The sequence below is a fragment of the Ursus americanus genome, chromosome X (genome assembly GCF_024610735.1).
Source record: "Ursus americanus isolate L20-20 chromosome X, mUrsAme1.1.p, whole genome shotgun sequence".
NCBI lineage: Eukaryota > Metazoa > Chordata > Mammalia > Carnivora > Ursidae > Ursus > Ursus americanus.
The window spans coordinates 90,140,043-90,403,083 of record NC_142164.1 but is presented as its reverse complement, the minus strand read 5'-3'; the positions used below and the strand labels follow the sequence as shown (position 1 = coordinate 90,403,083).

The window sequence follows — 263,041 nt, the reverse complement described above, 5'->3', positions numbered from 1 at the left end:
AGCATCCCTAAAAAGATTCTGGTGGAAAATAAAAAGTTTATGACTCACTTCTATAAAGCAAGTCTTGGCTGCACTAACTATGGATAAAATCCACATTGAAATTTTTTTTATTCATCCTGTGCATACCAAGCCATCTATTGTTTTGAGTGCCAGCTTTGTGCCACGCACTGGGTTGGGCACTGGAGATATAGTAATTGACAAAAAGGACATCATCCCTGACCACATGGTGCTTATAGTCTAGCAGGAGACAACCAATAACATGTAAACAGACATTGTGATAGAGCTAAAGGAAACAAATGGGATTCTCTAATAGAGAACAAAGGTGTGAAAGGATGGATACACATTTGAATCAGTAGTTCTCAAGCTTTGGTGAGCATGAGAATAACCTGGAGAGCTAACACAGAATACAGAGGCCCTGACTTATTGAAGTAGGGAGGGCCTGGGCCACTGTAGTTTTACCAAGTGATTTTCTAAAATTCGAGTAGTGCTGCTTTAAATACAGTGCCCAGAGCAAGCCTCTCAGAGAAGGGGATCTTAAAACTGAGCCCTGACTGATGAAAATAATTGGGGGGGGGCGTGGCAGTGCACAAGGTTTTTACTGTATTTGGGTTAGATTTGTCTGAGGTGATGCCAATTCTTCCACAGCTGTAGGCTGAGCTTTAGGGCTGGTAAGTTCATTTATTGCTTAAGTGAGCCCATTCTGTTTCTTATTACAAAAATATTTTGTCACTTTAGTGAACTACAAGTGTCTATAACAAACAGTTTTATGAGAAGAACTGGTTACACTAAACATTTTGTATTTACAAGCCTTGTCATAGAACATCTCTCTGAAGATATTATCCCATTAACAAGGGACACAGCACATATCTTTATTTTTAAAAATTTATGCCCCTACTGGCTACTTTCCAACAGTGCCTTGTTACACGTCACTGGAATGTAAATATCCTCTGACTTCTCTTTGTTATCTTCCTGAGACTTGTATAGTCATCATGACACTTTGAATTAATTCTCAAAGTGCTTATGCTAATAAGATTATCTCCCCTCAAGGCTTTTCATTAAATATAATTGTAAAAATTACATTTCTTTAACTAAAATCAGTAAAAGAAATTAAAGTATTTAATTTCTGATCCTCATATAATTAAGTGAAAAATGGAGGATAAGAGTATTCCAGCTAGAGGGAATAGTATACAGGTTTGGCCCTGAGGAGAAAAAGGGCTTGGCTTCTTCAAAGAACTGGAAGAAGATGGTTATAGCTAGAGTGTAGTGAGCAAGGGAGAGAGGAGCACAAGACAAGTCTGGAAAGCTCAACAGGGGTTAGTCCATGTAGGCCTTTGAGGCCAACACAAGGATTTTGGTTTTTATTCTAAATGTAATGAGAAGCCAGTGGTAGGACATATCCATTATGAGTGTTCTGTGATGACAGCTATGAGTTGAATGTATTGTAAAATAGTGTCATTGTACACAAATATACTGTTATCTGGATTATCCATGGATCTCTTAGATATTTGGTGGGTATGAGTTAGTCCTTAAAGTCTACTCAACTATTGACAAACCAATAAGATGGCATATCCATAACTTTAAACCTGAAAACTAAATATCTGACTGAATTTGAGCCTTTGAACAATCTACAACAGATCTGCTTTTAAAAGGAGGATCCTGGAAGACAAATGTTGACAGAACCAGCTCCAGAGTCCTAAGCTCCATTTTATTACTCCATCTTTTTATTTCTCCATTGTTAATTTTTGCCCTCCTCTGTTTCTCCGAATTCATCTTTCTGTTAGTCTTCCAGTGGGTCACTTCCCCCAATCTCCCTTTCTTCCTCCTTGAAAAGACATCTTAAGTGCACTATAGCCTAAGGGATAAATGTGGGCTATTCAAATCCTACCTCTCTTCTTATTAGCTGGATGACCTTGTCTAAGTCCTATAACATCTCTAAGCCTCAGATTCCTCATCTGTAAACGGAGGATAATAATAGTGCCTACTTATAGATATAAATGTGCAAATTCAGGGAAAACAGTGTATGGCCTGCTGCATAGCACATGCTCAAAAATGTTACTAATATATCTTTAATTGTCTAATTAAATTTTCCATTTATATCGTCCTCTCACATTTGGAGCTCTTTCTCTTCAAGAAGTATATATTTTCAAATCTACCATGCCACCTTTCATTCTGTTGTTACTCTATAAATAATTTGCTGTCTGCTTAATACAACTGTGAAATGCCACAAGACTTCAGAGAAGGGAGCAAATACCTCCCTTAGGACTGATAAGAAAACCCTTCAGGTCAGCAGATGGATATGACTCCATCACTGAAGGACTGGCAACATTTGAATAGGCAAAAAAAAAAAAAAGGCATTCAAGTTGACAGGATTGTGATCAAATGTGTGAGATGGGAATGTGTAAGATGAGAATGCTTGTTTGATGGTCAGTGAGTAGTCCAAATTGTTAGAGATGGAGGATTTGTGTGTTGAAGTATTTGGAAAAGTATGTTAGTGCAAAACTGAGGAGCACCTTCATCAATAAGGTACTAAGTTTAGAATTTTTCCTACAAGCTTTGGAGAGCTATTGAACAGTTTGACATGAGAGAAGGACATAATCTAAGAGGTCTTTCATCAATATGGATCTGATGATACTGTGTAGATTTATTTGGAAACTAGTTTCATGGATATTTTACTGCCTGAACTGGAGTAGCAGTTCAGAGAAACAGAGGATTTGATCCAGAAGAAAACAGATGGGATTTGGCAATTGAACCTGAAAGTTAAGGAGAAGAATAAACACTTTGAACTTGAAATAATTATGAAACATATAAAAGCAGGTCACTTTGCCTCTTTGCCTCTGTAATTCCATCTTTAAAGCAGTGTTAATAACATATAATCTCTCAGCTACACTGGGATGAAAAGAACATAAGCAAGATACTCAGTGTGAAGCATGACTATGATAATAGATGCAAGGACCCCTAGCCCCTTACCCAGCACGAGGAAAGCAATGAATAAACACTTGTTCATTTTTAATTATTTTGATACCTTGGAAATAGAGCCCCACATTCAAATCAAGGCAGTTTTATACAGTAACACTAGATCAGGGAAAGGATTAAAGGAGATGCTAGATCTGTATTTCTTGTCTTCAAATCCTGATTTACACAGTAATACATTAAACAAACATATTTTCTGCTCATGGGACTAAGAGTAGAATAAAGCAGGGAAACTACTTAGTTATAATTATTAATGGTTTCCCTGTCTTTCCTCTTTCATAAGTAAAAGCTCAGAACAGCAGAACCTCATGGATGTAAACATCTGTTTCTCTGACCTAGCAAAGTCCAAGTTCTTTGATAATTAAATCATTAATCCTTTAATTGCCATTGAAAAGAAGTTATACATATTTAAGTAAGAGTAGACAGTTATTCTCAGTAATAAAATACAGGGTCCATTTCTTCCTCTGAAGATGACTCCTTCTCTGATCCCTGAGGTGATCATTTCCCCCCTCATCCCACTTCAGTTTGGGCCACAGACTCGACTTTCAGTTTCCAAGAATCATTTCCAGTGGCTTTTCTAAGGACCTTTGGAATTGTAAATCTGTTATTTCTAGAGGTCTGCTTCCAAAGAACCAAGAATACTGTATTACGTAGTCAATAAAATAAATTCACATCAAAACCCTGTGTATCTAGCAGGGTAAAACCATGCCAAGCTCCCTAAGAGCTTCTGAGAGCACTGACATGGCTTTTTCTTGCCAGGTAATATCCCAATTAGTCTTATTGAAAAGTGGAGAATCACTACCAGAATGATTAAAATTTAAAGGAATTACAATACCTATTGTCTGTGAGGCTAGAATAGGATAAGGAATAACTAAAACTCTCACACTTTGCCGATGGGAAGGTAAACTGGTGCAACCACATGACAGAACTATTTGACAATATCTAGCAAAGCCGAACATACATATGTCCCATGACCCAGCAATTTCACTTCTGGAAATGCAGTCAAGAGAAATGAGTGTCCATGTCCATCAAAAGACATGTTCAAGAATCTGTAGCAGCTTTTTCCATAATAGTCCCAAACTGGCAACAACCCTAATACCTATCAATAGTAAAATGGGTCAGTAAATGATAGCATATTCATGCAATATAATACTACATAGCAATGAAAACAAATGAAACATAGATGAAACTCACGGACATAATGCAGAGTCAACCCAGGCACAAGGGAGCTCATAAAATTAAAGGACAGGCAGTTAATTTAAGGTTATATAAGTCAGAAGAGTGGTTACTTTTACATGGATGGGTACTGACTGGGAAGGAGCATGAGGGAGCCTTGGGGTTTTTGAAGTGATTTATATTTTGATCTAATTGGTGGTTACATAGGTGTATGTGAAAACTCACTGAGCCATTCTTTTAATATTTGTGCACTATGAAGTGTAAAACTTTATCTCAATTACAATAATAAATAAATAAATAAATAAATAAATAAATAAATAAATAAATAAATACGTTTATATTTTTGAACATTAAAAAAGGTAGGGGGATCCAAAGCACAGGAATTAAATGAGTTGCCCAAGGTCATCCTTTGTCTGGATTTGAATAAGTATTCCACTGCATTGCTTCAACTACACTGCTTACCAAAGTGGAATTACATTTTGAAAACATTTTATTTGGTTATAGAAATTGGGCATCCTGCTTATTAGAATGAAAGTCTGAACCTTATGTAATTGGTAGATGCACCCATTTTCTGCTCTTCCAAACTATGAAACAAGACAGGGCTTCAAGATTGAAAAGCCATTGTTTCCCAATCCTAGTGCTAAAACTATCCCCAGAATGGGACTATTTTGGCTGGGATCCTTATTGGCTACCCATCCAACATATTCAGATTATCTATAATGTATTTAGTACTGTACCTTATATTAAGAGGATATAGGCTCCTCGCTTTTTAACGAAGAGGCTATAATACATCCTTAAGAAAGTCACAGTGTCTTTTGAAGATGTGTTGCTTATCTTTCAGATAAAGGCCCATAGAAGTCTCTTGTTAAATGAGATCAGCAATAAATTCTGTAAATGGGTGTTCTTAACTATCCATGTGTTCCAACGAATGGACTTGAAGAGGTCCATGAACCCCATGAAATTATACACATTTTTCCATGTATATATTAGTATTTTTCTGTGAAGAGTAATAAAGCTTCTGTGGTGGCCATGAAAATGGACCTCTCAAATCCACTTCAAGGACCATAAGTGACTGATGGTCCCAGCTGTTGCACTCTGAAATCCATCACTGTGTTGATGCCAAGGTCATGCTTCCCATAGCCTGCTCCAAGCCAATGCTGTGGGACTTCTCTGATGGCACCTCTGGCTCAAGGACTCCCCGACAGCTTTGCAGAATGCCTTCAGAACTGCATTGCAGTCTAAGACCCAAACTTCCTCCCTTCCTTCCCCCTTCTCTCTCTCTTTCACCCAGAGTCAGATCTGCTTTGAGAGTTGCAGCCCCTCTGGGTTCTCTCCCTATTTCCTCTCACAGTCACAATCCCCAATAAATCTCTTATATGGCTATTTCCATTGTGAGGCCTGGACTACATAAGTAGTACCAGGAGTCTGAGAATATAGGCACTAAGATATACAATTAAAACTTGGTCATTCACTGCCCTGCAAGTGAATATGACACTGTCCTGGTTGGTAGGTGGGGCACAGATTATCCCTGGCACAAAGTGGTGACTCAATTGCTACAGATTTCACAGGTGGTTATCCCAGTGGAGGAGTCCAGGTGTCACGGGCATGCTGGAATACTCTTTTCAAAGTAAAAAAAACGTGCTTTATTTTATATCTTCTACCACAGAGAAGCACAGCATCTGGGAGGCTCTTTGGGTTCTGGAGGTAGCTTGTTACACTCCTAGGAATATTCTTCTGACATGGAAGACTGCCAGCTTTCAGTAGGGTCCAGAGCAGGAAAAGGTTCTGCAGCAGGTCCAGGTTTTTTTTAACACCATATGGTCTGCTGGATTGTATGCTCAAGTGAAAAGACCTTATGGTTTTACAAAATATCAGTGGTGGAAAATGGTATGGTATGGAACTTATGGCAAGGTCCAGCAGGAGAAAAGCAATGCAGGCCCTGGGAATCAGAAGCAAGGGCCATCCACGGCAGAAAATGAAATGCCTTTTGAGAAACAAGTCCTGATATGTTCCTGGGCTCCAGGAGAGACAAAATGTTTGACTATAGGTACCAAGTGACCATGCAGATGGAGCTGCCCATTGAGTTGAGTTTTTTTCTGAACTGTCAAGTTATAAAGTCAGATAGCATCAGCCCATAATAACATGGAAATGGTACATCCAGGATGGGACCTGGGCAAGATGAGAGGAAACAAGTAAACGGCATGAGCAGGCATCCCAAGTACCCATGTCACCCATAAGAGTCATACCAGTGCCCCACCAAGGCTTGAACCTATAGCCATATAGGAGAGGGTTCTCATTATGACCAGCCGAAGGAAGAGAATAAAGCTCTTGCTTGGTTTATAGATAGTTTGGTTCAGTGTGTGAGTGAAAGCTGATAACGGATGGCGGCTATATTATACTATGTTTAGGAGTATCCCTGAATAATAATGAGAGGAAAAATCTTCCCAATGGAAAATGAATGGTGCATCTGGTCATCCACTTTGTGTGGAAGGAAAGATGGTCTGAGATGAGAAAAGTTAGATTCATGGGCAGTGGCCAATGGCCTGGGAGGAAAGACTCAAAGATCAGTTACAAGAAGTTCTGGGGTAGAGCAATGTGGATGGAAATATAAGAATGGGTACAAAATGTGAAGATATTTGCATCACATGTAAATGTCCACCAGAAAGCATACACCACAGAAGAGGCAACAGACAACCAAGGAGGAAAAATGACTCAGGTAGTTGACATCAGCTAGCCTCTGTCATCAGCCACTTCAGAATTGGCATGATAGGCATATTCATGAAGCAGCCATGGTGACCAAGATACAGGCCAATAACATGGATTCCCACTTATCAAAGCTGATCTAATTACTGCTGCCTCTGAATGTCCACCCTGTTGGCAATAGACACCCATACTGAACTCCCAGGTATGGCACTTCCCTTGGTCAGTTGGTGTTAAGTCAACCCATCCTGGAAGGGTAGGTATGGGTTCATCTTTCCTGACTGTAGAGCCTCAGCCAGTAGCACTATCCAGGGGATTAGGGAAGGCCTGATACACAAGCATGCAACATAGCATCTGACCAGAGGATTCATTTTACAGCAAAGGTGGGGTGGACGTGAGCTATAACCATGGGATCCACTGGTCATATCATGCACCATATTATCCAGAAGCAGCCAGCCTCATAAAACACTGGAATGGTTTTTGAAAGGAGTAACTAAAGTACCAGTTTTGAGGCAACACTCTAAAAAACAGGGGACCTTCAGGACACAGAGTGTATATTGAATCAGAGACCTCTATCTGGTGCCGTGTCCCCAGCAGGAAGAATACATGGATCCAGTGGTGCCTGGGTGGCGCAGTTGGTTAAGCATCTGACTCTTGGTTTTGGCTCAGGTTGTGATCTCAGGATGGTGAGATCAAGCCCTGTGTCAGGCTCTGCACTCAGTGCACAGAATCTACTTAGAGTTTCTCTCTTCTTCTCCCTCTGTCCCTCCCCTGCTCTCTAAAAATTAAAAAAAAAATTAATAATAAAAAAAGAATACATGGATCCAGAGACTAAGGGGTTGAAGTATGAGTGGCTCTACTTACCACTGGAGGGCTGCTTCCAGTCCCATTAACTCTAGGCATGACACGGTTGGTGGTCACGGTCTTCAAAAAAGGCACACTCTTGCCAGAGGATGCAGAAAGGGTCCCGCTGAACTCTAAGCTATGGCTACTACCAGGACACTTCGGATGTCTTGTGCACAAGGATCAGAAGGCAAGAAGAGGAGTCACAGTCATGGCAAGAGTTAACTGACACTGATTACCAGGAAGAAGTAGGGCTGCTTTTACATAATGACAGTAGGGAGGAATATGTGTGTTACCCAGGTGATACACTTGGGCACCTCTTGGTATACTCTTATACCCAGTTATAACTATGAATGGGAAAGTGTAGTGATTCTAGCTTCAGAAGAGTATGATTCCTAAAGGCTTAGAAATCTCAGGAGTGAAAGTTTTGGTTATACCATCAGGTAAAGCTAGTAAGGCCTACAGAGATGAAACTTGAGGGTGAGGGAAATTTAGAATGGATAGCAGAGGAGAGAGAGGATGAATTCTAATTGCAGCTCCAAGACCAACTGTAGCAAAAGAGGTTACAATTTGCCCCACTAACCCTCCTTTTCTGAGATTTCCCCTCAGGAAAAGAGGCCCGTGGTGGAGGATCTGTTCTCTGAATTTGTGTGAGGTAATTCTGTGCAGCACAAGAAGTAGACAGGCAGCCATGAGAATGCCCTTTCTAGACCTCTGACTGTAGGGAGCAGAAGTGACCCATAGCCCTATTGTCTCCCAGCCAGTGAGTGAATACGGTAGGAATACTAAGGCAGGCATGTTCCTGGCAGATGTAGGATTCCTATGACAGGCCAACTTTGGCTCAAGGACTCCTGAAGAACCTTGCTGAACTCTCTGAAAACTTCCACCTAACCTTCCTTCCCTTCCTTTCTCCTCTACAGGGTGGTCAGATCAGATATCCTCAGTCTGACAGCTGTCCTAGCCTCCCCTGTTCTGCCCTTCCCCCTCATATTCCCTCATGAGCCTTTCTCTCAATAAATCTCTTGCACAACTAATCCCATCTTAGAGGACTTGAGTCAACACAGCTTTCATCAGGTACTCAAAAGTTCTGTGACCTAAAAAAGGTTATTACCCATATGTTAGATGCTGAGTTTGCATTCGTGCCTTGGAAGAACCAGGAACAGAATTTGGAAAAGTCCCTGACTCAGATCAATGGTTTCATTCTTGCTATGTCAAGGTGAATACGATTGTGCTGATGCATCTGAGAAGATGAGTCAACACTGGGAATAAGTTTAGGTCCAACAGTGATTTCTCTTCTCTCTGGCCAGACAGGTCACCCTTCCAACAGAGTCAGCTTTATTATATAATCTATGGGGATTCAGTGGAATGTCGCAAAAGCAATTAAGCTAGAGAAATAGTCTGCTTTAAATTTACTTATTAAAATAATAAAGAGAATAAAAATCCTTCCCAAATCATCCAAGTTGCAATACTATCAGTCACTCCAAGAACTTGAAGTATACCACAAACACAATGGCTTTCTCCATCCTGAAAAATGCAGTGATGAGGGAAGATGATTGTGAACCATTTCTGGAGAAAATTAAATACATACATTTTAGATTTTAGACAGTTAGCTTTTTTATAAAAATGTGCACTCCCCAACCACACTTGAGCTTTCTCCATGACATTAATTGTGTTTTGCTGTCAGGGAGGGGGACAATGTCTACCTAATAGATCTGTTACCCATGGGGGAGAGTTTCAGAGGCTGGCAACATCCTCCTCTCTTATTAATGACAAGACTGAGTCAGAGTACTCTACCCTGACGCATTTTTTTCATAGGTATGTTATAGAGAATAATCTTAAGCTTTCTCTTTCACAGCATAATAAAAAACAAATTTTTGTTTTTAAAAAACAAGCAAAATTTGTACTCTGTCCACTTTCTGTCCCACTCTTGTCCTGGTAAAATTTCCTGGGTCTTTGCTCCTCAAAACAGCAAAATAAAAAGTTTATTTTCAAAAATTCCAATGTCTGAGACCTCTTCAAGGTGTCAGCCCAACTTAAAGTAGCTGAGGGTATGACTCTTCTCGGGTAATGCTGGGGGAAAGGAGAGGCTGAAGTTGGGGTCCAGGATATAAGTGGAGTGAAGCCTTTTTCAAAGCATAAAAAGTTCCAAATGACCCTTCCTCAAGAGTGATATGTCTGGGGGAGCACCCTGGTGTTCAGAGCAGGATAGTAGGTTGAAGAAACTGCTGGAATATCAGTAGGTTCATTGGATATTTTCCTCATTCTTACATCCATAGCTGATCTAGTTGCCAAAATCAACTGGGCATTCTCTTAGGGACAAAAAAAATACTAGAGGTACATGCCAGCTTTGCAATTTAATTAATCTGGAGACCCAATTCAGCAAGTGACCCTAGTGGAAGCATTTAATTTCTTGCACCTAAATTTATCCATTTGTAGAACTAAGATAATGTTACTTACCTCTTCCTCATTCCATAGGTTCTTATGAAGGGTAAAGATACCTTGATTTTAATTTAATCAGGTTATAATGGACAAAATAAAGTGTCAAATGTGATTCACAGGAATCTTTCAACATCAACCACGTTGGTTTTGTATTCATCAAAAGAAAACTTAGTATCCTTAGCCAATAGTATTTTTCACAGAATTAGAATAATCCTAAAATTTGTATGAAACCATAAAAGACTCCAAATAGCTGAAGCAATCTTAAGGAAGAAGAATAAAACTGAAGGTATCACAATCCCAGACTTAAAACTATATTATAATGCTGAAGTAATCAAAACAACATGACACTGGCACAAAAATAGATGCATAGATCAATAAAATAGGATAGAGAACCCAGAAACAAACTCACACTTATATTGTCAATTAATCTGTGACAAAGGTGGTAAGAATATACAATGGGGGAAAAGACAATCTCTTCAATAAATGGTGTTGGGAAAACTGGACAGCTACATGCAAAAGAAGGAAAATGGTCCATTCTCTTAAAACATACACGAAAATAAACTCAAAATGAACTAAAGATCTAAATGTGAAACCTGAAACCATAAAACTCCTAAAAGAAAATATAGGCAGTAGTCTCTTTGATATCAGCCTTAGCAACATTTTTCTAGTTATGTCTCCTCAAGCAAGGGAACAAAAGCAAAAATAAACTATTGGAACTACACCAAAATAAAAAGCTTTTGTCCAGCAAAGGAAAGCATCAACAAAACAAAAAGGCAACCTACTGAATGGGAGTAGGCATTTGCAAATGATATATCTAATAAGGCATTAATATCCAAAATATATAAAGAGCCAATACAACTCAACACCAAAAAAACCCCTAATAATCTAACTTCAAAATGGGCAGAGGACCTGAATAGATATTTTTCCAAAGACATACAGATGGCCGACAGGCACATGAAAAGATGCTCAGCATCACTGATCATCAGGGAAATGCAAATCAAAACCACAATGAGCTATCACCTCACACCTGTCAGAATGGCTAGTACCAAAAGACAAAAAATAACAGCTGTTGGCAAGGATATGGAGAATGGGATCCCTTGTGCACTGCTGGTGGGAATGTAAATTGGTGCAGCCACTAAGGAAGATAGTATGGAGGTTCCCCCAAAACTCAGAAATAGAAATAACATACTATTCAGCAATTCCACTGCTGGGTATGTACCCAAAGAAAACAAAAACACTAATTCAAAAAGGTATCTGTACCCCTATGTTCATTGCAGCGCTATTTATAATAGCCAAGATACGGAAGTAAGCTAAGTGTCCACTGATAGATACATTAATAAAGCAGATATGGTGTACACACACACACACACTGGAATATCACTCAGTCATAAAAGAGAATGAAATCTTGTCATTTGTGACAACATGAATGGACCCAGAAGGTATTACTTTAAGTGAAATAAGTCAGACAGAGAAAGACAAATACCATATGATTTTACCTGTATGTGGAATCTAAGAAAACAAAGAATAAACACAAACAGAAACAGACTCATAAATACAGAGAACAAACTGGTGGTTGCCAGAGGGGAACAGAGTAGGGGGAATGGGCAAAATAGGTGAAGGAGATTAAGAGGTACAAATTTCCAGTTGTAAAATAAATAATCGAAATAAATAAATAATCACAAGGATGAAAGGCACACACAAAAAGGAAAGAACGTAAAGCGTGGTAGCTCTGACAGACTCTAAAGATGCAGCTTGAAACATTCTTTGAGAACCTTGAAGAGGGAAAGGGACAAAATAAAATGTTACTAGTTAATTATTACTAGTTTAAAGACAACAATATTAGTGTTATAAAACCATTCCCTACATGGTGTTGCTCTCAGAAGAGCATGTTTCACGCAACTAAGGGTAAATTTTAAATAGGTTAATTTTTTTTTTTTTTTGCTTATATTTCAGCAACTCCATGAAGGGAAACACATAGTCCTCAGCAGTAAGTCTTAAAATTCCCTTTTGTATTCCTTTCCTATACACTCCCATCACACACCACAGGTGCCCCCTTATCTCTCTCCTTCCAACCAACATTTCGACATTAGCAACCAATGTTTACAAGGATGATTAGTCCACATCTAGCAACTCATGATTCCACAAAACTCTTATCTATACATTCTGCTTCACCATTTTTTTCTGCCTGCAGCACAGAAGCTCTCAAACCGATTTGTCATCAGAAGTCCTTCCTTGGTAGGCCGGTGATGGGTATTAAGGAGGGCACATATTGCATGGTGCACTGGGTGTTATACGCAAATAATGAATCATGGAACATTACATCAAAAACTAAGGATATACTGTATGGTGACTAACATAACATAATAAAAAATTATTATATATAAAAAAAGAAGTCCTTCCTTGGAAGGCTTAGAAAAAGGAATGAACAAGAAAAGGGTTCATTTTTTAAAGGCATGGGGAGGGTAATAGCCATAAACTCTCAAATGTCAAGAGTTCTTACTCCATTGCACTATAATCTGGCTTGCACCTACCACATTACATATTTAAAAATGTTAAAATATTTCCTGAATGGTTTTCTCTACTAGCATATAAAGAGTAATGGTTCTCAGTGGAGGAAGAAGAAAGCCATTTGACATGGAAATAACAATACACTCTGTCTCTAGTTGGCCAGCTGCAGCTACACTAGCAATTGAGTTGAATGTTTTCCAAGGCTTCATTCACTAAGAATTGTTCATAATGATGTCTAGGAGAGGAGTTTTTCCTTCTAAATTTCACAAGCATCTTTCTAAAACAAAAAAAGAGAGAGAAATTATATATATATATACATATATAATTATATATGTATATATTTTATGTAGAGAGAGTATTATGAAATAAAGTTTTAATAATAGATGGTATACATTAAATAACTTCTTTGGACATGGTGTATATGTGTGTGTGTGTGTGTGTAGCACAATTGGCCATTTCAGATAGGTAGGTCAGGTTTGGGGAATATAGGTTCATGTGCTAGGAACTAGTTCTTATATTAGAGCACATATTGTATTCTACCTTGTATTATTACTATTTGTTAACAGACTTGTCTCCATTAGCTCATAAATCTCTTAAATACAATGGCAGTATCTTTTATTTCTTTGTATTCTCTAAAGCAGTACTACACAAATGATAAAGGGAACAATCCAACAAAAATATATAATAATTATAAATATACATGCACCCAACATGGGCACACTCAAATACATAAAGCAACTATTAACAGACATAAAGGAGGAAATTAGTAGTAATATAATAATACTATGGGACTTTAACACCACACTTACATTAATGGATAGATCTTCCAGATAGAAAATCAAAAAGAAAATAGTGGAATTAATGATACATTGGACCAGATGGATCTAATAGACATATTCAGAACATTACATCCAACAGCAGTGGAATACACATTCTTTTATTTTTTATTATTATTTTTTTAGGTTCATAGCAAAACAGAGCAGAAAGTAGAGTTGCTATATACCTTCTGCCTTTCTTTTTTTTAATAATTTTTATTTTGTTATATTAGTCACCACACATTCTTTTTTTTTTTTTTTAAGATTTTATTTATTTATTTGACAGAGATAGAGACAGCCAGCGAGAGAGGGAACACAAGCAGGGGGAGTGGGAGAGGAGGAAGCAGGCTCATAGCGGAGGAGCCTGATGTGGGGCTCGACCCCACAACGCCAGGATCACGCCCTGAGCCAAAGGCAGACGCTTAACGACTGTGCCACCCAGGCGCCCCACCACACATTCTTTTAAAGTACACATGGAACATTGTCCAGGACAGATCACATGTTAGGCCACAAAACAACTCAAAAAGACTGAAATCATATCATGTATCTTTTCCAACCACAATGATATAAAACTAGAAATTAATTGTAAGAAAAAATCTGAAAAGAACATAAATGCATGGGGGTTAAATAAACAATGAATAGGCCAACCAAGAAATCAAAGAGAAAATTAAAAAAATACTTGGAGACAAATTTAAAAATGAAAACACAAATGTCCTAAATCTTTGTGATACAGCAAAAGGTGTTCTAAGAGGGAAGATTATAGCAATACAGGCCTACCTCAGGAAGGAAGAAGAATCTCAAAAAACAGCCTAATCTTACACCTAAAGAAGCTAGAAAAAGAAGAACAAACAAAGCCCAAAGCCAATGGAAGGAGGGAAATAAAAATCAGAGCAGAAATAAATGAAATAGAAACTTAAAAAACAATAGAGTAGATTAATGAAACCAGGAGCTCTTTCTTTGAAAGATTAACAAAATTGATACTCCATTAGCCAGACTCATAAGAAAAAAAAATAGAGACAGAGACTCAAATAAAACCAGAAATTAAAGAGAAATAACAACCAGCACTACAGAAATACAAAGTATTATGAAATAAAAATCTATAATTATTTGTAATCTCAGAGAGATCTGCAATCTCTCTGAGACAAAGAGAATATTATGAAAAATTATATGCCAACAAACTGGACAACCTAGAAAATGGATAAATTCCTAGAAACATACAACCTTCCAAAATTGAGTCAGGAAGAAATAGAAAATTTGAACAGACCAATTACAAGCAACAATATTGAATCAGTAACTTAAAAACTCTCAACAAACAAAATTGATAATCCATTAGCCAGACTCATAAGAGAACAAAAGAGAGACAGAGACTCAAATAAAAACAGATGGCTTCACAGGTGAATCCTAACAAACATTTAAAGAAGAATTAATACCTATTCTTCTCAAAATATTTCAGAAAATAGGAGAGAGGAAGGAAAGGTTCCAAATTCAGTGAGGGCAGGATTACCCTGATACCAAAACCAGATAAAGACACCACTAAAAAAGAAAACTACAGGCCAATATCCCTGATGAACACAGATGCAAAAATCCTCAACAAAATATTAGCAAACTGAATCCAATAATACATTAAACAAACCATTCACCATGATCAAGTGGGATTTATCCCTGGGATGCAAGTGTGGTTCAGTATCTATGAATCAATCAACATGATCCATCACATCAATAAGAAAAAGGATAAAACCTATATGATCATTTCAATAGATGCAGAAAAAGCATTTGGCAAAGTAAAACATCCATTCGTGATAAAAACAAACCACTCTGAACAAATCAAGTTTAGAGGACACATACTTCAACATAATAAAGGCCATATATGAAAATCTAACATCATACTCGATGGTGAAAAACTGAGAGCTTTTCTCCTAAGATCAGAAACAAGACAAGGATGTCTACTCCCCCACCCCTTTATTCAACATAGTACTGGAAGTCCTAGCCACAGCAGTCAGACAACAAAAAAGAAATAAAAGGCATCCAAATTGGTAAGGAAGAAGTAGAATTTTCACTATTTGCAGATGACATGATACTATATTTAGAAAATTTTAAAGACCTCACCAAAAACTACCAGAACTGATAAATGAATTCAGTAAAATTTCAGGATACAAAATTAATATACAGAAATCTGTTGCATTTCTATACATGAATAATGAAGTAGCAAAAAGATAATTTAGGAAAACATTCTCATTTATAATTGTACCAAAAAGAGTAACATATGTAGGAATAAACTTAATCGAGGTGAAAGACTTGTACTCTGAAAACTATAAAACACTGATGAAAGAAACTGAAGATGATACAAACGAAAGGAAAGATGTCCCATGCTCGTGGATCAAAAATACCAATATTGTTTTAAATGTCCATACTTCCTAATGCAATCTACAGAGATAATTCAATCTTTACCAAAATATCAACAGTATTTTTCCACAGAACTAGAACAAATAATCCTAAAATTCGTATGGAACTACAAAAGACCCCAAATAGCCAAAGCAATCATGAGAAATAATACAGCTGGAGGTATCACAATTCCAGATTTCATGATATACTACCAAGCTGCAGTAATCAAAACAGTATGGTACAGGCACAAAAATAGACACATAGATCAATGGAACAGAATAGGTAGCCCAAAAAGAAACCCCTGCTTTTACGGTCAATTATCTGCAACAAACAAGGCAAGAACACACAATGGGAAAAAGACAGTCTCTCCAATAACTGGTGTTGGGAAAACTGGGCAGCTACATGCAAAAGAATGAAACTGGACCACTTTCTTACACCATACACAAAAATAAACTCAAATGGGTTAAAGACCTAAATATGAGACCTGAAACCATAAAATGCCTAGGAAAAAACATAGGCCATAAGCTCTTTGACATCAGCCATAGAAGTATTTTTCTAGATATATCTCCTTTGATAAATGAAACAAAAGCAAAATCAAGCTATTAGGACTATATATACCAAAATAAAAAGGTTTTGCACAACAAAGGAAACCATCAACAGAACAAAAAGACAACCTACTGAATGGGCAAAGATATTTACAAATGACATACCCAATAAAGGGTTAGTATCCAAAATATATGAAGAACTTATATAACTCAACACCAAAAAACAAATAATCCAATTTAAAAAAAATAGGCAGAGGAACTGATTAGACATTTTTCCCAAAGAAGACAGAGAGATGATAAACAAACATATGAAAAGATGCTCAATGTCACTAATCATCAGTGAAATGCAAATCAAAACCACAATGAGATACCACCACACACCTGTCAGAATGGCTAAAATAAGAAACACAAGAAATAACAAGCATTGGTGAGGATGTGGAAAAAAACAAACCCATATGCACAGTTATGGGAATGCAAATTGGTTCAACCACTGTAGAAAACAGTATGAAGGTTCCTCAAAAATTAAAAATAGGATTACCATATAATCCAGTAATTCTACTACTGGGTATTACCTGAATAAAATGAAAACACTAATTCAAAGAGATATATACACCCCTATGTTTATTGTAGCATTATTTACAATAGCCAAGATATGGAAGCAACCCAAGTGTCCATGGATAAATGATAAAGAAGATGTGGTATATATACACACATATATACACAATGGAATATTACTCAGCCATAAAAAAGAATGAAATCTTGCCATTTGCAACAACATGGGTGGATCTAGAGGGTATAATGCTAAATGAAATAGGTCAGTCAGGGAAAGACAAATACCATACAATTTCACTCATATGTAGAATTTAAGAAACAAAACCAATGAATAAAGTAAAAAAGAGACTAACAGAAAACAGACTCCTAAGTATAAAGAAGAAATTGGTAGTTGTCAGAGGGGAGGTAAGTGGGGGGGATGGATGAAATAGGTGAAGGGGATTAAGAGTACCCTTATCGTGATAAGCAGTAATGTACAGAATTCTTGAATCATTATATTGTACACCTGAAATAAATATTAACACTATATGTTATATATATACATATATATACATATATACATATATATGTAATATATGTATATATGTATATATGTGTATATATGTATATGTATATATGTATATATGTATATGTATATATACATATATGTGTATATATGTATATATATGTATTATATATGTATACATGTATATATATATGTATATATGTATATATATATATATGTATATATATATGAAATAAAGAAGTGCTACTCAAAATGCGGTTTATGGACCAGAGCTGGTCCCTGGCCTATGAACTTTTTGTTACCAGTCTGCAATAAGTACACAAACTGAGGGTATTTACAGTCTTTTATAGAAATTTAACATTTCTGTATTGTTTAAGTGCATGATCATTGTACTCATCTTGCTGAACAAGGCATAGACCAGATAGGGTGTTGAACTTGCTCAGATGAGTTGTATACAGTATGAGCTGTATACTTGTCCTGGGCGGTAATAAACAAAAACAAAAAGCTGTTGTTTTACCATAGAGAGTGTGAGAAGCACTGGTCTAAATCAGTAGTTGGCCAACTACGGTCTGTGAGTCAAAAGCTACTAGTCATCTACCTGGTTTTGCATGACTTTTAGTGGAACAAGACTTGTCCATTCATTTCCTTATTATCTATGCTGCTTTCATCCTACGGAGGCAGAGTTGAGTAGTTGTAGCACAGACACATGGCCTTCAAAGCTTAACCTATTTACTATATGATCCTCTAAAGGTTCACTGATCCTTGCTCTAAAGCTATGGGGGTTTTTTGAACTTTATTTGACTGTAATCCACAGTGAGAAGTGCATTTTACTCTGGAAACAAGTAGACACATACATATCTATGTATCTGAGACAAAAGTTTTACAAATAATATTTATTCACTCTACATTTGATGCACTCTTATATTTGTATTCTATTCTGCTTTATTTTATTTAAAAAAACACTGGACACACATAATAAATTAATATTACAACCTATTATAGATTTTTACCCATAATTTGAAAATCACTGCTTGAAATCCTGTAGCATGTGCCTGGCACAAAGATGGCACATAGAAAATATTTATTGAATAGTTCATTGATATTTACTCATATCAGAGTTATTGCCCCTCCATGTCATATAGGGTTTACTGATATTCAGTATTATTTCCACCTTCCATGTTCTTCCTTGTACCAGAAGGACTGAAAGCCTGGAAACTCTATTTTCCAGATTCCTTTGTCATCAAGGTTCCAGTTAGATTTTGCTATGGCAGAATGAAGGGGGAGCTATTATTCCCTAATGGCAGGTACATGGGGATCAACAGATGCAGGCAGTAAGCATAGGATTTTGCTACACTTCCAGTCATCCACCTGAGAATTATTCTCTCCAGTGCTACAAGCAGCTGAAATAATTGGTGGCAGCTTTGCTGTGATTCTTGTACTTCGACAAAAGGAATTTGAGCGGGAAATTACACAAAGGGAGAGTTACAATCAGTGGTATGCTGGTAAATGTTTAACAACTGGCTGTCTTATTTGTAGGGTGTGCCCATTTCCACAGTGTAAATGGCCAATTTCATCGTGGCATCAGTGAATGGTGAAGTCAGGTCTGTAAACTAGTGGGAGATGGCTGCAACACACTAGGTATAGTATTCCTAGTCCCAGTTTTCACCCACTGTCCAGGCATACCATATTTTACTTCCCAAAATATTTTAATTAATAGAGTCTATTCTTGTTATTCATAGTAATGTTCTATAAAGTCACTGCAAACATTGAATTAGCAAATACTGCACCAGTGCTCCTAAGGAAAATACAGGGTTAGGTTCCTGCAAGTCTTTAGTTGCAACATTTTCATCAACTGATCAGCACGTAACTTTGTTTTATCTGTGTTTCTGTTTAATGATACCTGATTTCAGGGGCGCCTGGGTGGCTCAGTCATTAAGCATCTGCCTTCAGCTCAGGGTGTGATCCCAGGGTCCTGGGATCGAGCCCCACATCGGGCTCCCTGCTCTGCTGGGAGCCTGCTTCTTCCTCTCCCACTCCCCCTGCTTATGTTCCCTCTCTCGCTGGCTGTCTCTCTCTCTGTCAAATAAATAAATAAAATCTTAAAAAAAATGGTACCTGATTTCATATACATTGAACTAATGGCCAAAGCATTATACCTGAATGAAACTTAGCCAACTCAGCTATTTTCCCCATAAAGCACATCACAGCCTTCTTACACTTAGGAACACTAGCCAGAACTTCAACACTTTGGTTGGTGGCCATTTTTTTAATCATTTAATGGATTTTTATTAATGTGTATCTTTTTTTATTATGTTAGTCACCATACAGTAAATCATTAGTTTTTGATGTAGTGCTCCACGATTCATTGTTTGCTCATAACACCATTATTAACAGCAAAATCACCAGCAGAAGCACAGAAATGGGGAAAACATGGCACTACATAGGCTGCAATAAGGACACTTGTTTATAGTATGAGACCTGAAGCAAGACGGCAGAGCACCGTCATGTTCAACCTCAGCTAGGAACATGCACATTAAGCAAGCAACTCAAAATCTTCACTGCTCGGCACATGTCTGTGAATGACAACAAAATCACCACTAGCATTTATTTGGGTGTTACAAATACATTTTTGTGGGTAGGCAAATTCATAAATAAGGAATCATGAATCCATTTGTGAATCATGAAGATCAACTATCTATTATGATCACCCCAGTGACAAAATAATTAGGTCTTTTCATGGATAGAAAGAATAGGAGCGCTAGAAGAGTTAGTTGGAGAGGAGAAAAGACTTGGAATTTCGGCAAGATTTTGCTGAAGATTGTTTAAAAATCAACTTAAAGGAATTGCAAAGGGCTGGACAAATTAGATTTGTTACAGGATTTATCTTTCTCTAAAGCCCCAGGACCTCAGAATTCTAACCAAATCTAGACTCTTACTATAGATGTTTTAGTCTGCCAGTTGGCAAATGGGATGAACAACAGGGTCACTACCTTCACCCTGAGGACTTTATTGGAATTTATTGCAACACCAGCCTGCTTCTTATTGGTTTTCAAAACGAGGGAGAAATTGAGAAATCCTGAATTCTGGGAGCATCCTTATGAAGTCTGATCTTTTGTTCAGGTCTATTAAAAAATTAGACTGGTGCTGAAAGGGTTTATCACTTTTGTGTCAGATATTCCCTATTTATGCCTCTGGTTCTACTCTTCAGTTTTCTCCATCTTGCTGTCTGCCCTAGGAGCCAGCTTTTATAGACTGCATCAACAAACTTCTTAGTTCTCTGGCTCCTGGTTATCTAATGATAGACACCCATAAATCACAGAACGGTAGGAGAGTAAAGTCAAGGTATTCGTTCCTCTTATTGTTTCCCTGCTGGGTTGCCACAGGTGGGTGGTGGTTACATTTCTTTACCATATGACACAACTGCTGTTGGGTGGCCTTTTTTTGCAGCTACAGCTCTCTTTAGAGATTCCAGGAACTGCTCTCTTTACCCCTCCAGGCTTAGGATTAACGGTCCCTGCTCATACAAATTCCAGAGTACTTCATTGTTCTGTGTTGGTTTTCCTTAATTGTGCCCATACCCTTGGTAAATAGTCTTTTCATGAAATTGCCTTATTATCCTTTTTGGCATGTATGACAATAGGGTCATATTGTTACCTTCTGTGACTCAACTGGTAACAGTGGGTTCAGGTGCTGTCAGCCTAGTCCTTCCATTATAAAGGTCCCTGTTGACTTCCACCTAATGATTTTTACAACTTTTGATGATTGCTGCTAGAATTCTTCAACTATATAGTTAGCCTAAAATATAGCTTGTACAAGAAACAGAATAAATATTTCATTCTTTCTTTTTATTAATCAGTTTTTATTAAAAATTTTATTTATTTATTCATTTGAGAGAGAGAGAGAGAGAGCACACGATAGCAAGCATGAGCAGTGGGGAGAGACAGAGGGAGAAGCAGGCTCCCCGCTGAGCAGGATCTGGAGATTATGATCTGAGCTGAAGGCAGACACTTAAATATCTGAGCCACCCAGGCATCCCTTTATTAATCAATTTTTAAAACAGTGACTTGATGTTCTAGTAACTTCCAAACAAGCTCATTTTTTTTCAAAAATTATAAAATCATGGATATTTATATATTTGGTGTGCTTCATTGTTCCTTCTGATGCTCAAATTGTCGCATCTTTCACCAGCAGGAACCTTTTTGTCATGACTCCAATACACTTTGATAACTTCTTTGCTTTCTAGAACAACATGATATCTCAGATTCCTTTTATAGATTTCTGCTCCAGACTTGGAACTAAACATAACTCTAAGGAACTCTGATTCCTTTTTGTGGAAAATGCTATTTAGAGACCACAATTGGAACTTTAGGGGTCCTCATTCCTACCGGGTTTTCATTGCTTCTGTACTTTTTCAGTGAACAGAATTAGGAAATATATGCATTTTTAGAAAGTAAAAAACAAATCCTGAGTTTATACTGATATTTCCAAGTCAAATTTAAAGTTACAGGGTTCTTAACTTATTTGATTTTATATTTGTATCCCTTTTCTCTTACAGTGAAAATATTTGTTCCTAATTAAATTAACATAATTAATAATTTGATTTATCCTACTTCACATATCATTGTTTCGAAAACAATATCTTAAAGATTTATTATTTATTTATTTATTTGGGAGAGAGAGAGAGAGAGAGAGAGCATGCACACAAGCAGGAGGAGGGGCAGAAGGAGAGGATCTCAAGCAGACTCCATGCTGAGTGTAGAGCCTGATGTGGGGCTCCACCTCACAACCCTGAGATCATGACCTGAGCCAGAATTCAAGAGTCGGACACATAACCAACTGAGCCACCCAGGTGCCCCCAAAATAACAATATTTTAAAAAATAAGTCTATTGAGAGCAGTATAAGGGGGTTATTTGGTCTTTAGGATATAACCCTCAAGGAATGTAAAGGGATGTAGAAGAGATGCATTTTAAGGCACTTGAAATAATTCTTCTGTGGTTAAGCTACCATATGAATCTATAATTAAGTTCCATCATTAAAGTTTGTTTTATATTTTAGAGGTTGCTCACTTTTTATTCTAATTTAATTTTGGTTTTTGTGTAAAAAAATCTGTGATTCCAAAGTCAAAAAATGATAGAATAAGGTACATCCTGAGAGTTCTGGCTTCCATCATTGTTCTTGCCCACATATTCTCTCCCTCCTCCTGTAAGTGATACCCTTCATTAGCCCCTTCATTGAGGGAAATTTGGGTTATTTCCATTCTTTTTGCTATTGCATATAGGATAAAAGGAACAGTTTTTTTTTTAAAAAATATGTCATCTTGTGTTTTTGCTAGATCTAGAAGTGGGATTGCTTATACACAGGGAAGTGCATATGTAATGCTTTAGAGATGTTAGAAATTCTTCTCCAAAAGAATTGCATTTCCAATAGCTCTGTAATGAGAGTGTCTGTTTCTGAACAGCCACAGCAATGGAGTATGTTGTCAAACCTGAAATTTTTTGCCCTTCTGAAAATAGTATCTCAGTGTAGTTTCAGTTTTCATTTCTCTTATCATGATCAAGGTAGGGTATCTTTGCATATACTTGAAGGCAGTATATCTATTTGTATGTACCTCTGTCTTTTTGAGAGAAGAGAGACTTGAATGCTCTTCAAATTATGTAACATGAATGTCTTAGGTTAGGTTGCTAAGAGGCAGACCTTGAGACAAGGATTCATGTGTAAGTGAATTATTAGGAGGTATTTCCATTAGGCAAATGGGGAAATAGGACAAGGAAGGAAAGGAGGCCAAGCTGGGGTGTGATAGCAAGCAGAATTTCAAGGAATATTGCTTTGGGTCAATCTCAGAGTGGCATTAGAGAGACAGTGTAACACACATCTAAGAATTGTCCCCATCAGGGGGAAAGGGAGCTGTAATATTAATTCTCTTCACTGTCTGTCACTGATTAGATGCTGCTCTCGGGGGATATAGATTCCCAGGTACTTCCAGCTTTCCGTGTCTCCAGGCATATCAAGTTTTAGCTGCCTAAGGGTAGTCAGTCAACTAAGAGACTTAGGTGCTGACCCCTAGAACAAAAGTCTACATAAGGACAGAAAGCCTGAAAATGGTAAAGGGATTGGAGGAGTTACCAGTAGAGCACTGGCAGCATCTGCTGCAATGAATAACTACCCATCCCTTATTCATGGAGGGTGAGCACTGTACAAAAGAGACATTTATCAGACATGATTTCAAAATCAACACTGGTGTCTATGATAAATGAGAGAGCATCATTGGCATTTTATGTACTTGATTTGACTTCATAACTGTTTGCTAATAACATGTGTTAAAAGAAAAATATGGTGTATTTTGTACACCCAGTTTTCCCTAGTCACACAATGTTGAGTCAGATGGCTCCTATGAGGCTGCCTTAGAACTTCCACAGATCCCTAAGCTAATCCCTTTGTGTGAAATCAACACTTAGACCTGTGTTGGAATTAAAGCAGAGTCCCCCTGACACTAGCATGAGAAATAAACAGAGCCTTGTTTTCCCAGCTAATGAGAGCAAACAGCTCTATCCCAGGAGGCCTTCCTTAGAGGTTTTGCAACTGTAAGATAATCACAAGCAGGCCAGAGGTGCAGTTCAACAATCCTGAATGAGAAACCCGGAAAGGAATAGAACAAAATGCCTTGCTTGACACTATCTAGTGTATCAACCTGTGGCAAGAAGTTTACTGACAAAGCAAACAGATTTTACCTGTTAGGCTTTTGACCCTGGACTCCATGTTTTGATTCACAGAAGGATCTAAAGAGCTGTGAGAGCTCAACATCTCAGAGAGCAGAGAGCTGTTCTTAATTTCATCTATTTTCTTAAAGCTTAAAATTACTGAGTGGAAACATAGAAATTGACTCAGAGTGTAATTTCCCCACATCCATATTTCTTTTCCTTCCGCAATTCTAAAGTTGAATATAGGCAAATTTTAGGGTGAACCAACCTGTCTCAATTTGCCCAGACTTTCTTGGTTTTAGCATTGGAAGTCCTAAATCCAGAGTAACCCCTTAGTATAGGGCAGACTGGGATAGTTGGTTATCCTAGCAATTTCTTGAATAATTTTGGTTACATTAATGGTTTAGGACAGGGCTTCTCAAACTAAAGTGCATTCAGATTCCCTGGATATCTTGTTAACATACGATTCTGACTGAAGACCTGTAAGTCAGCATTTCTAGTTCCCAAGTGATGCTGATGCTACTGGTCTACTCACGGACCGCACTGAGTGGCTAGGGTCAAGGGCAGGCATAATACTGATGCTAAGGTTTTGCTGCAAATCTCCAACATTTGAAGCTTAATTTTAGTTTATCTCTGCTTTGAACTTAACTAAAGAAAAGTGTTTGTGTGATGATATTATTTGTTTGTGAATACTGGGAATAAAGAGAAAGAAATTAATTTACTTGCCCATAGTGCAGTTGGGTTTATGAAAAACAGTTTAAAGGAAGGGTATTCAACTTACAACAAAGCAAATTTTAATTGATGTGAAAATTATAGATGATGGTTGTTGCTCTACTTTTTGTATTATATTATTCACCTTTTATTTAGTTCTTTTCTTGGATTTTGAACAAATTTTGAACATGATATTTTTAGATAATTTTAATTTCATTAACATATCTGTATTGCCCATTCCTATCACAACCACACAGGCACCATCTGTACCTTCGAATGGAGCTGTGTGTTTTTAAACTGATTTCCTTATTCTTACTTTACAGGAACATATTTCTTTGGAAAGTGCTCAATAAGGATTATTCCTAGACTTATTTCTTCAACTCCCTATCTAAAACTTCATTGACTTACTTTTCTTTGGGCACACTTCCCAATGGCAAATCAGCTTTGAACAACACACTTCAATGATGCCATGAGACAGCTTTGATTCCAGGAAATAAGAGCTGATTTTGAGAATTCCTAAATACCACAGCAGCAGGGCTTCCTGTTATTAATCTCCATTGCTATCATTAACATGATAAACAATATCAAAACCCACACCATACTTTTCCAATGAGTTGTCTAGCATTATTTTTTGCCAGCTTTCTCAATTACAGGGTATCCACTGTTAGTCATATTTGGTCAAGTTTCTATCTATTCTGGGAGAGGATTCATAGAAAACAGCAAACATTTCATTTATCAGTCTTATCACAGTTAAGAGTTATCCTCTCAAATCCACCAACTTTATTGGACTTCTAAATCTATTAATGGTTAGTAATTGTGTGTGCATGTGAACTAGTATGTGTATAAGTACAGTGAAGTGAAAATACATATTACCTTTGTCTATAATAAAATAAGCCCAAATAAATTTATTTTAATTTAAAAAATTTATACTCTACCTTGTACTAGAAATTATTTCACACATCTCAACATAAAAAAATAGCAAGCATTAAAAATGGGGTAAAAAATAAAATAAATCAGAGGATAAAGTGAAACTAGGAATAAATGCAGAAGTAGATACCATACTAATATTCACATCTAGAGTTTAAGTTTCTAGAATCGTATATAATAGAGTCCAAGAGATAAAAGCAAGCCAACTGATCTATATCTTGCACAGGACTAGTTCAATGTAATATTTCTTCTTGTTCCACTGGCATCAGTGCCAAGAGCAAACTGTTTGTCCTAAGAAAATGAAACTTTCAATCAACTAAATTGACATGTTGTTTACATACACTAAAATATACCTATTTTAAGTGTATATTTTGATGAGTTTTGACAAATTTACAAACCTGTGTAAACACTACCACGAATAAGATGCAAACATTTCTAAAACCCCTAAATAATATTCCCATGTACCCCATGCTGGAGAGCCTCCTCACCTCCGGCCCTGGGCAACTATTAATCTGCTTTCTGTTAGTATGGATTAGATCTGTCTTTTTAAAAATGTCATATAAATGGCTTTTTCACAACGGGTTTGCAGCCAGAACACAGGTGTCGTGAAAACCACCACTCAACCTAAACCAAAATGGGAAAGGAAAAGACTCACATCAAGATCGTCGTCATTGGACACGTAGATTCAGGCAAGTCTACCACTACTGGTCATCTGATCTACAAATGTGGTGGGATCGACAAAAGAACTATTGAGAAATTCAAGAAATTCAAGAAGGAAGCTGCTGAGATAGGAAAGGGCTCCTTCAAGTATGCCTGGGTTCTTGGATAAACTAAAAGCTGAACGTGAACATGGTATCTACCTGTGGAAATTCGAGACCAGCAAGTACTATGTGACCATCACTGATGCCCCAGGACACAGAGACTTCATCAAAAACATGATTACAGGCACATCTCAGGCTGACTGTGCTGTCCTAATCGTTGCTGCTGATGTTGGTGAATTTGAAGCAGGTATCTCCAAGAATGGGCAGACCGGTGAGCATGCCTTTCTGGCTTACACACTGGGTGTAAAACAACTAATTGTTGGTGTTAACAAAATGGACTCCACTGAGCCACCCCACAGCCAGAAGAGATACGAGGAAATCGTTAAGGAAGTCAACACCTACATTAAGAAAATTGGCTACAACCCCGACACAGTAGCATTTGTGCCAGTTTCTGGCTGGAATGGTGACAACGTGCTGGAGTCAAGTGCTAACATGCCTTGGTTCAAGGGATGGAAAGTCACCCGTAAGGATGGGAACGGCAGTGGAACCACACTGCTTGAAGCTCTGGATTGCATTCTGCCACAAACTCGTCCAACAGACAAGCCCTTGCTCCAGTCAATGTTACAACTGAAGTAAAGTCTGTTGAAATGCACCATGAAGCTTTGAGTGAGGCTCTTCCTGGGGACAATGTGGGCTTCAATGTCAAGAACGTATCTGTCAAAGATGTTCGTCGTGGCAATGTGGCTGATGAGGGCAAAAATGACCCACCAATGGAAGCAGCTGGCTTCACGGCTCAAGTGATTATCCTGAACCATCCTTGCCAAATCAGTGCTGGATATGCACCTGTGCTGGATTGTCACACAGCTCACATTGCTTGCAAGTTTGCTGAGCTGAAGGAGAAGATAGATCGTCGTTCTGGAAAAAAGCCGGAAGATGGTCCCAAGTTCTTGAAATCTGGTGATGCTGCCATTGTTGATATGGTTCCTGGCAACCCTATGTGTGTTGAGAGCTTCTCTGACTATCCTCCTCTGGGCCATTCTGCTGTTTGTGACATGAGACAGACAGTTGCTGTGGGTGTCATCAAAGCAGTGGACGAGAAGGCAGCTGGAGCTGGCAAGGTCATCAAGTCTGCCCAGAAAGCTCAGAAGGCTAAATGAATATTATCCCCAATACCTGCCACCCCAGTCTTATCAGTGGTGGAAGAACGGTCTCAGAACTGTTTGTGTCAATTGGCCATTTAAGTTTAATAGTAAAAGACTAGTTAATGATAACAATGCATCGAAAAACCTTCAGAAGGAAAGGAGAATGTTTTGTGGACCATTTGGTTTTTTTGTGTGTGTGGCAGTTTTAAGTTATCAGTTTTTAAATTCAGTACTTTTTAATGGAAACAACTTGACTAAAAATCTGTCACAGAATTTTGAGACCCATTAAAAAGCAAAAGTTTAATGAGAAAAAAAAAGGTCATATAAATGAAATCATAGAATATATGTTCTTTTGTGTTGGGCTTCTTTCCTTTAGCATAATATTGTTGAGATTCAGCTGTGCTTTTCTGTGTATCAAAAATCTATTTCTTTTTATTACCGAATAATATTCTGTTGTGTGGATATACAATTCGTTTAACCATTCACGAGTTGATGGACTAATGGTTGTAAGAGAAGGAAATATGAAACAAACAAGCAAAACAAAACTGTAGACCTGTCACTTTGGCTTTATGAATAACAGAAGATAGAAAGAGAGTAGGATTCTTGCTAAAGTACTCTTAAACTCAACAACTAAACTTCTGCCTCCTTTTCTTTCTCTGGGCCTGTTGCTTTTGTAATAATTAATAACAATGTTATTGTACAAACCTAAAATACTTTAGATTTATGTAAATTGTCATTGGCAGAAATCAAAGCATGTCATATTGATCAACTTTGGCTCACATATCATCCCTGAGTGGCAGGCATCTGGCCGAATCTATGATCCTCCCTCAGTTGAAAAGGAAACTTCTGGAAGTAAACTAATATTTTGGGCTGTGGCAGAAATTTGGGACCAAAACCAGGAACACAATATCAAGTTCCCCAGCCCCAAATTACTCTTCTATTCTCTTCCTGCGCCTGAAATGTCAACTAAGAGGCAGAACTGAAATGAAACAAAATCATTTATTTGGGGTCTCATAACTGTCATCAGGAGCACAGATTTGGGTGGCACCATAAATTGTGTCCCACTAGGGAACAAAGTCAGTTTTCAAAGACAAAAGGGAATACTTGTATATGCTGTTTACAAAGAATTTTGATTGGTGTTGGTGGCAGAAAACTAATCTTAGCTAAACATAATTAGTTGCTAAGGCTATCACTAAGCAAACGGTCTGTTACTATAGCAAGTTGTAGATGTTTATGCAGAGTCCTTGGAATATCTGCAGTTTGGCCCAGTTCTGAAGTTCGTGGTTCCACCTAGTGAGGACGAGCATAAGGCCCACCACTTTAATGGCTTCCTGGCTTTATTTTAAAACCCCATTGACACAAGTGACTCCATTTTATTTCACCTTGTACATTATCCTGAAAGGGGTGAGGGAGTGGACTGAACAGGTTAGGCATGGTCCCCTTCCCCTCATCCTCCCTCCAATCACCTCTTCTCACTTCAACCCAAGCAGCTGGTCTTTAACTTGTTTTATCTATTGAATTTCCATGTAAGATTTCATTTGCTAAAATGGTTCTCAGGTTAAAAAAAAATTGAAATCCCATTGAACCAAATCATCCTAAGAAAATGAGGATTCTATTTTAAAATACAAACTTCCCATGATATAATAATGCCTTCCACTTATATGATATTTCTATTTCTTTAAAGACTTTTCACAGACATTTCATTTGGCCAAAAGAACAAAGTTAATCAATAGAGGCAATCAATTAAGAGTATACATTCACAAATGTGTTAAGTCCAGTTAACATTTAATTATCCTTGTTAATAAGAAATGAACCCAGTATGTGCATGCAAAATCCACACACAAACTAAAAACTTAATTAGAGCCAGTAGTTTCTAACTTCTTTCTCATTAAACTTTGTCTGGAAGTCCTAAAAAGTATCCACAGTGTCCACCCCCTCCTCCAAAAAAAAGGGCAGTGTGTGGGGGTTTCATTTCCTGTTTCTCCTGCAGGAGTGTGGTGGTGGAGAAATGAAATAAGAATCTTGGGAAAGCAGAATTTTTTAAACCCTCAGAAATGACTTTCCAAAAACCGATTGCCAAAATTTGACATGATAAAGACATATTTTTAAAAAGTGACTTAAAAGTCTTTCGACAGGCAAATATTAAAACATCAACAAGAGCATGGCTTAACTTTGGGCCATTACTGAGACCAAGAGAAGAGGCAAGGCCATAGGATAGCAGAGTAACAATTGATTCCAGTTTGCCTGGACAGTTACAGTGAACAACCATCAACCATTGTCCTGGCATAACTGTTACTAGCTCCCTCTTTCACTTTCACAATTGTCCTGATCTGGATGATATGGTTATCCTATCTATGAGGAAATGGTGCTAAGCACACATGACTAAAAGTGGGGGCATTTCCTACATGTTTTCTATTTCTCCTTCCCCAAAAGATGCTCAAACTGACATGTTGTGTGATCTAAATTACAGATACAGTGAGACTTCTGCTTCCTTCTATTCATTTCTACCACTGATTTGCAGCCCTGTGAGCTTGTTAGAATTATGAAAAATACTGATGCCTGAGAAACATCTTGGAACAATTAAATCAGTGTTGCTGGAGGTCGGGCCTAGTCACAGATACTGTCCCAAAGCTTCCCAGATAATTCTAATATGCGGCCAGGGTTGAGAACCACTGATTCTGACAGATATCAAGCAATTATTTTTATTACAAGGCATCTGGTAATCTGAGTGATGTTTGAAACTTATTATCTCCTTGGGGGAGAAGGATACCCCTGCTCACCACCCTTAACCAAGGACCATAGCTTACTCCCCTTTGCTCCATCCTCTGGGTGGCCAAAGGTCCTGCTCATTCTTGTTATTCTCTGTGCACACAAGAATAAATCATTCTACTTTTTCCTCTGAAATCTTCAATACCCATAGTGATAATATAACAAAGCTTAAATTGTAAAAGTCCAAGTGAAAAGCTGTTTTGCCCTGAGATAAAGCCACTTGAGGTAATAAGTGATAAAAGCATTCAAAGGGACCTTCAAGTTGGCCACTCATTATTTGATGGAAGCTCTGACATTCTCAAAGCTTAGCAGCTGAAGCTAGGTGGCAGTCCTGCTTAGGCAATTAAAGGAGACGCCATTAAGACAATTATAAAGATCCACACAGAAGAAAACCCAAAAGAAGTTACCGCTGAGGTAACATCAACAGGGCACAACCAACTTGCTAACATCGTGCCTTTAAATATAACCTTCCTTATCAAAGTTGGAGAGTTTCCCTAAAATTATGACAACTCTTGAAGTTTCTGGATGCTTCTCAATACTCCATAACTTCTTCATATTCCAGTTTTCTGAAGATTGCCCCTACCACCACCCTTCAGGCATACATCTACAAAGGGGCACTAGCTAATTATTTATTTTCTATAAAATGAAATAATGTGAAGGGATTATGGAGAGTACTGAGAAGCATCTGAAATGGTAATGTACATTACAGATAGCCAAAACAGTGGCAAAATGTGATTCTTTAAAAAGAACATTATCTATATGTCTATAAGGTTGTTTACCAAAATATGAATAGCATTTATCTCTAGGTGGAAGGAACTGTGGAGATTTTTATGTCCTTTCTGTCTTGCTTAACTTGTTTTATAATAAGCATATTTCCTTTTATTCTAAAATTTCATTGTTTTTATGAGAGTCATAATGTCCTTTAACTTACTAATGTCCATTAGTGATTACATAATTAGCAGATCATGAATGTTTTCTGTCATCTTTTTTCTCAGCCCAAGGCCTGCTTTACTTTAATTGATGGGTCCCCTAATTAGAGTTGTTAATGGATGATGCCAGTGTGTGTTCATCCCAGACAATCAATAGACTGTGCTTGTACTCACTCTAATTTGGAAAGCTAACCAGAAGTTGATGTTTTTGTTTGTTTGCTATTGTTTTGGGACTACCCAAAATGAGGCTAGGGTATATTGAGTTGTGTAAATTTTATACACCCTTAAGTGTTTAACAAAATATTTTGCAGAGCACGTGTAATTTTAGAAATTAAAAGATAAATTGCTACATCAGAACTAAGATCTTGAAAATATTTTGTGATTCTTCTAAATACGTTAAGCATAGTTGAGTTGAGTTAAGTTAAGCATAGTTGAGTTGAGTTAAGCATAGTACATCAAGAAGAACAGTTGGGAATACAGCTGACAGTAACAGTTGAGTAGCCCAATGCCTGATCAACCGTTCTCAAAAATAATGCTTTGATGTGTAACCAGATGTTGAGTGGGATTTTCCTGCTACCCTTGCATTACAGCTAAGGCCCAAGTTTGATGACAAAAGACTAATTAGTACCCTAAATCTAAGTTCATTAAGCCATCTCTGGTTGGGGCTAGCCACACCCCTGCAAGAACTGTAAACCAGAGATGAAAAAAACAGACACTACCATTACCCACTCTACCCTATCCCTCTCCCAGTCAATATAAAAGGAAAACTGGGAGAAGAGCCCATGGGCTTTTAGTATCTGTAAAGTAAGCTGTTTTGACCCTTCACCATTACCACACACCCTTTCTCTGTGTTCGGGAGGATGCTTCCTGCTTCCCTTTTTCAAAGCCAAGATGGGGGCTTTAAGAGACTCATAAGGTTATGGATGCTTTCACTCTCTCCTTGGATGTCTCCTTAGCCAGAAGACTTATTGAACTGTCCCTTTACTATGGGAGGAGGGAAATAAGAATTAAGAGATGGCAAGGTAGGGAACTACCCAATAGAGACTATCAGGCAGGAACAAACCCCATTTAAGTTCATGTTTCCTGCTGGTATAAAAGATGCATTCCACATGGATAGAAAGAAGATGCAACTGGGAGTTCCAGTCCTGCTGTACCACTATAGCATGGGAAGAAAGAGGCTTAGCCATCAGAAGAATGTGTTGTGGCAGTAACAACTTGAAGATCTAAAAAGCTATCTAGAATATAGACCAGAGACAAGAGATAAAAATTATAAAAGAAAGATTAAAAGACAAGGAGGAAAATAACCATTTAAAGAGATCATGGATGAGAATTTTCCAAAATTGTTGACAGACACTAAAATCTCATTATGAAATCTTAATAAATCCCAAACAGGATAAATAAAAAGAAATCCACATCCTTCATACATCCTAATGAAACTATGGATTAACAAAGACAGAGAAAATATCAAAATCAGACAAAGAGAAAAGACTAATAATCACTTATAAAGGAATGGCTATTAGATCACTAGCCACATGTGAAGCCAGAAGACAGTGGAATAATATCTTTAATATTCTCAGATTAAATAACTGTCAACTTAGAATTTTGTACCCACAGAAACTATATTTCAAGAATGAAAATGAAGTAGAAAACTGTTTTAGACTAAAATTAAAAGGTCTTTAACACTAGATCCTCATTAAAGTAAATTCTAAAGAACTGTCATTCAAGCAAAAGAAAATAATCTGATGTAAGATCTAAAATGCAAGAAGAAAGATAATGAATAAAATCCAAATTGAGTATATAAAATAATAAAACAAGTGAATATATAGATAGTAATATCTAATATTTAAGCACATAAGGAAACTGAGAAAGAGGAGATACACCTCAGTTCATTTGATGACTATAGATGTAATCAATATATACTCATGATCATAACAGCAAACTAAAGATAAAAGGGACCTCTCTAACCTGATAAAGGACATCTATGAATACTGACAGCAATTATTGCACTTGCTGGTGACAAAATGAAAGGATTACCATTAATATCAGAAAAAAAAAGACAAGGGAGACTTCTGTTACCACTTCTAGTCAACATTGTACTGGACATCCTAGCCTGTGCAATAAAACAAGAAAAAAATTTTAATGCATAAGAATTAAAAAGGAAGGAAAAGCTATCATGATGGCGGATGATGTGATTATCTGTGTAGAAAATCTGACAATTTATAACTTATTAGAGTTAAGAAGAGTTTAGCAGATTTCCTGAATTTAATAAAAAAGTATATAAGTCAATTGCATTTTTACAATGAATCAACAATCTGTTAGAAGATGTATCTCCTCTACTTCTTGAGTTTTGTTAGTAATTTTATTGCTTCATTTCCATATTTTACATTTGCAGTCTACCATTTACTTTAGTGTGAAGTTAGTGCCTACTGCCAGTTCATTTGCCATGGAGTCTCCATTCACTTTTGAGAAAATTTCTTATTTTAGTTTCAGGAAGATTTCAAAGGAGTGTATTTCCTGAATTCTTGTGTATCTGAAAATATTAATCTGTTGGCTCTATACTTGAACAACATTTTAGATGGTTGTAATAGTCTTAGGATTCTTTTTTCTTTAGAAGTTTATAAGCATTACTGTACTTACTATTTTCTAGGGTTGAATATTACTGTGTAAGAATCAGAAGTCAACCTGATTTTTTCCCTTATAGATGGCTTTATCTTTACGTTTTTTTAAGAAGATTTATTTATTTAAGAGGGAGAGAAAACACTGGTGAGAGGGGAAGGGCCAGAGGGAGAGAGAGAATCTCAAGCAGACTCCCGGCAGAGTGCAGAACCCAATGTAGGGCTTGATCCGATGACCCTAAGATCATGACCTGAGCCAAAATCAAGAATCAGATGCCCAACCAGCTGAGCCACCCAAGCGCCCCAATCTTTATGTTTTAAGCCAAGAGAACACCCTCTTTATTTCTGAGGTCTAAAAAACTTGCTAAGTTTTGTTCTTTTTTTGTTAAAGATTTTAATTTATTTGACAGAGAGAGTGGGAGAGCACAAGCAGGGGCAACAGTAGAGGGAGAGAGAGAAGCAGGCTCCCCGCTGAGCAGGGAGCCTGACGTGGGGCTCAATCCCAGGACCCTGGGAACATGACTGGAGCCAAAGGCAGACACTTAACCATCTGAGCCACCCAGGTGCCCCGATAAGTTTTGTTCTTGCTCACTCTATCAGCCAGGGTCCAGTCATTAAAAGAGACTTCATACTAAGTATTTCAAGAGGGAATTTAATACAGGAAAATCTTCACAGATGTGAGAGAACTGAAAGAACAAAAGAAGAAGAGGAACCCAGAGATAATATCTGCAGGAAACAGCTATCCTTTCTAAGACTAGGAAAACAAAGGGAAGTGATGATCAGAACCTAGAAGCTTGGAGGAGGGGACTCCAATCCCCAAGGAAAGGCTGCTGCTTGGCTGGTGCTGTCACTTAAGAAGTTTGAAGAGACCATGCAGAGCTGAACCTCAGACCTCTGAAGAGTATGCACTTCTGACTGCTGCTGTTATTGAAGGAGCAAGATCAGTCAGTTATGGGAATGCCAAAAGAAGCTGGAAACAGGAACCAGCAAAGTACCTTTGCTGGGTCTATGCCGATGGGGAGTATCATGGAAACAAAAGGGAAGATGTTCCCTAGTCCTGCCCCTTATTGGCAGAGCCTAACAAGGAACAAGCTGGCAAATGAAAAATGTAATTTGAAGAGTCTCAGCCCCAGCATCACCAAATAGAATATAGAAGGGTATGTTTGGAGCTGAGAGATTAATAACTGGCATGCTCATTAAATGTCAAATTTTCCTGGGATACAGTATGCCATTCCCATCTGTATCTTCAAGGCTCCTTTTGTTTCAGCAATGTTTTCTTATTTTATATTTGTGATTTTTCCCCCCATTCCATTATTTGATCCTTAGATTTTCTTCTTGTGGGCTACAGATTGGTGAAAAGAAACCACCTCATGCACATAGCATATGGCTAAATTAATTCCCAGTTTGTTAAGCATAGCATACATAAATCTAGCAGGAGAAAAGAGACTACACAGCGCAGCATGGTTTTGCACACCTTTCAGAGGTCACCACTGCCACAAACACTAAGCCCTTAACAGGGAAACACAGGTGCTATTGTCACTGTCTGCACAGTGTAGGGCCTTGCTGCATCTAAGAAGCTAAATTTCATGTTTGTGATCCAGGATGATACTATGGAAAAATTCTCATAATGTCACAGATATAGTTTTACTTTCTCCATTCCCAGCCTATTTTATTTTATTTTATTTTATTTTATTTTATTTTATTTTATTTTATTTTATTTTATTTTATTTAGAACCCATTTTAGAACAACAAATCCCTTCTCCTGGCTGGGGTCTCAGAAAAGAAATCCAAACAATAAAACCCAAAATATATTGAAGAAAAAAATCACATAGTGACTAGTTGTACGATTCTTTCCTTTCCTGTTTTATTTACAGCTTTCGAGTAACAAATTTGTCCTCAAATCCTTACCTTTGAAAGTATCAAGAGTGACTGGCACATAAAGTTCAGTTGAAAGATATTTTATCTGTGTGCTAGTGTAACCTTTAGTTAACACAGAAACCAAAAATTAGATGTGGAAATTTCATTTTGTGTTAGGATGATTGCCCTCCTCCATAATGATGAGTGTGGTGGGTGGATTTGTGAGCTTTCACTGCTAGTCAGGCATCCGCTATTCCTCACCCTGATATAGTCATCTTTTGCAAATTGCTCTTCCAAATGGCAAGCTTCATCTGAAATTAGACACTTTACTAGAGACATTATTTGAGTAACAATTTGAAAGATTCTAAGCTTAAAGGGAGCGGGGGAGGATGATAACTACATGAGCCACAGGAAGCTGTAATGAATGAGTTTATTTACCTGACCAGTTGCCTGCAAAGACAGGAAGAATAGTTATATTCTCTTGACCTCAATCTCTTCTGGTGATACCTTAGATCTAACTCCATCAATTTATATTTTTAATTACTTACATTTTACTGTTCCTTCCCTTTGCTTACATTTTTAGGTCTACCCGATATTAAAAATAATTATATCCTACGTCCCACAAGCTGCCAAACTCATTGCAATCAAACTTCTTGAAAAAAAATTATTCTCATAACCTGCTCATTATTTATTCCCTTCAAATGTGGATTCCAGTTTTGCCGCCCCACTAAAACCACTCACCAATGTCACAGATGACTTGCAAATTATCAATCTCATTGCTATCTCCTTTTCCCCATTCCTCTCCATCTCTCTCCATCTTTTCATGTTGTTCTCCTTGAGTCTCTCTCTCCTCCTGACGTTTATGATACAGAAGCCTCTTTGTTCCACTTTTGGACTCTCCTTCTCTGTCTTCGGCACTGATTTTCTTCCTCCTCAGGCTCTTAAAGGCTTTCTAAGACTTGTCATTCTCACTCTTGCATCTTGATGAGTTCATCAATGTCCGTGGTTTCATCTTAGCAAAACTATGTCTCGATTCATTTATTTCCTCAAGCTCTATTCCTATGTTCACAACTTCATGATGGATGTCACTCCTGGGATAATTCAACAACATCTCAAACTCAACAGATCCAAAGGTAAATTCATTGTGTTCTCCCACGAATTATCTCCTTTCCCAAAGGCTGGAAGCCTGTTCCTCATTCCTCACTGTATCTAATCAATTAGGAAATCTGTGGCTCTCTGCTTTTGCCACATCTGCATCTGCCCCTTAAACTCCATTTTTTTCTTCTCCATTTGCTTTTTTAAAAATGTAAGTATAGTTGACACACAATGTTACATTAATTTCAGGTGTACAACTTAGTGAGTTGACAAGTTTATAGATTACGCTATGCTCACCACAAGCATAGCTACCATCTGTCCCATTACATCGCTATTACAATATCATTGAGTACATTCCTCATGCTGTGCCTTTTATTCCCATGACTTACTCATTCCATAACTGGAGACCTGTATCTCCCACTCGCCTTCACCCAACCCCCGTACCCCCTCCCCTCTGGCAACAATCAATGTGTTCTCTGTATTTATAGGTCTGATTCTGGCTTTTTTCTTTACTCTTTTTTTTTTTTTGGTTCAAAAGCTGTAGTATTCAAAACAGTATAATCCTGGCACAAAAAACCACATAGATCAATGGAACAGAATAGAGAGCCCAAAAATAAACTTAGGCTTACATGGTCAATTAATCTAGGACAAAGTATATACAATGGGGGAAAAGACAGTCTTTTCAATAAATGATTCTAGGAAAACTGGACAGTTACATATAAAAGAATGAAATTGGACTACTTTCTAACACCTTATACTCCATTCTTAACACCACTGCCCTACTCCCAATCCTCACAATCACTCATATTGTCTTTTGTAATAAGCTTTTAATTTCTCTTCCCCTACCCTTCTTTTCTCACTGCAATCCATCATATTCAACAAGGTCAAATTAATTTCCAAAACTAGATCAATGGTCATTTGCTTGCTCAAATGTCTTCAAGAGCTCCCTAGTTCCTTCTCAATTAAGTGCAAATTTATCATCCCTACATTCAAGCTTCTTTGTGATATATTCCCAACCCATCTATGCTTGGCTCCCCCCCCCATTGCTACTATACACTACAGGAAAACTGAATTACTTGTTGTTCCCTATACCTGTCCCTAGATTCTCTATGCCTTTATTCATTCCACTTCCCTCATCTCTACTTGTAAAATCCTAACAAATATTCAATATCATTTTGGATGCCTTCTTTTCTATCTTCTTTTGTAAAGACTTGGTTGAAACTTCTTCCAAGATCCAATCTGAAATTTCAATTATGTCAATTATTACATCCTGCCTCTAATTACAGTTTTCTGTGAACTTTTTTTATCCTCCCTACTCAGACTGGAACCTCCGTTTTTTAATTGGGTAATATATTGGACAATGTATCTGTGCTCCACAGATCCCTTTTTGCCATTTTACTATTATGTGCCCTTCCTCGACCAACGTCAGTGTTCCTGGAATTGCCAGACCAGCACCTGTGGTGGCTCTTCTTCAGAGTGTTGCCCTCTGCCTATTGGAGCCACTTTGCCCACAAGGTCAGGTGGCTAGCGCTGGGAGTCTCCATCCTCCCACTCTACACTGAGGTGGGTAGCAGTTAACCAGTGGATATAGATCAGAGGACTATGAAAGCACAGCTGCCTGACCTCAAGATGATACAACTTAGAGGGCTAACTCACACTAAGAATTCCCTGCAGGATCAGGCTAAAGATGCCCCTTGTAGGATCTTTGCTGAGATTCTATCTTTGCTTGCCCTCTTCTCATTCCCTGCTCCCTAACCCATCAGCCCATCTCTTAGGGTCCTGCCAGGGAGCTCTGGCTAAGACAAGTAACATTTTTGAGTACCTACTGCATGCCAGGAACCATGCTAAATGTGCATGTAAATAATTTCATTTAAATTTAACCCTCACAACCACTCTGAGAGCTAAGTACTATTATTCTTCTGAATTAACAGATGAGAAAACTAAAGTTCAAGAAGTTACTTTTTCAAGGCTATATAGCTAGTAGGTGGCAATATCAGAAATACAAATAAGGATTCAGAGGCAGCTCAGTCAATCATTTTGCTATGCTCCTTCCAAAACTGCTAAATGAAAGGTAAACATCTAAAGTGGCTCCCCATGATTCCTCCCTCCTGGTATTCACACCCATATTAATCCCTTCTCCTCCCAGTGTGCACCGGACCTAGTGATTTGCCGCTAACAAATACAATATGGCGTAAGTGATGAGATGATACTTCCATGATTAGTTATTTTAGACTGTGACTTCCCTCTTGCTAACAGACCCTCTTGCAAGCTTTGATGAAGCCAGCTCTCATGCTGGGGAGGCCCAAGTGGCAAGGAATTCAGGATGGCTTCCATCAAGATGCCAGCAAGGAACTGAGGCCCTCAGTCCAAACACCTGCAAGAAACTATCTTGCTGACAACCACAAGAGTGAGCTTGGAAGTGAATCCTTCCCCAGTGAGACTACAGTGACAGTCCACCTCCTGATTGCAGTTCATGAGAGATCCTGAGCCAGAGGGCTCAGCCAAGATGTGCCAGGATTCCTGACTCCCAGAAACTGGGAAATAATACACGTGTGGTGTTAAAAAATGGTTTTAAAAACCTGCTGCCCGGAAAGCAGAGAAGGAGTTAGTCTTACTATTCTGTGTAACACTTGCAACTTCTGGCTCAGCAACTCACCAAAGGAAATGCCAACCGATAATCTATCACCTCAGGTGATTTTACAGTTCAGTAAACTTAGCTAGGTGGCAAAGCTTAGTGTGGCGGCAATAAACCACTTGAAAAGCATTACCTTTCCAGTGTGACTGGGACTCGGTATCCTTAGAACCAAGTAAACAACAAATAAATTATGACTGAGGATTGGGTAAAGAATTTTTTAATGCATCCATAATAAGTGTTTGGTTTGGTGCTTATTTCGATCAATTAATCAATCAGTGAGGGGCAATGTGAATCAGGCACCAGCTGGCTTATTGCGCAATGATAAGCGAAGTTATGTTCAGCGTCTCCCAGTCAACAGGTGCCTGTGTCTGCCCCTGCATCTCCGCCCACATATAGCACAGCTGTCATGGAAATGGATATCGGCCAATGACGCTTTCTCCAACTCTTTATTCCTCTTGTTGCCATGGGATGACAGATTAAAATGCAGAAAAGATACAAGTAAAATCGAAAAATATGCAGCCCTCCAACTTTCACAGCAAGAAGAGGTAATAAAACGGAACGGACGACATTGAGGCACAGCTAGCCATGATGATGGTAGGAGTAGAAAAATTTCAGAACATAAAGGCAATTGCATAATGAGCCACGGGAAAAAATACACACCTTCTCCATCATTTTCTTTATCCTTTAAGTGGCTGACAACAACTGTCCTGATTTGTCTGAGACTGTTCTCGTTTTAGCACTGAACGTCCTGTGTCCCAGGAAACAGCTCAGTGACTGGCAAGCCAGAATGGTTGGTCACCCCTAGCAACAAACATTAATTCCCAAAGGGCTCTGCTCCCATTGACATTTGCTTTTTTAATTGGGAAGGGGGTCAATATAAAGCAATTTTCTTCAACTTTCTCTGTGAAAGCTATAAATATTCTATTGGCAGGGCCTATTTTTTAAGGTAGTGCCACAAATTGTATTTCTTCCACTAAAGAGTGATAAAGACGTTGGAAAGATTCTAGTGATCTAACTCAGGTGAAGTACTGAAGCTGAAAGGTGGGGGATGAGGTAGGGGAGTGGGTTTGGAAGACAGAAAACTGTCAAAAATATGGACTAAGAACACATTTAAATTATCAGTATATTATTGATGGATGGAATCATTTGGCTGGATACAAAGGCACAACTTAATTACGTTCGTAGTCACTTTTCATCCTTAGAAATCTGGGCTTTACAATCTGCAAATTTCACACAGCCAGAAGATGTCTCAGAAGTAAGCCAATTCAAACCTCAACTGTTTGTCTAGCCTTCAAGGAAACCTCAACGCGCGTTTTGCTGCCTGTGACTGACACTGGTTTAAGTAGATCTAAACAGGTGTTATAAGGTAAAAGGATTCCTTGGTTGCCTAAGTTTGGGAAATACCGAGGTAAGCAATATCAAACAAGTTTCTTGATTGCAGAAGTTTTCTAGGCATTTTATATGCTCACAGTGACTCTCAGAAATATACATAAGAATCACCTGGGGAACTTTTAAAAACTACAGATGATTGGGCCCCACCCAGATCTAGGGGATAGGAAAAAAAAAACAAACCCATCACTCTCTGGATAGTTCTGATGTTCACCTGATTAAGAATCCCTGGCTAATGCATACTGTGAATCTACAACAGTAAGAAAATATCTGCAATATCGGCTGTCACAACATTTTTCTAGCCATGTCTCCTCAGGCAAGGGAAACAAAAGCAAAAATAGACTATTGGCACTATCCCAAAAGAAAAAGCTTCTGCACAGCGGAGGAAACCACCAACAAAATGAAAAGGCAACCTACTGAATGGGATAGGATATTTGCAAATGATATTTATGATAAGAGGTTAATATCAAAAATATATAAAGAACTTGTAGCTCAACACCAAAACAAGCAAATAATCTGATTAAAAATGGGCAGAGGACCTGAATAGATATTTTTCCAAAGAAGACATACAGATGGCCAACAGACACATGAAAAGTGCTCAACATCTCTTATCATCAGGGAAATGCAAATCAAAACCACAATAAGATATCACCTTATACCTGTCAGAATGGCTAGAATCAAAAAGACAAGAAATAACAGTTGCTGGCAAGGATGTGGAGAAAAGGGAACCCTCGTGCACTGTTGGTGGGAATGTAAATTGGTACAGCCACCGTGGAAAATAGTATGGAGGTTCTTCTAAAAATTAAAAATAGAAATACCATGTGATCCAGTAATTCCACTACTGGGCATTTACCCAAAAAAACCAAAAACTCTAATTTGAAAAGATTTATGAACCTGTTTATTATAGCATTATTTACAATAAAGAAGTTATGGAAGCAATGCAAGTGTCCATTGATAGATGAACGAATACAGAAAGTGTGTGTTGTGTGTATATATATATATATATATATAGTATATTGTATATACAATTAAATATTACTTGGCCATAAAAAAGGATGAGATCTTGCCATTTACAACAACACAGAAGAACCTAGAGTATTATGGTAAGTGAAATAAGTCAGACAGAGAAAGGCAAATAATATAAGATTTCACTTATATGTGGAATCTAAAAAACAAATGAACAAACAAACAAAAAGCAGAAACAGACTCTTAAATATAGAGAACAAACTGGTGGTTGCCAGAGGGGTGGGGGTAGGGGAATGGACAGAATAGGCAAAGAGGAGTGGGAGGAATAGGCTTCCACTTATGGAAGGAGTAACTCATGGGGATAAAGGGTATATAGCATAAGGAATACAGGCAATAATATTGTAATAGTGTTGTATGGTGACAGATGGTAACTACACTCACAGAGAGCATAGCATAACATATACAGTTGTTGAACACCTGAAACTAACATAACACTGTATGTCAACTATACTTCAATAAAATAAATAAAAATGACAAAAAAAACAGAAAAAAATCTGCAATATATTCTATTTAATCATATATATATATATATATATATATATACACACACACAGTTATATATATATATATGTTCTTTCTTCCCTCTCTCTCCCTCCTTCTGTCCCTCCATCTCACCCTCCCTCCCTTCCTTTTTTCTTCCTCTCTTTCTTTCTTTTCATTTTGGTCTTGGGAAACACCGATTTATATTTTGAGGTTTTGTTTGATCAATTATTCTAAAAGGAGAAAATGGAAAATTATAATGATATCTATAAATAGAATTTGATTTAAAAACAGATTACCTTACACTTTATTTTTTTTAAAGATTTTATTTATTTATTTATTTGACAGAAAGACACAGCCAGTGAGAGAGGGAACACAAGCAGGGGGAGTGGGAGAGGAAGAAGCAGGCTCCCAGCGGAGGAGCCTGACGTGGGGCTCGATCCCAGGAACCCGGGATCACGCCCTGAGCCGAAGGCAGACGTTTAACGACTGAGCCACCCAGGCGCCCCAAACTTACACTTTATTTAACTCTTTAATATGAAAATTTAAAAACATAGAGGAAAGTAAGGACATTAGTATAATGAACTCCCTTATACCATCACAAATGTTCAACAGTTATCGACACATGGCCATCTTGATTCATGTATACTCTAAACCACTTCTCCCCCATCTCCACCACCAGATTTTTTTGAAGCAAATCTCAGATAATCATATTATTTTATTCATAAATATTTCAAAATGTATCTCTAAAAGATAAGAATTCTTTTTAATATTATTGCAATATCACTATCATATAAAAATTAACAATAATTCTTTAATACTATTAAATATTCAGTCAATATGCAAACTTAGAAGTTAACTTAAGATGAATTGACACTTAGTGACAATAAGTTTTCCTAACCCAGAACATAGTATGTCTTTTTATTTTTTCATGTGAATTTTTGTATATTTCAGAAGTGTGTTATAATTTTTCTCATATAGGTTTTAGACTTTTAAAAATAACTTTTCACCTAGGAATTTTATTTTATTTATTTTGGCTTATTCTCTGCTGTTTTTATTTATTTTTCTTTTTTTATTTGAGTAGTTGACACACATTACATTAATTTCAGGTGATGCAGGTTTCCAGTTATTCTTTGCTGTTTTAAATGGGTCTTCACTTCCATTACATTTTCTAACATGTTACCATTGGTATATTTCAAATTTATTAATTTTAATCAGCTTTATTAAGGTATAATTTATATGCAACAATATGCACAGATTTTAAGTGTATGGTTCAATGAGTCTTAATAAAAGTATATACCCATTTAACCACCATTTCCATTATTGATTTTTATATGTTGATTTTATAATCTGCTAATATACTAAATTCTATTTTTTAGTATATACTTTAAAAGTTCTTAACTAGCGTTTGGCCAGTCATTTCAAAAGTCATCATATTCCAATTTGTTTTTTCTGTTTTACTTCTCACTCTATCCCATCATGCCACAAAAGATTTTCTAGTCAGTGCTGTTACAGGAACAGATTTAATGTCAAATTTTGACTGCTCCTAGAGATTTAAATTGTTTTTACAGGCTTAAAGAAACATGATCCTCTTTGCAACAGGTGTCATGCTAAATACAAGTTTACTGATGTAAGCAGCTAATAATAATTGGAATGTGAGCTGACTCAAGAATAGAAATCCGGCTCATTAATATTTGCTTCAGAGAAATAGGCTCAAATGTTCTTCTCAAGTCTCAGTGTGTCCATGACCTGGATGTTTAGATGAATAAATTTGCAGTTGATTCCAGTACTAAGGTTGTCATTACTCAGAGAATTCCAAGTGACCTCTGTCTGAAAAAATGTGTTTACCAAGCCCCAGCTGTTGTACTTATGAAAATTTAGGAAGTTACAGTGGCTGGTAATGGTCTCAGTGCCCCCCACCCCAAATGTGACAATTTACCTGAAAGTTGAAAGGTAGACAACTCACTTGCCTAGCTGAGACCAGAATAAGAGCAACAGTTTTGCATGGGAGTCAGAGCTTTCCAGGCTGTGTCGCCCGGAGCCATCAATATCATGAAGACAGACTCTTATCTAGGGGCAAGGTAAAGACAATATATGGAGCAAGGTAGTGGGGGCAGAAGAGTCAGGCATACTGGTTGGAGGATAGAGGTAGAAAATAATGGGGTTTTCCAGAACTTCCTAGAGCCAGTACAGACTATAACACATGAGTTTTTCCTTCATTTTTGTCTTAGTTTGTGGTTGTGAAAAAGCAGACCCCAGGCAAAGGTTTGGGTACAAGTAGTTTATTGGGAGAAAAGGTGTGATCTCCAGAAGCACGGTGAAGGAAGGAAGGAAAGGGTTACTGCTGTGGGTGTCTCCATCTCACTGGGTACTTCCTGAGATACTTTGTAAAACAGGCCTCAGAATTGTCCTACTGAGAGCTGAGGACACTGAGATATTTATATGCTAATTTCCATCCCTTATCAGTTCAAGGTCTCTGTGAGGAAAGGGGTGAGAGTTAACACTGGGCACTTCTGCACTCTCCCACATACAGATCAAGTGTGTTCCTGTGGCCAGAGTGCCCTTTGGCAAGGGGTTGTATGGGAACTATTTATAAGCAATTTCCAGGGTAGATGAAGGGGATGTGGGTGCTTTGATTCTATATTGCTTGTGACTGTTTTTTATGTGTGAGTTTCACTTACTAGCAGGAATGGAAACTCGGAATACATGGGCCAAAGCTTATATCTGTGTTGCTTCCTCCATAAATTCTGGCCAGCTCCTTGCTACTGCAAGATTAAATCCACTAAGCCCACCATGACTTAAGGCCTTGCCCAGATGTCCTATCCAGACTTCTCTTTGTGCCCCACTTTCTCATTTCAGTCACTCCAGTCATTCCACTTACCTCAAGTGCCTAGAATATCTCTTATTTCCTTGTCAACACCGATCATCTTTCAAGATGAGCGAAGTAACTCTTCTTTCATAAAAGTGTTCCATGTCCAACACGAGTAGAGTAATCCTGTCCCCTTTTGCAAACCATTACCTGGCTCTCACCTCTACAATACAATTTATCACACTGTACTGAAGTTATATTTTTATGTGTTAGTCTTGACTACCAGAGTGTGAGCTCATTGAGAAAGTAAACTGTACCATACATTTCTTTAGTTCAGTGCCTGGTATATAGTAAATGCTCAAGAAATATTTTTTGAATGAGTAAATGAACATAACCCATAAATACTTCCTGATTATGTGAAACAAGAGACTGGACATACCTGCTTTGGACACTTCTAATAATACCTCTCAAATATTTATAGATTGAACAGAGAATATTCCCCCAGAATAGGGTATCATTTCCCTTCAGGCAAAGATGATCAAAAACACCTCTGTGTTATTTGCACAAAAAGAAACACATAGGTCAATGGAACAGGATAGAGAGTCCAGAAATAAACCCATGCTTATATGGTCAACTAATCTATGACAAAGGAGGCAAGAATATACAATGGGGAAAAGACAGTGTTTTCAATAAATGGTGCTGAGAAAACTAGACAGCTACATGTAAAAGAATGAAACTAGACTACTTTCTTATACCATACACAGAAATAAACTCAAAATGAACTGAAGACCTAAATGTGAAACTTGACACCATAAAACTCCTGAAAGAAAATATAAGCAGTAGTCTCTTTGATGTTGGCCTTAGCAATATATTTATGGATATGTCTCCTGAGGCAAGAGAAACAAAAGCAAAAATAAACTACTGGGACTACACTGAAATAAAAAGGTTCTGCATAGCGAAGGAAACTATCAGCAAAATGACAAGTCAACCTACTGAAGGGGGGAAGATGACTGCAAATGATAAATCTGCTAATGGGTTAATATTGAAAATATATAAAAAAACTTAACAGCAAAAAAAAGAGAATCCAGTTTAAAAATGTACAGAAGACCTGAACAGACATTTTTCCAGAGAAGACATACAGTTGGCCAACAGACACATGAAAAGTTGCTCAACACCACTAGTCATCAGGGAAATGCAAATGAAAACACAATAAGATAGCACCTTACACCCATCAGAATGATGAGAATCAAAAAGACAGGATATAAGTACTGGCAAGGAAGTGGAGAAAAAGGAAGCCCTATTGACTGTTGCAAACCCCCATGCACAATGCAAGTTGGTGCAACCACTGTGGAAAACAGTACAGATGTTCCTCAAAACATTAAGAATAGAAATACCACGAAAACACTAGTTTGAAAAGCTATTTGCACCTCTATGTTCATTGCGGCACTATTTACAATAGCCAACATACAGAAGCAATCTCAGTGTCCATTGATAGATGGATGGATAAAGAAGATGTGGTGCACACCTTCCCCCCACACACACTGAAATATTACTCAGTCATAAAAAGAACAAGATCTTGCCATTTACAACAACATGAGTGAACCTAGAGGGTATTATCCTAAGTGAAATAAGTAAGACAGAGAAGACAAATACGATATGATTTCATTGTAGAACTTAAAAAACAAACCAAAGAAAAACAGAAACAGACTCATAAATAGAGAAGAAACTGATGGTTGCCAGAGGGGAAAGAGGGGAGGGATGGGCAAAATAGGTCAAGGAGATCAAGAGGCACAAACTTCCAGTTATAAAATAAATAAATCACAGGAATTAAAAGCACAGCATGGGAAATATAGTCTATAATATTATAACAGTGTTGTATAGTGACAGATGGTAACTATACCTACCATGGTGAGCACTGCATAACGTATAGAATTATTGAATCACTAGTGTACCTGAAACAAATATGGCATTGTATATCAACTATAAACAATAATTTTTTAAAAAAAAATCAAAATAAAAAACACGCCTGTAGTTAAACAAATTGGAATTTTGCTCATTGCAAAAAGAGAACACATATCATGAGGGACTTTGGGGTATCTCAATAAGAGTGTGTTTGAAAGAGACTATGATAAGATTTGGGCTCTTCATAGATGATTTGGGGAGGGACAAAAGAAGCAGAGATTTGCTCTAGACTAAATGCTGTCAGAAAGCATGGGCGATGCTATGATTGAGTATTTTGTAAAGGTATGGTCACTGATTTTGTCTGTGCTTAGACAAAATTATGAAATGACCTCCTGGTTTTGTTTCATTTTATCATGATTGCTGAGTAACTTTATCTGAGTTTGGTATTCTGTGAGATTGTTTATGTCCAACAGAACAAAATGGCCTGGCTGTGAACATCATTTGACGAGCTTGTAATAATACTGAGGTCTAGTTATAAACGTCAGGGAAGTTTTGAACATCAGGGTATGCTCTTTGTGATGACAAGTGGAAAGGAAGGCTCGAAAGAAAGGTGCTGATAGTATTCACAAGTGTGGAATGAGAATTGAAAAGAAGGAAATAAAAATGAAAGTCAAACTGAATCTTTCAGCCTGCTCTGTGGCCTTTCAGGTTGACAGGAGTTTTAAAATCCTGAAGTTCTGCATAGTACTAAAGGCATACAATAGCTGAAACAAAGAATTTTTTCACCAGAAAAGCAAGTAGAACAGATTCTCCTTTGAACATATAAAACCATAAGATCTGAAAAATTAAAATACTCAATCCAGCAGCACTATCACTTGTGTAGTGATAAAATAATAGGATTTCCTTTTCCTTGCCTCCCTGTTCTGGCCATTCTCTTTAAAAAAAAAAAAAAACTGTTGACACCCTTTTTGGGGATAAGGGTTAGATAAGAAATATGTAAGTATATAATTTATATTCAGGAAGAAAAAACAAATTTGGAATTTTCTGGTAGTTAAATTGTTTGTGAAGCCCTGTGACTAGAAATCTAAGTTCACAGGGTCATTTGAAAGCTGTTACATATTTATTCAACACATTACTTTTGAGCATTTAGTATAACTTAGGTACTATGCCAGATGCAGTAGTTACAGGTCTAAATTATCTGTAATTGACTTTTGTGAGACAACTTCTTATTTAGATACAATTTCAAACTTACAGACTCACCAATTGTTTTTCTTAACTCTATGCAAGTTGGAGAAATTGGACCCAGCCACCCCTAAATACTTTATAGTGTGTGTTTTCTAAAAGGAAAAACATTCTGCTATGTAACTACCATGCAATTACCCAAATCAGGAAATTAAATGTTGATATAATACCATTATTGAATTAAATTTTATAAATTGTCTTAATGTCCTTCATTGTTTCTTTTTCCCTACACAGATCCAATGCAGGATCATACATTTAGTTGTTATGCTTTTTAGTTCTTTAACCTGGGACAAGTCCTCAGTATTTCTCTGCCTTTCTTGACCTTCACGCTTTTGAGAATTATAGGCAAGTTGTTTTGTAGAATGCCCCTCAATTCAGATCTGTCTGATGTTCTCTCATTATTAGACTCAGGGTGTGAATTTTTAGCAGGAGTATGTGCTTGATTTTAAATCCCAGTACAGTCTCCTCTACCCACATCTCCCACACTTTGGACACCTTATGCAGGCGGGGGACCTCTGAGGTCTCCTGGTGAAATGCAGACTTCTCTCTGCTTTCTCTTATGATCCCTAATTTAGCCATCAGAATTGCTAACATCCTGAAGAGGATGTCTGCTTCCTGAAGAATTTATACATAGCTGAAACCTTATATTAATTCAAAACTCTTTCCTACTGTGTGGCCCCCTCCCAAATTCCCCATGTACTAGTGCCTGCTTCATTATTATTGTGAGGAATAAATTATTCATCAAGGTGGATAAATGGCTTAGGGAGATAAAAAACATGACATGAATGTAGTAAAAACGTTTCCCTCTTCTAAATAAGTAGCATTTTTAGCCCAACCCTTTAAGAGTATACATCCCTCTGGAGAGAAACAGTCAACTGCACATTCCCCCAAAACTAGAGCTTTAAACGGGCCCTACAATAAAGGAGAAGTTCAAGGCCTCAGTGATGCCTGAAGTTTTGACTGTGCCTATTCAGTGTCTGCTCCCTCATGCTGAATATCCAAGGCTACCATGGAGTGGCAGGAGGAGGATGTGTGGGTGAAGAGTGGGCAGAGAAGACTCCCAAGAATTGGAAACTATGCAAAGTGTAGCAGCCAGCAGCTAATTAGTTTCAGCTCTGAAATGACCCCTTTGTGTGGCTTGTCCTTCCTGAGAGAAAGGTTAAAATGCTGTCATGCCTGCTTTTAGCAGTGTGGTAATTAAAACAATTAATCCCAGGTCCTAAATAAGGTGGCTTCACTTATTTGGCTGAAGAGAGAATGGTCCTCCTTCATTTTTCCCTCTCCTACTCACTGAACATCACATCCAAAAAATGAGAAAATTCCTGCATTTTACTTCTACACATAGGGCCTATTTTAAAGGGAGGAATGATCATTAAGGAAGATTCTAGAATCTACAGTTGTCTATTTTTCTAAAACTGAGAAGCAAACTTATTTTGAGATGTTACTGCCATAGCTCTTTATGAAGCTCTGCTGGTATACAAAGTCAGTTGATAAAGATAGCTAATAATTATTGTGCATTTAGCATGTGCTGAGCCACATCATAGAGATTTTATATGGTTCCTCCTATTTAATCCTCCCTAAAATCTATGAGTTGGATAGTATTATCCTTATTATAGTCCTGTCCGGTTTGTCAGATGAGGAAGCTGGGACCAAGAAAGGTGAAGAGACTAGACCATGATACCTCAGAGCAGAGGCAAGATTGGAACACAGACAGGCTGGCCCAGAGCCCATTACTCAACCACCATCCTACCTGTATTTCAGATCCCAACGTGCCTAGAATCTAGTGGGTATCACAAGACAACTAAGAGAAGATGAATCCTTGCCAGATGAGTGGATCAGGTTCATCAGGAAAGAGCTCACAGAACAAAGCAGATTTAAACAAGGCTGAAAGGTAGACTGAGTTTGATTTGGTGAAGAGGGGTATGAAGGGCCTTCCAGGGAAGGGGAGCTACGTGAAAACTGCAAATACTGGGACAAGAAACTGAACACTTTGGCTCTGGCAGAGAGTGCCTGCAGCCATTTGCAGGAGACCTTTATCTCCTAGGCCTCATACTACTACTTCTTCTTTTTTTTTTTTTTTTAAGATTCTGTTTATTTATTTGAGACAGAGAGAGAGGGCACGAGAAGGGTTGGGGGGAGGGGAAGGACAGAGGGAGAGGGAGAAACAAACTCCCTGTTGGGATCATGACCCGAGCCAAAGGCAGACGCTTAACTGACGGAGCCACCCACACCCCCAAGTATAAGGAATTTCATCATAGCCTATAGGAATCATTTATTATAACTCTCTGTGCAAGTATGCGCGTGCACACACGCACACACACACACACACACACACACACACACACACACAGTGGTTAGCCATAAAGGAAATCACTGTGGGACCTGTTTCCAAATTAATCTCTAGAGTTTTAATGTCATCAACTCCCCATTTTTCCACAAATAAACTTGCCAAGAACCTTAGGTCATTTTAAAAAGCCAAACTAATATGTTGTCCATATGTCTTTGAATCATTTATAGTCTTCCCCACAAGTCGCTATTTTCCAGCAATTATGTGATGACCAAGGAATATTTCAGTCTATTTGGGAGACTTTATAAAGCTTTCTCCTATGGCCTCATTCTTTTTTTTTTTTTAAGATTTTATTTATTTATTTGACAGAGATAGAGACAGCCAGCGAGAGAGGGAACACAAGCAGGGGGAGTGGGAGAGGAAGAAGCAGGCTCATAGCGGAAGAGCCTGATGTGGGGCTCGATCCCAGAACGCCGGGATCACGCCCCGAGTCAAAGGCAGACGCTTAACGACTGAGCCACCCAGGCGCCCCTATGGCCTCATTCTTGACATTAAAAGACACTAATAGGTAATGACAAATATAACGTCATCATTTGGAAATAAATGTTTGCATCTTTCTTCCTAAATAATCGACCTTACATTATAGTCTTTCAATTGATCTCACAATATTAGGTGATTTTTTTTCTTTCTGATTCATGTGTTTATTTTGATTGCTAATTTGAAAATAGTTTTGATTTTAAGTACATGTTTTAAGTACAGAGACCCAAGTTTTAATTCAAATCTGAAAATTGTTAACTACTTCCTTATATCTCTTACTGCCAACTACCAGTAAATAGGCAGAATTCCTTTCTCTAGGAATATCTTTTCCAGCATATTCTTTTTTTATTATCAAAAGACTTTGCATGAAAACAGGAAGATAAGGTTTTCTCCTTAACTGAGCAAAACAACTGTCCCAATCTGTAAAATATTCTTCCTATGCCTCTGACCCTTGTAAGATAAAATAAATGATAGTATGCCTTAGGTCTTCCTGCTCCAGGAAGGAAAGGTGCTGTAGGAAAAGAATTGATTTTTTTCAACTTCTGTGGTTTGAGAACAAGTTACAACTCCAGTTTTGCAAAGTGCAAGGAAAATAATACATAATTATTAGATTCCTATCTGTGGGACACAAATGTATGGATTTAGTAGAAAAGAACTCACCAGAAAAATGAAGCATGTTTTTAAAAGAATGCTACATTTTACTGCTTCTCCTTCTTTTGGCTTCTGGAATTTAACCTCCATCTGACCCACCTCCATTCTAATCACTCTGGCTCTCTTAGTGCTTCCTTAAAGTTATCTTTTCTTTTCTCTGAAATGAACTGCAGAGCCATTTTTTAATCAGCAATATTTAAAGTTTATTTATCTATTTATACACAAACTTGTTCTAGAAAGGGTTTAAGGTGGCTTAAAAGGATCCATAACATACACCAAGAAATTAGTAACAGCACAATCAGAAATGAAGCTTGTGTAAAAATGCTTATACAATCCTACTCATTTACTCTGGGTGGACCACATATTTGGCTCTAAGCTTTCTCACAGGCAGTCAGAAAAGGAAACTTAATTAGTTACATCATTTACAGTGTCCATAAAACAAAAACAAACCAATTACCCAAGTGAAGAACTCTTATTCCTAATACTAAGACCAGAAAGAAATTTCTCTTGAGAGGCTTCATAAAGAGGTCAGTGTATGATGTAATAATCAGTGTTCTCAGTAGCAACCTAACTGGAGACACAAAGATGAATTCTGCAGGGCTTTTTCTTATTATATTCAATATAGCAGATGGCATCACAGCAACTTAAAAACCAGGAAAATCGATTTTATCATGAGTTTGAGGGTTGGCGGTGGGCACAATATGATGTGGTCAAGGTACTCAGCTCTCTCCTCTGCTAGGCAAAACTAAAGGTAAAATTTAAAACAATAGTTTAGTCCAGTACCAAGAATGGCTTCAGAGAAATTCTAAAACCTCTAAAACTGTATGCATTTTATGAATAGGTTAAGTTCATTTTTCTTGACAGAGAAAACATAGTGTATCAGATCCTCAATGTACACAGGCAATTCACAAAAATTAGGAACAATTTCTTTAGAAAGTCTAGAGAATTAAACATACTACGAATCCTTCATCCTATTCTGCATATCTCCCCCACCCCAGCCAAGCCTAGCTTTTTTTCCCCTCTCTGCAAAAAGAACCTTTTTTGTTTCCATTTGATCTCACAGCTTGGACAAGTGTTTCATCGTGGTTAAAAAGTTGCCTCCTGGCTGGAGAAAGAGGCTCAAGCAGAAATCCCGACACCAGTGGAATGCAGACAGGTTCCTCAAAGACTGCTGGGCACCGGAGTCTCCTAGTCATGCTTCGGGGTAAGCCTTTCGAGGAGATACTCGCTCAGCCCGGCCTGGGGGCCAGCCAGCCTGCGGAGGTTGGTCAGGTGGTCACCCATCTTCTTGATGAGTTTCATCTCCTCTTCTAGGAAATGGCTCTCCAGAAAGTCACAGAGACGAGGATCTGTGTTGGCAGAACCCAGGGCATGCAGATCCAGAAGGGCCTGGTTCAGGTTCTTCTCCATGGCCATCGCGGCTTCCATAGCATCCACGCTGCTAAGCCACTCATCTTCCGGTAGTTTCTGCGCATCCTGGAGCTGGGGGCAGCCGCTCCACTGGTTTTGCATCTTCAAGAAGCGCTGGGCACCCTCATGCTTCTCCTCAGCCAACTTTTGGAAAAAGTGGCCCATGCCCTTCAGAGCGACATCGTTACCTTCAAAATAAAAGCGCAGAGAGAGGTAGGTGTAGGAGGCCCGCAGATGCAGGTTTACCAGGCGCTGGAGTGCAGCCTCCACCTTGGCGGAATAATTCTGGCGGAGCTCGGTGCTCATGGTTGGTTTGCAACGTGGAGCTAAGCACAAAATATGGCGTTTGCAGGTCCTGGAAATCGGAAGTCTGGGATAGCCAAGATGATTCCACCGGAAGTTGCAAATGGAAGGGGAGGGGCTGGAGGGTGGGGAGAGGTTGGCAGGGATAGGAGGAGGTGGGCAAGGGGTGGGAGGACCCAGTCTGTTCGATCCAAGAGACAGTTCTAGGGGGCTGCTGGGTACACTCTGACGCTAGCTTTTGATAAGAATTTAATTCTTATTTCTTTCTTAATTATTAGAAACAAGTCTTTATCTCATTTTGCCCCAATTCTTACCATAATTCCAAGATGAGGTAAGAATGTCCATGGTAAGAATGTTAAATATTGGTAGTGAAATACCTCCGATCTTCATTTCTTCATTTGTGATTTAAAACTCCCTTGTTTCTGGGGCGCCTGGGTGGCACAGCGGTTAAGCGTCTGCCTTCGGCTCAGGGCGTGATCCCGGCGTTATGGGATCGAGCCCCACATCAGGCTCCTCTGCTATGAGCCTGCTTCTTCCTCTCCCACTCCCCCTGCTTGTGTTCCCTCTCTCGCTGGCTGTCTCTATCTCTGTCAAATAAATAAATAAAATCTTTAAAAAAATAAAAAAAATAAAAAAAATAAAACTCCCTTGTTTCTTATTTTAGAGTGTATGGGAATATATTGTTTCCTGTTCTTAATCCCTCATTGAGGGTGACTGTTAGTTCCAGTTTGCCCAGAGCAGTCTTTTTGTCCTGGTGTAATTATTAATACCGTCCCCTAATAAATAAATAAAATAAATAGTGCCCCCTTTCACACTCAAAAGGGTCCTTGTTTGGAATATACATTACATGGTCATCTTACTTATTAAGAAGGTCAAAATCCACACTACGGAATGAGAAATGGAGAGAGCTTGCAAGACATTGGGTTTGGACATAATTCATTTCCACTTTATTTATCACACAGTAAGAATCCCATTAAATTTTCTATTCAGCCTTCATGTTTTTCATGTGTTGATGCATTCATTCCTTCTAATAGAAGTTCTACTGAATACTGTTTATGTGCCAGGTGTTTTGTTGGGTACTGGTAGCTTCTTGTGATTACCCAGGTACTCCACCATTAACTGAAACATGTCATGTGAAAGGGCACTAAAGATGAAAATGTAGACTTATGAATCCAACCAAAATAAAAAATAACCCATACAGGCTGAGGTAGCTATTCTCAGTTGGAAGATGAGGGTAGAACTAGATGTTCTCATAGGGTCTTTTCCAGGTTTGTGATTTCAAGCTTAGCATTTTATTTTCCTAAATACCACTTGCCTGGGGCTGTTTCACAATTAGAACACTTTCATGTGTTTTCTATCAAACAGGAAGGCATATTCTATTCAGGATAAACAATATTTGAACCCAGAGAGGGGAGTTTTGCTCTAAACCTTGGACTCACATCTACGTGAATATAAAAATTCATTCTTTTGCAGCTACTTCCAAATTTTATTCCTATGTTGCTGGAAACTGACATCTTAAAATTTCAAAAAGAGTTCTGCAGTCTCTGTTCACTGTGTAAGCTAAAATATGAGCACATATCCTGTATCTACACACAGGATATATTGTAAATTTTTTTCATGGAAGGGTTGTTGTCCAAAAGTGTTCTCATGTTGCATTTGAGGTTTCCAAAAACTGTTAGAATTCAGGAAGAGCACATTTTTCAATCCTGGAGGGAACTGGGTAAAACAGCGATAGTTCTGCAGCCTTTCTGGCCTTGGTTCTAGGGCAAAAAAGAGGCTGGGGGTGAAGAGGAGGCGGAAAAACAAAAATTCAAACCCAAGAACAATCCTAGCACTTACTCAAATAGGAAAGAAATTATACAAGATGGAATACCCTCCAAATGATTGCAAAGAAAATGTTCATTTTCTACCTTGTGCATAAACCATTAATCATCATACTGACCTTGTAATGACAAAACGCTAAGCTTAAAGAAAACTTCACTATATAACATATGATCTGTATTACAGCATGTCAGGCTCATTGAATATATTTCAATTTCCTATACATTTATTTATTCTTCTCAGAAAAGAAAAATGCCTATATACACCTTCTCAGATGAGATAGTTTTCTGCTTTGTGAAATGTTAACAAATCTTTCCCTCACCACTTTAGAGAGAAGAGAGTCAATGTTGGAACTGTACTCTGATAGGTGGTTAAGCACATAACTGGCAGAATCAGACCAATGTGGGCTCAACTCCCAGCTTTGCCACTTCCTATGAGTGTGACCTTAGGCAAGTAGCATACGCTCTTTCAGCCTCAGCTTTCTTGCCTGTAAAATGGAACTATTATTATCTCACACATATATCACAAGGACTAAATGATATAATGCATGAGAAAACACTGCCAAACAAGTAGAAAACACTAAAAAATAGTGCTGTATCATCAATGAATTTTGCAGTAAAATTGTGGGGATCCTCTCAAACCCTACTATCAGATTCATATCCCAATAGGTTTTTTTTTTAAGTTCAATTAGCCAACATATCCCAATAGGTTTTTATTAAAATTTTTTATTATGCTATGTTAGTCACCATACAGTACATCATTAGTTTTTGATGTAGTGTTCCATGATTCATTGTTTGCATATAACACCCAGTGCTCCACGCAATATGTGCCCTCCTTAATACCCATAACCGGCCTAGCCCAATCCCCCACCCTCCTCCCCTCTGAAGCCCTCAGTTTGTTTCCCAGAGTCCACAGTCTCTCATGCTTCATTCCCCCTTCTATTTACACCCCCTTCATTCTTCCCTTCCTTCTCCTACCGATCTCCCTGCTATTTCTTATGTTCCATAAATGCGTGAAACCATATGATAATTGCCTTTCTCTGCTTGACTTATTTCACTTAGCACAATCTCCTCCAGTCCCGTCCATGTTGTTGCAAATGTTGGGTAATCGTTCTTTCTGACGTCTGAGTAATATTCCATTGTATATATGGATGACATCTTCTTTATCCATTCATCTGTTGAAGGGCGTCTCGGCTCCTTCCACGATTTAGCTATTGTGGACAATGCTGCTATGAACATTGGGGTGCATATGGCCCTTCTCCTCACTACGTCTGCATCTTTGGGGTAAATACCCAGTAGTGCAATGGCTGGGTCATAGGGTAGCTCTATTTTTCACTTTTTGAGGGACCCCCACACTGTTTTCCAAAGTGGTTGTACCAACTTGCATTCCCACCAACAGTGTAAGAGGGATTCCCTTTCTCCACATCCTCTCCAACATTTGTTGTTTCCTGCTTGTCCATTTTTGCCATTCTAACTGGCGTAAGGTGATATCTCAATGTGGTTTTGATCTGCATTTCCCTGATGGCTAATGATTTTGAACATTTTTTCATGTGTCTGTTAGCCATTTGTATGGCTTCATTGGAAAAATGTCTTTTTATATCTTCTGCCCATTTTTTGATTTGATTATTTGTTTCTCGTGTATTGAGTTTGAGAAGTTCTTTATAGATCTTGGATACCAGCCTTTTATCTGTAGTGTCATTTGCAAATATCTTCTCCCATTCCGTGGACTGCCTCTTAGTTTTTTTGACTGTTTCCTTGACTGTGCAGAAACTTTTTATCTTGATGAATTCCCACAAGTTCATTTTTTCTTTTGTTTCTCTTGCCTTTGGAGATGTATCACGAAAGAAGTTTCTGTGGCTGATGTCAGAGAGGTTACAGCCTATGTTCTCCTCTAGGATTTTGATGGATTCCTGTCTCACCTCGAGGTCTTTCATCCATTTGGAGTTTATCTTTGTGTATGGTGTGAGAGAGTGGTCAAGTTTCATTCTTTTGCATGTAGCTGTCCAATTTTCCCAGCACCATTTATTGAAGAGACTGTCTTTTTTCCACCGGATGTTTTTTCCTGCTTTGTCAAAGATTAGTTGCCCAAAGAGCCGAGGGTCCATTTCTGGGTTCTCTATTCTGTTCCATTGGTCTATGTGTCTGTTTTTGTGCCAGTACCATGCTGTCTTTGTGATCACAGCTTTGTAGTATAGCTTGAAATCCGGCAACGTGATAACCCCAGCTTTGTTTTTCCTTTTCAACAATTCCTTGGCGATTCGGGGCCATTTCTGATTCCACACAAATTTAAGGGCTGTTTGTTCCAGCTCTCTGAAAAATGTCATTAGTATTTTGATCAGGATGGTGTTAAAAGTGTAGATTGCTCTGGGTAGCATAGACATTTTAACTATGTTTATTCTTCCGATCCATGAGCATGGAATGTTTTTCCATCTTTTTGTGTGTCTTCTTCAATGTCTTTCAACAATGATCTGTAGTTTCTATAATATAGATCCTTTACCTCTCTGGTTAAGTTAATTCCAAGATATCGTATGATTTTTGGTGCTATTGTAAATGGAATTGATTCCCTAATTTCTCTTTCTTCAGTCTTATTGTTTGTGTATAGAGATGCAACTGATTTCTGAGCATTGATTTTGTATCCTGCCACATTACTGAATTGTTCTATGAGGTCTAGTATTTTGGGGGTGGAGTTTTTTGGGTTTTCCATATAGAGTATCATGTCATCTGCGAAGAGAGACAGTTTGACTTCTTTTTTGCTGATTTGAATACCTTTTATTCCTTTTTGTTGTCTGATTGCTGTTGCAATGACTTCTAGTACTATGTTGAACAATAATGGCAAGAGTGGGCATCCTTGTCGTGTTCCTGATCTTAAGGGAAAGGCTTTCAGCTTTTCCCCATTGAGAATGATATCCGCTGTAGGCTTTTCATAGATGGTTTTTATGAAATTGGGGAATGTACCCTCTATCCCTACACTCTGAAGGGTTTTAATCAGGAAAGGAACCAGGGAATTAAAGAAGAGCTTACGCAATTTATGGAAACCAATGAGAATGAAAACACATCGGTCCAAAACCTATGGGACACTGCAAAGGCAGTCCTAAGGGGAAAATACATAGCCATGCAAGCCTCACTCAAAAGAATAGAAAAATCTAAAATGCAGTTTTTATATTCTCACCTTAAGAAGCTAGAGATGGAACAGAAGAACAGGCCTAGGAAGATCGGTAGGGGAAGAAAGGGATAAAGAAAGGGGGGTAATAAGAAGGGGGAATGACGCATGAGAGACTATGGACTATGAGAAACAAACTGAGGGCTTCAGAGGGGAGGGGGGTGGGGGATGGGATAGGCTGGTGATGGGTAGTAAGGAGGGCACGTATTGCATGGTGCACTGGGTGTTATACGCAACCAATGAATCATCGAACTTTACATCAAAAACCAGGGGTGTACTGTATGGTGACTAACATAATATAATAAAAAAAATTAAAAAAAAAAAAGAAGAAGAAGAAGAACAAGCCTAACCCAAGCACGAGAAGGCAGTTGATCAAGATTAGAGCAGAGATCAATGAATTAGAAACCAGGAGTACAGTAGAGCAGATCAACAGAACTAGGGGCTGGTTCTTTGAAAGAATAAATAAGATTGATAAGCCACTGGCCAGACTTATTCTAAAGAATAGAGAAAGAACACAAATTAATAAAATTATAAATGAAAGGGGAGAGATCACGACCAACACCAAAGAAATAGAAAGAACCATTAGAAGCTATTATCAACAACTATGTGCCAATAAATTAAATAACCTGGAAGAAATGGATGCCTTCCCGGAAACCTATAAACTACCAAGACTGAAACAGGAAGAAATTGATTTTTTAAACAGACCGATTAATTATGAAGAGATTGAAGCAGTGATCAAAAACCTCCCCCAAAACAAGAGTCCAGGGCCTGACGGATTCCCCAGGGAATTCTACCAAACATTCAAAGAAGAAATAATACCTATTCTCCTGAAGCTGTTTCAAAAATAGGAACAGAAGGAAAACTACCAAACTCATTCTATGAGGCCAGTATTACCTTGATCACCAAACCAGGCAAAGACCCCATCAAAAAGGAGAATTACAGACCGATATCCCTGATGAATATGGATGCCAAAATTCTCAACATGATCCTAGCTAATAGGATCCAACAGTACATTAAAAGGGATTATCCATCATGACCAAGTGGGATTCATCCCTGGGATGCAAGGGTGGTTCAACATTTGCAAATTGATCAGTGTGACAGATCACATCAACAAGAAAAGAGTCAAGAACCATATGATCCTTTCAATTGATGCAGAAAAAGCATTTGACAAAATACAGCATTCTTTCCTGATTAAAACCCAATAGGTTTTTGATCCAAGTATCCTCACCACCAACCTGTTTGGCTGAATCACTATTCTCAATGGCAATTTCCTTTCAAGGATGAAAGCACCGAGGCATAGCCTTGGGTGCCAAAGATCTAATTTATTTAAAACATGAGCAAAACCAGCTTCCCTTACTTCCCTTGAGTAAGTGAGATTCAACAACACCTCCTGAGGTCCTCTGTGGCTTTCTTGGCTGTGGAAGCAAGGGAAGCAGTGCCTTGGTGGCAGAGGTCTATTTGTTTTCTCATTTCTCCAGCCCAAGATTATCATCCACTATAGCAAGAAACATCTAGTGAACACTGACTTTATAGGAGAGGGTAAGATTATGGAACATCCCATGTGAATAATAAATTTATCTGCTCTCCCACTCGAATGTAGACTTTGGTATGCTTATGCCTTGGGTCAGATTCCCCAGAAGCAGACCTTGCAATGAAGATTCCTGTGTAAGTGATTTATTGGGAAAGTGCTTCCCAGGGGGAGACCAAAAGAGGGTGGGGAAAGCAGCACAGAGAAAGAAAGGAAGCCAAGGAGCAAGACTGCAATTTCAGGGAAAGTCTGAGCTTGCTAATAATCTCAAGGTTTACTTCAGGAGTATAAATTACAACCAGTGTTTATTTCAAGGAAACTGGATTTTCATAGTCCTGTCCATTGGCTATGGGCGTCCCCAGGGAAATATAAATTCCCATAGTTGTTGTACAGATGAGGCAACTCCAGTAGCCCAAGGGAAAGCCAAAGGTCACAGGTGCTAGTCATTAGCAGAAAAGCATGCCGGAACTGGGTGCTGAGCATACTGGTAAAAGGGATCCGACAGGATTTGGGCAGGGCCTGTATAGTATCCACCACCAGCTTGCTTCCCTACTTGACCTTGGAAGGTACAGTGGAAACAAGAAAACTCATTTAGTAAATTTTTACCATGAATCCAACCGATGAAATGAAGACATTATCATAGGTATTAACCCATACGTGTATCTCTTTGTTACTTCCACTTACAGGAAATACAGGGGTTTTGGAGTCTACAACTGAAATCTCTTTTGCCATCACTGAAAATCTGGAACTCTTTTCAGGGGTCTCATTTCCCCTTCAGGGGCCACATATTCAAGGCCAAAGCAGACCCAAATCTCCAGCTAAGAAAGCATTTGCATGTTTTATCAGCCTCTCTTCTGGAACTGACAGCACTCCCTCTATTGGAATCACATATTTATTTGTTTAATAGCTGCACAGACGTACTTAAAAGTGAAAACATCCCTAACAACCCAGAAACTGTCAGGCTGTGAAATGGCTGCCTAAGAACCTGTTATCCAAACCGAACTCACCTGAAAACTGATGTTATACAAACAGCAAAATGGTCTCTGTGTGCTTGTCATTTTTAAAAAAGGAACGGTAAGGGGTACAATTTAGTTCTGAGCTGTTCATCTACTGTAGACAAGGGACAGCTTGACACCAGGGACAGTAGTAAAACAGAAAGAGTTTATCATTTTTCTCTCCTACAACACACACACACACACGCACATGCACACACACATAGCCTCCTCCTCATTCCACCTGCAACCCCCACAAAACTCTGAAGTGCACTGAGAAACTTGTCCACAGCCTAGCCCAGCACGTCCACCTCGCGAAACCTACCCTCCCTGTGCTTCCCATGGGCACCTCAAACAAACAGTGCTTCTCAACTAGGGCTGATTTTGTTCCCCAGAAGACATTTGGCAATGTCCGGAGACATTTTTGGTTATCATAACTGGGAGTGGGGGAGACTCTTCTACTTAATGGCTACGCAACTTTGGGCAAGTTACGTAACCTCTCTGAGTCTTACTCCCTTTAGCTATAAAATACCGGTAATATTATCTACCTCTTAAGATTACTGTGAAGATTCGGTAAGAGAATACAAGGAATTTAATACAACCTCTGACACGTAGTAGCTGCTAAATAAATATCAGCTGCCTTCACTCCTTTTCCCTCTCCATCCTCTCAAATCTCTTATGGCAGCTCTGTCTCACAATAAGTCTGATCCTTTCATTCTGGTTCTAACTTCCAAAAGAATATAAAATAAGTTCATTCCACCTTTCCACTAACCTAAGACTCCCCTTCTCCACCGAAATGCGCCTGGCTTCTTCCACCCCTCCTCAAGCAGCCTGGCTCTGTGGGTCTCTACTCTCTGGTCACTTTCCAAAAGGAAGGAGAGTCCCCCCAAGGAGACAACTTCAACCGCATCGTTACCTAGGATGAAATACACTTGAAGAACACATCCTTTTGATTTTGATGCATGTGGATCAAAATGGGTTCTTTATGGAATAGTGTTCTCTTTTAACATAAAGAACAAAATCTGTCTAGTCAGGAAAGCAAGGCAGGAAGTGATTTTCTCTTTCCTTATCATGCTCCATTTTAACTCTTGCAACTGTTTCCTCTAACCTGTACTTGCCCTTTGGCCCTCCGTGATAAAAAGTATTTTCTGTCACTTTTTAAAAGTAAAATTGTAATGTTTCATAGAAAGAAACAAGATTCACATTCCAAATGGAGGTGGTGTCATATTTCAGAAGGGCTGGCAACTCTGCCCTTAGTGGTTGCCAAGAGGTGGGTTGGACAGACCCAGCTTGAGCTGCAAAGAACATCCAGCCTCGAAATCTGAAGTGGCAACTTTTGCAATGCTACTCTCCCTTCCCCTGCTTGAAGCCCCTCAATGTTCCTTCTGGTCACGCTGACATCTGGCTGGAGAACAGAGTCACCCAGCAAGAGATTTTGCTTTTCATTACCTATAACATGATCTCATTTTTGTAAATATATGTGTGTGTATGTGTACGTGTGTGTGTAAAGCCACATACCAAAATGTTAACAGTGGTCTGTATGTTTGTGTGGCCAATTCACTTTTCAGTTTTCCATATTATCTGATTTGGGGGGCACTGAGCATATACTTAAAATGATTGCAGAAAAATCCCCCCCCCCAAAAAGACCTGCTTCTATCTTCAAAGAAAAGGAAAAACTTGCTCTCCTGTCTCAGGTATATAGTATGATCTTGGTCCACAAAGCAATGAACAGGACTCAGCATTGTCTCCTGAAGCCAGAGCTGGCTTGATGAGTTGCATCCTCCAGTCTGGTGGCTACCAAGGCACTTCAGAAGCGAGAAATTACAATTCAGGAAAATGAAGGGGTTCTCTCCCCATGCCCCCTCCACTACTTCCTCAGGACTTCATGGGCAATCCTTCCACCCCCTACTAGCCACCAATAACCCAAGGTGCAGTCTGAGGCCTGGGAAGAAAGCAAAATCCCTCCTGGGACTGAGCTGGCTCATAGGGCAGGGATGCTGCCTTATATTTCTTCCTTATGCCCTGCTGGGCCTGGCAGTATGACTGACACAAAGAATCACAGACTCTTGGGGACAATGAAACCTCAAAGGTCATTTGATCCCCATCCTTATCCTCATTGTCAATGCTTAATAATTACCTGAACAAATTACATGCGGCTACTGGTCACTTCAGCTGCTCAAGAGGTTTGAGCCACAGAGTCAGATGCCCCAGTTCACTCAGACACCATCCCCAGCCAGTCCCCCCTGCCAGGGTTCCAGGAATACAAAGACACAACTCGGCATTTATGCCTCCATGAGTGGGACAGGAGAAGGGGGCACTGGCCCATGGTGGGATCAGCACCAACAACAGGTCCCATTTACAGCTTCTGGAACATGGCTGCATGTTTGGCATCCATACAAGTCTCCCCTCCCATGGTCCCCCTGCCCCCTCCTCAGGGTGCATGCACATGGCTGCAGGCCAAAACACAGCACTGTTCACCAGTTCGAGATCACGAAATATCTATCTGGGCCTGACTTCTATATAAGCACCAGATGGTAATGATTAAAATTAAATTAAATTAATGTTTGACAGTCCATGAAGGGCATAAATTGCATGGTGTGCTGGTTGTCCAATCTGTCACCTTGTTTCCCTTGGCTCAGGTCAACAAACAACAGCTGAAAGCTCCCTCTCTGGGTCAAACAGTAGCTTATTTCTCTACTCTGGAAATAGCTGCTCAGTTTACGAGGTTGAAGACTCGTGGGTTGCCAAAATCGTGATTAAGACGCCTTAAAAGGCAGAGAATTCTATCATCTCCCCACAATCTCCAGCAACCATCTCTCAAACACACTGTAATGGCCATTACTGGTTAGAATTCAGAAACAGGGAAATCTGAACTTGGCCTAAGCGCAAACCACTGCCAAAATCACAAAGCAATCTGCAGCTCTAATGACAGCCTTCTTCATTCACATGGTTTTCTACAGCATGTGGGCAGTGCTGATGTGTTATCGAGTTGCAGAAGAATCCATGGTATCACATTTTAAAATCACCCATCTGCCAAGTACTCCCTTCCAGAGAACTTTCAGATTTAGACTTTTGCTCCTTCCCCCGTGTTATGCAGGGATCAGGGTTCCAGTATTTACATTGTCTTTTAACCAACTTACATCCAAAGTCCTACTTCAACCTTTGTACTTTTGCATAAGAACTTTAATGAAATTTTCAAACTGTTCAGTATACGTTCTTTGGCGGCAAGGATCTGTTTCTCTCCATGTAAGCCAAATAGAACAAGCCAGTGAGGCCCACACAAGGCAGCAAAAGCCGGGGTGTATCACCACCCAGATGGCCCTTTAGGAACGAAATGCTTATTCCCCCACCGCCTGGAATGCTGCTGGAGGGTGGCCCTCCACTCTCAGCCCACTTTGGAGATGGCTTCTGTTGAGGAAAACTGCCTCACCCCAGATCTCATATCCTTCTGAGGGTAGCTCACATATCCCAACTGGGGACAACTCTGAGGAGCCCACTTTCCCCCTTATTTTCTTTGCCTGGGCTTGTCTCCCTGACTATATATTTTTTATTAAAGATTTTTATTTATTTATTTGAGAGAGAGAGAGAGAGCACAAGCAGGGGGAGGGGCAGAGGGAGAGGGAGAAGGAGACTCCTCACTGAGCAAGGGAGCCCAACATGGGGCTTGATCCCAGGACCCTGAGATCATGGCCTGAACTGAACTCAAAAATTGGACGCTTAGCCAACTGAGGCACCCAGGCACCCCTGTCTTCCAGATTGTTGCCTGACTCCTTCTCTGACTTCACTCAGGTCTCTGCTCGAATGTCACTTCAGCAGAAAGGTTTCTGCTGATCACTGTTCCTAAAGTAGCACACACTTGCCCCTTCCCTGCAGCGCCCCCTCCATAGTTCCCTGTGCCCTTGTCATGCTTTTGTTTTCTTCATAACTTTTACCACCAGCTGACATTGTTTAGATGTTTATCTATTATTCTGCTTATCACCTGTCTCCTCACTAGAATATAAGCACTATGATGTCTGGGACTTTAGCTGTTTTGTTCATTTTTTTTAAATCTCCATTACCTAGAAAAAATGTCTAGCACATATAGAAAGGGTAAATATTTGTGAATCAATAAATGAATGATCAGTCTCCTAATATCTTAGCTACTTCCTAGTATTTACACTGCCTAGCTCTCACTCTTCACATCCTGAGAATCAGAGCCCTGACAGAGAAGCAATAATAGTCAAGAACATAGGCTTTGGAGTTAGGCTGACTTACTCACTTAGTTGACACACAATTACATAGCTCTTAAGCTATGTCAGGCGTTGCTCTTGGCACTTTATTTTTTTTAAAGATTTTTATTTATTTGAGAGAAAGAACACGAGTGGGGGCAGGAGAAGAGAGAGGAGGAGGAGTAGACTCTCTTCTGAGCAGGGGAGCCTGACTCAGTCTCAATCCCAGGACCCTGGGACCATGAGCAGAACCAAAGGCAGATGCTTAACTGACTGAGCCACCCAGGTGTGCCACTCTTGGCATTTTAATATTAATGCACTTAATGCTCATAATAGCCATAAGAAGTAGGTATTATTATTATTATTACCTTTTTTAAAAAGATGTATTTATTTGAGAGAGAGAGAAACGCATGGGGGAGGCAAGGGGTAGAGGGGGAGAGAGAACCGCAAGCCAACTTCCCACTGAGCACAGAGCCTGACATGGGGCTTGATCTCATGACCCTGAGATCATGACCTGAGCCAAAATCAAGAGTTGGATGCTCAGCTGACTGAGCCACCCAGGTGCCCCTTATTATTCCCCTTTTAAAGATGAAAACCCTGAGCAACAGAGAGGTTAAGTATTTGCTACAGGTCACACATCTAGTAAGAGTCAGAATTTGAACCCAGTAAGTCTGTCTCCAGAATGTCTGCCACTTAACCAACTGTATAATTTTGAGTAAGTTCCTCTGTGAATTGGTTTGTTTGCCCATGAAAATGGAGATAATAATGCCTGCCACATGGAATTGTAAGCAAGAAATGAGATGATGTCTGTAAAGTGCACAGCGGGGTTCCTGATCCACGTAAGTACTTAATAAAGGATAGTTGTCATTATTTTCCCCCTGCATCCCAACAGACTGCATGAACCTCCAAGTATTACCCCCACCTGAATTTTGTTTCATTTTGGTGCCCTATATTGACTTCATGACCTTTGCTGAAGGCCTTGGATGATATATATCCACTCGCCATTCTGCTGCTCCATGGACAGCTTCAGTCTGTTGCACTGTCGCCCCCTCCCCCCACCACTGTTTGACACCAACCTAACTTACCTTACCCCTGTAGGGGGCCAGGTCCAGAACACTTTGCTTATGCCCTTCCTTGTCAGATCTCAGAATAAAATCATTCTTCGAGGCAGAAGCAGCAAAATTTAGGTGGCATAACTTACCTCTGACAACTAGCCTTAGAGTTCTTTTGGGTTCCCACTACCTAGTGTGATTACTCAGATAAGCCATGGCCCAAATTTGACCACGTGTGGTGGCACTTTCATGCCCTGCCCAGATCCCCCTTTAGTGAAGTCCTTGTTGTCACAGCTGCTAGGAGTCCTGGTGGTAGACAGACAACTGTCCGCTCTCAGCCCTTTCAGGGGTTGCCTCAGTACAGAGAGCCACCTTGACCAAAAGGCAGTTTCCTTGATGACCTTCTGAGGTTGTCCATGTCCAATAACAAATCAATGCAGGAATAGAAATTCCTACCATTCTCGCCCAACTGAAGCCAACTCTGAAGGGCCATCCTGGCTCCAGAACTACTTGAGTGTCAGCGGAGGCTGTTGCTGGGCCTGCATCACAGCTCGGCTTCTCTCTGTGCCCACTCCTGCTTCCTTTTCCTCCTTTTCCTAGGTGTTGATCCCAAGGGCATGCCCTAATCAGCAACCTGCCTCCTATGCTCTGTCTCAGAGTTGGCTTCCCAGAAAGCCCAGCCTATAACCCAAGACCTAGTTCAATTCACTCATAGTCACTGTCAGGGTCTCTGCATTCTTCCAGCAACTATTAAACCCAGAAGACAAAATGGCCTCCCAGGATTACAGCTCCCTGGCCAATTTCCCACCTCATCCCCTATCATTTTTTTACTTTTTCTCAAAGGTATGTCTAGTCTAGCCTGCCTGCTTACACAAGCATATAAGTGAAGCCAGAAAAATGATCTTCCCTGATGCCTATTAATCATTTTTTTTGCCTACTGTTCATCGCCTCAGCTCACAGCTTCTCTTTCCTCAAGGAAATGAGACAGATGATCATGGGTTGCCACACAACACTAGTTCTTTACTTTGACCTCATGAGTCTTAGGAGGATTTATCAGTAAACAAGCTCATTTAACTGTAAGTCAGAAGCAAAGAAAGAGTCAGTCATTAAGGGAATATAAACAACTAGGTGCTTTACCCATTCTGTAAAGCTGATATATTTATAAACACGCCCTTGGGCAAGGGTCAGCCTCAATGATAGCCCCTTTGGGAGTAACAAATCCCAAACCACTTATTTGTTATGACTATAAATGACATTTTGATCGGAGTAATCATTAAAATATCTGTACTTTTAATGGCCCATAAAATCTTAACATGCTTCCCTACATCAGATTTCCTACACTACAACTGGATGAACCTCATAGCTTCCATTTGATCTTCTAGATAAAATAACTGCTCTATTTAAGTGTGCAGCACTGTGTGTTTGATAAGTTTCATAAGGTATAAAAAGGCAGCAGAGTATAAACGCTTTTTTTAAAGATTTTCTGTGGGAAGATAATTGATCTCATTAAGCAGGTTTTCCTAAGTAAATCCTTTGCTCCCACAGCATGCAGCCTAATTCTTAAAAGGGAATTAAAAGAATACTTGAGAGTCCATTGGTTTTTCATGTTAGTTTTTGTTTTATTATGTCCCTTTGGAAATATGGTTTCATTTTTGACCTTAGACTGTGTCTAGATATCCAAATGGAGCTGGTATTGTTAGGCAGGCATGGATACTGATCAATATTCTGTCCTTTATAGTGAACGATGATATGATTGATGCTGACCTCAATCTGTATGGACAATTACAGCTGTAAAAACAGATGCTACTCTCACAGGCCCATCTCAGCCATATGCTTTGATTCATGGTGCTGGGCTCTTGGCAGAGATAGGTATTCTGTGTAAGTCAGACTCTGATACCCCTGGACTATCTGAAGATTATTTTTAAAAAGTTATGATTCACTGCTGGTGGGGTTAGCTGCCTCTGTTGCCTCCTAGGATTCTACAAATCCTATGGCTCATGCTCTGAGATTTTGCTTTTGTGCCCCAGAAACTATAACCACCTTATTTCAGACCCCCCCCCATAAAGTAGGTACCTGGATCACTGGAACAGTGAATTGACAAAGACTTTTTAAAAAATATTTGGTATTTTGGGGCACCTGGGTGGCTCCGTTGGTTCACCCTCTGCTTTTGGCTCAGGTCATGATCTTGGGGTACCAGGATCAAGCCCTGCCCCCACCTGGTCAGGCTCCCTGCTCAGCGGGGAGCCTGCTTCTCCCTCTCCTGCCCCCCTGCTTGTGCTCTCTCTCTCTCACTCTGCTCTCTCAAATAAATAAATAAAATCTTGAAAAAAATATTTGGTATTTTAAAAATCATGGTTGTGTACATCACTATGGGGGAACCTAGTGCAATTTAACATCTTCCCATAGGAGCTTCAGATTTATTGGGGGAGTCAAAATGAAAGCAGAATGATGTTTGCCATCATTGAAATGGGTTGAGGTAAATGATTGCTCACATAATCTGAAAGAGAATCGTGGGGGTCCTTGTTAAAACGCAGTTCCCATCACAGATCTACTGCATCTTTAACAAGTCCCCAAGTGATTCTCATGAACACTAAATGTTAAGAAACACTGCCCCAGAGATGGATTTCAGCCTAAGCATGTTTCCTGCCCTGTCACTAGTTAGTGACTCTCTGTGTTTTGGAAGGAAATGGCAGCATTCAGTGATTATCCCCACCGAAATATGTAATTATTCACCAAAATGATGACATTGATGCCCCACCTAGCATCCCTTTACCAGTCTAGTGTGCCCATCCTCAGCTACTGACTCCATCTCATCCAGAACCAAGACTGGCTCTATTTATTTGCTATTTAGCAGCTGCGAGTGTTAGCTGCTAACAGCTCACAGCTGCACTCTTCTCTGGAGAGATGTTCTAAACTGACGGGAGCCGCCTCATCCACAGATGCCTAAGAGGTTATACACCCACCAACACAGCAAATGACTAATATGAAGGAACAAAAGACCAGCTCCTTTGCCTCAACAGAGACAACTCTGTGGTGTCATCTTTGCTCTAGAGCTCTCCATAAAATCAGGGTGATGCTAGACTTCTGTCGAATTCACCTCTTTGCTTAGCTTCTTCTCCTGCCTTTCCTGCTTTCTTCATGTCCTTCTTTGGAGGTTTCTCCTGAGGACACTCCCTCAATAGAATCCCTGTCTCATTCTCTGCTTTTAGGTTACTCTACCTAAGGTAATATTGTTATTCAGAAGTTGAGACTTTTCAAAGTGAAAACATGTTATAAAAATAACAAAAGAGATTCTGTGAAGAAATACACAGATATATTTGTAGAAAGATGTAAAAGAAATAGGAGGTCTGGTTCTAAGTAAAATGGGGTAACTACACTCTGTTTATCCCACTCAATGCAGCTATAAAACCTGGAAAGAATGCATAAGGCAGCTATTTGAGGACCCTGAAAAGTACACACTAACATGCAGATTGGGAAAGAAAACAGACCAGAATCCAAAGCATTAACTGGTGATGAGTTTATTGTTTATTTTTCTTCTGATATCCCTGGCTTAGATGCAAGCAGCCCAAAACCTGGAAGTGGGAACTAGGGCATGGATAAAGAGAGCTCCAGGAGAAGCCCTCTAGTTTTGTCTGGAAGGAGAAGAAAAAGATCTCTTGATGCTTAGAGAGAGTTGGGGAAATCTCCCTGGGTTCTTTTTTCCTTTTCTCTGTTCTCTTGCACTCCAGGAAATCCTGAAGCAGCAGCAGCAGCAACAGCACCAGCAATGGGGGCCTACAGGTGTCCAAAATTCTGAGGGAGGAGAACCCTTATGTCTGATCAGAAGAGCTGTGTCCCAAGAGAACATGGTGAATCCCCATTGCTGTTTTTCTCTCTCTTCCCTCCTACTACTTGGTCTCAGACATGGGTACAACTGTGGGAAGTGTACAGCACAGCACTGTAGCCAAAAGCCCATCTTTCTGGGGTCAGAGACTGAAAGGTGAGCACCAGGGAAGAAAAGGAATGGGGAAATGTTGAAGAGGGTAGAGCTTGGGGAAACAACCCCATAAAATTGTTTATGAATGAGTAAGCTCAGTCTTCAGCTGTGCATATGTGAATCTGACCCTAAACAATACAACAATGATTTTGAGAAATGAATTATGGGATAGAACACTGCCCAGTCCCACATCGGCCACTGGGTGGCACACACATGAGATAGAGTTGAATAGTGCTACAAAGGCTTTGTAACTGAACTGACATTGGAAACACAATCCACAGAAGGCTCACTGGAATGTGTGGTCTGAACTCAAACAAACCAGTTGCCTATTACTAATATCTACATTCTCCATAGGATTAAACAAGACCTAGAAACTCATAATGCAGAGTCTCCCAAAATATCCAGGATAAAATCTAAAATTACTCACCATACAAGAAAGCAGGAACAATCTCAACTCACAAGGGAAAACACAACCAACAGAACAAAACAAAACAAGATGACACATGTTGGAAATATCAGACAAAAGCTTTAAAGATGACTATTATTAACATATTCCAAGAAGTAAACGAGAACACTCTTGAAATAAATGGAAATATAGAAAGTCTCAATAGAGAAATAGAATAAAGAGGTATCAAATGGAGATTTCGAACTGAAAAATGGAATAGCCAAAATAAAAAATTTGTAAGAAGGGCTCAAGAGGAAAATGAAGATAATAGAGAAAATAGTGAATTTATTGGTATATTAATAGGAATAATTCAACCTAAACAACAGGGAGAAAAATATTGAAAAAAATAATGAACATAGCCTCAGGGACCTGTAGGACAATACTAACGATTTAACATTTGTGACACTGGAATCCCAAAAGGAAATGAGAGAGTATATCATAGAAAAACTCCTTGAGGAAATAGTGAGTGGTTAAAACCTTCCCAAATGTGGCATAAGACATAAACCTACTGATTTAAGAGGTTCAACGAATCTCAAATAGTATAAACCCAAAGAAATTCATGCCCAGACACATCATAATCAAACTGCTAAAAAAATAAATACAAAGAAAAAGTGTGGAGAGCATCCAGAGAAAATTTTTGTGATGAGTGTAGGGTCTGTGTCTTTTTTTTGCATGTGGATGTCAGTTGTTCCAGCACCATTTGTTAAATAGACTATCTTTGCTCCATTCTATCACCTCTGTTCTCTTACCAAAGTTTAGTGGTCTATATTTATGGGGGTCTATTTCTGAGCTCTTTATTCTGTTCAACTGATCTATTTTTTCACCAAAACCACACTGTCTTGACTTTTATAACTTTAGAGTAGGTCTTTAAGTCAGGCAGCATCAGTCCTCCAACTTTGTTCTCCTTCAGTATTATGTTGGCTATTCTGGGTCTTTTGCCTCTCCATATAAATACTTAGAATCAGGTTGTTAATATCCATGAAATAACTTACTGCAATTTTGGTTGGCACTGTATTGAATCTATAGATCAACTTGGAAACAACTGACATCATGACATTATTGAGTCTTCTTATCGTGAACATGGAATCTCTCTCCATTTATTTAATTCTTCAATTTCAGTCATCAGAGTTTTGTAGTTTTCCCCACAAAGATCTTATGTATATTTTGTTAGATTTATACATAAGTATTTTATTTTAGGGCGTGCTAATGTAAATGGTATTGTGTTTTTAATTTCAAATTCCACTTGTTCATTGCTGGTATACAGGAAGGTGAGTGACTTTTCTATATTTACCTTGTGTCCAGCAATCTTCCTATAACTGCTTATTAGTTCTAGGAGTTTTTTTTGTTGATTCTTTTGGATTTTCTACATAGATGATCATGTCATCTATAAACAAACACAGTTTTATTTTTCCTTTTTTGTCTGCGTACCTTTTATTTCACTTTCTTGTCTTATTGAATTAGCTAGAACTTCAGGCACAATGTTGAAAAGGAGTGATTAAAAGGGGGGATATGCTTGTCTTGGATCTGATCTTAGAAACATTCAAGTTTCTCACCATTAAGTATGTTACCTGTAAATTTTTTGTACATAGTCTTTATCAAGTTGAGAAAGCTCCCCTCTGTTCTTAGTTTACTGACAGGTTTTATCATAAATTGGTGTTGGACTTTGTCAAATACTTTTTCTATATCTATTGATATGATCATGTGATTTTTCTTTTATTAATTTGTTCATATGATGGGTCATGTTGATTTTTGAATGCTGAACCAGCCTTGCATAACTGAAATAAATTCCACTTAGTCCTCGTGTATAATCTTTTTATAGTTTTTTGGATTTGATTTACTAATATTTTGTTGGGTGACTCTGAATCTATGTTCATGAGAGATATTGTTGTTTCCTTATAATTTCTTTGTCTAATTTGAATATCAGGGTAGTGCTGGCCTCATAGAATGAGTTAGGAAGTATCCCCTCTGCTTCTATCCTGTGAAAGAGATTACAGAGAATTGTTATAATTTCTTCCATAAATGTTTGGTATAATTCACCAGTAAACCCATCTGGGCCTGGTCCTTTCTGTCTTGAAAGGTTATTAATAACTGATTCACTTTCTTTAATAGATATAGGCCTATTCAGATCATCTGTTTCTTTCTTGCATGAGTTTTGGTAGATTGTGTCATGGGATCTGTAGTAATGTCCCTTTTTCATTTCTGATATTAATAATTCGTGTCTTCTCCCTTTTTTCCTTAGTTAGCCTAGATAGGGGCTTATTGATTTTATTGATCTTGTCAAAGAACCAGCTTTGGCTTTTCCTGATTTTTCTCTATTGATTTCCTATTTTCAATTTCTTAGATTTCTGCTTTAGTTATTAATATTTCTTTTATTCTGCTTATTTTGTATTTATTTTTTTCTTCTCTTTCTAGTTTCCTAAGGTGGAAACTTAGAAGATTGATTTTTAGATCTTTCTTTTTAAAAATATATTTATTTATTTATTTATTTGAGAGAGAGAGAGCGCACAAGCAGGAGAGGAGTAGAGGTAGAGGGAAAAGCAGACTCCCCGCTGAGTAGGGAGCCCAATGTGGGGCTTGATCCCAGGACTCCAGGATCATGACCTGAGCTGAAGGCAGACACTTAACCAACTGAGCCGCCCAGGTGCTCCTAGATCTTTCTTTTTTTCTAATACATGTATTCAGTGCTATAAATTTCCCTTTAAGCACTGCTTTCAATGCATCTCACAAACTTTGATAAATTGTGTTTTCATCTCATTTAGTTTAAAATATTTGTTAATTTCTCTTGAGATTTCTACCATGGCGCATGTGTTATTTAGAAGTGTGTTGTTTAATATCTATGTACTTGGGGATTTTCCAATTATCTGTTATTGAGTTCTAGTTTAATTCCATCGTGGTATAAAAAAAGACACTGTATGGTTTCTATTCTTTTAAACTTGTTAAGGTGTGTTTTATGGCCCAGAATGTGGTATATCTTGGTGAATATTCCATGTGAGCGTGACCAAAATGTGTATTCTATGTTGTTGGATGAAGTAATCTATAAATATCAATAATATCCAGTTTATTGCTAGTATTGTTGGGTTCAACTATGTCCTTACCAATTTTCTGCCTGCTGTATCTGTACAATTCTGATTAGGGAGGTGTTGAAGTTTACAACACCATAGTGGATTCATCTATTTCTCATTGCAGTTCTATCAGTTTTTGCTTCATGGTGAAAAACTGTACTTCACAGCATAGTCTGACGCTCTATTGTTAAGCACATACATGTTAAAAACTGTTATGTCTTCTTGGAGAATTGACCACCTTATCATTATATAATACCATTCTTTATTCCTGATCATTTTTATTACTTAGTAGTTTGCACTGCCTGAAATTAACGACTCCTGCTTTCTTTTGATTAGTGTTAGTATGGTATATTTTTCTCCACCACTTATATTTTTTATTATTGAAGTATAATTGTTATACAGCATTATATTAGTTTCAGATGTACAACTTAGTGATTTGACAATTCTATACATTATCTTACACTCTCCACAGAGTGTAGTTACCATCTGTCACCATATGATGATATTGTATATTGTTGACTATATTCCCTATGCTGTACTTTTCATCTCTGTGAATTATTTATTAGTAGAACTTTGTACCTCTTAATCCCCTTCACTTATTTCACCCATTCCCCCTAACCATCTCCCTTCCAGCAACCAACAGTTTGTTCTCTGTATTTATGAGTCTTGTTTCTGGTTTGTTTGTTTTGCTTTTTAGATTCCACATATAAGTGAAATCATATGGTATTTGTCTTTATCTGACTTATTTCACTTAGCACAATACCTTTTAAGTCTATCCATGCTGTCACAAATGGCAAGATCTCATTCTTTTTTATAGCTGAGTAATATTCCATTATTTGTGTGTGTATACGTGTGTGTGCATAATGTTTTACATATATTATGTGTATACATAACATTTCTTTATCCATTCATCTATTGATGGACACTCAGGCTGCTTCCGTAACTTGGCTATTGTAAATAGTGCTACAATAAGTGTAGGGGTGCATGTATCTTTTATAATTAGTGTTTTCATTTTCTTTGGGTAAATACCCAGTAGTGGAATTACTGGGTCATATGGTAATTCTATTTTTAATTTTCTGAGGAACCTCCATAGTGTTTTCCACAGTAGTTGCACCAATTTATATTCCCACCAACAGTGTAGGAAGTTCCATTTACTTAACATCCCCACCAACACTTGTTATTTCTTGTCTTTTTGATTCTAGCTATTCTAACAAGTGTGAAGTAGTATCTCATTGTAGTTTTGATTTGCATTTCCATGATGATTTTTCATGAGTTCATTGGCCATCTGTATGTCTTCTTTGGAAAAATGTCTACTCAGGTCCTGTGCCCATTTTTTAATTGGATTATTCTTCTTGTGTGTGGGTTGAGTTGTGTAAGTTCTTTATGTATTTTGGATATCAACTCCTTAACAGATTTATCATTTGCAAATATTTTCTCCCATTCAGTAATTTTCCTTTTTGTTTTATGTTTTTTTCAATGTGCAAAAGCTTTTTATTTTCATGTATTCCGAACAGTTTTTGCTTTTGCTTCCCTTGTGTGAGGAGACATATCCATAAATAAGTTGCTAATGTCAGTGTCAAAGAGATTATTGCCTATATTTTCTTTTAGGAGTTTTGTGGTTTCAGGTCATCACATTTAGGTCTTTAATCCATTTTGAGTTGTGTGTGGTGTAAGAAAGTGGCCCTGTTTCCTTCTTTTGCATGTAGCTGTCCAGTTTTATCAATACCATTTACTGAAGAGAATGTCTTTTCCCATCGTATATTCTTGCATCCTTTGTCATTGATTAATTGACCATAAAAGTGTGGGTTTATTTCTGGTCTCTCTACTGTTTTTTTTCTGGCCTCTCTATTCTGTTCCATTGATCTATGTGTATATTTTGTGCCAGTACCATATTTTTTTTTACTCTAGCTTTGTAATATATCTTGAAATTTGAGACTGTGATGCACCTAGCTTTGTTGTTCTTTCTCATTATAGCTTTGGTTATTCATGGTTTTTTTGTGGTTCCATATAAATTTTAGGATTATCTGTCCTGTTTCTGTAGAAAATACTATTGGTACAGGGATTGTATGAAATCTGTAGATTACTTTGGGTAGTATGGACATTTTAATAATATTAATTCTTCCAATCCATGAGCATGGTGTATCTTTCAATTTGTTGCATCATCTTCAATTTCTTTCTTCAATGTTTTATAGCTTTCAGAGTGTAGGTCTTTCACTTCCTTGGTTAAATTTATCCCTAGGTATTTTATTCTTTTTGGTACAATTGTAAATTGGATTGTTTTATTAGACCTAATAAATGAATATGGTAAAACTGCAGAATACAAAATTTATATATAGAAATCTGTTGCATTTCTATATACTAATAATGAACTAGCAGAAATAAATTAAGAAAACACTCCATTTATTTTTTAATATATATATGTCTTTATATTTAAAGCAGGTTTCTTGTAGAAAACATATAGTTGTCAAGTTTCTTGATCCCCTCTTAAGTCTCTGTTAATTGGTACATTTAGACCACTGAATTTAAAATGATTATTGATATAGTTGGATTAATGTTTATCATATGCATTACTGTTTTTTATTTGTTGCCATTGTTCCTCTGATTGTCTTCCACTCCTTTTCTGTGGTATGTGGGTTTAATTGAGTATTTCATATGATTCGTTTTCTCTCCTTTCTTAGCATGTTATACTTCTTTTTTTAAAAAAAAAACTTTTTTTGTGGTTGTTCTAGGTTTGCAATATGCATTTACATCTAATCTAATTCTTCTTCCAAATAACACTGTACCACTACACTGGTAGTGTGTGTACCTTATTGTAACAAAATAATCCTAATTCCTTCCTCCCATACCTTGTAGTACTGCTGTCATTAATTTTACTTACATATAAGCATACATAGGCATATATATATGTAGAGAGAGAGAGAAAGAGTCGTATATACACATACACACACGTAAGCATACACAATTGAATACATTGAATTCATTATCTTGAACAAACTCTTATCTGTTAGATGCATTAAGAATAAGAAAAATTAAAAACAAATTATTTTACCTGCACTTATTCCTTCTTTGATGCTCTATCTTTACATAGATCTGAGTTTCTGACACATGCTATTTTCCTTCTTTCAAAGAACTGCTTTAACATTTCTTGCAAGGCAGGTCTACTGGCAACAAATTCCCTCAATTTTTGTTTGTCTGAGAAAGTCTTTTTTTCTCCTTCACTTTTGAAAGATAAATTTACATGGTATAAAACCCTAGATTGGTGTTTTTCTCTTCTCTTAACACTTTAAATATTTTATTCCACTCTCCTCTTGCCTGCATGGCTTCTGAGAAGTTGTATGTGATTCGTAACTTTGTTCCTCTATAGGTAAAGGTGTTTTGTTCCTCTGGCTTCTCCAGGACTTTATCTTTGATATTTTTTTGCAATTTGAAAATGATATGCCAAGTTGGAGGGTGTTTTTTTGGGTTTTTTAAATATATATTTATCCTGCTTGATGTTCTCTCAGCTTCCCTGATCTATGGTTTGATGTCTGACATTAATTTGGAAAAATTCTAAATCAAACTGTTTCAAATATTTCTTCTGTTCTTTTCTCTTCTTTTTCTGGCATTACCATTATTGGTATGTTACATTTTTTTGTAGTTGTCCCACATTCCCTGGATATTCTGTTCTGTTTTTAGTCTTTATTCTCTTTGATTTTTGGTTTTCAAGAATTCTATTGATAGACCGCCTGGCTCACAGATTTTTCTTTCCTCAGTTGGGTCTAGTCTACTAATAGGTCCATCAAAGGCATTCTTCATTTCTGTTACAGTATCTTTTATCTCTTGCATTTCTTTTTGGTTCTTTTTTAGGATTTTCATTTCCCTGCTGACAATGCCCATCTGTTCTTACATGCTGTCTACTTTATCCATTAGGGCCTTTAGCATATTAATCACAGTTGTTTTAAATTCTCAGTCTGGGGGCGCCTGGGTGTCTCAGTCATTGAGCGTCTGCCTTTGGCTCAGGGCATGATCCCAGGGTCCTGGGATCAAGCCTGGCATCGGGCTCCCTGCTCGGTTGGGAGCCTGCTTCTTCCTCTCCCATTCCCCCTGCTTGTGTTCCCTCTCTCGCTGGGTGGCTGTCTCTCTGTCAAATGAATAAATAAAATCTTAAAAAAAAAAAAAACCTCTCAGCCTGATAATTCCAAAGTCTCCGTCATGTCTGGTTCTAACTCTTCCTATGTCCCTTTGAATTGTTTGTGTTGCCTTTTGGTGTGCCTTGTAAGGGGTGGTTTGTTTTGTTTTGTTTTTAATAGCCAGATATGATGTACCAGGTAAAAGAAACTGCTGCAAATAGGCCTTTAGTAATGTGGTGGTGAGGTGTGGGGAAAGGGAAAGCATTCTAAAATCCTATGATTGGGTCAGTCTTTTAGTGAGCCTATGCCTCTAGATTATAAACTTCACAAGCGTTTCTCAGTTTTTTTTTCACCCTCTGGGGTGCAACAGGATGGCTAGAGTGTGTTGGGGTTGGGTATTTTACTTCTCCCAGTCAGTTAGGGTCTGAAAATACCCTTAGCAGGTTAGGCTCTGGTTAACTAGTTTCCTTTGAGAACAGGCCTTGTTAAGAACAGAGTGTTCTAGCATATTTCAAAATGGTTTCTTTTCCCTTTCCCCTGCTGGAAGACTAAGAGGATATTTCTCTGGTATTTACTGTGGGAACCTGACTGATCTTCTGGAAGTAAATCTTATGATATTGTAGGGGTTCCCCTATGAGTGGGTCCCCCTAGGGTTTTTAACTCTCAGAGTTTTCAACACTGAGCCTCTAGCAAAATGTCAGTTATAATTCAGGTTTCCCTACCCTAGCACTGGCTCCCACGGTGGCTTCTGCTAGTGAATCTCTGCTCCAGTAAGCTGCAAATCCCTTTATTTTCCTTTCTGTCTTCAATCTTGGGGGCAGTGGCTTGCCCTGTGTCTTTCCTTCTCTTATGGATCCAAGAAGAGTTGACTTTTCAGTCTGTTCAGCTTTTTACTTGTTAAAGTAGAGTGGTGACTTCCAAACTCCTCACATGTGGAACTCGAAACCGAAAGTCCCTTGCCAGCAGAACTTTTCTGAAAGAACTGCTAAAAAAAGTTCTTCAGACAGAAAGAAACTTGGAACATTAGAAATGAAAGAAGAGCAACAAAATGGTAAATATCTGGGTAAACAGAATATCCTCTCCTGTTGAGTTCTTTAAAATATGTTTGATAACTGAAAGCAAAATTTATCACATTTTCTGATGAGTTTTTGATGAAAGTTTTCTGATTTTTTGATGAAGTTTTTGATATATACAGATATACTACAAAAAAGGCAACTACAATACAAAGGGTAAATGGACCTATAAGGTGCTAATATTTTTCAACTTAAAATAGTAAAATATTGATTCTGAGTAGACTGTGAAAAGTTGAGTATGTATATTATAATCTATAGAACAAACATTAAAAATACTATATAAAGAGACAGTAAAAAACACAATATAAAAAATAAAATGGAATATTAAAACATGTTCAAATAATTGAAAAGGAGGCAGAAAAAGGGAAACAGAGAAATAAAACACAGACGGAACAACCACAAAACAAATAATAAAATAGCTTAAATGCAAACATCAACATTATATTAAATTTAAATGTAAAAGTAAGAGATTGTCAGAATGGATTAAAAAATAACAAAACCGAACTATATGCTATCAACAAAAGACTGACTTTGAATAGAATGATACAGGTATATTAAAGTAAAAAATATATACTTTTACTCAAATATGCAAATACTAATAAAAGGAAAGTCGGAGTGATTAGCGAAAATACAATAGACACTTTGGCAAAGTGGCACAATGCTGAATCAAAGCTACATGTCACCAATAATTCCTTAATAAATTATTTCCATTATTTTCTCAGGAAAATTTTTCTTCATCTCACCCACAGACCTTCCAAGCCTCTAGATACTAAAAAAGCTGTCGAGCTTTAGCTGGTTTGGAATCAGAATCTTACAGATTGCTCTAATCTAATGGCTTCCTTTAAGAACACAAGATGTAACATCTTTCTCCTTTAGGCACAGGGCAATTTTCCAGACAGATCTCTGTTTTCCTTTAACCTGAATAGATGTTTTTGTTTTCTATTTTCGCTTTACCTCCTCTAGTACAAAGCCTTGTGCTTCAAAATTACAAGAAAACTAGGTGGCCAAATAACTAATATCACTTGCCTTGCGTCTCATTTGTCAGCTAAGAAAAAACTATGCATGGCCACAAATAAGAAGATACCACTCTGAAATCTTTCTTTTTAAGAATAGTTCTTTGGAAGGATAATTTTCTACCATTTCTATATCACACATCAAAAGTGATAATAATATTTATGACATTCTGGGACAAGTTGGAGGACAGTGACATGGCCAGCAATTGGCTCAGGGCATTGAGTTCCTCTAGGCTGCACTGGGCTGTCCTGAAGGCTGTAGGGAACTGATACACTGCCACACCTATAACCCATTTGTGGAAGCTGCAATCAGAAGGATGGGCACTATTTTAGCATAAAATACAGGATCTTGCTATAGCAATCCTTGTGAATTTCCCTTTTGAGTTTCCATAATCCCCAGTTTAATTGTACTTAATCTCTTTCACTTTTTAAATACTCCAAAAATTTTTAAGTAAAAGAGAGCATTAAATCATGTTACACAGTGGTTTCCTCACATATTAAAACAAAAAAAAATCAGTACAAAGCTATGTATGCTAACTTCCCACAGAAACAATAGGCAGAGAAATGATAGGGATTTGGGACCCGGTTTCCTAAATTCTGAAATGCTACAGATCCTTTCTCATTTTTGTTTTCCACTACATAATGGAGATAATAACACTTGTGTGCTATGATTGTTGTGAATGTTAAGATGAGATACCTTCTGAAATGTGCTTAGCATAGTACCTGGCACATAGTGGGTACTCAATGAACACAGTTAGCTTCCTCTTCATTTTCATTCCCTAGAGTAATTATTGCTAAAGAAATTGAGAAAAAAGAGATATGTCAGCTTTGAAGTCTCACAGAAGGTTTTATGGAGGCTATGTAATGATCTTGGCCTTGAGGGGAAGCTGAGATTTGATAGGCAGTGAAAAAGAAGAAAGGCCTCCCAGGTCCTGGTAATAAGATGGCATGAAGATAATCCTTGAAGTCTCAGGCAGCCAAAGGTAGGATTAATGAATAAAGAACACTTGCTAAGTAGAAGAGATATTGATTTGGAACCTAGCCTTAAGGAAACACAATGAAAAAGTCTTACTTGTGTGGGTGTGAGGGTTGATTCAGGTTAGCCCATGACTACATGGTGAAATAGGCAAAATTTTCCTTCAGTGTTTTTCCAAAATGACTTTGCTATCTTTTCTTCCCTTTCAACATCACTACTCCCAAGGACTCCATTATACTACTTATGCTCAACTATCACCTACTTGGGAAGGAAGTGGGCTAAAAATATCTAATTCATTCTAAAGAGTTTTTGACCTAATGAGTTAACCCTTCTACTTCATCAGCATTTTAAAAGAGAATCTTGGATTGCCTTATGATTAATCAAGAGAAAAGCTCTCCAGTGATTGAATTTCCAGCACTTCTCCTGAGTAGGGAAGATATTTCTGATTATAGAGGCTACCCACTCAAATCACACCACAAAGATAACTTCCCACTCCATCTATGAGTGATAAGGACCCTAATTAGTAGACCTGGGTATGCACAGTCGAGACATAATCATGCCTTAATACCAACATTCTAAATGAGGCTCTAGAAGAATTTGTCTGAATCACCCCCATGCGAGTGTCAGGGTTGAATAGTTGGGAGAAACACCACAGGGATTCCTGGCTGAGGCAGCCCAGGGTACAAAGAAATGGAGGAGCAAGCAAGTGAGAAAAGCCAAGACCCAAAGTAATAGTATTAAATCCAAAGGGGCAGATGCCTGATTAACAAACAGCCTGCATGCTTTTGGAGTTAGGGGAGGTGGGGGTTCAAAATAAGAACTGGTCAGGAATAGCTGTTAAGTCCAAGGGAGTTACAGTGACCAGTCTATCCGTAACACCCATAGCTCATGCTTCTTATTCAGTGACTGCCAGCTGTGACTGCCCACTGGATTAGTCTGAAAGGTTAAAGGCAGAGTGAGCATAAAGGATGCAGCAAAGGACTTGTGATGCTATGGGAAAATTTTAAATAAATATTAGAGAATAATTGGTAGCTATTAAAATACAGAAGCTATGAAGCTATTAGAATACAGAAGTTATGGCACATGCATCCAGAGGAGATAGTAAAATCACAATTTAAAGACTCATTAGACACCCATTCATTTTTAAGACAGGATTTAAGAAAAATAATGAGATCTATCTTGTGGTAGTGCTGAGATATGAGCTAAATGACCCACGAGAGGTCTCTTCAAACCCAAGAGATTCTGTTTAAACGTTAGAATCCATCTGCTGTAATGGAAATTAAATCCAACAAGCATTCTCCTCGGAAAAACATTGCTTTATCTGAGCAATGCTCTATTTGCTCTTCTATTTCTTTCTTTTCATCCCTTCCAAATTAAAAACTGGCTCAAACCTATCTCCAAAGTAATTTTCTTGATATTAACCCCTAAGAACAGGATTCATAGCCTAATATACCAAGAATGGCAAATAGACTTCATCTTGATAGAGGTTTCCTGAACTTTGTGTTGAGAAATATTTTGAAGCTGCATTCAGAGGGCTGTGTCTGATTAGCAATGCCGCCCAGCAGGAAGGAGGGATTAGAGTATGCTTAGCAGGTGTTTGCTACTCCCGCGATATAACCACCCAAGGAGTATCTATAATTAAAAGCAATAAAAAGATAATCTAATATTTTAATAATCTGAAGCATATATGATCTCACAGGTATCAATGAGATTTGAGGCATAGTATAATGGACTCCTTCCACGTATATGGAAATAAGGGGCTAGTTATCGTTCAAAAGAAAAAGATCCAATAGAAGAGGAAAAGGCATAATACTGGTACACTAAGAATAGATAAACTTTTTACAAATCCACTAGCCTAAGGTTGGAACCCTAAGAAAAACATTTAGGTATGATTTAAAGAAGAGAGGAAACAGGAACTGATATTTTTAGGGCCATATACCACAGTGCTTGGCCTAATGGAGGACACACACGACATTCTCCTAATATTGATCACAAAGCTGATTTTATAGGCATAGAGCTGAACTGCAGTTGTCATCCATTTCCAGAGCCATCTTGTTCACCACAAACCTATACTGCCTAAATCTCAGCTGGAACTCTGACCCCCTGCAATGCCTAATAACTTCTATTTCTTTAGACAGCAAAGCCTACTCAGTTGCCTAATGGCCTTCAGGGCCCAGAAGGTAAATCTTGCTGGTAAAATCACTTTGGTTTCCCTGAAGAGCTCTTCCATGGGATTCAACCCAGAATTTCTCAATCCTGGAGTCAACCCCCAGATCCTCACTGTACCATCTAATGTTGTGGAGACTGCATGTGGTTCTGGTGGCTATGGTAATGTGGAAGACTCCGGCCCAGAATAGGTCTTAAATTCCTCCATCCTCCTATCTGCTCTACATGAGATGAGTCAAAGGGGTGTCTGGGAGTAGGGGGTGAGGTGGCAGAGGGAAATGAGAGGATATTGCTTGACATATTGTTGGAACTCAAAGATTTATCAAACGAATCATTGAATGAATGAATGGAATCCGGGGAACCACCTTAAATAATGGGAGGAAAAGTGCCTTCTAGACTTGCAAAAATAGATACAGCAAGCCAGAAAAATAAAACCAGGCCACTGTAGATAAGATTGGTGCTTTCCTATTCTACATCCTCCACCTAAGACAGGAAAACTGAGATAGCTTTGCACAGGAGGATTAGCCGTCATTGGGAGAACCCGAAGACAGAAAGGTTAACCTTCAGGTTAGCAGGGGGAAGTTTATATAGTCATGATGAAATTTGGCAGCACTTAATCTGGGAGTTTTCTAGCATGTACGGTATGAAATAAGAGGGTCATGTATGAGATCACTGAAGTGTACAGTGTGTTTTACCTTTGAACCTGGGCTTGGACAAATAGACTTTTTTCTCTTAACAATATGCTGGTATGTTAGGAGATAACAGTAACGAAAACTCCAGAGACTTAACTTTATTTGAGGAAACAACTGTGCTTAGTCTTAGTGACTAGAGATGAACCTGAAATCGTTTCTGAATAAGAAGTTGATTTTGTTTTCAATTTAGTCTTTTCTGAATGTTCATTTTGGATTTTAAGCTGTGCTGCTATTGTCACTTTTAAAGAGAGAGTTTGTTGGTATTTTGCCATCTAAGTAAATTAGTGCATAATGCTGTATGAAATTGGCTATGTTTTGGCTTCATCTAAAAAGCACCTGTGCAGAGGATATACAATCTTGAGAACAAGTGGTATTTATAATCTGGTACCAGAACAAGTTTTGCCTTAGCAAATGCCAATTTTGCGTTACAATTACTTAGACAATGCTTCTGTCTTTTGTTTCAATTTCAGTTATTAACAAGCAAAATATTGTTAATTATGAAATTAAATATGTAACTGAACCTCCACTTAGGTTTTGATACCATGCTAACTGAAATAACTATCTACTCAGTGAAGTTATATGGAAGAAGAGGACATTCTCAGCTCCGACTTACTCATTATCATGGACTGCTGTCAATTGAGAAAGCATACTTCACACCACCAGCCCTACTCTACAGAGCTAGCATGTTTTGAATCTAATGCTCTTCTGTGTAACTTGTTAGACAGCTTAATTCAATCCATGACTGGAACATCGGAAGAAACATTTAATTCGTTCTGTGCTGTTGGGATCAGAAAAGGACTCAGTTTTCTTGGGGCTTGAGAAGACTGGGAATTTACAAAATGTCTATTTTCATTTTAATTAGGAAAAATATGAAATTATGGCATCTGGAGTTGGGAATTCAGAATACCTGGATATTCTGTAGGGCAGGCTCTATGAGCACTGGGAGACAAAAGCCCTCCGGGAGCGGTCCTGTGCTGATGGGTGGGAACTGGATGAGGACAGCTCTCAAGCCTCTCAGGAGGGATAACCCTGAAGTGCATGTCTAACGTCACGGGTAGCACACTACTGCTGCACAGGGCCAGAGAGTAAATATTTTAGACTCTGCAGCCACATGGTTTGTGTTGTAGCTCTTCGATTGCACTGTTGCAGAATGAAAGCACTCATAAACAATTCACAAATGAGTGAGCGTGGCTATGTTCCAATACAATTTTATTTATGGACACTGAAATCTGAATTTTGCATAATTTTTATGTGATACAAAATATTAGTCTTTTGCTTTTCGTGACTATTAAGAAACATACAAGCCCTTCTTAGCTCACGGGCTGTATAAAACCAGGCTGGATTTGGCCCACAGGCTGAAGTGTGCGAACTGTTCTACATCATCTTTCAAAGTTTCCCTCGGGATTCCACAGTGGTGTCTTGCTGGAAAATTCCCCTTTATCAGTTTCCTTATCTTCCCTGTCTTGCTTCCCTGTCACCTAACAGTATTCTCGGGAATCACCTCCCAGATAAGCTGCTTGCACTGGGATACCTGTCTTGAGGTCTGCTTCTGGGGGAAACACAACTAAGACAACCAGCTTGGCTAATTAATCACCGATTTAAGGGTTCATTGCTTTGGCACCAAGAAGACCCCCAGAAAGACTCCTGCCTATTAGTAGATTTAATAAAAGTCTCCTTTCATTATATTCTCAGACTGACAGCATTAGAAATGCATAACCTTTACCAATCCAGTCTTCTGACTTGTACCTGCAATAAAACTGAGAGTGTTAACACCTGCAATGAGCCCAAGGCAGCCATTTCATCTTGCTTCAATGGCTCTCAAACCCTCATGCTGGGCTTCTCAGCAGTGAGGACATCAAGGTGCTTCTCAGCAGCACGTGTCAGTGAGTCAGAGTTACCTGAACCATGTGACAGCCCATAGGAATCCAGGGGCCTTGGGAGGGTTGATAATCACTGCAGCAATCTCTGTAGCCATGGGGACTTAGGAAATGGGTCTCCTTCCCAAAGCTCCTTGAAAATAACCAAAGGACTGAATTATTTCCAGATTAAGAAAAGCAGGTGGGTAGATGGGGCATTCATTTTTTTTTGGTCCCATATTGTTCCTTTTATGTAGTAATTCCTTTCTTTGCAAATTGAAAAAGCTTTCCTCACCCTGTTCTATGCTGTTCCAGATGGCTATACCCTCTCAACCTGGCAGGTGCCTGCCTGTTGGCAATGAGGCTGTGAACTTACTAAGTACAGCATTTTCAGATCTGCAGACACAAATGAAGCAATGTAGACTCTTTTATTAATGACAGGCTTCTCTAATAAAAGGATGGACCGTGACATGTGAACTACAAGGAGATTATGAAACCGTATCTGGCTCTAAAGTGCTAGGGACCTGTGCATTCCCTAAAAATTGATTAACAGACACTGGTTTCCTCTACTCCTAATTGGTATGCAACATACAACACAAATATAATTGTAAACTTAAAAGAAAAAAAGCTGACATTCTAGAACTAGCTCTGGGGTGTTTACCATTTCTAACAAAACCCTTCAAAAATGTGTTTTAATTGGGTTTCCATTAGTAAGTCTAATCCACTGGGACTCCCTAATTACTGAGGTAGGTCCTAATTCCCTTTCATCATTATTTTCTCTCTTTTAGTCCAAAATAGAAAGAAAGAAGTTCTCTTTATTAAGATGTGAATTTTAAATTGAGCTTCAGTCCAGCAAAGTAAGCTACCACTGGTCCTTTCTGAGCCTAACCCTCTGGAGGGCTTCATTTTAAAATTCAAAAACAGGGAGATTATTTATCAGTGTGGTTTTGGCAGTGACATAATTGCCCCTTGAAGAAAACAAATTGGCAGACTTGCAAAAGAGGAAGTGATTTTTATTTATTTATTTATTTTGTATGGGAATTAGGTTCTGCAAACAAATGCCTCTGACTACTGGGGCTTAAAAAATGCTGTATGGTGTTCAAATGAAAAAGCAACATGAAGCCAGTGAATGCCCATGGTCGCAGGGTGTGGGAAGTGTAGCCATGGTAATAAAAACCAAAGTGCCAGGGAGTAGCACACCAATGCCCAGAGCCATGAGCTAGCTGAAATTTCTACCTTAGACTCCGCATTTCTGCTTGAAAAACACCTCCTTCTTGATCAGACACACAAAGGCCTATGTTTCTGTTGTGTAGGAGGATGCAGCTAGGATAGAGTAGAGAGAGAACTGGATCAGGTATGGAGCACCCAGGTTATCTCCCTGCTTATAACAGTCTCTGGGTCTGTATGCTGCAGGCTGAGGAGGAGGAGAAAGAGAGCTATTTCTTACCAACAGCCAGCATCACAGCTCTGGCATTTTTTCATCAATTTGCATACCCAGGAACAGCAGGTGTATTTCGGAAGCTTACGGATCACTGCCCCACCTCCCCAACACACATATACCTTCACCTAGGTCTCCCTCCAGGCCCACTCTATCATATACATTCCCATCCGCTTTTGAATGCTGAAGATTCACAACTAGAGATTTATTCCTTGGATATAAGTCCTTGTTTCTTACTAATGTACACATAATCCTGGCATATATAACACCTTAGCCCCTTAGCTTTTCAATTTACACAAACCCACCGCATTCATTGAAATTAACTCCTTCAAAACAGAAAATTAAAATGAATAAGCTCTATTAATCACTTATACTTTACCGAATACAGGTAGGGAAAGGATTAGGCAAAGGAGGATTAAATAAAGGGGGAGATTGTGTGATCTCTATAATGATCAGGTCAATGCAAATGAAAACTGCCATTATTCTATTCAATCTAACCTCTCATTACCACAAAGAAAGAAGATTCTACAGAGGTGTTTATTTATATTTGCAAGGGTATACTTTTTCTGTGAATGAAATAATAATAAAATACATTTTAAAAATAAGATTCATATTAAATACCCTGTTTGGGAACCTGGAAATGAAATTCATCAGAAAATTCTTCATAATTTAATCTATTTGGCCAGTAGAGATATCGTTACATGGCATTTCTCCAAGTCCCCAAGCTTATTTATATCACTTTGCTATCCTCATAACATCTGTGCTCTTAGGAGAGTAGGAATATATTTAACTGCATATTTTTCTATTTAACTGGGAGAAGATGCATAAAAGCATGGAATTGTAAGAACTATTGTTATCGTGACAGTGTAGGGAATGTAAAACATTCATAAACAGTTGGTTAGAGTATAACTTGGAGGACAAATTTGGTCACTTTATCCAAACGTATCACGTGATATAATTCAATATAGCAGTACTTTTTCCAGAAAGTTATTGCTTAGGAGCACCCCAACGAACAAGTGAACCAAGGTATAAGATATATGGGAGATACTAAGATACTCGCTGTAACATTGCAAATGTGGCAAATGATGGAAAATTTTAAATATTTGTCAGTAGGTTAAATAAATTACAGCTTATTCACACAATAGAATGATACACAACCACTAAAAAGAATTAAGTAAATTTATACGTACCAATATAGAAAGGTACCCAAGACACTCTATTAAGTAAACTGTAACACATACAATGATACATATATTTTTTACAAGGAGAAATGGACAGGCACCTATTTGTGTGGTTACCTCTGAGGAGAAGGAAGTTGTCAGGGGAAATTTTTACTTTTCCTTTCATAGTCTTCTGAACTGTCTGAATTTTCTTTTGGGGAGTATCCATTTATTACATGTATAAAATATTAATAACAAAATAAAGAAAAATACAAAAGGGAAAAATGATAAAAGTGAATTGTCCTTTTGGAAGCTTACTTAGCTATCATTTGGGCCTACATTCTTTCTTTGACAGTAGCCATACTAGATTAGAAAGAGGTCAGAATTGCCTTCCCTGATGTGCCCTGAACATCAGTGTTCCTGCATAAGTTATAAATTTGTCACTATGAAATAGCACCTACCCTATTAGAATCAGTAAATTGCTCATAGTAATTCTTGGGGGTAACAAGTTTCATAGACTCATCAGCCCTACTTCACACCCCGATCAGGTGTGCAGAGGGAGAGGCTTCTAAATATAGTCCTTTCAGTCTTCAAGAGCTGCTCATAAGGTTTGATGAATAAGTTGATGTTTGTCCTTCCATGTCTTTCATACATGTATTGTCTTTGACTCTACCTCTTATGCAACCTTGCCTTTCTAGGTAGAAGAATAAGAAATCTTTTAATCTGCCTTCAATAGAGGGACCCCCTGCTTTTCCAGTCATTTTAGCTCCCCTTCTCTGGGCATTGTTCAGCTCCGACATGAAGTTTTTGGAGAGGTTTCAGAATCAGAATTGCAAATGGTTTTCTCAGCATGGTTGTGCAGAGATTTCATGCAATGTTCCCTGTTTTGTTTCTACTGCCTTCTTTCCTGGCAACCCCACTGCCTGGCCAGCCTTTTGGAACAAGCTCTCCCGACTCCTTTTACCCATTTTTTTCCCTCTGCAAGATATCAAACCTCCAAGGTGAAAATGTAAAAAGTTCAGATATTTGTAAATCATGGAATCCCAGAACAGAACTTAAAGGGTCATTAGATTTAATCTTGTCCAAACCTTCCATTTTATAAGTGGGGGAAACTGAGGCCCAGGGAAGTTAAGCAAGGATTCCAACTTAAATTTCCCAACTTCCACGCCAGCCCTCTCTCCATTTCATCTGTGTGAAGAGATATTAGAAATATTTAATAGCTGTATATACCTAAGGCACCACACTGTAGACCCACCTGAGTGCTGGGTTAGGGTCCTGAAGGGACCCTGCTGTGGGGACAATAGCTCTTTATTTGCAGGATCAAGGAATGGTGTGTGGGCTCCTAGGGGATGGACAGAGGTTACTGGGGTGGTGGGTAGAGGGGCTTGTGGAGCTCACAGCAACATCTCTTCACCCACCTATAAAGAAGTATTTCAATATATTAACTGGGACAGTCATCCAAGTGTGTCCCAGTTGTGTAGCATTTGTGTCTATATAGTTCCTTGGTCTAATTTAGATAAAACTTAGGTATATATTATTCTTCATTGCAATGCTTTGATGTGTAAAGACTCAGTCTCTGCAAAGTGATATGCTGTAAATCTTTCAAAATATAGGCATCATGAAAATAACTTCCAGGCACTCTGAACATTACACATAATTAACCAAAATCTAGGGGTCTCACACATTCAGTGGCATTAGAATACTGCAGCCTTTCAGTGTCACTCAAAGATGAAATATTTAAATTGCAAAACAGACACATCTACATAGAAATGTGAGCTCTCTAAAAATGTATGAGCTGATGCTTATCCGTCTTCAAGGAAAAATGAGTCACAGTAATGTTTCCCTCTGTGCAACAGATTTTGAATTGTGATTTATGCAGTTTAAAAGCAGCTAAGTAGCCCTTGTCAGTAAGACTACTGCAAGATTGTTTGATGGTGACCACTTTGTACAAATTACCTATCAATTCAATTCCCCCTCCTCTGAGAAGAATACGGAATACCCCACCCCAGGAAGGGGTGGGGGTGTGTGCATGAAGAGGCTCTTTGTTCTCTCTAGCTCCTTAGGAAGTACTACATAAGACATAGCGTCTGTGAAAGCTAAACAATAGGATGTACAGAAATGTTCCCCCTAAGAAACCTACCTAAGACCCTCACCCCTAACATCTCTCCCATAGCTTGAAATCCCAATATTCCATTTGTCTTGAAGAGTGCCCAAATAAACACACTTATTCCTGATAAGCCATACTTATATCTCTGGTAACCTTTTCCCCCATGGAAAAATGGGGTCTAGATTCTCCCCCAAATTTATTTTCTCATCTATGTATTTAACAGGTTTCAAAAACATCAAAAGTTAAATCATACTTAGTCGTACTTTTAAAGAAATAGTCTGTATCGAAAATAAAATGACTAGATGAATAGAGGTATGGAAGAGGCGCAACATAATATTTGTTGGATGCTGCATGAAAAATTAACCAATATGTATGTCAATTATACCTCAATACACGATTTACAAGTTAACTCATAGGAACTTGTATATTGGAACCGGGGACTTCTGATGCCAAATTTCGTATCCTGTAGAGTTCAATCAGAGAAACAAAACCACTACACACTAAACACACACACACACACACACACACACACACACACACACGAGTGCATGCACAAAAGGGATTTGTTACAGGGATTTGACCTTACACAATCGTGGAAGCTAGTTAAGCAGTCTCTGTAAGATTGTTGTCTTTGCTTCCGATGCTGAAGCTTAAAGTCCACAGAGCAGGCAGTGGGGGAAGGGAAGATGGATATGCAGTGAGGGAAAGCAAGAATGAGCTGAAACCCATAAACGCAAGCTGAAGACCACAAGGAGGGGCTGAAAAACTGTCAGTTCAGGTCTCTAACCTTAATGAAATGGTTGTTCTGTAGAAGCTGGGGATCCTTCATCACAGAACTAAGCCCACACAGCTAGCCCAGGAATAGAAGCAGCTGAAGGAAGAATTAGGGGAGGGTGGAACAGCTGAAAACCCAGCTGCTGTCTCACGCCAGTGAAGGAAATTAGCAGATCCGTGACAATGTGTGTGAGCTCCCAAGTGGCTGCTGTTCTCTTCTTCCCTCCAAATCTCATAGAAGAATCTCTTTTGGCCCACCATAACTGGGAACATGTAGGAAAGCGATTTCTGAAATATGCAGTGCAGCCTAGCAAAGTCGACAGTGCAAAGCCACCATGCTAGTCACTATACTCGGGGAGAAGACAGAAGTGTTAACAGATTTCTGAGTCTCTAACAAATAGAAATGAAGGTCTCTGTCCAGCAGGGCAGAGAAGAGGGCAAAGGTACAGCAAGGAGAGAAAAGGTAGTATATATTTGGTTAGTCACCCTCCCTCCTACTATTCATTAAAAATGTGTATTGAGCATTTACTCTGTCAGGCCCCATATTAAATCGTATTTTTCAAAGATGGCCACACCAATATATCCCTACCAGCATGTTCATCTTATACTGTGATGGTGAAACTCCTCTATCAAGGGATGTGATTCATGTTCACTCCCCTTAAATCTGGGCAGGACTGTGACTATGGCAGAAGTGATGCTGCATAGCTTCTGAAGCGAGATCATAAAGGTTACTGGATTTCCATCAAGCTCTCTATCTCTCTGGAGATTCTCTTTTTTTAAAAGATTTATTTATCTATTTTAGAGAGAGAGAGAGAGCGAGAGCATGAGCAGGGGGAGGGGCAGAGGGAGATAGAGAGACAGAGAATCCTCAAGCAGACTCCCCCACTTAGCAGGGCTTGATCCTAGGACCCTGAGATCATGACCTGAGCCAAAATCAAGAGTCGGATGCTTAACCAACTGAGCCACCTAGGCTCCCCTCTCTGGAGATTCTTATCATCAACTCAGTCTCCATGTTCATGAAGCCCAGCCCACCCGGAGAGGTCACGTGTAGATGTTCTAGTTGATATTTCCACCTATTATCTCAGCACCAACCAACTAGCATCAATCACTAAAAATAGGAGTGAGTTTTCAAATGATTCCTGCCCCCAGTCTTCAGGTATTGCCCCCAAATTGATGTCAAATGAGGAAGATGAGCTGTCCCCACTGAGTCTTGCTCAAACTACAGATTTGTGAGCAAAATAAATGTCCATTATTTCAAGCCACCAAGTTTTGGGGTAATTTGTTACACAGCCACAGTAACTGAAACAGGTTCTTTGCCAGATTGACGGGATATAACAACTGATAAATAGTTATATGGAATCATACATAATTACCTAAATCCATTTTTCTGTAGTATTAAATGCACTGGCTTGAAGCTAGGTTTTTAGTGAATACTTTTGTATAAATAATGGTATGTTTTTAACTTTTTATCTTGAAGTAATTATAGATTTGCATGAAATTGTAAGAAATAATACAGAGAGATCACATATATTCTTCATCTAGTTTCCCCTAAAAGTGGTAACATCTTACCTAACAAGGAACAATATCACAACCAGGAAACTGACATTGATACAATTTACCAATTTTATTCAGGTTTCACCAGTTTTATACGTGTGTGTGTGTGTGTGTGTGCGCGCGTGTGTATTTAGTTCTAGGCAATTTTATCACATGTAGTTTCATGTGATGACCATCACAGACAAGATCCACAAAAATTCCCTCACAAGAATCTCTGCAGAACCCTTCATAGCTACAGCCATCTCCTTCCCACCGCTACCACAACTCTCAATTCCTGGCAACCATTAATCTGTTCTCCATATCTATGATTTTTGCATTTCAAGAATGTTATATAAATGAAATCATACAGTATGTAAACTTTTGAGACCACCTTTTTTTTTTTTTTTTTTTACTTAGCATAATTCTCTGGAAATCCATCCAAGTTGTTGTGCCTATCAGTAGCTCAGTCCTTTTTATAGCTGAGCAGTATTTCATGATATGGATGATGTCCCAGAGCTGTTGAAGCATCCACTCAGTAAGGAACAATTGCGTTGTTTTCTGCTTACAGATATTATGAATAAAGCTACATGAACATTCGTGTACAGCTTTTGTGTGAAGATGAATTTTCATTTGTCTACGATAAACACACAAAAGTGAAATTGGTGGGTTGTACAGTAAGCACAATGTTTAGTTTTGTAAGAAACTGTCATATTTTTCCAAAGCATCTGTACCGTACATTCCCATCAGCAATGTATAAGTGATCCGGTTTCTTCTGTAGCCTCACTAGCATTTAGTGATATCACTATTTTGAATTTCAGTCATTCTGATAGGTGTATAGTGATAGAATGATATATTTTGTAATATGACTAGACCAGATATGCATAAATTCTGTGCACATCTAAACTCTTGTTTACCCCAGGGGTCTTATTTTCTTTAGGGTCTCTAGGCCTAGGGCCTGCCGAGAAACTTCTCACCCATGTCAAATGTTGGGAGGACCACTTTTTTTTTCTCCCACCTCTTTCCCCTTGACCATCCTCTTTGAAATGGAGAAGAGAATGAGTTACTTAAGGTCTATAGCTAATGGCTGCCTTACTCTCTTAGAAATCATTCCTAATAGATATGCAGAGGCAGAATACATTGCTTTGTTCCAAAAAAATATTTAAATAAATTTTCTACAACAAGATACCTTAATGAGGAATGAGGAATTCAAGATAAGGAAAGATAAGGACAGGGAGATGATTAAATCTGGAATAAAATTAAATATATAAAATGCATAAGGTCTCTTGCTATTGAGTCACAAATCTGTGCATTTATAGAGTTAAGAGGGCGATGAAGTGAGTTATCTAATTCATAACACTTATTAGGAAATACTAAAGCAGTTGTGAGTGAAGCAGGTTGGGAATAAGTCAATAAGGAGTCAGGGACTGAAGCTGTGCTAAACTGAAATGCTCATGCATAGTCTAAGAGGGCAACCACTATTCCGCTTTAGCTAATGTTGCCAAGAGGAAAAAGTAGGCCCAGTGTTTCCAGATTTTCCAATTTTTTTAAGAGGCTACAAAGTCAGATTTGTAAGGAGTTATCTGCTGATTTTTAATATATTAACAACTATATCAGTTAAAATACTAGCTGAACAAAATACTTTTGCAGTCCAGAGTTGGCCTAGCAATGCCGGTTGAAAACCTCTGGCTCGGAAAAGTAGACAGGAACATTTTACACAAGGCAATCCTTGTAAATATGACCTCTCTCAACTTAGCTTTGGGTAAATATTGAACATCAGTGAGTTGATGGTTATGCTGACATGTGTACAAAATACAGATTGTCTGTGTTGTTGGTCAACTGTGGTGCCATATGCTTTCGTGGTTAGTCAACAATAATAAAAAAGTAACCAAAGACTTGAACAGGCACTTCACAAAAGATATCCAAATTGCCAGTAAGCATAGTAAAATGTGCTCAATATCATTAGCCATTAGGGAAATAGAAGTTGAAACCACAATGAGATAAAACTATATACCCACCAGAATAAAAAATCAAAAACACTGAGTGTGGGTAAAGATGTAGAGCAACTAGAACTCTCCAACATTGCTGATAGGAATGCAGAATTTTACATCCTTGTTGTTTCTTTTAAAATGTATTATAGTCCTTCTTCATGATCAGCAATTCCATTTCTACATATGTATTAGCCAAAAGAAATTAATGCATAAATTCATAGAAAGACTTATACAAGAATGGTCAGAGCAGCTTTACTGAGACTAGCCATCCACTGAAAATATCCCAAATGTCCATCAACCGGCAAATGAATAAACAAAAAACTCCATGGTATATTCATACAACTAATGAGCAATAAAAGGAACTCATTAAGATGCATCCAACAATATGGATTAATCTAAAAAAAACACATTAGGTTGAGTGAAAGGAGCCTTATATAAAGGACTGGATATATGATTCCATTTATATGGCATTCAAGAACAAGAAAACTGATGGTAATTTAAAAACTGGTTGTCTCTATGGGTGGAGGAATTGACTACAAAAGAGAGTAAAAGATGTTTCTGGGAGATAGAAATGTTCCACATCTTGAGCTGGGTGATAGTTACATGATGTATACATTTGTTAAAGTTCTCCGAAGTATATATATAAGACCCTTGCAGTTTGCTGTATGTAAATTATACCTCAGTAATGTACTAAAGTAATAGCTCAGTTCTGATAGAAACAACTATGGAAAGACACCGCTGGCCTGGCCCAACTAACCTCTGCAGCTTCATACGGGGGAAAATGTCAGCCTCCATGATGGCATGTTATACCTGGGTGCATGCGCTGGGCCAGTTCCACACAGAGGTGGTAAAGCACATACAGAGAACGACTGAAGCGAAAAACCCTTCTTCCCCAAGACAATACCCATCACACAGAGAGGCAGTACATGCTAGTGGCTAAGAAAATGACTTTGAAGTCAAATAGCATAGATTCAAATTCTGGATCCCCCAAATATTAGCTGGGTAACCTTGAACAAATTCTTTTACTGTTCTAAGCCTCTTAATTCACATCTATAAGATGGACATAATAATACCTTCTTCAAAGTGTTGCCATGGAGATTTTTTCAAAAGTGCTAACCTAGTACAATGACACACACATACCCACATATTCAATAAATGGTAGCATTTCACACTAGTCTTATGTGAACCAAATGTCTGAACATTTAATCTTCAAGGCTTGTCTACTGCCTTCTCCCTGAGATCCTTTCACCACCCTAAGACTCCTAGGAAGAGTAACACACCAAGTCCTTAATACCTTAGTGCAAATTACCTTTAGTAAGAAATGACTTCCTCATAGTAAAGAAGGGTGGGTAAGTTGTAGAGTAATTTACTTGGGGTAGATGTAGAAGACAGCGTGCCTAAAGGAGAATGTGGCATTTTAGGGTTCCCTGTTCACAAGTAACTGAAACAAGTTCTACTTAACTGAAGGCAGAATGTTAAAAAGTCATTCTTGGGGGTCTGCAGCAATCAATGTCACTCTACAGACCTAGGGCACAGAATCAAAAACCAACAACTCCAAGCAGGAAGTGACTAATTAGTGCATGACCTCTAATTGCTTTTGTGCATCAATTGCTCAAAATTCAAAGTCTTAGGAGAGACAATGTATTATCCAAGTTCAGGTCAACTTCTCCATCCTGTCTCTTAAAGTGGGCAAGGCAAGTAAGGACTGAATGCCTTTGGTTTCCAAATGGGAAGGCAGAACCCTAATGAGGGAGAACTATTCCCTAAAATAAAAGTGGAGAACCCTTAGAAAGTGGCAGCTGATAACAACAAATGTCTACCAGAAAAAACACAGGTCAGAGCAGTGGAGGGCAGAGGAGGCCCTTTTCCCCTTCTCGGCTGCTTAATTGGCTGTATTTGGAGCTTAATGACCTGTTTAGTGATTTCTTTATTAAATTCACCTCAACAACAGCTCTGAGCAGCAGAGAGGGACCATCCATTTATCTCCTCATTAGTCACCTGTTCTGTATCTCACTGTATTTCTTAAAAGCCTAAGTGCTTTCTGGGAAGGTCAGCAAGAAGCCTAGAATAAATATTGAAGAGTGTCATTTTGTGGTACATATTTTATACGTATAAAAGTTAAAAGATCAGGGTGACTTCTTGCACAAATCATAGGAAAGCAACTGTACTAGCAAGATATACACAGTAATTGTCAGAAGATGGAAATGCAGAGAAACTGACTTGACTTTTCAGTTTGTGTAAGTATTGCCAGAATAAACATTTCACTCTCACGGCAATATTACTTCGGTGTTGCCCACTATGGCTTTCTAGGGAAGGAGGCCAAAATATAAATTTGAAAATCATAATATAACTAAAGCTTAATTAAAAAAATTTTTCTCCTTCTTTCCTATATGCATTTTCCTCAGCTTGAGAGAAACCATGTACTGCCATGGTAAAGTATTTTGTTCAACAACTTTATCGCCAAAGTTTTTTAATTCAGTTAATGTGTGTGTGTGTGTGTGTTTTAAAGATTTTATTCGTTTGAGAGAAAGAGAGCATGCATGAGTCGAGGAAGGGGCAGAGGGAGAGGGAGAAGCAGACTCCACACTGAGCAGGGAGCCCAACGCAGGGCTCGATTCCAGGACCCCGAGATCATGATTTGAGCTGAAGGCAGATGCGCAAACGACTGAGCCACCCAGGCACCCCAATGTATATATGTGTTATAAAGTCTGTAAATGTTGACAACTGCCTTTTTAATTTTGATTGTTATAATAGCATAGCTTTTTTACTTAGTTTGGAATCATTCATGCATGTTAACCTATTCCAAATATACTTCTGCTCCCTAGGCATATTCAAGTAGTAAAAACCTTGTTTTTACTATGATGCTGAACTTCACAAAATAGTATTTCCATATTGTATCACAAGACAACTGTATCTTCAAAGTTGAACTTTTTCACTGAATTTTCAATTAGTAATAACCTCATATTTTTCCCTGTGACAGAACGAACTTCTAAAAACTTTACTTTGATTCCTTGAATTGAGTGAAAATAAAATTGAACCACCATTGTTATGAGCAGGTTTTCCATTTGAAGCTTCCACTATCACTGATATAAAACTGACCTCACCTAATTCTTTTTGCAGTTCTGCTACTAATGGAGCTAACACAGTAACATGTATCATTTTGTTTTTAATATGTATACATGAAAACTTAGAATAAAAATGAACATTAATTTTGTAAAATGATTGATCTAAATGAAAAGTCATGTCTTACAGAGTGATACATTACTACATCTTCCGAATATGCACATGTTAAACTGATATCCTCAGACCCAGGCTTCTTAAATAAAGTACTAAGATTCAAAACAGATATTTATGTATCCCACAGATTTATGTCCCTGGATTTTATACAGTCAATTATATTATTTTGCCTCCCAAGATGAATGGTAAACGGCTCCAAAAATTTTGTGCAAATTATATGCCCATGATCAACTTTCTTGATAAATAGAAATTCAGTAGTTCATTTGTCATTAATAATCACGCACTTCATGTTTTTAAGCTCATTGGAACTAAAAGGGTTTATTGCAAAATAAAAAAGCATTATTAAACAGTAAACTAGTTATTTATTAGCATCATACAATAAATGACAAAAGTACTGTATAATATTCAAGCTTATCTATCAGGGGTTGGCAAACTACTACCTGTGGGCCAAATCCAGCTCATGACCTGTCTGTGTAAATAAAGTTTTATTGGAGCACAGACTCTTTCCTTTATGTGTTGTCTATGGTTAAAACAGACACCAGATGATCCACAAAGCCTAAAATATTTACTCCCTTTAAAGAAAATATTTGCCAACCTCTGCTCTATATGTAACACAGCAAGGCTGGTCAGCCTCTTTTTCCTGTACATATTTTATATATACCTAACCAGGCTTTCTCACCCTTGGGACTATTGATATTTGGGGCTGGATAATTCTTTGTTGAGGAAGAGGGGGCTATTCTGGGCATTGTGGGATGTTTAGCAGCATCCTTGGTCTCCACACTCTAGGTGCCACTAGCACCCTCCTATTTGCAACAACCAAAAATGTCTACAAGACATTGCCAAATACCTTCAGGTGGGCAAAATCACCCCCAGTTGAAAATCACTGACCTAAACTATAATTTCCGTCTGATCCCACCAACTGGGACCTGACAGTTTTGTGCATCTTGCAGGCTGTGGCTTAATACGCAACCATGAATGACTGGTAACTTCATGTGGCCAGCAAGGGCAAAGTAGTGTCGAATACTTTTCCCACCACCTTCCAAGGCCAGTGAGCCTTCAGTTGTCTCTAGTCATGGATGAAGCACACTTCATCAAATCATTGAACGCCCTGCATTCTGTCTTTAGAAAGCATGTGTTAGTAACTTTGTGTCTGGAAAGGGTCAGGAAATGAGCACTGGGTTATTGCTAATCATTTCCAGCATTAACTACATGTTAAACTGAGCACTTGGTTCACTGCCTATTTATCTCACACACTACGAGAGGAGATTATGGCACAAGCTCTAACTATAAAGTATCAAACTGTGAACTGAATGAAAGAATGGGTAATGCATAACAAATCCACTACAAAATTTCTATCTTCTTGTTTTTGGATTCCTTCACCTGTATCATACCAAGAAACTTTTAGCATCTCAACCTCTTTTACCCTGGCCCCCTTATTGAGTCCAGCTGAACAAACCATTGGAATCACTTCTAGCGTCTTAAGCTAGCACAATGAAATCAGAATCTCCTTCAAAGTGCTTCCTAAATAATCATTTCAGACTGATCTAGTGTTTTCTTCTGCTTTCCTGGGTATAGTACTCACTGAATTAATTGTGATACATTGCCAATATACATTAGAAAATTCACAATTTGCCAACTGGAGCCTGCCATGTCCTAATTCTAGTTTAGGTGTGGCAATAATCAGAGGCAGTTAGCTAGGAAGCCAAAAGGAATTTTCTCTCCTTTTAAAGTTAACACACTCAGCAAGGTTGTTACAGAGTCTTCAAGGAATGAACAGATTCATCAACCAGGAGAGGAAGGAAGGCTCTGTAGGGTTTGGGGTGCTGAGTTATCTGCCTCCTACATGTCTCTGTTCCAGTTCTGGGGATCCTACTCCCACCCAAGCCAAATATAACTTTTATGTAAAATATCTAGTAAACCAATGTTTTTTTATACATCAGCCTAAGAATCAAAATTTGAGTTTTGTTTTAGCTATCTCAGCCCAGTACCAGCAAGTGATAAGAGATTCTTTGTATAAAATCATAGAAATTCCACAAATTTCTGCTTTTGCCTTGATATAAGCTCTTCTCTTTCTTTAAACTGTCAAGTTCAGCTAGAAGAAATTTATACTATACATTTTGAACTCCTTAGGCCTTTCATATTATTCTGACTGCCCCTACATCCCTCAGAACCTTACCTAAAATGAGGATGTAACTCCTAGTAAGCAAAGATAATAATTTAATGGAGTTATTTTTGTTTTGTCTTGTTCTTTGAGGGGGGGGTAGGGGGAGGAGCAGAGGGAGAAGGAGAAAGAGAATCTTAAGTGGGCTCCACGTCCAGCATGGAGACCAACTCAGGGCTGAATCTCACAACCCTGAGATCATGACCTGAGCCAAAATCAAGAGTCAGATGCTCAACCAACAGCCACCCAGGTGCCCCCAGATAGGTTGTAAACCATCACATTCCCCAACTATGGAAAAACGATCCAAAAGCTAATGGGTAGCTATGAATACGAGGACTATGATTGATGTCCTCTACAAAAGGTATCCACCAAAATATCAACAGTGTTTAGATTAGGGAATAAAATTATATATTTCCTGCATATGTTTTCTGAGTTTTCATCAATGAACACATATCCCTTAATTTAAAAATTAGATATGTGGGATGCCTGGGCAGCTCAGTCGGTTAAGCAGCTGCCTTCGGCTCCAGTCATGATCCCAGGGTCCTGGGATGGAGTCCCACATCAGGCTCCTTGCTCAGCAGGGAATCTGCTTCTCCCTCTGCCTGCCACTCCCCCCGTGCTTGTGCTCTCTCACTCTTGTTCCCTCTCTGGAAAATAAATAAATAAAATCTTTAAAAAAATAAAAATAAATAAAAATAAGACATGCAAACACATCCTCAAATTTAAGTTTGATAAGAAAAAAATTCAGGATAAAATATCAGAATACCTATAATCTAAATTTTTAAGACATTTTAACAGCTTTAGTGAGATATGATTTTATATCATAAAATTCACTTAAGTGTACAATTAAATGGTTTTTTAGTAAATTTATAGTTTGTAACATCACCGAAATCCAAATTTAGGACATTCCCACCACCCCAAGAGGACCCCTCCCTTCAGTTAATCCCACTTTTAGTCAATCTCCCCTACTCCCAGCCCAAGGCAACCATTATCTAATTTCTGTCTCTATAGATTTGCCAATTCTTGTACAATATGTAGTCTTCTCTGTCTGGCTGCTTTCCCTTCACGAAGTGTTTTTGAGATTCAACAATGTTGTAGCATCTATCAGTCCTTTGTTCCTTTTCATTGCTGAATAAAATTCCATTGTATGGATACGCCATGATTTGTTCATTTCTTCTGCAGTTGAAGGGCATTTGGACTGTTTCTAGTTTTTAACTATTATAAATAATGTTGCTATTAACATTCACATATATGACTTTGTGTGAACACTGGTTTCATTTTTCTTGGGTAGATACCCAGGAGAATTGCTACATCATGTGGAAAATACATGTTTATCTTTTTAAGATACTGCCAAACTTCTTCCAAAATTGCTGTACCATTTAATATGCTCATCTGTATTAGGCTATCATGTCTCTGTATTGGCCCTAACATTCTTTAATGTCTGTTGCTGATTGTAGCCACTCTTGTGGATACAGAGTGGTGACTCATTTTGCTTTTTATTTGCATTGCCCTAAGCGCGTGACTGGAACGGACCCACCCTTGCATATTTTCATGTATTTATCAGCCAGTTATATGTTCTCTTTTGTGAAATATCCAAATCTTTTCCTCATTTTTAATTATTTGTCTTCTTACTGAGTTGTAAGAGTTCTTTATATATTCTAGATATAAGGCTTTCATGAGATATATAATTTGCAAATATTTTCTTCTAGTATGTAAACACTCTCCCAGTCAGGAACCTAGATTTGATGCTTTCAACAGTATACTTATCACCAATTTTTTGATTTTGTTCATGGAACACACCAAATTTGAAGCAAACTGAGTTAATGAGAAGGTGTGCTCTGGAAAAGCTCTGCTTCTAAGGTTTGAAATTGAGGCAATTGCAGTTGTCCAGTAGCCGGCAATAATTCAGTCACTTTAGAAAGCTTGCACAATTATATCTTGACTACCAACTTGCATCCGGAGAAAAAATAAAGAAAAAATATACAAGATGACTAAATATATCCTGAAAAACTAAATCAATACACTTATTTGTTTTTGAGGATTTATTTATTTGAGAGAGAGAGAGAGCACAAGCAGTGGGGACAGGCAGAGGGAGGGAGAAGCAGACTCCCCACTGAGCAGGGAGCCCAATACAGTAGGGCTTGATCCCAGGACCCTGAGATCATGACGTGAGCCGAAGGCAGATACTTAACCATCTGAGCCACCCAGGTGTCCTGAGGAACTTGCTTTCTTGGAACCCTTCCACATTTCAGGTTGCTTTAGGGCCAGATTGATTCCCAAAATGGCCTAGTGATGCCATTCTGGCTCTGTAACTTCCTAGGGCAGGGCCTCTGAAGGATGTTTGTACTGATGACCTCTTTGGCAGTCTACAGAAGCCCATGTAACCCTTCTCAGAGTGTTTTTATTTTTTACTTAAAAAAATTTATTTATTTGAGAGAGAAAGAGCATGCACAAGTGGGGGGTGGAGAGGCAGAGGGAGAGAGAGAATCTCAACCAGACTTGGCGCTGAGCACAGAGCTTGATGTGGGTCTCCATCCCGGAACTCTGGGATCATGACCTGAGCCAAAGGCAGACACTTAACCGACTCAGCCACCCAGGTGCCCCCCAAACCAATACATTTAATGCATGTTCCTGACACTGGTTTACATTCTAGTAGCACTGAAAATTGTTTTGCCTCTTATCTAGGGACTGAGAATCAAAGCATAAGAGCATATTTTCAAAAATGATAAACTAAGGGGTCTTTTGAAATAAGCACTTCTTATTTCAAAAGGAAAATAGTAGTTCTGGATTTTAATTTCACAACTAAAATGTAAATCATTTTAACATTTTATCCGCATCTGGCTGGTTCTATCTATGTAAAATAAAGCAGGTGGCTCAATTCAGCAAACATTTATTGAGCATCTGTTAAATGAGGCCCTGTGCTAGGTGTGGCAGGGAATATCAGGACAAGAAAAATTACTTAATTGCATTCTATTAAATGAGGTAACCTCTAACCTAAGTGGTGAGATGTGCAGGACAATTTTATGATATGCTTAATTCTGTATTCTGCTAGTAAAAAGTAAAATTGTAGAAGGGGTATAAGAATGAAAGTCTTTCTGCCTCACTTTTGGCTGAGTCCCCAAAGGAGGAGAAAAACCAGTAAATTCTAAATACATTCATGTGCCCGAGGACTTGCAAAAAGAATGGAATAAAAGTAATGTTTTCCAATCCTTAGCACATCATCTATCTTGAAGACACATAATTGGCTTCTAGGGGGCTGCTCAGCTTTGCAAGTGCCTCTGGGCTTGGGAGACTGATGTCTGACAGTCTCAGAGACAAGTCCAAATGTTGGGAAGCAGTTTTTTTTTTCAATTATTCGTACATTTCCTTATACAAAGGGGAGAACTGAACATATGTATTTTATTGTTTTACCTCCAGTTGCGACAAAGTGGGTATTTTGTTTGATTGCTTGTTTGTTTACCCTACCTGTATTTGTATTTCCTCCTTTTTCACACAAAAGTTAGCATATGCACTGTACTGAATCTTGCCAATTTTTCTTAATAATATATTTTAGAGGGGCACCTGGGTGGCTCAGTCAGTTAAGCGTCTGCCTTCGGTTCAGGTCACAATCCTAGGGTCCTGGGATCAAGCCCCGTCTCGGGCTCCCTGCTTAGTGGGGAGTCTGTTTCTCCCTCTGTCTCTGCCCCTCCTCCCTGCTCATGCTCTCTTTCTCAAATGAATAATCTTTAAGAAAATAATAATATATTTTAGAATTTGTAACACACCAACACGTAAAAGCATCCTCAATCTTTTCATATATGCATAGCATTTTATTGTATAGATGTGTCATAATTTCTTAAACCAATCCTAACTTGATGGACACTGGGTGGCTTCCAAGCTTTTAAGTATTACCAAAATAAAAAAGCAACAATGAACAACCTTGCATATCCACCTTCATATGTGTGTGTGTGTGTGTGTGCGCGCACATGTGTGGTAGATGAATGTGCATTCTGATGCCTGCAAAATGTTTCCCAGTCTCCCCAACTGCTTAGAGAGCCTATAGTGCCTATATAATCTATTCGGCTATGGAGGAAGCCCTTGACAGAATATGTGACAAGTGCACGTACACACGTACATGTTCAGAAGTATAATTCCTGGGCCCAAAACTGCCTGTGTCATTTTGATGAATATTGCCAAATTGCCCTTCATAAGAGATATATACTCTTTTCCACCAGAAATGTATATGGGTGCTTGTTTCTTTACATAGCTTTCAATGATCTCAGTTTTTTAACTAAAAAAAAAAAACACAAAGAAACAAAAACTAGTTTTATAGTCCCTCAGCCAGAATCAGGCTTTATTTTTTATCCCTGTGTAGGCAAGTTCATTCTTCTAATTTGCAGACAGGCTAACCCAAGCGCAAATAGGTTCTTTCTAAACACAGGCCTCAAGTTATTACATTTCTAAGCATCTTTTCTTCTGGTTTCTGCTATAATTTATGTTACATGATACATTTCCTTTTAATTATTTCTTCTTAAAAATGTGAAACATTTGACCCATCAGGACAGAGTGGTGGTAGCTCTAAATGGAGCAATAAGCTCATGTTAATACATACTATAAAATCATTCCACTTCCTTACTCAAAAAAGAAGGGTCCCTTGAGGCTGAACATTATCAAATTCTACCCTCTTTTCAGAAATATTACCAGTTTGTGAGATACAAAGAACTTAAAACCCTTGGACATTTATAATTTATCTTTTAATGCTTTCCACATATCTAAAAATTACTTAAAATATAAAATCACTCATTTAGAAAAAGGTTTTTCAGATAATTTGCCCATAAAGAAAAACTGATTTGCATTTTTCCCAAAGAAAATTAGGAAAACAAGCTTCGTGCTACTGTTAACATAGTTTGTGTTTAAGTCACGACATGAGGTTGATCAAAAATTTATAATGCTTTGCTACATAACCCCAGATGAATAAGCAGAATTTGGCCTCCTATTTAGGTGTAGTGTTATAATAACCACCACAATGCACATTTGTATGGTGCTTTATAGTATACAAAGCTCTTCCACGTACATGATAGTAATTCCAGTTACCATTGATCATACACACAAGGTATTTTGATAAGCTGTACACTAGGAAGTATTAGTCTATTTTTACCCAAGATAAAGAATGAAAATACATTATTTGCTTAAGGTCAAAAAGCCAGTGAATTATAAGTCATAGAGACAAGAAGCAGAATGGTAGTTGCCAGGGGTTAGGGAGGGGAGAATGGGGAGTTAGCATTTAATGGGTATAGAGTTCTAGTTATGCAAGATGACAAGAGTTCTGGAGACAATGGTGGTGATGCTTGCTCAAGATTCACCGAACTATATACTTAAAAATGGCTATGGTGGTAAATTTTATGTTATGTGTATTTTAATAATTATTTATTTATGGGAGACAGAGAGAGAGAGAGAGAAAGCAAGCATGAGCAGGGGGAGGGGCAGAGGGAGAAGCAGGCTCCCCACTGAGCAGGGAGCCCGATGATGCAGGGCTGGATTCCAGGACCCTGGGATCATGACCTGAGCCAAAGGCAGACACCCAACCAACTGAGCCACCCAGTCGCCCTTGTTATGTGTATTTTATTACAATAAAAAAACTGGGGGCGGTGAGCTAGTGAATAGGAAGCTTGAATTTGATTGTATTTCTTTTTGTTTTGTTTTTAAAGATTTATTTATTTATTTTAGAGAGAGAGAGAAGAGCAGAGAGGGGGAGAGGCAGAGAGAGAGAGAAAGGGAGAGAATCTCCAGCAGACTCCCTGCTGAGCACAGAGCCCAGGACCCTGAGATCATGACCTGCACCAAAATCAAGAGTCAGACACTTAACCAATTGAGCCACCCAGGCACCCCTGATTTCATTTCTGTCCACCTTCTTCTTTCTACTCAGAGCAATTATTATTCCCATGTTATAGATCAGGGGACTAAGGCCCAGGAGGACTGCATTGACTTAAGTCACTTAACTATCAAGTGTCAGAGTTGGAATTCAATCCAATGGAAATGATTTGAAAACCAGAGGCTACGCACAGGAAGTCAAAATAAAATCAAAGGCTCATCTAACCGCTCAGGGTTGGGCACTCTTGAGTTAATCATTTTACCTGTCTGGGCAGCAGTCTACTCAGCTGTAAAATAAAAGTACTTATATAGATCAGAGTTGGGTTTCTGTTTTTAATTCAACGTTTTTGACAACAACTTACAGTAAGAAATGTGCACACACACACACCCCTTACCTACTAGGCTGGATTTCCCAGAGCAGACCTTGAGATAAGTATTCAAGTACAAGTGATTTACCAAGGATGTGCTTCCAGGAGCAACTGGTAACTGGTATGGGAGTAGAAGACGCACAGCAGGAAAGGGACAGAAATCAAGGAAGGGTAAGATTTCAGGTGAAGTCTCAGCCTCAGCCTGATCCCATGGGGAGCTCTGGAGCATAAAATACACCACAGAGTTTGACTCACCTTGAGGCAAGAGAGCTGGGCTTTCACATTTCATTCCCAGTCTCTGGTTACAAGCCACCAGGAAGACGTAACCTCTAGGCATTTCAGCCCACGGTACCTGTTGTAGCCAGTTCCCAAAGGTGGCCCCCAATGATCTCTGTCTTGTGGTATTCACACCTTTGTGTATTTCCCTCCTAATACTGTTCCATGGTTGGTGTGTATAGCCTATAAAATATAGCAGAAGTGTATGTCACTTATGAGATTAAGATATAAAAGACTGGGGCTTCCATTCTGGATTCTTTCTTTCTTGGATCACTGCCTCTGCGGGAAGAAAGGTCTCATTTTATGAGCAGTCCTATGAAGAGGCCCATGACACAGACTCTCATAACAAGGAACTAAGGCCTCCAGCCTACAGGCAGCAAGGAACGAAGGCTTGCCAACAGCTACATGAGTCAGTTTGAAGGAAGAGCCTCCAGCCCCACTCAAGTCTTGAGATGACCACAGCCCCAACTGAACAGCTTTACTGTACTTTCACGAGACACCCCAGGCCAGAACCACGCAGCTAAGTTGCTCTTGGATTCCTAACCCTCAGAAATTATGTGGGATAATAAATGTTTGTCATTTTGGGGCTCCTGGGTGGCTCAGTCAGTTACGCATCTGCCTTTGGCTCAGGTCATCATCTCCAGATCCTGGGATCAAGCTCTGTGTTGGGCTCCCTGCTCAGCAGGGAGTCTGCTTGTCCCTCTGCCCCCCCCCCCTGCTCATGCTCTCTCTCTGGCTTTCTCTCTTTCTCAAATAAATAAAATCTTAAAAAAAAATAATAAATAAATGTTTGTCATTTTAAGTCACCAGGTTTTTGAAAAATTTGTTATGTCACAACAGATAAATAATAGAAATATATTAAGCTAGGGGTGCCTGGGTGGCTCAGTCGTTAAGCGTCTGTCTTCGGCTCAGGGCGTGATCCCAGAGTCCTGGGATCGAGCCCCACATCAGGCTCCTCCGCTATGAGGCTGCTTCTTCCTCTCCCACTCCCCCTGCCTGTGTTCCCTCTCTCGCTGGCTGTCTCTCTCTCTGTCAAATAAATAAATAAAATCTTTAAAAAAAAAAGAAATATATTAAGCTAATGTATCTCCAGTAGCGGAAGAGTAGTTTTCTTTTTTTCTTTTTAAAGATTTTATTTATTTATTTGACAGAGAGAGAGACAGCCAGCGAGAGAGGGAACACAGGCAGGGGGAGTGGGAGAGGAAGAAGCAGCCTCATAGCGGAGGAGCCTGATGTGGGGCTCGATCCCAGGACTCTGGGATCACGCCCTGAGCCGAAGACAGACGCTTAACGACTGAGCCACCCAGGCGCCCCCAGAAGAGTAGTTTTCTAAAGAACCATTGGGAAGATTCTTTAAGAGAAAAGCACAAAGACACTGAGGAATGGGCAGAACCAGAAAAAGAGACCTGAGGGGATGCGGGCAGAGCATCAATCATGTCTGCTATCATTCTAAGACAAATGTTTCACGAAACAACACTTACCCTTATTACATGCAATGCACTTTGATAATCTCTATTTTATTATATTCTTATGTGCTTTATTAAATGACAGAAGCCCTTAAACTGATTTCAAAATCCAATAAGAGGTTGTGAACTGCAGTTGAAAAACAGTGAACTTAATCATCTTTGAGGTCTCTTTTAGATCTAAACTTTCATAATTAGAAGGCAGTGCAGTGTTCTCACAATGATAACTAACATTTATTGAGCACCCACTGTGCCAGAACTGTTTCAAACACTTCACATACACTGCCTCATATAAAGACAATAAGGTAGGTACTATTAATATCCCCATTTTACAGATGTGAAGACTGGTAAATGGCAGAGGCCAGAAGGAAAGCCAGGCAGCCTGACTTCCAAAATCTACTGTCACGAGTTTAGGCTCCTACATCAGACTGCTTGGGTTCAAATCCTGATGCCAAACAGTTGATCAGTACGTTTCTAATTATGATCATGAAATAAGCCAATTAGGAAGCCAGCAGGTTACTGATGGGGATAATTCTAATAAAAAATGTTTAGAGCCACGGTTATGCATGTCAACTGAATTCAGAGGTTAACTCCTTGATAAGCAGCTCAATGTTCTGCTCTGCTTTAGCCACGCTGGCCCGGTCTTCACCTTAAATGTTGTCAGTTGTGCATTTAAAGAAGATGGGGCTCTGGCCTGAGTTACAGAACATCTGTATGCTTGAATGTCTAAAGTACGTATCACTCTAACCAGATAGAAGGGATTTCAATGGACTCATTTTTATATATTGGCTTATCAAGGTGCAATCAAAGATAATTCTCTAATAAATGAATCTAAATTAAAATAAATTAATCACCCTTGTGTAGAAAATATTTGAACAGGAGTCAATGAACACTAATTAATCTTTGGATTTCAAAATAGGGCCCAATAAACATTATGATAAAAATGACTAAAAATGGTAAAAAAAAAAACAAAAAACAACTGCACAGAACCTGGACACCTGCAACTATCATCTTTTTGGCTGAATTCTTCCGAGCCAAGTCTCCATCAATTATATCTTTTACGTCACAGGAACACAGTATTTATTACAGGTATTGGGATCAGTGGAAGAGCATGAAGTCCTTTTAATAAAAGATTTTCACTAACCAAAGATTCATATATCTGCTGAGTAAATTATCTAGAGCTGCACACATATAGGGGATACGTGAGGATGTTTCAGCAGCTGCTATGTGGTGAGGTGACTTAGAATAAGAGGACAGAAGGAAAAAAATGGTTTATGTCCCACTTCAGACCCTACTGCAGAATTATGGACTATAGGGCAACAGGAATGACTGCAACCTAGCTTGCAATACTGTTAGCAGAGGTAAGACACTGGTTTCTTGTCACCTACTTAAAAAAAAGTCATTTTGAATATATTGCTGAAGAGGGAGTTGTGGAAGGTATTGTGGTTCTCCCAAGCCAAATACCAATCTAGATGTCCTGAAAAATTAACAGTGTGAAAATTTTTCTAATTATAAAAGAAATACATGCTTTCACAGAACATTTAGTAAATGCAGAAAATGTAAAAAATAAAAGAAAAAAATCACAAAATATAAAGATATCAGATCATGAGGTAATGATTATCACTGTGTGTGTCTCCAAATTGGCATCATACTATATACACTTTTTATAATTTCATTTTTTTACTAAAAAATACTATGGGAATTTCCCTGTATCAAAGTATTCTACTACAGTATTCTACTACAACATTAATTTGATGGCTGCATAGAATTCCATTCTATGGACATGTAGCATTTGTAACAGTATCCAGTCAAGCAAAAGAAATTACTCTGTACATTTAATGTAGAAACAACTTAATGCTAATGATAGGCCACAAAGTTATAAAAGTGCTAAAAAAGGAAAAAGGTGTGTATTAGTTAGCTATTGCTATATAACAAACCACTGCAAACTTGCAGGTGTAAAACCAGTTATTTAAGAGTAAATTCTGTGGTCAGCATTTAGGATGGGCTCCTCTAGGCAGTTCTCTGGTCTCAGTTGAGGCCCCTAATACATCTGTGGTTGGTTGTGGATTGGCTCTGCCTATCTTGGCTGGGCTCCTTTACAGATTTGAGACCTCAGCTGGGACAGGGGGGCTGGCTAGACTCTGACACTCATGATTTCTCATTCTCTAGCAGGCCAGCATGGGCTTATTCCATTAGCAGTCATGAGGCTCCAGAGAGTGAGCAGAAGGATGAGTTCCCCTGAGGCCTAGGCTTGGGACCATCATAGTGCTATTTTCTCTGCATTCTATTGTTCAAATTAAGGAACAAGGCCAGCCCAGATTCAAAGAGTGGAGAAACAGATTCCACTTTTTATGGGAAGAGATTCAAAATCACATGTCAAAAGGGCATGTAAACAGGAAGAGAAAGAATTCTGTCCAGTTTTACAAATGATCATGGTGTGTCTTACCTAGGAGCAGAAAGCTGCTACCACTCTTCAGCTGGAGGCCACAAGCTCACACTTGATGCTGACCTGTGAGAAGTACTACTGCCACCTCTTTTGGAGGTCCTGCTACCACTGAATAGAAACCCAGCAGTCCATAACTAATGCCATTAAAACTGCACATGAAACATTCTCCAGAATGGATCACATGTGAGGCCACAGAACAAGTCTCAATAAATTTAAGACGACTGAAATCACATCACACATTCTTAACAACCACAACATTATGAAACTAGAAATCAATTACAAGAAAAAAAAACTGGAAGAAATACATACATGTGGAGGCTAAACAACATGCTACTAAGCAACCAATGGGTCAATAAAGAAATCAAAGAGGAAATTAATTTAAAAAAATGGAGACAAATGAAAATGAAAACACAACAGTCCAAAATCTTTGGCATGCAGTGAAAGCAGTTCTAAGAGGAAAATTTATAGCAATACAGGCTTAACTCAAGAAACAAGAAAAATTTCAAACAATGTAACCTTATACCAAAAGGAGCTAGAAGAAGAAGAATAAAGCCCAAAGTGAGTAGAAGAAAGACAGGAATAAAGATCAGAGTGGAAATAAATGAAATAGAGACTAAAAACTTAAAATAAAAAAGATCAATGAAACAAAGACCTGGTTCTCTGAAGAAATAAACAAAATTGATAAACCTTAAATCAGATTTGTCAAGTAAAAAGAGAGGACCCAAATAAAATCAGAAATAAAAGAGAATAACCAATACCACAGAAATACAAAGGATTATAAGAAACTACAATGAAAAATTATATGCCAACAAATTGGACAATCTAGAAGGAAGGGATAAATTCCTAGAACCATACAATTTTTGAAAAGTGAATCAGAAAGAAATAGAAAATATGAAGAGATCAATTTTTAGCAGTGAAATTGAATCAGTAATCAAAAAAACTCCCAACAGAATTCTGAGACCAGAAGGATTCACAGGTGAATTCTACAAAACATTTAAAAAAGAGATACTACCTATTCTCCTCAAACTACTCCACAAAACAGAAGAGGAAGGAAGCTTCCAAATATATTCTACAAGGCAGGCATTACCCTGATACCAAAACCAAAGACAATACAAAAAAAGAAAACTAGAGGATAATATCCCTGATGAACACAGATAAAAAAATCCTCAACAAAATATTAATACAACACTGTATTCAACAATACATTAAAAGGATCATTTACTACAATCAAGTGGAATTTATTCCAGGGATGCAAGGATGGTTCAATATCTGTCAATGTGAATACCACATTAACTAAATGAAGGATAAAATCATATGATCATCTTAATAGACGCAGAGAACACATTTGATAAATTTCAACATCCATTCGTGATAAAAACCCTCAAAAACGTGGGTTTACAAGGAACATACCTCAACTTACTGAAGGCCATATATGAGAAACCCACAGGTAGCGTCATGCACAATGATGAAAAAACTGGGAGCTTTTCGTCTAAGATCAGGAACAAAACAAGGATGTCCACTCTCACCCACTTTTATTCAACATAGTACTGGAATTCCTTGTCACAACAGTCAGGCAAGAAAAAGTAATAAAAGGGGGCGCCTGGGTGGCACAGCGGTTAAGCGTCTGCCTTCGGCTCAGGGCGTGATCCCCGCGTTATGGGATCGAGCCCCACATCAGGCTCCTCTGCTATGAGCCTGCTTCTTCCTTTCCCACTCCCCCTGCTTGTGCTCCCTCTCTCGCTGGCCGTCTCTATCTCTGTCAAATAAATAAATAAAATCTTTAAAAAAAAAAAAAGAAAAAGTAATAAAAGGCATCCAAATTGGTAAGGAAGAAGTAAAATTGCCACTATTTACAGATGACATAGAAAACCCTGAAGACTCCACCAAAAAACTATTAGAATAAATTCAGTAAAGTTTCAGTATACAAAATTAATATACAGAAATCTGTTGCATTTCTATACACTAATAGTGAAGTAGCAGAAAGAGAAATTAAGAAAACAATTCCATTTACAATTTCACCAAAAAGAATAAAACACCCAGGAATAAGCTTAACCAAGGTGGTCAAAGGCCTGTGCTCTAAAAACTATAAAACACTGATGAAAGAAACTGAGGTTAATGCAAACAAATGGAAAGATATATCATGCTCATGGACTGGGAGAATTAATATTGTTAAAATGTCCATACTACCCAAAGCAATCTACAGATTCAGTGCAATCTCTATTAAGATACCAATAGCATTTTTTCACAGAAATAGAATAACACCAAAATCTGTATAGAACCACAAAAAACCCCAAATAACCAAAACAATCTTGAGGAAGAAGAACAAAGCTGGAGGTATCACAATCCTAGATTTTAAGATATATTACAAAGCTATAATAAAACAATACAATACTGGCACAAAAATAGACACATAGATCAAAAGAACAGAGTAGAGATCCCAGAAGTAAACCCACATCTATATGTTCAACTAGTCTACAACAAAGGAGACAAAAATATACAATGGGAAAAAGACATTCTCTTCAATAAATGGTGTTGAGAAAACTGGCCAGCAACATACAGAAGAATGAAACTGGACCAATTTCTTACACCAGACACAAAAATGAACTCAAAATGCATTAAACCCCTAAATGTGAGATCTGAAACCATAAAACTCATAAAAGAAAACATGGATAATAATGGCTTTAACATTGGCCTTAGCAACATTTTTCTAGATACGTCTCCTCAGGCAAGAGAAACAACAAAAATAGACTGCTAGGACTACATCAAAATAAAAAGCTTTTGCACAGTGAAGGAAACCATCAACAAAATGAAAAGGCAACCTACTAAATGGGAGAAGGTATTTGCAAATGACATATCTGATAAGGGTTTAATATCCAAAATACATAAAGAACTTCTACAACTCAACACCAAAAAAAAAAAATCCAGTTAATAAAATGGGCAGAAGACCTGAATAGACATTTTTACAAAGAAGACATACAGATGGCCAACAGACACATGAAAAAATGTTCAACATCGCTCATCTTCAGGGAAATGCAAATCAAAACTACAATGAGCTATCATCTCACACCAGTCTAAATGGCTAATATCAAAAAGACAAAATATAACAAGTTTGAGGGAAGATGTGGAGAAAAAGGAATGCTTGTGCACTCCTGGTGGGAATACAAATTGGTGCAGCCACTGTGGAAAAGAGTATAGAGGTTCCCCCCCAAATTAAAAAGAGAATTACCATACAATCCAGTAATTCCACCACTGAATATTTACCTGAAGAAAATGAAAACACTAATTCGAAAAGATATATGCACCCCCATGCTTATTGCATTATTTACTACAGCCAAAATATGGAAGCAACCCAAGTGTCTATCTACAGATGAATGAATAAAGAAGATGTAATATGTATTTGCATTTGGTTGACATTTGAAGGCATTATTCTTAAGTCATAATGATATGTTTTTGTATTGTATCCCCAAATACACAAAAGTTTTATCTGCACTTCCCTATGTCCAATAGCTGCAGGATAAATATGAGATCCCAAAAACAATTTTTAAAAAAATGTTTCTAGGGTTTAGCCCCTATACACAGTGTTTCTTTTTAATAATTTATTTTTTTACTATAAATATAATATTGCTTGTAAAAAAAATCAAATGAACATTTTCAATGGTGAAATTCCATCGTAATACAACTCACTGCTCAAAGATTATCATGCATTTTCATCCTGATTTTTTCATTTGAACACTCTAATACACTATATTTTTATATTTATAGAGGATTATAATTCTCTTCTATAACTTGTTTTTATTAGTAAAAAATAATTATGTATTATATCTTGAAGGATCTTTTGTTTTAATACAGCTGAATGATCTAATATTAAAAACCTGTATCATAGAATTCTATAGTATAGATATGCTAAATTTTTTTTTATGGTTCATCTTCCCCAGTAGAGTATACACTCCCTGAGGACAGGGACCTGGCTTGGTTTGGCCATAGCTATATCCCGAGTGTTTACAAAAGTGCCTGGCAAATAGCAGGTGCTCAAAAATTTTGTAGAATAAATGACTAAATGGCAAAACACTATTGATGAATATTTGTACTGTTTCCATTTTTTACTTTTCCAATAATGAATTTTGCAATTAGTAATCTTATAGGTATATTTTGTAACCTATTTATTTTTGTACAGCAAATTCCTAGAGAAGGAATTGCTAGGTCAAAAAAAAAAAAAAACAACCCAAACTAAAGAACTTCAACCCCTCTCAAACTCTTCCCAACATGTTCAGGAAGTCCCCAAGTGTAAAGGGAGGTGGCACTTGAATTTATAAATCTGGTCTTCCTACCTATCATCTAGTGCTGCTACAGCTCACAAATGTAGTCCTGTTACTAAGTGGCACTGACCTTTTCCTTCATTTTAGCTTGTGCTGTTTGAGGAAGTTGTCTGAATATCTTATGTTTCCACCCCATGTTCTGAGACATTCAACTGCCTGTCTGTTGAAATGAGAACAGTACCCTTTGTCCCTGCTAATTTTTTGTTCAGCAGGCTATATTGGCTACAAAACTTTGTGCTCCCAGTATCTTTATGAAATTTTTTTTCTCATTTAGCTTTTTAAAAAAAAAAAAACATACGCTTTTTCTCCAGGCTCAGGGGTAAATCCATATGAGGAAAAGGCATCATTCATTCCACATCCTCATCCATGTCCTATGGGGCTGTCCTCAGAACAAACCTAACCTTCTGATGCTTATGAAGGCTCCTTAAACCAAATTTGCAAACTTCAGTTGTCTCCTCTCTCTGGTCGAGTGCTTTCCCGAGTGGCTTGTGCAAACATACCTTTAGCAGGTGCAGTGTCAGTCCTGCAGATTTTTCTGACACCCAGGGTAAAAGTCATCTTTGTGTTCAGGTAGAGAGGGACCCTGGAAACACAGAGATATATTAATAAATAGAGAAATTTAGATGAATGCACATACACTCAAATTTCATCTCAGCAAGTTTTCAAACAGTTCAAGATTTCCCCCCCATTAAGTCCTACAACTTTAGTGTTTTAATTTTTTGGGAGGGATTCCTTTATAAATATTCCCATCACAGCTCCTGGATGCTTTCTAAGTCAGGGTAGAGGGCTGAAATTTGATCTTTGTGCAATGATGGGAAGCCACTGGAGGGTTTTAAGCAAGACAGCGCCACAATATGGTTTGTGTTTGAAAAAGATCACTTTGGTGGCTGTGTGAACAATAGATTGAGGGGGTGACGGTAGCAGGGCCAGGTAGGTGATTTGGTGGCAGTCCAGTTCTCCTTGAAGTGCTGCTGAATTTAAGGCAAATAAAAATCAAAATCTCCCCTTTAGGCAAAATATTAAAATTCTTATTATTATCTAATAGGACCTGGATGAGCTGACCTCTTTTTAGCCTCCTGTATACCATCTTTGCTCCTGCTATTGAGCCTCGCTGACTTTGTCAGCTCCCCAAAGGCAGCATTCCTTCAGGCCTCAGGGCCTCTGGACTTGCTATGGTTATTTGTGTGATAAAATACACACAAAGTTTATTATTTTAACCATTTTAAAGTGTACGATTCAGTGGCATTAAGTACATTCACAATGTTGTACAACCATCACCACTATCTAGCGCCAGAACTTTTTCACCACCTTGAGAGAAAACCCTGGAACTACTAAGCAGACATTTCCCATTACCCCTCCCCCCAGCCCCAGGCAACCACTAATCTGCTTCCTATCTCTATGGACTTGCCTGTTCTGGATGGTTCATACAAACGTAATAATACAATATGGGGGCTGTGTATCTGGCTTCTTTTACTCAGGATGTTTTCAAGATTCATCTACGTTGTCACATGTGTCGGTACTTCATTCCTTTTTATGACTGAATAATATTCCATCGTACGGAGAGACCACGTTTTGATCTGTTTGTCAGCTGGTAGACATTGAGGCTGTTTCCACCGTTCAGCGACTGTGACTAGTGCTGCTGCAGAACATTCACATACAAGTTTTTGTTTGTACACCCGTCTGCACTTCTTCTGGCTATATACCTGGCAGTGGAATTGCTGGGTGATATGGTCGCTGTGGTTCTATTTTGAGCAACCGGACATCAGTGACTCTTAGGCATGTTATTAGTCTCTGTGGCTGCTTTAACGAAGTACCACAAAACAGGTGGCTCACATGACAGAAATTTCTTCTCTCACAGTTTTGGAGGCCAGAAGTCTGAAATCCAAGTGTCAGCAGGGTCATGGTCCCCCTGAGACTGGGGAAAATTGTTTCTTGCCTCTTCCACACCTTGGCATTCCTTGGCTTCCCCTGTGTGTCTCTGTGCCTTCATATGGACCCCACCTCATATCTCTTCTTCTTTTAAGGACATCAGTCATACTGGATTAAGGGCCCACCTTCCTCCAGTATAGCCTCATCTCAGCTTAAATAATTGCATCTGCAACAATCCTATTTCCAAGCAGGGTCACATTCTGAGGTACTGAAGGTAGGACTTCAGCATATCTTTTGGGGGGACACAATTTAATCCATGACAAACTGACAGACATTACTGTGCATCTGAATCCCATAAGGATCTTGTTAACATGGTCTTGGAGTGGGGCCCGAGGTTCTGCATTTTCAGCAAGCTCTCCCAGTGGATGCCAGGTTCAAGGATAGGGTGACCAACTTGTTCTGGTTTGCCAACGACTTTTCTGGCTTCAGCACCGAAAATCCAGAGTGCAAGGAAACCCCTCAATCCTAGGAAAATTAGGACAGTTTGTCACCCTATGAAATCACCCAGACCACAATTTGAGTGGCAAGGATATAGCAATGAGCTATATAAATTAACCCATTAATTACATTATCAAATATTCATATTTATCTTTACATTTAAATAATCTATTTTTGCTAGAACAGTCCCAAGTTTTCAAGAATCTGGACCTAAGAGTTATCCCCGGAAAGCTCCAAACTGTGAAATAGTTGAGCTGATGGGTACCATCTGTGAATATGTGTTAATTCATAAAATTATCTATGATGTTTAGCAGTGTCCCTGTTAGGTTGAAAATCGAGATTTCTGACTCCTTTACAGGGTAATTACGCATGGGCAAGACCTTTTGAGGCTAAGCGTAGCCACTGGGTTTGAAGTGTTCAGTATCCTTTTCCTGCTGATTCCTGGGGACTGTAAAAATGCAGGAGAAAGCTCCTTTCTGAAGTTGGGTTTAAGCTCATTGCAATAGGGTCAGTATCCTTCAACTCTTGAGTCCTATTAGGACCACCTAAAGAACTTAAAACTGCTGTGACCAAATGATTCAGGCTACCTGGGATTGGGCACAGGCAGTCATAGTTTTTTGCTTTTTTTATAAGCTCTCCAGGTGATCCAAATTAGTAACCAGTGTTAAGAATAATTGTGCAGGAACCTCCCTTAAAACAGAAACCTTGCCAATCTGTTCCTAATTTTTTTTCACCTGCACACATATTCCTCTCCACTCCCCTCTATGCCCACATATCCTTTTGTTATGGTTGGTCATTTCCTTAAGCAGCTTCTCCTCTTCCTCCTGTTTGTGTCCTGTTTATACAATGACCTCACTGACCTGGGACCATGTACAACTTACTGGAGGTAATAATTACTCCTGCAACAACTGACCTTGGCAGGCTTTCCTCAAGCCTATTGACTGTTTTTTGCTCTTTCACAAAAGGTGTCTTTAACATCATCCATGATAGAGTTAGCCTGTGATAGTGTTGCTATTTTGACTGCAAAATCTCTCAGGAATCAAGCTAAATCTCCCACAGAATCTGTACTGTGTGTTCCTCTACAAACCAGCCACAGGAAATCTGGGTGGAGTGTACATTACTCTTTTATTGGGATATAATTCACATGTCATAAAAGCCACCCTTCTTAAGTGTACAATTCAGTGGTTTTTAGTAGGTTCACAAAACTGTGCAATCATTACCACTATCGAATTCCAGAATATTTTTGTCACTCCAAAAAGAAACCCCCTACTCATTAACAGCCACTCCTTATCCCTGCCACCCCTCCCCCTGCAACCTCTATTTCTGTCTCTGTGGATCTGTCTATTCTGGACATTGCCTATAAATGGATCATTCAACACTGGTCTTTTGTGTCTAGCTTCCTTCATTCACTTAGCAGATTTTCAAGGTTCATACATGCAGCATGTATAAGTCCTTCATTCCTTTTTGTGGCCAAATAATTTTCCATTGAATGGATTTACTACATTATGTTTATCCATGCATAACTGATGAACATTAAAGTTGTTCCTGCTTTGGGGCTACAATAATGCTACGAACATTCCTGTACAAACTTTTGTGTGAACATGTTTTCAAATCTCTTGGGTATATATCTAGGAGAATTGCTGGGTCATATGGTAGCTCTATGTTTGGCTTTTTGAGGAACTTCCGAATTGTTTTCGAACATTATTTTTTGACCTTGATAAAACCCTCTCTTTCCTGGGTGCGGGGTGGTTTGAACTTGTCAGGTAGGGAAAAATGGTTCTTAGGCGCTTTAAACATTTTTTCTGTTATATGCTAAACATTTTACGTACAGAAAGAATGGTACTCCATACAGAAATTTGTCGTATGGCACCATTTCAAAATGTGAGGACCTCTAAAAAATGGTGTTCCTGTGGTGGCGAGGGTTTGGGGTGTCTGAGCTCCCAGGTTCCTGACCATCCCTCCAGCTGTATCTCCGGCCACCTGTCACAGTCTGTTCCTGGCACAGACAGGCCGGCTTGTTCCAAGGACACGACTATTGGGCCACTTCCATCTGAGAAGGCCTGGTGGGGCGCCTAAATGCAGAAACGTGACTGCTTTTCGGGGATACCAATAAAGCTCGTGTCGCCAGGTGCAGACAGTCCTGCAAATGTAAAGCCCTACTGTGCATCAAACAGAAACTTACGTGCCCATGGCGGCCTGGAAGAGGTTGCGCTGACCTCCGACCCCTTCCATTCCCTCCCCGCGGCCCTGCCGGGCTCTTGGCCTGGGGGTCTGAGCCTGCGCGGGCTTGCCGGCGCGGGCGGCCTTCTCAGCATGCGCAGTCGCTGCCCGCCCGGCTCCTTAAATCGGCGCCCCGCGGACTGCGCGCTCACGCACGCGCACGGCCTCGTCTGCGCGCGCACGGGGCCTCTCGCGGCACGCGCCCCCGCCCCGCCCCGCCCCGCCTCCTCCCCCCTCCCGCGCGCCCGCCCGCCGCCCGCCGCCGCCGCCGCCGCCGCCGGAGCTCTGTAGTATGGCATCGAGGAGAATGGAGACCAAACCTGTGATAACCTGTCTCAAAACCCTCCTCATCATCTATTCCTTCGTTTTCTGGGTGAGTGGCCAAGCCGGGCGGGTGGCCGGGCCTCCGGCCGTCAATCCTTTTAGTGATGCTTGGAGAAAGGAAAAGAGGGGGAAAAAACCCAAACCAAAAATCTCGTCTCGGTCCCCTCCTTAAGGAGATAGGCTCAGGGGGCTGGGCTGGGGCTTGCAGGATGGCGGGGTGCAAGCTTGGGGCTGCTTGGACCCTGGACCCCGCCCGGTGCAGGCTGCAAGGGGTTGCGTGGTGGCGGTGACTGCAGGTTGTCGACCTTTCCCAAATTTGTTTTAATGCACTGATTTATTTTTTTAAGCTCGCGTGATAGGGTCAGCCTCTAGGGAAAGTTGAGGGTTTATTCATCTGTTTCCCTCTCTGGACAACCCTCCCCGACCTCCCTTACCAGCCTGTTCGAGGTGGCTCTAGGAGCTAACCTGGCTGGGAGAGGGTGCGGGAGCACTGGGTTTGATCCCAGATTCCCGGTTATTCCCAACCCAGCGGGGCTGCGAGAGGGAGGTGCCAGGAGCCCTGTGCCTGCCTGGCTGGGCAAGGGCGACCAGAGCCCCCCAAGCGCACTGCTGGGGAGAGGGAGCTACCGTCGCGCGGAGACGCACAGAGGGGAGAGGGTCTTACATAAACTAAGGGCATCTTTGAGCTTCCCCGGGGACCCAAGAGGTGGGTCTTTTCCTTTTCCCACTCCTCTCCACCCCTCCGCTGTTCATCTGGTCTGTTATTGCGCGAACCCAATCCGCAGAGTCCTGAGGGAAGACCCCCGCCACTTGGTGACAGCAATAGCGCCCCAACTCTACTCCCCATCTAACCAGTGCTGCTCCCAGTCCTTGAAGCTCAATGCAGAAGGGTGACGTCATCCCCTCAGCTGAGGCCTCGGGGGGCTGCGTGGTGCACCTCGAGGAGGGATGCGCCCTTATGCGCGCGGGGGTAGCTGGAGGAGGGGGGGGGACAAGGCTTGTGCCTTACCTCATCCTGTTTGGCAATTCGTGGAATCAGTGCGGGGCTGACACTGCAGTGATTCACTTGGAGGGGTGGGTGGTACCTAAAGACTGTTCCCTGTTGTTTCTCTTTCCATGTAGAAACCCCCTCCCCAAGTTCCCCATTTCCACATCAAGCCACAGCCACCCTGCAGGAGAATAAATGTCTCTTACCACCTACCCCTCCTCCCCAGTAATTTGGGTCATTTCACCTTTCAAGGCACTCATTTTGAAACCTGAGGCTCTGTAGAAAAAGCTAATCCCGCCTTTGGTTGTTTTTCTCTGTGCCCCCCCCCCCCGCCCCAATTAGGCCTAATTTTGGCTTGAAACCTGGCATAGTACTGTGTGAGGTACCCAGACTTAGGTTGATGGTGAACTAGGCTGTTTGTAATGACCAACTGTTTGTAATGACCAAGGCAGAAGCTGAGATTTATTAAGGATGAAAAAAAAATCTCTAATGCATGCCCCCGACCGCCGCGGGCATTTCCTTGTCACTGGCATTGGTGATTCTTCAGGTCGGGGAACTGTGGACACTGGGGACCAGATATTCCAAGAGCTCTGCAGTGAGACAGGATTAGATTAACTGGTATATCACACAAGGCAGACACAGAAACGGACTTTGGACTGAAAACGACACAGGTTGAACATTTTTGCCGAAACTTTCTAGTAGCCATTCCTGGTTTAGTTTATTATTTATTTCCTTAAATCTCTGTGTTTGGCACTTTAGTATTTACTTGACTTCTTATTTGTTACTGGAGTAAATCATATGGGTGATTATTTTTAGCTTCCTGAAAAATAAGATTTACAGTATATATGGAGTGTTGTTCTTCCAGCATCACTGCAGGCTGGTGAAGAAGGGAGTCTTCTAGACGGAGGCTTTTCATCTGTCTCTTTAATTCTTCTTGCTTACCTCCCGCGCCCCACCCCGTGCATATAATTAATTAATGCCCCCTAATACATCTTAAACAAACACTACATTTTATGTCCTCTGAAGTTCTTGATGCCTGCGTTCTAAGTTTTTATAATCTTAAATAAAATGTTTACCTGGAGCATTTTCAGTAGTTTAAATAACATTCAGTCATTTCACAACCAAAAGAATGAGATCTCTCCAGATCCGAGGTTATTTTAAATAAGACATTCTCATTAATAAAGTATTGTCCAACTGTCCTGTTTTCCATTGTACTTTAAATGCTGGTTGCTTTTTTAAAAAGCAGCTTTATTGAAATATAATTCACGTACCATATAATTCACCCTTTTAAGAATGTACAGTTCATTGGTTTTTAGTATATTCACAGATACATGCAGCCATCACCCCAGTCAATTTTAGAACATTTTCATTACCTGTAAAAGAAACTCCATACCATTTAGCTATCATCCCCCCACCCTCCCCTCCCCAAGCAATCACTAATCTACTTTGTCTCTGTAGATTTCCCTATTCTGAATATTTTATATAAATCATATAGTATGTGGTCTTTTGTGAATGGTTTCTTTCACTTAATGTAATATTTTTAAGATTCCTCCATGTTCCTTCTTTTTATTGCCAAATAATACTCCACTGTATGACTATATCACGGTTCTTTCATCCGTTTGTTGGTTGATGGGCATTGGGGTTGTTCCTACCTTTTGGATATTGTGAACGCTGCTATAATGATCACGTACAAATGTTTGTGTGAATGTATATTTTCAGATCTCTTTGCTGGGAATTGCTGGGTCATATAGTAACTCTATGTTTAATTGTTTGAAGACCTGCCATACTGTTTTCCAAGTGACTGCACCATTTTTTATCCCCCCCCAGCAGTGTATGGGGGTTTTGATTTCTCCACATTGTCACCAACATTTGTTACTATCTGACTTTGTGATTCTAACCATCCTCATAGATATCTCATTGTGGTTTTGAGTTGAATTTCCCTGATGACTAGTGATGCTGAACATCTTTTTATGTGCTTTTGGTCATTTGTATATCTTTCTTGCAGAAATGTCTATTCATATCCTTTGCCCATTTTTTATGTGGGTTATTGAGTTGCAAGTGTCCTTTATATATTCTTGATTTAAGACTCTTATTGGATATATCATTTGCAAATATTTTCTCCTATTCTGTGCATTGCCTTTTCCCTTTCTTGATGGTGTCCTTTGAAGTACAAAAGTTTATTTTGATAAAGTCCAATTTACCTATTTTTCTTGCCTTGCTTGTGTTTTCAGCGTCATATCTAGGAATCTTTTGCCAAATCCAAGATCATGAATAAAATGCTGTTTATTAGAGTGATTTATCAATTCAGGAAATACAGTTGAGAAATTTATCTTTTTCTAGCACCTAGAACTATGTCTGGCACATAGTAGGTACTCCAATATCTGTCAAAACTTCTGGGGTTAGGTTAGGTAATTAACAAAAAAGATGACGTTGTTCTTTTAAGTGGAAGATGGAGGGAAGATTAGGCAGAATTGTTTCCTTTGTGTTCCTTGTGAATTGTTTTAATAGGACTACGTCTCTTCCCTTCGGTTTAGACTTAGGACCAGAAGACATTTGAGCTTAAAATAGTGGTAGACCAGTAGCATCAAGAGGTGGCTGTACCTGAGCATTTACTCAAGCAGAAATCTAATGTTAGGGAAGATTTCTTCTTCCCACTCTCCCCTTCTTTAAGATTTTATTTATCTATTCGACAGAGATAGAGACAGCCAGCGAGAGAGGGAACACAAGCAGGGGGAGTGGGAGAGGAAGAAGGCTCACAGCGGAGGAGCCCGACGTGGGGCTCGATCCCATAACGCCAGGATCACGCCCCGACCGAAGGCAGACGCTCAACCGCTGTGCCACCCAGGCGCCCCCCACTCTCCCCTTCTGAGGTGTTCCTCTAAAGCAGTGGTTCTCAACAGGGACCTATTGCCCACCCGTCTGACATTTGGCGATGTCTGGAGACCTTTTGGTTCACAGCTGGGGATGGAGTGCTATTGGCATCTAGTGGATAGAGGCCACAGGTGCTGCTAAACATCCTATAAAGCATAGGACAGGCCCTCACGGCAAAGAATTATCTGGCTCAAAATGTTAACAGTGCTTGCAACCTATACGCTATTAGACTTGACATAATAGTAAGTCCTATGAAGAAAAATAAAGTCTTATGCAAAACTAACTGTGTTTTCCGGTGTTTGCAACCACCATACCAGAGCGTGCTCAACACAATCCCAAGTGAGAAGAAAAACAGTCTCTGTGGTGGATTGTAATTCTTTTTTGAAGATGAAAGGTAGGTAGTTCTTTATATAATAGTGTCTAAATGGGTAAGATGATTTGTCTTCCAGTAAGTAACATCACCTGAATGCTAGGTAAATGGATCCTTTCTTTTCCCTGATTTATGTGTTTCATTTTCAGATTTATAGCAGAAGAGGAAAAAAACACACCTAGGAATAAGTTATCCTGTGCTTCAAAGACTAGCAAACAGTGCCTGGCACATAATAGGTTTACCCAGGAAGTATTTACTTAATGAATGAATGAATAAATGAAATTTTATTGACTACTCTTGGGCTCATTTATTTATTTCAATTTACCTTAATCAGGAGGCTTTTAAAAACAGTGTTCTTTTCAGGCTACCTGCGCTGATTGAATGTATTCCTGATATTGATGTATACAAACATGGGATACGGGACTTAATATAAGAATCGCTTATCCTAATGATAGTTCGGTTACTATATTTTTGTGATCAGCTACTTTGCCAGACATTTTAGTTACCTAAAATCTAAAATTGGGATTGGAATTTAATTTGTTAAACTTGAATAAAAAAGATATTTATTTTGTCCTAATACAAAACAAAATATCTCTTCTTCACAACAAATACAATTATTTCAACAACAAGCAGGACGACTTTATAAATATGCCACTTATTAGGTAAATTGTTTTGATTTATAATTTTTAATGCATTTTAGACACTCTTTTGAGTTCTTAATCCACTGCATCTAAATCCACTAAATAATGTGTGAAGAGAAATATCTTTTGCTCCATTTCAGCGTATATTGGATTTGATTTCTTCTTTGACTATCCAGGGACCTAATTAGCTCATCAGTAGTGCTATCAAATTCTCTTATGGTGAAATAGGAATGATTCTTTTTTTCATTGGGTAAGCATCACCAACCTTTCTTGGGGAGGATTTAAAAGAATAAGGTCAAAATATTTTTCTTTTTTCTTTTGTCATCCAGAAAGTTTAGGTCCTTGGGTTAAATAGAGGAGAAAAATATCTTAAAGAGCACTCCCTACATTTTACCAAGTGTTTGAATCTTGGCACATACTAAAATTTATACTTATTATTTTGCATATCAGTGTAATTCAATAAACATTCATTAAATGGCAGTTACATGCCAGGTATCTCAATAGAATGTTTACCAACTTTTGCTAGCTGCTGCTTCATTTTTAACTAATGCCCTTGTTCTTCTACTACTCAACTTTTCAGTATTAGGTGTTATATATTGTCTTCCCACTATGGAAGATGAAGATTTAGCTCTCTCACGTTCACATCCTTTCTGTATTGGGGTAGACCCCAATATATTGTTTATCATTATTGTATATTGTTCTGGCTGCACTAGTCAGTGGTTACATTAATGTAAGCCTACTCACTAGGTAAGCCTACTCACAGCTGAGCCATTTAGTGTGTATATTATGATTGCTTGCACAGCTTTTTGTTTTCCCTGTAGTTAAAATTGCCTTGTTTTATATCCTTTGCTTATATCCTTTTCCATGTTTGCCCCTAATGTTTCCCCATACTCTCCCCAAGAGCTGCGTATCTTCACTCAGTATGTTCAAACACTTCATGAATCCTGTCTGTTCCCATTGGAGACACTTCTCCTAGAGCATCCTGACCTTCAACCTGGACTAGTGTTCTCTGGGCCTTTGAAAGAGCCAGCATCAGTTTAATCACCCTTTACCATCATCCTGGGGAACCTAGTCTCCTTTTATGTTCGATCCTCAGTTTCCTATATGTCCCGTTTTTCTCTTCCTTGGTTTGTTCTTTCATTTTGGTGGAGCAAATCTAGTAACTTTGTGGAAAAGGATGCATGGTAGGTTAATAATTTGAGGTCTTTCAGGTGTGAAAATCTTATTTTGCTCTTGTACTTAATTTGATAGTTTGGCTGAGTATAGAATTCTAGTTTGTAAATTATTTACCCTCAGAGTGTTGCTGTCTCCTCCCCTCCTCCCAATGTTCTTGCTTTTATTACTATTGAGAAATCAAATCTTATTCTAATTCTTCTTAAATTCTGCTTTTCCTTCTCTGAAAATTTTTGGAAACTCGTTCTTGGTGCTCTGAAACTTGACCAGAATATGTCTTGTTATGTGTTTGTTTTCATTTCTTTCCTGTAGATCCTTTCAATCTGGCAACTGAGTTCCTTCAGTTTGGGGAAATTTTCTTGAATTGTTTTTTTTTTTATTACTTTCCTTTCATTTTCCCTATTCTCCCTTTCAGTGTTGTACCTCTTAGATTCTCTAATTTTCTTTCCTATTTTTTACCTCTTCATCTTTTATTTAAGACTTTATTTTTAAGTAATCTCTACACCCAACATGGGGCTTGAACTCACAACCCCAAGATCAAGAGTTGCATGCTCCACCGACTGAGGCATCCAGGTGCCCCTACCTCTTCATCTTTTTGGCTCTACTTTGTGGGACATCTCTCCCACTAGATTTTGTGTTTTATATGTTGATTTCTAGGAGCTCCTTTTTGAGATCTGAATATTCCTTTCCTAGCATCTTGCTCTTGTTTCAAAAATGTAATCTCTTTTTATAACCCCTCCGGCAATATTACTGATTTTTAAAAGTTTGCTTCTTCTGTATGGTTTCCTTCAAACTTCTCTGTTTTCTGGCATATTACAGACCTCAAATTTCTGATAAACTTTTGCTCTTTGTTCTGTACATGTTTAAGAGTAGAGCTAAAAAGCTGATTGGAACTCCTACTATATGAAATGGGAGTTTGTTGATTTTAAGTTGGGTGATTTGGCTGGACAATTGAGTTTTGGAAACGAGGTCAGTATCTTTAGGTCTTTTCCCTGGGTCTGATCACATCTCCTACAGAAGCATCTTCAAATCCTCTCTTTAAATGAAAAAAGTTAGGAATTTGGATGTCTTCATGTGCAGTATATGAGCCTTTGTCAAGCTCCTATAAGTATAGAATCTGTGTCCACTGTGCTTTTGTTTCGCAGTTCAGAGACCCTCTGTTTTATTCACCCTCCCTAGAAAATAAATCCCAGCCTATGCTGGAATGGGGAAAGGCAAGAGACAGAAGTTGGAGGGGATCTAATTACTTTTACAGAAGATATTTTTTTTTACCAGATCCTTCTTATTTTAGCCCCTTTTTCATCCCCAGTTCCAGGTGTACATTAAGCTGCCTTTTGAGGGTGCTTGTGTGCAAATATTTTGTTCTTGGCTTTTCTCATAGCTGCCATAAGATCTGGCTTTTTCTCAGCTTCCGAAATGTCATTGCATTTGTCTCGTCTTCCATTCTCTTTGTTATTGTGGGTTTTAAAAATCCTTTTAGTGTCATTTCAGTGAAGTTTTGGGAGATAGCCAAGGTAAATGGATGTGTTCAATCCATCATCTTTAACTGAAAGTCCTTTATATTTGTATCTCTTCATTGTATGGTACTAATTAAATACATAGTTGTTTGTGAGTGATTGACTAGAGCATCTAAAATGGCAATAGTTGGGCTCTTCTAGTAGATATTGGTATCTACTTCTCAGTTTTTAAAAAGCTTTATGGATGTCAAGGGGAGTGTTCTAGGTTTTAACAGACTAACTAAGGCACATCCTCTTTAAGGTCACATGGCCATCAGGGACTACGGTTGGATAAATGAGAATGAAGCTGTGAAGGTTGCTGCTGCTTTTTTGCTCTTCTAATTTCTTCCCACCAGGTGAAGGCCCATGTGCCTTCTGACCTAATTCAGACTTTGCTATATTAATTTAATGTGGAAACACCAGAGTTCAAAGTATGATGTTAAATGGGTTATTGCTCTGCCGTTTTTCTGTTACTACAAAGATAACTCTTCATGTTTATTATAGGACTTGTACATTATAATCTGAACAGTCTTTTCTTAATCAACTTTACTTCCTATATGCAATATGTGGTTAAGATATGTGCACTACCTTTTATAGCATTTGGGGAACATTAAGTCTTTTCCACTTAGTAGTTGCTTAGAAACTAGAGGAATTTTTGTCCAATTAGAATGAAATACTTTCCTCAATTTTAATTATAGCCAGAGTTCTTGATTTGACCCCACCATGAGCTATATTACTTATGAGTCATTGACTGTTCAGCATTATATACTGTTTTAAGTAAGCACCTCAGAAGGTGCTGAGATTTGAAAGTCATCTCTGACTGCGTTTCTTTGTTTAAATGTATCAAACCCTTGACATGGGTGACTAATGCACTGCTAAACCAAATCAAAGCACACTTTAAAATATATTCATATGTCTTTTTCTCCTTTGTTCCCATTACAGCATCCTCTGATTTGGGTTCTCTCTTCATGGCAAACAGATCATTGGATTACTGCTCTTAAATTTCTTTTTTTGGGGGGCGCTTGGGTGGCACAGTCGGTTAAGTGTTTGACTCTTGGTTTTGGCTCAGGTCATGATCTTGGGGTTGAGACCGAGCCCCAAACTGGGCTCCTTGCTCAGCACGGAGTCTGTTTAAGATGCTCTCCCCACCTCTAAAATAAATAAATCTTTAATTTTTTTTCTTTTTTTTTTTCGCTGTTATCCCCCTTGCCATGACAGAAGGCTTTTCATTCTTGGCTCCACATTTTTGGCCTCTTTTATATAGAGCCCCAATATTCATCAAGAAAAGGACATGGGGGGAAAGATAGGAGAGGGTTTTTCTTTGTTTTTCCTTTTCGTTATTTGATCAGTTGAACATGAAAGCATGTTAACTAGTTTGTGGTAGTATTAAGGATCACAGTTCTATTGTGCAAGATTTTCTTTAGTGCTTTCTGTAAGACAGAGTGGGTGCCTTTTACTAGAAGATGGAATGGGTCAGGTACAGATACTAATTGAGCAATCTAGATCAGTGATTCTCAACCCTGTGTGCCCATCAGGATTGCCTAAGGAGACCTAAAATATATGCTTAGGCTCCACCCCAAGAGATTCTGAACCAGTTGGTCTGGAGTTGGGTACCAACATTTCTGTCTTTTAAATTATCTCTCAGGTGATTCAGCTATTCAAGTAGGATTGAGAACTATTGATTCCAAGAGAACTCAATATATAATAGCAGCCCTGGTTCACCTTGAGTCTCCTGGATCTGGAGATTGCTAGGGAATATGTAGCTGTTGAGTATCTGGTGTTGGTTTATTGATTTGTTCTGCTTTGCTCCAAAGTCTGAAGCTAGGTTTCCAGTGTCTCTGAGTAAATCAAAGTGTCCTTGTCACTTTTGGGAGACCTTGCTACTCATTTCTAACTATAGGTGTACTCATCAGCATCACCAAGGGACTTTTAAAAGATGTGTGGTCCTATCTCCTGATTTTAATTGATCTGGAGAGCAGCCTGGGTATGTATTTTTTAAAACCAGTCACAAGGTGATTCTGATTCCTGGGATGTGATTCTGTGGTCTGTGATACAGTTTGTTATAAATAAATTCTTACCATATGAATGCTTTTCTGTGACGTGATCTGTTGTGCTAAAGCTAGTTTGAGAAGATTCCACAAGCAAAATGTAGCCCATCTCGTATTTTTCTTACCCACTGAACTGGTCTCTGGCAAAGGTCTCCAGTTGAAATCTTGGAGTTAGAGTAGTTTCTTTTCTTCAGGGTGTATCTATTTCTGTTCACAGTTGCACTTAGAAGAAGTTAAAAAGAGTCCTGGTTTGCCCTCTGTCAAAAGATTAGACTATTATCCAATATATGAAACAAAAAGCAAAGTAGGAGAGAGAGAGTTTATGAGTAAAGTAGATTTCTGATCCTTTAGGGAAGTGTGGTCGTATTTGGGAGTTGCTTTGGTTACAGAGGCATGAGTGGTTGACCTTGACTTTAGAACCATTTGGGTGAGACTGTTGTTGATTGACTCTGAAAAGTGTGTTCACTGCAGTGCGTCTGCTGCTGCTTGGTTGACCTTGAATTCTCTGAGACTGTCATTGTAATTGGCTTTCAGAAGTATGTTCCCTGAAGCAAGTTGAGTTGTCATTGATAATTAGACTGAGGTGAATTGCCATTGATCAAATAGGTTTAAAAGGGGGTGCTGGTGGTTACTAGTTACCATACCTATTGAATAATCAATTTTCCTCTCCCCAGAAGTATAGAGACTTTTATTCTTGCCTCAGACTACCAATTCTTGCTTCTCTGAGAAATGAAGTTGCTTCCGCACTTTAGTCCCATTCTCCAAACATCATCATGGTGATATACAGAATTCCTGGGTCAGTTAATTGTTCTAATCGTTCCACAAAGATTATTTGAGAATTTCTGATTTCCAGGGATTGTTCCAGGACTTCCCAAAGGTAGACCCCGTTGCACTGAAAAGGAACCTGAAGCTTGATAATATGAGTGTGGGTGGTAAATGTTCATTGTACATTCTCATCACTACTTCTGTTCATTTTCTATTTCTAATGAAACATTTGAGGATTTCTTGCTTCACTCAATTTCTGTTTCATATTCTAAACTGTATCAGTCACTTGGTATTCTTTTAACTATTGCCCTCTCTTGTAGGGGATTCGAAATCAGTCCTATGTGAAGTCTTGATTTGGACATTTGCTGTGTGACCTCAGGCAAGCCACATAAGTATCTCTGAGCCTCAGTTCCCTCTTCAGGATTGAGATCCATGCTTACCTGCCTTAGTCAGGTGTTTGAAAGTTAAATGACATTCAAGTGCTTTGTAAAGTGTGACGCACACATGTTTTGGCCATCTTATTCCTTATGGTATAGTGTGTTGCTTTTTTTCCTTAATATCTTGCACATGGGGAGGTACTATGTCTGTTAAATGAGTAAATTGATCACAACACTCCCTATCATGAAAAGCAAGGATGATTAACTTTTTGGATTTTATAGTTTGCTACCAAAAAGAACTGGGATTGCAAAAGTGTTTGAATAGGAACCAAAGATATGATGAGGTTAGGTCACTGAGTTTAGCTCTGTCATTGAAATAAGAGGATTCTTATGCAGGATAAATAAATATAAATCTGTCACTTAAATGAAGTGTTGATGACTTACCTTATTATTTTTCAGTAAACTTTTAATTTTGGAACAGTTTTGAATTTACAGAAAAATTGTGGAGATAGTACATAGTTTCCATATACCATGTAACCAGTTTTTCCCCTTATTAGCATCTTATATGAGTATTGTACATTTGTTACAGTTAGTGAACCAGGAATGATACATTATTAACTAAAGTCCACACTTCATTCAGATTTTCTGAATTTTTACCTAATATCCAATTTAGGCTACTATATTACATTTACTAGTATTACATTTAGACTTCTTTTGGCTATGACAGTTTCTCAGACTTTCCTTGTTTTTGATGACTGACAATTTTTCAACAGTAGGAGTCATATACTTTGTGCAGTGTCCCTCTGTTGGGATTTGTCTGATGTTTTTCTCATGGTTACTAGGGTTATGTGTTTTGGGAAAAAAGACCACAGAGGTTAAGTGCCATTTTCATCCCAACATATGAAGGGTGCATACTATCAAGATGACTTATTGCTGTTGATGTTGACCTTGATTACCTGGCTGAGATGGTAAAGTTACTCTCTTTCCGTCTTCCCATACTGTGTTCTTTGGAAGAAAGTCACTATGCCTAGATCACACTTAAGGAGTGGGGAGTTATACACCACTTCCTTGAGGGTAGAGTATCTACCATTCTTTTATTAACAGAGATCATTTCCACTCAATAAATGTTAAAACCAACAGTAAATATTTTTTTAAAAATAATAAGATATTAAAAACATTTGAGTCAGTTGGGAACTAGACAAGGATTCTTTCTTACTATGATTATTTATGATTTTGGTTTATCTAGCCAATGCAATAAAAAACAACAAAAACCTTTATGTTGGATCTTTTCATGGATACAATTGTTGTATACTAAGAAACCCAATAGATTCTGGTTAAAAAAAAAAAAACTAAGAGAATTTGTTAAAGTGGCCAATTGGATACAAGATAAAATTACAAAAATTACTTGCTTTTCATTATTTTAGCATAAGTCTTAGAAAAGGAGAGAGAGGAAAAATTCCAGTCTCAGTAGCAACAGATATAGTAAGTACTTTAGAATAAAGCTAACAAGAAAGACAAGGCTCTTATATGAAGAAAACTGAAGTTTTATTGAAGGTCATAAAATAAGATCTGAACAGATTAAAGGACACTGTGTACTTGAGTGGGGAGATTTATTATCATAAAAATACCAGTTTTCTAAAAATGTGTTTAGTGTCATTCCAAATAGAATCCTGACAGGACTTTTTTGAGGGGTAAGGGTGATACTTGATAAAATAATAATGTTTATATAGAAGAACAAATGCCTGAAAAATCAAGAGAAATTGAGATGAAAAAGGAAGTAGGTACCCTACCAGTTATCAGAATATACTATTGTGGCAGATAGACTATAAGATGGCTGCTCTTGACTCCCACTTCCTGGTATTCATGCCCTTATGTAACCTCCTCCACTTGGGTCTGAGAGGACCTATGACTTGTTTCTAATTGAATACAACAAAGATGTTCAAATGCATGTGAATACATGTTCATGATTACATTAGATAAGACTGTAATGTCTACCTTCCTGAGAGACTCTCCCTGGCTGGCTTCGAAGAAGTAAGCTCCCATATTGTGATCTGCTATGGAGAGGGCCACATGGCAAGGAACTGAGGGCAGCTCTGGCTGACCGGCAGCAAGAAACCGAGGCCCCCAGTTTGGCAGCCTGCAAGCAACAGAATGATGCCAACAATCAAGTGATCTTGGAAGCAGATCCTTCCCCTTGTAGGCCTCGGATGAAACTGCAGCCTCCTGACCCCTTGATGGAAGCTATGTGAGACTCTGAAACAGAAGACCCAGTTAAGCGGTGCCCAGATTCCTGACCCTGCAGAAACTGGGAGGTAATAATTGTATGCTGTTTTACGCCTCTACATTTGTGGTAATACGTAACTAATAGAGCTATGAAGTGACTAATTGATTCAATCTCTTATTGACTTAGAAAGAGACAAATAGGTCAGTGGAACAATAGAGAATCCAAAAATAAATTCTAGTGTATATGGTTTACTATATGAAAAAGAACATTCATTTTAGTGAGAAAAAAGCTAGGTTTAAATGATGCTACTGGATATATAGAAGGAAGTAAAGTTGGAGCCCTTGCTTAAATAATATTAAAGCTTCTAGTTGGTTTAAATGCATAAATATAAAACCAAAACCAAATCCTGTAAGAAAATACAGAGATTATACGCAGGACATGAGTCAGAGAGACTGCCTTAAGCCAGCTGAAGACTCAGAAGCAATTTAAAAAATGTCTTTCTTATAAAATTTTTAAAATTATATGGCAAAAGTTACAATAAAGTCATTTAAATGGTCGTGGTGAGATAAGGAGCTGTTATCTAATATACTATTTTCTTCATTAATAAAGTCCTGTTACAAAAAAAATTATTTACATTCTGATGCAAGCTTCTCGTCTTGGACTGATGACAGTTTGCTGATCAGCGCTGGCCCACTGACCACACTTTGGCAATCACTGCTCTAGGAAAGGGGTCAGCAAACCATTTCTATAAAGGAACAGATAATAAATATTTTTGGCTTTGTGGGCCATATGATCCCGGTTGAAAATACTCAGCTTTGCCATTGTCATGTGAAATCAGCATAGACAAATGTAAATAAAGAAGCAAAGCTATCTTCAAATGAAACTTTATTTACAAAAAGGTGGGCAGCCCAATTTGACCCATGGGCTATGGTTTTCTGACTCCTGCTCTAGGAGATACCAATATAAGGAAGGAATAATCCTTAGCCTCAAGTGTTAAAGTTTAAAGTTTAAATGGGAGGCGTGCCTGGGTGGCTCAATCATTAAGTGTCTGTCTTTGGCTCAGGTCATGATCCTGGGGTCTTGGGATTGAGCCCCGCATTGGGCTTTCCCTCTCCCTCTGCCTGCTGCTCCCCCTATTTGTGCTTGCTCTCTTTCTGTCAAATAAATAAATAAAGTCTTTTAAAAGATGAAGTTTAAATGGGCATGTAAGAGTGGGAGTGAAGCAAGCCTCCCAATTTTGGGCTTGAAAGAGCTAGCCATGCACTATCCAATACAGCAGCCACTTGAGTGCTTCACATGTGGCTAGTCCAAATTGAGATGTGCTCCAAGTATAAAATACATAGATGTTGAAGAATTAATATGAAAAAAATCTCCATTTTTATATTATGTGTTGAAATGTTAATATTCTGGGCCTATTAAGTTAAAACATTATTAAAATTAATTTCACCTGTTTCTTTTTAATTTCAGTGTGGCTAGTAAGAGAATTTAAAGTCAAGTATGCAGTACACCAATAGATCTAGCACTGGACTAAAAGTACTAGAAGTTTAAATTAAGTGCTGTGGGGCCAAGGGAGAGCTCATCTATCCGGGGAATTTGGGAAAGTGAAATGGACAGAATCCACCTTGGAGAATGACAGGATTTTGACAAGTGGTGCCCTGGGAGGATCACGACCACTCTCAGATGGAGGAAGTGGCATAAATAGAATGGTTTCTGTGTTTCAGACAGGAGTGAGTTTAGCTATAATCAGGGACCAAATGTGGTGCATCTAGGTAAGTACACATAGGCCTTATGGTGGGTTGACTGCATGGGTTAGGGCTTTGGACCTATTTTTGCTGGAGGAGTGGGAAGACTAGACCATACTTTCAAGCAGGGAGTGGTAGCTTTGGAAGCTGTTTACAGGCCTAATCTAGAAACAGTAAGTTGGTTGGGTTGGAATAAGAAAGGCAAGAAGTGGTGAAACCTGGTTAAAAAGCACAGGGTCTTCTCTAGGGTGACAATGAGAATGCAGGATAGAGGATAGTGAACAGCCACTTTATGAGAAGACAAGGATATTTGTGAATGAGGGAGACCTCCCGTGTTATGTGCTTGAAGAACCTGGACGATGGTGATGCCCTTGTAGAAATGCAGACCTTAAAAGTTGGTTTGAGATTAATAAGATGTGCTCCATTTTGCATGTGTTCAGTTGGGGATGCCCATAGATTTAAGAGCTAGGCCAGCTCTCAGAAGCTTGCTCACTTGTGTTCCTTGCTGACAAAAGTGGCCCTGCGCACTTCTTTACATTTGGCCCTCTCTGTACTTCCTGACCTTTCCCACTGTCCACCATGAACATTGTGAATTGACCAGGAGAAAGGATCTGACCCTTGGCTATTTGCTTGTTGGCTGGTCAGTGGAACTTAAGATGACCAGGCTTGTGAGATCTGGACAGAGCAGTTCTTTGGGGGCACTTGAACTCAAGACACAAGAGACATGGCTGATGTAGGGACAGAAGGAGAAAGAAACACAGGGACAAGTAGCAGAGAAAGGAAAAACTTCAGTGAGTGGGCCCAGTGACCTCCTGGCCACTAGACTCTGCAGGTTCCTCAGCAGCTCTCTAGGAGCCCACACTTTTCCCTCTGGCCTGGAAGAATGGCTTTTCATGGTTGTGGGGAGGTATGGCCAAGCAGGTGTGATTCCTAGCTCCCTATTCTCTCCTTTTCTCCTAACAGTAAAGCTCCTTGGCTAACAAAGAAGGGTTATGAGGTTGATGTTTAAAGTTGTTAAAAAGTCAAGTTCCGAATTAAAAGAGGAGGTCGGTGTGGAGATGCAAAATTGAGGTCTGTCCATTTGTTCGCATAAGAAGCGTGAGATCATAAACAGGACTCTTTTTCAACTGCATGGTAAGCCCAGAGTTCTACATGGAGTCGATGCTAAATTGCTTGTTGGTAGTAGGTCTAATAGGTGTAGCAGAGCATTCGGCCAGCATTCAGCACTAACGGAAGCCTGAGTTTCCAGTAAACCTCATTTAAGGGATGAAGGTTCTGCGACAAGGTAGAAGCAAGTTATTGGAGCAAGTTACTTATTAATCTCCTTAACAGCAGCTGCGCTATTTGTGACGTGAAGCTGGCCGTTGTTTATATTCCTCAGAGATGTTTTGAGAACAAACAAGTAACTGCTTTGTATGTTGTATTTTTCATAAGATCGTCCCGGTCTGCAGAGGTAGCTAGCCTGACAGTTTTTGTAAGTGGCTTAGAACACGCAGCTCTGAATGTTGGCTCAATGAGTGCTTTGGGGGGCCTTTGATTTGGTCTAGATGACAAATGGAGGTGAAATGCACTTCTCCACGTCATTGGAAACTCAGATCAAAGTCTTTTAAACCAAGATGTCAGGAGCCAACTCTGTATCTAGCATGTGAATACTTTTGAGATAAAAATCCAGGAAAAGAGAGGTGCATAAATGAATAAATATTCTAATGAAAAGCTGTTCAAATAAGCTCTCTATAAAACAGTCTGTATATATGGTATACCATTTTTGTAAGGAAGAAAATGCATGTAACAAATCCTGGAGGGGGACCCATATCAGAATGTTAATAGTTATAGCTGGGTGGTAAGATAATTTGTGGGTTACTTTTTTTCTATGCTTTATTTTCTGAGGCTTCTTTCCTCCCCTTACATAGAGCACGAATTACATTTGCAATTAAGAAAACAGTAAATGCTATTTTAAAAACAAAAATTTGGGGGCACCTGGCTGGCTCAGTCAGTAGAGCATGCAACTCTTGATCTCCGGGTCGTGAGTTCAAGCCCCATGTGTGGCGTAGAGTTTAATTTAAAAAAAAATATATATATATATATATACACACACACACACACACACATATATACACACACACATATAAAATTTTCTGGGCATTTTATAGCGTGTAGTTTTCCTTTGTTCCTCAAGGATGGAGTGCCTATTTTTACATCATCAGGTCATTCATAATGCAGCAGTTTTTTGACCCACTCCATTTTAGCTACTAGATTAAGTTAATGCAGAGCGAAAACATTTAACTTGATTTTTAAGCCTTGTCTCTTCAAAATAAAAGAAAATGCCTGCTTCTATTAAACAATGAAAGATTTTTTTCGCAATGTGTTTCAAATACAATATTAATACAGGGCATAATATGATAATTTGTATCTACCACCCAACTTTATCAGATCTTGGTATTATGCCTTATTTGCTTTGGATATTTAGTTTTTAAAGAAAGATGAAAAATTACAGTTGAGTCCTCTACATCTCTCTGTCATAAATTCAGAGTTTATAAGTTGAGTAAATATAAATTGTGTACATTTACTAATACATGCATATCTATAGTGATTATAAAGTATCGGTTTCAGATTTTTAAACTTTGTATAAGTGAACCACACTATGGATCTTGTTTTGAAACTTGCATTTTTTGCTCACCATTGTTTGACATGTTTCCACGTTGATAAATGCAGCTCAAGTTTAGGGGCTGAAAAAGTGTGGCCCATGGGCCAAATCTAGCCAGCCACCTCTTTTTGTATGTAAACTAGGTATTGTAAGGAAACTAGGGCTGCTTTCACACCAACACAGCAGAGTTGAATAGTTGCACCAGAGACTGGATGGCCCAGAAAGCCCACAATATTTACTGTCTACAGAAAATATTTTACAGAAAATAGTAAATATTTACTGTTTACAGAAAGTTGGCCTATCTCTGATCTAGTTCATTCTTGGTGTGGATATATCATTATTTATCTGTTTTCTTGCCCAGTGGGGGCACTTCTTTCCTGTTTCTAAGAAGTGATGCTTTCGTGAACATTGGTGTGTGTGTGTGTGTGTGTATGTGTATATATATATTATATATATATATATATTATATATATATAATATATATATCTTCTTACCAGGTGAGTGAGAGCATTTCCAGTGTAGCATGTTGATTATAAACAATTAAACTTTTCTATATTTTGGTCCTGTTTGTCATACTTAGCAAAAAAAAAAAAAAATCCAAGGCAAACAATGGCCCTGTTAGCCAATAGGTGTGTTATTTAGTGGCTTAAGAGAGAGAAGATATTTTTACTGTTGATTTCAATGCTTTTTCTCAAAGTGGATTTTTCTCGCTGAAGAGGGCAAAGTGCTGAGTGATGCATATGGAGCAAAGGGAGGGTTACAAATGGTTCCGTCAGCAGCAAGGGAGTACCCTGTATACGGTCAACTGTATTAGGTCATGGCGATGTTGTTACTATTTAGAGCTGCTACTTGATTAGTGAGCGTTTACTGAAGGAAAAGGATAGTATTTTTTAAAAAGATTTTTATTTTTATTTAGTGACAGAGAGCGAGAGAGGGAGAGAGCACAAGCAGGGGGAGGGGCAGAGGAAGAGGGAAAAGCAGACTCCCTGCTGAGCAGGGAGCCCTACACGGGGCTCGATCCCAGGATCCCAGGATCAATGACCTGAGCCGAAGGCATACGCTTAACCGACTGAGCCAGCCAGGCAGCCTGGACAAGGATAGTAGTAAACACTTCATGTGCATTATCTTATTTAATTCCCATAGCAACCTGTTGAGGTAGTAATTACTGTTCCTCATTTTGAGAAGCGGCAGCTGGGGTCCAGAGTTTGGCCCAAGGTCATGTTTAAGTAAGGCTTCCGTTTGGACCTCTCCACCTGCACTGGGCCTGGTGCTCTTCCAGTGGGGCCCAGTTTTCCATGGTAGACCTCTGAAGATGGGTGAGAGGGTACTCTGAGAGTCCACACTGCTCTGAGGCACAAGTGCTCGTCGGCGCCAGCCTTGGCTCCCATAAGCTGGCCATGGCTTCATGCACAAAGAAGCGGCCTTGGTTTTCCAGAAAGGTCAATGCTTACAACTTCAGTGGGAGTCATTATCTTCTATGGTTCTTTTGTAGAAAACTGAGGCCAGGGCCATCTTTTCTCATGTTTTCCCGTCCTCTCAGCTCAAAACTCCCAGTTTCTCAAGTGGGCATTATACTGCTCCACAGGTAAGTGGTGGCAGTCGAAGACTGTACAAGGGACCCTAATGTCAGTCACAGAGCTCTTCCTGAACAACTGGGCAGCTGCCCATTCACTTCCTGAGGTCTGAATCTCTAAATGTCTTTGTCCCTCTTCAGTTTATGGCCAGGGTGGGCAAGACATAAGAGATCCTGAAAACCTTCATGGGGATAGTCTTGCTACTCTCATTAAACAAACAAACAAACATGCCTACAAGACTAAATTACTGTCCCAAACTGCATGGGTATTATTTGTCTCGCTGCTGTGAAAGATGGTAAGAATGTCAGCTTGTCTCTCATGGCTATAAGCTCCCAACCACATTGAACAAGACAGAAGCCAAGTCATGAAAAGCTGCTGGAGATGCAGTTTTTTCTTTGCTTTAAAGAAACAAAGCTGAAAGCAGAGGAATCCTCAGGCATTTTCCTGTGGAGCTGACACTAGCTTAAACAGTTACCTAATCCACAGGTTAAGCTCATTGGCACAATTGCCAAGTCAAAGTTTGTCAGCTACAGTGAACTTGCTTCCTCCCTTGAACTTGCTTCCTCCCTTGAACTTGCTTTCAAGCAATAATCTGACCAGTTGTTTATGCCCCTAATGAATGGCAAGAAAACAACACTACCCTGCTTTATAATGACAATAAAAACTTTTTGCCATGAAACATAATTGTCAACCAAAAATTTTCCATGGCCGATGAATATCAGTTGTACAATCAGCTGATGTGTAGACTTGGGTACACAGTCTTTAAGTCTTTCAAATCTGCCTTGTATGTTTGCCTTCTGAAGATGCCTATCGAACATCAATTGAGGGACTTGTGGTTTTTCTAAACTCATTGTCAATTGGACTTCTCTTTGCATATTGATTTTTTTTAAAGATTTTATTTATTTATTCGACAGAGATAGAGACAGCCAGCGAGAGAGGGAACACAAGCAGGGGGAGTGGGAGAGGAAGAAGCAGGCTCACAGCAGAGGAGCCTGATGTGGGGCTCGATCCCAGAACGCCGGGATCACGCCCTGAGCTGAAGGCAGACGCTTAACCGCTGTGCCACCCAGGTGCCCCTGCATATTGATTTTTTGACACCACCAGCTCTAAACTTAATCTATTGTGTGACAGCAATCAAATAGTTTTGAAATTATGAAACTGATGTAGTTTTCCATGCTTCATTGTTTGCGTATAACACCCAGTGCTCATTGCAATATGTGCCCCCTTAATACCCATTACCATGCTAACCCCTCCCACCACCCCCCTTTCCTCTGAATCAGAAACTAATGAAGTACTGTATGGTAACTAACGTAACATTAAAAAAAAAAAGACTTAGATAGGACCAAGGTGCTCATTCTATCTCAGTAACATTTAAATTAAAAAAATTTTGGGGGGGACACCTGGGTGGCTCAGTTGGTTAAGCATCTGCCTTCCGCTCGGGTCATGATCCCAGGATCCTGGCCTCAAGCCAGGTGTCTGAGCTTCTTGCTCAGCAGGGAGCCTGCTTCTCCCTCTGCCTGCCATTCCCCCTGCTTGTGCTCGCTCGCCCTCTGACAAATAAATAAATAATTAATAATAATAAAAAAAGAAATTATGAACCTGAGCACGCCACCAGGAAAAGCCCCTGATGAACATGATTTGATCATATCGCTTCCAATTAGCCTGTGGGCTTTGTCATTGTATTTTCACATCTGTGCAATTGTAATAACCCTAAATGCACAGTTCTGCTCTTTCCAGTTAATGTGGTTCACATGTGGACTGCATCGGCATGTGTTGAAATGGTTGTATTACATTGTGTTTGAAAAATTAAGTCTTTATGGTATGGGAAAGCCATAAAGAAGTGTCAGAAAACACATACAGCTTAAATAAAGAATTAAAAAGCTACTACTCATCCAGCTCACCTCCAAGGTTAAGAACTGGAACATTGTCAGGGCCCCTCCATAGCCTCCCGAGTGACCCTCTCTCTCATATTTTCCTCTGTAGGAAAACTATACAGACTGATTTATCATCCATCCCCTTGCTTTTGGGAGTTCTACCACATATGGATGTACCCTTAAATAGCCTAGTACTTCTCTTTTGTTTTTGTCTGTCTTTGAATATATGTACGTTGAGAATACTCCATGTGTTCTGTGACTTCTTTGACTTAACGTAAAAGATCCAGCCATGTTGTTACCTGGGGCTAGGTTTATTCTTTCTCATTGCTTTATAATATTTCAGTATATGACTGTACCACAGATTACTCATTCTGTTTTTGGACATTTGGGTGGTCCTCAGTTTGCTTTTATGAATAATGCTGCTATGAATATTCTTTTGTTTACTGTTGAACATCTGTGAAAATGTAGATGCATCTTTAGTTTAAAAGATGCTGCTAAACTCCTTTTTCTAGTGATTATGGATTGGTGAGAATTCTAGTTGTTTCACATCTTCTCCAGCACTTCATCTTGTTAAACATCTCAATGTTTTTCCAATTCGGTGGATGTTTAATAGTATTATGGTGCTTTTAATTTGTGTTCCTCTGGCTAATAACAAGAAAGTATATATTTTCATATATTTGTTGCCCATTCTTATAATCACTTTGGGGGCTATATTTCATTGTCCCATGAAAAGACATCTTATTTTTTCCCTAACTCTTATGATGTGAAAGATTTAAAATTTTTTAGTATAGTTGGCACACAGTGTTATGTTACTCTCAGGTGTACAACATAGGGATTCACCTTCTTTATATGTTATACTATGCTCACCACAAGTGTGGCTACCTTCTGACACCATACACCACCCCCCTCCCCTCTGGTGAGAATGCAGAGAAAAAGGAACCTTCCTGCAGTGTTGATGGGAATGCAAATTGGTGCAGCCACTGTGGAAAACAGTATGGAAGTTTCTCCAAAAATTAAAAATAGAACTACCATATGATCCATTAATTCTCCTACTGGGTATTTACCCAAAGAAAATGAAGACACTAGCTTTGGCCAGATTTTCGTAATAAATCCTTACTTAATAGATCCTTGTTATAAGGATGTAATGCGGAGATTCTCAGCGGGAGGGGGGGAGGTTTGCCCTCAGGGGAACATTTGGCAGTGTCTATAAACATTTTTGGTTGTCACAACTAAAAGGAGAAGGTGAGGCTGAGAAACCCCGCTCTAGGCTAAGCAAGTTTCTTTCCCTCGGTTTCCTCCCCAGTCACCGTTGGTTCCATGTTTTATGAGTGAATTATCTGTTCCCAGTCGTGTTGCATTTATGTGCAATGCAATATGCTAATTTTAAGTGTGTGATTTGATGAATTTTGACAAAAGCATACTGTTGTGCAACCGCCATTGTACTCATGTTTAATATGTTTAAATTTTAATTCTGTAGCTTCAAATATGTATTCGTTAAATAATACTGTATTACGGGGCAGAAGGAAACTTAAAGTAATTCAGGGACTGTCGGGTAGTTTATGATTCATAGGTAGAACATACGGTAATCCATGAAGGACGATGCCATTGAGCTGAGTCCTGAGTTTTACCCCATTTTAATACGAATCTGGTGGGTGCTTCATTTTACTTGGAGGGTCATGTTTAGTTCTCTGAATGATTGGCTTAGTGGAGACTTGTCTTAGCCTCTATCACAAAGTATGAAGTTTTAGGTCCACAAATTTCTGGATTCTTTTGCATTTTCTAGGGTTTTTTTGTTGTTGTTGTTCATTCAGGTTAAAATAAAACTGGGTGTTTGAAAGCAAACCCAGAATATATACTACTGTCCTAAAAGATAATTTCCAGAATGTTGGCTACTTTGGTGGTTAAATTTAACCTCGGTAAGCAGTAGCAGTTGTCTGCGGTAAAGTGAATGGAAACCCTTGCTTACATTGCTGAACCACATTCTTAGAGGGGGAGCTTTGCCTTGACCACTAACTGCTGTGATTGGAGCTTGGGAGATGATTTGAGAGGAGAATTGAAGTTATATGTGAGTCGGAGTGCTTGGCAGGTGCTTTCTCTTTTCCCCTTTGATTCCCTTTCCAGTCAAGGTGGTATTCATATTCTGGGTTTTATAGGCAGTTTATTAGTGTGTCTCGAGAAACACAGAAAAGTTAGGTGGGAAGGTGGTCAGCAGTTGTGTTCATATTACTATACCGTAATAAGAATATAACAATTCTTACATAATAGCAAAAAATGAGGTAAGGTTTGGAGCATTGCAACATTTAGAGGCATTTAAGTACATTTTAATACTATAGGTTATGGCTCAGAATAACCACAGGAATCTTGCTGGTTTTATTTGTGGATTTAGTTCAGGCAAACTATCAACAGTACCGAAATGATACTCTGTGAAAAGGAAAAAAAAAATTACCCACAAATTTAAAATGCTGTGTTTGCTGGTTTTCCTCTCTTGGCCTTGTGTGCCAATCAAGAATTGCTGGAGAAAGAAGTCATGTTGAACCCTTCTGCCAATTCCACCATGTAATCTTGGGATGATTTGTGTCACCCCTCATGGTAACCTGAGTATTTCGGAACACTCATGATGAAAAGAGTCTTCCAACTTGAGAAAATCAGGACTCTTTTCGAACAACATTTCAAATGCTAAGAAAAGGTTTCTGCATGGATGTTTGTCCTCAGTGCTTTCTTCCATGGCCTCTGAGCCTGGGATGCCATCTTACTCACTGGCAATCGAGTTCCAGGAGTGAGTGTCTTGTCCAGAAGAAGTGATATTTTGGAGTGGCTTTGTCTTTGTTTTGAAAGAAGGCATTAATAGAACAATCCCAGTTTATTTTTGATAATGGGCTAGAACATGGACAAAAATCTCAGGCATTTAAATTCCCCATTTGTCCCTGCTTCTCTTCACTGCTTACTTACCCTTCTCCACCACCTACTTTCACTGGCCCTCTTGACAAGAAGGGTGTTTTGCTAATGGATATGTGGTTATTTAACCCTCAGGCCGAGGCTAGGTTAGCGTTAGAAGGGTGGATTGGATTTTCTGAGTTGAGAATTTCTGTTTGATGCTGCTCAGGCCTTTTAGTTGGTTAGCCACATGATTGGCACTGAGCCACTAAGAGATAATGATTTGGTGAAAGTGCTTAAAGAGCACTGTAAAACTTTTAAAGTCTGGAGGAGCGCAACAGATTTGGAATCCTGCTCTACTAAACAGATTGTGCCCTGATGTTTTTCATTCAACAAGAGTTTTCCCATGTCTTTAAAAATTCTTTAAAAATAGCATTAAATGGTCATGTATTTTTCTATCCTGAGGTTCATTTGTTAGCCGTTTTTCTGCTCTACCACACACAGGTTGTTTCTAGTTTTTCACTAATATCAGATTGTGATTAGTAGCTTTGAACTTAAATCTTTGGCTTTGCATTTCATTATTTGCTTAAGCTAACTTCCTTATGGAAGGATTAACTATGAATGTTTTTAGATATTGAAAATTTTTGCCAGAAAAAAGCTTTCAGCAAGGATGTTTGCCAATATCCTCCTGCTAATTGCCTAAGAAAATGTTAATTACAGCACACTCATGCCATTGACAAAGATTTAAAAACATTTTAGAATTTAGTTTTAAAAAATGAGTAAATTATATATATGTGTGTGTGTGTTTAATTATAAGATGAAACTTTAAAAATCTGTATTTTATGGGGGCGTGTAAGTGGCTCAGTCGGTTAAGCGTCTGCCTTTGGCTCCGGTCATTATCTCAGGGTCCTGAGATCGAGCCCCACATCAGGTTGCCTGCTCGGCGGGAGGCCTGCTTCTCCCTCTCCCACTTCCCCTGCTTGTGCTCACTCTCTGGCTATCTCTCTCTCTCTCTGTCAAATAAATAAATAAAATATTAAATTAATATAAAAATCTGTATTTTATGACTTGTCTTTTCTTTTACTCTGGCCATTTTTCTATTAGTGGTGTTTTATTGTTTTGTAAGAGGGTTTATACATTAAAGCTGTCTATCCATTATTTTGTGTGTTGCACATTACCTAATATTGTCATTCCTCTTGTAATTTATGAGGTAAGAGCTGTTTAAATTATGAATTTGATAAAATAAAAAGTAAACTTATATATAGCTGTAACGCTATAGAAAAGGTTGGTATTAATGCTTCTTTACTTCTCTACAAGGACCTGACTGGGCATAACCCTAAAGGCATTGTGGCTGAGAATTCATGATCTGATCTGGATTCAGCTTTTCTCTAGCACTTTTATGACCCCTTTGCCCCTTTTTTCTTAATTGCCTCACACTTCATGAGCCAGGTTGGTGTGTTACTTTATTGTACTAATGTTATCACTCCTAATTGCAGGAAGTTGTTAGTCTTTGCTACTTACGACCTTGATCAAAGTTTCCTAATACTGTCTTTTAATTTCTAAGAAGTTTTCTCAGTTGTGCGATGTCACAGATATGTTTATTGGGAATGGCTCACGTCTGTTAGCCTGGCCACAAATGCTTCAGATAGTTGTTGCTCTCGAGGAGTTTATACTCCAATGGTGGGGAGCATGTAGTGAACGTGCAAAGAAAAGGTAGAATTTTGCCACGCATATTTGTTTGCTTGCTTGGTGATTTTTTTAACAACTTTATTGAGGTATAAATGACATACCGTAAACCAAACCTATTTAAAGTGTACAATTGAAATTTTGGCATATGTATGTACCTGCGAAGCTATCACCATAATTAAGTAAGTGAGCATATCCATCCTGCCAAAAGCTTCCTGTGCCCTTGGTAATCTACCATCGTGCCACTTCCCATTTCCCATTCCCAGGCAACTACTGATCTGCTTTCCATCTCTACAGTTTGGACTTTCCAGAATTTTACAGACATGCAATCATACAGTATGTACTCTTTTGTCTGGCTTTTTTCACTCAGCACCATTATTTTGAGATTCATCCATGTTGTAATGTATATTTATTTCACTTCCTTTTTTCATTTCAAATGAAATTCCTGAGTAGTTTTTCATTAAATGGATGTATCTCAGTATGTTTACCCATTGATTTGTTGGTGGACAGAGATTTGTGTTTTTTTCCAATTTCTGGCAATTAGCAATAAAGCTGTTATATATATTTACATACAAATGTTTCTATGGACATATGCTTTCATTTCTCTTGGGTAAATACCTAGGCCAGCAATGACTGAATCATATGGTAGGTATCTGTTTAACTTTTCTGGAAACTGCCAAACTGGTCTTCAAAATGGTTGTACTGTTTTACATTCACATCTACAGTTCCAGTTTCTCTGTAGCCTCACCAACACTTGGCATGGTAAGTTTTTGAAATTTTATTTATTTTCATAGATGTGCAGAAGTATCTTGTTGCAGTTTTAATTTGTATTTTCTCGATGATTAATGATGTTGGGCATTTTTGTTCTTATCCATTACTATTTTATTGTGGTAAAATATATATCATATAAAATTTACCATTTTAATAATTTTCAAGGGATTATTTTAGTGACATTAAGTACATTCACATTGTCACGTAATCACCACTACCATCTATCTATAGAGCTCTTTCCATTTTGCAGAATGGAAACTCTCTACCCATTAACCAATAACTCCCTGTTCCTCCCTTCCCCAACACTGTCAACCACCATTTTACTTTTTCTCCATGAATTGGACTACTCTAGGGACCTCATATAAGTAGACTCACCCAGTATTTGTCCTATCGTCTTATTTCACTTAGCACAGTGTTCTCAAGGTTCATCCATGTTGTAGCATTTGTCAGAATTTCCTTCTTTTTTAAGGCTGGAAAACATTCCATTGTATGTATATATCACATTTTTTCATGTGCTTATTTGCATCTGCATATGTTCTTTGGTGAAGTGTCTGTTCAAATCTTTTGCCCATTAGTTTTTGGATGGTTATTTTCTTATAATTTTGTGTTGAGAGGTCTTTATATTTTTTGGATACAAGTCCTTTATTAGATATATGAATTACAAATATGTTCTTCTAGTCTGTGTCTTGCTTTTCATTCTCTTAATAGTGTCTTTAAAAGAGCTAATGTTTTTAATCTTGATCAAGTCCAATTTATCAGTTTCTTCTCTAAGGATCATGCTTGTGGTTTCATACCTAAGACATCTTTGCCTAACTGAAGGTCACAAACGTTTTCTCCTACGTCTTCTTCTCAAAGTTTTATGCTTTTATGTTCAACATTCAGGCCTATAATCCATTTTCATTTGATTTTTGTGTACAGTACAAAATGTGGATCAAAGTTGATTTTTTGGGCATATGGACATCCAGTTGTTCCAGCACCATTTGTTAAAAAGACTTTTCTGCTGAATTGCCTTTGCACCCTTGTTGAAAATCAGCTGCCTATGTTTGAGTCTATGTCTACAATCTCTGTTTTGGTCCATCTATTTGTCAGTACTTTAGTACCACACTGCCTTCATTGCAGAAGTTTTAGAAGAATTCTTGAAATCAAGCAGTGTTAGTTCTCCAACTTTGTTCTTCCTTTTGATTCCATTTCCTGGAAGTGACTTATAGAATTAGCATTAATTCTTCCTTGAATATTTAGTAGATTTCACCAGTGAAGCCATCTGGGTCTGGAGTTTTATTTATGAAAATGTTTTTGACAATAAATTTAGTTTCTTTAATAGATACATATCTCAGCTTTTCCATTTTTTGAGTGAGCTATGGTAGTATGTATCTTTCAAGGAGTTAGTCCATTTCCTCTAGGTTATCAAATTTATTGGCATAAAGTTTTTAGTAATATTCCTTGATGATGCTTTCAATATTTGTAGAATCTGTAGTGATTTTTTCCCCCGAACTTCTTGTTGTAATTTGTGTTTTCTCTCTGTTTTTCCAGCTCAGTCCAGCTAGAGGTTCATCAATTTTATTGATCTTCTCAAAGAACAAGTTTTTGGTTTCATTGATTTTTTTTTTGTGGGGTGTTTTTTTGTTTTTTGGGGGGGTTGGTTTTTTGGGGTTTTTTTGTTTTTGGGGTTTTTTTTTTTTTTTTTTTTTTTTGGTCTTAGTGAATTTGGCTCTGATCTTATTTCCTTTCTCCTACTGACTTTGGGTTCAATTTTCTCTTGCTTTTCCAGCTTCTTAAACAAGAAACTGAAGTCATGGATTTGAGACCTTTCTTCTTTCCTAATATAAGCATTCAATGCTATACATTATCCCCTAAATGTTTTAGCTGCCTTTCCAAATTTTTACTATGTTGTCTTCTCATTTTCATTCAGTTCAAAATTCTAACTTCTCTTTTGATTTTTTTTCTTTAACCCATGGGTAATTTAGAAGTGTGTTATTTTATTTCCAAATAGTTGGGGGATTTTCTAGATATCTTCATCTTATTGATTTGTAAATTAATTTCTTTGTGGGAAGAACATACTTTATATGACATGAATCCCTTTTATTGAAATTTTATAGTCCAGAATGTGGTCTTGTGTGCTAAAAGTTTTCCATGTGTGCTAGAAAAAGAATATATATTTTGCCCTTGTTGGGTAGAATGTTCTATGTATTTCAACACTGATAATGTTCAAAATTTCTATATACTTAACTAATTTTATCAATACTTATTTTATCAATTGAAAGAGTCTTTTTGAAATCTCCAGCTAGAGTTCTAGACTTGTCAAATTCTCCTTGAAGTTCTATCAGTTTTGTTTCATGTATTTTGAAGCTCTGTTCTTAAATGCCCTTGTGATAAATTGAGCCTTTTTCATTCTGAAATGAACTTCTTTATCCCTAGTAATATTCTATGCTCTGAAATGTACTTACTTTGTTTAATGTTAATATAGCTACTCCAGTTTTCTTTTGACTAGTGTTAGTATGTTATATTTTTTTTCTATCTTTTTACTTTTAACCTATTTGTGTCTTTATATGTAAAGTATGTTGCTTATATTCAGAATAAAGGTGGGTCCTGCTTTATTTTTTCCAATTTGACAATCTCTGCCTTTTAACTGAGGTGTTTAGACCACTTACATTTATTTTTTTTAAGATTTTATTTATTTATTAGAGAGAGAGAGAATGCACTAGCAGGTGGAGAGGAAGGGGCAGAGGAAGAAGCAGACTCCCCGCTGAGCAGGAAGCCCCACATGGGGCTCAGTCCCAGGATCCCAGGATCATAACCTGAGCCAAAGGCAGACACTTAACCAACTGAGCCACCCAGGTGCCCCTAGACCACTTACATTTAATGTGACTATTCATATGGTTAGGTTTAAATCTATTATTTTGCAGTGCTTTCTAATTGTCCCACCTCTCCTTTATTCCTTTTTTGTGCCTTATTTTTTATTTTTTTAATGATTTTTATGTTGGCCTATTAGCTATAATTCTTTGTTTTGTGATTTTATTGGTTGCTTTAGGGTTAATAGTATACATTTTTAACTTATTTCAAGGTCTGCCAGGATAGTATACCACCTCAATTATAAGAATCTTATAATAGTATACAGTACTTCCATTTCTCCATTTCTAGCCTTTCTTCTTTTCTTTTATACATTTTATTTTTTGTATGCTCTGAACACTACACTACGTTGTTGCTTTTTGTTTAAACAGTCCTATTTTAAATACATTTGAAAAATAAGAGGAAATCTTATATTTATCCAGTATTTATTTCTAGTACACTTCATTCCTTTATGCAGATCCATATTTCCATCTGGTACCATTTTATTTCTTTCTAAAGTACTTATTTCAACATTTTTCTTGGTATAATTTTGCTGGTGATGAATTCTTCCTGCTTTCGTGTGTCTGAAAAATTATTTCACCTTTTTTTTTGAAAGATATCTTTGCTGCTATAGAATTCTAGGTTGATAGTTTTAAAATTTCTGTATTTTCAAGATGTTGCTCTTTTGTCTTCTTGCTTCTATTGTTTCTAATGAGAAATATATCATCCTTATCTTTATTCCTCTATATGCAATATTTCTGTTTTCTCTGGCAGCTTTTAAGATTTTTTTCATCATTAGTTTTGAGCAATTTGATTATGATATGCTTTGGTGTACTTTTCTTCATGTTTTGTTTGGGGTTTGTTGAGCTTCTTGAATATGTATGCTTAATGATTGCACAAAATTTGGGAAATTCAAGCTAATATTTCCACAATTCTTTTTTCTGTCCCAACCTTTCTTTTTTTTTTTATTTCAGAATGGCATTTAGAAATTAGAGCCTGTGCCCTACGGGTGCTCATTTGGTACTGGGATGTCATTGTTTCTAGGCCTTCCCAGTGGTTAGGACATACATGTAAACATATACTAACTATGGAAACACATATATCATTATATTGTCTTTTTTCTTTCTTTCATCTTTCTGTCTTTTTTTCTTCCTTCCTATCTATCTGCCATCTATTTATCTATCAATTCATGAGCTCATACTGAACCTCTGATTCTAATCCAACACCACATGGTTCATTCCAGTCTTCTTTCTCTAATGGTGAGAAATCTGGTTCTCATTATCTATAATATATGTAAATATATTATCTTCTTTAGTCCTAGTATACACTAAAGTAGAATCAGAATTGCTATCCCAAACCCTTGTGAGAAACACATTTTCGGGCTAGAGTACAGTTCTTGATACAGTTACTTTTTTTTTTTGTCTTTTTTTTTTAAGATTGTATTTATTTATTTGAGAGAGAGAGAGAAAATAAGTGGGGGTGGGGGCAGAGGGAGAAGCAAGACTTCCCACTGAGCAGGGAGCCTGATGTGGGGGTCGATTCCAGGTTGCTGGGTTCATGACCTAAGCCAAAGGCAGACACTTAACTGACTGAGCCACCCAGGCACCCCAGTCCTTTTGTTGTCTTAAATCAAGATATTGTTTTCCATGATTACTAAGACTAGTTCTTTTCTTCCCCATTCCATTCAGTGTGGTTACTTATTCACTGGTGATACAATTGGGTTGTTAGTGTTTGTATTTCATTTTGCTGTCTTCCTTAAAGCATACACATCTTGGTTGATTGTAACTATATTGTTCATATGTGAAGCATTGTTCTGGTTCTCAGAGTCAGGGCTCTGAGAAAAGATATACTTGCAAGCGTCACTCCCTCCTCATTCCTACTATCCCTTTCCATTGTGTTCCATTCCTTCCCATCCACCCCCTTAGATAACCAATTCCTTTAGTTTCTGGTTCAAATTTTTAGCTTCTAGTTTACCCTCACTGTATTTCTTTTGCACAAATGAAAAGATACATGTTATGTTTTCTTATATTCCCATTTTTCTTAAATGAAGATTAGCATACCATAGATACATTTTTTGCACTTTGCCTTTTTCGCTTAACAACTTATCCTACAAATCATTCCATAGCCATATCAGTTCATAGAGATCTTCCTTGTTCTTTTTTAACAGTGGCATAGCACTCCAGTGTGTGGCTGTACCGTAGTTTATTTAGCCACTCTCCTATAGATTGGCATTTAGGTCTTTTTCAATTATTTTGTCATTGCTAACACTTTTGCAATGAATGATCTTGTGAGTAAGTATTTTTGCATTAGAGATATTTCCTTAGTGTAGATTCCTAGAAGTGGGATTCCTGGGACAAATAGCCGTTTTTGTCCCTCTGTTCACTTAAAGAATTTCTGATTTGTATCAGAAAATAGAAGCTTTTCTTTGCATTTCCTTCCTCCCATGGTTTTGAGCGAAGCAAAAATAAATTTGTAAAGGAGTGTAGGCAAGGACTTTTCCCAATGTGTCTGGTACTCCAAGTACACTTTTTCTAATATCTAACCTCACCTTCCCGTGAGCATTAGGTTCCTACAGTCATTCCCTCCTCTTTCTTTAAATATCTCTTTTCATAAAACACTCTTCCATATGTTCTGACATGTCCTTAATTTGTAGCTTGAGCTGAGATTTGCTCACTGAAGTGTAATTATCTGCATTTTATCTTTATCTTGTCGAGTTTAAAAATACAACAAAACTGGTGTTACATTAATGATACATAGTCAATTGAGGACAGTTATTTTTTCTTACCTGCATTTGGTACCATGTGTGCCAAAGAAACTTGGCTTAAAGAAAGAAGATAACTGTGGATAGTTTTTGAGTTGCATGGAAAATCAAACTTGCTGAAGTAGTGGAGAACCCTATGGTCTCAGGTGCAACTTTGACTTTTTAAATTGTTAAACACAAACTATCAAGTTGGACTCAGTGGCCTGGAAGGATCAGTCTTGAGAATCCCAAAGGCCTTTCTTACTCTCTGCCTTCCACAAATGTCTGCCCCGCTGAGGCACCAGTGAACACAGTCTTCTTTTTTATCTGCTCTGTTGTTATTTTCATAGTTCTGCACATCTTTGTGAGAGACCAATGTCCCTCTGGTTTATATCTTGGACGTTAAATTTCCGTTGAGGCCTTTACATCAAATTGCTCTTCCCACAGGCTCTTGGGTGCCAGATTTCCTTCCAAAATGGCAGATCGCCGGATATGCACTTCTACTGCTCTTTATTTCCCAAAGTCCTCTTTGATTTATAGTGTGTATCTGGGGGTAAGAGTACAGAGGCAATGAGAAGCCAATGCCGCTATCTGCAGATAACAGCTTCCGAATAATCCTAGCCTTTATCTGCATGTTCAAATGGACAAGTGGTACTTTGGCCACTTGTGGCAGCTGCCTGCAAATGAAGTAGTCTGTACCTTTTGGATGCTTGTCCCTTTACTTCCTTAATATTGCGAATGGTCCACTGGGAGAGGAGAAAAATAATCTTAACTCTGAGGTGTTATTTGGAAAATAATATTGAGATCCTAACATACTTTGTTTTAATTTCTTTACAACACCAGTAGACTTAGGTAGAAAAAATGAATGGCACTGCTTACTCTAGATTATTTTACATGTGGAACTATTGGTATTTGGAAAGCTTAATTACTTTTTAATATCTGTCACATAATCTTAAACTGAAGTGCTTGTTTTTTTAATCAACGTAACTCTTGTCTATTGGGGGTAGGTCAGTGTTGGGGCTGATGAATTTCTTGAGTAGCTTTGCTCCTCAAAGCCTGTGTAGCATTGGTATCATCTGGGATTAGCTGGAAATGAAAACTCCTCAGGTCTGACCCCAGACCTCTTGAATCAATTTCTATTGTTCACAAGATCCCTAGGGATTCATGAGCACGGTAAAGTTTGAGAATCACTAACCTAGAAGATGGGCAATTTGTTTAGGAATCAGGACACCTAGAATTTAATACTGGTCCTTTGCATTTTTTTTTTGAAACAGGAACATTGTTCTTAATTCTCCAAAACTTTGATTTTCTCACATTTAAAAACTTATTTATAACTGGGTTTTTCCAGGTTCACAGGAGATGAGCAGAGGGGTCATTTAGATATAATGTCTGAAGAGACACTTTTGAATTCCTCAGGGAAAAGCACATAACTACAAAGATTTGGCATTGTTAGTGACTCACTCTGCCTACCTACTAAAGTACCTTTTGATAACTTCAGGCAAGGAAGGATCTCTTAGTGATATAGTCAATCCTCATTATTCATGGATTCTGTATTTGTAAATTTGCCTACTGGCTAAAATCCATTTGTAACCCCCAAATCAGTACTTTCTTTGCAGTCATGCACAGAGTTGTAAAAAATTTGAGTCACCTGATACATTCCCAGTTAAGGTTGAACATGGCAATGTTCTGCCTTCTTTTTTAAACACTTATACTGCAAACAAGTGTCCTTTCTATGGTCTATTTAATGTCACATTTTTCCCATTTTTGTGCTTTTGGTTGGTGATTATATTATTTAAAATGGCCACCAAATGCAGTGCTCAAGGGCTGGCTAGTGCTGCCAAGGGTAAGAAGGCTGTGTGTGATGTGCCTTATGGAGAAAATACATATGTAAGATAAACTTAATTTAAGGATGAGTTATAGTGATTTTGGCCATGAGTTTGTGTTAGTGAACCAACAATATATATTAAATAGGTGTCTCTCAACAGAAACACACATAAACAAAGGTTTCATGTTTACTGGTTGACAAAATTGTGTAACCCGGAGTTCTCAGGAATCTAACTCTGTATTTCCACTAGGAGCAATAGGTCTGTGCTGATTCAGTGTTTGTGGTGCTTTTATAGAACATAAGAGCTGTGAATAATGAGAATCAACCATATGGGGATTTTTTTGTTGTTAAAGATTTTATTTATTTATTTTAGAGACAGCCTGTGAGTAAGCTGGCATGGGGGGCAGGGGGAGAGCGGAGGAAGAGGGAGAGAGAATCTGAAGCAAACTCCCCACTGAGTGTGGAGCCCAATGCAGGGCTTGATCCCATGACTGTGAGATCATGACTTGAGCCCAAACCAAGAGTCAGACGCTTAACCAACTGAGCCACCCAGGCACCCCTCAACTGTATGTTTAAAAAACAATTAGACTAGCATCCCAACTGGGCATCATTGTCTTCTTTATGGATGATGGGGAGATGAGTTATGAGAAATTTAGTTGTGGGGTCCCTGGGCGGTGAAGTTGCTTAAGCTTCCTTCTCTTGGTTTTGGCTCAGGTGATGATCTCAGGATCGTGAGATCCAGCCCTGCCTCTGACTCCGTGCTCAGCATGGAGTCTGCTTAAGACTTTCTCTCCCTCTCCCCCTGGAGCTCTCTCTCTCTCTCTCTCTCTCTCTCTCCCTCTCTCTCTCAGATAAATAAATCTTTTTAAAAAATTGAGTTGTACTCTATGAGCACAAATTCAAATAAAGATACCTGGTAATGTACACAAAATGTACTTTACCAATATTTGGAGGCTTTCTTGGAATTGAAACAATATGATAGGGAGGCTTTTCTCTTCCTCTGGGTAAGGTTGCATTATTTTAGGCACGGCATGTGAAACAGTTGTACTCCAGTTGCTTTTAGAGCACCAATTTGTGTGTTAAGCTCATTTTCTTTTGGCTCTGTGTCTTCTTTTTCAGTTAACTTTGCTGCATAAATATTATTGAAATCTGTGTCTTGCCCTCCTGGATCCATGATCCTTGTGGCTGTGTCAGTCCAGGTCCACAACCTGTATTTCCTGGATCCTAGACTAATGTCCCAACTGCTCTTACCTCCACCCCACCCTCCAGTACAGCCCACTTTCTACTATAGCAAATCTGATTCTATCCCTCCACTGTGTGAAATTGCTAAGTGGCCCCTAGTTGCCTTGAGATAAAGTTCCCAATACTCTGAGATATGACCTCTGACTTCCTTGCCACTGTGCTTGAAGATCCCTACCTCTTGAAGTTCTCCCACCCCTGTGCCTTTGAATGATCAGTCCTTCTGCTTCCCTTTCTTCTTCATCTACCAAGCAGTCACCTCTAGGTTTAAGATGCTGAAAATTACCTTCTGTATTGAGATGGTAGATTAAAAAATTTTTTTTCTCCCTCCATTAAGCAGTGATAACCTTGATGGAAAGGAATAATTTTGTTCAGTTCAGTGTGACTAGTGCCTTTTATAGGAATGTGTGGCCAACAGGTCATTGGAAGTATTGAGTAAATGAGAATTTAGGGGTGAGTCTGATCTGATTAGTGTCATAATAGACTGGTTTTGTATCAATAGCCCTGATCTGTACCAGTTCTGATATCACTAATCTTCAGGAAAATCCAGGGTAGAATATATAATGAACGTTTAATTCTAGAAAATACAAAAAAAAATTGAGGGTGAGGAGATTAGCTATGAAGTACAATAGCAACTTGTTTCATGTGGTTAGTTGTTTTAAAACGAGTGAGCGATGCTTAGTGTGGCATTTGTTTGTTAAGAGATAAAGAACATAGAATGAATTCATGCAATAAAATATTGATACCCTAGATTTTAATTCCTCCTTTTCTTGATTCATACAGTGAGTAATATATAGCAGTCAAAATAAATGAACTACTGCAATGAAGAACACTGTGGGTGAATCTTATTAATATAACAAATGAAAGCAGGTCCCTCATGATAGGTATATATTGACATTCAATGCAAGGTTCCAGATAGTGGTTACCTTGGGAGGAGGGAGGTAGGGGAAAGGGATGGGGATAAACACATTAATCACATAAAGAGATTGTTCATATTCTAGTCTCTATGTTAGGGTGTGTGTGTGTGTGTGTTTATAAAATAACTACAAACAAGGTTGTGAAGAATGGTCATGAACCAAAGATTTTGATTAATATGACTTACCCAATTCTCTTTACCTGAGCTCCACACTTTTAAAAAAAATCTCTATTTGGAAATGTTAGGGGAGCCCCCACCCCTTTATCCTCTCTTGAAGTGAACCAAGCACATATATAAGAATTCTTAAGTGTTACTTATGGGGAAGAAAGTGAATAAAATGACCAAACATAAAATGTAATATTAATGGTAAATTCAAAGACAGTAGGCATTATGAAAATGAGAAAATAATGGGAACAATGCACAAATGGCCCATCTTGTTTGAGTCAGTCGAGTACTGGAGATGCGGAGATGAATTGCAATCAGCTTTAATGGAGTCCCCCATTTTGTGGTGCTTGTATTAGCTTGTCCTACATTTTCTTGGCAGCAGGAAGAAAGCACAGGGCACTATTGAAAGAAAAGCAACTCTGTGAGGCCCGTGAGAAAAATATGCATCCTATCTCTTCCCTGTTGCACACCACAGAAAAAGACCCTTGTCTTCCAGTTTTATGAGAAATACCCTCTGTTGGAAAATGATTTTGTTTTACATTTCTCCCAAGAGCACTCACTCTCGTGCTCAATTTCTTGTCAATTGCGCCTTCCCTTTTCTGCTAGAATCCTTGAAATCCCTTTCTAGTAGCAGTTGGTGCAAGACAATGTGCATTTATTTTGGTGGCAGCCTTTTCTAGTTTTCATGCCAGAATGTCTGCCTTCACAATGAGCTAGTTTTAAGGCACTTTAGATTTCAGCTGATTCCCAGTATCAGATGTGAACAGACAAAATTCTATGTGAATTCCCTCTTTTGGCAGGAGCTTTAGTTACCCTCTTGGTGGAGTCCAGAGAAAGGAGTCGAGGGTTGCTTGGATTCCTAAGTCATTAAAAAACAAAAACAAAAAACCTCTATCATGAGGGTCTCGTGGTCTCCTTGGTGATATGTGACCATTTCCCTCCTGGAAGAGCTATTCTATGTATTTCTAGTAACAGCAGGAGAGGATAGATATTTGGGTGAGCTGTGTACCCAGCTGGAAAGCTTAAGTACACAAAGGCTCTTAAACTTCCCTTGATCTCATTTTTCCCCTAACCCCCTACTTTCTTGTTTTGTAAAGCAGAGAAATGGAAGGCCCTCTTGTGAAAAGCACCTCACTTAAGGCTCAAGGCCCCCCCTTCTCTTCTGTGGCCCTTTGTTCTGTTTCTTCCATCTGCAAGGGAAGCTCTTAAGCTCTGCCAGTTGTTTGTCACTTCCAGAGATACGACGCTGTTTCTGTCACGTCTATCCAACCCCACCAAGAATGGCATCTTACTGTTTGATGACCTATAAATAGGAGGCCTGAGAGTAATTTAACCATGTTTGTGTGTTTCCCCAGCCCTGTTCCTTTTGTCTCTGCAGCTAGCAAGTGTCAGAGACTTATTACGTGAATGAATTTGGGGGATTTCGAGCTGAAAGTGATATCCTTTTTGCCCAATTAGCAGGAAAGCTAATTATGCTTTGTGTGCTTTCTAATAGCGATAGGTATTATGTCCACATTGTCACCCATCTCCCAGGACAGCCTGCGTTTTTCACATCTTAGCAGTAGAGTTCCCAGAAGCTGCGCACGTGCATGCCTCGTGCCCCTGTCTACAGGATGTTGGCCAGAGTCCCACTAGTCAAAAGCAGTCACATCACCAAGCCCAGAGTCGTTGTGAGACAGGATACGACCCAAGGGCTTGGGTAGGAGGTGTGACTTTATTGGGGCTGTTACTGTAATAGTCTCCCACAGTGGACTTTTGAGTTGCCAGATGCTTTCAGTAAAATGGAAGCAGAGCTGCTGTTGCTGGGATGAAGGAGGAGAGCTGAGGGTGGAGGAAAACCCAGTTTCTGTAGTGGTGCGATGAATGGGCTTTCTGATTGAGAAATTGTAAGACAGGCTGGCAAAGGGATTTTTATGAAAAGTGTCTTTAGTATTAAAGCCCATTCACTTTTGTGAATCCTTGAGAAGAGAAGGCACCAAAGGCAGTGAATAAATGTAAAGACTAATAGATCAGTCTACATACAAATGAAGAACTCTTATCTGGCAAACACTGTGAATGAACAAGGAAAACACAGCTGGGGAAGTTATTGATAATACACAAAGGGGAAATACTCCTAAAATTAACCAAGACAAATACGCCAATGGGAAAATCAGCAAAGGTCATAAAGAGGATATTTACAAAAGAAGAAATATCAATATCCACATGGCTGCCAATAAACATTTAAGAAAGCATTCGTTTTATCCTGTAATCAAAGAAAGGCAAACAAATATAAATTTCTGACAAATGTCAACTGCTGCTATATTTTCATAGCACGTCTAGAAGAGAAGGGTAAGGGAATGCAGAGACAGGTAGAGGGAGTTGCAGTTCTAGAGAGGGCCTCTCTGGGGTGGTGCCAGTGGAGCAGAGGCCCAAAATGAAGTGAGGGCACGGGCCACATGTTCTAGAAGCATTCCACGCTGAGGTAAGAGTGATGGTGAGGTCCTGAGGTGGAAGAAGCAGTGGGAAAGCCAGCTAGTGTATGGCTGCAGCTACCTGAGCGGGGGAGTAGTAGAGAATATGTTGATATACATATATAGATACACAGATATCTCTATATATAGTGACGTAATCAGACACATTGTGTGATAAATTTAAAAAAACGAATGTCAGAGCCTACAAAATGGGAGAAATTTTTGCAAATCGTGTATCTGAAAAGGGACTTATATCAGGAGTATATGAACAGCTCTTAGAAATCAATAGTAAAAAGGCAAATAATACAATGAAAAAATGGGCAAAGGTTCTGAATACACATTCCTCCAAAGCAGATACCCAAAAGGTCAGTAGGTACATGAAAAAGGCTTGATATCATTAGCCATTAGGAAAATGCAAATCAAAGTAACACTGAGATACCACTTCCCACCCACTAGAATGTCTATAATAAAAAAGACAGAAATACCAAGTGTTGGCAAGGATGTAGAGAAATTGGAATCCTCCTATATTGGTGGTAAAAATGTAAAATGGTGCAGCCACTGTGGAAAACAGTCTGGCAGTTCCTTCAACACTTAAACATGGAGTTACCATGTGATCAGGCAATTCTACTCATATACATATACCCAAGAGAAATGAGAATGTACTTCTGGGGCACCTGAGTGCCTCAGTTGGTTAAATGTCTGACTCTTGGTTTCGGCTGAGGTCATGATCTCATGGGTTGTGGGATCAAGCTCTGTGTGGGGCTCCTCACTCAGTGGGGAGTCTGCTTGAAAGTTTCTCTCCCTCTGCCCCTTCCCCTGCTCACGCTCCCTCCTCTCTCACTGTCTCTCTCTAAAAATAAATAAATCTTTTAAAAAAAGAAAACGTACTTCCACACAAAAACTTTGCAAGAACATTCACAGCAGCAGTATTCATAATAGCCAAATAGTGGAAACAACCCCAATGTTTATCAACTGATGGAAGGATAAATAATATGTGATATATGCAGGCAATGGAATATTATTTGGCAATTAAAAGGAATGAAGTACTGATTCATGGTACAACACAGGTGAACCTTAAAAACATTATGCTAAGTGAAGAAAGCCAGTTGTAAAAGACCATATATTGTATGATTCCATTTATATAAAATGTCCAAAATAGGCAAATCTATGGAGACAGAATGTAGATTACTGTTTGCCTAGAGTTGGGAGGATGGGGAGATTTGGGAGCAACAGCTAAGGGGTGTGGAGTTTCTTTAATGTTGCTTTAAAAATATATCTTATTATGCATTTAATGAATCTTTTTAAAAAGGAAATATAAATAGGAATGTTTTAGAAAAATCAGTGATAAATAGAGAATAGAATTCCGAAGAGGCAGCACCTAGCTCAGCTGAGGAAGTGTGAGTAGTCGGAAAATGTGCAAGATAAAGCATTAGTTGACTTTGGTCTTGGTACCTATAAGAGCCAGAGCTACAGCCTTCTGCAAGATATCAGTTTGGAGTTTTTAGGTAGATCTTTTGGACCAGGAATCTTGAATCCAAAGTCCATGATATTGGTAGTCTACAACCTAGAAATGATGAATGTAGAAAAAGACATCTGCTCCCAACATTTCTCTGTCACAAGAGAAGACCCCTTTGTAAAGATGCACCTAAATTGCAATGTTTTTTGCCTAGTGGAAGCATTTTTTTATTTTTTATTGAAATTCAGTTTAGTTAACGTAGTGTATTATTAGTTTCAGGGATAGAATTTAGTGATTCCTTAGTTGCATACAACACCCAGTGCTCATTCCCTCAAGTGCCCTCCTTCATGCCCGTCACCCAGTTACCCCTTTTCTCTACCCACCTCCCCTCCAGCAACCCTCAGTTTGTTCCCTAGAGTTAAGAGTCTCTTATGGTTTGCCTCCCTCTCTGATTTTATCTTAATTTTTCCTTCACTTCCCCTATGTTCATCTGTTTTGTTTCTTAAATTCCACATATGAATGAAAATTTTAAATTTTTTCATACTATCAGTTTTATTGTAAATCTATTGTGATTAGACATCTAAGACCATTTATAACATTGTGTGAGGAAATGTGTCCAGGTTTCAAATAAATGATTTAGAAGTGATCTTTGGGAAGCCAGCTTTTTTTGTGAGATAGAACTACCTACAATTCAGAGCTCCTCCCTGAGTGTTGGTGTGGATATAGGTAAGAACAGCCTGAGAAAATAAGATAAGGAGCTCCAGCTCTTCTTGTAGATTCATGCATAGTCAAATTCCTATTCTAGTGTTTGCTGTTCCAATGTTCTGGGAGCTAAGGTCGAAGTCTGCACTTTAGCTTGTTAAATGTGATTTGCATGCAGTCGACATCCCAGGTCTCTGGTGTATGATGAATTTCATTAATCCAGTGATTTGTACAAAGAGTCTGAATTAAACCCTTCTTCATGCTCCAGAGACTGTTTTGGGCTGTTCTGTATTGGTTGCCACAGTTTCTCCAAGTGTAGCAATGTAAAAAGGAAAAGACAGCTAGGAATGAAAGATAATCCAGAGACCTGAAGGTACAATATTGCAGATCTCGAAACAGGGAGAAAACAAGGTCGCTTTATTTCAATGTCTCACTTAGAATAACTGCTTTTTCCCTCTAGTTTTGTGAAGACAAACAATTAGACTCTCGCGCACTTCAGTTTCTTATCCTGTAATAGTAGTTTTCACTTAGATTGTTTGCTTTATGTGTCTGGAGAGCTTATAAAACTGCAGATACCTGGACCCCACCCCTAGAGCTTCTGGGTCAGTACATGCATGCTGGGGCCAGAGAATTTGCATTTCTAGCAAGCACCCATGCAATGCCGCTGAGCAACCACACTGTTAGTAGCATTCATCTTTAAAACTTAGAAAGCCACTTTCAACTCTAGTATTTTGCAATTCTGTGATTTCATGTTCTTACATCTGAGGCATATGCTTGCAACCAGAAGTGAGCACTGATCCTTGAATTGCAAGTCTGTAGGGACTTACTTTATTCCTGACCCTCCCTGCAGAAACCGGACCAGAGCCATGTTTAGTGTCTACAAAAGGACTGGTTTTTGCTCTAATTTTAGTTTTGAGAGAAAAAGGTGGGGAAGAGAAGCCAGTTCTGAATTGGAACTAAGATTACCAAGTGAGTCTCGAATGGCTTCAAAGCTCGATCTTTTTGCTCTCTAAGTATCACCAACCTCTGGCATCCCCTGATCTTCACTGACTTAGCCTGCCTGTCCCTGGTGGGGAAGGATCCCAGCCTTTAGGAAATTCAGGAGAACTGGAGGAATAAAGCAAAGTTAGGAAAGATGAAGGGCCAGAGGGTTGTAAGAAAAAAGTCAAAGTAAATTGGGGACGCTAAGCTCTTAGTTCATTTAAACATTTGTTCCTTATAGGCAATTCACACTTCTAGGAAAGTTCTAGAGATGCCATTCAGAGAGAACAAAGTAGGGTCTCAAGAATCTACCGTTGCAAAATAACTTGACTGCCAGCCATGGTGACAGCAGGATCCAGTGTGGGCAACCCTCACCTGAGAAGACAGTATTTGGTTTTAAAATGTTCAGTCCTATTGCTCTTGTTTTCTGGCCATGTCTTAGTGGATAAAGAGCTGTGTGATAGTTTCCTTTCCTAGGTGTTACTCCTGAAGCTTGTTATATACAGCTCTCAAGGAACAGGGGAAAAGTTAAAAAGAGGTCTACTCTCTTTTTTATTATATCTATTTTATTATGTCTTTATTGCCTTTTAGTTTTGAATTTTTTCATATTTTATTCATTCATTTAATTGTACCAGCCATACATAATTAATTAGAAATTACTCCCCCAGAGAAAAATCCCCACAATCCCATTTATCAGAGACAACTTCCTTTAACTTAATATAGCCATCCATGCATTTTTCTATTAGTATCCTTATTTTCTACACAGATGGAGTCCTGCTACCCAAATAATTTAACCACCTTTTTTTTCACTAACTTTATTGCAGAGACTTTTCCATTTCACTCAATACATGCCATAGGACTCCATCGCGTGAATATACCATCCTCTAGGTAACCAGCACTCCATGATACTTTCGTTCCCTTTTTTGCCTTTAAACAATGTGAAGACCTTTCTTGTGCGCACGTTTTTGCCTGTGTGACCAGTTAATTTCCAAGAATAAATCCTTAGAGGCAGAATCCTGGGTCAGTGGGTATACACCCTGAATGCTTTTGATACCCATGGAGAAATGTTGGGCCTGTTTACATACTCTCTCAGCAGTGTGTGATTAGTCATCTGCATGTTTCAAAATGAGTTTTTATTCTTTTTAAGAGGCTACTTCATGGCATTAGAGAATTTAAGTGTGGGTTTTTGAATGAAAGCATTAGCAAGCTGAACATATTTGAAGTGTTGTTGGTGAATATTCTTTAGAGCTCTCTTGACACAACTGTATTTAGGAATTGCACGTATGAAAATATCTTCCCTCAAATACTATTTGATGTTTATTCTTGCACTTGAAAAGCTCATACAGCCAAATATCTGTTCACACATACATTTCAAGACTATATTCAGTTTTGATCTCCTGTTATAAACATCTTTTAGAATTAATGGATTTCTGTGCATGGTGCTTGGCATATGGCTTTTTTTTTTTGTTTTTTTAAGTAAAGTTAGAAAAAATTCAGGGACCTCTGTCTCCTACAATGGAACAGAGAACCCTTGGAAAAATACTCCTTTATCCTCTGAGTGGAGGCAGGGACGTGTTCCTTGGAAAGGAAAAACTTGGAATTCTAAAACCATTCTTGCCAATTCCTGCAAAATCAGCCCTCAGATTTCACACCAGGTTATTAACAAAGACACGGATGTCTGAAATGATGGAAAGAAGGGTGGACACAGCAAGAAGAATGTTGCTATGTTATGTTAAATTTCCCTCTTGGACCTCAAAAATGCCCTTTTGGCCAGAATTGGATAAAGTCCCATTATAAAAATAAGAGGCAGTGCAGAAGATTTGAGGGATGTGTGTCCCCAAAAATATGCAACTGGCATCCTGAAGAAAGTTTTATCTGAATCTGAATTATTTTAGTTCATACAATTGCCAATTTCTTTTTTAGTGTCTCTTTGGAGCTTTTATAGAAACTGGTTCAATGTTTTATTTAACATTTCTGAGGCATGTTCTATGTCATAGCCATTGTGGTAAGCCTCTATAAATATCAACTGATTTAATGCCTACCACCCTGTACGGTATGGGTACTAATATGAGCCCATTTTGCAAATGAGCAAACTGGGGCACAGGTCAGTTATATAAAATTGCCCACTATTCAGCCAACGAGTGACAAAGCCGGTAGTCAAACTCAGGCAGCCTGTCTCAAGAATCTATGCTCTTAATCACTTAGCATACACACTTCGTTAGAGCAGTGATGGGTTTTAGGAAATGTTATATTTTTGACAGAAAGGAACTGGTCACCATTATTCTCTCGTAGACCATCGTTCTCACCCTTGGCTGCACATCAGGAATCTTGACGCTTGGGAAGCTCTTCAAGCTTCCGTAGCCCCTGGCCCAGTAAATCAGTGAGCCGCAGGCATCAGCAGTTTTGAAAGCTGCGCCGGTGATTCCAGTGTGCAGCCAAGGTTGAGAAGCTCTGGTCTAGGAGAGGTGCATTACCGATAGCCATGACTCGATCAGAAACATTGAGGAAAAAGAGCACTGTGACCACATCTTGATTCCCTTCATTGAGTCTTCTAAGAGGTGAACTTACAAAGGAGCACTCTTGTCTCAAGTGGAGGCAGTTTAAGTGGGGGAAAAAACGATTCCTTCTGAAGATTCTGGTTCTGACAATGTTTTAGAAAAGTCGGGGGTTAAGGCAAGAAACAACAATTGTTGGAGAGGGTGTGGAGAAAGGGGATCCCTCCTACATTGTTGGTGGGAATGCAAGTTGGTACAGCCACTCTGGAAAACAGTGTGGAGGTCCCTTAAAAAGTTAAAAATTGAGCTACCCTATGACCCAGCCATTGCACTACTGGGTGTTTACCCCAAAGATACAGACGTAGTGAAGAGAAGGGCCATATGCACCCCAATGTTCATAGCAGCAATGTCCACAATAGCTAAATCGTGGAAGGAGCCGAGATGCCCTTCAACAGATGACTGGATTAAGAAGTTGTGGTCCATATATACAATGGAATATTACTCAGCTACCAGAAAGAACGAGTTCTCAACATTTGCTACAACATGGACGGCACTGGAGGAGATAATGCTAAGTGAAATAAGTCAAGCAGAGAAAGATAACTATCATATGATTTCTCTCATCTATGGAACATAAGAACTAGGATGATCGGTAGGGGAAGAAAGGGATAAAGAAAGGGGGGGTAATCAGAAGGGGGAATGAAACATGAGAGACTATGGACTCTGAGAAACAAACTGAGGGCCTCAGAGGGAAGGGGGGTGGGGGAATGGGATAGGCCGGTGATGGGTAGTAAGGAGGGCACGTATTGCATGATGCACTGGGTGTTATGCACAACTAATGAATCATCGAGCCTTACATCGGAAACCGGGGATGTACTGTATGGTGACTAACATAATATAATAAAAAATCATTAAAAAAAAAGTCGGGGGTTTGTGTTAATATCAGTTCACCAGCTGTTTCACTTTATTGCTTGGATGAGTGGAATAGATACCTTCACTCAAGTCAGAGGGCAGGTGCTTTGATCCTGTACACCTGCCCCTCCAGGTGAACCCCCCAAAAGAGGTGACAGAAAATCACTGGCAATAGGGAATGGAGGCTGTGTCTCAGCTAGATGACTGAGCAGCGGCCAGAGGCTTGGGCTGTGGTGTCCTGAGTCTTATGCGAGAGCTGTAGAACTCTTTTTTTTTTTATTTTCCTGTAGAGCTCTTTTTCTTTCTTTCTTTGACTGCACAGAGAAGGGGAACATGGAGCACAGGAGAATTTGGAAAGACTTTTTCTGTTAGAGCAGCTTTGTGAAATTGAACAACAAAACTCCTTTCAAGAAAAACAATTTGTAACCATGGCGCCCTGAGCACAGCCTACATAGCATTTAAGGAAATCTACCAAACATGGGTCAGTAGTTAATGGTAAACATTTCTCCTGTTTCTTCTGCATCATGCTGGGAAAGTGAATAGGTTGTTGGGGGTGTTTATTTGGAAATTGCCAGTCTGTCTGAAGAAGACTAAAACATGTCGGGGAGATGGCGAACACAATTTCTTCTGATGAGACACTTAGTTTGTCTCAGAAGCCTGCCAGTGGTGGGAATCCCTCTGGTAGAGGAGCGCTAGGGTTTTTCTCATTATGGCTATACACAAAAGCTAATTATAGAGGGTCCCATTTCTGCTTGTTCCTGTTGTAAAGTGTCTTGTAGAATTGCATTTCTGTGACTGCTGTCTTGGGTCACATAAAAGGAATGTGATAACTGGAATAATCTGTCTACTGCTGTTTTGGGGGACAACAGAGACAAATGGTACAGATTCTATGGAATGTGTGATGTAATCTGTGACCCAAATAATTTTTTTCATTGCAAAATGTACCCGAAATACAGAAGAATGTTTCTTAGCTATAAGACAGCATGAAGAATATTAAAACAAACACCTATGTGTCCACCCTCCAGTTTAAGAAATAGGACAATAGCTCCAGAACGACCTTTTCCCCTGCCCCTTCCTCCATTTGCATGAAAGTCCTTCCCCCGCAGGGATAACCACTACTCTACCTTCTGTTGCCCATTTTCTCTTCTTTTTAGTGCCCTCATGTCCGTGTGTATCCCTAAACAGTATATCGCTTTCCAAACAACCTAGCTGTAAGCACAGACCTAGCTGCGTAAGGAAGGGGAGCATGGCTTCTGTACAATGAAGGTCCCAAGAGAAGGTAATCTAAGCCCAGTCTCTGGGAGAAGTGTGGCTTCCGGTCCCATGAGAGTGTTCTGGGGAAGTCGGTGGGCAAAGGCAGAGTGAGTCCACAGGAAAACGAGGCTCTCCACTATCAGGGCATGGGAGGGTGTTGTAAGGTGGTGCCAGGTACTAGAGGCCCAGCAGGAAGATGGGGGGGGGGCGGGCAAGGGCAACTCTGCATTTCCTGCTTCTCAGTTCCCTGGGGGCCTACCTCTAGCTCTCAGAAAGAGGTCAAGGCTGAATGCCACTGTGGAGTGAAATGAGAGTCCTCTGCCTCTGCCAACGTAGGTAGCAGGGCATGGTAGGGAGAACCGCCAGTGATCCACGGTCAGGAAAAGCAACCCGGGAAGGACCTGGGCCCTGCTGGTCTGGTCCTTCTGTCTGCCAGGTCAGTGATGACAGTTCTCAGCATGACCATTTCTGCAGAGTCCCTTCGCTCCAGCCTGGATTGGCTGCTCTCTTCTTTGGGTGCCCAGCCCTCATCCCGGGGCTGTCCTTGCAGCCTCATCCAGGCTGTTCCTTAACCTCTCTCCTGTGTCTTCCTCTTGGCCTGTTTTGGTGATGCCAGTCCTCCAGCAACTTTGTGGGAAAGGCTACATGGGAAGTGAAGTGTTCAAGGCCTTGCCTGCTGGAAAATGTCTATTTTTCCGTTACGCTCGATTGGCAGTTGGGGCAGAGAATTCCAAGTTCAAAATCAAAGTTCTGAGTTAACACGTTGCTCCCTTGTCCTCAATTTCTACTCTTGCTATCGAGAAGTGTGAAGCCATTGCGATTCCTGATAGGCTGCTTGTGACCTGATTTTTTTTTTCTCTCTGGAAGCTTATAAAGTCTTTTTTTGTCCCCAAGGATCTGAAATGTGTCACTAACGGGCCGGGACATGGACTTGTTTTGATCCCCTGTGCCAGGTGGAGCACGGTACGTCACGTGCCATTTCGCCCTGACACCTCAACTCCTTCCGTTCGGGAAGTGTTTTTTGAATATTCCTTCCGTTTCCCCATTTCCCCCTTCTCCTCCCACAGCTTGCATTTGTGGGCGATACCTCCAAACACTTCTATTGTTTTTAATGTCTCCTGAATATTTTTTGGATTCTGAGAATGTCGTTTTGGTTTCTTCATGGGGGAGGGTTTTTTTTTTACCTTATTTCCTGGATATAGTATGTTACCTCTCCAAGGATATCACTGATGTATATTTGCCTAAGTTTTCTGTGAACGCGGTAGTCTGTGTTCCCACCAAGTTATACTGGCTTGTTTTCATCTCTCACCTTTGGTAGAGGTTTGCATAGATGTCTGGTAATCCTGGGTTGCGTGGGGTACTAGGAAGGTGTTGGGGAGTTCTGATTAGGTGGGTAGAGATCTGGGTTGGGCATTTTCAGGAAGACCCCAATGTCTGATACCTTGAAGTCTTTCCCCTTGAGTTGCTTAGATGCCCCTGAGAAGCCTTCCCGTCTCCTGCTGGAAGGGGTGGGTCTGCTGTTCAGCCTGGCAGCGCCTAGGGGAAGAGCACTGGGGTGGGGCTGTCTCGGCATTCAGGGCTCAGCTCCCCTTTATCCGGTCACTTAATGCCCCTGCTCGCCCCAGAGAACGCATGGCCCAACTATGCCTCCCAAGCCACATGCCCTGTTTTCCCATCTTCAGGAACTGATCCTCTGAATGGTGGCCTGAATGGGGAACGGACGGTGGAATGAAGCAAGGAGCTAGTAGGAGCAGCTTCTAAGACTGCTTTCTTTCCACCATTCTCTTTATCTGCCCCCCCACCCCCAACTCCGCCTTGCAGAGGAGCCCGAGGCCCGTTGTCTGCTTTCCTCCCTGCTGGTTTGAGATCAGGTTTTCCCCACCTCACCTGCCGCCTGCTGAGTTCATTACCACTCTCATCTGTTTTGCAGCTTCTAAATCTTCCTCGCTGTTACCCTCTCTCCTTTTCACCTGGGTTTGTCTTTTAAAAAACCAACCCCTTTCTGTGGTCTTCGTGGGTCACAAGACAGTGGAATGAGATGCGCGCGTCTCGTCTGCCAGCTTAACCTAGAAGCTGGAATTTCTTTCCTTTTTTTTTTTAAATACGTTATTTGGATCCAGTACATTTTTGACTCTATGAAGCCAAAGGCCAAGTCCTGTAACAAGGTGATGTGGAAATGTTGGTGTTCAGAGCCGACGGCCAAGAAAAGAATGCTTGAGATGTCTTCGGTGCAAAAAGGTATTTTTATTAAAGCACAGGAACAGGACCCGTGGGCAGAAAGAGCTGCTGCCCTGGGATTGTGAGGAGCAACTGATTATATACTGAGGAGTTGGGGGAGATAAAGACGTGGGAAGTTTCCAAAAGGACTTTCATATGCTAAAAAAGACTCCGGGGATGCTGGAGGCCTTGCTATTGTTGAGCTAAGGGTTTTGTTTTTTTTTGTTTTTGTCTTTGTTTTTTTAATTTTTTTCCCCTCTAGTAAGGCATTAACATTAAGATTGAAAGTTCCTGAAGGAATGTTCTACTCTGCCTGCCTCAAGTATTTGTCAATGGGCTGCGGGTTTTAAGGACAGTTAATTTTATCTACGTTTCTTTTGTCTTTGTTCCCCACATCAAAATTTTCTGGCCATTTATTGAACACCTTTGTGCCAGGTTCTGGTAAGCCCTTTGCCTGTACAGACAACCAAGCAGGAATGGATGTTATCCTTAGTTTTACAAAAGACAAAACTGACACTCAGATTAAGCAGTGCACCCAAGGTCACTGCTCAAAAGTGACAGTGCTGGCATCTGAATCCAGTCCAAGATCTGGGTTTTGAAACCCTGTGAAAGTTTTTAACACACCCAGTGCTTTCCTTTAGACCAGGAGCTGATTTGAACTAATGCCTCTGAATTCTATGAGGATCTCTGAGTTAATTGGACTTTGAAGGAGAAAAAAATATTCTGGCATGTATTGGGTTGAGTAACCTTGCCTGGGCTTTTGAAAAGTGAATGGGGCACCCACAAAGCGTGAGAAGCACCTGCTTTCCCCAGCTGCAGCGTCTCCCGCCTCCCTGCTAGCTTGGTGTGTGGCTGAAGGTCATTCATAGCCGCCGTTGCGGCTGTCCATAGAACAAAGCATGCATGGTTCTCTAGCCCACCCAGTAGAATGTGTGTCCTACTGGTGAGATGGTGCTGTAATGAAGGACTTATTTTCTGTATGGCCACAAAGCTAGGTAACTCATTGCCCATTCACTATCATGAGCAGCATTTCATTTCCCTATTGACGGTTTTGCCTTTTGCTGCAATCGTGTGAAGCCATTGATTTGCAAAATAAATACAGCCGTAAATGGGAGCTTTAGAGTCTTGACAGATTTAATTACGATGATGAGATTTTTTGCAAACCTTTTTCAGACTGTATTACGTATCTAAAAAAAAAAACTGTGCTTCAAACCTAAAAAGTTGCCTATAGCTTTAAGTATGTACTAAGTAGATTTGAATATTTGAGGATTGGAAATATTGGTAAACAATGAGACCTTTTTTCCTGAATGTTGAGAGTGTTATCATTCTTTAATAGGTTTCAGCTTCACTGAGCTTTCTAAGCATGGCTGCCGGCTTGTTAAGAATAAGGTTCTGTTTATATTCTTGCCCATGGCTGTGCCTCGTCCTTTGCTTAGAAAAATGTAATATAAACCACTTACGAATAACTGAAAATAAGATTTCTAAAAGTGCAAAGTAGTATCAACCTACCTCTGCCTATGAACCCTTGAAATTAGCTAGGCTTCCATTTGAATACAGTGTTTTGAGACAAATTATTTTTAGTCTCTCCAGAGAGAACACGTTTCGTTTAAAGGGATTTAAAGAGTGCTGGAGCTATTTCAGCTGCTTTAAAATGCACATTCCGGGCCTTTTTCTGGTCCTTAAGTTCTAAAGAAAAGACTATGCTAAGGACACTTGGTAAACTGCTTACAGTATTGGCTTTCATATTTAATCAGACCTTTACAAAGGAGAGAAAAAGATGGGTAACATATGCCTTGAGTATTTAATTTGAGAGAAATAAAGGGCCTTACCTTATATTTTATTTTTAACTGTCTTCGTCATGGGAATATCATGTCTTCCATTCTTACTACCGAAGGGAAAATATTTAGGTGTCTCGTATCAGAAAAACCTGCTATACCAAAGCCAGATTTTGAGTCCGAAGATAAGTTCAGAAAACCTTGTCAACACAGACCTGCAGTCCTGAGGCCATCATCCCTTTAGACCTTGCGAGGGGGGGCCAGTACTGGAGAAAGCCTGGACTTCGGTGTTGGATGTAGGTTTCAATTCTGTGCACACCTTGCATTCTTGGAAAAGCCATTTGACCTCTCTGGGCTTGTTTCTGCTTCAGTAAAATGGGGAAAAACCCCAACTTCCATCATTTTTGTAAGGTTTAGAAAGAGTGCACCTGAGGCGGTAGGCCCTAGTTATGATAGAGCCGAATTAACAGCATTTACTACCTGCTCGCCTCTCAGGGTTTTATGCGTATTAACTCTTAACAACCTTCTAAGGTAGGCACTATATTAATATCCCCGTCTTACAGATGGGAAAACTGAGGCATGGAGAGTTTTAATGTGCTCTGAGGTATACAGCTGCTAAGTGGTGGAGTCAGGCTTTAAACCCATACCGTCTGACTCCAGAGCCTCCGTCTCTAGTGCCACACGGTGCTGGCTGAGAATATGTTGGATCGTCGTTGTCTGTCGGGCAGTTGCTCTCTCGTTCATCCCTCTGGCACCCATCGCATGCCATAGGTAGTGGTAGGCGTTCCCTAAGTGTTTGCTGAATGAGTGATGAAGAAATTTCCCAAACTGACTGAGGTGGGCCACTCTTGATGCACGAAACATGTTCTTCAGAGCCAGCCTATTCCGTCTCCCTGAGCACCTCCTCGGACCTTGGGGTACCGGCGCCAGACCCTCTGTCAGTGTTTCGACTGAGATTTCCACAGCATGGCTGACCTCCACGGCCAGCCTGGCCCTAACAGCCCCAAAACAACTCTGAAAAATGTGCTTGCTGAATACAGATCTTCACAAGCGATTCCCCTAGAGCAGGAGTCGGTGCAGTGTTTCTGTAAAAGGGCCAGATAGTAAATATTTTAGACTTTGCAGGCCATAGGGCTTCTGTCACAACTTCTTCACTGTAGCTCGGAAGCAGCCCCAGACAATAAATAAATGGATGGGTGCGGCTGGGATCCAAGAAAACTTTATTTACAAAAAGAAGCTGGCCAGCTACATTGGGCCTGAGCGCTGTCTTTTGTCACCTCTGCCACAAGATCGCTGGTTTTCCCACTTTGTCGTGCTGAAGAATAACCTAGGGTATACCTTTTTAAATAAAGATCCTGGGCCCTACCACTGTTAAATGATAATATTCAGAAAAAGTTAAAGTCTTTCATGCGCAGATAAAAATGAACACGTGTTAACGATTTTATTTTACTCCTATGAGGGAACCCGGCAGATGCTATAAAGCAGTTCAAAGGGGGAAAAGGCAGAAAGTATAAATTTATCTTGAGTAAAGGAATTGAATTGCAAATTGGGGCCAACCTGGTTTTATTCTGCAGGGAGAAGGGAAATCCATCAAAACTGGACAGTGACAGAGTTTTTATGTCACTCAGTCACCTACAACTCTGAGAGTGGCAAAATAGCTCCAAGGCAGTGAAAACCAGGAGGCTGATAATCTGGAGGGATGTGCAATATGTAGACAACACAGAATTTTCTTCCAGAACATGTATTCTATATGCCCCCGAGAGACTGGTTCCGTAGGTCTGATGTTACACTCAGAAATCGGTATTTTGAACAGCTCTCCGAAGCTTCATGCCACACAGAAAAAGTCTGTTAGTCTGTGTGCTCCTCCTCTTTTTCCCAGGATTCTTCTTTCTGCTCAGCCCTCCTCTCCCGATTTAGAGACACCAACCCTCGCCTCGTGAGGTTCCCCCATCCATTTCACCAGCTGGGCAACAAGTCGTCTCTCTGTTGTAGGGAGTGGTGTGGGGACAGGGAGAGATTGGCTATTGGGAAAAACTCATCTGCATCTTTTATTTTTGCCATTGGTTTGCTCATGTCAGGGAGAAGGACCAAAAGGATGGTGGGGGAGACTTTCCCCAAATTGAGCATAAAAGTAGTTTACGTGGACTAAGGAAAGGGTGTCTGCCACAGAGGATAAAGGATAAACTTTGAAAGCTCTCAGTGCAGTCCCAGGAAGCAGGGAGGAAGGGAGACCAGGAGAATCTTGCCAGCCCTGGAGGGACAGTCAGGTGGGCACAGACTGGGAAAGCAGGAAACCCGACAAACAATCAGGAGCGCGGAGACCTCAGTAAGCACGTTAGGAAAGTCAGAACTCATTAAGTCGGCAATCCATTAGACATTTACTTTTCTGCAGATCTTTAACTGCCAACAACTGTTCTGCTCCATCAACTGCTGTTCCTCCCCTGACAGAACAGCAAACCCGCCTTGTGCATTTCCCGAGGATGGGAAAGTTCAGAAAAGCCCCAGACTGTCAGCCACTTGACTTCCTTTTTACTAGGTTTTCTGTCTATGAAAAAATAAAGGGGACGGATGGCTGGGTGTCCTTGATACAAGGTTTCTGGAAATTACCATCAAGTCAGGGCAGTTGGGACATAATTTCCCTCTGATTCGCTGTCCAGTGGGAGCTGTCCCTTTGTGTCTGAGAGAGAGGGTGGGAACGTAAGGAGGGTTCAGTCCCCCCGAGCCTTTCACTCAAACAGTTCCAGCTTTTCAGACTCTACCCCTAGTCACAGAGCTGCCTTGAAAATAGTACTATTTCATGCTACTGGGAGAAAGCCCTGTCACTTCCTGCGAATTCCCCTGCTCAGCGAGTTCTGCCGTTTAAAGGGAAGACATGTTTCCATCACATAATTCCCCACAAGATGCTGTGCGAGGTCCGGGGGCTTTGAGAGACAGGGGACACAGATCCTGGCTGTGTGGAATTGGGAGTGGGTAGCCCGTCGTCTCTCTGTGCACGGTGGTAGGTGGGCAGGCATGCCCGGTGGCACAGACTCCACCAGTTAGTTGTATTATACTGGGAGCTGGGTGGCTTCGCCTCCTGGCGTTGAAACGCTGGCCTTGAACATATCATGCTCCTTTAACATCTGTGTCTTCCTGAAGATTCCATCCCCATCTTGTCTTTGCTCCAAGATCTTATCCCAGAACTTGCCTGTTTGGCCAGCACAGTCAAGTTACCACTTATTCTGAAATCTTAGCCAGCCCAGAAATGCAGTTTTCTGCCAGGGTCAAGAGCCTGAAATGGTAAAAAGGCCCAGGTGGCAGCCACTGCTGCCCCGAGGTCTCCCGGGCATCCTGCTTGAGCCGGAGGCAGAGGGGGCAGCCGCCGTGGCAGCCGTTGGGGTCCCACCAGCACGAGGAATGTAACACCGGAGTCTGCCCTGCTGGAACTTGGTGCTTCCCCGGGCGAACATGAACCTCACATGGCTGCCCAGCCCCTGCCGTGTTCCCTCCGCTCGGAGTGCTTGATGCCTCCCCAAAGAATCCAGCAACAGCGTGCCCTTCTTGTAGGAGATACTCTTCCTGCCCTCATCTCGATTACACTCTCAAGGGCACCTGCCTTGGGAAAGGTCACCCATGTTAATGAGCTAAGGCCAAGCCTCAGGCCAGAGTCCGTCTGAGAAAGCTACCTAAAGAGGTCTTCGTATTGTTTCCAAAATGACCCTTTGCCCCGTGTTTTTTAGCGTTACCCCCAGCAGCCTTCAGGGGGCTGGCTGATAGCTTGGGTGACAGGCAGGAGCCTGTTTTCAGGCAGAGCATATTGTCATTTTAGATTCCTAAGCCGGAGTTCCTAATTTAGACTGGAAATCTGAGCAGCGCTGTGACTTCCACAGTATCGACACGCTCTATTTTGTAGTCGGTACAATTTAAGAATGGAATTTTAGGATTGTTTCAAATGCGCCTGCATTGTATACATAATTTTATTTGGGGGAGGGGTTGTAGATAGTCATAAATACAGAAGTTTTAAAAAGCTACATTGGGAGAGGACACGAAAAAGAAAAATCTCTAAAGCAGTGAGCTCTCCAAAGCAAACATGAAGCCATTCAGACTTCCCTGATTTAAAGATACTCTATTTTCCCGTTCTTTTCTCGGAGACCGTTGTTATCTTCTGGGCTACAGGAATGAGCGTGATGTATTTACTGTTATGCAGACCCATTTGGAAGTTCCCGAGGGCCAGGGCAGGGGTGGATGGACCTGTCCGCCTGTGCAGCGTTGTGGAAGTCGTGTTTTAGGAGAGAAACAATGGGACGTGGGGGAAAGGCAGGTAGGACAGCCATGGCAAGTACACAGTTCTGACATTCTCTGTACCCTTGGGTTGCAACTCAAGCCCATCAGTGGTGGCAGGCCGTCAGGAAAACCCTCTTGCTGGGTCACACTACCCTGACCACCACCAAGTAAACAACTCTTTCCATGGAAACACATGCGGACGTCCAGACCTAGCTCTTGCCTTTTGCTGCCAGGCAAGGCCCTGCTTCAGTCTTTGAGTCCTTTCCTGGGAGCTAGGCCCTGAATCTGCCCTCTTGGAGTCCTCGGCTTAGAAATTGCTTGTCTTTTTTGTTTGGCCTTGACAACCAGATTTTTCTCAATCCTCTGTCCCCAGTAAGCAAGGAAGTTGTCCCCGTGGACCTACAGTGTGTGTCTACAGAGAAGTGATGAAAAGGATCGGAAGTCTTCCTCCCCAGCTCTCGCAGTGGCCTGTAGAGACTTGGCTCTGAGGTGTGGGCAGTTCCTCTGCTGTCCTTTGTCAGCCTTCCAAGGAGCCACCCCAAGTCTGGAATCCGTAAGCTCTCAGGGCAGAAGAAACCCACCATCAGGCAGAGCACTAGACAGGGGGCAGGTGGGTCTGAGTATGTGTTGCCATGACATTTGGTGAGGACTGAAGAGTGTGGGAAAACTTGTGACTGACCTCTGCCCCGTGGTGTCCCGAAAGCGCTGACTCACAGAGGGCAGGGCAGGTGCTTTTCATCACTCTCTTCCCGACACTTAGCATGATGCCTGACACATAGAAGCCCAGTAGATAGGTACCTAGAGCCTGCCAGAGTTAGGGAGGCTTTCTTTCTGGATAGATTGGAACAGCCTCTCCATCTTGGAGGCATGATATGGGCAACCAGGGGTGTTGGATTCTGTGGCAGTTTATCACCAAAACATTTTCAGCTATATTCTAAGCAACAGTCAAGTCTGATTGATGCCAGGAGGCTTAAGGTAAAAGGATTGGCTATTAGCAAGGACTGCATAGGTTTCTAAAGACATTTTGACATTTTAATTTACCCTGAAAACAGACTACTTCACTGGTTTTAAAGCAAGATCAACCCATCCTATAGAATTTTACTGTTCATTTTTAAAGATAACACTTTTCTTTCAACCTTCATTTGACGCAGTAGTTTTAAAAATCCTGGGCAGATAAACCTGGTTATTCTATCATTGGTGGTCTTTTTAAGTTTTAGGAAGTGATCCCAGTAAACCAAACCTGAGCCTCTGAATAAGATATTGTCTTCCATTACAGCTATATGGGATGAATTGGTAGACCCGAGCTTTTCACGTGGATTTTTTGGAATGTATCTTAAAGGAACAATGCAATAGAAATGCAGCTAGAGGAAGAACAGAAAGATTAAAGTAATAAGATCTAAGACTATAAGGAAAAGAGTAGAAGGCCAGAGGAATTCTCATCAAAATATTTCAAACAGGGGCGGGCGCTGGGTGGCTCAGTCAGTTAAGCGTCTGCCTTCAGCTCAGGTCATGATCTCAGGGTCCTAGGATTGAGTCCGGTGTCCGGCTTAGAAGGGAGACTGTTTCTCCCTCTCCCTCTGCCCCTCCCTCTGCTCGTGCACTCTCTCTCTCTCTCAAATAAATAAATAAATAAAATCTTTAAAATATATATACTTCAAACAGTTCCCCTGAGTGCAAACTAGTAATGGTGCGTGGCTCCAGGAAAGGGAGCAAAGAGCTTAGGGGTGGGTTCCGGGTAAAAGGCAGATTCTCTTCACCATAGAATCCTTTTGTGTCCTTTAAATTTTGTATGACATTCATTTATGATCTTTTAGAAATTAACTAGTTAAAAACAAAACACAGCAACTTCCTGATGAGAAAAAAGGAATAATTGCTGTGTCATTTGACTTTTAGAAACCTAGCAGCCAAGCTCTGGTGGTGGCTGTGCTGGCCCATCCCACTCGGTTTTGCTGACATAATTACTTTCCAACCAGGCTGACTTCACGAACAGATGCAGCTACAGAATTTTAATCCAGGCTATGCTGTCGAGATAAGTAACCTCTGCGTTTACAGTCTACCCTAGGGCTTTGTATAGCCAATAGCCCACATGTTTGTAATTTATAAAGGCAAAAAATTTTAATTTAATCATAGTACCCTGCTTTTGGATTCCTGAAGCAAGTCTGAAAATTTTCAGGTTGCCCAACCTTGGCAAGACCTCAGCATATTGATTATTGATCTTAAGGTTTGTTCTTTAAACGATCCGAAATTTTTCACGCTTAGGTCCAGGATCTAAGCTTCGTTTGATTTGCCTGGGGCCGAAAGACTCCAAGTCACTGAATTTCCTTGGTTCTAAAAGAAAAGCTATAACTTTGCTTAAGACTCTGACTGGTATGTGGTATCTTGCATTAGATCAGGTCCCAGTGCTCCTTGGAAAGGTGGAGGGATCAAGACCCATGTTGGCAAGTTCACCTTCAGTGGGGTGTAAGGCAGGACAGTGGTGAGGCAAAGAAAAGCCCATTTCACCGGCCTGTGATCTGGGTGTCCGTAACTCGTTCAGTTCAGACTGGGTTCTTTTCTTTCTTTCCCCAATGAAGAGTGTGTAAAGGTGTGATCCCCAAAGTGCTGTGCGGATCTTAGTCGTGCACATATTTCTCTGTTTAGGACAGCCTTGTCTGCTGATGGTAAGAAGCTGGTTTTCTCCTCATTCACCATAACAAGCGATAGGGTGTGGAAGACAGAAGCAAAGATTTGAGGTCCGAAGAGCCAAATCCTCACCTAGCTCCTCTACAACCTTCGATGGCTGGCTCGGAGCAAGTCTCAGTTGAGTTGTAGGGTTTTTTAATCCTCACTGTTGAGGCCGCCCCCTCCTCCGTCACAGGGAGGCTGTAGGGTTCTATGGAAGAAGACCCTGTGTATGAGGCAGCACTTGGTGAACAGGGAGGTGTGATCATTGTCAATCTTATTTACTCCCGCTCATAAGCGTTACTGGCAGACCCTATGATTTCTGAGAAACTTGGCTTTCCCCAGAGTGAGGAGACAAGCTACTGAAGCTAATGCCATGTGGGAAAGTAAGATCAAAGACCTTTCTGGAGCTCAGCTTCCATTCTCTGGTTAAGCAAGAAGAGGATTGAATTTCAGTTGCTGAGGATTTTGAAGCTCACCATACGTTCTAGGAATTTTTCTTGATTCGGCTTCCAGAGCACCCCATTCTCTTGGTTTTCCTTACAACTCACTGGTTTTCTCAGCTCCCTTTACTAGTTCTTCCTCTTTCTCTGTACTCACTCTCTTGGCGACCTCATCCCATCTCATGACTTTTTAAATACCCCCAAAATCCCGAAAACTCCCAGACTCTCTCCTGATATCCAAACTCCTGTCCCACAGTTTTGTCTGCTTGGATATCTCCAATCTTGTCTCCCCAATCTAAACTGATCTCCTCCTCTCAGAGAAAACAAAGAACCAATTCAAGGTGTCAACAGCCCGGTTTCAAAGATTCTTGTTCTCTTGACAAACATCTCTATGAGCTTTGGGGTGTGTTTTGTTTTGTTTTTATTTCTTTTGGTTTTATTTGTTTGAGAGCCCTGCAGCGTAGTTCTTTATAAAGATGGGATAGCCCAGGCTGGCTCTAGGCTAGAGGTATGACCAAATAATATATTAGCCATAATTTTCCATTCAGCATTTCTGGTTTCTACCCAGGAAGCCACAATAGTCAGCCTTCAAGAGTGCTGTTATTAGAAACGTTGAGTCATAAAGCTGTATGAAGCCTACCAGCTAGAGGAAATGTTGCTGCCAGATTGGCTCTGACCATGCACATCTCTTGAGACCCTTAAAGCCAGATTCATGATGAAAGGTGTCATGGAAGGGCAAATTATTGTATTTATTTTTAGGTTATTAAATTATTTATGCTAGTAGTGGAGTAACTTCTCTGCTTTTTGACTAATAAATGTTGACTTAGTAGGGTCTTAATAGGGCATAGTAAGCTCCCCGGTCCTTCGAAATTGGTTTCAGTTTTAGTTGTTCTTTATATTAAGAAACGTTGCTTAGAAGTAGTTCCCAGAGCCTAAAAGATTAAGGCAAGAAGAAACAAATTATCAAGGCAGAATTATCTTGCTTGACTATAAGTAGTGTATTTAATATTTCTGTTTCTTACTCAAATTAAAAAGAAAAAATAGAATATTGAGTGCCCATTCTTCTAAGGTCGTGGTTCTCAACCTTGGCTGCACATTGGTATCACCTGGGGTACTTAAAGAACACTGATGCCTGGTCCCACCCCCAGAGATTCTAATTTAATTGGTTCTGGGTGTGGCCCAGGCATCAGGAGTTTGCAAAGCTCCCCAGATGATTCTAATGTACAACCAAGGATTGAGAATTCTTAAAGTAGGGACTTAAATACTTTGCAGACATCTGTCCTAATTTTTTTGTTTTCTGGAAGAAACAGGAAACTTCTTGGAATTTTCCCTATCTTTTACTTATTTGTGGAAGACATGAAAATGAACAACAGTTCCCCTTCGCCTTTAAACATTATATTTTTCCAGAATCGGCAGCACTAGCTACACGTAGCTAGTCAACAGGGCATGGAGCAGATACATTTCATACCCTGTTCACTGTACGAGACTCATTTGTGTCTCTCTCAATGTGTCTAAACCCTGAGACTAGCTTGCCATCGCCTAGCCAGTAAGTTGCAGGCCTGAGATTTGAACCCTGATCTTTCTGACCCCCAAATTCCTTTGTTTAAGGAGAATGGGCAAAGCTTATTAGAATCCACCAAAACCCATTTCATCCTCTTGCAAGGCACACAGCTAGACTACCTTTCTTGGCTTCCCTCAAAGTTAAGTGTGGCCACATGACTGGGTTCTAGTCCATGCAATGAGAGCAGAAGTAACATAAGTCACCTCGATGCCTGGCCTCCCCAGATCATCCTCCATTTTTTCCCCATTTTCTGGCCATGAGTGAGGACCTTTGGATGGCCACCTGCCACATAGCCACAGTATCATTCTACATGAACAAGAAAAATGGCGTTAAGGGAGAGATCTGGTGTTTATGTGTTTGAGCAGCTAGTCAGTCCTACCCGAAGATAACTACCGTGCATTCATGACTCAGTAGAAAGGGAAAGGCTGAAGAGTAAATGGAGAGGGGAGTAAATAATGGAGTAGAGATCCCGGGATGTGGGATCCTGAGCACAAGTGGGAGCGTTAGTCTTGAACAAGTGAAAGGACACATCTTTGATGTTGACATTTCGGAAAGAGGAAGAAGCAAGTGTGGGGGCAGGTGCATTTCGAGGTATGGCGGGAAACTAAGGTGATTTTTTTTTGATGGCTTCAATTTTCTTTGTGATGTTTAAGAGATAACTCATCTATGGGAACTTCATGAGGTAGGGTAGGTGGTTCGAGGAGATAATGTTTGAAAAAGTCCTGTGGAGAGTGGGAAAGAGATACGAGAGAGGTAGTAGCAGTTAGCGTCAAGAATTCAGTAAGGATGGGGCGCCTGGGTGGCACAGCGGTTAAGCGTCTGCCTTTGGCTCAGGGCGTGATCCCGGCGTTCTGGGATCGAGCCCCACATCAGGCTCCTCCACTATGAGCCTGCTTCTTCCTCTCCCACTCCCCCTGCTTGTGTTCCCTCTCTCGCTGGCTGTCTCTATCTCTGTCGAATAAATAAATAAAATCTTTAAAAAGAAAAAAGAATTCAGTAAAGATGGAAATCATGTGAATTTGTCACTGCAAACACAATGTTTCTCGTTCACTGCCATTTCTTCAATGTTCAGCATTGTGCCTGGGACATGGCAGGTTTTAAATAAATAATCGAAGAATAAATACAATGACACTAAATAAGAGAGAGCTGGAAAAATGAGAGGGTGTGGGCAGAGAGTGGGATTTTTAATTTACTTTTCTGGAGGTAGAGTGTTTGCTGGTGCTGACAAATTTTATGTGGTGGCCAGGGCAGTAGGTGGCAGCCGTGGAATGGAGGTGAAGCTCATTGACATTGGGGGGGACCTCAAGACTGAGATGCTAAAGGCAGGAAGTCACTCTGGACGGTAGGGCATGGTGTAGAGTAAAACTGTCAGCCAGCTGTCAGTCTTCAAGACTACAAAGGGGTCGGTGCTTTACCAGGAAGAGGTAGAGTGCAGTATATGGTATAGCCAGATAGTCCGAGCAGCAGGGGAGAAGAGATGACCCTCTGTACGAAATGGGATTGGGTCATGAGAAAAGTGCTAACAAGCTTCGTAGCCATGAATGAGAAGTATTTACTGCGCATGTTTCTAGAGTCAGATGGAGATCACCGAGGTGACTCTAATGGTCTTGGCTGGGCTTTCTCGTAAGTCTGGGGGTTAGCTAGCTATCAGCCGACCTATGCTGGGGTAACTTGACTGTGTTCTGTGTATTTCTCATCAGCTTCCTGGGACCGATAGACTACCCTGGGCGTAGCTTGATCATAGTGATGAGAGCAGACAAGAACACGAGCAAGCTCAATTGTTCAAGTGTTTTTCAGGTCTCTGCTTGGGTCATATTTGCTAACGTCTTATTGGTCCAAGCAAGTCATAGACTAAAAGCTCAGAGTAAGTCATAAAGTCATATGGCAAAGGGTAAGGATTTGAAGAGAGATTAAAAAAAAAAACAGGGCAGTTTTTGCAATCTGTCACACTTTTGGAAAGTGGATAGAGAGAGGAATTGAAGAGACTGACGAGAAGGGTTTACATCCAGGGGTGAGCAGGGATGACTTGTACGTAAAGCTGGTATGGTGTATGGCTAGTAGAAGCATTGGTTCCAGTAGATCTCTGATGGATTGAGGTGGGAAATATGAGCTCTTTCAGGAAGAGCATGATCCACTTACCCTCTTAGCCTTGGTTTCCCCCTCTATAAATGGGGATGTTAACATTTTTCAAATTAAGATTAGAATGAGGCAATACATTTGAAAACATTTTGTAAATGACGAACTTAAGATGGGGGGGTAGGTGTGCATAGATCATCTGACAGCTAGTTCACCCCCAGCCTGTGCATAAGCCCAGCCAAGATCATCTAAGCCATGGAGAAATGTCCAGACCAGATTATCACGTAACTCTATATAGATGTCTCAAACCCCCACCAACATTTCAGTGACTCCAACCATAGGTCTGCTAAAAAAAAAAAAAAGTATTTTTCCTTTATCATTAGGAGACTATCAAACTGAGTAACCTTGGGATGGATGGCATGGGTGACTGATACCAGGTGGCACAGAAGAATTCAGGTAATTTGGGTGCCCTCCACCCAGCCCCTGCTACATCCTTAGAGGTCACAGTAGGAGTCTCTAACTCTTTCAGAGAATCTGCTCAGAGCCCTCTGGGCTGGAATCTGGGCAAACAAGCCTGCCTAACTCCCGGAGGGGCTTGCTCTAGGCTGGCTCTCCCTTGACTAAAGGTGCACATCCCTGCTGGTGAGGGAAGTGTTCTCAGATGTAGGGGTCTAGACCCTAACTGCCTCCTCCTGGTCAGTGTCCGGAAACAGGGGTCCATAGGCATTAATCCCAAGTTCTCTTCTTCCCATGCTCCTCCCCAGGGCCTACCGTGGGTCAGGGGGACTGTGTTGGTAAGTGTCCTGTGGGTCCCAAGCCAGGTATGTCGATGACTCTGGTGTGATCCTGGTCACATCTATAAGGATCCATCCAGGGGGACTGCACCAAACATGATATTTTCATCCTGGGAGCACTTGCAGTGGCAATTCTGTTAAAAAAAAATCTGTAGTCTTTTACTGAACAGAGAAATAGCCCTTACCTGTGCATGGTGTGGCCCAGGTACATTGTGCCCATCTGGGGAGGCTTCCAGATGAATGTTCTGCATCTTGACTTCAGTAGCACAATAAAAATCTTGGCATACAAGATTTTATTATCTGCTGTATCGCTCTGTGTTTCAGCTCAGGTCAGTATTAGAACTGAACGTCAGGGGCGCCTGGGTGGCACAGCGGTTGGGCGTCTGCCTTCGGCTCAGGGCGTGATCCTGGCGTTACGGGATCGAGCCCCACATCAGGCTCCTCCGCTATGAGCCTGCTTCTTCCTCTCCCACTCCCCCTGCTTGTGTTCCCTCTCTCGCTGGCTGTCTCTATCCTGTCGAATAAATAAATAAAATCTTTAACAAAAAAAAAAAAAAAGAACTGAACGTCAAAGTTTCTCATTTTAAATTCAGCTGTCAGCTAACTGTTCTCACTGTTTTTAACGCCTCTGCCCTCTTGACCATTCCTTGGTGGATTTGGAAAGCTGGGTTATTTCCAGCATTTATGTTTGTCAATGTATTGACTTGATTCTCACTTTACATTTATTGAGTATTTGATTTTCATTTTGCCCCCCCCCTTTTTTTGTATTCGATGGCACCATCATTAGGATAGCTCCCTTCATGAGGGTATATTTCAGTTTGTTTTGTAAAACTGACATATGGGAAATGTCAAAAACCTGGGATCTTTAGTGATAAATTACTGCTCATTTATTTTAGAAATCTGTAATGTAGCTTAGTACTGGCCCAACCTTGACAACGTAGATTCCTACTGTGTGGTTTTAAATTTTGACCAGAGGCCAACTTGTTTACAGATTTGCATGAACACAGATATATTACAGAAACTTGGCAGTTTCAGAAGCTCAAAGAGTATAACCAGCGGGTTCTTTGCCTATTTGTTTAAGGAAATGCTTCTGCCACTGAGCTTTGGTGCCTGGAGCAGGATTTATCAGAATCAGGGTGGGGACTGTCATTCCAGTGTCCCAGGGGGTTGGGAACAATGATCACAGCTCTAGTGAGACACTGAAGCGTTGTCCCTCGCTCCTCTGGTTGGGGCTCTTTCAGAGCTCGAAATGGGGAGTCGGGCCCTCTCTTTCCCTCAGCCAGCATTCTGCGCTGAGAAGACTAGTTCTGACTTAGGCCCAGTGTTTCTTCCCCTTCCTCGATCTGTACCCCACTGCTGCCTTTGCCTTTCTAGACCACCTGCCCAGTGGCTTTCTTGGGATGTGAGGCTAGCAGCAGGAGAGGGGAGTTAGATTGAGAGAGATCTCAAGACCACCTCCCGCAGTTTGCAAGTAAAGGCAAGAACCTCTGACCTAAGGAAATTAGTGCAATGCAGGATGCTTTGATTTTTACAGCTATTTTTAATGGCCAATAGGTTTTAGGGCTTAGATAGTCTTTGGGTTTGGGCTAGAGTAGCATAGCTGTAGTGAAGAACTAGGTCACGTGTTTCAAATGCTTTTCCCTTTAATATTTCTCTTTTCTTTTTAAAGAAAGTCTGCAACAGTTTTGTTCAATAGAAATATAATGTGAGCCTGATAGGTCATTTTAATTTTCTAGTGCCCACATTAAAAAGTAAAAAGAGGTGAAATGAATGAGATATTTTCCACTTCTTTATGTTTCACGCCAAGTCCTTGAAACCCAGTGTGCGCTTTACACTTACAGCACAGCTCAATTTGCAGCAGCCAAGTTCAAGTGTTCAGTGGCCACTGTGGCTAGTGGTTACCATAATGGAGAGCACAGACCTACAGCATTAAGGAGGTGATGTGTTACGGTGTGGAGAATCTTCTACTACAGTTCCTGAATTGATGTTGTTGTTAACAGCAGCATTCTTTTGAAAAAATTTTTAAAGATTATTTTTTTATTTGAGAGAGAGAGAGCACGTGCACACAAGTCGACGGGGCAGAGGGAGAGGGAGAAGCAGACTCCCCACTGAGCGCAGAGCCTGATGCAGGGCTTGATCCCAGGACCCCAAGGTCATGACCTGAGCCAAAGTCAAACACTTAACCTACTGAGCCACCCAGGCACCCCATACAGCAGCATTCTGATTAAATTTGGGGCAATATACTTGAAGGGCTTAAATTGCATCCACAATGATCACATCGTTCACTAGATCACCCTTCGGCACCTTGTGTTTTGAATAGCACCGGAAGAGAACTTGTGGATAACCACTGCTGTTTCCAGAGGAACCTGGGAATAGCACAGCTGAGCAGAAATATTCAGCCCAACTGCGATGTAGGACAGTGTCCATGTGGCTGCATATACATAATTCAAGAATCACCTCTCCCCTCTCCTCCTCCTAGAAAAGGACAGGAAGTGTGATACTCAGAGCTCAAATCTCTAAGAGCCTTAGAGCTTGGTTGCTGCTTAATGCTGTCTGACCTGAGGGCCTCCAGTGCCCTGAAGTGTGGCTAGTGTGGCACATGTTTGTAAGACTTTCAGGAATGTGGCCTTCTCACCATCTTGTTTCCCCTAGACTTACTTCATCTTTAGGTCCTTACTCAATTTAGCATTTGTTGTTCTACAATGATCGAGTGCTTTTACTGCCTTGTCTACAAACTCTAGAAATCAGGCCATTCTCCTCTAAATGGCATTGGTTGTTTTGCTGTTTTGGGGTTTTTTTTTGCACAGGAAGGGGGAGGAGTGACTCTGGAATTGGCCTGATTGTATAGTTGCGGCCAGAATGAGTTTGCTTTCCCTCTCACAGTATTGTACGATGGAAGGTTTGGGATTCTTGTGGTCATGCCGGAGAAGAAGAATGGGGCACTTTCAAAATTCAGAACGTTACAAAAAGAAGAAAAGAACACCCAAAGGATCATTTTAATGTACCCATTCTGGTGTAGTTATTTTATGCCTATTTACAATCCAAAATGCCCAAGTCAGTTTAGGAGATGGTTGTGTCCTTCATGTAGTCTCAAAAGTGTTGTTATGCACTATTTTATTTATGATTTTGATATATTGCCAAATGTGTACTCATTTCGAGGAGAAAATATGTGATGAGTATGCCTCTCTGGTCTGTAGCTGTCTTTATGTTAATGATTTTTGAAACTAAGCCATGAGTTTCAAGAATGGTCAATGCACGTGCCTCTCCCAATAAATATTATTTTAAATGGGTTTGGTTTTGGGTTTTTTTGTTTGGTTGGTTTGTTTTTAGTTTCTATTTCCCATGATAGGACCAGATTTACCTCCATTTGGACTCAAAGTCGGGCCTAATGGTGAGGACCATGCCACCCTGGTATGGCCAGGTAAAGACTGTTGATGGATATAACAATAGCCTCCATATGATATGATTTAAAATCCAAGCAGGTTTACAAATGGGGACCAAACATACGCAGGGCAGTTTTTGTGTCTATCTCTCCTCTTCTGATGTAATGATATGCTATGTGTACACTATACTTTTGTGGGGGGGGACCAGCATAGCTTTCTTTTAAAAAAAAAAAGATTTTATTTATTTATTTGAGAGGGGAAGTGCACATGCAACAGCACAAGTCGGGGAGAGAGAGGGGCAGGGGAAGGGGGAGAAGCAGGCTCCCCACTTAGCAGGGAGTCCGATGCGGGGCTCCATCCCAGGACCCTGGGATCATGACTTGAGCCGAAGGCAGACGCTTAACCAACTGAGCCAGCCAGGCACCCCCATATCTTTCTTTTTTAATCTGTCTTGTTTCTTCTTTCAACTTCTACAGCTGTCTTTTTGGTGTGGTCTCAGATAGATTCTAGATGCTGTTTTTACTCTCAAGTGACCTTGAGAAGACTCCTGCAACACAGCACCATAGTTGTGCAGAAATGCCCCATCTATGAAGGCAAGTGAGCATCGCTCACGTTCACATCTGCACAATGCAAGAGCAGAAATCCAGTACCAAGAACTGGCTAAATCTTGAATTCTAGTCCTTTAACCTGTGTTGCCCATTTACACATTTCTCTGGGGACAAAGTGGGGCAGCAGGTAGTTTTTTTCCCCTTTAAGCTGGATAACAAATGACTGGTTTGCTAGAATGCTTCGCTATTCATAGGTGTACTAAGCTTTGGAACGTGAACTGCTTTTATTTCCTTAATTTTTTTAATCCACCAGGCTTAAAAGTAAATATTTTCCATCCAATTCCTTAAACATCAGTTATGAATTATCTTTTCATCCTGGCAGCCTAATGGTGATGGTGTGAGTGCATTTTATGGCAGGGAGTTTGGGAGCAACTTAAAGGAGAACGGGCGATGATTGGCATGGATGTGTGTTTTTGTATTGAAGTGTAGTTAACATACAATGTTATGGTAGTTTTAGGTACACTACATAGTGATTCAACAATTTTATACATTATGCAGTGTTCCCCACAATAGTTACCATCTGTCAGCATACAAAGTTATTACAGTATTATTGCTATATTCCTTATGTCATACCTTACATCCCCATGACTTCTTTATTTTATAGCTAGAAGTTTGCACCTCTTAATTTCCTTCACCTATTTTGCCCATCCCAGAACCCTGTGGTGTATGTATGTATGCATGTATGTATGTGTACACACACACACACACACACGAATATTACTAAGCCATAAAAAAGGATGCGATCTTGACATTTGGGACAACATGGATGGACCTAGAGGGTATTATGCTAAGTGAAATAAGTCAAGAAAGACAAATACCATATGATTTCACTTATATGTGGAATCCAAAAAACAAAACAGATGAACAAAAACAGCTCGTAAGTACAGAGGACAAACTGGTGGCATGGACGTGGCTTTGAATGGCCATAGTCCTTTTGGGAATTTCTGTTCCCCACCTATTTGCACAGAGGCCATTTGAATAAGCATTGTCTCACTCTGTTTTGATGTGTTTCCAGAATCCCAGGTTTAAAAATGGAGTAACTGCTACTGCACTCCTGATTTTGCTTCTTGGCTCCATAATCCATTATGCAGCATAAAATTGAAGGTACTTACTTAAATTCTCAGCTTTCATGCTGTGACCTTACTTCTCCCAGACAGTACTTTCAACAGGTATAAAAACTGCAAAGGCTTTTTTGAGTCTGGTAAATCTTTGATATATCTTCTGCAATTATATTTGTACGTCGCGTGACTGTGTTAAACTCCAGAGAAGACACATCATTTAGAGGACATTCTCTAGTGGATTGGTTCTAAAATTACACTTGCCTTAATTGGTATAAACTGCTCACCTTCTAACTGCACTAATGCCATCAAGGTTTCAACAGTGTGGCATTCTGAAATTGCCCCAGACAATTGGTCTTCATATTGTATCTGTAGCAATGATGACACTAATTGGTAAAATTCTACTGTACAGAATTGTAGGATTCCAAGTTAGTATTTATTTGTTCGGTTTGCATAAAACTCTCTTAGGTCCACCTCCAAAATCAGTGGCTATTAACCTTCTTCAGAAAATTTCATTTCTGAACAAAGATACTCTAAAAAGTAGAATCATTAAAATATTAAGTTTAAGCTGGGGGCAAAGAGAATTGTGTTAATAAGTGGAACCACAGTTAATTTCAGCTTCTAATTCTGTCGAGCTACCGTACCATCAAGAGTTCTTTTCTGGCTGCCAGCAGACAGATGGAAATGAAGGTTTGAAATGGTTGGCCTTCTGGCATTTAATTAATCTCGGAAGAAGTTGAAGTCCAGTTTGATTTCATGACTTAATGCTGTAATATTCATTGACTATCATTTATCAGCATTATACTGTCAGGAAGGTATCTCTTCCAAGTGTTACACATGTGACTATCTACAAAATGGCTTTTATCATAGAGGAACACTTTAAGGCTTGAATATTGAGTGCTGATTTCATTGTTGTCAGCACTGTTAATGAGAAAAATTTTTTCTTCTAGTAGTCAGGAATATAAACCAGAACATTAACTGATAAAGAGGAAGAAAGATGATCTGTAAGACGGTAAACCTTGGGAGGGGTATGCAGCTATATAGGGAAAGAAGACTAGAGGTCATTTGGTCCGGTTTTTGGTTTTTTGTTGACTGCAGAAGTCTCTGTTGCCATTCCCTGGACCAAAGAGTATTCATCCTCTAGAAATGGGTCATGGAGGAGCCCACCAAGTAGTCTAAGGAAATGCAGTATAGATTTATGTACAGTTTTCTTAAATATGCTTTCTTTTTTTTCAAGAGTTTATTTGTCAGAGAGAAAAAGCACACAAGTGCATAAGCAGGGAGAGCGGCAGGCAGAGGGAGAGGGAAAGCAGACTCCCCGCTGAGCAGGGAGCCCAATGTGGGGCTCGATCCCAGACCTTAGGCTCATAGCCTGAGCTGAAGGCAGATGTTTGACTGAGCCACCCAGGCGCCCCTTAAATATGCCTTCTTAAAACATATCCTTTTGGTCATGGTTTTGCTTTGAAGAAAAAGCAGAATAAGTCTACTTATACTTGCACATGATAACCCTTAAGATTTTTAAAGGCATTTATCATGTTTTCCTGATGTTAAAGTCAACTTGATTTAAGCCATTAGTCAAGGAGAAGATTCTAGTTTTTTGTTTGTTTTGTTTTGTTTTGTTTTTAGTAAGAAGCTGGTCCTCCTTAGTCATTCAACCATCACATAGTTATTGAGTGTAGACTTTGAATAAGGCCTTATAAATTTAGGTAATGCCTGAATTTGGCCTTAAGAGTAGTCCAGGGGTGCCTGAGTGGCTCAGTTGGTTAAGCATCCAACTCTTGATTTTGGCTCAGGTCATGATGTCAGGGTTGTGAGATCAAGCCCCATGTCGGGCTTTGTGCGGGGCGTGGAGCCTGCTTGAGATTCTCTCTCTCCCTCTCCCTCCGCCCCTCCTTCCCATAAAAAAAAAGAGAGAAGTAGTCCAGTAATAGAAGCTATGTACAGAATTGATAGTTACAAAGTGGACCACAAAGCCAGTACACTTACAGATGGTAATAAATTTAATTTTTAAAGGTACCTCCCCTCTAGTTAACTTTTTCAGCCAAGTAATCATTATATCAGAAATATTTACAGTGTTGACTGAGGTAGAGCTATAGCTAATTTCCAGGTAAATCTAACTGGATAACTTAATCATGAGAATTTTCTTCAACATACACATTCACAGAGAAAGCACTCTCTCTGACTTTTTATCCATTTGTTATAAAATTTGAAGTGTTAACATTTTGGTCGTATCAATGTAAACTACTTATCGGGTTAATCAAACATTTCCTATTTATGGGTTAATGCCATTTTTTCTTTTTTCTTTTTTTTAGATTTTATTTATTTATTTGACAGCCAGCCAGCCAGCGAGAGAGGGAACACAAGCAGGGGGAGTGGGAGAGGAAGAAGCGGGCTCCCAGCAGAGGAGCCCGATGAGGGGCTCGATCCCAGGACTCTGGGATCATGCCCTGAGCCAAAGGCAGACGCTTAATGACTGACCCACCCAGGCGCCCCATCATTTTGTCTCTTAATTTTTATTTTCCTTTTACATTTCTTTTAAAGATTTATTTTAGAGAGAGTGGGGAGGCAGAGGGAGAGGGAGAGAGAGAATCTTAAGCAGACTCCATGCTGAGCGTGGAACTCGATGCAGGGATTGATCTCAGGATCCTGAGATCAGACCTGAGCGAAAACCAAGAGTCAGACGCTTAACAGACTGCGCCACCCGGGCACCTTTTCTGTTTACATTTCTAAATGCTTTCTCAATTCGAGTAAAGTAGATCATAGAGGGCCTAATATTTTTAATACCTATAGATTGTATTGCTGTTTTGTTTTAAAAACGCTTATCACTTGAATGATCTTTTATATTGGGTTCGTAGATGATATCCACCAATTTGCTAATTTAATTTTCTTGAACATTTTGTTAACTAAGTCCTGCCTTCAAGTTTTCTTATATTGTGGTTGAGAGATGCCTATGTCAGAACTAGCTCCTTCGTATTAGTGAGAAATCGATGTAAGGTAACACTGTTAACCTAGTTCCTGCTCATTAATACTTGAAAGTATACAAATGAAGATCTTTAGGATCAGTCTTCTCACTTTTAATTCGAAATGATTTGCCTATTAAATATGTATACAGATGTTCCTAATGCAAAGAAGTAACTGACAGAAAACTCCTTGAAACCAGGTAGCTGATAGCAAAGGCTCCTGGGGTTTGGGAAGAGTTGGGGGTGAGGATAAGGTAAATTAGCACATGCCCTTAGAATCCAAAAGGTCCAACAGGCTTGTACAAGGCTTTAGAAAATAACCACCATGAGAGCACTCTTCTATCATTCCACAACTCATGTGCATATGTGAATCATTGTAGGAGTTTGGAAATGATTTGTCCATATCATTTCGAAGATCTGTTTGGTAGGTGATTTAAGACAGAACCGATGTTTTTGGGACTTGGACTCACCTCGTTCCCCAGTTAGGGCTGTGACTCCTCTGTTTCTGCGTTTCACCCAGCAGATCCCCATCCAGGCCATCTGACATAGCCCCAGGCTCTATTCCATCTCTCTCTGAGAGCAGCCGAGTTCTAGAAGTGGGCAAGAGAGAGCTGCCATGGTAGCGGCGTTACCAATTCCTCTACCTTCTTCAAGACTTTATTCTCAGCATCCAGACTTCTTTCCCTGCCTTCCCCCTTTCCCTCATGAGGGCCCTCAACGTTTATTGACACAGCTCTTCAAGACATCCAAAGGGTCCTCATAAAACTTCTTTCTAGAAGGCCAGGGACATGAGAGAATTGAGAGGCAGAGGTGCCAGAACTAGCACTTGAACCTCAGCTGTCCAGTGTTGCCAAACCTGTCTGCTGCCTGTGCGCAGAAGCTGATAAGCAGCCATGGTCAGGAGGGATCCAGGAAACGAGCCCTTCCCCCATGAACAGATGTGAGGACACTTATCTAGGACAAAGGCCGCAAGCGAAGCAGCATGTGGCCCACCAGGCAGGGTGGTAAGCCCTGGTTCTGACTCTATGGTCAGCTTCCAGGCCCTGACCCCTGCCTCCTCCTGGAACTTCAGTATCTGCTGACTGGACTCTGTGCGCACTCTCACTACTGCCATTGCCGATTCTCCTTCCTCTCCTTGTTTGCTGGCAGCCTGACACGGACGTGCATCTGGGGGTGCTTCTGGAACTCATGACTTCCTTCTGTGAATATCCATGACATCTTTGCCTGGAACCCTGAAGGTTGGAAGAGAAAAGCGCTACTCAATCCAGTCAATGAAATCAATTTTAAATTAATTTTAAAGGAAACACACCCTAAGACCTAGTTTGAATTTTCTACTTTAAGTGGGTGGAGGGGTTTTCTAGTAGAGGCTCAGAGGCCTCTGAAGGGAGAAAAATGTTATGGGATGACTCTTACGTAACGATTTGCCAAGACTTTTAGGGGCAGAGGCGATGTCCTAAAAGGGTCTTCTACACTATTTCCATTTCCTGCGGAAGATGATATAGGCATTGGGTTAAACTTCTTATGAAAGAGACACCATTTCCCATTCTCTCCTGACGAAGTCTAATGGTATTTCATTTCATTTCTAGACATGTCCTTGCCAGCAAGAGAAGAAAAAGAAAGCAAGCTTTGGAATAATCTAAAATACTGCTGCTGATACTTAAATGTTTATCGAACGCTTACTGTATGCCCCATACTGTGTGTTATTTCCTTTAGTCCTTAGTACAGTCTTGTGAAAAAGGTAGTAACATTATCTTCATTTAACAGATAAGGAAACTGAGGCAGAGGCAAAGTAAGTTGCCCCAAGTCCCATGTCAGGAAATCACAGAGTGGAACTCTAGCCCATTTTCTAAAACTTACCCTAGCTGCGTGGTCCCTTCCAGAGGAGGTGGGCTGTGGGTCAGTCAGTGTGGCCACCCCATTACAAACTCTAGGGGGTGCCAGGCAGGGCTTGGGTTATGAATAGTACCCTATGAAGTTCATTGCAGACTTCCTATTTCTGGCAGAGGATTCAGTTACTCCTTTTTAGACCAAACTTTTGAAATTCCTTACTGGCAGCCCCACTCATTCATATGCACTTGCTAATTAGGGGAAAATATTTTTGCAAAACTTAAATGGGCTGTACCCCAGCTTCAAGACAGGCCACATTTGAGCCAAAGAGTGCAAAAACCTCTTGATATTTATGATTAGAATAGCTAAGTATCCTTACCCTCTCCACTCTTAAGTGAGAAAAAACCACTTAGCAGTGGTTTCTTTTATTATTTTCCTTTTCCTTTGCTCAAATTGCTTCTTAACTATCATCCTGACTTCGGGTAAATGACCCTTATTCGTTCTTTTCTCCTAGAGAAACATTTAAAATTGCACATTACCCTCTGTTCCAAACAGTTGTCCCTGTTTACAATCAAATTTCTTGCACTCTGGAGCAGCGAGGCACGAGGCAAGTTCCCAAGGTAGTTTTTGGAGGAGAATCAGCACAAAGAGTAGATAGGGGAAAAAGCGGGATCTCGGCCCCAGTGCCATCCTGTTGAGCAGAAGTGAAAGATGATAGACACCCATGACAGAAGACAGTTCGGAGGCACCTGGGGGGATGGGCCAAGCCAGCGAACCGTAGGCCTTTGGCCCTTGTGATGAGCAGTCAGTATGAGGACTGGGCAGGGATTTTTTTCCCCCGGTACTTTCTCTAATAAAACTATTGTCCTATTGAAGTGACATCACAGGGCAAATTGCCAAGTGTCACAAAGCATGGGGCCATAAGAAATGACCCCTTCGTAGTCCAGGTTTATCGTTGCATCCTGACTTTCTGGGAGGTTTTGCCTTCGCTGGCTACCCTGGAAGTTCCCGTGTCCTCGTAGAATTTCAGCTTACTTCTGCTTTTGGTGTCCTGCAAATTGGCCTCTGGGTATTCCCACGAGCAGATTTCCTTCCTGTAAAATTCCAAAAGCGCTGTTTTTAATTCATATGACCCATGAATTCCTGTGAATACAGTTATTCTGATGTTGCTTTAGCCTTGTGTACCATGGCCCATCATTTCCTTCCTGTAAGAATCCTTCCCCATTTGACTTCGTTTTACACATTCAAGGTCATGTACATATCTAAGAGAGAATCTTGTGTCTTTGATCCTAGACGTAGACGTGTCATGGCAGTCACTGCTTCGTTCCACACTAGGTCCCTTGAGTGGCCTGGTTTAGCAGAGCTTGTTTTCCTCCTGTGCTGCTTAGTTATTCTTGGGGGTGCTGAACTCAGTTTTTCCTTCCCGGTACCTCTTGAAATGCAGCCATCTCTCCTCACAGGAGAGCAAGCCCCTGCTGATAGGAAATCTTTCCGTGTGCGCACGCACGCAGCAATTTGCCAGCATGGACGGCTGCCAATGGTTTTCTCTAGTTGCAAGGAGTTTATTTTCCCTGGGTGACACTGCTGTGCCACCCAGGTGGCCTGCGACATAGTAGGCTCCTCATCGAGAGAAGCTTCTTTGTGGAGAGGCACCTCTGGTGTACTTGGGGTTCCCATAGACATTTGTGGCGTTTGAGTGATGCAAAAAAAAAAAAAATTTCACGTTGCATCGATTGTTGGCTCATTGTGAAGCATAGGGTGTGTCAATGTCAGGGTATACTGTAGGCCCCTCAAGAGGTCACGGATTGCCTCAGCCCCGGAAGGGCTGGCTGCCTGTTAACATGAGGTCTGGAGCCTGCAGAGTCCCTTAGAGCCACTCACCCTTGACTGCCTTGTTGAGGGGAAGTGTTAAGGATTCCCCACTGTGTGCCCTGACTCTATTGGGCATGCCCTGGGGCCCTGGCTAACTCTGTGAGATGGGGGGGGGGGAAGGCAACTCCCTAGAGCCGCACCTCAGAGAGCTATACCTCCCTCCCCAATTCTGGCAAAATGCCTTTAACATCCCATCCATTTTTTTTCTTTTGATTTTATTTTTTATTTTTTACTCTTATTTTTAAGGAGGGCACATGGTGTGATGAGCACTGTCCATTTTTTTTAAATTGAACTTATATTGACTTCTCTCCTTCTCTCCGTGTGTGGTGCGCTCCGAAAACCCAAAGCAGGCTCTCTCCGTGCAATCTAAGTGCTACCTATAAAAAGGGTTTTCCCTAGAGGAGAAAATACCAGGCTGTGTGCTCGTATTGAGGGTGGGCTTTGGGAAGCTGTCATTTCAGTTGTGTCTATGCGGTTTCAATATAAACCTTATTTCTTAGGTAGATGGATCGTGTTCAAGTCTGAAGCCCCTGACTCAGGGGGTCCGGCCTTCTGTCTTAGTCTCACATTGCCTCCAACTCCCCTCAGCTTGCTTTTGCCGTTGGCCCAGCTCCTGCTCTGCAGAACCTCAGTTGTGGGGAACCCTCCTTAATTATATGGTGGACCTGGGCCTCTGCTAGGTCTTTAATCATCAAAGATGGATTAAATTATGACCACACTGCACTTTCTGAAGCAAAAGATATACTCGTGGACTTAAGATTTCCTTATGAGTTAAAACAGATGGGTTTTGTATTAATTCTCAGTTAATAAGAAAACTCACTGAACCCCAGCAGGATACTTGGTAAGCATTTTGGTTCGTCGATGCTTCTCCCTAGATCCAGGAGTTCAGAGTGGACAGCAAGCAGAGGCCTTCTCCGGGGAAAGGGCAGGCTTTGGCAGCTGGTATTTTCATGCTCTAACAGGTGGGGGCTCCTGACATGCGTGGAGAATGCACTTAGCTCTCTACACCACACCATTTGCCCCTGACCTATGGCATGGGGAAGGAATTGTTCTAGCAAGCTCTTCCGAGCCACAGCTACAAAGTCTCCTTAAAGGCATATTTATTTAGTCTTTAGAAGAGGAATGAGCAGAGAATGGTCACAGCTCCCGTTTACTGGGCACTGATTCTAAGGCATGGGCCTAGCAGATTAGAGCTTACTTTATCTCCTCCCAGCTGCTTCCACTCTCAGGTGGCTTTCGTCATCCCCCTTTTACAGAGAAGAAAACTGGGTGTTAAGGAAGTGAAGTAACTTAGCCAAGGTCACATACCGAAGCGGCAGTGAAGGGATACTGACGAAGCCAAACCATGAGCCCAGTGCTCACCTGCCACGGTCTTTCGTTTGGGGACTGTATATTCCCTCCTGCCTGGAGTGTTCTCTCCTGCCCCTTCTGAGCCATCAGAATCTATTCCATCTGGCAGGCCCTAATCTGAATGTTGACTTTCTGGAAGCCCTTTTTGCTTCTCCTGGTGAGAAGTGATTTCCTGTTCTCTGTACCCATGTGGCACATGGTTGGCCCTCTGTGGGCATGTCACATTCTGCTGCATAGTGGTTTATTGTTGTCAGATATTGTTGTTCGTGCACTGTACTTCTCAATGGATGGTTCTCTTACTACTCTTTTTTTTTAGATTTGTTTATATGTTTATTTTTGAAAGCGAGAGCACGCATGCGCATGAGCCTGGGGGAAGGCCAGATGGAGAGAAGGAATATCAAGCAGACTCCACGCTAAGCATGGAGCTCAGCGCGGGGCTCAGTCTCATGACCCTGAGATCACGACCTGAGCCAAAACCAAGAGTCAGACCCTCAACTGACTGAGCCACCCAAGCACCCCTCTTTTGCTTCCTCTTTGGTTTTGCTGAGGGGGTACCTGCTGTCTTCATCGGTGGGGTCTACTTTGGCAATTTCAAGTTCAGGCTCAACCTTTCCTTCCTCTCTGAGCAATGAATCTTGTCCTTGAGGGACGAGAATATTTCCCTTCACCCTTGTAGTAATCACTGGGAAGTAATCCTAAATGAGGATCAGGATATTTTCTGATTGTGACCATATTTGCCAGTGTGATTCTTTCGGAACTTTCAGCCACGAACAGGATAGGCTTTTTTGAAAATATGTACACAAGGAAAAATGACAGCTTTTATTTTACAAAAAGATCTGTTCCATTTTTTGCTGTTACACGCCTTCATGAGTTTGAAAGGGGACAGAGAGGAAGCCAGGAGGAATAGAAGTAGGTTTAAAATATGCTGGTTTCAAAATTGGGTTTTTATTGCATTTTACAAGTCTGAAGGTAATCAACACTTGGTTTTACCAGGGTTGGATGTCTAGGGAGCCTTCCTTGGAGGGGAAGGAAATTACTATTTCTTGAGCCCCTTCTGCGGGGAGAGGGCTTCCTCCCCAACCCCTTTGAAAACTCATAAATAGCATGATGGCAAGAGATGGGAAGAAATGGGCAATTCCCAAGATTGTGGCTCATCGCCATTATTACGGATAGGGAAACAGGCTCAGGGAAGTGGTGCTCAAAGTTACAACACTCCCTGGCTGCTAGAGCTTGAACCGGAACCCAGGCCCACCGTGCCCCAAAGCTCTTGTCCGCAGCACTTGTTGTTCAAGGAGAAGCCCTGGAACTTTCTAGGTGGGGTAAGAGAACTACTCTTTCAATTAGTGTCTCATGAACAAGCTCTCCCCTCGTTTTGCCTTGATTAAATCACTTACACTTGGAGATGAATTGCTATTTTATTGCCTGTTAAGGGCATTTTTCTCTCTTAAAGTGTTAAAATTTAACTATAAAATATGCCTTTAAAGTGAAATTTCAGGGACTCTGACATTTATATGGGAAGGAAAGATGGCAGCCAGATCACACCTCATGCTTCTCCAATCACTTTCCAAGTTTGACGCACTAAAACTAAGCACCTTAATGATGTTTCATCTAATCCTGACTATACCTCCACGAGGGAAGTATGATGTCCTCATTTGACACATGAGACAAGGGAGGCTTTGCCCAAGGTCACACAGCCAAGGTGAGGTAGGCCAGGGAGCTGGGTTCTGTGTATCGGTCTTTGTTCTAGAGGATTCATGTGTGAATTCTTGGTCTCGGAGACCAGGCACAACCTCCCGGAGAGAGGACCCAAATATGTTTGCGTATTGTGAAAGCACGCGCTTCCTTCTCAACTCGCCGAACCCATGTCCTGGCTAATTTTTATCTTCAGGGTGATGCTGGCAGTTAGCGACGGGAAAAGGAAGCCAAAACCCCTCTCTGAGGGAGGCAACAGCCCACTTAGTTCCGGAGTGTTTGCCATTTTGTCCCCATGGCCCAGACACCATCTTCCATTTTGCAGCTCCGAGGTTGAGGCTCAGACCAAAAGTGGCAGAGGGAGGTTGTAAAAGGAGGGGCTAAAAAGGGGAGAGACAAAAAAGAAATGCTTTTTCCCTAGATCATCTCCTGGTCTTTTGGAAAGCCCTCTTCCCAGTTTATCCTGGGATTCGTAAGGTCCGGCCCCACTGGCCACCATCTATTGCTGCTGCTGCCACTCAGTTTTCCTCACAAAGTGGAAAATACTGGTTTCCATTAGGTCTGAAGAGAGTAGATAGTTGTCCCTCCTTTTTTTTTCGCCTGAAAACCCTGAGCCATTTCTTTTGTTCCGTCTCGGGCATGCTGTGGTGTGTGCATGTGTTTCGCTGGAGTGACTTTGTAACTGGTCTTCAACCCTGCCTGCAGGGATTCCTAGGGCTTAAAGGAAACCCATCTCCAGGTTAAGGGGACCATTAAATTGGACGGCTGTGGCTGGCCGTCTCAGGACTAAACTGAGGGTTCAGGGCGACCACGACTGATAGAAGAAGTCAGCAAAGTGATGTGGAATAAGGCAGGGCAAGTGGACAGTAACCATCGTGGCGGAACGAGCCACCCCACCTTCTAGTGGACGTGCCTATGACCCTTCGCTGTGCTCGTCGCTGTGCTGAGGACTCTGGCGGACCCAGAAAAGACTGGGAGGTCTCCTCTACCTTCCAGCTCTGGTCTCTTGGAGAGCTAAGACCTAAAACGTGAAACAAATAAGGAAGGAGTAAGCATGTCCCTGTGAGGGCAGAGTGGCCTTTGTAAGGTAGGGTGCTCAGGGAAATTGGCTTCAGTGGGGCAATATTGAGAGGAAAATGGGTTCAAGAAGATACCACGTGTGATGTGAGGAGGCCTCTCTCTACAGGGAAGGTGCACACCTAAGTGCTGGAAATAGAGTGAAATCACATAATAGAAACAGATACCAGAGCGGGCAGCTGGAGGGCAGCGGTTAAAAGCATAGACTGCAGCGTACTGCTTGCGCTCAGATCTTGGCTCTGCCACTTACTGATGCTGTGACCTTGGGCAGCTTATCGCACCACTGTGTACCTCCATTTCCTTATCTGCAAAGTGGGGAGTAGTGGCAGTGTCTACCTCATGGGAGGTAAGATTGCTCTAAGGATGAACCGAGTTCACGCCCACATACACACGAGTTCCGATAGACCGGCGATGCCCTGTAAGCCGTGCGGAAGAAACCTTTGCTGGAAGAGGACAGGGCGGAGGTCAGCTCGAGTTGTACGATAGGTCCTCACCAACAGGGTCTTGCAGATGTCCACGACATGTCCAGGCGGATGATGAGTAAAGGTGCAAAATGGCCTGACGGGCTATAGGGAGCTACAGCTGCATCGGTGACGTAGCAACAGCAGATCTGGGTGTAGGGGATTGCAGTCCTGGGGGAAAAGATGACCCGAGTTGGGCAGTAAGGGATGGATAGACCCCGGGTAGGCGCTGAAGGAATGCTTTTCGGGTCGGAGAGAATTGTCTGAGCAGAGGTACAGAGATAAGGCTGTTTGTTCAGACAAATATAAAAGAGTATGCAAAAAAGGTCACGGGGGGGGGGGGGGCGCCTGGGTGGCACAGCGGTTAAGCGTCTGCCTTCGGCTCAGGGCGTCATCCCGGCATTATGGGATCGAGCCCCACATCAGGCTCCTCTACTATGAGCCTGCTTCTTCCTCTCCCACTCCCCCTGCTTGTGTTCCCTCTCTCGCTGGCTGTCTCTATCTCTGTCAAATAAATAAATAAAATCTTTAAAAAAAAAATTCACAAGGGGGACATTTTCAGCAATGTGGCTCAGACCTGGAAGACAGGGCCTAATACTGAAACTATGGAATCGAGAGTTAGCCTTTAATAAACTGGAGTTTCCCCAATTTTACTAAGGAAAGCAAAAATGTCGGGATTCGAGCTGGGCCGGAGAGGAAAGAAAACAGTGATAAGAAGGCAAAGCAAATCAGAGATTGAGGGAAACCGGGGAACAAAGCAGTTTTGCTTTGGTGGTAGTGAATGCAAGTTGATAAGGACAGGCAGAAAGGCTGGGATCTTTGCTCTTAAAAGAACAATAAGTGAACTCGCTGGGGTTCATGGCACTGAACGCTCTGTGCTGCTCTGACTCCGTGGTATGAATTGTGCTCCCACCGTAGGATGGATGGTGCCAGTGAGTGTGATAAAATTAGCGGAGCCCAAACTCCCATCCTTCCCGAACTCTGCTGACCTCAGTGAACGACGCACAGGAGAGAGATTTTGATTCAAGAGGGTGATGTATAGGCTAAAATTATTCTGAGTCACCTATCTTGGGGACGATTTTGCTGAGAAGTGCTGATGCAACCTTGTGTGACCAAACGACAGTAATTGGAAATGGGGAGAAGGCACACGAATAGCCACATAAATTTTTGGGGGGGTGATTTTATTCTTTAAGTCATCTCTACACCCAACATGGAGCTCGAACTTACAACCCCAAGATCAAGAGTCGCCTGCTCTACCGACTGAGCCAGCCAGGCGCCCCCCCCCCAATAAATCTCTATGCAGTAAAATACCGTACCATGGTTTTTCAGTCATTTAACAAGTGTCCCTTTTGACGTGTGTCTTTTGCATTTCCTTAATAATTTGCAGATTTCAGAGTAAATGACATACTGTGACTATAAAGCATCGTGATAAATCTATCCATGTCCCCCAGAAACTCTTTTACACCCCCCTCCTCTAATAGAAATTGTTTAGAGGCCTTTCAAGGGGACACTTTCAAGGAGTCTGTGTAGATGAATAACTGAATGACTTGGGTTCTAGTGCTGGTTCTGCCTCTAACCAGCTGTGTGCTCTCGGGCAAATATTCTGCTCTCCTGGGCCTCAGTCTTCTCATGTGTAAAATTGTATAACATTGTTTTTGCCAGGTTGAAATATTCGTTTGAAAATTTGAAAACACGGATGCAATGTATTATACAAAGAAAGGTCTTAATATCATAATAAAGTTATTGTTGGAAGGGAACAAAAGCCAGGGGCTACCTGCCCTGGGAAGGTAGACACTCAGTGGAAAATGAAATTCCTTTATAGGAACTATTCTCATGGGAAATTGGGGGGAAAGGTTAAAAACAGAAGAAAAACCCAACCTATCCCTGCAAACCTAAATGTTAGAGTTTGTTATAAGTTATCAGCAAGATTTACCTGAACCCCCTCGGTTTGTCTCTAGGAGCAGTAATCAGCTTCATTTAGGGCCTTCAAACCTGAGGTAGTTGAAGGTCACCTGAAAGACATGTCTGGACGTGATCTGCTCTCAGAATCGGACTCAGTAGCATCTAACTGTTTTCTGTTGCTTTGGCTCCCGGGGGCGAGAGGAGCACAGCCACCACTGTGGGTTGCTGACCCTGCATTTGGTCTGACACTGGGAGATGAAGGCGACATGAGCAGCAGGCAGCCAGCCCGCTTTGCTGTGGTGAAGGCTGGCAGGCCCGCGGTGGTTGGTTGTCTAGGCTACAGGGAGTGCGGTCTCCGGAGAACCGAGGATGGCAGAGAGAGGCCAGAGCCGGTCTAGTGGAAAGGCCAATGCCAGATCCAAGGCTTTCTATTGGCAGGAGGGATTTCCAGAGACTTGCGAAGGTGGTAGAAGGTAGCAAGAACTTGACCAGTTGTTAATGACTAAGGAGCTGGCCAAGAAGTGAGTGTTTCCCAGGTGCAAGCTCAGAACCAGCTCCTCCTCAGTGAAAAGCCGAAGCGAACCAACCTGACCGAGGGAACGACATGCATTGTGCCCCCTGTGGTACTTGGTAAACCTTGGTGTTGACTTGGCAGCTCACACCCTTCCAAGAAAGGATGTTCTGGAGGTAGGTAATGATGCCAATGAAGATAGTAGCTAATATTGACTGATGCTTCTGAGGCACCAGGCAGCCTTCCGAGTACTTCATCCATATTCCCTGCAGTAACTCCACCAGCCCTGTCAGGGGGTTACCGTCATCACTGACCCTATTTTGCAGATGAGGGAAGGCACACACACAGGTAACTTGCTATAGGCCTCCCAGCTGGTAGGAGCTGTAGAAACCAGTATTCTAACCCAGGCGCTCTGCCCCTGAGCCTGTGCTTGTGGCCGCCACTGACCCCTGCCTCTCACTCTCTCACTGCTGACAGTGACTGACTTCTGACGCGCTATCCCGTGGCAGTTTAGGACATGTCAGGACCCCAGTGTTTCCAGTCAAGTCGCCCCGCTCATCTATACTCATACTCTGACAATAGCAGGTCGAGCCCAGTCAGGCCGCTCATCACTCCTGTGATGTGTGCAATCTCCCGAGGTGGCTGGGGGTGAGGAGGGTGCACGCTGGAGCCCTCCTTGGCTCCCAGGAGCTTCTAGTCCTGCTGCTCTGTGAGCTCATGGCTGCCTGCTGGGTCTCACATCCTGAGGCAGAGCTGCCGATGAAGGAGCCGAGAAACTCCATGCCTCTTCCAAGAGTTCAATTTATTTATTATTTGTTTTTAATTTTAATTTTTTTTTAGATTTTATTTATTCGACAGAGAGAGAGAGAGACAGTGACAGAGGGAACACAAGCAGGGGGGAGTGTGAGAGGGAGAAGCAGGCTTCCCGCTGAGCAGGGAGCCGGATGCAGGGCTTGATCCCAGGACCCCGGGATCATGACCTGAGCCAAAGGCAGATGCTTGACGACTGAGCCACCCAGGGGTCCCCAAGAGTTCAATTTAAAACGACTTGTTATTATGGATTCGGACATGAATGAAAACAAGCTTTTCCTGGAGAAGGCAGAAATGACCATGCAGAAAGTTGGGAGATGGTTATCCTCTAGCTGCAAGACAGTGTGGTTTATTTTTCTAAAAGCCGGAGCAGACCTCTGGATTCGTAACTGTCTAGATGCTTAAGAGAATCAAAGACTCCCAAGAGGCAATTCCGCACATAAAAGGATTCTAGGCAGTGCAGATGCTTGGTAGCATTTATGTGTGTGGAAATATTTGGAAGAGCTTAATAATAACAGTATTAATCATAAAATAGCAATGGGATAACCACAGTTTTTGTTTAATATTTGCTGCTTACCAGGCCTGAATGACTGCTGAGAATGTTGACATATTATCTATTTAAGCCACTCATCAACTCTGTGAAGAGTAGAGCAGAGCCACGGTACGCATGAAGAACTTGGAAGTGTACAATTGTTTTCTTGCTGTCTGCCCAACCTACGTGAAACTTAGAGTAATTCTTGTCAATCACTTGGCAGTGAGTTACTGGCAAGATGAGTTACTGGGAAGCACTGGCAAGTTCCAGATTTTTATTGGTCAAATAGACTTAAAACTCTGGTTTTTAATCTAGTAATAGTTGGTGTACTTTTTTTTTTTAAGAGCACAAGAGCGAGGGTTGCGGGGAGAGGCAGAGGGAAGGAGAGAGAGAAAAAGAGAGAGAATTCTAAGCAGGTTCCACGCCCAGCGGGTAGCCTAACTCGGGGCTTGAGCTCACGACCCCGAGATGATGACCTGAGCCAAAATCAAGAGTCAGACTCTCAACGGACTGAGCCAGCCAGGCGCTCCTAGTTGGTGCACTTTCTCATGGAGCCTGTAAAGATATTAGAACTTTGGGGCAAAGTCTTCTTGTAAAGAGTACAGATGGTACCACAGAGCTTTTGCTCTAAGCATTTGTATCACGCCTTCGCTAAAGAAAGGGAAAGCTGCAGGATCCGGGACCCAGGGCGTTGTGGCCGCAGCTTCGCATAGTAAACTGTGTTTGGCAATTTGGCCCCTGCACATGCACACGGCTAGCTGTGGGACTCTGTGGAGATGGTATTTGCTTTCATTCTTCCCCTGAGAGTGGCCGTGGAATTGAGTCGCTGCGTTGGGAGGGCCGGGTACCTGTCGAACGGGTGTTCTCCACGGGGGATGTCAGACACGAGAGAGATGGGTGTAGCTGGAGAGAGCGTGTTCACAGCCACCATTGCTTGGAAGAATTTTTTGAAACTCCATGTGATCTTAAAGGAGGGCATGAGCTTTGCTGTGCCGACTGAAAGGGGTGCAAGTTGAAGAGTAAACAGCTCCAGTGACTTCACTGTTCCAGCGCATAATGGTGTATGATCTCTGGGCTGTAATTATATGCACTTATGTGAAGCAAAATGTTGCTACATTTAAAAAAAATTGTGTTAAAGCAATGGGGTGTCCATTTCAATTGTTAAAGGTCTGCCTTTGCACATGCACAGTGCAGCAACTTCATGGCTCTTATCTTTACTTCTGGGATATATTTGTACCTCCAGATTGCCAGTGATTGGTGGCCAAAGGAGAGCAGATCGTTTCATGGTCCTTCACTGAGGTCGGTGCTTACACTCCCCTGTGCTCCACTTAGCAAGAACAGCGCTGATGTATATCTCGAAGATAACCCGAAAACTCTCTGGCCTTTGGGGAGAATTAAGGGTGCTCCAGGGCGGAAGGTAGACATCAAAGTTTGCAAACGGCTGGCTCTAGATTTTCTTCTAAGTACACCCAGCTAACAATGCAAACACTTAAAAAAAATTATCCTCACGGCTCTATTCTAACAGAAGATGCTGCGGGTCGGTTTTGCTAGCTGGTGTCCTTTAGTTAAGTTCTGTAAATTATCCCCCCCACTTGGATTAAGGGGAAGAGAATGCATGCAATTAATACATCAACTCATCACAGTAAATTTGTCCTGAATTTTACAAAATATATTTTTGCAATACAGAATTGTGTGTCCCAGGATTCTATTTTTAACACTCTTAGTTTCTAGAAGGGACCAAATCAATTGAGCAAGTAAGCATTTCTCCAGTTGGTCCTCAAAGTCGGGCACCATAGCGGGTGCTCCTGGAGGTATAAAACACAGCGGCTCAGTTCCTAACCTCATTCACGTGCTTGTGTGCTATCAAGATGACAAGATGGACACCTGCAAAGTGTAAGACAGATGGAAACTACAGTCTTCAAAGTGATAAAAATGTAGCAGTATTGGTGGCTTGGTTTTATTTTAACTCTTTGATTTTCACTCTTTACTCTCAGGGTTCGAATACCAAAGAGCTCTAGACCCTGGCTGTTAGGCGTGCACAGAGTCCTGGGGTTTGTGGCCGATTGGATGGTCCACTCCGATTCCTCTACATTTGGATGATGTTACTAAAGTCATCTTTCAGGGGTACTTCACAGTTTAGAGTACCTGGTCAGGCCCAAGTCAGATATACAAAATAAAATTAATTAAACCATGGAAAGCTAACTGATACAAGTTCGTGACGTAGTATAGTCAAAAGGACTTGACCTATGAGTCAAGGCTTTCATTTTAGTTCTGTCTTGGTCACTTAGAGACTGTGGGACTTCGGTTAACACTTAATTTTCTCTGGATCTGCAGCTTCATCATACAAGGGGACATGCTGATCTTGCGGCCCTACTGGGGTTCTTACAAGTATTCAGTGGAGTCTACGAATGAAAATAGTTTATAAAAAAAAAACTGTAAAGCACATTACAGATGTGATGATATTTTAATCTTCCTTGTTACATAAAATTCAGGCACCCTTTTCTTCCTCCTGTTGTCTCCAATGGTTATGTAATTACATTTCTTCATTCTTTTCTGCTTGTGTTTTGGGGTCCTCCCTGAAAACACACCTCGGTGAAAGATGAGAGTCCCCTCCGTTACCCCTCATGCCCCTCCCGTCAGTCTCATCCCCTCCATGGATAGTCACTCATGATTTCTTTCACTGTAGGTTAGTTTTGCAATTTAAGTGAATTGAGAAGCAACACATGCCAATATTGTTTTTCCTGTTGTGTAAGGAGGGACCCTGGTGCAATCCCAGACTCGCTTGTTTATTTACGATACCATTTACTTTAAAAAGTTCTTATGACTACCCTCTAGCATTGTGGAAGGTGTCTGTTTCATGTGTCTTTGAACCTCAGGCTCTTTGTCCTCCCCAAAAGAATATGTTGACAGGTTGACACAGTGTGACAACTATTCCTCTGTTGTGTTTTCCCATTTCTCTCCCAACAGCCAAGCCCCCATTCTTGGGTTGGTGGCGTCCCTGCTGCAGGACCGGAAGCCACCATTGGCTGAGCTGGCAAGTCGGAAGAGGGGTGGGATTAAACCAGATTTGGCAGACACTCAGTGTAGGCGTGAGGTGTTCCAAGGGTCCAGCCAACCCCCGTTGGATTTGAAGAGAGAAGTACTTTGAATGGTCCTTAGAGTAGAGTGAGTTCTGCAGTGGTAGATTGCTTGAGGAGAGTGTCTTCATTTACTTGAAGTCACGTGGCATGGAGCCTCACCTGTGGTCAAGGACCTGAGCCATGTTTGGGGGAGGAGCCAAGGAAAGGATCTGGCCTCCCACAGGTTGCCGAGTGCTGCACCCACTCCCAGGTCACCCCAATTATGTGGCCAGGACTTTCCTCATGTAAGCTGATTCTGGCTCTTCAAGGGGGTCTCCCCCAGGCCCCTCCTAGGCAAAGGGTTGTGCTGGTGACAGGGCTGTCTCAAGAGGCAGTGACCTGGTCTTCCATCAGAACCTTCTGGTGCCACATAGACTGGAGTGTTTAACCAAGGCTTCACAGTCTCTCCCTTATTGCAGGAGGAGAGGGTTGGCTGAGCCTCTCAGTGGTGGGCACAGTAATCGGCGGGTCGCCCTGTTCCCAGCTTTTTCTGAGCATCTCTTCTGCTAGCTCTTGCTGACAAGATGGGGCACGGGGACATGGTCTGGGCCCCATCGCCGCGGATTGCATCAGAGAGGTCACCTGACCTGAGGTCGGCCCCTCAGATTCCGTCCTCCACAAATTGGCAGTCCGTCTCCAGGGCTGCTTGCCAGTCTTGGTTGGATGTGTGAATCAGGAGGTGCTCTGATGGGAGGCTCTTGGCACTCTGCACAGAAAGAGAGGGATGTGGTCGGTGTGCAAGAGAAGCACACCCCAGAGCCCTTGCTGTGGGAGTGGGAGAGGCTAACTCTCCTGGCTCCCGTCCTCAGAGTTACCAGCTGCTTGTGCCGTCCCTTAAGATGCCTGCAGCCCTCAGGAAACCTTCCCTTTTGCTCCAGGTGGCTTGTGTGGCTTTTCCCTGAACCACATGGCCCACCGTTATGATACTTTCTGATCGAACCACCCAAGGCAAAATGACTTGGAAGAATAGTTGAGCAAAAATGACAATGCCCATCGATTTCTGCGGCCCGAATATACCCTGGAGCCTGCTGGCCTGCTGGTCCATGCCGCTAGCGAGTCCGTGCAGTCCCGTGGCCACCGTCCCTCCCAGCATGTGCCAGGACTTCGGACGACTCTTGGCTTTGAGTACAAACGTGGGGCAAGATCCGGTGGCTTCCCCCATGCCTGAAAAGAGTGTCATTGGTCATTAGCTTGTGTGCAGGGCAGGGAGGGCTCAGCAGGTCTGGCCCCTGACACATTCCTTAAGGAGCGGTCAGCAGGCCGATCACTTGACGCAAACACTGTCCCCCAGTGGGGAAGGTGTATTGACTTTTTCCCTGAGAAGCCTGGCTTTCTACAATAAGTTGCTGATGGCGACTTTCAGGGAAGGGGGGGCTTCCATCTGTGGCCTCTGAGTTGGGGGGACCCAATTACCAAGCTGTACTTTTCTGAGCTGCTGGTTTGCTTCAGACCACAGCAGTCCTGTCATTTCTAAGCACAAGCTCGGAGGGTGGTCTGTCTCCAGTCCCGTGTGCGTCTCCCGTCCCTGAGGTTGCCGTCTCTGCAACTTCACGGTCCAAAGTGGAGGTGCCCGTTGATGTGTCCGAGATGAGACCTATTTGCTCTGCAGGGACTCCCTTGGCTCACACGTAGTTATCCAGACCAAGCGCTAGGTTCCCCGGGATGGTCCTAGTTAATAACCCAGCCCCACCAGGGACTCATCTGTTGGTGGGGCGTGGGCTATGGGGATGCAGAAGGGTGTCACAAAGGCTTAGAACGCAAGGTAAAATGCTGTTCATAAGAGCTACGTGGAAAATGGAAAGCATGTTCAGAGGACGATGAAATGATTCCTGTCTTGGAGTGTCGGGAAAGGCCTCTTGCTGGAAAGGCCCTGTTAGTTTTGCTTGCAAGGGCAGGTGGGACCCAGCTGGGCGGCCGTGGGATGGGGGCGGAGCACGTAGCACCAGCACGTGCCACGCAGGCACGAGCTCACCGGTGGCAGCTCTGTCACCTCAAGGGCAAAAGGGGGAGCTGTATTTGCCCCCATAACCATGACCAAGAGCTAATTACATAGCTTTTCTAAGGAGCTATGTAAGTGTTTTACAGGGAACAGATTTCTGGTGCAACATACCATTCCTAACAGCACCTTTTTAGATACTTTTTTTTTTTTTTACTTCCAACGTATGTTAGGTTTTTTTTTTTTTAAAGATTTTATTTATTTATTCGACAGAGATAGAAACAGCCAGCGAGAGAGGGAACACAAGCAGGAGGAGTGGGAGAGGAAGAAGCAGGCTCACAGCAGAGGAGCCTGATATGGGGCTCGATCCCACAATGCCAGGATCACGCCCTGAGCTGAAGGCAGACGCTTAACCGCTGTGCCACCCAGGCGCCCCGTATGTTAGGTTTTTGACAGAATTTTTGTCTATACGTGGAAAAGTATGAAGGTTGCCTCTACAGCTTTTATAAATTTATCTTTCACCAGCTTCACTGATTCTTAAAATCAGCCAGGATTTGTGAGTCTAGGTGAGACAAGGTCAAAATTGTGTTTGCCTCGGGAAAATAAAAGTATCATAATAGTAAAGCAAGTGCTCCTTCAGGTGCCGTATCCCCTTTTAAAGAACACAGCCCATTTTAGTCGCAACCTCATTATGCTGAACAGGTATTTCTGTTGCACTTCATGTGGCAAAATTATGTGACCTATCACTTCCTTTTGGAGATCAAAGGAAATGTAACTCGGAGTCTGGGAAAATGGTTGCCCTGGTTCCTGTGTTGCTAACGCGCCTATTCATTCATGTATGAAAATCCTGGGAGATAATTGGCTGGGAAACGTACAAAGCTTCCAGAACAATAGTCAGGATCAGAATGACTTTTCGGGCAATTCTGCCTTTCCTGCTGGCTTCCCATCCCCAGGACTTCTGTCCCATGCTTGCCTCTGGAGACACTGTGGGAGTGCCCGGAAAGCTGTTTACCTTCTGTTGTCACACTTCCCAAGGCAACCCACTCCATTTTGGGCAATGCCTTATTATTAGAAAGTTCTTCCCTATATTGAGACCGAAATCTGTTTCTCTATAACTTTCCCCAATACTGGCTTAAATATAGACTTTTGAGGACTGACCTAGAAACACAGGCACCATGTCTGACACTGTTTCCACAAGAAAATGCATTCAGAGTTCCAAACAAGTAATGTATAAATAATCTTCGGGGGCTCAACCCCATTCATAAGGGGGTGCATGCCTGGTAGCAGACATGGGAGACACTCGCCAGGAAAGGGGAAGGGGGCAGATCAGTGCTCACAGGGTCAGTCTGTGGAGTCCATCTGTTCACACCCCTGCCCTTCCCCACGTTTCCTGCATGTTGACAACTACAAAGTGCCTACAAAGTTTGGGGAAATTGTTTCAGAATGCTGGTTTCCTCACAACCCATCCTTAAGAAGCATCTAGGCAACATAAAACCAGGCTTCTCTCTGCATCTCTCCCCTTCCTGGACCTCAGCCTCTGGGAGCTGGCTGGTGTCGCTCACACTGCTGTGGGACACAGACAATCATTGTGGCCGGGGGGGAAGCTGCCTTCAAGTTGGACAGAAGTGAATTTAACACTGGGCTGTACCCCTTATTAGCTTTGTGACTTGGAGCAAATTGGGTAAATAAATAAATTTATTTATTTATCAGAGAGAGCAGAGGAAGGGGCAGAGGGAGAGGGAGAGAGAACCCTCAAGCAGACCCCCCCACTGAGCGTAGAGCCCAGCACGGGGCTCGATCTCACAACCCTAAGATCACGACCCGAGCTGAAACCAAGGATCAGTCACTTAACCGGCTGAGTCACCCAGGCGCCCTGCAAAGCCGCAGTATTTAAAGGCTGGTTTTCATCCACAGAACAGAGATTAAGGGTAAATGTGATGAAGCGTGTAAGGAGCATGGTACTGCTCAATAAAAGCCATTTATCACAGGCGTGCACATGGGTAGCTGTTTGTGGACTCTGCCCTTAGTTTGTGAAGGTCGGATCATGTCCCCCTGCCAGGCTGTGGGGCAGGTGGGTGTGTCGCCACTACGCTAGCTGGCCGCTCAGCCCGTCACTTTGGGTCGGAGCTGCTTTGACAGCCACAGCTTCAGAGTGGGTTCCCCTTGTATGTATTTCAGCCACGGAGTTCTTGTGTTTTTTTCTCAGGGTGAGACCCAGAGTACTTTAGTTTCCTGAACTTTTCCCAGAACGTGCTACAGTTGTCCAGGTGCATGCCAAGCTTTCCTGAGTCTTCTGATCGGTCCTCGTATCCACTTGTGTGGGACGTTTGTAATACTGGACATTTCTGGCTCATCCCAACATATACATCAGAGTATTTCATCCCCGTTCCGGTTCATTTAAAGTACCAAGCCGTAGCTTGGAGCAGAGCATGTTTCCATTTCTATAGATTTTCCTGCTTGAAAGGGGAGAGATAATGGACAGCATTTTTAAATAAGTCCGTTAGTGACTATGCCCGCAGGTTTCCATTTTTCTTTTTTAATTGTGGCAGCCAAATTCTCAGGGTTGAGTATCAACCTGCATCATTGCTAGGATGCATGACGCTGGCTTCTGAGCTTTTCTTACAGAGGCGACAGGGTCAGAGGGTTGGGGGACAAAGAACCTTCTTCTGGGCAGGCTACCTGGGAGGACGTTAAGGGCAGGCGGTGGTTGAGGGCCAGGCCTTTCAGTGCCTGTTCTGCCACTTAGAGCTGATGACCTCGGGCAAGTGTGATAGGATTATTAGGAGACCGAGCTAGGGAGAGCATTAGAGCACTTAGCATAGTGCCCTGTACACAGTAAGCACCCCCTTCAAGCTCCCCTCCCATACTGTTGTACATATTTTGAGAGAGAAAGCTTGCTGGTGTAAGCACTGCTCATTCTCTTGACTCCTAACCATCAATTATTGACCGCATGGAGTTCTAGGATGTTAGAGCTTCGAATTACATTTCCATTAGTGGATTAGACCTAGCCATTCCCACGCTCTTTCTCATGTAGTCCCCCTGGTGGTCAAAAGCAGACATTTATGAAGCAATGTGCCGGGTTAGAAGCGAATTGGCCAGAGAACAGGTTTTTTAATCTCAGTGCAACTGCCTGGTCCTATGAGAGTCAAGTCTGCTATCTGGCTTCCTTAGTGCAGGGCCAGTGACCGTCGATCTCCTGGCCTCCAAAGCTCACACTTGCCTACCAGTCTGTCCTCTCGTATTCAATCGCATAACAAATATTTACTGAGCCCCTACTATGGGACAGGCTTTTGTCTTGGCTTTGGGGATACATCAGTAAACCAGGCAAAATCCCCCTGACTTCATGGAGTTTGAGATTCATTTGGGGAGACAGATGAAGCAAGTAAATCCACTCGTGTTCGGAGATGGTAAGCGCAGAGGAGAAAAACCAAGCAGGGAAGGAGGGAGTGAGGAATGCTGGAGAGGCAGGGTTCCAGTTTGAAACCAGGCACGAGGGAAGGGCTCGCTGAGGAGCAGAGACTTGAAGAAAGGAGGGATCTCTGAAGTCCAGGCAAAGGAAAGACCAAGTGCAAAGTCCCCACAGCAGGAACCAGGCACAGCCAAAAGGCCCGTGAGGGCTGGAGCTGAGTAATCGACGAGGGCGCCCCTGGAGGTCAGGGTCAGAAGAACCAGGGAGGTTCAACCAGGTTCAAGCCAGGTTGGGCCTTGCAGGCGACGGTGAGAGGGTTGGCTCCTGCCCTGTGAGGTGGGATGTGTAGACGGGTTTTGAGCAAACGAGTCATATTGGACTCTCGTTTGGACACTGTCACCCTGACTGCAGTGTTGAGAACAGAGCCGTGGGAGCTAAGGGAGAGACAGGGAGAGATGCCATGGACGGCGGCTTGGCCCAGGTGGTAGTGGTAGACATGGTGAAGTATCCTCTTCGTGGCTTTTCTGAAATAACTGATTTTTTTTTTTTTTGCCAAGAACGTGTGTTACCTAAAGTTAATTTTTTTCCCCCTGTGATACCCTGTCCATATTAGACCTCTGCGTTGTCCCTGTGTGTCTTGTTTGGTGGTGGTCTCATATAGGTGTGTGGTATGTCTATTTGAATATTGGGAGGAAAGTTAATTAAATCATGAATAGAAGTGAGGGTTTTTTTTTTCTTTCCTTAAATCATCTCAGGAGAAAGATAGGACCACTGAAAGAAGACCACCTACTGCTTGTATAAGGATCTTGTTATTCAGTGCTGCTTACGGGTTTCCTCCACAGATTTGACTCATCTAATAATAGGCCCTCTTCTGGCATTATGTCTCATCAGTGCCAAGTTCATCTGAAGAGAGGCATGAGCTCCCCCAGACACCCCACTCCCTGAGCCCCCATCAACACATAGCCAGATCGAGCACAGGCCTTCAGGGATCACCTCACTGTCTATGTTCTAGCATCTTCCTGTTGACTTTCCACATGTATGTATGATGTGTACCTATCCATGGAAGACTGGGGGTTTGTTTTTGGTATTTGGGAGATGATAATCATATATAGAAATGCTGCAAAGAAAGTTTTCCCTTTTGCAAATAATGGAACTCCTGGAAAGCTCAATCTGTTCAATGTAATCACAAGAGAGACATGTGCTCTTCAGTCCTGGATTGGCATTTCAGTTCACATGTATGCACTCGCCAATAGGACTGGTTTATCCACATTCAGTCTCATCAGGTATCCCCCAGGGACACAGCCCCTGGAAAGCATCTGAATTCAAAGATGAGAGATTGCCACTAAGATTCACTCTGCATTTATTAAGCTCCCAACCTGTGCTCATCATGGGCACAGTGACTGGCTTTCGAATTAAAAGTTGGGAATCACACTCAGACAAGCAGTGATTCTATTAAATGCGCATTAGGACAGAATGTCTGAGCGACCCATTGTCTTAGAAGATCAGACACAGGATGTGAGTGGGTGAGGCTTTGGTGGTTACGGAGGAGGTAAAGGACCTTATTTCCTCCCACAAGATTCTTCAAATCTTGATACACCCACAATTAACAATGCAGGACACGGTAAATGTGCAGTGAGCAGAAACTCTCTGTCAACAGGCATTAATAACGCAGTCGTAGCTCTTGTTTACAAGCTTACACTGACACGATCTTCTTTTAAAATCTCTTTTCTTATTAGTGTGGAATTTGATCCATCTTTTCACAGCACTGGTCCAGTCCTAGGTCACCCGAGGAAGGGAAGCAAGAGAAGGGCTTTCTCCCCACAGCACTTCCTTCAGATGCTCGGCGGCCACCTGCTAATGCCGCTGATAAGGCTGGCGGTTGGTTCTCCCGGCACTGGCACTCACCTGCCAACAGCTTTTAAATGCAAGTGAGATCAACTTGGGGGTTCTGCAGAGGAGGTGTGACATAGAGGGAATCCCCCAGACATTAAGCTTCTGTCACTTTAGCCACTACAGCTGGTCCTGATTTTTAAGTACACAAATCTCCCCGTAAGTGGCTTTGCTGCCCCAGTTCTTCGTAGGCATTCACCTATATGCCATCTATTTATATATCTGGGTCATCAGTGAGACCAGAGGTGGGAGCTACATCCAGACAATCTTAACCTCTGGTTTGTTCACTTCTTTCTTTTACGTGCTCTTAGAGGCTGGAAGTTGGGGTAAGACACTTTGCGGTGGTGTAAATCACAAACCTAACTCCTGTTTTGAACATTTTCAGGGAGAACTCAGCAATACTAACAAATGAAAATTAATGCTGAGAAGCTCAGAATAAGCGGCGCTTAAAATTTCTCCCCAGTATAATGGAACATTTCTCAATGTGCTAATAAGCATGGAGCGAAATTCTCTTTTGCTTCTGGGGCCTTTCTTTTGTGGACTTTTTTTTTTCTTAAGAGGGAGGAGACCTAAAGTCCAGAATCTTTGAGGGTAATATACAGGAAATGCAAAAGCAATTCAGGGCTGCCCATTCTGTCTCATTTCCTAGTAGGATATACAGAGTCCCTAATAACATGTTTGGAAATTTCCTGTGACCCTTTGTTGAATAATGGAATTAAGTACAAGGTGGAACCGGCCGGCCTCATTTGTAGGGGTTTAGTAACTCAAGTAGTGAAAGGCTGTTTGGGTAAAGTGGTCTTGATTATGATTTTAGCAGCTGTGTAGCCCTGACTTTCTGTGAGAGGTCCATTTCAGATGTCTCCACTATGTTCGGCCCCGTATTGATCAATTGCCCAGCCAGCACAGGCCCTTGGGGAACACTATTGACCAGTGTGGTCTGCATCCTAGGGAACAGTTGGGCTTGATCTTGGCCTCTCTGGGGACCCCTGGGCAACTCAAAGAAACACATAAAACTTAAGCACTGGAAGGACTCCTATGGATGTTATGCAAGCTGGTGGTTGCATATTTAAGACATCTGGGAGAAGGACAGAAGCGTTGTTTGATAGACTCAAAGCGTTCCTGGAGCTGTTGCCTATGACACGATCAGCTGCTTTACTACACACGTAAAGAAAGGCCTGTGGTGAGCCCACAGCAGGAGCTGGAATTCCTGACTTTTCATAGTGCTGTTCAAAGCCCTTTTCATATTTTCAGAAGCATCTATGTATGATCTGTTCGACAGTGTGTACATCAGACCCCGGCTGCTCACTGATAAAATCCAAACAGAAGCTAGAGTTTTTGACAAATCACTCTGGGCTCGTGACCTAGCTCCTGGAATTTGAATTCTGTGAATTGGCTACAGGATGAAGTAATCTGTAAATATAAAATACAATTGTAGTGGGCTTTACTGGGTGTATAAATGAAGAGTGCCATGTCTGGCCACTGGCATGCCCAGAGCTCATGAACTGCACCGCCCTTTTGTTTCCCATAAGTCTTTAGGGGAATAAAAATGTCTTTCTTCCATGTCTCCTACTTCTCCTATCGGCAGCCACCTTCATAGACTTGTCCACTCTGTTCTGCGTCTCCTCACTGTTCCCCCAAATTCCGGCATCATCCCAACTTTCTAGTGACTCTCTTCCTCCAGCCTCAGCCCTGTCCTTCCCACCATCCTCTGCTTCTGTCTCCTGAGACATATCTTTCCCTCAGCTGTCACTTCCAGCCTCAGCCGTCACCTGCATCTCTGACTCGCTCCCAAACTTCGGTCTCACCTCCCCGAGTGCCTTCAGAACGTTCCTCGGGTGGCCTTTGGTCACATCAAACCCAACAGAAAACAGAGCCGGAACCAGACAGTCTCTGGGTTCCCTAATGGTTCTCAAACTCAGTTTTAACAAATCAGTGTTTAAGATTATCTCAATTCTCTCCCTCTTCTCAACTTCCCTATCCCCTTTTAGTGATTGCACTAATCTCCCTCTCTTCCACACATACCACAGTCATAAAAGCAAGGGAGCAAAAGGGCCGAGTTGGCTAACATACTTGCCTAGAAAGAAGCAGCTCAAAGCATAAGTCTTATCGCTCTTAAGACAACATGTCATCTTCATATAAAAAGGAAAGCTTGTTGTTACGCGAGTAACCTTACGAATTTTTGAGCGTCCATGTAAAACTGCAATGCCTGCCCCCCTAGGCGTTTTTCTTTCCTTCTCTTTCCCAGCAACCACTTGTCATGTCAGAAAGCTGGCAGAACAGTGGGCGTTGGGTCCAGAGACGAGCCGGCTTTCGTACTCCCACGGTTGACAGTTTGTCAGTCACAGGGAGGACCTAATAAACTTTCTGGTGCTGATTTTCCCAGTGGGCACATCCCTAATTAGATTTGCAAGTGAATAAGCATGTCAAGTTGGAGATTGTGATTTGGTGTCTCAGAATGTTAGAGCTGGAGGGGAGCGCCGGCAATCAGGTTTTTCCACCTCCTGATCTTACAGAAGAGGGAACCAAGGCCCAGAAAGGTTAGGTGATCTGCCCCAAGTCACACAGCTAATGTGAGATAAACTGCAACTGAAGCCCTGGGATCCTAACTCCCAGCCCGGAGCTCTTCCCTTCACCTGCCTTGTAAATAAGTACACTGCCTCCCCTTCTGCCCCTCAGCTGGAGTGGGTTCTCAAGCCCACTGGAAAACCCCAATCAAGTCTGCCTCTTAGCCCAACCCCGTATTTTCACAAATAACTTGTAATAAATCTTGAGTTGTAAATAGGACAGATTCACACTGTTCCTTCTGCAAGTTTAAAGAGAAAACCACGACATGGTGGAAACTGCTGGTTTGTCTGCCTTTCCTGTTGCTTTATCATCCCACGTACAAAATCAGGTCGGAACACCGGGCAAGCGCCCTGCCCCGAGATCTCCCCAGCAACACACTTCAAGTAAGAGGGGGCAGAAAGCAGAGTTTGCGTGGCTGCTTCTTAAAATCTAACTTCTGAGGACCCTGTCTTTTAATGTTTTAATTACTGTTTTAATTATTATTTAATTGTATTTATTTTAATTATGATATGGATGGAGTTTCTGTGTCATGTGGTTTTTCTGAGTTAGAGAATCATCTGGACTCGGGGCGGAATATTTCACAATGTCTCTGTGTGGAGTCGCCAGGAGAGAATTAACTTGGAAGCCTCTGGGAAGATCAATCTGTGGCTTTCGCCTAACATGCTGTCTAGCTGAGATTCCGGCCTACGATTTCTTCTGTTTCTTTAGGCTGGTTTTTCGTTCCTATGCTTTCTATCCCAGATGGCTTCTTAGGATGGGGTGTCTTCGAGAGAGCTGGTGCTTCTCTAATTCAGTTTTTCATGGTCTTTTTTTCCCCCCTCTTATTGCATAATACATGGGTTCATGAGCCCCACCTACAAGTAGAGATACACATTATGCCAATGGTAACCCAAGTGCATATTTCGTATCTCATGCAATTAAGGAAATAAAGAGTACATGGACTTAGCTCCGTCAGACCCAAACCTGGCACAGCCTTTCGTGGGCTTGAGAGGAGCTGCTGCTGCTCCGTCAGATGGCTGTGGTTTGTGTGCAGGGGAAGCAGCGGGCTCCAGTGAAATGCCTGTGGGCATGTGAGAAAGATAGAAGCACCATCTCCCTGGCTCCTCTCTGAGGACCAGGAGGCTGCAGGGACAATAGGGAGACTTCCCAGCCTTAGCTGTGTTGACCTGGTGGGGGGCAAAGGACTGCACAGATCTCTGCCATTGCTCCCCAAGTATCCACTTCTGAATGAGAATGCACCTCAGGAGATCTCTTCCAGAGCATTTTGGACACCCCATGCTATATTGGCCAACCTACACGTAGTATCCTTTCAATGCAATTGTAGGGTAAAGTGAGCCATCACATTTTCTAGTTCTGATCTACATTTTCTGGTGCCACCATGATAGCTCTTTTGGCCTCCTCACCAAGCCTAAATTAGAAGTAGCCGGAAGTACTCTACTACCCATATATTCTGAGCTGCCCCGGAAGCACACAGAAACTGTCGAGCCGCCATGAGAGGCTGGGAATGAGAGGAGACCCCGAGACTCAGCCTGGCTACTGCTGGTGGGTGCCGGGCCTGCCCTCCTGGCTTGTGCTTGACACGAGAACGTGTGAGGTGGTGGCAGCACCTTCCCCAGGCCACTCATGTGGGCTCTGACTTGTAGGCTCTGATCTGTCCCCTCTTCAGCCACCCTGTTGGCTGCTCGCTAATGGAGTCTTCTGAGAAAGAAGCAAAACTTCCATGAGAAAATGACACTCTGATGGGTTTAGAAATTGCAGGGCTCTGAGGAGCTCAGACACAAAATTGCTTTGGTGAGCGTGAGCTTACTCTTGGTGACAAAAGCAGAAGAGGCGTGTCAAAGGAGCCCATGCCTTGCTTTTCACCCTGTGGGCGCTTATAAAGGTACACGTAGCGGGGAGTGTGCATGTGCGCATGTGCGTGTGTATTGACAGGAACCAAGAAGAAAATCACACAGTGTATAACAATGACTTTTGACTTTGACTCGTCTTTGTAGGCTTCTTATCCTTAGTGAGAAGCATTATTACAGTAGACAAAATGAGAGAAAGCGTGAGTTTGTGTTTTATGGCTCTTCAGCCCTTGGCTGGTCATTTTTTCCCTCATCTTCCTGGCACTTTTGTCCCATACTTGCCCCAAGCCCACCACCACCGCCACCACCCACTGTGGCTCTCTTGCCACACCACACGCTGTAGCCCAACCTTCTTTCCCTTGTTCAGTTCATCATCTCATCTTTGTGCTTAAGCATTGGGATTTCCCCCAGATGATGATGCCTGCTTGGATTGGCCTTCGTACCACTTCTGATGGCTCCTCAGAGAGATTCAGAAAGTATAGCAGGTCGATGGCTAGCAGGAGACTTCTTGTCCCTTCTCACATCTACCATCAGCTGTTTTATTCATTTGCTCAGCAGACACGTACTAGACATTGACCATGTGCCAGACACACAGCTCCTGCCCTCAAGGGGGTCACAGTCCTGTATGTACATGGGAGGGGGATAGGGCGCTGCATGACAGCAGCATAGTACAGGGTAGTTCTTTGTAAGGAGACTGGGAGGAGTGGGTACAGTATGCCGTGCGAGTTAAGGATGTAGACAGGCAGTCATAGGAACAGGAAGAATTCTTGCCAAGAGGATCATCACGAGCCAAGGTTGAGAAACAGTAAAGCGCAGGAAATACACAGAGAACAGCTCGGGTTTACTGGAACCACATAGAATGCATAAAGAGGAGGGAGGGAGAGGAGGCTGTAGAGGTGGGTTCAGTGTGTGCAGAAGGCCTTGTGTGTATGTGGGGTTCGGCCTTCCAAACACAGAGTTGAGCTATCGGGGATCTCGGAGTGTTGAGAAGAGCAACATTGGAGAAGGCCTTTTCTCTCTGGGCTGTTCTTAGATTCCTAGCAGACAGGTGCTGGATGGGGCCCATCTATGCCAGTCCCCATGTCATTAGGAAGAAGAGCTCCTTAGAGGATGACTAGCTTGATCCAGGTCAAGGTACTGGATGGCTTTTCTCCCACACAATGTGGTGCCCACAGCGTTGTGTTTCTTTGCTTCCATTGGCAATCTTTAAGAGGCACCCTTGAGGTCTGCAAAAATAGCCCTTTAATTTTAACGTAATTTATATTTTATGAACATTTTAACAAAGTTGATATTATAGGTTTTGTACTTGACCTGAGCGTGTTGTCCTATACGAAGCAATGGTGGCATTCAGAGAAATTACTTTTTAAAAGGAGAAAAGGGATCAAAATGTTAATACTGTTACCCTTAAAATCCGGATTTGGGTTAACTTTGATATACTGCATATAATATTTGTTGTGGTAGTAAGTGCACTGTATAAAGTGACTGGTCACAGAAATCTAAGCCATCAGACTCTTCCCTTGGGTCGCTAAAGTCACTGCATCCCAACGATGTATGTCTGCAGTGTTATGAATCTCTTGGGGGGGCAGTCACATGAAAGAACAAGTCTATAGAGGAGACGTGTCTTCAGCCTAAATAGCGCCTGGCTTAACCGAATTCTTGGTTTCGATCAGTACATTGGCACCGTGACATTTATAGCATTAGGCAGATAATGGTAGAAGTGGGAAATAGGGGATGAGGTTTTCCTCTGGTTCCATTTTAAGGCCCTTCACAATATCCACCCGATGGAAAAGTTTTGTGAATTTGTGACAGTTGAAGGACTCTTTCACGAGGCAGAGGTTCCAAGACCCAGAGAAGTGAAATGGCCGTGTTTGGCACTGGATTAAGCATTGAGACATAAAAGACAGCCCCGGGGGCTCCTAGGTGGCTTAGTCGTTAAGCGTCTTCCTTAGGCTAAGGGCGTGATCCCAGGTTCTGGGATCGAGTCCCGCATCAGGCTCCTCCGCTGGGAGCCTGCTTCTTCCTCTCCCACTCCCCCTGCCTGTGTTCTCTCTCTCGCTGGCTGGCTCTCTCTCTGTCAAATAAATAAATAAAATCTTAAAAAAAAAAATAAAAGACAGCCTAGGCACTCTCCCGTCTCCCTAACGTTCACTGCGTTCTCACCCCTAATGAGCGGAGAGGTGAATCTTAAATTTTGCTTCTGGTGGATGAAAAGCATTTTACGTTTCCAGTTTATGCTCCGGATGGCGGAAGAGGCTGCGCAAGGGAGCTGTTTTCTCTAGCAGCCACCAGGTGTCAGCAGAGCACTTGAAACTCTCGGCAGCCTACATCCTTGGTTTTCTGATCTCACGGAGGCTTTCCCCCCATTGGAACTTTTCAAAGGCGGTAGACCTCCACTGGGCCACCTTCTCCCAAATATCAGTGTCAAATGCTTTCTCTTCAAGATCGCATCACACTCATTCACCTTCCCCTTATAAAACTAGCACTAGTCCCTCCATCCTTTTCTGATTGAAAGCTTTTAATTCTGTCTTTCATGGTGATGGTTCTACAGAGTAGAGCGGCAACTGGGGTGGGGGTAGGAGGATATCACCAAGCTCTTGCTTTTCCCGCTCATCCCTTCTGCCAAATGGGCGGAGCGCGCCACACGGAGAAACAGTCTGATGGTGGATCTTGGTGGCTCCAGACTGCAGGGGTTTTTAGAATGTACGGGAGAGAGACCCAGGCATCTTCACCGGCCTCGCTGTTTGGTTCCTCGTGTAGCACGGATTTGGGACAGTGTGTTGATGGACAGGGGAGACCTTGGCAAGGTGCGTATTGATTCGTATCCTGCTGCTTTGCTCCTGTTTCTCATCACGCCTCCTCACTTGGATGGCCAGGCTGGACAGGAAGCTGTGGCATTTGCTATAGGGCATTGGGCGATAGGGTGGGACAGAACTTGGGAAAGGGCTCCCTTGGACACCCAGGCTTCTTTCGAGCCTCACAAGGTGTCAGAAGAGGTGCCAGTTAGAGGGTTGTCTGTTTGAACGAGTGGTTAAGCTACTGGAAAACTGAAAGAGAGACCAACTGGGGAGATAGAGACCCAAAGTCAACCCTTGGCTTTAGCAGCTGAAGCTTCTAGAGTACATAGCATGTAGCCCCAAGTCTGTCCCCTAAAGGAAGGGCCTGACTGATGCAAGGTTCTGCAGTTTAGACATGCTGTGGCGATTTCCTTTGGGCCGATCGGTGGTATTTGCCAAATCGCATTATAGCTAATTCCAGGAATGATTCAGATTCTTCTGTTGTTTTATATTGAATAAAGCACTGTAAATAAGGCAGGGTATTGAGGGAGATTCAAAAATATTTTGAATGTTTTGCTTTTGTAGAGATTTTTGTTATAACACGGAAAGAAAATCATCATGCTCCTTAAAACATCATGCAAAATGTCCTTAAAACGTACCGTATCCACACGTGCCATTGAAGAGGGTGGCCGACATTCTTATTGGCCTTATGCCCAGCTCAGCATTGGGTGGCGGCTCTCCAACCAGGCCTGGGAGGGCTCTCAGATCTGTATTAGCTCGAACGTGCATTTTTCAGAAACAACTTTAAAAAAAGCTTCCTTGTTGTCGGCTAGACTTCCAATCCATGTGGAAACCGCATATGGCTTTGTGTAAGGGCCAGATCTTATTGTACAAAACCAAAGTGTCTTTAGTCTGGGACGGCTTGAGCGACTGGTCTCCGACACTTCCCGCCGCTTCGGGGGCTCCTGCAGCAAGTGCCACTTGCCCAGAGGAACGTGAGTCTTCACATCCAGGCCACATCGTGGTGTCGATCTCACCTTCACAGTTTCACAGTCCCTTCTCTCCCCTCCCCCCGACCTTTTCAGATCACTGGGGTGATCCTGCTGGCTGTTGGAGTCTGGGGCAAACTCACTCTGGGCACCTACATCTCCCTGATTGCCGAGAACTCCACAAATGCTCCCTACGTGCTCATCGGAACTGGCACCACTATCGTGGTTTTTGGCCTGTTTGGATGCTTCGCGACCTGCCGTGGTAGCCCGTGGATGCTGAAACTGGTGAGTCTGTCACAACATCATGCTGCTCTTTCAACAGCTTCGTGAAAAAACACAAATCACATGAAAGCGACATGGCCCTTCTTGAAGCCACACACAAGCCAATATGCACGGACTCGAATTTGAGTCCAGACTCTTACCCAATCCGCCCTTTAATCCCTTAGAGGGCAGAACAACCCCAAACCTGGCCTGGCACAGACAAATCCGCTTCTGGTCCCTCAAGGTAGGTGGTGATAAAGCAGCGGCCTGTGGTTCCCAGAAGCCATTTATATCCTCACGGCGAGATGCCTTGGTCCAGTTTCGAATTCCTTCTTAGAAGGCTCTTCAGGGATGTGATGTGCAGCTTTGGCGGGCAAGGCAGCATCCCGAACATCAGCAGCCTTTCGGCTTCAAGTTCCCACTGGAGAAATACGTTCTGCCTCCTTGAACTTGGCCGTGCTTGGCTGTGCGGGCACACTCTTCTCTCAGCCTGCGCACCCCGACTCAGCACCGTGGGAGTGGAGCTGAGCCAGAGCCTCCCCGCTCAACGGAGGGTTGGTGCCGCACCAACTGGTGGCTACCAGGCCCAGTGCCGGGCGTCTTTACTGCACTAGGACGCACACAGCGTGATGCTTCCCAAAGGGTAAGGGCCAGGCTGTTGCAAGGCCGTTACCATGATTCTTAATGTTTTGGTAGACTCGTTGCCTAATTGTCCACTCACCGCCCATGCTCTTCATCAATGAGCATTAACGTTAAAGGATTTTATAGATAAAAGGTAGCAAGGGCCTCTCCTCAAAAGAACATTTTGTTTAAAGAGATTTCTTTCAGACGCCTCGTTTTGTGAAAGGGGAGAGTGGAGAGTCCCTCAGTGCTGTGTTTAGCCCTAGGTTAGGGTGACATTGAATACCCTCTAGTGACAGATAGGGGGGTGAGGGTGACTCAGTCCAAAGGAACCACCTTGCAAAGTGGCGCCGGTCAGTCTCTCTCTTGACAAGCTCATGGAGGTAGTGTTTGCTCCAGCCACTTCTGTCCTGCACACCGTGCGGGAGGTCGATGCCCTGGCCAGCAAGGATTCTTCCAGGTTGGTGGAAAAGCCATAGTGAGGCCATACAGAGGCATTTCTGCTGCTGTCACCTGCCGCTCTAGGCTGGCACCCTGAGTCCACCGTCTAGCGCTTCTTACAAGCACAAGGATTTCTTTTGGTCTAGTCCTCAACTCTGCATGCCTGCTTAGATCACCTGGGCAGCTTTTTAAAAACACCTTCGCCAGGGGTCCCACCACCGGTCAGCTGAACCAGAATGTGTGGCAGCGGGACGCTGGCATCCTATTGTCCAAAAGCTCTCAAGGGGATTGGATGGTACAGCAAGGGTTGAGAGCCTCCCGTTTAGTACAATGAGGAGCAAGGGGAGAATTCACTTCCGACGCAGAGAAAAGAAAGATGGCTAAGAATCCATCTGTCCAAACAAGAAGGGAGGAGACCTGGCTTAGGTCTTTAGTGGCGGGGATGTCACCTCTTGAGGCCTCTGTCCCCACGTATGAAAGAATACCACTGGACTCCGCCAAAGGCGGTTTCAAACCGCTCTGCCATTTTCTCCTACCACTTGTGAGCTCATTAGCAGGTGAGCCTTTGGGGAGAAGTTTTGGGGGTTTTGTTTAGTTTTTGTCTTTGGTCTTTAAAAAAACCATCAGTTCCTTTTCTCTGCCGGATGCTGTACTGGATACATAAGCTGTCCAGCTTCCCCCAGTGAGTGTGGGGAGAGCTGGGATTGGAACCCACAGATGTCTCCTTCCAAAGCCAGGACTCTTTCCGCTACAGGATTTTCATGTGGAGAAAACTCGACCCCTACCACCTATATTTAGTACAAGCTTTCCCCGGTAGGCTTTTGGCCAAGGCCTACTGAAGGAGAAGCAGCTGTTCTCTGGGAGCTCCTGGAAACAGGGAACTTCCCAGAGACAGGAAACTGCCGATCTGGCCAACAGGAGCGGAAGTCACTTGATTAACTGTCAGTCTAGAATTTTATGGTCCTTATTTAACCCCATTAATTGCAAAACAACTGAAAATAACTATTTCCACTTTATGGAGGCCCAAAGTGGCGGCCTCTTTCCTAAGAGTTAGCCCACAACAAAGCTAGGACTCACACCTAGGAGGACTTCTGACCACATAGTCAAATGTCCTTTTTCCCACCTGCCTCCTGATGGTTACTTTCCCACAGGACTTTCTGGTGGATTCTAGGCCTGTTGTGAGACTCTCTCTGGAGTCAAATGTGCTTCTCATTGCATTTTGTACTAAGTTGAGAGACAGATGTCACACACACGGAGCATTCTACTCAGAACTGTGTTTGCTGTTTTACAGGCTGTGCTTTAAGTGTGTGTAGAGACATGGTTAAGATTCGAACAAAACTGGCCTTTTAAGCCAGTATTTCCTCCTTTTAACATATGTGCCACTAGCGGAGAAAAATAATTTCTGATCCTGTGCACATATGTACACTTTACAAGTAAGCAGCGCAACCACGTCAAGTCTATCCAAATTCTACAGCATCACCTAGGACCATTCCAAACATTTAGGACTGTTGTATTTCATTTTGAGATGAGAAGAAACAGATTGTAAGACATATGCCTTATAGGAAAAGAATCCCTTCTCTTTCCTTTTATCTGCCTTTCAAAGCCACAAAAATGGAAACCCTTAATGTCTCATAAGTACCATGTAATTTATCCCTGAGCTAAGCACGCGCACGCGCACACACAAGCACACACACAAAATCAACTTGGAAAGTACGGGAAGCATGAAATGAATAAGGAGCACTAAGGCTTTTAGATACTTAAAAACAGTATTGTAGCTTATTTGCTTTTTAAAGGCTCTCAACTCCAGAACCAGAGAGGCAAGTAGCCCCCTGGCCCCTGTTCTAAGTGCTGCCTCAAGCCTGATCACCATATTGACGAAGAACGTTGACCTGTGTGCATTCTGGTCTTTCTGTCAGCATGAGCTTGATACAGTTGCAAAGGAAGGCAGTCTGAAGCCGTTTTAGGAGATGTGCTCAAGGAAACTGCAGGGATTTACCCAAGCGAAGAGAAGCAGCGGGCTCACATCCTGGCTGTGGTCACACATACGAAGGGCCCTTGCATAGGAGCAAGGTTGGGCTTGTTCTCGGATCTTCTGAAAGCCGTTCTAGCACCAGGGAGTGGAAGTCACAAGTAGGCAGACTGTGGCCAAGACAAAGGAGGTCTTTCCAGCAATGGGAATGGTTTGGAAGCTGAATGGGCCACTAGGGGTACGTGGGTGGAGGGACTAGGCTCAGCTTGCAGAAGCCGGATGAAGGGTGCCTGAAGACGCCTGCTGACCATTATGGAGGAGGTGGTATGAAGGACCACCCGACAGGGCAGAACTGTTACCTCCAGATTCCCGATTTCTCCTGGTTGAGCTGAGTCTCCGGCTGAGCTCTCCTCAGCATGTGTGGCCCGAAACACTTATGCATATTAGACAGACACACTTCTATATTGAGGCTCATGTGGGGAAATCTGGACAAGAGTATTTTTAAATTTTTCCTCAGCTTTGGGGGATATGAGGATTTGTGTGATTCCCTGTGATGGAGAAGTCCCCTGCCCCAAAGGAGCGCTCATCCCAATCCTAATGTGTCTGCCTTTGTCCCCTGCACTTGATTTTCAGTATGCCATGTTTCTGTCGCTGGTGTTCCTGGCTGAGCTGGTAGCTGGCATTTCTGGGTTCGTGTTCCGCCATGAGGTGAGTATACACAAAGTAGAGAACTCGCTTAGAGGGTCTTTGGGAGGAGGAGTTTTGGAACTTCCTGTGATGTGTGAGGGGCCCACAGAGGCTAGCTGCCATCTCTGCTGGTATCGCTGTTTTCCAAACGTCACTTCATAGGGACTGAAATGCCAATAAAAATCTAAATGCAGGAATTTCACCAAACTCGAAACCTTAGTAGTTGATCGTCATTCTGTTTTGTGATGTAGTTCCTGATCAAATACCCCTTTTAAAATGGCAGCTTCAACAAGGCACAAGTCGGTGTCTATACAACGAGATTTCTGTGACTGCTTGATTTCCCGCAAACAGCCTGCGCTCCCCTCTTCCCTCCCCAGAGTCCTGGGGGCCGCCCCTTGCCAAATGGGGGGTAGAAGCCAAGCCCAGGAGTGACGAGCGCTGCTACTCTGTGTGGTGGCGAGGGGAAGGAGAGAAGGGCCATCATGATCTGAAACCCCTACACGGCTTTCTTTCTGATGGACATGTGATAGTTTAGACTTCAGAGGCTGGAGAAAAAGAATTCTGAATACTGTTTTGTGATCGTAACTGCAGTTTCAAGGACATTGCTGGCTGTTTTGTATCCTGTGCGGCCCTCCTCCCATGTACTGTCACTGTGGCCGCTCTGTTTAGACAATGAGTAGGCACGAGACATCCTCATGCTGTCTGTAGCCACCACGGTGTCCCCTTGTCAGACATGCGTAGCGGTGACGGGTCAGACAGGGTATGCGCTACGGTGAAGTGCTGGCTCTACCACCCCCACAGTCTGTTAGTGTACCCTGTAGATAGCAGTAAAGCCAGAAGTAGAGACGCCTGTGTTAGAAAGGAAAAAAAAAAAACCCCAACAGGATAGAAGTAGAAAACGCACTGAGGCTGTTGAAAGTCTGGCATGATCTGTGCCAGACCCCACCTCAGTGCTTGGCCAAGTTCAGTTCCCGGTGAGCTTGCTCGTGGTGCTTTCCACCCGTTTTCCCCATTGCTCTGGTTTTCCCCTTACCGGAGGTGCGATCTTGGGTGTCAAGGCCAACTTCTAGAACGCATTTTGTATATGGATGCTGCATCTGGAATTAGATTCCCCATTCTTATTGTCAGGCAAGGTGAAAGCTGGTGAAGACCCGGCCCCCACAGCCCTAGAGGTGCCCCTGATGGGTCTGTGAACTGCAGACAGAGCTGAGGCCCTTGCCCACTCTCCTCCCACGTGCTGCCATGACTGGGCTCCCCAGGGGGTGGGGAGAGGGATACCCAGGGCCTGGACACCCTCATCCAGCTCACCTCTGTGCATCTGACACACTGAGGGGAGTGGTGGGTGGGGGTTAAGACGCCACCCTTTGACCACCGGCAAGGGGCTTGTTTCTCCAGTGGAAGTTGTCAGAATGGCCCAGGGTCTATTCCGTGGGCACCTGCCCACCCCACAGAGACAGTGCAGGTGCAGGGAGATGAAAGGACACGGCCAAGTGTGGTATCCACCTTGGCTTAGACGCTGCATGTGACTAGTGTCCGTTGAGCTCTTGTAACTAAGCATTCCATGGGCAAATCGCCTGGTATTCAAGCAAGGAGCATGCCTCTGTAAGAGAGTCACCATACTTAGCCCAAAGCTTCCCACCAGGCAATTAATGTCATTTGCTGTCCTCCCACTCCAGAGTCGTTTCGGCAGTCGGGGGCAGTCTCACCAGACGTGGGGAGTTGCCTGGTAACACACCTGACGCCCCCCCCACACAGCAGGTTTCCAGGGGAACAGAGCTTGATAGTGAACCCATGGCCAAATGTGCTCCCGGAGGAGGAGGAAGGGTTTGTGAACTACCTCGTAACAAGAAAAGTTCACGTCCTGCTGCCTCTCTTTTTGGCCTCGATAAAGACAGGTTCAGTGCAGGTTGGTACGGCCCTACTCCCGTATGCTAGAACAGGGATCCGTGTCTAGTCACAGCGCCGTCAGTCTTCCTGCCCTCCAGTGGCCTGCCCTTTGTTCTTCTGAGCGAGGGCAAGAGAAGTTACAGACGGAAAGGTGGCCATCAATCAATTTGAAGAAAATCAGGAGAAAAACCAGGCCTGAGATTGGGGCTCACTCTCACGGCTCTTTCAGAAACTGTCCACGTCAGTGGGTCATTTCACAAGGCAGGCTTCTTCCTCTGGATTGGGGATGAGGAAACCATTTTTTTTTTTTTAAATTCCCAAGCTAATAAATCCCTCAGCATATTTTCTGAGATCTTTTGTCTCAGAAAACAGGGCATTCCCTCCCTGGCCTACATCGATTCAGAAATTTTCAGAAGAGGCAATTTGGGGTAGAAGTCAGTCTGAGTCCATTTGGGTGGCGGTGGACCGGAACCACATCTCTCCTGCCTTCCGCAGATCAAGGACACCTTCCTGAGGACTTATACGGATGCCATGCAGAATTACAACGGCAATGACGAGAGGAGCCGGGCGGTGGATCACGTGCAGCGCAGCGTAAGTGACATCAGGCCTTAGACTTGGGGGCCACTGTGCGTATGGGGCCATCAGCACTTGCTGTGATTCCCGTCCTCCGGTTCCATTTCCAAGAGTTCGCACCCAGGACTTGTCCAGGGCCCAGTTATCCAGGTAATGAGCGTCAAGAGGGACCAGTGCCTGTGGCTTGACTTTCATCAGGATGAATCATGAGCGTCCCAAGGAAAGCTAGCTTGGCCCTTAAAATCCAAAGTCTTGGAAAGGAGGCGGTGAGTGCATGGCAGCCCTGCTTAGCATTGGCTCCCAAAGGCTGGCATTCTGCAAGTGGTGTCTTTAGGCTGAGTGGAGAGCTCTGGTGAGCTGTGTTTCCTGGCTTGAGCAGGGGAGCAGGGCTGGACAGTGGGCCTAGAAGAAGCTGAGGGTCTGGCAGGAGTGGGACTGCCCCAGGCTGCCTGGTGCTTTGCAGAGGACGTGAGGGAAGTAGCGGTCCCCAGCCTGGAGGTGCTCAGGGGGACAGGAGCTGGCGTTCAAGCCTCACGGCCCATCTGGATCACCTGAGGAGCTCTTTGGTTGGTTGGTGGGGGAGGGTGCGTGTTTTGTTTTGTCTTTTACTTTGGTAGTAGTATTTTTATGTTTATTTTTTTGGCATTTTGATAACATTCCAATCTCAATAGAAACGTTGCAAGAAGAGCATAAGGAACTGTATATCCTTTACCCAGATTCAGTAATTCATTTCTACTTTTGCCCCCATTTCCTTTAACATTCTCTCCATCAGGGGTTGACACACCTTTTCTGGAAAGGGTCTTGATTTATAAAAGCAGGTAGTGGGTGGGCTGTAGTTTACCAACACCAGCTCTCTCTTCCTCTTCTCTCCTTTCTCTTCCTTCCCCCCCCCAAACCATTTACTTATTGGCATAGATCCTGTGATCTATAAGCCTTACGAAGAGCTTTTCAAAGCCATTTCTGTCTCAGCTCCCCCATCAACCAGCCCGATTTAGTCGCTCCGTACCTTTAACAGCAGCCAGCCCACACAGGTGAATTCGGTGCGGAGCCAGGCCAGAGAACCCCTGCTTTACTTTGTGGCCGTGGTAAGAAAGGCAACACAACATGCAGTCTAGGACTACCTGCCTTCTCGCAGTGGAGTCGGGCTCCCCAGTGAGCGTGACGGTTCGCGGCGCCTCAGCTCGCCTTCGCTCACCAAAGCCGTGCCTGTTGACTTAGGGCCTCGGCCCGAGTTTCTCGTTTGAATGGCGCAGGGTGGCGAGGCGGGGGCCCACGGTGTCTGTGACCCGCGCACTTGGGTTCTTTCCCTTTCCCCCGCGACAGCTGAGCTGCTGCGGCGTGCAGAACTACACCAACTGGAGCACCAGCCCCTACTTCCTGGAGCACGGCATCCCCCCGAGTTGCTGCATGAACGACACCGACTGCAACCCCCAGGACCTGCACAATCTGACTGTGGCCGCCGCCAAAGTGAACCAGAAGGTGGGCGTCCTCTCAGCCCTGATGGGATCCGTGGTGAAGGTTTTGGGGGGGTGGTGGAGGCTTTTGGTGTGTGTGTTTCTGTGAAACTGTGACAAATGGGTTAGAAACGGCAGTGTAGGTGAACGTGCAGAATCTTTCCCTGTGGCCCTGCGCTGCCTGGGACAGGGCACCCGAGGCTGTCCGCTCTGGAGGAGCAGCTGTGACGCAGCAAGAAGCCACCGGGCGCGGGGAGGGAGGTCGAGCAACCGTTCCTGTTCACCTGGTGCTGATGTCAGACAGGGAGTGTGGCCTTGCTTCTTTCTGGCTGTCTTTCTTCTGCTTACGCTACCTTCTAAACATGGAATTGTTCACAGCTGGGTGCCAGTCCTTAGCAGGAAGGGGGACGAGAGTTGACAGACAACATCTGCTTCTGCCAGGAGGGTGGCCTTCATTTTAGGGGGTTCTCTGCTCTAGGAAAAGAAATCAGCAACTCCATTTCAACTCACTGTCAGCATCCTGACTCCCAAAGAAATCAGAGAGAGAGAGAGTAAGAGAGAGAGAGAACTGGCTAAAAGAAATTATACAGGTAGTACACAGTGAAAATGAGGGAAATAAACTTTCAGTCGTCAGAAGGAAGACCGATTCTGTCTTCCACTCCACAGAGAATATGGCGAAGGCGTGATAAAACATGTATGAAGGCTGTGTCCGTATTCTTAAACATTTAGAGAAATGCCACATAGAAAATGTGTTTTGGTAAAGCAGAAGGGAGGAAAAAAACCAACCCTGCTGTTGACTTTACCTGCTGTTACTCAGCCATCGGGTAAATTTTCTTTTCTTACTCAGATAAAATTCTGTTCTTCCAAGGTCTTCAACACTTGATGTGATCTGGGCCAGCTACTGAATAATTCATAGAAGATAGCCATCCTCTCAAGATGAGAATGTTAAGAGACAGTTTCTGTATTTTACCCATCTAATGTTGGTATTTGTAGCATAAATGCTGCAGGGCACTGTTGCCATTCTAGAAGCTCCTTTTGTCATCCTGGGCTTATTGCTTGTTATTGATAAGCTGAGGTAAGATGTTCCGCGCTGACCACTTCTTGTCTTAGCTAAGAAGACATCTGTTCCTCTTGGAATTTTCTTATGAACCCAGAGGTTGAGGCTTCCTTTGCCTCTCATCGGTAAGGTGACTTCCGGTCTCTTCATGGGCAGCCCCACTGAGCCCCCGGAGATGTCCATATGCCGCCATTTTACGAAGCACCGTGCGTACCCAGCTCCAACGGACACTCCAATTATAAAAGGCGACCTGGAAGTCGGGAGCATGGGCAGTTTGAATTCCGGCTCGGCCACCTGCAAGGGCTGACCTTTCTTGGTCTTATTTTCTTATTTTTCTCCACTGTAAAAGGGAGATGATCATTCCTGCCTCTTAGGACTGAGCGGAGGGCTGAAGAAGATGAAGTAGCTGACGAACTGTGAAGTGTGCTGTTCAGTGTCAACTGCAGTGCGAACAGCACCTGGGTGATGGGGGTGATGGTGAGGTTTGTCTCCCGCCGTAGCGCGCTGTCCTCTATGAGCAGGTCCTCAGAGGGAGGTTCTCGCATGAGTCTTCCAAAGCAAGTTTAGAGTCCGAGCCTATAGTGCATCTCTATGGTCTTTAGAATTATTTCCAGAAAGAAAGTAACTTTTTTCCTCCATTTCATTCATTGATAACCTGCAAATTGACCTCACTCCCTGCCTCCCCCCCACCCCCATCCTGCTGGATTTACATTTTCCTGGGGCCCTCAGATACCTGGAGAAGGGGCTTACCTTCTCTAACCTGGCTTTCTCTGTGGAGAAAAAATGAGTAAAGACTGAAATGTGTCTACTGGGTCTCATGCGATGTTCCCGTTTGGGGCCCACACAGACCTCTGAGACAGATGAAGGCCCGGGTCTGAGTCTCAGACGCCTCACCCATAAAAGGCAGGAGTTCGGGCTGGGGTGAATATGCTAATATTCTAGGGGAATGTTAGCCCCTCTCTCCTGACTCCGTCCCCCGGGAGGCTTAACTGCTGCCACCCTGTGTTCTATGGAATCCTGTTGTCTAGAACACATGCATCCTAAATCCCTGTAGATCTTTTTGTGTCTTGAACCCTACGATTTAATAGCACAGAAACATGACTCTTGGCTCTCACCTGGCAGCCGGGGAAACCTGCCTTGTACAAGTCACTGGGAGAGAGGGGGAGGGAGGTGAGACTAGTTAAACAGGGCGTTTATTGTTTTGTGTAGGGAGATGGGATTTGTTTTGCTTTTGCCAGCAAGATGTTGAAATATCTCCAAGTTCACGCGGCTGACAGCACTGACTGAGCCCCTGCTCCATCGGAATTCTTGACATTTTTTAAGAGCAACGGCAAGAGGGAGAGAGAGAGTTATTCTGGCTGGCAGCTACCGAGACACCTCTTCCCAGAACCCGACTGGGACTAGCTGTCTACTCCTCGTATTGCTAGTCCACCGTGTACAGACGTTGCCCATGGGTGACTGTTGGTTTTGACATGCCGAGAGGGCCAGCAAAGGACCTGTTCTGTTTCTGGATGTTTCCTAGGACACTTAGCAGGTCTCTGTAGGTTTCTCTCACACCGGACCACCAGGCTTTCATTTGAGGAAATGAAAAGAGATTGCTGTGGGCAGATAAGATCACGGTGTAGTGGGGAATGTGAGGTGGAACGCAATCATGGTCTTGCCGTCTGCAGATCTGAGCTGAGACCTGGAGAATGGGCTCACGGGTCTGCCTGGTGAGTAACAGAGGAATCCAGAGATGGAAAGCTTTGATTTCAACCTTGGTCTTACACTGTTTAGACAATGACAAAGAAGCAAAATCACTTCTATCTTTTCATTTGTAAGGAACCCTGCCACTGATAGGATTCATTAGTTTGCTTTCTTCTTTGGAATGAAAAGCCATGGGAGAACTTTTCTTCTGGAAGAGTGCTCCTCAAGCTTTAATGGGCAGCTGAAACATCTAGAGATAGTGATCACAGTTATTAAAATTCATTAAAAATGAGCAACCCAGGGATTTGGCAGATTCTGATGGAGGAAGTATGGAGTGAGGCCGCTGATTCTGCATTTCTAGGAAGCTCTCAGGGGCTACTGCTGCCCCTGGAGGAACCCCACTTTGAGGAGCAAGGTTGAGAGAGAACGATTTTGTCACAGTTGTTTCCGGTTTCTCTTGCTGGTTGGAGTGGGCTTATCAAAAATGTGATTGACTCTGCTCCGAGTCTCCTACAAATGGAACAGAAATCATATGTCAGAAAAATATATTCTGCTTACATGCAGAATTGAAGTTCATAGGAAAAATATCTATGTCAAGATATATTGCAGAGTAAGAAAATCTCCTGCCTCGCTTTTCTCTGGTCTTCATTGTTGGGTTTGGGTTTCCATATCTTGAGGTGACCTACCACTGGCACTGGGCTGAACTTCATCCCTCTGCCCAACCATCACCGTGGGGGGGGGAGAAGATACGGTCATGATACCCACCTGGGCAAAACGCAGTCTTAGCTGCTACCATCTGGGAAAGTATTCCGATATCCATCTCTCTTCTCACCTTGAATTCTTCCTAACCCAACCTGCTCTCCCTTCCACTACCTTTTGAAAAGTAGTGTGATAGATACTTTCACTAGTAAAAACGAAATCAGCAAGCAGTCTTCTACTACAAAGGGAGAATCAAATTTCAAAATTCCTCATGAGCAGAAACATATTTCCTTTCCCACCCGCCCCCAGCCTTCAAATTTGCATCAGCTAACCAAGGAGTATAGTTGGCCCATTGCATTGAAAACACGTGTCAAAGCACTGCTGCTAAGTTAACGCACTTCTCTGCAGACGGACTGCAGATGCATAAAATATCACTTATTAGAAGGTACAGTGCTGGTAGAATTTTCATAAGCTATGAGACATGTTAAATTGCTAAATTTTGAATTTCAATGTGGGAGACATGGTTTTTTGTGGTCTTCAGATATTATTGCAATTTAGTGTGCCTTTCTTGATAAACAAAAATCCTTTTTACCCTGTTTATGAAATTAATGTCTTGATTTCTGCAGACTTTATATATTCAAGTAGAAGCCATTTTTCAGAAAACTGGAAAAAGACCACGTCTTCTGAGACTGTATAAGTCAGTTCAGAAATCTAGGCTGACTTGACCCAGTTTCAAATAAATATACATATAAACACACACAGACACACACACACACACACACACAGAGTTCAACCTTTCAGGCGTTTAACAGGAAGAGTCGGCTTTTGTCTTTGCGTCATGGGTGAAACACAAAATGTGGTGTTTTCTACCTGGACTAGGTTGATAAAATAGAATCCCGAATAACAACAGCAAAAAAAACTTGTTTAGCAACATTGTTGAATTCCAGCCAGATCATTAATTCTAAAGAAAGGTGATTCACTTTATCAGTATTACACTAACATTGAAATTGGTTAAAATGGGTGTTGGTTTTCGTCACAACATTTGGAGACTTCATAGTATGTTAAAGGGAAATTCACTTCATTTTATGGATGAAGTTATTGACATCTAGAAAGGAGAAGTGAGGGGCGCCTGGGTGGCTCAGTCGGTTAGGCGTCCCACTCTTGGTTTCGGCTCAGGTCATGATCTCAGGGTCGCGCAGGCAGTCTGCTTGAGATTCTCTCTCTCCCTCTCCCTCTGCTACTCCCGCTCTCTCTCTCTCAAAATAAATAAATAAATCTTAAAAAGGAGATGTGATTTATTCAAGGTCACATAGTAAATATATGGAAAAGATGACTTTAAAACAGGTTTTTCCCTGTTAAAAAATAAAGTTAATGGTCTCCTTAGGAAGAACCCCCAAATACCATAAAGGTGGCAGGCATTCAAACACCCCCCCTCCAACCTGACGGCTTCACTTTATTTCTCTAAGATTATATCACTGGTTGTCAAAATGCTAGTAACTCTGTTTATTATGCTGAGTCTTTCTGTGCAAGGAGTGGAATGCCTCCTATGGTTGCAGTCTGTGGGGTTTGCCTCACAGGTCTGACAGATCTGCTACTCTTAATCCTACCACCGAAACATTTCTGGATGAAGCTACGTATCTGGGACTTCTTTAAACTAATCCAGCCAGGGGAGGAGAGCTGGGGAGATGTAAATGAAACCAGATTGGCCACATGTTCATTCTGAGGTTAGAGAGTCACTTGGGGGGGGGGGTCACAGTATTACTCTCTGTACCTTTCCGTATGTTTGAAATTTTCCTTTTTTTAAGTTTGCAGAGAATGCTAGTGAGTTCCTAGGGTGAGTTGCAGCTGTATTTGCCGACTGTGGGTCAGAGTGTATGTGGGGAGTAACACAGCCGATCCTGGCCTGGGTGTGAAATGCGTCTCTGAGGCTCCCGCTCTGTCTCTCTCTCTCTGCAGGGTTGTTATGATCTGGTGACCAGTTTCATGGAGACCAACATGGGAATCATCGCTGGAGTGGCGTTTGGAATCGCGTTCTCCCAGGTAGGCCGTGTCATTGCGCAGGCAGGCCTGGCCTCCCCCGGCCTCCCGCCTGGGCTTCCGTCCTCAGTCTCTGGATTCCCCGCCTGCCCCCTGGGCCTCAGGAGAGGCTGATAGATGGGGTCAGAGCTCCTTGCTCATTAGTCCTCAGGTCATCTGTTTATTGATTTTCCTTTTCCAACTTAAATGAAGTTTTGCCATCAAGGGAATATCGGTTACAGTTCAACTAATGACTAGCTCCAGAAAACAACTTGCTTCTTCTGTAGGTCAAATGGAGGTTAACTGAACAAAGTGCTGGCTTAATTGGAGCATAAACGACTCCCAACATCAAATGGCTGATCTGGATTCGGGGGAGGCTTTTTTCCCTGGTTGACCTGTCCCTGTTTTGTTCTTCGTTCCTGGCGATTATGCACGAGCTGTCTCCCTTCCCAGAAAGCCTACGGTTAGCGAACTTCATCTTGCAAGCATTACTTTCATCCTAAGTTTGACTGTCGTTCCTTAAGAGGAAACGGAATTTTTGTCAGTTAAATTGTGTAGCCCTTTATCTGCACCCAGCCTCTGTAAAAAAAAAATGGGAGAAGTCATTCTGCCAGCGGCGTGCGCCACACGTATTCAAGGCTAGAACAAGAGTGAGCTGACTCTTCAGTTTGGCCCCTCTGCCCCCCGCAGGGCAGTACCCACAGGCCTCCGATCTCCCAGCCCAACGATCACGTTGCGACGACAGTGCCGCGCGTGGGAGGACTGGCATGTATACTTTACCAGATGAAAACTCGATATATGTTTAACTCAGATTGTTTTCAGACCAACAGATCATTTTTCCAACAAAGCCCAATTAACATTCTCTCGGTAATGTTTCCACCACTCTAATTTCCCCTGCCTGAATGCTATATTTGCTCTCTCAGACTATACTTACCTTCTCCCTGCCCCCCATACCGCCTGCCTTCCTGCCCAGCAATGCAGATGCACATTCCTTCTAGCCCAGTTCGTTCTTCTAACTTTTTAATCGAAATGCGGCATATACGGAAAAGATGTAAATTATAAATGCACAGCTTACTAAATCAGCACAACGTGAACATACCTGTGTCACCCTCACTTAGATCAAGGACCAGGACATGGCCTAGTAGTTTTTGCAAAGATAGGGTTTCGCCCTGGGTCAGTTGACAGACTTCTTCCTCAGCAGTGACAGAAACCTGGGTGACTTTTCCTCTCACAAGAGCACGTGGACTCATCCCACGGGAGTGCGTGCGCTCCTGTGGCGCCTTCAGCGTTCTCTGACCATGATTCTTCGTTGTTTGCAGCTCATGAAGGGAATTAAGCCCGCAACACGCAAACCAAGATGGCACTGCAAACAGTGCCAGTCCGTCTCCAGAGACGTTTCCCAACAGTTGCCGCCCCACGCTTTCTTCCGACTGCTACCCTACCTGAGTAGTAATACTTCGGGGATGCGTCGGTAATGCCAGGGGACGTTTCTGAGGCTCCGGGACCCGCGTCCGATACAGACGTGCAAGGTGCCCTGGAGAGCTGACACATCTGTCTGTGCATGTATCTGCAGGGTCAGGTTAATGCCCCTGACAGGCCAGACGCATGCTTGGTGCCTGGGGACTACTGTCCCCTCGGAGGAAGGAATATAGGTGAAGTCTCCCCTGATGGCTCTCCCGGAACCATAAAGGGACGTGATGCCAATACTCTCCATGGGGAGAAGAGAGCCTCACAGAGCCTGGAATCTCATGGATAAAATGTCATGTCATCTAAGAATATTCCTGCACGGCCAGGAGGGGCACGGGGGATTCTCCCATTTTCATTAGTGAGGTGCACCAAGTCATGAAGGATCTGATTAAGACCTCTCTTCTACTTCTCTCTCATGCTTCCCTATGAAGTGTGGGGGGGATTTCTGCTTTAGACAGATTGCCTGATGAGCATTAATCTGTCTGTGCTAGCCTTGAAGAAATCCCCAACATGGGGATTGTGGAGTTTGCTCTGTGGCCCTCTGGGGGCAGTGAGAGAGGGAGGGGCCAGCATCCCTGAGGGAACCCACAAACAGAAACTCTCTGCAGAGACTTTAGGTCTCATCAAGGTACCACACAGTTGTTGGGATAAGACAACAAAACACAAAGCCCAGTGGCATCGCCTAGCCAATACCATTCACCCATAGGACCAGACAGGTGCAGCGAGGCCGAGACGTGAGACCTGCCTGCCATGCTCAGTGGGAGGCAGGGGAAGAAGAGCCATGGCTGCCTTTTACTAGCGTGACGTCCTAGGAGCTGCAGTTTTTAATGGCGCCAGCAGCCGCAGGGTTTCTGGAAGCTGAAGCTGGCTTCCAGATAGCCAGTAGATCCAGGGCCTCTCCGGGACAGCGGTGGCCACCAACCAGACGCCCATTCAGGAAGAACCAGCCATACCGGTCCTGGTCAATAACCCAGAACCCAAGCTTTAGGCACATGTATTCAAAATTTTTAAGACTGGTGTCAGAGTCAAACCTAGCAGATGTTGGCTGATGTAGGCGAATCAGTCACGTTGGCCAATGTCTTGGCCATCCTATACTAAGCAGGCTCTCCTGACTAGAGGCCAAAGTAGGTAGAAAGGAACAGAGCTCTGTCACGTATTCTCTCCCCCCCCCCGCTTCTCCCTCCCCCCTTTCCTCTCCCGCCCTCCACCTGCTCCTTGCCCTTTCCCTCACCTGCTCTGCTGACACCCACATCCATGCTATCATCTGTGGGAACAAACTGGCCTTGCACATCCGTCATGTCAGAAATTAAAGGCGGTATAAGGAGGAAGGCAAACTAAGCCGAGTCTTGCCTTTCCATAGACTGTGCAAATACTTGGTCCCTGGTTAGCTCGTTTAGCCGATTTGAAGCCCTCGAGTTCTGTTTTGGGGCAGCAGGATTGGGCAGGCATTCAGTGCTTCTCTTCACAAACTCCCATGGCCTGAGCCCTCTCAAGGGAAAACCCATCTGTCTGGACTCAATGGGCAGGTCCTGCTCCCCTGTAAATTCCTAGCAGGAAGTTGAGTGTTTTGGCAGGGGACCTCCTCCCTGCACCTTTGGAGCTACTCTTTTACTCAAGGGAGCTTGGAGAGGGAGACACACACAAGCAGTGGGTGAGTGTGTGCGCGTGTGCCCGCGTGCGTGCACGAGAGGGACAGGGAGAGAGGGGATGAGAATGGGACTATCGCCCGCGCCCCTCCCCTTGGTTGGCCTTCTGCTGTGTGTTGCAGGCAGGGAGTGGGAACACTTCCAATGTAAATGGACACAGGCCTTCACTAGACGTGGATTAATCCTCCACGTCACAGAATAGTCCTGAGTGGGGATGGTAGAGCTATTTTCCAGAAGGGGAGGGTTGAGTGGCTTGCTTGCGGTTGGGCTGCTATTCTGATCCAGGCTTACGGTTCTGACCTCCCCACCTAGCCTGCCGTATTAAACATTTGGGCCAAGGATCACCCTTGTTCTAGCCTCAGACAGCACTTAAAGGGAACTCGTTTTGTGCTTTTATAACGAAAGGAGTTGAGTCTCTGAAATTGAAAGGAAAAAGGTAGTCATCAAAAAATACAGGTCCTCCTCCTACCCACCCATCCCCTGACCCTCACCCCTGCGGGGCCTCCCCCGGGGCCCAGAGGCTGCTGGGATGATTCATTATGAACCAGGAACTCTTTTCTGGGACTTGTTGACCTTTTCCATGGAGAGGGCTGGACAAAGCTGTCGATAGCCTTGACGAGACACGGCCAAAGAAGGCTAACGGAGCAGTTCACTTACTCCCCCGGTATCTTCAGGGCCTGAGATGGTCCCTAATAGCACTTATACAGTTTTAGGTCAAACCAGATTCCTTGGCACTTGCCCAAGACATGGAAGTTTTATTTAGTCTCCCACCTCGGTCATTAGCATACAGTCTCCACAGGCTTTATAAGGATCTAAGTTTTTCACCTATTGCTTGTCGCTTGCTTGTTCAGAAAGTTGCCTTTACAGCTTTGCTGTCCTCTCTGTGGACAGGAATCAGGAATTGGGCCACCGTTGCCTCCCATGGTGATGGCAGGGACGACGCCCTCGGCCTCTCGCCCCTTACCTCTCTGGTCTTTGCTGGCCTGGGCCCCACCTCTCTTGCGCCCCTCTCTCCTACCTCTTGGCATCTGCCGGGTCCCCGTGATTTGCAGAGCCCCAGGGAGACAACCCATGTCCCTCGAGCTTCGTGGCGCTCGGACCTCTCAGGCTGTCTATGTGGGAGGGCCTTGAGAAAGCCTGGAGTCAGCCTTCTGTTAAGTAGAGGCCCTTTCTTCTCTCTCCCCCTCTCTGGTTTCTCAGTTCTCGAAGCGGCAAAATGTCCCAGAGGCTTCCATGACCCAAAAGAAAGCAGAATATAGTACTGACAAGGCAGACAGTGGTAAAAATAAAATGTCACCTCAAAAAAACTAGATGGAGATGAATTACAGAGTCTTAGTCAACCAAATATAAGTAATCTGGTCTAAAACTCCGGAGGCTGTCTGGCACCAGGCCTTTCACCAGCCGCGGGAACGGCAAGGGGTGGCTCTGGGGTCTCCGTCCTGAAGGGTTTCCAGCATGAGAGACCAACCCCCTTTTCCTCTCTCCATCCGGGGCTTAAAGCAGAAGTCTGGCCCAGTGCCTACTGACTGCAGCCTTGATACACCCCAGCAGCGTGCTTCTCGGGGGCACAGAGCATACCGCTGCTCCTTGAGGTTTTCCATATGGTTAGCCTGGAACAGGTTTTCGTCTATATAAGGATGGACATTTCTGTCTACAGATGAACTGGGTCTAGTGGCAAGCAAGCGTTTGTCCTGACTCACACTGAGGCAGAGCCCTGACGGCCTGAACAGGCTTCCCGTTACGTACCCAGAAATGACCTGGTAACGGCTGCTATGAAATATAGGGTGCTTCTCCCAGCTACTGACTTTCCCTTAACTTGGTACTTAGAGAGGTGAGAGGTCAAAGTTTTCTCTCAAATATGGTAAAAACACTATAGCAAATTTGAAATCCGTAACCCTGCGAATAATCCAAAATGCCTACCACACCCCAAATCCTAGTTTTTCTTGCACTAGAATTTAATAAAATAAAAGCCAGTGTGTACAAAATACTGTTTTCATATAGCTTGTAGGAACCTCAGTTCAGGATGCTTTTTTTTTTTTTTTTTTTAGGAAAACAAATTCCTTAGTAGATGTTGGAAAATAATTTTAAAAATCTGTCGTCTTCTGTGGGCAAACAGGAGGTATGTTCCTGCCCCAGAAATATAAAACTCAGTAAGGTGTTTTTTTGTTTTGTTTTGGTTTGGTTTTGGTTTTTTGTTTTTTAGAAAGCATCTTTCTTTTTTCAAATTTTTTATTTAAATTCAATTTAGTTAACATGTACTGTATTATTAGTTTCAGGGTAAAATACAGTAAGTTTAAAAGTAAGTAGCTTTCATTTGTACCGATACTTGTTTCTGTGACAAAGTATGTCCAGTGCTTAAAAATGATGCTGTTCCTGTTTTGGGAAAAAAAGAAGTGGAAGCACATGCTATATTTCCCTGAAAGCAGAAATTTTAGATACAAGAAATATTTAAGCATTCTAAGGAGTCTTCTGGCTGTGTGGCTCACGAATTGCCATGGAGGCCAGGATTATCAGCACTGAATTATGGGAGCGTTGCAAACCACGGAGTAGAATGGTCACTGTCCTAAGTGCTTCAAGCACACGTGAGCTCAACAGGGAAACACGAAACACGAAACTGATCAGCTTTACAAAGAAAAAAGAGTTGAGGGACTCGAGATGAAACGAAGAGATACCCACGGAAACCCCTCTGTCCAGAGTTTGCAATGCAAGGCAGGAAGGAACCCCTGATAGCGTGAAACAGAGAAGTGATTTTGGAAAGGACAGGGTCTGGGCTGAGCTGTAGGGGTGGGGGGCCAGGAAAGGGGCTGTCCTCCGACAGGGGAAGGACAGTGGAACCTTAAGCCCTCTGTGAGCTACCAGTGTGGTTTGGGGGAAAAATGTTTAACCTCCCCTGAGCCCATTTTCTTATCTGGAAGGTTGGGATGGTCATATTGTGCAGGGATGTGGTGAGGGTTAAATAACGTGGTACACTTGGATATGCTATACCTCTAATGCTTGCTTGTTTTTTGGCCGAAATCTGATCTTTAAGAGTATCGAGTGTGTTAGGGGCACCTGGGTGGCTGAGTCGGTTAAGTGTCGGACTTGATTTTGGCTCAGGTCATGATATCAGGGTCATGAGATTGAGCCCCAATTCGGGCTCTATGCTCGGCATGGAGCCTGCCTGAGATTCTCCCCACCTGTGCTTTCTCTCTCTCTCTCTCTCTCTCTCTCTCAAAAAGTATCAAGTGTGTTCTGGTGTACATTGGTCCCAGAAAATGGCGGGGGGGTTAATTTGTGTCATTTGGCACAGAATTCTGGAGGTTACAGCCATGGTTCCTTTGGTGGTTTGGTGGTTTGGGCAGGATACTATGTATTTTGTGGCACAAAATGAGGTTGGCCAGAGCCTTGGTAGGAGAAAGGGGGAGTCCAATAAGGTGGTGATTTTTCCTCACCTGATGGAACTTACGGTTTTTATATTTCACAGCATAGTTTTGCTTTTAAAAAGGAAGATAAGAATCAGGGATTTCAGCAAGAAAGGTAGCCGGGAGGACTGGCACCCGACCGGGTGGGTGGAAAGCCAGGGGACCGGAGCTCAGGGGTTGCCCCCAGCCATAGTGGGACCCGGTGTGGCTGCGTGTGTCCCACCTGTAGGATAAGGGCTGCCGCGTGGCCTGCATGAACTGCTTCTCTCTCCCGGAAGGCCTGTTGGCACACCAGCGCTGGGCGCCAGCCCTCAGAGCGTCGCAGTCCGCACGTCTGAGGTGGAAACCAACATGTAGGCTTAAAATATCTATAGGGTGAGAGACAAAGAGATTGTCCTGTCAGCTAAGGATGGCTGAGCGATTGCACCATGTTGAGATATCTTCCCAATGCGCCTGTTTGGCCTTTTTGTGCATACCTTGCTAATTCTGTGGTCCTTCCATTTTTTCCCTACTGTCGTAACCTGTCAAAAGTTGTTTTTAAGCAGCCAGAGCACGCTAGAGTGGAACCTTATGACCAGTTCTAGAACCTCCAGTTGCCCTGCCCTAGCAGTCAGACCCCACCAGTCTTAGACCCCACCAGCGAAGTCACGTTCGATCTTTTTCATTAGTGCGCTTTTCCTCATTTGCATACAAAAGCCCTCGGTTGTTAAAAATTACATCTGGGGGGGTCAAAGAAGTGTGCAGGGCGGTGCCTTGAGATTGTGGTCTTCGTTTCTCTTCTGGCAACAGCTGATCGGCATGCTGCTGGCCTGCTGTCTGTCCCGGTTCATCACGGCCAACCAGTATGAGATGGTGTAAGGAGAAGGTGAGTGCACGTGGGGAGCGTTTAATTTCGGGGTTCTCCCTCTGGGGCCCACGCCGCCCTGCACATGGGCAAGGGTGCCGCCCGGCCATTCAACTCCTTGACCTCGGTGGCACCTGCGCACGTGCTGAAACCCCGTTTCCGTGGAGCTGGGGAGGATGGTGCGGAACGTCTGAACGCTGCTTTTAGCTTGCTACCCTGAGTCCTCCGTGGCGGTGAGTCACTCACGTGGTTTAATTTCTCTCGCAGTCTTTCAAGCGCGGTGGAGTCAGACACCTGTTCTAAAAAGGAACCACAGCACTCTCTGAAAGACTTCCAGAGGATGTTAGAGCACAGTACCTAACACACCCGCCCCGCGCTCCCCTAACCCCCAGCCAGCGTGCAACCGACCCGCCCGCGCAGCCTCCGCTCCGCCTGCCAGCCCGCATCCCGCGTAGCGTTCCATTTCGTGAAACCCCGTCGTGCCGGAGTGTAGCCGGGTTCCCTGCATCCAGTCCTAGTGGACCCCACCTGAGGCCCCCTGCGTGCCAGCGCCTCCATCCGTGCTTGGTCCAACTCTAGCTCATTGTAGGTGACTGGTTATCACGCCATCCCTGGCCCGGCCGGGCCCTGCATGTAGTGTGGAAGGTTCCCGCTCGCCCTTCGTCGGGATTGATAAATGCCATACCCCTTGATGTAGATAAGCTGATAGCTAAATGTTCTTTTGGCTTAATCTCCTTTGGTTTAGTTTTCCCTTTACTAAGGCCCTTTCCTACCTTGTTCAGGCTGCCTAGGCTGTGTAAAGAGAGAGAGACCTCAGTAATCGTCCGTGAGGAGAAAAAAGCCTGCGTCATGCACGAAGGAAACAGCTGAGCGTTAGGTGGCCTTCTCGCTCGTTATTGTTACGTGCCTGGGCATGTGTAGACAGCTTAGCGGCCCCATGCCTCTCGGATGAAACCTGTATAATCCTGTTACCAAGCTGTATTGTTGCTTCCTGTGAAGGAAATATTACTTCTGTTCTTCCCCAATTAATTAATTGCTCTTGTGTTATTTTACTTCTTTCTGTATTTTTTCTTTGCATTGACATTATGGACATCGAGGACCTCAGCAAATCAGTTTAAAAAATGAGTGTGAAGGGGGAACAAAAGTCAAAATATTTTTAGAAGATCTTAAGAAACAATGCCTCTGTCTAGCATGCCAACAAGAATGCATTGATATTGTGAACATTTGTGATACATGTATTAATAAATAGAATCATTACAGATTGCTGTGTTTTGTTCTTTGCTTATTGTGTAAGCTTCTAAACACATATTTCTACTTCATCTTGCTCTATAGGGGATTGGGAGTAGACCACCTTACACACTACCACACCCCTCCACGCATGCTCCCACCCTTCCACGCATGCTCCCGCTCCTCCACACGTGCTCCCACCCATCCACGCACGCTCCCACCCCTCCACACGTGCTCCCACCCATCCACGCACGCTCCCACCCTTCCACGCACACTCCCACCCCTCCATGCATGCTCCCACCCTTCCACACGTGCTCCCACCCCACAAAACTAGCTTCTGGCAGTGCAAAAACTGAAGGGTCAGACTCTTTTATGGACATTTCAGAAACCTGAATCATTTATCGTGAACAAGATGTATTGTTGGCTGCAGAAATAGAAGCTTCATATTATTTCAGGCTAGAGGCAGAAAGAATTCGGCAAAGTTTTCAAAATCCGAATGTCATTTACAAAAAAAAAAAAATGGAAACGAGCATCTATTCTTTCCTTCCTTGTTTCTAACAAGCATGTATTCTTCCCTTCCTTCTTTCTTGTCTGGATTGAAGAAACTCAGTCTGGAGAACAGATGACATCAGACCATGAAGTCGTCCCCGTGCCCTGGTTTGTACTAAAGTACGGAATCCTTACACTTGATTTAAGCGTTTTAGCAATAGGTGCAGTATAGATTATCTGCAATCTGTATTTTCCTTCTTAATGAGTCACCTTAAAAAAAAAAAAAAACCTCATGAAAGCATATATTGATCTGTTCCCAAATAAGTGGATCTAAAAAGCTCCCTCTTGTCTGTAGAACAGACAGTTCCTCTTTAAAGGGTCAACATTTTTAGGGAATTAAGATCTTTCTTGGAGTTTCCTTCGGTTTTTCTCTAACTTTCTGTGTTGCGTTCTTAGCTCATTAATTTGTGCTTTAAAAAATGTGCTGCTTTAGCTGCATTTCAGTTTTGGTTTGCAATTTTTGTTGTCTTTTATTCCAGACATTTTGCAGTTTTCTTTAGGATTTATGCACTGAACCATATAGGAATTGATTTTTTTTTTAATTTCCAAATGTGTAGAGTTTGAGGCTGCCTTTTTGTTCAAACACACTTGGTTTGTAAGATAAAGATTCTTTATTATTTGTTGAGGCTCAGTGCCCTAGTATATGGCCCCTGTTTGTTCTGTGTTGAAAGGTATGTGTATTTTCTAATTATAGGTGCAGGGTTAGAACAAGGTTGTAAATACATTCAAATAGTAAATTTTAGGACTATTGTTCAAATTGTGTGTTCTTAGGAATATTTTATCCGTTTGACCTATCAGGTTCTGAGAATGGTGCTTAAAATCCCCTACGGGGACTGTGAATTTTGTCAGTTTTTGCTTCGTGTATTTTTTTAAAAGATTTTTATTTATTTGTCAGAGGGAGAGCACAAGCAGGGGGAGCAACAGGCAGAGGAAGAAGCACGCTCCCCACTGAGCAGGCAGCAGGATACAGGACTCGATCCCAGGACTTTGGGATCATGACCCAAGCCAAAGGCAGACACTTCACCGACTGAGCCCCCCAGGTGCCCCTTGCTTCATGTATTTTTAAGCTATGTTGTTAGGGACATGCAAATTCAAGATTATGTCTCATTGATGAATTATTTCCTTTGTCATTATGGGCTGACCCTCTTTATCCCTAATTATGATTTCTCTTTTAAAGTTCATTGTGTCTGACATTATAGTTGTTATGATTACTTTTCTTTCGGTGAATATTTGCCAAGGGTATTGTTTCAGATCCCTCTGCTTTCAGCCTCTCTGTGTAATATTTTAGACGTGTCTCTTAAACAGCATATAGCTATATATTTTTTTCTTTTGTAGCTCAGTCTGAGAAAGTCTTAACTGAAAAGCTTAATCCATTTATATATTGTTATTACTGATATATTTGGTTTTATTTCTAACACATTTTTTTCCTGTCTACTCTTCATTTCTTGTTTTTCTTCGCTGCCTCTTTATTTTGAATTTATGCATTATATGTTTATTCTTTTCGTGGTTAATCTTAATTTCTTACTGTGCATACTTGAAATGGAAAGTTAATCAGAATCTCCATCTTCTTCCAAAATAACGCAAAGACCTTGGAGTGCTTTAATTCCGGGCACGTCTCGCTTAACCACCGTGCCTCCGTTCCCTGATGCGGTATTCCTGCCGTCTCCCGAAATGGATCCTGTCACTGGTTTTAGGGTTTATTTAGATTTATCTACATGCATATGAGTTTTTTGTTTCATTTTGGGTTTTTAAACATTGCTTCTTGAATCTTACCCTTTGGGGTTCAGTTTTGGGTTTTTTGAAGTGCGTGTTTTGTTTTTTATTTCATTAAGGGGTTTATATGTGCTAAATCATCTCAAACTTTGAAAAATGTCCATGTCATTCGCATTCTTGAATGATGGTTTAACTGGGGCTAAAATTCTAGCCTGGTAGTTGAAGGTAGTTCTGGCCTTCTGCTATTATTAACAATAAGTCTGATTGTTCATTTTTGGGTCATTTATCATTTCTCCCTAGTAATGTCATTCCCCCTAGTTGCCTTTAAAACCGTCTTTTCCCCCCAGTTTTATTGAGATATAATTGACCTATAACATTGTGTAAATTCAAGATGTACAGTGGGATGATGTGACACGTGTACATTGTGAAATGTTTACTACAGTAAGGTTGGTTAACACATCCTTCACTTCATATAATTCCCAGTTTTGTTATTGTCATGATGAGAACATTAAAGGGCTCCCTTCATATCAACTTTCAAGTATATAACACAGTATTTTTAACTGTAGTCACCATGCTGTATGTTACAATCCCGGAACTTATAAATCAAAGTTTCTGCTCTTTGACCAACATCTCCCCATTTCCTCCACCTCCCAGGACTAGGTCCTGTTCTTTTTATAGATGCTAAAAAAAGACAATTGCATGCTGACCTTTGGATAGCCGAATCATGGTTAGTACCAGACAGCCTTGGTCATCATTGCACGTAAAGCACCCGGAAGAAAATAACGCGGGTCTTATACTGATGCTACTCCGGCGCTGTTGGATTGGGTGTTTTAACGCTTTGAATCTAATTGCCAAATATTCTTCTTTCTAATCTTTATGCAAAAACAACTCACTGAAACACTGGAAGACTCTCCCTTTGTGATACTCTTCCACATAGGATGGACTTTTCCGTCGTCTGTGTCGCATGGAGCCTTTCATTTTGTTTCCATGTCCTTATTTCTTGAAGAGCATCCTGGATCACTTCCTAGGTTATGTCTTCCAGTTCTTTCCTCAATTTTGTCTAATTATTTTTAATATTCTGTAACTTATTTTTCTTTTTTTTTTTTTTGGTCAAAATCTTCTGTTCTTTTTCTTTAGTGGCCTTTTCTTTCACTGACTTCCCATCTTGTCTCTGCTAATCCTCAACTGTGTTTATCCTTTCTTTCAGATATTCTGATATCTAAAGTTCGTGAGTGCTAATCCTCTTGGACGTTGGATTTGCTGACCGTCACTCATTCTAGATTGTTCTCTTATATTTTTAGTTTCTGTAAGTAAGCTTCAGGGAGGATTTTTAAAAATGCCTTCTTATTTGGGATGAATTTTAGATTTATGCAGAGGTTGCAATGACAATACAGTGATTTCCTGCCAGTCCCCCCGATGTTAACACCTTCTATTACCCCTGGTACATTTGTCAAAACTAAGAAACCAACACTGGTACATTACTATTAACTAAACTCCAGATTTTACTTAGATTTCACCAGTTTTTCCTCCAATGTCTTTTTGTTGCTGTTGTTCTAGGATCCAATCCAGGATATTACGTTACATGTAGAGAGTGGATTGATTTTTCTGTGGTAGTACCATGCTATCTGGGTTATAGAATTGTCCCTGTGGAGAGATTTGCATTTGTTTAGCCAGGCACCCAGAAGTTTTGTTGATCCGGAACCAGATTTTATATTAGCTTCTCAGCTTGAGGAATCATATACAACATAGGTAGTATAAATTTAGACTCCACACCTGTACATGTTTGTTATTTCTATAGGTTTTTTCCTACTTTCCCCTTCACTGGATTTATGCAGGGTCATGCGATACAGATCATTTCTCAGTGTGGGCCCGAGAATATGTCTCTTGACCCTTTGTAAGGGTTCAGTTCTCCAGGCATTGAAGAGTTACTAGGTCCAATACCCACCACACCCTCTACCCCGGTCCCTGATAGAACACAGCCCATGAGCCTGTTGCTCCAGCTTTAAGTTTCTTTGTTTCTCTTGGTGGTTCATCTTTTTGTCTTCAGATGTGTAGTTAATTCTTTTTTTTAAAAGATTATTTATTTATTTGACAGAGAGAGAGAGAGAGATAGCCAGTGAGAGAGGGAACACAAGCAGGGGGAGTGGGAGAGGAAGAAGCAGGCTCCCAGTGGAGCAGGGAGCCCGATGCGGGACTCGATCCCAGGACTCTGGAATCACGCCCTGAGCCGAAGGCAGACGCTTGACGACTGAGCCACCCAGACACCCCAGATGTATAATTAATTCTTAAACACACTTTTATCCACTCTGAGGTTCTGCCTAGTGTGTATGGCTTCATTTGTTTTTCAGTTTTTCATGTTACCAGGACCTATATTCTATTATTTGCAATATATTGCATGTTGCCTCCTTGTTCTCTAATTGTTTCGTGTGTAAATAATTTCACTCACAGTTGGTTAGGATCTTTTAACAGTATTCTTGAGGGTGAGGACAATGTCAGTACTGCCCTTATATCCCCACAGTGACTGGCAAAAAAGAACTTTTTAGGTTCTCAAATTACTTCGTAAATAACAAATGAATGAATTCTAAGTCCTTAAACTATGTGCCAGGAGCTTCACTGGTCTTATGTACATATATTTTCTTCGTTTATTTTAGTTGTTCCTTGAGTCCTATTTGTTATTTTATCGCTAGAATTCTATGGCATTCTATTTTTGCCTCATGTCTTGTTTTCCATTTAATGTATTACTATTTTTATCTCATGGATTTGTCATAGTTTCTCTCACTGTCCTCAATATAAATAACTCTTCATGTCTTGAGTAGTACCGGTATGATCCAACACAGATTCTTACTTAGACTTATAGTTAGAATCCTGAGATTTTTGTTTCCTAGAGGAGGAAAAGTGGTGGCTTCTGTCTCCTAATAGAACCTTCGAGATAGCTGTATAAATAGGTTAACGCTCTGTGTACGCACAGCAAGTTTGACCTATTACCCAGTACTGTTTGCCACAGAGAGCTGCCAGGGCCCGGAGGAATTCCTTTATCTGTTCTTGGATCCTTTTGATCCATTGTGTGATGTTTCCAGGGAGTAATAGAACTTAATTCAAAGAAGAGTGATAGAAGACTTACTGGATTTAGGCCATGGGACATGCGAGGAAGAAGATGTCTTCAAGCAGTGTTGATTAATTTCCATGTATATAGCAGATCGTGCACGCATCTTTTTACTGGAATAATTTAGGTCTGTACAGTTGATTGTGAAAAGGTCAATATAACATCTTCTATGAATACAGATGTATTAGTCACCTATTTCTTTATGAAAATTACCCCATCACTTAGCAATTTAAAATAACAAACACTTATTATCACAGTTTCTATGGCTCAGGAATCCAGGCGTGGCTCAGCTGGGTGCCTCTGGTTCTCAAGGTCTCTCATGCAGTTGCAGTTAAGCTGTTGGTTGGGGCTGCGATCTCCTTTAAAGGCTCAGCTTGGGGGAGGGAAATCCGCTCTGGCCTCATTCAGGTGCTCATTGACAGGTCTTGGTCCCTCGCCACAGGGACCTTTCCATAGGATTGCCCTGTCCCTCCATAGGCGGACTCGGCAGCTGACTTGCCCCAGGGTGAGAGATCCAAGAGAGAGGGACTAAGAATGTTTAAGGCAGAAGCCACTTTCTTACAACCTAACCTCAGAAGTGACATGCCATCGCTTCTCTAAAACTCTATTTGTTGGAAGTCAGTGAATAAGTCTAGTCCATGCAGAAAGGGAAGGGATGACTTGAAGGTGTGAATGCCAGCAGGCTAGGGTCACCAGAGGCCACTTTAGAGGCTACCTGCCGCAACTAGATTTGCTTCCCTTTGGGACATACTGAATGACACACCCAGTTGACAGAGAACAGTAACTAAACTGAGGAAGAGGACTTTTGTACAATAAGTTTACACTCCACTGTCATTGATCTTGGTGTTTTCCGTTCATTTTTTCATCACTAGCCAAAGCTTGCTTCCCCCCCCCCCCCCGTTTTGGCACCACTTCCTCAAATATTTTTCTTTAGGAGTTAGAATTTGTGATAGTCAGCAAAATCAAATGCTGCAAGTTTCCAAATATTAGAACTATTTTTCATTATCTTGGAAGATTTTCTAATTTGTTCATGTCTACTATCTTTTGGAAAAAAAATCTAGTAATTATCTCATTTCTGTACTGCCACACACCTCTTGGCGAATTAACCCTGAAGAGAAAACATTAAAAGTAAATGACTTGGTATTTGATTTTTAACCCTTTCTTCCATTACCTTCACGAGGATCCTTTTAAAGGATGCTGGCTGCAGTTGAAGGGATGGAGCAGTGGGGTTGATACTGGTTCTATTTGTAATTTCTTTGGTAGCAAGAAGATCACATTTTTAAGAGGACATTGATAAACTGATAGATGAATATGTCCAAAGTACTCTCCAGAATAGTAAGCATCTAGAAATCATGTTAGAGCTGAAGGGATTTGTGACAGCCTGGTTATGCAGGTTTGCGTGCAGGGGAGTGCGGCATGTTGGGGAGGTATGGAAAAGCATGGGAAATAATTTTTTTATTTATTTGAGAGAGAGAGAGAGAGAGAGAGAGCAAGTGAGCACAGAGGCAGAGGGAGAAGAAGACTCCCCTGCTGAGCAGGGAGCCCGACTCAGGGCTCAATCCCCGGACCCTGAGATCATGACCTGAGCCGAAGGCAGACATTTAACTGGCTGAGCGCCCCAATAATTTTCTTTTTTAAAGATTGAGTTCGTGAGAGCTCAAGCCTGGGCCATCTGCACACTCTCCTCCTGGGCAGTTTTACCCATCGCTGTTGCTCAAGTGACTTCCGTCTTCACTTAGCCGGCTCGCATATCTCTTTGGAGCTACAGATCTGTATGATTCAGCTGTCAACAACCACAGGGCTGAAGGAGTAGAAGCCCAGCGTGGTGGTAGTGGTGAGGCTGACTTGGACAGCAAATCAAGGGAATGTCCAGGTCAGTCTGGTGTGGATTAAGAGGAATGAGCATTTTTGGTGGCCTTTATTTATGCAAGCATTTCATGGATATTTATTGAACACCTACGATGTGCCAGGCACACTTGTGAATATGGGGCTACCACGTGGCAAGACAGAGCAGGCCTTTGCCCTCGTGCAGCTTACGTTTTTATGGAAGCAGGCAGATGATCAATGTATGAAAGAAGAAAATGAGTGATCTATTTTAGAAAGAAATTGGAAGTGGGTGACGTTGATGGCCTTAAACAGTCCAGCTTTTGCTCTGTGTTTGAATTTGTCTCTGAGAATGGGCAGTCAAGCTCTGACATCTCCTCTGAGTTCATTTCGATGTGGGCTGAGATGCACTTGAAGCTTTGGGTCGGGCAGGGTGCGCCCGGTCGCTGTGTGTATGTGGGGAAACCGGCCGTTTATGGTTATGTACACAAGGCTGAAAAGGTCCCCCAAGTAAGAACCCTGAAGACGCTTCCAGAAATTCAGTTATTGTCTAATCAAAGTTCTCGCCTTGCAAAGAAGAGTTAAGAGCTAACTTCCTACGGAAGACGTAACAGTGCGCGCGCACGCGCATCAGTGAGGCGTGCCCGTGCTATGCGCGGGGTTGATTAGCCTGTGGACGAGCTCCGGCCCTCCCCCCGCAGGGCCACACCAACTCTGCATGTTGTGACCTTGGACTTGAAGAAAGGGCTTCAAAGCTTCTTAAAGTTAGAAAACCTCGTGACGCTCCTGAGAAGAATCAGCTACACAAAATATGGCCCTAGATCAGCAGTGGGGGGCTTCGCTGGGAGCGTGTTACACGTGCAGCACCTTTGGCCTTGCCCCAAATCGGAGTCGGAATCTGCATTTTTACAGGATCTCCAGGGGATTCATATTCACAAAAATGTGAGAAATCCTAATTTGGGCCACTGGTTCCCTAACTTGGCCGTGCTTTGGCATCACCTGAGAGTGAAAGATCCCCGGAGGACGGCGATGTGCAGCCCAGCCTGAGAACACTGACACGGGCCCCAGACTGAACCTGAGAATGATCAGTGTCCTGAAAATGTGGGCCGTTTGGCCCCCTGGAAAACCAGGGCTAGCGTGTGAAGTCAATCGGCTAGAACCCCCTACCACCGGGGTAGGGTGACACAGCCTCCCACCGCAGCCCAGCCCCACATCCTCCTGGAATATGGAAGCCAGTATGTAATGAATGGAGAATGGCTATTCTTGTAAGTGGGTGGGGGGGGTGGCGAGGGCATTGAGAATTCCTTTCCAGCAGATGGTATCATTTATCAGCTGGTTTAGACAGCAGCAAGATCTCATTTATATGCAGCGATTTTCTGTCTTCACCAGGGATTAACTCAGTAGCAACACTCAGAAAGACTACCCTGCCTGCTACTCACCCTATCCAGTTTAAATTTATTTTATGTAATTGTATGCAATAATTTATCTGTGCGATTCCTCCAGGGGAGGAAGCCACACGGATTGCTCAAACCGCTGAAGGCAGTAAACAGAATATGGCCTTATGCATTTGTGAAGCCATAAAGCAAATAGCAGGGGATTGTTGAGGGAGGGGAGAAGGTGGCTGAACATTCAGAAGAGGATACCTTGGGGGGGGGCACTTCTTCCTTTCACCCCCTCTATCTCCCAGAAATATGGTTCAGCAAATTCAATCTGCATTAGGAATTTCTGATTTTTTACTTTTTAAAAAAGAAAACTGAATCGTGGAAACAGGCAAGCGCACGCTCTATCCTTTAAATTCCAGTGGTTTAAATTCTTTGTGGTCCCAGAGTTGCTTTAGCAGAACAAGTGGAGGTGAGCTAAGAGAAGGTGGGTGTGAAGTTCTATTTTCTTGCTCAAGAGGCAGGCTACCCTGAGCTTTTGGTTACAGGACACTCATGCTGGCCCATTAGAACATGCAAGAAATCTAAGCCGGTACCTTCAGGAGGTAAGTATTCTTTTCATTCAGTAGATGAAGGTATTAAGGCTTCCAAGACTTGCGATCTTCCAGACCCAGTGTGCATGACAGCTGAAAATACCAGAATGTGCTTACATCGCAAAGCCAGAATCCCTAACTCCGTATATGAGTACCATTTCTCACGGATTAATCATGGGAGTACCCATGCCTGTCTACCGGGGCACAGATGATCAATGGGTAAACACAGAGTAGCCAGTCCACTTGGAGATAAATTATTACATGTGATTCTGTATCCACCCAGTTCCTTTGACATAATAGCATTTCATTTCAAAAGAGACTCTGACCCTTGTCAGAGATCTGTGCTGGGCCTTCTTATGAGGAAGAGACAGGAAGTCCAAAACCTAGCTGTTTGTCCCAGAACAACCCGTAGTCCATGAAATTGTTCTGAATTAAGAATTGTAATCTTCTCAGCAATCTTCATTCTGTTTTTATTGTGGTAAAAACATATAACATGAGATCGGCCCTCCTAACGAATTAAAAGCAAACAGCACAGTATTGTTGTCTGTAAGCATGATGTAGCACAGATATCTCTAGAACTTATTTGTCTTGCTTAACTGAAACTTTATACCCATTGAACAGCAACTCTCCATTTCCCGCTCTCCCTAGCCCTTGGAAACCACCATCCTACTCTCAGCTTCCGTGAGTTTAAATGACTCTGTATGCCATAAGATGCTTGTTGTACAGGAAATCGTGATTTGGTTTGAAGATTCTCTAATTTCCTTTTATCTTCCCGATTCTAGTGTCTCTACGCCTTCACTATTATAAGGAAGACATGCTCCCAAAGGAATAAAAGTGGTGGTGGGAGGGGAGAGACAGTAACAGCATTATTGTTGTATCAACTAAAACAAGGATTCACATGATCAATGAACTTTATCACAATACCCCCCCAAATAATTTTATGTTAATAGATCTTTGGGGGTAAAATTTGCTTATTAATTCTGGATTCTGAGTGTAAGAATCGGGAAGATATTTGGGGGGCACAAGTGCTTTGGGGCTATGGGACCTGATTACAAAGGTAGGTATGAGGCTAGGCAATCTCTAGCCTTGTTCAAATTTTAAATTTAAAAATAAATTGCAAGACTTACTGGTGACTACACTTACTGTGGCAAGCACTGAGTGTTGTATAGAATTGTCGAAACATTAGTTTGTACACCTGAAGCTAATATAACACTGTTTTAATTACACATCAATTAAAAATGCTGAGACAAACAAATGAATTGTAACAAATCTTGGAACTTTCAAAACAGGGATTCCTTAATGTAACAATTTTCCTGTGATGGATGGTTGTGAGTAAGAGTAGAAGGAGACACACAGCCAAAGTCCTGGGCATCACTGCCAATGGAGAATTTCCAAAAATGAAGTCACGATGGCTCGGAAATCGTAATATAAACCAATGAGAAAACTGGATTTTTAAAAATTCCCTTTACATAGGACTCTCTCAGATCTCATGTTCTAAGCCACCAGTAGCTTTGTCTCACGACTCTGAGGTAAGTCAAGTCCCACTGGCAACCTCGAGGATGTTGTTTATGCCTTTGGGCCACGTTGGGAGGAAAGATCTCGGAGCCAGGGCATTTCTGTGGACTGTTTGCTATTTACCCACGGCCTGGCTTCTGGATCACAGTCGAAACACAGTGATCAAGTCTGAGCTGTCAGCCTGAAGGCTGGTAGTGAGTCGATTTCCACGCAGATGGCAACACAACCCTATCATGCTTACCTCTGGAGCCTCCTAAAAATGAGATTCTAAAAAAAAGCACACTTCCCCCAGGAAAGCCCAAGGGTGCCCGCTGCATCCCTTCCAAACCTCCTCGCAGCCCACCCCCTACCTTTCCAGCCAGCAACCTCGCACAGACTAACTCCCAGAGAGTTTCATGGGAGAAAGAGAAGGGGCCATTGGTAACTTCACAGGCAGGGGCCAGCAATGAGGATAAATGTGCCCTTTCCCACAGAGTCCCGTGAGATTTGTGGCAGATATTATTTAAAGTTCAAAACAACTATATATTAAAATGAATCCGCACAGGCAAGAAGGGGAGAATCAGTCAATCAGTCACATCTGCTGCCCTTCAGGCAAACAGTCTGCAGCTTTTTTTCATAAAAAGGTAAGATTATTATGAAAGATATTGGCTCTAGCAGGGACATCTACCCTTATTCCGAGGTATCTTCTGCCGAGTGCCCGGATGTATAAAGGTGTGGCACAGAGCGAAGTGAGCCCAGCCTGGGGGTTTTGTATCTTCACATAGAACAACAGTCATCGCCACGAGGCCAGAGCTCCTTAAATCCCCCCACCTACCTTGATAAGGTGCTCTCACTAGAGAGAGAAAAAAGGCAATCACTTCGATGGTTTCTTGCCTTTTGCCCAATTTGGGGGTTTCCTCCATCACCAGTTCAGCTGAAGAAAACCAAACCTTCCCTCTTTCCTGCTTTCCCCTAGGAAGGCGAGTCTGCTTTGCCCCCGCGGCGTACTCCGAGGATCCCCTGATATACCACCAACTCCACTCGGGGGAAATCAACCGGGGCCCCCTTCGAAACCCTCCAAGGGAGCTCTGGATCGGGTGCCGGGGCCCTCCTGCTGCCACTGAGCCTCATTTCTGCTGGCCTTCGGAGGAGAAGGGACGCTCCCTGGGGAGAAGAAAAGGAGGCCATGAATGGCATCCCCTGCTGAATGGCAGCAAGGCTAACACCCTGGCAATTAGAAGGGCAAAAATTAAGCGCCAACAATGTTAAAATGGATATATAAAGAGCACTCAGCTATGGCTCATAATAGGCTCTTCCTAAGTATATACCTCAAAATAGTGAGGGCAAATGTTCACCAAAAGGTCCAGCAAGCATATCCACAGCAGCTTTGTTCACAATAGCCCGAAAGCAGAAGCGACTCAAGTATCCAGCAACAGCACGATGGACAAACTGCAGCGCGTTCCTAGAACGAATGGATGGACAAATCCGAAACTAAACTGTGGCGAATGGAGCCCAACGACATACAAAAACAGTAATACATTTTAATACATGGGGTTTATCTCAGGAATTAGCAAACCTTCTCTTCTACCTTGTACTGAAAGTTCTAGCCAGGACCATCAGACAAGACAAAGAAATAAAATGCATCTAGACTGGACAGGAAGAAATAAAAATTTTCTATGTAGAAAAAACCTGATGGAATTTCAAAAATGACAAGTGAATCCATGAGCCAGCAACGAATCATCAGAGATTGAGATTTTTAAAAATACCATTTACAACATCAAAAAACATGAACTACTTGGTGATAAATTTTATCAAAGATGGATCAGGCCCATATATTGAAAAGTATAAAAAACATTTCTAAGAGAAATTAAAGAAGAGCCAAATAAGAGAGATCTCAGAAACTCAACAGTGATGTCCGTTCCCCTCAAACTGATCAGTTCAGCGCAATCCTAATCATAATCCCGACGGGCTTTTTTTTTTTTTTTGTAGAAATGGATATGTTGATTCTAAAATTCACAAGAAAATGCCAAAACCACTGAAAAAGAACAAAGTTGAAGGGCTAATGCTATTTGATTTCAAGAAATATTATAAAGCATCAGTAATCAAAACACTGTGGTATTAGAGTCAGGTAGTTAAAGAGATTAATAGAGTAGAATAGAAAGTCCAGAAATAGATCCATGCATACACAGACGACTGATTTTTCACAAAGGCTCAAAAACAACAGAGTAAAGGAAAGATAGCCTTTGCATCAAATGGTGCTGGAACACTTGGATATCCACATGCAAAAAACTGAACTTCTATTCACATCTTGCACAGACTTTAATTCAAAACACATCACAGACCTAAAGTAAAATGTAAATCTATAAAAGTTCTAGAAAAAACATGAGAGGTTATGTGCTACAGGTTGGGTTATTTCTTAGGTAAGCCATTGAAAAGAAAATGCAATGACAAGCTATGGACTGGAAGAGAATCTTTACAAACCATGAATCAGTTAAAGGACTTGTATACCAAATATATATAAAAAAATTCGCAAAACTCAGTAAGAAAACAACCCAGAGAAAGTGGGCAAAATGTTTGAACAGACGTTGCACCAAAGAAGATATACAGATGGCAAAATACATGATAATATGCCCTATCTCATTAGTCATTAGGAAAATGGAAAGTCAAACCACGAGTTATCCCTATTTACCAATTGGAAAGTCTAAAATTAAAATGATCTACTGTGCTAGGTGTTGATTTAGCATACTAACTGGGACATTCACACACTGCAGGCAGGGATGCAAATGGTACAACCACTTTGGAAACTATCTTGTCAACTTCTTAAAACGTTCAAGAAACATTTATCATATGATCTATCCATTAAATTCCTAGGTATTTATTTACCCAGGAGGAATAACAGCATGGGCCCATACAAATATTTGGACATGAGTGGTCACAGCAGCTTTATCTGTCATAGCCCCAAATTATAAATGACACAAATGTCTATCAACAGGTGAATGGATAGACAAATTGGAATGAACTATTGATACACGACAACATAGATGAATCTCAAAACGCTGAGTGAAAAAAATCCAAAGAAGAGCGTGTACTGTGTGGTTCCCTTTATAGAAAATTACGGAAAATACAAGCTCCACCATGTGACCGTAATGAGATCAGTGTCGGCGTGGGGCCATGGGTGGGGATAGGGTAGGAGTGAAGGGAGAGAGAAAAAGGGACACAAAATTTGGGGCAGGGGGTGATCTGTTCATGATCACAACGGTGCTGATGGGCTCACCGGTGCAACTTACGTCAAAGGTCATCACGCTGTGCACTTTGAATATGTGGTTTATTGTGTATCCGATATGTGTGTGTAGACCCAGCAGTTCTGGTTGGGTAGAAATGAAAATATCTTGTTCACACAAAAACTTGTACTCAAAGGTTCACAGCAACATTACTCATAATGGCCCCAAAGTAGAAGCAACCCAAAGGTCCATGTAGTGATGAATGGATAAAGAAAACGCGGTATGTCCATACAATAGAATATTATTGGATAATAAGGAGAAAGAGAGTGCTGGCACAGGCTGCAACATGGATGACCCTGGAAAACATGCTGAGTGAAAGAAACTGGTCAGGAAAGATCATATATGGGTATGATTCTACCTCCACAGAAGTAAGAGTCGTATCTATAGAGACAGAAAGTAGATTAGCGGTTGCCTAGGCATTGGGGGGAATAATTGGTACTTATTCTTTAAAAGGTCTATTTTGTGTTACTGAGTTCTTCCGAGTCTTCCCCTAAGCGTGGTTGATTTAAAAAGTGGACCAGATTCTTGCGCAGGTCAGCAAGAACTACGTCACATTTTCCTATGTGAAGTTTATTTGGGTTGTGACATTGTATGAAGGGTGTTTGAATTCCTTGAATTCTTAACCCTACTGCTTGCTTAAGAGTCATTTTTCTTGGATGGGAAGAGTCATTTCTGTACATGCTAATGTGTAAAAATGTTTCTATAAGCAAGTGTGTGCGTTCCTGGCAATGGGATTGTAAGCTCAAGTCACTGAAGGGCGTATCTCTGTTTTTAAACTTTTCGTTCAAGTGTAAGAGATATACAGAAAGGGCTTGTATCACAAACATGTTTTTGATGAATTTTCTGAAACTAAGCATACTCATATCACTAGCACCCAGATCAAGGTACAGAATGTTCCTAGTGCCCCAGAAACTCCCTCATGTTCAGAAAAGAATGTCTTTTTTTTCTAACTAGGGTAAGGAAAATCACATAAAAATTATTATCTCAATTGTTGGCAAGTACATGGTCCAGTAGTGCTAAGTATATTCACGTTATTTGTATTGTGCATTCAGTCTCCAGAACGTTGCCTCTTGCGGATCTGAAATTCTGTACCCATTAAACCAACTCTTTATTTCTCCCATCTGCAGTCCCTGATAACCATTCTGCTTTGTTTCTTTCTGTTTCATTTTTCTTTCTGAGTGTGATTACTTTAGATACTTCATATAAGTGGAATCATGCAGGATTTGTCTTTTTGGGACTGGCTTATGTCACTCCTCATAATGTCTCAAGCTTCATCCAGGTTGTGGCACATGTCAGAATTGCCTTCCTTTCGAAGGCTGAAGAATGTTCCATTGTATGGGTACATCACATTCTGTGGATCCGCTCATCTGAAGGTGGACATTTGGGTTGCCTCCACCTCTCGGCTACTGTGAATAAGGCTGCTATGAAGACAGGGGTGCAAATATGAGAATTTCTGTTAATATTAAAAGTCGCCAACTTTGATGACACTAATGTCAGGCATTGTTCTAAAGGCTTTATGGACGTGATCTCATTTAATCTTCACAGGAACAGTATGAGTTAGGAAACACTCTCATTATTCTCGTTTTACAGATGAAGAAACTGAGCAACGGGAAGGTTTCCCAAGGTCACACCAGTGGAGCTGGGATTCTCACCACATCAGACTGGGCCCAGTGCCACACACTTCACCACCACCATGCTGTATTGCCTCCTTTTTCAGGGAGGGGAGAAGGAAAGGCTCAAAAAAAGAAGAAAAAGAAATATATATATTTCTGTGTTATCTCAATAACTTTATGGTGGTCATTACATTCTATATATTTTTTTAAAATGAGCCTTACCTTACACTGGTTCGACCAATATAATGTGGTCCAGATGACATTGTCCCTGTTTTCGACCTAAACTTTACCGGAATCCTGGTGGCTTCTGTTTTTGCATTCTTGCATCCCAGTTATCAGGCTGTGACAATGCCCAGGACAGACAACTGAATGATTAGAGACCACAAAAGAGCAGCTCCGTAGGTCGAGAGGCTGTCTTGGACTGGCTAGCCCCAGCAAAGTTCCCGGATGAACGCAGCTACACGGACCCACCCCAGCCAACCCTATGGGAACAGAACTCACACCGCTGATCCCTACTTCAATGCTTAATCCATAGAATTAGAAAAAATAATAAATTGTTGTCATATTTTTTAAAAAAATCACCTCTTGAATACTGCCTCTTTTTAAAGTTTTATATAATGATGTTACAAAGTATCTCCCATAAAATATTACACATGTGTGGGCTCATAAAACGTTCAGGTCTCCCAATTGCAGTCCCCTTTAATTAAAAACATGAGCATTCCCTCTTGGAGCCCCCGATTTCTTTCAATTTTGACTCATTTACAAACTGCAATATCATAAGACATATTTATTAAGCACCTGACCTTCTAAGGCTCCTTTTCTTGTTCTGGCCAAGTATTTGAGATACGCTATACATTGGAAAGAAGAAATCAAAATTAGCTTCATGTACTCGATTCTATAAAAAGTTATTAGCAATTAATACGGACTTAGGGGGGAGGGGAGTAATTAGCCCTCTTGCCCTGAAAATTAATAGGTCCTTTTCATTATACTCCTAAGGGGTATTTTGGCCAATAACATTCCATTTCAGATTAATGTAAAACGAAAACTACATTATTTGAGAATGTCGGCTACAAAACGATTACAAACCACAAATCTCACAAAGATTAACGGGGAAGGACGATCAAGCGGAACAACGAACTATTAATAATTCCAAACAGGATGAAGGTAATAAAATCAATGTGTCAGTCATTCTACCAGGATAAAGAAGCCACAGTATTTTCCGGGGGTCATGGCCAGACTTAAGCAAAGTAAGAGTTGTAGTTCTTTCTAGATTAACCTCTAGCTAGTTACCGGTAGTTACAAAAGAAACGAAGTACACTCCGGAAGCTCCAAGTTTATAACGCATGGGTCGGTACACAAAGATACTCTCTTTTGTTCGTTTCTCGGGAAAACTCTCTCCCCTTTGCTGTACGGAAGGCCAAACACTGCGCAAGGTTAAGTGCGTAACAATTCCAAGCGAACCACTAGGGGGCAGAAGGTTGACCACCGGCTGACGGGTTACCCTGAGAACCCACGCACCCCCGCGGCGACTTGAGATAGGCTGCTGCTGCTATTGCCTCCTGTAGCTTCACTGGAATTTGAATTTATCATCTTTGCTTACTAAGAACCGGAAACCAAGATGAAATTGCCTCGTTTTCTCTTGTGCATCTGTTGTGATGCTCCAGTCGCCACAGGGGGAGGAATATTGCCCTGGGGGGGGGGCGGTGGCACGGTAGCAGCCGCGCAGGGGTCTCTGTCTGGTGGTATAAGGCCACCCGTGGCCACACTGCTCAATCTCCTCCAGTCATGTCACACCGGGCATCGGCTTCGCCTCTCCGGCTCTGTCCCCCCACGTTGACACGTAGCCAGGGGAAGTTGCAAAGGAACGAATAAACAAGTATGAAATATGTGTTATAAATCCTGGCATCCCTGCCAATTTCTGAAACCTTTACCCCATGTAAAGGCACAAAGATGTATCTTCCATAAGGCACTAGAAGCTGCATTATGAAGTACCCCAACAATCTCATTCCTGCATCCCTGCGATCGTCTATACACCGAGGAGAAGTAAACACTTGTGTTGTTTCATTCAACAAACTGGGCATTTAATATGTGTCAGATTAAAGATGCATAAAATATGAACCCTGTCCTCATAGAGCTCTCAATCAACTGGGAAGCCCAATACAAGAAAGGAAAAATACCATAAATAAATAAAATACCACATTCTGTGTGAAACCAGTGATTTGGATGCGGTATTGCTTAGCTGCGTGTGGGGAACCAAAATGGGGGAATCAGGTCTCAGAAAATGCTTTGCTTCCTGGGGGAGGGCCCCCTGAGTCTAGTTTTAAAGGATGAATAGAGGCGCAGAGAAAAGGTGTAAGAGCATTAGAGCCAAGGCAGACATTTGGAGCAAAAGGCAAGAATAGGATGGTGTCAGGGTGGGGGGTGGGCAGGTAGCATAAGCCGTTCTGTGTCGCTGCTGTGTTTAGTGAGAGTTGTGAGACACACAGCAGGGGGAGCTGAGACAAGGACTGAGCTCCATGGGCCTTATACACCAGGCTGAGGATCCGGGACCTCACCCTGTAGCCAACAGAGAGCTGGAGAATGTTTCAGGAGGGGAGTGTGATCATTCTGGAAGGATTTGAGGGGCATGAGACTAAGGTCAGAGAGACAAAGTAAAAAGTGGCTACAATTATCCAGGGATGATGCAAACCTCAGCTAAGGCACTGAGAGCTGGCGAGGAAAAGGGTCACGTTTGGTAGAGCCTGGTAATTGACTGGATGTAGGAAGTGGGGGCAAACGAGGTCTCAAGGAAGAGTCTCGGATTTCCAGCTTGGATGACTGGGAGGGTGGTGGGGCCACCGTGGAGATGGAGGACACATGAACAGGAGCAGGCTAGGGGACAACAATGAGTCAGGTTTTTGTGAGGTTAAGCCTGGGTGCCTCAGAGACACACAGGTGCAGTTGTCTGGAGGGCATATGAATATCAGCGGGGTGAGCCTGGGTTTGGCATCAGAGGTTGTTCTGGCTACAGTCTTAAGTCACTGGTGCCAGACAATAAGGGATGGAGGAGATTTTTCCAGAGCAGAAGGGCAAGGACTGAGTGGTTGGAGTATCCCAGGATTGAATGGATAGATGGAGGTTGTGGGTCACCAGGCTGGGACAGAGAAGGAATGGCCAGAGGCAGGCACCTTGTGGTAGAAAGTTTTGAGAAGGACCTCACATCACATGCTAGAAGCATCCCAACGTCCTACGCATGTCATTCAGTTAAGTAAATATTGGAGAGCATAGTACTGTGATGTTCCCCATGGGGGAGAGGGGGCCACAAGAAATCTACCACAGGACTCTTGACCTCAAGAGCCTTCTAATCGAATTGGGGAAACAAAACTCACTCATAAAAGAGGTTAAATAAGAGCCTAAGGAAGAGGCAAACAGCTGGGGAGGGTGAGGTCTAGAAGAGTCTGTGGGAGTGAAGGAACCAAGGTTTCAAAGAGAAACGGGACCTGGCTGACTTTGGGGGCCAGATGGGCCATGGGAGGGAATTTGCCAAGGAATGGGGAGATGACAACAGAGCCCAAGGAGAGGACGAGGTGATGTCTACTGTGGACGGACTGGCTACTTCACATCTCAGAACACAGACAAACCTTCCTGGAAAGTTGGCTCAAGGCCAGGTCTGAAAGGGCATGAATGCCCACCTGGGGAGTTCAGCGTGTGTATAGGGGAAATGGAAAGTTCAGGGCAGGAAGAGGATTGCCTTCATTAACCGAGCGCGTATTCTCCAAAAAGGAGTAAGAAGAAATGTTTCCGACCTTCAGAGAGAAATGAAAGCAGTGTCGTAGAGAAATTCATACAATGCTGGTGTATCTCTTATTTCCTAATTTTGAAATAGTCTGACAAATCCAATGTTTCTTTTACTTTCAGAAGGTATAATCTATCTTCTCTCTTTTTGTTGTCCAACTTCCTGGCAACTGTCGTTTTCTGCCGAACCCACAAACTTGAGAAAAGAACAAAATTCTACGTCAGTGAGACTTAGCCTATGAGATTCTATAAACTTCATACTTTCCTAGTAGCTCTGCTCCTTCAGAGAGTGTCAGAGACACCTACGTCCAGATTCTTCAGAAATCACAAAAATATAGGTACATTAGTCAAGTGAATAAACAGTAATATCAATGTGGCGCTATATAGCAAAAGAACTTTCGGAAATGTGAGTGTATCTCATCCTTATTTAAAACCCTTAAATCTTACTATTCAATAAAAGAAAGGGTAACAAGTTAATGGAAAAGCGGGCAAAGAGCATGAAGAGGCAGTTCAAAGAAAAAGAATCGCAAATAGCCATAAGTACATGAGAAATGCTCTTCACTCTTACACTCCACTAACATTTAAAGAAATACATATAAAAACAGACAAATGACTACTTTCCACATTCGATAATGTTCACTGTGGTCCTCTGTTGATGGCGTTGTAGGGACTCTTGTCCAATGTTAATGGCAGTGTAAATTGGTAGGTCTCCTGGGAAGGACAATTTGGCATTCGCTTTCACGTTGTAAATGCATACACTCCTTGACCCAGCAATTTCGCTCCTAGAAATTTCTCCTACGGATATGCTTGCACAAGTGTTTCAAGATGTGTATAAAAGGATCCCCACTGCAGCATTTTTGTTGTTGATTTTTCTTTCCCCCCTTTTTTAAAACAAACAAACAGGGGCTCCTGGGTGGCACAGCGGTTAAGCGTCTGCCTTCGGCTCAGGGCATGATCCCGGCATTATGGGATCGAGCCCCACATCAGGCTCTTCTGCTATGAGCCTGCTTCTTCCTCTCCCACTCCCCCTGCTTGTGTTTCCTCTCTCGCTGGCTGTCTCTATCTCTGTCAAATAAATAAATAAAATCTTTAAAAAAATGAAAAAATAAAACAAACAAACTCTAGACCATCCAGTAAGAGACGGCTGATTAGAGGGACTGTGGTATCTGCAGACATGAGACACTGTGAAGTCATAAACTGAATGGCGGAGATTGGGCTGTGCTCTGGTGGCCTTGGCCATGATCTATACCCTGAGAGACCCTCTATGTCCTCCCTTCAGACTCCGATTTGTTCCTGAAAGCCTGGCCACTAAGCGAAGAGCTGTTTCATGAGAAACTGCGTACATCAGTCCCACTGGGAAATCTGTGTTGTGCTCTAATCCAACCTCGAATACTCCAAAATGTTTTGCATATAGGCAAAGAGACCAGCTGCGTGATGAAAACAAGTTGACGTAAGGAATAAACATCAGTTTTGCAAGTGTGCACATAACGATGGGCCGGAGTTCTTGCCCAAAGGGGAAGAGACTGAAGAGTGGCCGGTGGCCGGGGGAGCGGGGTGTAAGAGAGCCGCTCCTCGGG

General features: G+C 41.5%; 2 protein-coding genes and 1 pseudogene across 3 annotated transcripts; 2 read left to right on the top strand and 1 right to left on the bottom strand.

Moving 5' to 3' along the window:
• Positions 1–26,344: 26,344 nt before the first annotated feature.
• Positions 26,345–27,817, top strand: LOC123778431 (elongation factor 1-alpha 1 pseudogene; annotated as a pseudogene).
• Positions 27,818–52,091: 24,274 nt separating this feature from the next.
• On the bottom strand, positions 52,092–115,436 carry LOC123778411 (ferritin light chain-like). 2 transcript variants are annotated; one of them, XM_087859637.1, is made up of 2 exons: positions 115,357–115,436; positions 52,092–53,496 (listed from the first exon to the last, which is right to left on the bottom strand). In XM_087859637.1, the coding sequence occupies exons 1-2, from the start codon at positions 115,412–115,414 to the stop codon at positions 53,087–53,089; spliced, it is 468 nt and encodes a 155-aa protein (XP_087715763.1). In that variant the 5' UTR covers positions 115,415–115,436; the 3' UTR covers positions 52,092–53,086. The 2 variants fall into 2 exon arrangements, with proteins under 2 accessions (XP_087715763.1, XP_045631697.1); XM_045775741.2 differs by lacking the exon at positions 115,357–115,436 and having other exon boundaries at positions 52,092–53,661.
• A 4,240-nt stretch (positions 115,437–119,676) lies between these two features.
• TSPAN7 (tetraspanin 7) lies at positions 119,677–242,175 on the top strand. Its single transcript, XM_045791626.2, has 8 exons — positions 119,677–119,816; positions 220,302–220,490; positions 224,131–224,205; positions 226,567–226,662; positions 227,968–228,123; positions 233,497–233,580; positions 240,860–240,935; positions 241,182–242,175. Exons 1-7 carry the CDS (start codon positions 119,736–119,738, stop codon positions 240,926–240,928), a joined length of 750 nt encoding a protein of 249 aa, XP_045647582.1. The 5' UTR covers positions 119,677–119,735; the 3' UTR covers positions 240,929–240,935; positions 241,182–242,175.
• The last annotated feature ends 20,866 nt before the right edge of the window (positions 242,176–263,041 follow it).

Bases quoted from the DNA above. Each gene is read 5' to 3' on its own strand.
- LOC123778411 (XM_045775741.2), bottom strand. From the start codon at position 53,614: ATGAGCACCGAGCTCCGCCAGAATTATTCCGCCAAGGTGGAGGCTGCA.
- TSPAN7 (XM_045791626.2), top strand. From the start codon at position 119,736: ATGGCATCGAGGAGAATGGAGACCAAACCTGTGATAACCTGTCTCAAA. The intron at 119,817-220,301 runs GTGAGTGGCCAA...CGACCTTTTCAG, and splicing joins TCTATTCCTTCGTTTTCTGG to ATCACTGGGGTGATCCTGCT. The intron at 220,491-224,130 runs GTGAGTCTGTCA...CTTGATTTTCAG, and splicing joins GCCCGTGGATGCTGAAACTG to TATGCCATGTTTCTGTCGCT.